The sequence below is a fragment of the Mesoplodon mirus genome (genome assembly GCF_964341445.2).
Source record: "Mesoplodon mirus genome assembly, chromosome: 4".
Classification (NCBI taxonomy): domain Eukaryota; kingdom Metazoa; phylum Chordata; class Mammalia; order Artiodactyla; family Ziphiidae; genus Mesoplodon; species Mesoplodon mirus.
In genome coordinates this window covers 138596184-138884541 of record NC_138979.1, presented here as the reverse complement: position 1 = coordinate 138884541, position 288358 = coordinate 138596184, and the positions used below count along the sequence as shown (strand labels likewise).

The 288358-nt window shown below is 36.8% G+C and overlaps 3 protein-coding genes across 7 annotated transcripts; 2 read left to right on the top strand and 1 right to left on the bottom strand.

Moving 5' to 3' along the window:
* The first annotated feature begins 28904 nt into the window (after window positions 1-28904).
* Window positions 28905-51063, top strand: SAV1 (salvador family WW domain containing protein 1). Of its 2 annotated transcripts, XM_082618635.1 has the most exons (5): window positions 29126-29892; window positions 32705-33148; window positions 40788-41058; window positions 43752-43895; window positions 49610-51063. In XM_082618635.1, exons 1-5 carry the CDS (start codon window positions 29799-29801, stop codon window positions 49809-49811), a joined length of 1155 nt encoding a protein of 384 aa, XP_082474761.1. In that variant the 5' UTR covers window positions 29126-29798; the 3' UTR covers window positions 49812-51063. The 2 variants fall into 2 exon arrangements, with proteins under 2 accessions (XP_082474762.1, XP_082474761.1); XM_082618636.1 differs by lacking the exons at window positions 40788-41058; window positions 49610-51063 and having other exon boundaries at window positions 28905-29892.
* An 85-nt stretch (window positions 51064-51148) lies between these two features.
* On the bottom strand, window positions 51149-115180 carry ATL1 (atlastin GTPase 1). Of its 2 annotated transcripts, XM_082618633.1 has the most exons (13): window positions 113576-115176; window positions 86538-86785; window positions 84397-84531; window positions 83827-83931; window positions 78418-78468; window positions 76241-76297; window positions 64778-64870; window positions 63544-63682; window positions 59765-59892; window positions 58562-58618; window positions 57682-57753; window positions 55631-56062; window positions 51149-52512 (listed from the first exon to the last, which is right to left on the bottom strand). In XM_082618633.1, exons 1-13 carry the CDS (start codon window positions 113607-113609, stop codon window positions 52402-52404), a joined length of 1662 nt encoding a protein of 553 aa, XP_082474759.1. In that variant the 5' UTR covers window positions 113610-115176; the 3' UTR covers window positions 51149-52401. The 2 variants fall into 2 exon arrangements, with proteins under 2 accessions (XP_082474759.1, XP_082474760.1); XM_082618634.1 differs by lacking the exon at window positions 55631-56062 and having other exon boundaries at window positions 113576-115180.
* Window positions 115181-124419: 9239 nt separating this feature from the next.
* Window positions 124420-275553, top strand: MAP4K5 (mitogen-activated protein kinase kinase kinase kinase 5). Of its 3 annotated transcripts, none has more exons than XM_082617619.1 (32): window positions 124420-124586; window positions 124843-125059; window positions 154731-154788; window positions 190619-190709; window positions 191199-191263; window positions 194380-194435; window positions 199066-199113; window positions 199518-199560; window positions 200334-200406; window positions 204104-204235; window positions 206144-206206; window positions 208437-208518; window positions 209666-209782; window positions 221998-222076; window positions 231208-231266; window positions 232282-232349; window positions 234184-234226; window positions 234863-235073; window positions 235924-236021; window positions 236190-236231; window positions 237126-237210; window positions 244827-244906; window positions 245207-245267; window positions 248598-248712; window positions 249087-249145; window positions 251874-251977; window positions 253803-253980; window positions 263247-263315; window positions 265733-265825; window positions 268356-268426; window positions 271254-271309; window positions 273936-275553. In XM_082617619.1, the coding sequence occupies exons 2-32, from the start codon at window positions 124952-124954 to the stop codon at window positions 274021-274023; spliced, it is 2595 nt and encodes an 864-aa protein (XP_082473745.1). In that variant the 5' UTR covers window positions 124420-124586; window positions 124843-124951; the 3' UTR covers window positions 274024-275553. The 3 variants fall into 3 exon arrangements, with proteins under 3 accessions (XP_082473745.1, XP_082473746.1, XP_082473744.1); XM_082617620.1 differs by having other exon boundaries at window positions 124420-124635; window positions 234863-235016; XM_082617618.1 differs by having other exon boundaries at window positions 124420-124635.
* Window positions 275554-288358: the final 12805 nt, after the last annotated feature.

Sequence of the window (288358 nt, the reverse complement as noted above, 5' to 3'; positions counted from 1 at the left end):
AGAGATCAACATACTAAGTGAAGTCATTAAGAGAAAGACAAATACCATATGATATCATTTATATGTTTCATCTAAAATATGATACAAATGAACCTGTCTATAAAACAGAAGAAGACACATGGACATAGAGAACAGACTTGTGGTTGCCCAGGGGGAGGGGGCTGGAGAGGGATGGAGTGGGAGGTTGGGGTTAGCAGATGTAAGCTATTATACATAGAATGGTTAAACAAGGTCCTACTATATTCAATATCATATAATAAACCATAATAGAACAGAATATTTTTAAAAAGAATGTATATATATGTGTATAACTAAGTCACTTTGTACAACAGAAATTAACACATTGTAAATTAATTATACTTCAATTAAAAAAAATAAAAGAAGTATAAAAACAACCAGAAAACAAGTAACAAAATGGCAGTAAGTATATACCTCTCAATGATGACTTTAAATGTCAATGGACTAAATGGTCCAATCAAAAGACATAAGGTAGCTGATTGGATAAAAAATAAATCCTACCTATATGCTGCTTAGAAGAGACACATCAGAGCTTAATGACACACACAGATTGAAAGTGAAAGAATAGAAAAAGAAATTTCACGCAAATGGAAACAACAAGAAAGCTGGGTAGCAATACTCATCAAAGTAGACTTTAAAACAAAGTCTATAACAAAAGACAAAGAAGGATATTATGTCCTGAGAAAGGGATCAATACAAGAGGGTATAACTTTCATTAACATATATGCACATAATACAGGAGCACATTAATATGTAAAGCAAATATTAATAGACATGAAGAGAAAAGTTGACAATAATAATACAACGAGAGTAGGAGACCTTAACACCCCACTTACATCAATGGACAGATCTTCTAGACAGAAAAATCAGTAAATACTGGCATTAAATGACACATTGGATCAAATTTACTTAACAGATATACACAGGACATTCCACCCCAAAACAACAGAATACATATTCTTTTCAGGTGAAAAGGAATGTTCTCCAGGTCAAATCACATGCTAGGCTACAAAACAAGTCTCAACAAATTTAAAAGGTTAGAAATTATATCAAGCATTTTTTTTCTGACCACAACAGTTATAAAACTAGAAATCAATTGCAGAAAGAAAAATGGGAAAAGAAACCTGTGAATGCCAAACAACATACTACTAAAAAAAAAAAAAAGGGTCAATGAATAAATCATAGGAGAAAACAGAAAATACCTTTAGACAAAGGAAAAGGGAAACACATTCCAAAATCTATGGAATGTGGCAAAAGCAGTTCTAAGAAGGATGTTTGTAACAATACAGGCCTTCCTCAAGAAACCAGAAAAATTTCAAATAAACAGCCTCACCTCCCACCTAAAGGAATCAGAAAAATAACAAACAAATAATAATAAAATCTAAATTGGAAGGGAAGACGTAAAACTGTCACTATTTGCAGATGATATACTTCCCACAGAAAACCTTAAAATCTCCATCAAAAAACTATTCCAGGGCTTCCCTGGTGGCACAGTGGTTGAGAGTCCGATGGCCAATGCGGGGGACACAAGTTCGTGCCCTGGTCCGGGAAGATCACACATGCTGCAGAGCGGCTGGGCCCGTGAGCGATGGACACTAAGCCTGTGCGTCTTGAGCCTGTCCTCCGCAATGGGAGAAGCCACAACAGTGAGAGGCCCACGTACCACAAAAAAAAAAAAAACAAAAAAAACTATTCCAACTAATAACTGAATTCAGGAAGTTGCAGGATACAAAATTAATCTATAGATACCTGTTATTTTTCTATACACAAATAATGAACTATCAAAAAGATAAAGTTTAAAAATACCCCATTTAAAATTGCATCAAAAGAATAAAATACCTAAGAATAAACTTAACCAAAGAGGTAAAAGACCTATTGTCTGAAAATTATAAAACACTCACAAAGGAAACTGAAGATGATACAAAGAAATGGAAAGATACCCTGTGCTCTTAGATTGGAAGAATTAATGTTGTTAAAATTGCCATACTACCCCAAGACATCTATAGATATAATGCAATCCTTATAAAAATATAACATTTTCACAGAACTAGAAAAGTTATTTCAAAGAAATAATCCTAGATTTATATGGTACAACAAGAGACACAGAATTGCTAAAACAATCATGAAAAATAAGAACATAGCTGGAGATATCACTCTCCCAGACCTCAGACTATACTGCAAAGCTACAATAATCAAAATGGCATGGAAATAAGGAAACACAAGCTTTAAATGACACATTAAACAAGATGAACATAACTGATATTTATAGGACATTCCATCAAAAAACAATAGAATACACTGTATTCTCAAGTGCTCATGGAACATTCTCCAGGATAGATAATATCCTGGGTCACAAATCAAGCCTTGGTAAATTTAAGAAAATTGAAATTGTATCAACTATCTTTTCCGACCACAACGCTATGAGACTAGATATCAATTACGGAGAAAAATATGTAAAAAATACAAACACATGGAGGCTAAACAATACACTACTAAATAACCAAGAGATCACTGAGGAAATAAAAAAATACCAAGAAACAAATGACAATGAAAACACGATAACCCAAAACCTATGGGATGCAGCAAAAGCAGTTCTAACAGGGAAGTTTAAAGCAATACAATCCTACCTCAAGAAACAAGAAACATCTCAAATAAACAACCTAACTTTACACCTAAAGCAATTAGAGAAAGAAGACCAAAAAACCCGAAAGTTAGTAGAAGGAAAGAAATCATAAAAATCAGATCAGAAATAAATGAAAAAGAAATGAAGGGGGCTTCCCTGGTGGTGCATGGTTGAGAGTCCGCCTGCTGATGCAGGGGACACAGGTTCGTGCCCCAGTCAGGGAGGATCCCACATGCCACGGAGCGGCTAGGCCCGTGAGCCATGGCCGCTGAGCCTGCGCGTCCGGAGCCTGTGCTCCGCAACGGGAGAGGCCACAACAGTGAGAGGCCCGCGTACCGAAAAACAAACAAACAAAAAAAAGAAAAAAAAGAAATGAAGGAAACGATAGCGAAGGTCAATAAAACTAAAAGTTGTTTCTTTCAGAAGATAAACAAAATTGATAAACCATTAGCCAGACTCATCAAGAAAAAAAGGGAGAGACTCAAATCAATAGATTAGATATGAAAAAGGAGAAGTAACAACTGATATTGCAGAAATACAAAGGATCATGAGAGATTACTACAAGCAACTCTGTGCCAATAAAATGGACAACCTGGAAGAAGTGGACAAATTCTTAGAAAAGCACACCTTCCGAGACTGAACCAGGAATAAATAGAAAATATAAACAAACCAATCACAAGCACTGAAATTGAAACTGTGATTAAAAATCTTCCAACAGGACGAGGGGAAGATGGTGGAAGAGTAAGACGCGGAGATCACCTTCCTCCCCACAGATACACCAGAAATACAGCTACACGTGGAACAACTCCTACAGAACACCTACTGAACGCTGGCAGAAGACCTCAGACCTCCAAAAGGCAAGAAACTCCCCACGTACCTGGGTAGGGCAAAAGAAAAAAGAATAAACAGAGACAAAAGGGTAGGGACGGGACCTGCACCAGTGGGAGGGAGCTGTGAAGGAGAAAAGGTTTCCATAAACTAAGAAGCCCTTTCGCGGGCGGAAACTGCAGGTGGCGGAGGGGGAAGCTTCGGAGCCGCGGAGGAGACCACAGCAAGAGGGGTGCGGAGGGCAAAGTGGAGAGATTCCCGCACAGAGGATCGGTGCCGACCAGCACTCACCAGCCCGAGAGGCTTGTCTGCTCACCCGACGGGGAGGGCCTGGCTGGGAGCTCCGGCTTTGGTTGGAGCGCAGGGATAGGACTGGGGATGGCACCGTGAACACAGCCTGCAGGGATTAGTGCACCACGGATAGCCGAGAGGGAGTCCAGGGAAAAGTCTGGACCTGCCGAAGAGGCAAGAGACTTTTTCTTCCCCCTTTGTTTCCTGGTGCGCGAGGAGAGGGGATTAAGAGCGCTGCTTAAAGGAGCTCCAGAGACGGGTGCGAACCACGGCTAAAAGCGCAGACCTCAGAGACGGGCATGAGATGCAAAGGCTGCTGCTGCCGCCACCAAGAAGTCTGTGTGCGAGCACAGGTCACTATCCACACCCCCCTTCTGGGGAGCCTGTGAAATCCGCCAGTGCCAGGGTCCCGGGATCCAGGGACAACTTCCCCGGGAGAACGCATGGCGCGCCACAGGCAGGTACAACGTTCTGCCGGCCTCTGCCGCCACAGGCTTGCCCCGCACTCCGTACCCATCCCTCCCCCAGGCCTGAGTGAGCCAGTGTCCCCGAAGCAGCTGCTCCTTTAACCCCGTCCTGTCTGAGCGAAGAACAGACGCCCTCCGGCAACCTACACGCAGAGGCGGGGCCAAATCCAAAGCTAAGACCAGGAGCTGTGAGAACAAAGAAGAGAAAGGGAACTCTCTCCCAGCAGCCTCAGAAGCAGCAAATTAAAGCTCCACAATCAACTTGATGTACACTGCATCTGTGGAATACATGAATAGACAACGAATCATCCCAAATTGAGGAGGTGGACTTTGAGAGCAATATTTATGATTTTTTCCCCTCTTCCTCTTTTTGTCAGTGTGTATGTATATGCTTCTGTGTGAGATTTTGTCTGTAGAGCTTTGCTTCCACCATTTGTCCTAGGGTTCTATCCGTCCGTTTTTTTTTCTTTAAAAAAATTTTTTTTCTTAATTATTTTTTATTTTAATAACTTTATTTTACTTTTTATTCTGAGCCGTGTGGATAAAAGCCTCTTGGTGCTGCAGCCAGGAGTCAGTGCTGTGCCTCTGAGGCGGGAGAGCCAACTTCAGGACACTGGTCCACAAGAGACCTCCCACCTCCACATCATATCAAAGGGCGAAAATCTCCCAGAGATCTCCATCTCAAAACCAGCATCCAGCTTCAATCAACGACCAGCAAGCTACAGTGCTAGACATCCTATGCCAAAAAACTAACAAGTCTGGAGCACAATACCACCCATTAGCAGAGAGGCTGCCTAAAGTCATAATAAGTCCACAGACTCCCCAAAACACACGACCAGACGTGGACCTGCCCACCAGAAAGACAAGATCCAGCCTCATCCACCAGCATACAGGCACTGGTCCCCTCCACCAGGAAGCCTACACAACCCACTGAACCAACTTTAGCCACTGGAGACAGACACCAAAAACAACGGGAACTACGAACCTGCAGCCTGCAAAAAGGAGACCCCAAACACAGTCAGATAAGCAAAATGAGAAGACAGAAAAACACACAGTAGATGAAGGAGCAAGGTAAAAACCCACCAGACCTAACAAATGAAGAGGCAATAGGCAGTCTACCTGAAAAAGAATTCAGACTAATGATAGTAAAGATGATCCAAAATCTTGGAAATAGAATAGACAAACGCAAGAAACATTTAACAAGGACCTAGAAGAACTAAAGATGAAACAAGCAATGATGAACAAAACAATAAATGAAATTAAAAATACTCTAGATGGGATCAATAGCAGAATAACTGAGGCAGAAGAACGGATAAGTGACCTGGAAGATAAAACAGTGGAAATAACTACTGCAGAGTAGAATAAAGAAAAAAGAATGAAAAGAACTGAGGACAGCCTCAGAGACCTCTGGGACAATATTAAAAGCACCAACATTCGAATTATAGGGGTCCCAGAAGAAGAAGAGAAAAAGAAAGGGACTGAAAAAATATTTGAAGAGATTATAGTTGAAAACTTCTCTAATATGGGAAAGGAAATAGTTAATCAAGTCCAGGAAGCACAGAGAGTCCTATACAGGATAAATCCAAGGAGAAATACGCCAAGACACATATTAATCAAACTGTCAAAAATTAAATACAAAGAAAACATATTAAAAGCAGCAAGGGAAAAACAACAAATAACACACAAGGGAATACCCATAAGGTAAAGAGCTGATCTTTCAGCAGAAACTCTGCAAGACAGAAGGGACAGGCAGGACATATTTAAAGTGATGAAGGAGAAAAACCTGCAACCAAGATTACTCTACCCAGCAAGCATCTCATTCAGATTTGATGGAGAAATTAAAAGCTTTACAAACATGCAAAAGCTGAGAGAGTTCAGCACCACCAAACCAGCTTTACAACAAATGCTAAAGGAAATTCTCTAGGCAAGAAACACAAGAGAAGGAAAAGACCTACAATAACAAACCCAAAAATATTCAGAAAATGGGAATAGGAACATACATATCAATAATTACCTTAAATGTAAATGGACTAAATGCTCCCACCAAAAGACACAGACTGGCTGAATGGATACAAAAACAAGACCCATATATATGCTGTCTACAAGAGATCCACTTCAGACCTAGAGACACATACAGACTGAAAGTAAGGGGATGGAAAAAGATATTCCATGCAAATGGAAACCAAAAGAAAGCTGGAGTAGCAATTCTCATATCAGACAAAATAGACTTTAAGATGAAGACTACTAGAAGAGACAGGGAAGGACACTGCCTGGTGATCGGGGGATCGGTCCGGGAGGAAGATATAACAATTGTAGATGTTTGTGCGCCCAGCATAGGAGCACCTCAATGCATGGGGCAGATACTAACAGCCATAAAAGGAGAAATCGACAGTAACGCAGTCGTGGTAGGGGACTTTAACACCCCGCTTTCACCAATGGACAGATCATCCAGGATGAAAATAAATAGGGAAACACAAGCTTTAAGTGATACATTAAACAAGATGGACTTGATTGGTGTTTGTAGGACATTCCATCCAAAAACAACAGAATACACATTTTTCTCAAGTGCTCATGGAACACTCTCCAGGATAGATCATATCTTGGGTCACAAATCAAGCCTTGGTAAATTTAAGAAAATTGAAATTGTATCAAGTATCTTTTCCGACCACAATGCTATGAGACTAGATATCAATTACAGGAAAACAGCTGTAAAAAATGCAAACACATGGAGGCTAAACAATACACTACTTAATAACGAAGTGATCACTGAAGAAATCAAAGAGGAAATTAAAAAATACCTGGAAGCAAATGACAATGGAGACGCGACGACCCAAAACCTATGGGATGCAGCAAAAGCAGTTCTAAGAGGGAAGTTTATAGCAATACAATCCCACCTTAAGAAACAGGAAACATCTCGAATAAACAACCTAGCCTTGCACCTAAAGCAATTAGAGAAAGAAGAACAAAAACATCCCAAAGTTAGCAGAAGGAAAGAAATCATGAAGATCAGATCAGAAATAAATGGGGGAGAAATGAAGGAAACGATGGCGGAGATCAATGGAACTAGAGGCTGGTTCTTTGAGAAGATAAACAAAATTGATAAACCATTAGCCAGACTCATCAAGAAAAAAAGGGAGAAGACTCAAATCAATAGAATTAGAAATGAAAAGGGAGAAGTGACAACTGACACTGCAGAAATACGGAAGATCGTGAGAGATTACTATAAGCAACTCTATGCCAATAAAATGGACAACCTGGAAGAAATGGACAAATTCTTAGAAATGCACAACCTGCCGAGACTGAACCAGGAAGAAATAGAAAATATGAACAGACCAATCACAAGCACTGAAATTGAAACTGTGATAAAAAATCTTCCAACAAACAGAAGCCCAGGACCAGATGGCTTCACAGGCGAATTCTATCAAGCATTTAGAGAAGAGCTAACACCTATCCTTCTGAAACTCTTCCAAAATATAGCAGAGGGAGGAACACTCCCAGGCTCATTCTGCGAGGCCACCATCACCTTGATACCAAAACCAGACAAGGATGTCACAAAGAAAGGAAACTACAGGCCAGTGTCACTGATGAACATAGATGCAAAAATCCTCAACAAAATACTAGCAAACAGAATCCAACAGCACATTAAAAGGATCATACACCATGATCAAGTGGGGTTTATCCCAGGAATGCAGGGATTCTTCAATATACGCAAATCAATCAACGTGATACACCATATTGACAAATTGAAGGAGAAAAACCATATGATCATCTCAATAGATGCAGAGAAAGCTTTCGACAAAATTCAACACCCATTTATGATAAAAACCCTGCAGAGAGTGGGCATGGAGGGAACTTTCCTCAACATAATGGGGGCCATATATGACAAACCCACAGCCAGCATCGTCCTCAATGATGAAAAACTGAAACCATTTCCACTAAGATCAGGAACAAGACAAGGTTGCCCACTCTCACCACTCTTATTCAACCTAGTTTTGGAAGTTTTAGCCACAGCAATCAGAGAAGAAAAGGAAATAAAAGGAATCCAAATTGGAAAAGAAGAGGTAAAGCTGTCACTGTTTGCAGATGACATGATACTGTACATGGAGAGTCCTAAAGATGCTACCAGAAAACTACTAGAGCTAATCAATGAATTTGGTAAAGTTGCAGGATACAAAATTAATGCACAGAAATCTCTGGCATTCCTATATACTAATGATGAAAAATCTGAAAGTGAAATCAAGGAAACACTCCCATTTACCATTGCAACAAAAAGAATAAAATATCTAGGAATAAACCTACCTGAGGAGACAAAAGACCTGTATGCAGAAAATTATAAGACACTGATGAAAGAAATTAAAGATGATACAAATAGATGGAGAGATGTACCATGTTCTTGGATTGGAAGAATCAACATTGTGAAAATGACTCTACTACCCAAAGCAATCTACAGATTCAATGCAATCCCCATCAAACTACCCCTGGCATTTTTCACAGAACTAGAGCAAAAAAATTCGCAATTTGTATAGAAACACAAAAGACCCTGAATAGCCAAAGCAATCTTGAGAACGAAAAATGGAGCTGGAGGAATCAGGCTCCCTGACTTCAGACTATACTACAAAGCTACAGTAATCAAGACAGTATGGTACTGGCACAAAAACAGAAAGATAGATCAATGGAACAGGATAGAAAGCCCAGAGATAAACCCACGGACATATGGTCACCTTATCTTTGATAAAGGAGGCAGGAATGTACAGCGGAGAAAGGACAGTCTCTTCAATAAGTGGTGCTGGGAAAACTGGATAGGGACATGTAAAAGTATGAGATTAGATCACTCCCTAACACCATACACAAAAATAAGCTCAAAATGGATTAAAGACCTAAATGTAAGGCCAGACACTATCAAACTCTTAGAGGAAAACATGGGCAGAACACTCTATGACATAGGTCACAGCAAGATCCTTTTTGACCCACCTCCTAGAGAAATGGAAATAAAGACAAAAATAAACACATGGGACCTAATGAAACTTAAAGGCTTTTGCACAGCAAAGGAAACCATAAACAAGACCAAAAGACAACCCTCAGAATGGGAGAAAATATTTGCAAATGAAGCAACTGACAAAGGATTAATCTCCAAAATTTATAAGCAGCTCATGCAGCTCAATAGCAAAAAAACAAACAGCCCAATCCAAAAATGGGCAGAAGACCTAAATAGACATTTCTCCACAGAAGATATACAGACTGCCAACAAACACATGAAAGGATGCTCAACATCTTTACTCATTAGAGAAATGCAAATCAAAACTACAATGAGATATCATCTCACACCAGTCAGAATGGCCATCATCAAAAAATCTAGAAACAATAAATGCTGGAGAGGGTGTGGAGAAAAGGGAACACTCTTGCACTGCTGGTGGGAATGTGAATTGGTACAGCCACTACGGAGAACAGTTTGGATGTTTCTTAAAACACGACAAATAGAAGTACCGTATGACCCAGTAATCCCACTACAGGGCATATACCCTGAGAAATCCATAATTCAAAAAAGTCATGTACCAAAATGTTCATTGCAGCTCTATTTAAAATAGCCTGGAGATGGAAACAACCTAAGTGTCCATCATCAGATGAATGGATAAAGAAGATGTGGCACATATATACAATGGAATATTACTCAGCCATAAAAAGAAACGAAATTGAGCTATTTGTAATGAGATGGATGGACCTAGAGTCTGTCATACAGAGTGAAGTAAGTCAGAAAGAGAAAGACAAATACCGTATGCTAACATATATATATGCAATTTAAGGGGAAAAAAATGTCATGAAGAACCTAGGGGTAAAACAGGAATAAAGACACAGACCTACTTGAGAATGGACTTGAGGATATGGGGAGGGGGAAGGGTAAGCTGTGACAAAGCGAGAGAGAGGCATGGACATATATACACTACCAAACGTAAGGTAGATAGATAGTGGGAAGCAGCCGCATAGCACAGGGAGATCAGCTCGGTGCCTTGTGACCGCCTGGAGAGGTGGGATAGGGAGGGTGGGAGGGAGGGAGACACAAGAGGGAAGGGATATGGGAACAGATGTATATGTATAACTGATTCACTTTGTTATAAAGCAGAAACTAATAAAAAAAATATTGAGCTGCATGAGAAAAGTGTACTCTTGTACATAGTTGGTAGGAATGTAAATTGGTGCAGTGACTATGGAAAACAGTATAGAGGTTTCTGAAAAAACTAAAACTGCCATATGATCCAGCAATTCTATTTCTGGGTATATATCCAAAGAAAACAGAAACACTAACTGGAAGAGACACATGCACCCCAATGTTCACAGCAGCATTATGTATAATAGCCAAGCTACAGATGCAACGTAAGTGTCCATCAGTGGGATAAAAGGTCCATAAATGGATAAGGATGTGGGAGATACACACGCACAATACACACATACACACACAAACACACCTACAATGGAACACTAATCAGCCATAAAAAAGAATGTATGAAATTTTGTCATTTCTGACAACATGCATGGAACTTCAGGGTATTATTCTCAGTGAAATAAGTCAGATAGAGAAAGCCAAATACTGTAATGTTATCACCTATATGTGGAATCTAAAAAATAAAACAAAGGAATGAGTTTAACAAATGAGAAACATACAGTGAACAAACTAGTCATTACCAGTGGGGTGAGAGAAGGGAGGAGGGGGCAAGATAGGGCATTAAGGTGTATGAACTCCTATATATAAAAATAAATAAGCTACAGGGTTATGTTGTACAGCACACAGAATATATCCAATATTTTATATTAACTTTAAATGATATATTAACTTTAAATGGATTATCCTCTATAAAAAACATTGAGTCACTATGTTGTAAAACTGAAACTAACATTGTAAATCGAGTATACTTCAATAAAAAAATTTTTAAAAGGAAATGTGATATATATATACAATGGAATATTATTCAGCCATAAAAAAAGAAGGAAACCCTGTCATTTTTGACAACATGAATGAGCCCTGTGGGCCTTACACCTTGTGAAAAAAGTTCAGACAGAGAAAGACAAATACTGTATGATCTTACTTATGTGTAGAAAAAAACTGAACTCATGAAAACAGAGAATAGATTGGAGCTTGACAAAGGTTGGATAGGGATGGGATGTGTGGAGGAAATTGGTTAAAGTGGTCAAAGGGTATAAACTTCCAGTTATAAGATAAATACCTTCTGGGTATGCAATGTACAGCACAGCGATTATAGTTAACAATACTGTATTGTATATTTGAAAGTTGCTAAGAGAGTAGGTCTTAAAATTTCTCACCACACAACATACAAAAATTGTACCTATGTGAGGTAATGGATGTGGTAACCTTATTGTGGTGATCATTTTGCAATATATACATGTAACCTATCATCACATTGTACACCTTAACTTACAATGTTATATTATATATCTTGTTTATATCTCAATAAAGCTGAAAAAAAGAATGATAGGAAAACTACAGTTATTCAGATCTGATATCTGGACGATTTCTTGAAAATGAATGAAGCAAACCTATAATTTCAAGAACAACTGACTATATTTATTGTCAGTAACCAAATTTAAGCTTTCAAGAGAAAGTTAGAATTTTGAAAAACTTGTATCTGCTGTCTGACTTTGATAGCTTCCCAATATTTAAAGATATTTTAGGCTAAATCAGTGGTGATATCTATGAATGTGATTTTAAGATATTGTAATGATACGCATCAGCAGGTAGAAGACCTGCATAACTCAGCATTAGTAGTTTCCAAATGACCAATGCATAGTGTTATAAAATCATAGGTAGATAAAAGGTACAAATTCCAAGATAGACCAATGGGTATTAATGTAACAGTACAAAAAGTTCATTGGTATCATTTCAGATTCCACACTACAACCTACCTTTCAGAAACTACAATTTGTTGTATTCGGTTTAGTATCAATGAATAATATCTGTAATTAACTGAAAAAGATATAAAAATATTCCTCCCTTTTCTAACTACTTACCTATGTGAGGCCAGGTCTTCCTAATATTCTTCGAACAAAACAATACAGACATACAACAGATTGAATGCAAAAGCAGATGGGATAATTCAGCTATTCTCTATTAAGCTAAAGAGATTTATTTATAGCTCTTCTCACCAGATAATTTTGTTTTGGAAAATATGGTCATTTCACAAAAATATGTTATTTGTACTAACATGTAATGGGCTTATTATTATTGTCTTAAATAATACTTTTTTATTTTCTTAAATAATACTTTAAAACTTTTCTCAGTTTGAAATTCTAACATAGGTAATATTGATAGATATAAGCCATATAAGCAAAATTTCCTTGAGGTTCTCAATAGTTCTTAAGAGGGCAAAGTGGTCCTGAGACCAGAAAGTTTGAGAACCATTATTACATGTTATATACTGTTAGCCTACAGACAAATCTAACTTTGTCAACCTGATGTTATTTTATCCACTTTTCATCAAAGAATACATTTTTATGTTACCATAAACCATGATTTATCAATCTATATTCCACTCATTTTTCTGCAGCAAGAGAAAAAGACATATTACATAGAGAGTAACAAAATCTAAAATGACAGTGGATTTTTCAAGAATGTAAGTAAGAATATACTGGAATAACATCTATAAAATATTGAAAGAAAATAAAACTGCTAGCTAGAATTCTTTACCCAATGAAAAAACAAAACCAAAAATTGTTAAAATAACAAAAAGTGAAACAAGGACTTTTTCAGACATAAGCTGAAATATTACATCACGAGTAGACCTGCACTACAAAAAGTGTTAAAGGAAAGTTTTACATTGATAGAAAATTATACCAATTGGAAATCTGGATCTAAACAAAGAAAAACAAAATGAAGAGCACTGGAAATTCCAACTACATGGGCAAATATATTATTTTTCTCTTGCTGCTGTAGCAAATTAGCACAACTTCAGTGGCTTACACAATACATATTTATCTTACAGTTCTGTAAATCAGGAGTCCAACACAGGTCTCATTGGGCCAAAAATCAAGATGTCGGCAGGGCTGCATTCCTTTCTGGAGCCTCTAGGAAAGAATCCATTTCTTGATCTTTTCCAGTTTCTAGAGGTCACCTACATTTTCTGGTCATGAATCTCTTTTCCCCTCTTTAAAGCAAGCAATGTTGAATTTCTCTGACCCTTTTTCCATAGTAAGTCTCCCTCTGATTGTAACAGGGAAGGACAAATCTGACTCCATATTGGATCTGTTTCTTTTACATTAACTTTTGTACTCTATTGTTTTTGCTACAAGTTAATCACTAAAGGAATGTTGCCTATAGCTTAAAATATATTACATAATGGCTCACCCCCGGGGAACCCTGCCTCCTGTGCCTGAGTTTAAGCTAAAATACCTTTATTTAGCTCATAGGAAACATCCTGACCAGGCCCACCTGTGAATAGCTGCAGGAAAGAAGAAATTAACACATTCTCTCCAGAGTCTCTCCAGAACAAGGAAATATTTGCAACAACTTATGGCCTTTTTCATGGTACCTTCTCACCTCCTCCTCTTTGCTCTATACAAGAAACTAGCATCCAAACCCAGGCAAGATGGTTCTTTGGACACTAGTCCACCATCTTCTCAGTCTGCTGGCTTTCTAAATAAAGTGCTATTCCTTGCCTTAACAGCTTGCCTCTCAATTTACTGGCCTGTTGTGCAGAAGCAGTATGAGCTTGGTCTTGGTAACATGATTACAGCTGGGAAAAGTTCTTTGCTGTTAAGGACCTGTGATTAAATTGGACCCACCTGAACAACCCAGGATAGTCTTCCCATCTCAATACCCTTAACATGATCATGTCTGCAGAGTCCCCTTTGCCAGGTAAAGAAACATATTCACAATTTTTGGGATTAGGACATGGATATCTTTGGGAATTATAAGTGTGCCTACCACAGATGTAGAAGACTTGAACACTATCAACAAATTTAAACTGACATTTATGGAACATCTCACCCAACAACAGCAGAATACACATTCTTTTCAAGTGCATATGGAACATTTACCAAAATAGACCATGTTCTGAGCCATAAAACAAATCTCAATACATTTAAGAGGATTCAAGTCATACAAAGTAAATTTTCTTTTAAAAGATTTTTTACCAAGTATGATGAACTCTCAAAACTCAACAATAAATAAACCCAATAAAAACTGACAAAGGGACTTCCCTGGTGGCACAGTGGTTAGGAATCCACCTGCCAATGCAAGGGACATGGGTTTGATTCCTGCTCCGGGAAGATTCCACATGCCACAGAGCAACTAAGCCCGTGTGCTGCAACTACTGAGCCTGCACTCTAGAGCATGCCGCAACTATTGAGCCAGCATGCTGCAACTACTGAAGCCCATGCGCCTAGAGCTTGTGCTCTGCAACAAGAGAAGCCACTGTAATGAGAAGCCTGCACACCACAACCAAGAGTAGCCCCTGCTCACCGCAACTAGAGAAAGTCCATGTGCAGCAATGAAGACCCAAGGCAGCCCCGCCCCCCCCCAAAAAACTGACAAAGATTTGAACAGGCACCAAATAAGATATAAGAATGGCAAATAAGCACATGAAAAAAATCTTAACAACATTAGTTATTACAGAAAGACTAACTAAAACCACAATAAGATATCACTATATACCTACTAAAATGGCTAACGAAAAATGACTGAACAAAACAAGTGTGGGTAAGGATGCAGAGTAACTGAAATTCTCACACACACTCACTGACGGTGAGACTGTAAAATGGTACTTTGGAAAACAGTTTGGCAGTTTCTTAAAAAGGTAAATATATGTATACCTTGTCATTGCTTTCCTGATATTTAACCATGAGAAATGAAAGCATATGTTCATGTTAAGGCACATACATGAGTATTCATAGTAGCTTTATGATGGCCAAAAACTAAGGACAGCCCAAATGTCCATCAACAGATGAATGTATAAACAAACTGTGGTATGTCCATAGAATGAACTACTATTCCAATAAAAAGCAATGAGTTATCGTACAAACAACATGGATGAATGTCAAAATAATTATTTTGAGTAAAAGAAACCAGAGAATAAGAGTACATATGTATAATTTCATTTATATAAACTTCAATTACCTGCAAACTAATCTGTAGCGACATAAAGCAGACAAGATGGAAGGTTGTGGGAAGGAGTGGAAAGGGAGAATACAAAAGAGGACAGGGAAACTTCTGGGAGTGATGGCTATGTTCATTATCTTCATCACGGTGATGGCCTCTCAGGTTTTATACACGTTAAAACTTATAAAATTGTATATTTTAAACACATGCATTTTATTTTATGTAAATTATACCTCAATAAAGCCATTGAGAACAAAAATGAAGGTTAAACCTGTTAGAATGCAGATGAGAAAAAAATATGGAAGAATGTGTTAATCACAATCTATGCTCAGGTGTATATAGACCTGTTTAGTATATTTATATTTATTTCCTATAATTGTTTTTCCAATTGCTTGTCTCATTTTGGTAACAAAATAGCATAGCGGGTCTGCTAAGCTTGCCCTTTTACCACGAGATAAGGGATTTCTGATACTTTTATACCTACTACTTGATGCTTTTCTTTTTTTTTTAACTCTAAAACACATGATATGATACTCAACCTAACTCAGAAGTCTCAAAGTGGAACTTATTTCTTCAAAAAAAAAAAACAATTCAGGTCAAATTTTTCTTCCATGCCTTCTTACTCTACTGAAATGCATTAACATTGTTAATATATACTTTTGTGGATCTATCGGGTTCAGGATACTTATGTGAGATGAAAAGAGAGGTAGAGGACATAACCTACACCCTAGCAAAGTTTACAAACTACTGATATGAAAAGGGACATGAAAGAAAAAAGTAGAGATCAAAGAGAGACACTCATACACTGCTGATGGGAAATTTGGCAATTAAAACCTTGAAACTATTTGCAAACTCTTTGCATTAGTTCTTATTGCTGCTGTAACAAATTACTACAAATTTAGTGCCATTAAACAACACAAATTTATTACTTACAGTTTTGGAGGTTAGAAGTTCAAAACAAGTCTCACTGGGCTAAAGTCCAGGTTTCGGCAGGGCTGGTTCCTTCTGGAGGCCCGGAGGGGAGAATTAATTTCTTTGGCTTTTTCAGCTTCTGGAGGCTAATTGTACTCCTTAGCTCATGGCTCCTTCCTCGAATCACTCCAACCTCTTGTTTCCGTCATCGAATCACCTACTTCTAATCTTATACGTGTTGCCAGAGCCGCTCCAGGCCTTTGCTCAAAACCCGCCAACCCCCACCTTAGCAGGGGTTAACATAAATCTTTAAGTCAAATGATCCAGAAATAAGAAAGAAAGCTACAAACAAAAAACCAAAAAAACCCACATGGAACCGGCTGAGGCCAAGATGGCGACGAATGTGATCTCCAACAGACCCTGAATCTCGCATTATACATTCATTTTACTATATTAACATATTAAATGATACACCTACCGGTGGTCATGACCAGACATTAAGGACCAAAAAAAGGATTAAAGGGGGCGGCACCACACTCCCTCGAAAAAGCACTGCCCCCTTCCCTGGTAGACTAATCTATATGCCTCCCCATCATTAGCCTCACGATCCTCCTCCCTCTGTCTCTACTCTTTAAAATTAAAACTCTCTTGCCAGGTGGGCGAGAAGTTGATCTGTGAACTTAGTTCCCGCTTCTCCATTCTTTGGACACGAAATAAAGCTTGTGCTGCCTCGATCTCAGCTTTGGTTTCGTTATTGGCTGCTCGAACCCAATAAGAAAAAGAACTCTCCCCAGCTGAGGCGGAGAGACTCAGGTGGGCTAGGGCCCCAGCAGAGTCCGTACGACTTAATTCGGTAACATGGAACGCTTATGATTAAATTGGGCCCACCTGGAAAATATAAGCTGCTCTCCCCATCTTGAGATTCTTAACTTATTCACATCTGTGAAGTCCCTTTTATTATGTTAACATATTCACAGGGTTCAGGGATTAGAGTGTGGACATCTTTGGGGTGCCATTATATAGCCTACTACACTCTTTGACCCAGATATTCTGCCTCTAAGAGTTTAATCCAAAGGAAATGTGCACAGGAATTCAATTATAGGAGTATTCACATGAGGGACCAATCACTGATTTGATCCTAGAAGAAGGAATTTTCTCCATATAACAAAAGCTACAGTGCTTGTATTTATCTGAACTGTTCTGGCCATGGATCCTCATATTACACTCAGTAGTGTCAGTACTACAAATATTAGTTACTAACATTACTATTAATAATATTAGTTATTAATATCAATATTACAATAAAGTTTAGTATTTAGATGGGAGCAGTTGTGTAAGAAATGATGTGTGTGTTTATGGGGTGAAAGAAATGGAGACAGTAAAGAAAGTAGGCTGAAATTTCTTTTTTTTCCCCTATATTCTCAGTCATTGTAATCCCAAATCAAAAATACCATCAAAGTTGTCATTGGAAAGATTGATGATACTATAATTAAGAAAACTGTCTTGGGCTTCCCTGGTGGCGCAGAGGTTGAGAGTCCGCCTGCTGATGCAGGGGACACGGGTTCATGCCCCGGTCTGGGAAGATCCCACATGCCATGGAATGGCTGGGCCCGTGAGCCATGGCCGCTGAGCCTGCGCGTCCGGAGCCTGTGCTCCGCAACGGGAGAGGCCACAGCAGTGAGAGGCCCGCGTACCGCAAAAAAAAAACAAAAAAAACCCCCAAAAAACCAGTGTCTTGCAAGGGCTTAATTTCCAAAAAATACAAAGAGCTTATACATCTCAAAAACAAAAAAACCCAAACAACCCAATTGAAAAATGGGCAGACCTAAATAGATATTTCTCCAAAGAAGACATACAGATGGCCAACAGGCACATGAAAAGATGTTCAACATTGCTAATTATTAGAGAAATGCAAATCAAAACTACAGTGAGGTACCACCTCACCCCAGTCAGAATGGTCAGCATTAAAAAGTCTGCAAATACAGGGCTGGGGGGAGGGATAAATTGGGAGATTGGGATTGACATATATACACTACTATATATAAAATAGGTAACTAATAAGGACCTACTGTATAGCACAGGGAACTCTACGCAATACTCTGTATTGGCCTATATGGGAAAAGAATCTAAAAAAGAGTGGTGAGGGATTTCCCTGGTGGTCCCGTGGTTACGACTCTGAGCTTCCAATGCAGGGGGTGTGGGTTTGATCCCTGGTTGGGCAACTAAGGTCCCACATGCTGCACAGTGTGGCCAAAAATAAAAATAAAAAAGAGTAAATATATGTTTATGTATAGCTGATTCACTTTGCTGTACACCTGAAACTAACACAACATTGTAAATCAACTATACTCCAATAAAAGTTTTTTTTTAAAGTCTACAAATAACAAATGCTGGAGAGGGTGTGGAGAAAAGGCAACCTTCCTACACTGTTGGTGGGAATGTAAGTTGGTGCAGCCACTATGGAAAACAGTATGGAGGTTCCGCAAAAAACTAAAAATAGAGTTGTCATATGATCTAGCAATCCCACTCCTGGGCATATATCTAGAGAAAACTATAATTCAAAAAGATACATGCACCCCAATGTTCATCGTAGCACTATTTACAATAGCCAAGACATGGAAACAACCTAATGTCCATCGACAGATAAATGGATAAAGATGTGGTAAATATATACAAAGGAATATTATTACTCAGCTATAAGAAAAAATGAAATAATGCCATTTGCAGCAAAATGGATGGACCTAGGGATTATCATAATAAGTGAAGTCAGTCAGTCAAAGATATATATATATATATTATATGATATCAGTTATATGTAGAATCTAAAAAATAGTATAAATGAACTTATTTACAAAACAGAAACAGACTCACAGACATTAGAGAACAGACTTGTGGTTGCCAAGGCAGAGGGGGAGTGGGGGAGGGATGGATTGGGAGTTTGGGATTAGTAGATGCAAACTATTATATATAGAATGGATAAACAAAAAGTCCTACTGTATAGCACAGGAAACTATATTCAATATCCTGTGATAAACCATAATGGAAAAGAATATGAAAAAGAATGTATATATATGTATAACTGAATCACTTTGTTGTACAGTAGGAATTAACACAACATTGTACATCAACTATAATTCAATAAAATACATTAAAAAAAATTAAAAGCTCAAGAAAAAGAAAAGAAAAGAAAGTTGTCTTGGCTGTCAGATATGATCATTCAGGTCTTCTAACTAATCATGTATGAGACAATCAGGCCCTTGAATGCAAGCCCATACATGCTCTAAATTTGGAGGACACTATTATAGAAATCCTGAACATTAATTTCTTTAGAGGCCTAATAGCACTGTGAATTTAACAATGAAGCACATCAGTGAAATACAATGTTTTAATGGTACTATTAAGTGATTTGGAATAGAAGTTCCAAAAAAACTTCTCAATAAAAGTTCTAGAATTTAGAGGCCTCTGAGTAATACATGAATCATAAGGAAACAATCTGTTATTTTTATGCCTTTTATTTATATTATCCTGGGACATTCCCTTCATCCTTTTTCAATGGCTCATAGTTTGTTTTTTACCATATTCCATGTCTCTGACATGCTGCCTTCACATTCCCTAACTTTCTCATTTCCATCACTTCCATCACCTCTACTACATGTACTGGCTAACATGATCATACTTGCTATCATTTAAAACTCTTGAAATTCCCCTCTGACCGCAACCTCCTGTTCATGCCCTCCAATTTGCTCACTCCACTGAATCTACCCTTTGTCTACAATGTTATTGTTAGTTCCTCAGTCCTGATCAGCATGAGGTAAACAGATCACTAGCCAAAGGCAGAGGATCTTGATATTTAGTGTCCTGTTCAGACCTGTCTTGACTAAATGCATGATTTGGGGTAAGTTTTTAAAGGTATTAAGCTCTTAAGGAAAGAATTTTAAAGACATATTGACATGGGAAAACCCAAGGCAAAGTCTGCTTTCTTTCAAAATCTTGATTCCCCCAATTTTTAGGCTTTTCGATATTAAAGTGTTTTTAATATTTATCACCAGTCTATTTTCAACTACTCCTCCAATCCCAAATTTTAAATTTTGACTAATCTTGGTTTGTTGGATTTCATCCTCAAGCAAGACTTTTCAGAAGGGTCACAATGCTGTATTCCCTTAAGTTTTTCACGTTTCATTGCCTTATTTCCTTGAATGGTCAGCCTTTATCATGTTCTTAATTTGTTCCAAATTGTACAGATTTCTTAAGTTCCATCTTTTCCTAGGTACTTCCTCCTAGAATCCTCATAAATTCTAATCTGGATTAATTGAGTTCCAGCTGTGCAGCTGTGATACTGAGACAAGTTCATTTCTCTCCTGAGTTAGAGTCACTATTTCTTTAATCTCCATTTTCCTATCTTTGTTTTTTCTTTGTGGTGTGAGAATTATAACCTCATTTTGTTAGAACTTATCTTCTGGTAACTTATTAGGATAGGATATTTTCCGAGTCCCTTCATGCCCCAGAATGTTTTATTCTCCCCTAGCTTTTGATTGCCCTTTTGGGTGGATATGGAATTGTAAACTAAAACTGATTTTCCCACATTTATTAGAAGGCATTGTTCCATTGTCTTTTAGCAGTCCCTGATGATTAAAAATATAATGCTAGTCTGATTCTCATTCCTTTATAATTGACCTTTACTTTCACTGGAAGCTTTTAGGATCTTCTCTTTATCCTTGGTCTGAAATTTTACAATGTCACATTAAGACATGGATCTTTTTTCATTATTTTGTAGGGCACTTGGGAAACCCTTTAAACTGGGAAATTCCTTTCCTTCATCTTTGAAAAAATATCTTGTATTCGTTTTTGATGATGCCCTCTCCATTTTCTCTATTATCTCTTTCTGGAACTCACATTTTCAGGATACTGGGCCTCTTATATAGAACTTATTTCTCTTATCTTTTCCCTCACATTTCACACCTCTGTCTTTTTATTCTGTGTTCTGGGAGATTTGCTCAACCTATTCTCCTAACTTTCTTCTGAATATTTTACTTGGCAACCCCTATCTTTAATTTCTAAGAGCTCTGTATTGCTGATTGCTCCTTTTTTATTTTAATTTTAAAAATTTATTTATTTTTGGCTGCGTTGGGTCTTTGTTACTGCATGCAGGCTTTCTCTAGTTGCGGTGAGCAGGGCCTACTCTTGGTTGCGGTGTGTGGGCTTCTCATTGTCATGGCTTCTCTTGTTGCAGAGCATGGGCTCAAGGCACGCGGGCTTCGATAGTTGTGGCTCGCGGGCTCTAGAGCGCAGGTTCAGTAGTGGTGGCTCATGGGCTTAGTTGCTCCACGACATGTGGGATCTTCCCAGACCAGGGCTCGAACCTGTGTCCCCTGCATTGGCAGGCGGATTCTTAACCACTGAGCCACCAGGAAAGCCATGATTGTTTCTTTTTTTTACAGCATCCTGTTGTTGACTTAGGGATGCAATATCTTTTATCAAATCTCTCTGTTGATGGTAATAAGTATTAAAGTAGTCATCTTACCATACTCATCTATCCCCTGAATTATGTATTTTCTTTGGGGCCTATTTTTCTGTTTATCTTGCTATCACTTATGTTGAAAAATTTCCTAAAATTTTTAGTAATCCTCAGTTGTGTATCTATATTTAAGAACAACATATTTAAAAAAAAACACTTGGGAGTCTCTATGAGGGATCAAGGTCCATCGCCTGGCAAACTTCCCTATGAGATGAGTTGGTTGTTTTGTTGCAGGACCTACAAATGTTAGAATGTCAAGAACTTTGTCTTGACAAGGCCATTTGATTTCTCCAGAAAAGAACCCTAAAATTCCCTTTCTGGGAAGTTTGACTTTCAATGCCTTTTACCAGCTCCACGTTTCTTTCTTTTTTATATATATATATATATTTATTTACTTATTTGGCTGTGCTGGGTCTTAGTTGCGGCATGCAGGATCTTTATTTTAGTTGCAGCATGTGGGAACTAATTCCCTGACCAGGGATTGGACCCGGGTCCCCTGCATTGGGAGCACGGAGTCTTAGCCACTGGACCACCAGGAAGTCCCCCTTTCCTAACTTTCTTAACTGAAACATTTACTTGTGCGTCCTAAGTCTCGTCTAGATCTTTGGCTGTATGTGCTTTCACAAGTATTTTAGGCTGTGGTTTCCTCTGTCCTCCTTCCTCTGCTCTCTTCAACCTCTTTTCTACCTTGCCTCAGTCCCATCACTCTCTAGTTGAAATTCATTGACGACATGTCTACCAGTGGCCCATCTTGTGTTCTCATAATGAGTTCATTCCCCTTTTATTTTTTCATTGTCATTTAAGTGGGGTTCCAGGAGGGAGAGAAGATATATTTATGTGGCCAGTCTCCATATGGAACAGGACAGTTCCATTTTGTTTCCCTTAGAGCTTTGCATTCTGGCTCTAACTGCAAGAATTCTACTTAAACTGCTTTCTTGAAAATATTTCAAACAAGTGTATTTTTCATTCCCCCCTTCCCCATAAATATGTTTACCTTGCACCCTAAGCCTAAGCTTATTGCCCCAGAGAAAAAGATCACTGGGTCCTTCAAGAAAGCAGACCACAAGATAGGGAAGAGGTGATATAGAGGAAGTTCCCACAAGACATGAAATGGAAGTAAAGAGATTTTGGCAGGGAGAAGAAAGACTCTGAGTACAGAAAGTAGGTCCCAGGCTTGAGTAAGAGATGGTAGCATTAAGAATCTAGTGGGGGGCTTCCCTGGTGGCGCAGTGGTTGAGAGTCCGCCTGCCGGTGCAGGGGACACGGGTTCGTGCCCCGATCCCGGAGGATCCCACATGCCGCGGAGCGGCTGGGCCCGCGAGCCATGGCCGCGGAGCCTGTGTGTCCGGAGCCTGTGCTCCGCAACGGGAGAGGCCACAGCAGTGAGAGGCCCGCGTACAGCAAAAAAAAAAAAAAGAATCTAGTGGGGCTTCCCTGGTGGCGCAGTGGTTGAGAGTCCACCTGTCGATGCAGGGGACACGGGTTCGTGCCCCAGTCCGGGAAGATCCCACATGCCGTGGAGCGGCTAGGCCCGTGAGCCATGGCCTCTGAGCCTGCGCGTCTGGAGCCTGTGCTCCGCAATGGGAGAGGCCACAACAGTGAGAGGCCTGTGTACTGCAAAAAAAAAAAAAAAAAAAAAAAAAAAAGAATCTAGTGAAATCTGCACAGCTATTGAATACAGAGGAATGCTTTATCTTGATTTCCATTTGAGACTCTTGAAAATCATCTTTGCAGGGGGCCTCTGCATCAGCCTGGAATGGCCGCAGCAAAAAAGAAATAGTGGTGTGGCCTGTTAGATGGTGTTTCTGATTATCCCTTGGCTCCCATGTGGTGTAGAAGGGATGCAGGTGTTTCCACAGTAGATATACATCAGTAGACCCCTCAGAATGAGAACTCTGGGTGAATTTTTACTGAGTTCTCAAAAAAAAAAAAAATGTACTAAAAGCCAAGTAAATATTCATCATTGCAAAGAACAGTTAAAAACAAAGTTGAAAGTGACTGAAGACACGGCCAATGTTGGAAGAAAGATAAAGGTTTCTAGGGTTAGAGAGGCAGAGAGACAGAAAGGCCTATAAAGACAGACAACTGAAGTCAAAGACTAGCATTGCCAAGCATAAAAGATTTATTTTGGCTACCTATCACAGTTTTAGAGGACCTCTAAATCCAGGCAATAATAGTATATAGGAACCAGACCTAAGGTCAGTAACACTGAATCTCCTAGCTTGATTCCTTTTGATCAGACTTATGACACTAATTTTCTACATTATTTGGGGGTGGGGGATGATTCATCAGACACTAGAAGAGTTTGGGAACCCAACTTAGTTATTAATACTAAGTATATATTTTCAGAGCTGTATAGACATCACAAATCCTCTCCTTCATAGGAAAAAATTAAAGCTTCTGCTTAAAAGGGTACTTAGGAATTTACCTTCCCAGATTTTAAGAGTAAAACTTTGGAGGCTTGAAGAGCCCTATATTCTAGCATAATCATTACTTCTTCCTGAGACAGATTAAGTTTATCTTGTTATATGACCAAGGATAGTGGGTTGGAGAGTAGAAGATCCTCTTCTTTTCTTTTTCTTTCTGAAGAGGCTCCATATATAGGGCTTATTTCCACTTCCACTTGGTTCTTTCTTGGACAATCCTCCATTAGATAGGTCACCCTTTTAAATTTCACATGCTTCTAGCAAGATAAAGTAAAAATAGGATAACAACTTTGGCTCTTTCTTTTTTTTAAAAATGTTTATTTATTTATTTATTTATTTTCTTATTAGTCATCCATTTTATACACATCAGTGTATACATGTCAATCCCAATCTCCCAATTCATCACACCACCACTCCCACCCCCCGTTTGGCTCTCTTTGAAAGTAGCAACTTGGCATAAAATTTTATTTTTATGCTAATGATGACTTTATATGATGCTGATATTTTAACACTTGCTTTAACAGTTTTTAAATTTTAATTTAATTTACTTTTAATTAAAAATTAATTAATTAAAATATTTTCTTTATTGCTATGGTTTTATCTAAAAACTGTTATTTAATCTTTTAAATAACAGTTTTTAGATAAAACCATAGCAATAATGATAAATACTTTTAAAGAAATCACCTATATCCCTATTATACTACTAGGATAATTGTTTTTATTTTTTATTTATTTATTTTTTTTCGGTATGCGGGCCTCTCACTGTTGTGGCCTCTCCCGTCACGGAGCACAGGCTCCGGACGCGCAGGCCCAGCGGCCATGGCTCACGGGCCCAGCTGCTCCGCGGCATGTGGGATCCTCCCCGACCGGGGCACGAACCCGCGTCCGCTGCATCGGCAGGCGGACTCCCAACCACTGCGCCACCAGGGAAGCCCATGTTTTTATTTTTGTATATTTCCTTCTGCCTATGTGGCACAAAACTGTAGGCCTGAAAGACACTTTGGAAAACAATTAGTTTAAACTCTTAATTTTCAGATTTTCTCCACAGAGAATGCAACTGCAAGGGGAAAAAAAATATCGCTATTATGTAATATAATATTAGCCTTCTCAAAAGCTATGTCTGGAGAATTATAGCTGCAAAATCTAGATTCCTTAATAAAACCTACCAGAAATCCAGGAATTTCTAGAAAACAGATGTGAATTCAAAGTGTCTGGATTTAAGGATTTGAATTCAAAGTTCACATAATGCTACTGCTGATGCTGTCTGCAGACTGTTGATTTTGGAATGCACCCTCCTTGATAAAAAGGCAAATTACAGCTTTAAAAAGAGCACCTAGTTGAGGCTTTCTCTCAATTCAAAGAATTGAAATAACATTGAAAAGGGGAGTTCTTTGTTTGGAACATGAATGGCTTTCAAAATAACTGTTAGAAACTGGACTCGCATTAGTGGGACTCTTCATGTGCTGTTACAGGAAAAGGTCCAAAATGGGAATAGAAAACTCTAGTTCTGAGAAGTGTTTGCTACTGACCAGGAATAAAATCTGAAGCAAAACATTTAATTTTTCTAGCTTGGTTTCCACATTAATAAAGTGAGGTTAGCCTAGCTGATCTAAGATTCTTTTCTAACTATAAAATCCTATATTTTTCCTTACATAAATGTGCAAGGCATCCTGTATTTCAGTCTCTAGGAAAACCACAAGTGTGAAGAGTTGGCTATATTAACGAGGTCTTAATATGTTTTTGTTCTCTTATCCTTCCGAAGTAAGCCCTAGGCAGAAACCTGGCACTTCTTTGGCGCCCCCTTCCCTCCCTTCATCTTCCGACACCATACCTTATCTGTTACAAAACCCCATTGTTGGGCTTCCCTGGTGGCGCAGTGGTTGAGAGTCCGCGTGTCGATGCAGGGGACGTGGGTTCGTGCCCAGGTCCGGGAGGATCCCACATACTGAGGAGCGGCTGGGCCCGTGAGCTGTGGCCGCTGGGCCTGCGCGTCCGGAGCCTATGCTCCGCAACGGGAGAGGCCACGGCAGTGAGAGGCCCACGTACCGCAAAAAAAAACAAAAACAAAAAAAAACCCACTGTCTCGCCATTTATGTTTCATCGCTTCTCTCCATCCACACGACCAACACTTTAGTACTGGTCCCTATATCTGAACAACAGGTACAAGTAACTGCTTTTCTGATGTTCCTTTCAGAGTACAATCTGCTATTCTGTTGAGACTCTATTCTATTCTTTTTTTTTTAATTGAGATACAGCTGATATACAATATGTTATAGGTATACAACATAGTGATTCACAATTTTTAAAGGTTATACTCCATTAATAGTTATTATCAAATATTAGCTGTATTCCTTGTGTTGTACAATATATCCTTGTAGCTTATTTATTTTAAATTTATTTATTTATTTTATATTTTATTTTTGGCTGTGTCAGGTCTTCGTTTCTGTGCAACGGCTTTTTCCAGTTGCGGTGAGTGGAGGCCACTCTTCATCGCGGTGCACGGGCCTCTCACTGTCGCGGCCTCTCCCATTGCAGAGCACAGGCTCTAGACGCGCAGGCTCAGTAGTTGTGGCTCACGGGCTTAGTTGCTCCGCGGCATGTGGGATCTTCCCAGACCAGGGCTCGAACCCGTGTCCCCTGCATTGGCAGGCAGATTCTCAACCACTGCGCCACCAGGGAAGCCCAGCTTATTTATTTTATACATAATATTTCTGTTCTATGGTTAAGATTTACATACCCACAGGAGTGATCCTTGATTTCTCTCTCTCTCACACTCTGTATTCAATCTGTTAGCAAATCCTGTTTGCTCTGTCTTTAAAATATATCCAAAGTCTGACCACTTCGCATCATCTCCACTGCTGTTAGCCTGGTCCAAGCCAGCAATAGCTTTTGACTGATCTCCCTACTTTTACCCTTGCTCCCATTCAGTCTATTTTCAACACAGCATCCAAAGCCATCCTATTTAAAAACATTAAGTTAGATGATGTCACTCCTCTGCTCAAAGTGAAATTCCTTACCTGCAAGACCCTCCGTGCCATTGTTACCTCTCTAACTTCATTCCCCACTTCTCTGCTCCAGCTACACAGACCTTCTTACATTACTTCAAACTGCCAGGAACATGGTAACTTGCAGTGACTTTGCACTTGCTGTTTTTTCTGCCTGGAATATTCTTCCTCCAGATAGCTGCATTGCCAATTTCCTTGGTCACTTAACTCCAATGGCTCCTTCTCATGAGCTAGTCACACTAAAATCACAAACCCTCTTTTTCTTGTTTAATTTTCACCTCAGCACTTATCACTATGTAGCACAGTACATTTTATTTTTCTTCTTTACTGTCTCTCTTCCCCATGAGAGTAGGGATTCTTTGCCTATTGCTATATCCCAAGCACCTAGAACAGTGCCTAGCAGAGTGGGTGATCAATAAATATTTGTTGGTTATTGAATGAATTGTGAGAGATTTGTACCAAGGGACCATAACAGTATGCAAAGATGGAGACAGGCACTGGACAAAATGTCTTATTTGTTTGTTCATGGCAAAACAAAATTTGAACAGCTTCCTAACCTTGTATAAGTAGAAAATTCCTTGCCTTTTGTTAACTGTTTACATCTCTTGTAGGATGTTTCCTATCTCAGGGAAAGCACTTTCCATTGTCAAAGCCTCAATTTGGTCACTTGGGGGGTGGATCCCATCTTATTTTCCAAATGTTATCCTGTACATTTTGCCCCTCTGCTAAGTTATATAGAAGAAAGTAGGGTCTATTTTTTTTTTTTTTTTTTTTGGTACGCGGGCCTCTCACTGTTGTGGACTCTCCCGTTGCGGAGCACAGGCTCCGGACGCGCAGGCTCAGTGGCCATGGCTCACGGGCCCACCCGCTCCGCGGCATATGGGATCCTCCCAGACCGGGGCAGGAACCCGTGTCCCCTGCATCGGCAGGCGGACTCTCAACAACTGCGCCACCAGGGAAGCCCAGTAGGGTCTATTTTTGATTCAAAAATCCCAGGTCTTGACCTTTAGTGCTCAAAATTCTCAAAAAATCGAATACTGGAATATTTAAGAAAGAAATGTTCACATATTGAGGTATAAGGAAGTCATTCTGGATTACACGAGTTAATTTCATGCTAGCTAAAACAGCCTGTGGCCTATCAAACACACATTGTACATCTGCTTTAATTATTAAAGAAAAGAGCTCACTTACCAAAACTAAAGAATGTCCGTGTTAAAAATAAAAATTAAATGCCTCCCTTGCTGGGCCACCAATGCTGTTACTGCTTCAATGATAAGACTACCTTCCCAGGTGCTAAGGCCATACTGACTCGCTGTATTCCAAACTGATACATTTTTTGGAAACCTTGAAGGAACGCATCCCTGGCTTGTTGAATGTTCTTTGTTCCCACTAGACACAAACCTACGCGGAAGACTATGCTTCCCCCAGCACTTCCTTAGAGTTATCTGAGAAGCTGTCTTCTGAGCTTATACTTCCCAGTTTGGCACAAATAAAACTCTTTTCTATGCCTATTGTGATTATTTATTGATTTTTTTCCATGACAACTCCAAGAGGAAATATGTGGTTAGTTCGTATAATAATGATAGTGGTGATTAAATAAATTATGCTAATAATCAAATTTATCTTACATCAGAGATGGTAGAAACTCCATTTTGGCCCCTTCCTCCGTTTTTTCCTTTATCAGAAAGACGCACACTCCCCGGCACTTGGGAGACTACAGATTCATACTGTTTAATTAGTATTGGCCAGACTAATGTTTTCAACAAAAAGAGGGATCTAGATTTTTTTTTGGTGCGGCACTAGCCTAAGCGTGGTGGTGTTCCTTCAACTCTACTGGCGTTCTGTGCTATCACGGACTTGAATTTACCAGCCCAAAAAACTCCAAGAGGGACGTCCTCTTTCGTGGCCGGGGACGGGAACGCATCTTGGGGGCGTCACGGGCTCCCTCGAGATCCTGAGAGAAAAATCTGCGGGTAGAGGAGGCTCCTCTGCAGGAGCGTGCCACGGCCTCCCGCCCTCGGTCTGGCGGGTTTCGTCCTTCGTGTCCGCGGGACCTGCTTCTCGCCGAGGGGGAGTGAGGGCAGCCACTACCCCTCCTGCAGGCGGCGGGGCCAGCCCGTTAGCTAGGAGCTCGGCAGGCGCCCGTCAGCCCGAGCCGCGCCCCGGACCTTGGTGTGGGGGAGGGGCGGCGGCGCTCGCGCTGCGTCGAGTTTCCCAGAATTCCCAGCGGCCGCGGGGAAAGTTTACGGGACGTAGGCGGCGGCGGCGGCGGCAGCAGCCGTAGCGGCTATTAGGCGGCCCGCAGCGGACCATGGCCCAGCGCGGGCGTCCCTGGCCTCTCTTCTCTGAGTTCTCGGGCAGCGTCGCGGAGCGGGGAGACTTCCGGGAAGGAGCGGACAAGAGATTGAGCGGTGGCCGGCGCGCTTAGCGCCCCGAACATGCGGCAGTCCCTGTGGGTGACCCCGGGCTGCGGAGAGGCGGCGGCGGCGGCGGCGGCTCGGGAGGGAAGGAGGCGGCGGCGCCGGCGGAGGTGGCGGCGGGGACGCCCGGCGCCCGGCGCGGAGCCCTAGGGCGGCTGCTTGGTGTGGCCTGGGGCCTCGTGGACAAGGATGCTGTCCCGAAAAAAAACCAAAAACGAAGTGTCCAAGCCGGCCGAGGTGCAGGGGAAGTACGTGAAGAAGGAGACGTCGCCTCTGCTGCGGAGTGAGTGTCGGGCGCCGCGCCCACACCTGGCCGGGGCGGCCACAGGCTGCGGGGACCCGGGCGGGGTGCCGGACGCCGCTCCCCGCGGCTTCGCATTCCTTTTTGGTCTCTGTGGAATATTGGTTTTTGTTTTGTTTTTTGTTTTTGTTTTTTAATTTTATTATGCCTGGAGTGGTGTTCGTTGTTTGAAAGCTAATAAAGAATAAGAAACTTAGATTAGTCCACCTCCGCCCCCCTCCCCCCAAATAACCACAGACTTCCCGGTCCCCTTGTGGCAGTGTCGTTGGTTTTGATTACGGGAAGAAAGAGCTTCTTTAGGAAACACTTAAATTGCTGATCCCCTCATTTTATAGGAATCAAAGTGATTACACTGGGGCACACGTTTTTCTCTTCTCGTTACGTCGAGATTTGCCTTCTGTTTGTAAACATTGAGGGTGTCACTCGCCCGTGCTGGAAGCTGTGCGAACGCTTGGGTAGAATTCCTTAGCCCGTCAGCTGTTGGATGCAGACGTAGGGAGGTGAAAGCTGACCGTCGCTATTGTAGCCACTACCCAAAGCCTCATCAATAGTAGATATCAGGGTGGAGGAGCCAAAATTACATGTTTGGCTGTGTTCGTCGTGAGAGTTGCTTCAAATAAAGCACTCTAGAGACCCCAAAAAGAAAGTACTCAAAATAAATTCTATCATATTTCAGGGTACATTACGAAAAAGTTTTTTTTCTGTTTTTTAAAAAAAATTTAATAGAGTGCATTTTTTCCCCCCGAACACTGGCACTTTTCTAATTTTCAATTTAAGTATTTGACTCTGATTTTCCGGCGGAATCTTTTGAATTTTTAATTCTTGCTTGTGTGTTCAGAACATTTGTGAGCTAAGGAGCTAATTTTTTGGTGCTCATACTGCTGGGCCCTTTGTGTAAGTTTCCTTCTTGGAAGCTGGTGACTTTGTGACTTAAGCATTACCTCATATTGTAATTGGGAAAGCTTTTCATAGAGGTTCCTAGTAATATTTGCCCAAGATCACACAGAAAGGTGTGGAGAGCATGTTTTTTTCCATTACAACCACATCATCAACTTTCCAAATTTATCCTTGTATTTGCAGTGCTTTCTTACAGAACGGAAGAGATCAGATGGGTACATCAGTAACCTGAAAGTTGATTTTTAAGTCTTTTAACATTTTGATTCTCGGTTACACATTCTCAGGATTTTGGCTAAAATAGCTTGCAGTTTGCTGCAAATAAAGTTTATTGAACATTACTTGAAATCATGAAATATATTTGCCACACCTTTAAGCAAATAATTTTGATATAGTACTTTTTTAGTTTCATCAAATGTTGAGCCTTGTTTATTTGGATACTTATTTTTGTCTAGTTAGCTTAGTTAGCTTCTGTTGCATATTAATATGAGTGCTCTCTGATACTGTTTACTTAATGAACTAATAAAACAGTCTCCAAATCCAGTTTTTTTCTTGCTATAAAGGTATTTGCTTTCTAACCAGGAATACCTAAGCTATTTAAGTTCTGTGTTCAAAAGTACTGTATCCTTAAAGCCACTGTTCTTCTGTTATCTTCTGTTTTGAGTTATAATTGTTCTTAAAGGAGCCATAGTTTTAAACTTCGCGTTTTTTTTTAACTGATTCAACATTTGTGTGTCTCTTCGAAATGAGATTCTTTTTTTTTTTTTTTTTTTTTTTAAGATTTTTGGCCTCACCCTGCGGCATGTGGGACCTTAGTTCCCCGACCAGGGATGGAACCCGTGCCCCCTGCATTGGAAGGCGGAGTCTTAACCACTGGACCACCAGGGTAGTCCCAGAAATGAGATCTTTTTTATTTTTTAATTTTCATAGCTAAATTTTTGATTTTTCCATGTTTTGATTACTGTACTATTGCTACATAATTCCAAGAGTAGGAAGGCCAGGTTAATAATATTAAAATCTTTTTAGAGGAATTCACCTTTACATGTTTGGGAATAGCATTATGTTCTGTTTTATTTTTTAAATTGTGTTTGCTTGAAGAAGGGCTTGGGGAATTTTGAAAATGAAGTAAAATCAGCAAAACAAACTGTAATGTCAAGTTATTCTGGTAACTCTGCATCCATTTGTTAGATCATTTACACGTTTATTCATGAGTGTTTCATTAATGTGTATTTCATAGTTAAGCTTATTGATGTTTAATCATATTATGTATGGTAGTATGCAGAATACGCCCGATTCTGGCAGAGCTTACATATAACATGTTTGTACAAGTTATAAATTCATTTGAGTGGGAAGACATCAATCAGCCTCAATTTTAAAATACCCAGGGACTTCCCTGGTGGTGCAGTGGTTAAGAATCCGCCTGCCAATGCAGGGGACACGGGTTCGAGCCCTGGTCCGGGAAGATCCCACGTGCCTCAGAGCAACTAAGCCTGTGCACCACAACCACTGAGCCTGCGCTCTAGAGCCCGCGTGCCACAACTACTGAAGCCCGCGTGCCACAACTACTGAAGCCCACGCGCCTAGAGCCCGTGTTCTGCAATGAGAAGCCACTGCAATGAGAAGCCCGCGCACTGCAACCAAGAGTAGCCCCTGCTCGCCGCAACTAGAGAAAGCCTGCACGCAGCAATGAAGACCCAACGCAGCCATAAATAAATAAATAAACAAACAAACAAACCCAAATACTTTCCTAAAATTTTAAATTGTGTTTTCTTAAGTCCAAATTTTAAATTGTGCTTTCTTAAGTCCATTGGAGATTTTCATTTTGGGGTGATAGATATAAATGAACAACTTTTGAAAAGTGTATTACTTACTGGTCATTTTACTCTTTGTTCTATTATAGATCTTATGCCTTCATTTATCCGGCATGGTCCAACAATTCCAAGACGAACTGATATCTGTCTTCCAGATTCATGCTCTAATGCCTTTGCAGCTTCTGGAGATGGAATAGTTTCAAGAAACCATAGTTTCCTTAGAACTCCAATTCAAAGAACACCTCATGAAATAATGAGAAGAGAAAGCAACAGATTATCTGCACCTTCTTACCTTGCCAGGAGTCTAGCAGATGTCCCTAGGGAATATGGCTCTTCTCAGTCATTTTTAACAGAAGTTAATTTTGCTGTTGAAAATGGAGACTCTGGTTCCCGATATTATTATTCAGATAATTATTTTGATGGTCAGAGGAGGCGCCCACTTGGAGATCGAGCACATGAAGACTATAGATATTATGAATACAACCATGATCTCTTCCAAAGAATGCCACAGAATCAGGGGAGGCATGCTTCAGGTAACTTAAAATTAGTTTGTATTTAGGTTTATTAACACTTCATTAAAAAGATGTTCTTTTTCTAGATTTTCTTGGGACGCTAACAGATACTCCTAGAGAACTACTACTCCATTTTGCCAGTCTTGCTAAGCCTGCTTGCAAATAATTATTAACCTACATTGAGGGAAAGAATTTTGTGTCCATTAACTCACCTAATTAACTTATTTTATAAAAACTTGATACGTATCTGAAGGCTATCTAGACTGTTAACAGTATGAACCTTGAAAACGTAGAGATTTTAATGTCTGTAGTTGGGTTGAATCTATGTTTAGATTTGGTAGAATGGGACAGTTAGGAATTCAGAGAAACTGGACTTAAACCTGGGAAAGGAAAGGCAAATAAGAATTGCTCATGGTAGGTGATACCACGGGCAACTGCATCATTACTTAGCTAGCACTTGCCCTGTTATTTTTTTAACAGAACTGATTTTGTAGTTAAAGAATTATTTCCCTAGTTTAAAAAGACTTATTGTCAAATGATTGTGTGTTAAGTGTGTCTTTTTATTGTTGTGCTTTTTGCAATGAGCAAAAATATTTGCCATATAATTTTCAAAAATCTGCTCTCTGTATTTCCTGACTTTGGGATAATTTTCCGGACAGGGAGCAGAAGAGATAGGAGAAATGCACAGTTCTACTTTATTCCTAAAGTACTAGATTACACTAGGTAAGCTGAAGCAAGCTGAAAATTAAACTTTTTAATCTGATTGTCTTTTTTCCTAGTAAGTTGTAGGCTTTAAATTTTGGCAGGATAAAAATAAAAAATACATGAGACATTTACTTTTTTAGCCCATGAAACTTCAAATAAAGTGACTTAAAAACAGTTTGGTGTATGAGCGTTTTGAGTGTAGAAAACATTTCATTCGCTTAGTATTAATCATTTATGTGTCTATCATTTTCCCTTTTGGTATCTGACTTCTGGTACCTTATTTGGGAGAACAAAACCAATATATGAAAAATGATGACAGACAGTTAGTTGTTATACTATGTGGTACTGACTGAGTGCGATAGGGAGCCAGAAGAGAGAGAGATCAGGGTAGGCTAGAATACTTAGAGAATGGTCCGTGGAAGAGGTGGGACCTGAACTATTTTTCTTTGCGCTTGGACTGTAGATTGATACGGGATATAGGAAGGACATTTTAGGTGAAATAATCAGTGAAAACAGCAGACATGTAAATCTAAGTAACTGTAATTCTGTCTAGTTTGAAGAAATAAGTTGTAAGATGGAGTGGAGATTAGTGATGCAACAACAGGCTGTAGGATTTAAACTCGAGTCAAGCAGAAGCACGTGCAGATTTCAAAAGGACACGATTTTCATTTTATGAAAGCAGTGTTCAAAGATTAGTTTACTAGCTGTACTCAGGATAGATTGCTAGAGAAAAGAGAACCTCAGGTACCAGTGGTAGTGCAAGTCTATGATGCTTTTGGAGGAAAAATGAGACTTAATTATGGTTTTGGGAGAAAGTAAATCACTGAAGGTTTGAAAATTGAAGAATAGTATGGAACAGTTGGCAAGAGCAGCTTATTTTGTGAAAGCTGACATTCAAGTCTCACTGGGATATTGAAGAGGAGAGGTTTTCTAGGCATATAGAAATACTGTAATGAAAATAGGTGAGTGCCTTTTTTGTTTTTAAAGAAATTCTAGGTTAAAGGATTAGACAGTTGCATACTTCAGTGTTTATTTTGGCTATTTCTGATATCGTGTAGTTTTAAACCTCAGAAATGATTTGTTATCCAATCAAAATAGTATGTTTTAAAAATAAAATTCATTTATATATATTTTTTAGAGTAATACCTGCTTATTATAGGAAATCTGCAAAATGCAGAAAAGTAAAGGTAAAGCACTCATTATGCCAGAGATTCTTTGTATTTAGTTATTTCCTTCATCTTTTTCCATGACATTTTTTTTAACATTGTCGTGATTATACTCTGTACAGTTTCATATCCTTGCTTTTTTACTTTAATGAATTTCTTAATGTTAAACACTATTTTTATGTAGTTTCAAAGCTCCATAGTTTTCCATTTGGTGCATGTCTTATGGTTAATATTTTAAATGTTAATGAGGATTTGACCTAGGCTGGGGACATTTGGAAAGGGGCGAAGTGAGACACATCTGCATTGATGGGCCTTGGCCACTATTGGGTATTGAGGGATGAGGGAAAGAGAAGAGTCAGATAGGACTAGCGAAGCACCTGACTGTATAAGAGGTGCTCTAAAAATAAATGGTTGAATAAGTGAATGGATCCACAGATTTCAAGTCTGGAGTCTTAAGACATTTATGGTAGCCAAGGGGTAGCGAGAATAATAGCTTATAACAATCTGTTTCTCATTAATACATATTGCTGTTCTTCGTACTTACATTTCCCATGTATATTTATGTTGCAAACATCACTGATAGCTCATGACACTTTTATGCCTGAAGTATGAAGAATTAATGATACCAAGTTAAAAATCTTATTTTAAAATTCTGATTTGCAAAATATCTTTGAGGAAATACTGTAAAAACTAAATTTCTACTGATCCTCTCTTAGGACCCTTTTTATGCAATTTGATATAGTTTTTGTAATTTTAATGACAGACTTTAAAACAGCTTTTCCCAATCATATTTTAGAAATAAATAAAATACAAGTTAATTGGATACTTTTTCAAGTTAAAGAATGTCATTTAAAAAAAGATTTGCACTTATTACGACAGTGATACATGCTTGAGAAATTTCACTTAACATTAATTTGTATCAGGGCAATAAGATTAATGTTTTACCTTTCAGAAAAAAATGGAACTTCTTTGCAGGGGTCTCTTAAGTGGCAGGGAAGGATTAACAACCAATTATTAACCAAACAGAAAAGCCTAACAGCTGTCTTTTCCAGAAGAAACACAATCTGAATATAAGACAATAGCTGAAAGTTTCTTGAATTCATCTTGAAAAGACTTGAAACTTCTTTTATTTTCCAGATTTATGCTGGAGAGAGTTCAGGGAATTTGAATGAATGGAAAGGAGAAAGTAAGTTTGTGGGAGAGTAAGGATGTGCTATAGACAGATTTATTTTCACAAGGTTTAAATTTTGATTGCTGTTACTAATGTAATCATAAAAAAGGTATGAAAGAAAATAGTTTTGTAATGACTTGACAGTAGTAATTCCTGCCAATTAGTTATTACTTAGACTTTTAGGAAACGCCTTATCTCAGGGGTTAATTTCATGTTACTGTATTTAGCAGAAGCACAAAAAAACAAGTTGTATAATATCTTAAAGGGTTTTACGGCCTAGCATGTTCTACATTTAGCTGTGAAATTTGACCTTTAACATTTTGGCCTACAGGCAGTTACTGTATGTGCCAGAGGAAGGAATTCTGCTGTTAACAGGAAGTCTTTAGTTGGAATACTAAAGGCAGATTGAATTCCTTTGTTCTGCGCCTAAATAATTTAGTTCTATGCAATTTTAAGCAACAAACTTTTAACTTTTATTTTTAAAGACAGCTGAAGAAATCAAGTAATAAAGATCAAATTTAAAAGTTCCAGGCCTTACCAAAAAAAAAAAAAAAAAATACTGGAGTTGTGTTTACTCCAGGAAATGCATAAGTATTAGTTAACCAGAATCTTCTTTTGAGGAAGTGTTAATAATCCCTTAGGAGCACAACTTTATTTGTAGTTATTTTGGAGAGGAGGGAAAAAGGCAGTTGGCTTAGTTTAATCCTTATATCTTTTTATCAGCATCTTGATTATAACATGGGCTGTAATGTTTAGTATTACCCTGGAGCTTGTAACCTTCATTAGAGTTCCATATTCTATTTTATTCTCTGTAGCCACTTCAACATTAGGAAACCAGAATTTTTGAGCTTGTCTCTAAGGGCAGATCTTGTAGATATCTGCCACTTTTGTATGACAGTAAGTTCTTTGGAGGCATATCTAGTGAAAGCTTGGTGGAGAGACAAAGTAATACTTTATCTGTGTCTTTGGGAAATCATGTATGTAGCTTATTAATGTTCTAGTTTATTTTATGTAAGTGGAAGGTGCTTGTGCCATTAATTCCTGCAAATGAAAGTTATTTTGAAGATTATGAATGCCACTCATTCTTTTCTGGGACTAATAATTGAAATTATGGAAAACTATTTTTTCCCTTGTAGCTCAGAAACAAGTTCCGAATTATAGATTGCATTTTCTTTTATTAGTGGCAGTCATATTTTCTTTGAAGAAGTACAGTTGATATTTTGGGGTAAGATTACATGGTTGGTAATAAATTTGTCATTTGACCTTATGTCATCTGTGGGGCCTTTGGTAAAATAACTTACTTGAACCTTTGTTTCCTCATCTGTAAATTGGTAATGATGATACCACTACCTCATAGCGCTGATTGAGTATGAAATAGTACATATGGAAAGGGCCAGGGACAGAGTAGACATTCATAATTGTTAGTGCTCATGTTTTTTGTAAGGTATCATATGCTCTTGTATGCTTTTTCCAGATTTGGCATGTTTGGTTATTGAAGTTTCAGCTTTCTAACTGAACTTAAGAGTGGAGGTCTGGTGTGTTAGAGCTTGATATAGCTTTTTTTTTTTAAGTCTGCTAGACTTATTTTATTACTGATAATATTTTATGTTTTAGATTGGTGGTTTCCAGCCTTTTTGTACAGTACATTCATCTCTCAATACTTTTATAGAATTATCCAAATAATAGTTTGAAAAAAATTTAGTGCACATGGCAGCTTCAGAAAGTGGGCAGGTGGTTTGTCATTGAAACTAAATAAACTGTTTGTCATTGAAACTAACTAAAAAGGTTAGGAATCATGGTTTCACATGGCATTGGTAAAGCTGATGAACCTATTTGGGACTTTGTGGACGTCATGGATCCCTTATCAATAACTTGCAAGGTTTAGTTCCTGGACAGAGAGGTTTTACAGAGAGGTCTTTGTGTTTCCTCTAAATGTGAATTTCAAGTTTATCATGGTTTTTTATCATGGTTTTTCTTTTTTGTGTATTTATTATAGACTTTTGGTTTGTGGTTACCATGAGGTTTATATATAGCCATATATATGTGTGTGTATATATATGGTTAAGTTGGTGATCTCTTAAGTTCAAATGCATTTTAACAACCCTGCATTTTTACCCCTCCCCCCCACATTTACCGGTTTTGTCATGTTTTACTTGTTTTTGGTTTGTGTATCCCTTAACTTCTTATTGTGGATATAGATGATTTTATTACTTTTGTCTTTCAACCTTCCTAATAGCTTTATACTTGGTTTTCTGTTGGGCAGAGTCATGTCCCAGGGTCCCTGGCTATAGGGCCCTGTGCGGTCCTGGAGCTGGTATTGGCCCGCAGATGGGTGGGGCTGGTTCCTGATACAGCTGTCGGCATGGTCCTGGCAGTCCCGGAGCTTGTGTTGGACCACTGGTTGGTGGTCCTGGGACTGGATCCCAGGTTGGCTGCCTAAATTGGCTTAAGGTGTCCCAGATCTGGTTTTGGCCTGCTGGTGGATGGTGCCAGGGCCCAGGGGGTCCTGTGGCTGGTGCCATCCTGCTAGTGGGTGGGTTGGGTCCTGACAAGCCAGGCTTCAGGGCTATGGTGGTCCTAGGGCTGATGTCTGCCCGCCGGCAGGTGGGGCCGGGGCTCAGGGGATCCAGGGGCTGGTGCCTACTGACCAGTTGGTGAAACCAGGTTCTGGGACTAGTGTCAACTCACTGGTGAGCGGAGCTAGGTCCTGGGGTCTCTGACTACAGGGCACTGGGGGTCCTAGAGTTGTTTGTCAGCTTGCTGGTGGGCGGGTTCAGGTCCCAGGGGGTTCTGAAGCCAGTTTCTGCCCGCTCGTGGTTGGAGCCAGGTTCTGAGGTATCTGGCTGCAGGGTCCTGGGGATTCCAGGACTAGTGCTGGTGCATTGGTGTGTGGGTCTTGGTTCTAGGCCCTCTGGTGAACAGGGGCATATCCTGGAGTGGCTGTGGTCACAGGGGGTTTTAAGGCAGATGGCCTGCTGGTGAGTGGGGCTGTGTCCCAGCTGGGCTAATTGCTTGGCTTGACCTGTTGTGTCCCAATACTGGTGCCCATAGGCTGGTGGGCAAGGCCAGGTTCTGGTGCTAATAAGTTAGAGGGAGAATTCCAAAATAGTGCTTGCCAGCACCAGTGTCTTTGTGGTGGTAGAAGAAGCTCCCAAAATGTCTGCCACAAGTGTCTGTGTCCCCAGGGTCAGCTCCAGTTTCCTCCTGCTTCTCTGGGAGGCTCTCCAAGATTAGCAGGTGGGTCTGACCCAAGCTTCTTTAAAATTACTGCTTCTGCCCTGGGTCCCAGAGTGTGTGGGTTTTGTGTGCACCCTTTAAGAGTGGAGTCTTTATTTCTCACAGCCCTCCAGCTCTCCTGAAAGTGAGCCCTGCTGGCCTACAAAGACAACAGTTCTGGGGACTTGTCTTCCTGGACAAGGTCCTTCCTGGTGTAGGACCCCTGGGCTGGGGAGCCCAGTGTGGGACTTGGGCCCCCTTGCTTCTTGGGGAGAACCTCTACAGTTGTAATTATCCTCCTGTTTGTGGGTCGCCCACATGGGGGTAAGGTTCTTGACTATACTGCATTTCCACCTTTCCTATCAGTCTTGTTGTGGTTCCTTCTTTGTATTTTTAGTTGTAGAAGATCTCTTCTGCTGGTTTCTAGTCTTTCTCATCAATAGTTCCTCTGTAAATAGTTGTAATTTTGGTGTGCCCAAGGGAAGAAGCAAGCTCAGGGTCTTCTTACTCCACCATCTTGACCACACCCATTTCATTTCTTTCGTCATTGTTTTGTAGTTGTCAGCATACAGATCTCATAATTTTTTTGTTAGATTGATGTGTAAATATTTAATTTTGGGGAGCTAAGTGGTATAATTTATTTTTAATTGTTGTTAGTATAGAGATATTAAATTGATATTTGTATGTTGACCTTATACTGTGTTATCTTGGTAAACTTAATAGTTCTATGGTACAGCCAGGTTACTTTTAAGAAGTTACAAACTGGGGCTTCCCTGGTGGTGCAGTGGTTGAGAGTCCACCTGCTGATGCAGGGGACGCGGGTTCGTGCCCCGGTCTGGGAGGACCCCACGTGCCGGGGAGCGGCTGGGCCCGTGAGCCATGGCCGCTGGGCCTGTGCGTCCGGAGCCTGTGCTCCGCAACGGAAGAGGCCACAATAGTGAGAGGCCCGCGTACCGCAAAAAAAAAAAAAAAAAAAAAAGAAAGAAATTACAAACTGGGAATAGTTTTACAAGTTCATTTTTGCTGTTTTAGATGAAATGTCAAATCTTAAATCTTGAATGAAGTGAAGTTTTCTTTTCCTCACTTTTTCTTTAGCAGTATACATATAATATTTACTTATTAGCTTTGTTAGTAGTTAAATATTCGTATGGCCTGGTGATGGAAGCATCAACCAAAAAGCCTGATTTCAAAGAGGGAGCCTAGTTTCTCTCTTCTTTTGTAATTAAATAATAGTAACACTGGCTAGTTTTATGAAAAATTTTATTTGCAACAGTAAAATCGTGATTTTTTTTAACAGGAAGAGTACAATTGGGATAGTTAATTTTGTAAGTGTTTTTCATATGGCATATTTTTTAGCTATGAATAATTGTTCTATTTCTTCTCTTTTTCTCTTTCTTCTCAGGTATTGGGAGAGTTGCTGCTACATCTTTAGGAAATTTAACTAACCATGGTTCTGAAGATTTACCCCTTCCTCCTGGCTGGTCTGTGGACTGGACAATGAGAGGGAGGAAATATTACATAGATCACAACACAAATACAACTCATTGGAGCCATCCTCTTGAGCGAGAAGGACTTCCTCCAGGATGGGAGCGAGTTGAGTCATCAGAATTTGGAACCTATTATGTAGATCACACAAATAAAAAGGCTCAATATAGACATCCCTGTGCTCCGAGGTAGACTATCAATTTTATCTTAACTCTTTATTTTGGGATTGTCTAATGTTAGATTTTGAACTCATATTTTCATCAAAGAGAAAGATGTCCTGAAGTTTGATTTGAAAACTTTATTTTTCACAGCTTATGAGATTTTTTCCTCTGGACTTATATTTAGTAATGAATGACTTTAATAATTAAAAAATAACTTTTTTATACAAACCTCAAAAACAGGATCAATATTCTTATGATCAGATTCTGCTTTAATATGCCAGAATGCTTTTGTTAAAGATACCCAGAAATTAAAGTAAATAAATAGAATATCTGCCTTTTTACATTTAAATTTCTATAAAAAATACACATCTACCTTCTAATGTGTCAGAATATATTTTGAATTATAATGTTTTGCTGATTTTATTCAGTTTACAGATATTTTATGTTTTTTAACTGTTGCCATGCAAGAAAATGAAAATTATCTATTTTATTTATTTTTGGCTACATTGGGTCTTTGTTGCTGTGCATGGGCTTTCTCTATTTGTAGTGAGCGGGGGCTACTCTTCATTGCACTGTGCAGGCTTCTCATTGTGGTGGCTTCTCTTGTTGTGGAGCACGGGCTTTAGGCGCGCGGGCTCAGTAGTTGTGGCGCACAGGCTTAGTTGCTTCATGGCATGTAGGATCTTCCTGGACCAGGGCTCGAATCCATGTCCCCTGCATTGGCAGGCGGACTCTTAACCGCTGCACCACCAGTGAAGTCCCTACATTTTAATATTATCACCCAGAAAACTAAGCTTTGTCATTATTGTGTTGTTTTAATCATTGTACATATTTGGATTTTTAATTCAAGTTTGAAAAGCAGGTTTTTTCCAGTGATTTCATTTAGTGGCACTCAGTGTTTATTGAGCAAGTGAGGTTGTCATCCCTTCAAAAGAACCAAGTCAGCCTCTCTGCCTGTGTCGGGCTCTGGCCCCTTTGCCTGCTCTCCTTACCATCTCAGGCAAGCTGCTGCTCTCCCTGGCTTCAATTTGCAGGCCTGTGACATAGGGGTAATTTGTAGCATCCTTCCCACCTGATCACAACCCTTACCCAAGGGCAGGGATGAGTTCCACGTATTCCTGCTGTGTCCCTGGCACCAAACACAGACAGACACACAGGTAGATGTTTTGTTGAATGAATAAATGATAGAAATGCAAAAAAAAAAAAAAACCCTAAAACCCCCCACAAAATGTGGTTACAGTTTACTGTCACTGGATCTCAGAGGCTTTCTGGTCCATATAACCAGATTTGAGAGTATATTGAGCTTAGTTTTCTGTTTATCATCATTAATTTTATATTGAATATTATTATAGAATTTTATAGTTTACAAAGCATTTTCACAATTAGTTAATTTTCTTTTCTCAGCAACTCTGTAGACTTTAAGCAGGAGAGAATAAACACCTTAAGCTCAGATAGGTAGTATTAGCATCTATTTGGTTGTCTGTATTATGCTAATCCTTATATAGAACTCTTGACATATATTAGGTCATTTAATCCTTAGAAGAGTCATTTTTGGTATGAATTTATTCTGGTTTTACAAATCAAAAGGCTAAGGTTTACAGAAGTGAAGCAGTTTGGCTTACATTTATGCAACTTGTAATTGGCCGAACTGAGGTTAACCTGCACTCCCCCCAGGGTGTATCTTGACTTCGAAGCCTCAGTTCTTTCCCACCTCCCAGTTGTGCTATCAAGGAATATTTCACTTTGCACCTACTTATGAAAGAAGAGTTGAAGATAAAATTCAGTGCCATTTGCACATTGATCTTTAAATTGTTAACTACAGTCTAATCCAACAGTTACTTTAGTCCTGGTTTAGTATTGGAATGATCTTTCCTGATACACACATAAACCTTTATGTTTGGAGGCAGGATCTTCCAGTTTTGTCTCCAAGTCTGGAATAGGCCATTATGGTCTCCCGGAATTCAGTCTTTAACCTTCAAGTGGGTCAGTGCTTTCCTTAGCATCTTCCCATTAAGAGCCCTTACCCCACCTTGCTGTTCTTTCCTTCCCCCCACAACTTACAGGCTGTTAGAACTGATTAAAAGCATGGTCTTTTTTTTTTTTTTTTTTAAGTCTCTGACTTAAAACAGGTTCTAAAAACAGGTTCTAATCAACCCTAACTCCCATATGCTCTCTTAAGGTGGTAAAAGTGGAAAGGAAATAGTATAGTTATGTGGGTATTTCAAGCACAGTACTCACTCCTACTGTAGTACCTGTTCCAAACCCCCTTTTCAGCCTAAAGGAGAAAGAAAATATCCATTCTTATTTTGAGAAAAATTATCAACTTTTCCAGTATAAATTTATAGCTAATTACTAGTTATTACTAAAATTTGATTCTAGTTTTAAGCCTCTGTATAAAGATTATAACTTAGCTCTGACTTTTTTAATAGCCTTCTTTAAAGTTGCCCTTGAAAAGAATAAATATCAGTCAGATGAAATCTATTAAAAATATGTAAAGATTTAGCTTTGTTTTATATCCATCACCAATGACCTACAAGTTTCCAAGAGAAGGTGCATTTTACTTCCCCTATAGTATGGTTTTAAAAAAAGCCAGATCCTTATGTTTTTTAGGTGGTAGAGTTTGGGCAAGAGGCACATTGAAAAATGCTTAAGTATTATTCTTATATTTCATGTTTTATTTAGGGCCTTTATCCTAATGAACATTGATTGTTTCTTCTTAGTGTACCTCGGTATGATCAACCTCCTCCTGTCACATACCAGCCACAGCAAACTGAAAGAAATCAGTCCCTTCTGGTACCTGCAAATCCTTATCATACTGCAGAAATTCCTGATTGGCTTCAGGTTTATGCTCGAGCCCCTGTGAAGTAAGTGAATTTACAGCACAAATTTTTGTTGAGTGGTAAGTAGAAGCCTGAATGGAGTCTCTGGGCTGCTTAAAACACACAGCACCATTTTTTTTTTTAATATTATTTAAAAGCCCATTATTATTTAAAGAAGGGATATCACAGCTTATGAAGTTGAAAAGTCATTGATAAGAAATAGAAGTTTTACAAATATTTATAGAATCTTCCCTGTCTATTGTGTGCAGACCTAGGCCATTACAGGGATGCAATAAAAAGCTTACATTCTCATAGGGGTAGAATAACTTGTAAGTAAGTGATGCAATACCTTGTGATAAAAGGAAGGAACCAGGTAAGTCCTAGGTACATAGGTGAATCAAAGTGGGACACAAGGGTGTTGAGGAAATAGTATGTGTGGTGGCTCAAATTCTGGGAGGAGATGATCTGTGTTCACTGATACTTTAGCTTTGTTACCCTGGGAAGGGTGCTTAACTTAGTTTTGTTTTCTGTAAATTGGAGATAGTAATAGTACCTTCTCTTAAGGTTATTGAGTATTCAATAAAATAATGCATCTGAAATATGTATCACAGTGTCTTGCACATTGAGAGAGCTTAGTAAATGGTTACTGTTACTATTGTGGGTAAAGGTATAGAATAGTGGTTAAGATCACTCAGGAAGGAAACTGTCTGGAAGGAAAGCGTGATTTCTGTCTCCATCACCTACTTACCGAATGACCTTGGGCAAGTTATTGAACTTAGTTCTAAGTGTTTTTCCTCTACTGAAATACAGGGGATAATAATCTTACCTACTTTACTTGGTGTGGTGAGGCTTAAAAGTGATCATGCTTTTTTTAAAAATATTTTTTTATTTTTGGCTGCACCGGGTCTTAGTTGTGGCATGCAGACTCTTAGTTGCAGCATGCATGCGGGATCTAGTTCTCTGACCAGGGATTGAACCTGGGCCCCCTGCATTGGGAGCATGGAGTCCCAGCCACTTGACCACCAGGGAAGTCCCTGATCATGCATTTTAAATCAAATGGCACAGTGGCTGACTTGAGTAAGCCCTTAACAATGGTTTCTTATTATTATGAGTGAGCAAGGAAAGCTGCACCAAAAAGGAAAATACATGCACTAGTTTTTAAAGATGGCTATGAGTTTGCTAGGCTCATTGAGGATATTTGTTGGGTGCCATAGTAGGCACTGTTCTTGGAATATAGTCATGAATAAATGAAATATTTGCCTCAAAGAGCTGCTCTCTTCTGGGAAAACAAGTAGGTACTCAGATCAATAATCCAGTGTGGTAAGGATCAGTGACAGTGGTATATACAAAGTGCTATGATTTCAGAAGAGGGGATGTCTGAAAGTAAATAGTTATTGATAATCCAGTGCTTCCTGTACCATACTGTGCTAAACTTTTACATATATTATCTCATATAATCTTCCCAAAACCTATTTTACAGCTGAAAAAAACTCTGTCTTTGCTAAGATCACACAAATATTAAGTGGTAGATTTCAAACCTTTCTCTCTAACTTCAAAGTTCATACTCTTAACTTTTGTCATTACTACTACTTATTTAATAATAATTATCATTTACTGAGTATCTATTAAATTCCTGGTACTTTGCTAGGTATTTTACACATAATAATTTCATGTACAGTACTGTTAACAATTATATAAGGTGACATTTTGCAGCCTTACTCTTAATATTCCATTCGTATTTCAAAAACCAAAACTATCAGTATAAGATAGCCCAAATAAGAGTTTTTAGAAAGTTTAAGATGATTGTACAATGAAGTTAGAATAAAATAATTAAATCTCATAAAGTTACTGGTCATTTACTATGAACTATTTGTTAATTCTTGGCCAACATAACATTCCCTTACATTCCCTCTGATCTTTTCAGTCTATAAGTTCATGGCTGTTGATCTGTGTGGCCTGATGCAGAGAGACAAGATGATATTATGAGGGTTGTAGTCTAAAATCGTCAGTTTTTTTTTTCCTAAGTCAAATTTAAGCCTTGTCAGTGTAATTTTTAAAAAGGTTTTAATTATAGGTATTATTCTACAGAGTATAAACAGTGCTTGTCAGAAGTTTGGTTTTAGTTTATTTGAAATTACGTAGACATTCATCCATAAAATTAAGCATGGCTTGGTGTCTTAGCTAACCTACAGAAACCTCTTGATCTGATAATATCCATATACTGTAGGAATAGGATGAGGAATGATAGCAGATGGACTTTTCTTCCCTTTTTCCCTCTCTTCTTTCACTCTTGATACCACTTGATCTACTGCTGTCTGTGGCCTTTGTTCATATGCTGATCCTAAGTCATATGTAATATGTGCATGTATTTATATTTCCTTAAGTCTGGAAGAACATGTGCCTGTTAACCTTTGGTATTTCTGGGAGTTGATAAGATTGAGTAGGGTTATTCTTTCTTCTTTATGTTATTTCTACTCTATAGCCGTTGTTAGAAAGAAATAACATAAAAAGCTTTCCTTCTTGGGGGAAAAAGATGGTACTTAAATGGAATTCTTTGCTTCTGATGAAAAGAAATAGACTCCTAAGGATTATAGTCCCTTTCAACTCTGGCTCTGTGAGCTAACTATAGAACTTTAGGAAACTAGCAACTTAAGTTTTTTTCAAATAGATCAGAACTCCTCCCAGAATGGGCCAGTGAGAAAAGAAAACAAGTACTTCTTTACTGCTTAAAACAAGAGGTCTAGGTCTACCTTTTAGTTGATACTAAATTTTTGTCTCTAAAGAGGATTGGAAATGGTTAATATTGTTCTATCAACAGAAGCTGAGTTGTTATCCATGAATTAGATAATAGAGAATCAATTACTTTTCCAAAAAATTAGCTTATTTCTTCCTTTTGTTTAACCAACAATTGACATTATCTAGCTTTCTAAAATGCTTTATTTCTATCTCTAGCAGTAACTTACCAAAATAATTTTTGCATATACTTCCAGAACTGACTTAGAACAGATAATGTTCTAAATTTTTATTTATTAATTTTAGTAAAGGTGTGTTTCTAAGTTTGCTGTCAAAAGTCTGTAATGTATCATGCACCTGTAAGCAAGCTGAACTATAGGATAAAATTAAAAGATTTAATCTTTAACGGGAAAAAGACCATCAGGAACATGTTTACTTTCCATTATTCCTCATGCCCGCCCCACCCCCCAACACCAGTCCCCAACAGCATTGTGGCACAGACTCTATTTTATCCCTGTGTCTGTGATCCTGCAGTATCACTGCTGACTCACTTCCGGGTGTAGGAGGAAAGGAAGAATGGGCATACTGTTACATAAGACAGGCACAGGGAACTTGGGCTACATTACAATACCCGGGGCTGGAATAGCAGTACTTTTGGCTCCTGAAGGCAGCATCCACTGGAGTGTGAACAAGGTCTTTTGGTAGCATTACAGCAATTGCTGTTTGCTTATATGGGTTATTTATAAGTACTGTTTGAATAGAATACTGCTGTAGGAAAAATATAGCAAGAGAGATGCTATGAGAAAAGGATACTGGAGTAAACAGCCTATTTTCTGAATTATATACCTGTATATTTAGAGTATAGTGGCTAAAAAGTTAAACTGAAGCAGATTATTTGGCTCCTTAAGAAGAAAAGAATGGGAATTACATACTTTTCTTAAGAAAAGTAAATGGCGGGCATAGGCAGAAGGGAAGTCACTATATATAGAAACAGCAGGGGCAAGGATTTGGAATGGAAATTGACACACTGCATACTTTTCTCATCTGTGGTTTTCCTTAGAGTACTTTTTCTTCCTCCCAAAGTATTTTCACTAAATATTCTGATTTTCTTGCTTCTACACAAAATCCTATTCTTGATGCTAAATGCTGTGATTGGGAAGTCAGAAAATTGTCTGAAGCTTTTTTCTTTTTCCTTTTCAAAAAAAACTTGAATGCTTATACAGAATGATATTCATGTGATACAAACAAGTTTGATATTTACCAATATTACCATATTCTTCTCCCTTCTTTTCCTTGCTAGAATGTACCCAGATGATAAATGAGCTTTAATGTTCTTACAGTTCACCTGGCATAAATTTAAGTATCTTGAATCAGTAGACATTGCTGAAATGCCCCTTAGCAATGGAATTCAGACTTGGGAAGATTAAGGTTTTTTGTTAGGAGTTATGAATTTGTTTCAAACAAATAAGTAAAATCTTAAGGTACATGAATGGCATAGGTTCTAGGAAACACCTTGCAATTGTTTCTTCATGGAGGCTCATTGAGTATTTCTTGTAGTATTTCTCCAATATATGTTGGCAAATAGTTGGAGTTTCCCACTAAAGAGAATATAAAGCTTTCTGCCAAGTGTATCTTTTAGTAAATTTGCAGTGCTCAGTAAGTAAATTAGGGATCCAACAAAATACGTTTACCTTGTGATTTTTGTGTACTGTGCTGTGCTTTTGGTATTCCTGGAACACATAACCAGGTTGTACAGAAATGAATGTCAACATACCAAGCACAGTCTGTAGCTCATACTGGCTGCTCTGTATTTGTTTACTCTTTCCCTTTTTAAAAAAATATTACGTGATTCCCTTGGAATAAGATGGTAAATGAATTACCCAACAAAGAAAATGGGTAGGAAATGTTATAAATGATTATTAAGAATAAATTTACTAGAATTTACAATTAAAGTTCTTCCTATTATGTCTGTTGTGCAATATGATTTGAGAAGTGTAACTTTAATATAGGTATATGCCTTGCTCTATAAAAACTTGTTCAAGTTTTTTCTCTAGCCTTAGTAGGTATTATCATTCAAAACTATTACTGTGATGTGCCTTAGTCCATAGTTCTCTGCCTTTCTGATCTTTTAATCACTAAACGGTTTTGTAAGAGATATGTATATAGCCTCTTTAGGTTTCATCTATAAAATGAGAAGATTGGAGTAGAGTGCTGTCTTCAGGTCCCTTTCAATTCAAAGTGTAAATTACTGCTTTAGTAGTTTGTTGTCTACTTCATCTCAGTATGTGATCTACTTACCATTGAAGAAGGACTAAAAACCTTCTGAACTGTATATAAATATAAATTTATGTGAGTTCGGCCCCACATTGTGCAGTCTTCTACAGTCTATTTATTCGGTCATTTTGAAAACAGCTTATTCTTTCCTTTCTGCTTGAGTTTTGCTGTATTATTTGTTGTTTGTTTGTAATATTGTATACTCAACCTCAGGATTATTCAGCCCACAAATGATGGTTCCTTTTCCTTTACCTGTTTAGTTCCTTGTTTGCTGTAGTAAACAGTATGCCTCAAAAAGCTTTATCAACACTAATGACACAGATGATCTTGCCTATTTTTCTGTATTATTCATTGCAGGTACAATGTGGTCTAAAGTATTCTTACCTTCCTGACAATTAACTTTGGATGAACTTATGAATAGCATGGAATATATTCTTTAGAAATTATAGAACCACAGTGGTTTGAAATCTTCATTATTATCTAGCATTAATATTAGAATAACTGATACATAAGATGAATGGAAATGGGTATTTTTTAACTTAGATTGAAATGAAGTAATATTAGTAGTTTTCTCCTCTCCCTAAAAAATAGTGTATTTAACTAGCAGTTAATAACTCGGTTATTTTAAATTGAAATTTATGGTTTATTTAGTTATAATAAAATTGAAATTTATAAAAATAGAACAGTTTATTGTTACAAATACATATTTATGAATATGTTGTGAACATATGTCTGATTGTGTTTTAAAACAGATATGACCACATTCTGAAGTGGGAACTCTTCCAGCTGGCTGACCTGGATACATACCAGGGAATGCTAAAGTTGCTTTTCATGAAAGAACTGGAACAGATTGTTAAAATGTATGAAGCCTACAGACAGGCTCTTCTCACGGAGTTGGAAAATCGCAAGCAGAGACAGCAGTGGTATGCCCAGCAACATGGCAAGAATTTTTAAGTTAATTTTTAAAAAATAAAATTTAAGTTTTATAAGGGCTTTAAAATATTTTCACAGATTAAAAAAAACTGCAAACAAGTACTTTGGTTAATAAAGGCAGCTTACTTTTTTGGAAATCATAAAATTCTAATTTTACATGTATTTTGTTATGAAAAATATTCTTTTATTGAGAAATAAAATGAGTTTATCATTTTAAGAGCCAACATGGCAAACACTTCTAAATGCTGTATATTTGGAAACTGCTTTGAATATTCTTGATGGAGACAAATGCAACAAGAAATGTCATTTAACCAGATATAAAATAGGAAATGATGAGTTGGTAAACTCTCACAGTAGCAGTACCTTTCTTCAAAAAACAGAGAACGAGAGAGATAACCTATGCAGTATTTTAAAAAATATGTTTACTGCTTTAGTGTGGAATATTGTCTGGAATTGGATGGTTTAAATATTACCATTGTATAGTGCAAAACATAAAACGGGATTTGGGACCTTTATTGTGATAAGTTTTTATATGTAATGTATGGAGTCACCTTCCCCCCCCACCCCCGAATGTAAAGAACCCTTTTAAAACATGTTGAGAAAGTATTTTTTGCTATGAAAGGGTGAAGAGTCTGTAATGTTTCAGGAATAAATTTAGGTATAAGGCCTTAGCCTGTGTGGGAAAAGTGTGCACAGCACTCAAGAGCTGCTAACATTACAGTACTTCCTTACTTTGGACCAGGGCTCTTATGGCATTTAGTAACATGGTGCTGATGAGACAGTGGAGGCTTTTCAACAGCATAGCACGTTGCCATCCCAACAGACTGGGTTGAACTGCCAAAAATGACAATCAGGGATTCATTAAGAAATCTTGGTCATTAAATTGATTCTACATAACTTTTATCTTCTAAGAGTTTGTCACAGAACTTTAAAACCCAGTATTTCTCTCCCAGGTTTTTTTCCTTTGGTTTAATAGTTATTAAGACATTGTTCATAATTAGCACAGTACGTTTGATTGCAGGCAAATTTATGGCACATCTAGCCTATAAATCTCTAGAATTCTGTGAATTTCAAAACTTGTTGAAATAGCTCTTCAGTTATATTTACATGTGTTGTAAATATGTAAATAAATTTTTAGTTTAGGTAATCTTCCAAAATATAAAGCACTCCCAGTTAGATATCAGTGAATCTGAATTATTGATAAAATGTTGAAAATGTTAAATGTTTGATTTTATATAACAAGCTTATTAAATATATTTTTGTGGAAACTAAATGTGTTGCGTTTGAGTCCATGTTTTATGCATAGCACTTATATATATTCGATTTTTCCATTCAGAGGCCCATAGGCAAAGGAAGCAGTATAATGAAAGGGGTATTCCAAAATGAAAATAGACTAGTGGAATGTTATCAGTGGGAAAAGTTATTTTGCAGGGCATGTGATCAGACTTCCCTAAGATGTGAGCTTAAATATCTTATGAACTCTCACACACTCTTCTGTTTTAATCATTCTTTACTCCTTACTAAATATTACCATTTTATTTAATTAAAGCTTAGCCATTTCTAAGAAAGTTAGAAATTACTCTGTTTTAGAGCTCCCAGATAAGAGGCATTACTTTTTTTTCATTACCACACTTTTTTTCCTCTAGAAAGTAAGCTCAATGAAATTCCACTACAGATTCTAGTAATTAGAAAAACAATATAGAATCACTGGTTTAAAAGAACTGGAAGATACCTAAAAGGGCTTAGTGTACATTCCTTAAAATGGAAACCTAAATTTGTAATGGTGTCAACGTTAAAGAAAATGCATTTTGAATTTAAAAAAAGAGATAGAAATCTTCATCATTCTATATCATCACCTCCCAAACATTTCCAAATTCAGTTGTTTTTAACATTGGGAACCAGAGTAAACTTTAATAATAGTTCACATGTTAAAAGAATAAACCTATGATGAATACATTTCTTTGTGTACCAAATGAAAAAATATACAATGCAGTGAAACTCAAATACATATACAAAGTGATTTTTGTGCATTTTTGATCAAGAGGTTTATATTCTATATTAAATCATGATAGAAAAGAAGCAATATATAGTTTTTGATAAAGCAACTGAAAAGCTCTCATATGTCCTTTATAATAAGAGCTAATGGTATATGTAAGATGGTATAGATTGAATCAAGCCTATTGAGTTATGATGCTATGTTTTAACAAATGGCTATGTGAAATAATTTAAAAATTCTTCTGTAGAAATTAAATGAGCATATCCAAATGTGGAGTAATATTACTACATGGTTTAACTATAACCCGGTAGTAGAATTTAGTAAATTCAAGCAGAACACATGTACTGTTATCATAAATAGACAAATTCTTTAAATTATAACAGCATATTTGAAGACAAAATCAGGAAACTGTACATGTTAACAAAATAAAACCATGCATACATACATCTGCTTATTAAACACTGAAATAAAGGAACTAAACCATTTTGCAATCTTCAGAGGTGCTTGGTATTTTACCCTGTTCTGATGGAAGCACTTTGAATGTTTGCATGGAGATGTAAAACAATATTTAACTGACTATTTGGTCATGCACACCTGTAGTTTTGAAATTTTGGATTAAATTTTCTTCTTTTCTGATTGTTCAGTAGATTCTGACTTTGGTGCAGGAAAAGCTTGATGATACAGATGTCTGTGGGTTGCTGCTGCACTATAAAGCTTGTATAAAGCCTAGAAATAAAAGAATCAAGATTATAAAACATTGTATTAAATACACAGATATAAATGTTTTCCTTTTTAGTGTAATTAGTTTATGGTACGATATCAAATTTAGCATGCTAAATTTGGAATCCTTATATCATTTAATCTGTATGAGATATACATTAATAGCTAATATCTTAGAACGCAAAAGTATTTTCAGCTGTCCAATGTGTGGGTCGATCTTCATGGTAAATGTTCTATCCTCAGACTGCATTTTCTTTTACCTTTCCCACCTTTTGGAGCAGAGCTTCCTAACCACTGTGCCCCAGGGGTGTGTTGAAAACTCATACTGTGAATATTATTACTTTTAGAGGAATTATAGGAGCTCATAACTTCTGACTGCCAATAGCTACTTTATTATACATAGGTAGACCACTTGGTATTGGAGCTTCCTGATAGGTTTTTCAAAAAGGGACCACTTTTATTCTCCATGATTTCCTGATATGGTCATGCAGATAAGCATGTGTGTTACCCTCTCCCCTGCCACACTGGGCTCTCTGAAACATGCCCTCTTGCCTTATTTCCATTAATTAGTTCATATCTTACAAAACGTTATTCAGAAACATTACCTCAGAGAGTCTTCATTAAAACTACCTCTGTCATTGTTGTCTGTTTAAGAGTGTTTGAATCATAGGAATTTTTATTGCTTTATGTAAGTGTCCATAAATATTTTTATGTTCTTTTCTTTCCCCTCAGCTAGTGTCTAAGATTCATTACCTTCTCTGACTTTCACATAATGAACACCCAGTTAAGGCCAGTTTATCTGATGTAATTCTGAAGTCTGTAAAAAGTCTGAATATTTTTAAAAGTTGGATAAAAGCTTGATATCCTCAAATAGTAATCAATTCCCAGGAAATTCCATTCATTTTTATCTTTTTGAGTCTGCATGGCTACTTTCTTTTGATTTTAAGTCTGAATTGTACCATCATCAATTCTATGAATGCATATTGGTGCAACCTTAGTTCTATTGTATTATGACTAACACATTCAGTTTAATCCATGTTCTCTTAAAAGCTTAGATTTTTTTCTTAAGGCTTGATTTACAAAGTTGACATTTGTTTTTACCTTTTTAGTGAATTCATTTTACTGAATCTTACATGAAATAATTCCTTATGACTTGTAAATATTAAATGTATCCTTGGTATTTAATTGGAGGACATAATCTAGTTATATATAATAGCAGAAGCTGAGGAATTATGTGCTGTCTCTAGTTGTTGAAGATCAGTTTTGCTTCCTGAAGATAATGACCTAAATGATTCCACAGGGATAATTTTTCTTATGTAACAAGTGATTCCTTCTTAGAAGCTTAGATTTTTCCTCAGATACAGAGTTTTGTACATGTGCAGTGGGAGAAATGAACACTAATTTACAGGAAAGTTACACTGTATACTGGTCTGGAACCTGCTTAAAGTGGTGTAGGTAACTCACTCAGAAGCCAAAGTTAAAAACAACTTCTAAAGATTGTAGCTCCATTTACTCTCCAGTAGTTAAGTTTCCTGAAGATTCATAACTGTACTTGTTTCACTCTGCAGTAGAGCAAAATGCCCAATGTTGGAGCTTAAGAATTTTGAAATTTTCTAAACATTCAGGAAACAAAACATAAAATATTCATGATAATCAATTCTTACGTTTCATATGCAGATAAAATATATCATGTCCAGAATAAGTTAAATATTTTAAAACCATTGCCAAAATTCACAATTAATATTGTAAATGCTAGAAGAACATAGGAGCTGTAGTCACCAAAGATTTTTTAATGTACATTGAGATATCCTTCAATGGCTACTTGGTTTATAAAATAAGAATATCATTATGTTTATAAATACGTGCTCCTAATTTAAGAAAAAATTTAACTTACCTCATTTGTACTTCCCTGTGGCAAAGGCAGTTTAAAAGGGAGAAAAGAAAAGTATATATCCTGCTTCATTAATAGCATTATGATAATCAACTTTGTTTACAGTAGTAATTAGTGAGCATTTAAGAACAAATAACCCTGCAGATTTTTTCAGTTTAGATTACATATTTAATGTGAATCTTTTGAAGAACCCAATTCTATTCACAGGTTTCAGCATCATATTCTAGGTGGGCTTTGGGATTTACCTCAAATAGCCTCTCTTCATCTTTTGAGGTTGAAGGGCTATTTGAGGCAGTGGCTCAGAGAATCCAATTTTAATTCATTCTTTTCCCATAGTGTTACCATTTATTTATCTCAACTAGATTCTTCAAAGAAAGACACATGGCAAATCCATCAGTTACAATTCTCTTTTAAAGAGTATGTATAATTACACTCTTAATGCTGGGAGAACTGTAGCTATTACTTGCTACCTGGAGACCATAAATATTCTTAACTCCAAACTTTTATGAAGAATCTCAACTTTAGCTTCACTAAATTCCCCTAAATTTAACTGAAGACACTTCCAGAATGACATAGTGAGTTGATTATTATTCTAGGTGTGTTTATAATTGTCTCCCCTATCCATACTCAATTATTTGAACAGTGGACCATGGTGACCCTGGGTTGGTTAATTGGACATAAAGGACAACTGACCCATAAGCAGCTGATCCAGAGGTTGACGTGGACTCATGCCAGGGCCTGGTACAAATGTAAAGTTCAAATAGAGACAATGTGAAGTGATCAGATACTGTGTTTAGGGGTTTTACTAAAAGAGACAGTGGTATGACTTCAGATGGTGGTTTATATATGCTCCTAACAAAGCCAGTGCTAGTCAAATGATAGGTTGTAAGTATGAAGTAATCAACACACAATCGAATCACAATCAGCTAAATAAAAACCTGATTGTGTTTTCTCACTTAACAGCTTTAACTTTTAGGATAAGAAAAAGTGAAAACTACCTAATCCACGTATGTTTGAAAAATATTGAAATGTTGACTGGAAAACAGTTGTGTACATGTTATATTATAGTTAGCTGTTTGTATCTGGCCATCTTGACAGATTCTGAAGTTCTTGAAGACCGGGGCCCAAGTCTCCTGTTCACCTGTATATTTACAACATCTAACATAGTGTCTGGAACATAGATAGCATTCAAATGTGTGCTGCATTTAGTTGAAGAGAATTAAGTGTTCCTACCTGGTCCCACAAGGCTGCAGCCACTTGGTCTATTACAGCACCCAGCTCTCGGTATTCTCCAGAGTACCGTATGTATGCCCAGGTGCACAGAGTAATAAGGGTCAGTCCCATTATCATATTGCATAGGCTAGCTATGATGTCCAAACCAATGAATCCAGTCACACCAGCAATCACATATGTGATAAAGATGACAACAAACAGTGTGGCTGGGGTACGAGCTGCATGGAAGATATTTTTGCTGTCATTGTGCTTGATGTACTGGATGTAAAGTTCATCTATTTCACTCTCCAACTGTTGCAGGTAACGCCGGCTAAATTCCTCCCCACCCATCTTCTTCACCCCTCGGAATAGCTTCACAGATTCTTCCTTAAGTTCCAGATGTTTCGTCTGCAGGTCATTAGGGGCCAGAAACGGTTTGTCACCACCACAGATCTGTATCGGATAGAGAAGTATTCACGCAGTGCACAGTACAACTAGCAACTGTATCACAATTTTGCACTTAGCTAGTTGAATTTGTTAGAACACATTACTGACAGAAGGAGCCTGCATTATGTTTTGTCAACCCACATCTTTCCATACTCCATTTCTATCAGTCAGGATTATAAGTGGGACTGGTACTTTATAGGTGACTTATATAAATCCTTTCTTAATTTTTATTCTCTTTTCGACATGGGAAGGAATATCCATGACTTAATCCAATTTCCTCAAGATGAGGAGGTGAACTGCAAACTCAGTTCATTCATAGAATGAATCCAAATTTAAGAAAACTACTTACAGTCAAGTTCCTGTAGGAAATTTATTCTAACTACACTGAACTAATTTTGACCAAATGAAGTTTAATTTAAAACAATGAGCAATGCTATAAAGCCCTAAAGTAAAACTGTGAAAAACATTTCCTTCAGCAGTTTCACTGATTTTTGTTTGGAGCCCATTCGGTATTTTCTTCAAGAGACTAAATGGAAGCATATTAAATGTTCTTGGACCAAATTTTCAACTTTTTTTTCAAAAGTTACATGGGAAATCTCAGTTACCTATACCATTCACTTCAGGAGACTCTCATTCCACTTCCCCTTTAATTATGTTGTAAACACCATTCCATATACTATATTTCCCTTGATTCTAAGACTCTATCAATTTTGGATGCAATTTTGATTTTATAACATTTTCAGTGGAAGGAAAACTCATCACATTAGTAGATACCATAATCATTAGATGCCTCCTAATTCAGAATGTTAAAAAGAGGAAATATAGTACTTAGAAATATTGGTCCTTGCAGTTTATTTTTTTCTAACAGGTTTTTATATTTAAGATAGAAATTGGACTGTGGAATGTAGGGAGGTATAGTGGAGAGGGTAGCATATGTTATTTTAGCCACTAGATCTTATAGTGGGAAAATCTGTACCCCTCCACCCCCACAAAATGTGTGTGTTATAAAGAGATAATTCATTTAAAATACATTTAAATTGTGCATACATCATGTTCTCTTCTTGATTTGTTTTTAAAATATTTTAGGAATACCATAAAAAATGTGATACACATAGTTTGAGAAAGAGTAAGTCAAAGCCAGTTCTGCATGTGTATACAGTGTAACTTGGAAGAAAAAAGAATGAGCTCATGGAAGAAATACTGATTTTATTTGAAACATCATTTAAGGGACTTACCTGGTGGCGCAGTGGTTAAGAATCTGCCTGCCAATGCAGGGGATGCAGGGGACATGGGTTCGAGCCCTGGTCCGGGAAGATCCCACATGCTGTGGAGCAACTAAGCCCATGCGCCACAACTACTGAGCCTGTGCTCTAGAGCCCGCGAGCCACAACTACTGAGCCTACGTGCCACAACTACTGAAGCCTGTGCGCCTAGAGCCTCTGCTCTGCAACAGGAGAAGCCACCGCAGTGAGAAACCCGCATACCAGAACGAAGAGCAGCCCCCACTCGACGCAACTAGAGAAAGCCCGCACACAGCAACGAAGACCCAATGCAGCCAAAAATCAATCAATCAATCAATCAATCAATTAATTAAAACATCATTTAAAATACTATTTAATTCTTACCTCTTCCATTTTTTTATTGTATGTATCCTTGGCAGTTGCCACGGCTGCTAAATTATTAGCTTCTGCTGTGGCCTTTGGACAAAGTACAAAATATGATGTAAAATGGAATTCATATTTTATTAAACTTCCACAGGCAGTTTTCATATATGAGCATTATGTTCAAGAAATATGCAAGAACCCAAGGTCATCACATAATTTGAAAAGTGTTGAAATATTTCTACTACATCTTTTAAAATTAGTAAAATTAAAACTTCAAAATGCATAAAATATAGTTTACTCAATAAACCATAGTTCTAAAATGAATTTTCATTTAGAAGATTATTCCTCATTATAAATATTTTTAAGCCTTTCACCAAATATGGGGGAGATCTATAAATCCAAACACATGGGAAATAATATATAGTACATTTTATATATACTAATATATATAAAAGTATGTCAACTTTAAGGATTACTGATAGAACAGTGTATCACTAATAACAAAAAGAAACCATCAAGAACTTAAGAAATTTAAGAAATAAGTATGGAAAAAGTGAGTTTTTCCTTTTCTAAGTATAGAGGCCACTTGTTTAGAACCTGCTTTTCTACTTCTTGTTACATGTGTGAATCTAAACCACAGTCTGAGTCTTCTCTAAACAAATTTAGTACAAAGACAGTGCAGACTCTTGTTATCTCAGCATAAGTGAGGCTGCTATATGTGTATGTGAAAATGTTTAGATGAACACACAAATGGGTAGTTACTAGAAAAATAATCTTCCAATAAGTCATTCCATCTACTATTTTTATTTGGTGATTTCCAACAGCCAGATTGGAGCATATTGTTAGCTTAGCTTTAGTAACAGTATGTTTTAGAATGTCAAGCCTCCTGATGAATAAATACCTGTAACATGGATTTGGGATGTGGTAATTCTTCACCTTGATAGATCTTTATATAAGCCTAAAAAAAAAAAAGAAAAAAAAAGACTCATGTTCAAGTAATTGCATTCAATATTTCTCTAAGCCTGTTAAATTGTATTCTAAGGTCTAAGGTCTTGACGGTTCAAAAAAATAAATAAGGTCTTGATAGTTTCAGGAACTGTTATCTCTTTCTCATATTTTAATTCCTTCTTTCTTAATTCTTTTTCCCTTTTCCTGAAAGGTCCTCTTCACGCATCTCCACTTGCCAATCCCACCCTTCTTAAAGGCTTAACTCGATACCACCTCCTTTAAAACTTTCTCAGATCCCTCTGCTAGGAGTAACATTTCTTTTTCAGTTACTCACAGGAATTTGTACCTGCTGTTGCCACAAGCTTTATGGAACAGATCTGTTCAAGGGCCCTGAGTCTCCTACTAAATTCTAAGCTCGCCCACAGTGTTTTATGCACAGCAAGAATTCAAATTTTAGATAAATAACATGTCATTTATTGCTGAGAGTGGTGAAGGTAAATAATCACACAGGAGATATACAACCACATTTTAAATGACAAAACGTGGATTTTAAAAATTGATATTTTAGTCCTTGGAGCATCAATCCAAAAATTACATTGGTAACTGAAATCCACTATATATGTGTGTTGGTTACAAAAAAAAGTGTTATATTTGGGGCTCCCTGAGGTAAATAGGTAAATGCAAATTAAAATAGTTCCACTTCAAATTGGCCCTTGGTGCGGAGAGCAGGAAGTGTGGAAGAATTTTCTCCAGTAGGAAGGCAAAGTATAGCCTGTTAGGGAAAATCTTCAGAATGAAGGTGAAATTCAGTATAGGTCATGACGGAAGACTAAGTGGTATGAACCCTGGGAAACACCTCCTTCCCCAAAAAGAGACAGACTTTTCCAACTCCTGGATACATTTATGTTTCAAAATATATTTCCCTCAAGATGAAAGGCAATAGTAAAGTTACCTCAAGGAGTTTTCTCAAAAAATAATTTCAGAAAGCAAGCTCCTCTTGGGAGTCTAATCTTTTTAAAAATCATTTCTGTATATTCCTCATGCCTTTGCCCCTATATTACAAAGTCTATAATTTTTTGTTGTTTAAAACAGGAACTGCATTCCCAAACATGTCAAATCTAAGTACTCACAAATTCTCTAGAAATGAGAGTGATACCTTGAAGTACTCCACCAGACCTCGGCAGGTGATTTTGTTCCCATTGATCTCTTTAATGTCTAGGCTCTCAGGACTAAGTAGCCAAGGAATGAGTATTTTCAAGTTTTTGATGAATTCTTCATCTATTTCTACAAGTAAAAGCAAATTCATCATTATTTTAAAAATCCTATCCAGTCCTCCATGCCATAAAATAAAACATCCTTTGATTTCCTCTGTTTCTTCCCCAGTGATAAAGCTATTACTTACTTCCCCATCATCTAAATTACTCCTGAAACCCACTTTTCTCAGGGTGAATGATACTCCTCGCCCAAACGCCTATGGCTGATCTTTCTTATCTTCACTCCAATTACTTATTTATCTTGTCTTCCACCTATAAAATAGCTTTCTTGATATTAAATGCTATACAAATGTTTTACACCCCATTCACATAACCAGTTCATGTATTCTGATGCCTTTAAGTCCTGTTCATGGTTCATGGTTTTATATATATAGGGTCATAAAGGGGGAAAGGGTGGATATTTACTGCTTTATAAGATGTATTCCCTCCAGAAAATGTATCCAAAAGTTGTTCTGTATTTAGTGTGCCCACCTTAGGACAAGTGTATAGAAGTGGGTAAGGTGTGGTAACTACGGCTCAAGTTCAAAAAGACAGTGATGCTGCTGCTGCTTCCTCTAGTAGTGAAACGCAGCAACACAAAATAACATTGAAAAAGGCAATGGAGGCCTCGTAGCTAGTGGATCAGAGGTAGTCTGAGTTATTTGGTACAACTGATTGCCCATAACCCATTTTATAGCATTAGGTTCAAACTTAACATTACAGATTTAGCACAGTAATACGGAAAACAGATCTTCAGAGAAGTCTTCTGAACACAGCAATAATTTTTTAAATCATTATTTCAAAACATATAGAAAACTACATAAAAACCAAGATATGTCCAGAGACTTGGTATCTAAGAAAATGCAGTAACTGCCTATAATTTTTTAAAATCTGAATTTCAGCAGAGTCACTGAGTTTTCAGGCTTTGGGATTGGTGATTTCTGAGGTCTTAAGGATAAAGATTCAAACCTTATGATTGTGTTTGCATGTTCCCTGCTTGTTATTATGACCCCAACATACACTGAAATACTAGTTTACATAAGAATTTATGGTTTTCTTCTCTTGCTTACTGCTTTTATGACATGTATGAGCATGACACTGGAAATTCTTCCAACTTTTTTGCTTCATGTTTTGTACAGCTTTGAAATTTGTGTCCGTATTTCATGAGGACTTGGACAGGAGTTTATTCAAATTTATTTTTCTGTTTGCACTGTACCAATTTTTACTGATAATTGTGCTCTGTATTAGTATAGGTTTATTCAAATGTATTTATTATTGTGGTTTGCTTTTAGTTACCAATTTTCACTGAAATACTGGTATTTGTATTATGTTACTATGTTCCTTTGTTGTTTTTTGTTGCCTACTATGTATTCCTATTCACTGATGCTAACAGTTTTCTTTTTTGCTATATGATTTTATGCTTCTTTTCAACATTAGTAGGATATTACTATATATCTAGAATATATGAATTCTTCCTGAATTTCTGTATAAAACAAAAAGATTTCTCCTTATAAAACCACTTTAAAATCACCTTCAAAACATGTACTTAAATTCCACTCCCCCCCAAAATTTCCTTATAAAATTGTTAATGGAATAAGATACAACCTGTGTATCTAATGCACCAGCAACTGTGTTAATTATCATCAAAGTAACCAGTGTTGCACCATACATTTGGATTAAAAATGTGTTCTGAAGATAGCATTAGCCATAGTCTATTTCTACAAGTGTGCTGAAAGAGTATGTGAGAAACTATCGTCAAAGAATTTTTGCACAATTGTTTATTCAAAGACATTTCTTCCCCAGAGGCAACCACTCAGATGCCAGCCCTCTGGAGAACAGCTTGGCCAGCATACAAGACATCCTGGATAGAAATAACACCACGTTATAAGATTCAGGATGGAAAACCAACGTAGATAGCAGACTTTCAAAACTGCCCAAAGAAACACTGAGGCAAAGTAGAACATTTGGGCACACAGAAGGATTTAGCAGCAGTCCTATAAAGCCTCAATTAAAATGGAAATTTGATGGGCAATTGAAGCTGCCTTTCATTTCTCTTTCTCTCAGGCTAGCCACTTTGGTAAACTTGCAACGTATGGGTAAATGTAAACCAACTGTATGAGTCAATATATGTTTAGACATGTGAGTAAAATTTGATGGAGAACAAATCTATTAAAAAGTACAATTTATATCTGCATGATTTGTCTTAAACTCTCTCCCTGAGCTCTTTCATTGCAAACTGTACCCATTAATTTAAGAACTGTAGCTATGTACTATGGAATGAAACAAGGCAGAGTACTTTTTTGTCCCAGTAAAGGACTGTTGTTGAAGGCCTGCCCCTGCTCTGCCTGTTTATGGCTCTCCAACCCCAGAGAAGAAAGAAAGGCCTTGTGGGAGCCCTCTCTTTATGTAACTTATTCAAAACACATTGAAGCCATTAGGTAATTGCACAGTATCAAGAGGTCTGTGTCCTCACTAGTGGGTTGGAATTCATAAGTGACAGCGAAATTGTAGGATCCTGGAATCCATGCATTAATATGTGACTACAGCTGTCTGTTCTGTTGTATAAAGAAGAGACAATTTAAAACATGTATAAAAACAATGCTGATGATCGAGAAATTGGGGGTTCTATTTATGATATTAGCTGCCATAGTGAAATATAAGGTATCTGAGAATAAACGCCATGGATACATGGGGAAAAAAATAGGTTTGCTTTTCAAACTTGCCAGTTCCATAAAACTGGACACAATGTTATGTTGTCCTTTTTAAAAGTAATTTCAAAGCCCTTTGAGAACAACTGTGCTTCAAAGCTTGTTATGTCACTGTCTCATCACCCTTGGCACAATGCAGAAAGGCCACAGTAAATTAAGCAAATGCCCGAACTCAGTGGTGTACTCAATGCTAGGCTTACAAGTAAAAAAGTCAGAAATGTCTTTGTACCACCTTGTATCAACTGCAAAACAAATATCTAAAGACCTGGTGATTATTAGGCAAGATTAGTTTCTGCTTCTGCAGACCCCTGCCTCCACCTCCCACTGCCCCCCCCGTTTTTTTTTTTTAACAATTTGAGTTGCTTTGGAATCTTTAAACATTAGTCATGCCTCTGTTTAAGAGATAATTACATGCTATTGGTTTGAAAAACACTCTGGTGCTTTTGGTTTTTTAAGAAACTGGTCCTCATCCAGAAGAGGATTTCATTATTACTGAAGTTTTTAATGATGTATAATTAAATTCTTTAGCAGCAGTTTTAAAGAGCTTCACTTCAGTACTATGCAATATTTCTATCTCTAATTATATAACTTAACACAAACATTCCAATAATACAGGCATCTATTTTCCTTTTTCATGTAAATAAGGAAAATTAAAAAGGAAGATATTAAGGAGCATTTCTCAATACAGAGGTGAGCAGGAACCTAGGAGAAAGGGCGAGGGTTACTGCCTCCCAGGTGAATGCAGGATTTAGCCTATTTTCTCAGTGTACGTATTCAGTACCCATAGCATCCCATAGTTCACCAAGGAGGTACTCTAGCCTGAGCCCAGGATTCCCAATCCTCCTGAAAATTTCCAATCATCAGCCTCACATCAGTGGATAAACGAAACTAGCAGCCATAAACCCAATGGCTAAAATGACATTTTTGTAATCAGACTAAGTGACATAAACAAATACATTAAAAGACAGACAAACCTTTCAGTTTTCCATCAAAGTTTGGATTGGTAGCTACTTTTAAGCCAGGATGAGGTAGCAGAAAACAGGAAATTTTGGTGAAACAGGAATGGATGTGTTTTCGAACATTCTGTAGTTCTTCATGCTGGTTCCCCGAGACCTGCAGTAAATCATTCTGAAGTTTAAACTACTTTCAACGCAAATTGAACTCCCAAAGAATTCTGTGGCATTTATATTTGCTGTGTCTGTCTGGTCACAATGATAAAAAAAATGACATGACAGGGCTGATACTAAATAAGGAAAAGTTTGGGGTGAATTTGCCACGTGGCTATATCTAAGGATAGCATACATATGGCATTATTATTACAATTAACAAATGCCTACTCTTATGCTAACTTAGATGGGCCTTCCCATTTTTTAGTGTAAATTAGTGGGGTTTTACTCTAGGTAGTTCCTACAATTCAAATTTTAATTCAAAGTACTCAGAAGAGACATGAGTAGATCATAAGATATTCCTACCTTCTTTTCAGGAGGTACTCAAGACAGCCTCTTGTCACCTGATAGGTATACATTTAAATTCTAGAAAGGCATCTGGATAGTTGGATGTTTACTTAAAAGCTAAACTGCCCCCTTTTTTCACATGTATTTGACATTTAACAGTACAAACTACCCTAAAAGTAACCATAACTTAAAAAGGTAAGCTTAGAGATCCTGATTATCGAGGAAGATTTTTTAATCTCCATTTTTTTTTTTCTGATTACTCAGTAGGTATTTTGGGAGATATCTGTTCAGTGTAAATAATTCATTCAGTATTGAACTATCATGACACAGCAAGTGGAAAGCCTCCTAATATCACCTTCTGTGAACTACTAGCAAAATGTCTTGAGATTGACTTTGGGGATTTCAAAAATTAAATATTTCTGTTAAATTGACTTTAAACCTCTACTAAAACACGAATCCAGATATTTGTACTGTCAGTCTTGAACAGATTTAATTCTTCAAATTAAAAGTTTTATCTTTAGGAATAAATCATGGTTTTATAGATATTTACAAAAGAACTCTTTTTCTGTATCATAATTATTGATAATGTTTACAGTTGTAACTCTGACATTATTTTAAGTATCAATCTTAGTTTGTTCATAGAGATACTATGAAGGTCAAATGAGATTGTGGCTGAGTACCTATTCAGCAAATCATTCAAAAATAATTTAGGTTACTATTGGCGAAATTTCATGCATCTAAATAGTTAACAAACCTTGAGGCGTTTTTCCAAGAATTTGGAGCCACCATCAGCTCCATACGAAAATTCGTATGGGAAACTCCAGTCTCGAACAAGAAATATCAGACTCTAAGAAACAATAGGAAGAAAAGATTGTTAAAGGAACTCTAAATTTCCTCCGTTTTTTATTGAAATATATTAGATATTATTGTCATTTGAATAGTGTTCTTCTACACATAATGGAATTAATAAGCAAACATAAAACCTAAGAAAGTTGTTTCTGAGCAATCTCCCCACTCTGAGATCATCCTCCCTGTTTCCACTGAATGTGAACAGAAAGCTGCTCCCAAACTGATTATTAAAGTTACATAGTGCCATTCAGCCAGTTTGGGGCATGTCTGTCAGTTTTCAGGAAGCTTTTTATGAAGATTCAAGTTTTATTTGAGGAAAGTTTTCTCCTTTCATCTGTCTAAATATTTTTCCTCTATTACATTTGTTCCACTCTCTTCTGCAGGGGCTCTCATTATGCATATCTGGTAGGCAGAGGGGTGAGAATCCAGGTTTTGCGGGGCCCTGAAGGTTATACAATCTGGGGGGGGTAGGGCTCAATAGGAAAAAGGTACAAAAATGGGCTTGAAAGTTAATATTTATTTAGAGTAAGATACCTTTGTAATCCTTTTATTCCCCCAGTTTTCAGCTGCAAATGCTTTGATCACTTCTTCATATGATAGTTTTGAAATATTTTCTGTTGGAAAGCTAATTCAGTCTTTCCTCTAACAAGGCCAAAACTTTTTATTATAAAAATGTTTTTATTATTAATAGTTTAGAAATATTTCACAATCTGTTATTTGTAATATCATATACATTTTTAGTTTCTTCATCTGTGAAATAGAAATAATAATGGAACACATCTCACAGGAATACTAAATGAGATAATATATATAAGGCATTTCGAACAGCGCCTGGCACCTAATGCTATGTTAGCTATTTGATTTTGATTTCAATGGCCACATAATATTTTCCCACACGGATAGGCCACAGTTTGCCATTCTCCTAGATGTCTTCCAGTTTTTCTACTATTCTAAGAAATACATTGATAAACATTCTTGAAGCTGAATATTTGTTCACATCCAGAAGGATTTTATCAGGAACTGTTTCCCAAATTAGAGTAATCATTAGAATCATTCGAGAGGCTTTTAAAAGTACAGAATTCTTGGGTCCCACCCCATACCTACTGAAACCAAAGTAGGAGTAGCTTTCATTTATTGAGTGCCTATTATAAGCCAACCACAATACCAGAATTATATACATGGTATTTCATGCACTCCTGCAACAGCCCCAAGAGAGGTTATAATTTATTATTCACCTTAAAAGAGATATATAAAGATCACCTCCACCCTCACCTGACATTAAGTAATATGCCCAAAGCCACACAGCCAGAGTGGAAGAGTTGGCATTTAAACTGGGGACTTATTCAAAATCCCTGCTGCACTGCCTCAAAGCTAAGTATAAAACATATAGTTTACAATCTGAGGCATTAAAGCACTCTTTTATAAGTTAGATTAAGTTATACTTCAAATTTTAGTTTCTGAAAAAACGTAGGAAGTTGAGAAAAAGTAAGAATATTTAATGAAATTAGCTATCTTTAAATATTCTAAGAGTTTACATCTTTGGGTTTCTAATTGAAGCTTTTAGTCTTCCCATTAAATTTTATTATCTCTTTTAAGCTATAGGTTCCTTTTCCATCCCTTTTTTCCCTTTACAGTTTATCTGTTGAAGAACCTGGGAATTTGACATGTAGAGTTTTCCACAACCTGGACCTTGCTGACTGCATATTCACGGGGCAGTTCAACATGTTCTTTTGTCCTCTGGATTTCCTGCAAATTGGCAGCTGGATGCAGAGGCTTGATCTGACTCCGGTTTTATTTTTTTGGCAAGGCTATAGGAAGCAGAGTGTTCTTTTATTAGGAGGCACATAGTATATGATTATTTCTCCTTTGGTAAAGTTATGTCATCTTTGCTTAACTGAAGCTCATTCTTCAGTAGATTTCTCATTAAGGGCTCATGGAAACAACATTCTTTGTGTTCTTCCATGCTGATAACAGTTTGTGCCCTTTATAAGTGAAAGTCAGTTTTGCTGGATATAAAATCCTTGGCTCACATTTTCTTACTTTAAACAGGGACACTTCTTAGTTTGCATTATGGATATTTCTTGTTTCACTACAGTGGAAACCCGTCCCCCCACCCCGCTCTCCCTCCCTCCCTCCCCCTCTCTCCCTCCTCCCCCCCCCCCTCTCTCGTGTGTATGTGTGTGTGTTCTGTGGATTCTTGTGGGGAGAGGAGAGGTTCTTGTGGAGAGGAGACTTTTAAAATACCTATATACACTATCTTTAAATAGTTCACTATCTTTAGATAGATGGCCATTCTTTTGTCAAAATATGATAATTTGTATTTAGAACACTTCTACCTAAAACATGCATTTTGAAAACAGAGGTTAGCTAAGAAGCAACTTTTGCGAAATAGAGGCTCATGAACCAGGATAAATGAAACCAACTATGTGGATTTGGCAATTTTCACATTTTTCTTGGGAGCGTTTAGTCTCATTTCTTGGTCTTTTTCACTGGGCACCTTCCCAAGTCAACATAATGAGGACCATGTGTAGAACAGGATCAAAGATGAAGTCTTATTTTCTTAATAAGCAATCTATATTCTATCTCCCTATAGTGTCAAATTCCAAGTTCCCTGCCTAATGGTCCCATCCAGTGACGTGCTGGTGTAAACTGGCTCTGCAGCAGCAGCAACATGCCTTGATTTGTAGCATTTGACAATTTCTGTTGTGCAAACATGCCTACCATGGCTGATGTCTAATACTTGGCTTATATAATTCCTGAATATTTACTAGTTAGCTCTCAAAGTGGTATGAGCCAGCTACAGAACCACCACTGGCCCTATCCCCTCCCAAAATAATTTGTATGCTTTACATTTATCCTGTATGGAATGCTATGAATCTCAGTTGTTATTTCAAAAGCCATCCATTTTTCCACACTGCTGAATTTTGATTTGTTCATACATATAGGTAGAGATAAAAAAATCAAGAATACAAATTACCCTAATTTGCTCAGATAAGAATATCTGAAGTCATACTTTTTAAAATAAATTAAATCCAGTCAGGCAACTGGGGCAAATGATGGACCTACACCATGCGTATCCTACAAATGATTGTATTTTTTAAATCATGAAAAACATCATAACCTTTGTTTATTTCCCTTTGGAGACCACAGACTTTAGGAAATTATTCAAAAGGAGTGCTATAGCACTACTATTAGTAGTAATGAAAATGGAAAAAAACCCCCAAATGCTTAACAATTAATTGGGAATGGCTATACAAACTATGGCATATTAATATATTACATAGCTATTAATATTACAAAATGTGGAATGTATCAATACATGTGTTGATTATGTCAGTATAAAAAAGCCATGGGGCTTCCCTGGTGGTGCAGTGGTTGAGAGTCCGCCTGCCGATGCAGGGGACACGGGTTCGTGCCCCGGTCCGGGAGGATCCCGCATGCCACGGAGCAGCTGGGCCCGTGAGCCATGGCCGCTGAGCCTGCGCGTCCAGAGCCTGTGCTCCGCAACGGGAGAGGCCACAACACTGAGAGGCCCATGTATCGCAAAAAAAAACAACAACTGCTCGATAAATTATTACTATGTAGGCCTTCCAGACATTTCATGTACCTACCTGTGGCCACTGGGAGAATCCTGGTCTACACTGCTTACCTAATTCTGTGGAACCAGATGAATATTTTATTCTAATTTCATGTAATTCTCAGATCACCTAAATTGCTCTCCGAACAGAATGTGGGATAAGGCAGCTTTCTCAGACAGAGAGAAAGCTTTTCCCTTTCCTCAGCCCTACCAATGTGTCTTTTCCTTTCATTTACAGCCCAAGGAGCCAAACAACAGCTTTTCTCATTTTCTCAGTGAAATCATGGATTTCTCTGGTATGACTTGGCAGTTGCAGTCATCATAGATATTTGACCAAGGATGTTTTGTTTCAAAGTCGCTGAAATCACTATCAAAGAATTTTATTCTGTAGAGGAACACTCTTTTTTTTTTTTTTTTCTGTACGCGGGCCTCTCACTGCTGTGGCCTCTCCCGTTGCGGAGCACAGGCTCCGGACGCGCAGGCTCAACGGCCATGGCTCACGGGCCCAGCCGCTCCGCGGCACGTGGGATCTTCCCGGACCGGGGCACGAACCTGTGTCCCCTGCATCGGCAGGCGGACTCTCAACCACTGCGCCACCAGGGAAGCCCAAGGAGGAACACTCTTAAATCATGGGAATAAAGGGTCCTTAAATATAATTACGTAAACTAGTGTAAAAGAATTCCTAATCTGCCATATGTAGGCCTAATTTGAATGGGAAATTGTGAGAAACAGGTTTATCCTAATATAATAGTACATTATCATATGCTTCCTCTACTATTATTTTCTAGCAATCTTCAGTTTAACCTTAAAACTGGCATGGACTGATCTCCTCTCAAATAATTACAAATCCACTGAAAAGAACATGAAGAACTGAGTTTCACTCTTATCTCACAAAGAGAATTCAGATCTTTTTTTTCTCACTTTTTTTGAGATATAATTGACATATAATACACTGTGTACATTTAAGGTCTGCAACGTGATGATTTGAGATATCTATATACTGTGAATGATTAAAACAATCAGGTTAGCAAACACCTCCATCACCTCACATAGTTACCATCTGTGTGTGTGTGCATGTGGAGAGTCAAATCTATTTCTAAGGTTTAGGGTACTGGTGGGCCTTTAAGTGTATAAAAATGGTTAATAAAAATGCTATGGGAGGGCTTCCCTGGTGGCGCAGTGGTTGAGAGTCCGCCTGCCAATGCAGGGGACACGGGTTCGTGCCCCGGTCCGGGAAGACCCCACATGCAATGGAGTGGCTGGGCCCGTGAGCCATGGCCGCTGAGCCTGCGTGTCCGGAGCCTGTGTTCTGCAACGGGAGAGGCCACAACAGTGAGAGGCCCGCGTATCGAAAAACAAAAAAAATGCTATGGGAGAAAACTGGGATGAATTAATCCAGGAGATGGAGTACTTAATACTGAGGAGATGAAAGAGAAGAGAATAAATGTAATTAGTTCTAAAACATATGCTCAAGAATCTTTCATTCTTGAGCATAGGCTTCTAAGAGATGGGAATTCAAGTTTGTGTGCAAGAAAATTTTTTTAGGGTTTATTCTTCTTTCTATTACAGGCAAATCTTAATTTACTAACTACCTGTGCATAGAACTGTACATAGAAATGGTATCCTATCTCTCTGCTACCAGAACCTCCCCTACCATAGACGTCCTCTGCTGGGGTGTGCCCACTTGCTAATTCAGTCCCCAAATATCATGTACTTAAGAATGACCTGGCGAGGGGCTTCCCTGGTGGCACAGTGGTTAAGAATCTGCCTGCCAATGCAGGGGACACGGGTTCGAGCCCTGGTCCGGGAAGATCCCACATGCCATGGAGCAACTAAGCCCGTGCATCACAACTACTGAGCCTGCGCTCTAGAGCCTGTGAGTCACAACTATTGAGCCCACGTGCCACAACTACTGAAGCCCACGTGCCTAGAGCCCGTGCTCCGCAACAAGAGAAGGCACAGCAATGAGAAGCCCACGCACCGCAACAAAGAGTAGCCCCCGGTTGCCGCAACAAGAGAATGCCCACACGCAGCAACAAAGACACAACACAGCCAAAAAAAAAAAAAAAAAAAAAAGAATGACCTGGCGAGTGCTGATTCCCTGGTCCCAACACAAGGATTTGATTCAACAGAACTGGGATACAGCTCAGAAATCTAACTAATAAGCTCACCAGGTAATTCCAATCTAGGTGCTTATAAAAACTTGTTCTGTGTCTATCACCAAGGCTTCAGATCTCATTAAAAGCCACCTCTTCTGTGTTAGCACACAACCTAAATAATGACAGCAGTCTTACCAACCTACCTCAGGGCTCCATGCCTCAGAGAGGTCCAGGAATTATTGGATATATTCAAGGCTCTGGCTTAAAGGGACCAGGATTGTGGAATAGGACCAGGATTGAGGAATATTGTGGCTAGTATTTAAACTTACTAGAGATTAAATAGGCTTTTGTAGACTGGCTTATAAAGATACCCACCATACAGAAATACCACTGGGAAATGTACTGACATCTAAAAAATTGGTTCAAGTGAAGCTTGAGAATATACTATAGAAAATTGGGGGATGTAGTCTATATAATTAGAGGACATGAAATGGTTAAAGAGTAAACTCCTGGGCTGCTATAGCCCAAAGGCACATTTAATGACATAAAGGCTTCTTAGAGTCCACTTTCCAGCATACTGGGGAATCCTTTTCAGCTCAGGCCCAACAGCAGACTTACTGTTATCATCACATTATAGAACAAGTGGAAACCTTCTCCACTACCTCAGCCCAGCAGAGTTGAGAGAACATGAATGACAAGCACACAAAAAGAAAGCTGTAGAGCCACGCAATGGAAAATGAGCCTTTCCCAGGGTAAGAAGTAACTAATGGCTGACCATTTAGTACAGAGCATTAGAGGAAGACAGTCTTGCTTGGTGTTGAAAAACAGTCTGTAAATGAAACAGTTCATTTAAAGTGCACTTCAAATAAGGTCTAACAATCTGAAAAACTCCTAAAAAGGATTTTGTAATAAGGATTTTGACACAAGGATGTAATCATCTCACTGTAGAGCTATGTGGGGCCTTATGACCAAGGAAGAAAAATTCATAGACCCAAATAGAGACAAATCTCCTACCACACCTGATGAGATATTTTCACCAGGTCCTTAGAACAAATTGGAAATTATTACCTAAAGTCCTTGTCAGATATGTATGGGTATTACATGTTTAAATTAATGGAAATGTATTCATTCTCAACCAAACCTCTTAATGTCCTAAGGTAGAGAAGCTAAAGAACCTAGTTATTTTTAAAGAATAGTTATGTTAATGAGGTAGCTCCTGCTGGATCATTATACTTAAGATTCAAGTGCTCATAGTGAGCAAACCAAGTGAGAAAATAAGTAAAGTCGCTCAGAGAATGCTATATTATGTCTTAATTTGGATTATACTTCTGGAGTGTAGTTTACAGCTGGCTTTTATAGGCTTGCAAGGAAGACTTATTTCAGTTTGAGGAATTTTACAAATCAGGTTTGTAAACAAGCTATAGCATGTTGGTAGCTTGAAACTGGCCACAGTAAAAGTATTTACACCATAGAAATCAGCAAATGCTACAGATCAGACCCACCTCCCCTGCTTCCCTAGCCAGTTGTAAACATTAACCAGCACACCACTGGCTAAACTTAACACTTCAAAATTGCTTTTAAACTGAATTCACTTAGCTTTTAGTTCTTTTTTTTAAAATATAGTTTTAAAATACAATTACAGATATTTTGTTTGCTTGGTGTAAATTGGCTTTTGGTTTAAGAATCCAACTAATCTGTTAATTCAGCTATTCATTTCATTGGCTAATTGCCCTCACTTTTGCTGCCGGAGACATATCTTGTTTATTATTTATAATTTCACTCTGTTTCAGAGTTAAGAATTCTTCTATTTTAAATTTGTTGAATTTAGTTTTAGTAAAAATTATTATTTTAAAAATATTATTGCCCCTCACTTCATTTTCTCAGGCAGTATTTAAAATTTCTCCACAATTTTATCCAAATAAATAAAACTATCTTCTCAGATAGATGAAGAGGGTAGAAAGTGACCTGCTAAAAAAACTGCTGAAATTAATTAAACTTTTATTTAAAAGTTATTTTATTTTGGAACTTTTTCTATGTTTTTTCTAATTTAAATGAGAATTATTTTGCTGATATCTTAAATGTTGTTCTGAGATTTAAGTATATTTGCATTTTATCTTTTAATTTCATGATGTGTAGCATTTTTGTCTTGAATTTGGTTGCTTTAATTTTAAATATTATTTTTTAAAATAAATTTATTTATTTATTTTTGGCTGTGTTGGGTCTTCGTTGCTACACACAGGCTTTCTCAGTTGTGGCGAGCGGGGGCTACTCTTTGTTGCAGTGTGTGGGCTTCTCGTTGCAGTGGCTTCTCTTGTTGTGGAGCATGGGCTCTAGAGTGCAGGCTCAGTAGTTGTGGCGCACGGGCTTAGTTGCTCCGTGGCATGTGGGATCCTCCCTGACCAAGGATCGAACCCGTGTCCCCTGCATTGGCAGGCGGATTCTTAACCACTGCGTCACCAGGGAAGTCCCTTAAATATTATTAAAGTAGCTTTGGAAGCTACTTTTGCTACTTAATGAGTTTCTCATTTCAATTTCAGATACTTAGATTTATAAGTCCAAACCTGTTCAGGAGTCACTGTTGACTCATTCAGTCAAAACCTTTTCTTTTCATTGACATTTGTAATGCCAACAGTTTACCAACAAGTAGTGATCTCTTAAAGTTTTTTCTATTGTTTTCAGTTTGCTGTTTTTTGTTAGTTAGTTTAGTTTAGTTTTGTTTTACCAAAGGCCTGTTTGCCTGTCTATCTATCCATCTATCTATCAACAGAACACTGGTTTATCTCTTTTGGTTTTAGTTTATCTAGCAAAGTATAAGAAGCAGTGACATCTGCTGGTAAGAATGAAAACTCCTTTCCAGAATTTACTATGGAGTTACTCAATCTATGTCAGTGAGTCCTGAGGTAGCAAGTTCAGAAAAGAGAAAAGTCAAAGCAAATAGCCTAATCACTATACAACACTTCAACTATCAACATGATGAATGATTTCTAAAAAATACAACAGAGTCTAACGGGTATTGTAAACCACATAGAAGATTGTATGCAGGGACTTATTTCATTCTATATCAACTCCTCTCCCCACCTGCTTCTCCAGATCTGAGAGGAGAGATTCACACTCCTTCAATCACAGCACACCAACATCTCTCCATGCAAAGGTCCCTTTCTTGTTTTACTTTATCATATTTTTTTCCCAGATTCCCACTCCCATTCCTCAACTGTCTGCTCTCAACCACACTTATTCTAACATATATTATTTTGTGTATGTAGAAGTTTTAAAATCACAGATAGTATCATGCTATAGAACTCAAACTTTTTCCCTACTTAATTCAGTATTAATTTTAACACTTTACTCATGCCACTCTATACTTTGGGTTCATTGCCTTTGGATGTTGCAAAATATTTCAGAGTATGCTTTTCACCCTATTTTATCTGTTCTTCTAGTGATGGACACCTAAGTTGCCTACAACTTCCTGCTACGACAACTCTATCAGTGCTACAGTGAGTATCCTTATATATTTGCCCTGCTCCACAGAATGGTTGCTCCAATCCGCACTTTAACCAACAGGGCTTGAGTGTTCCCATTTACCCAAATCCTAGCTATCATTTCGTATTTATCCCCATGTTCTACTTTTTGCCTATCTAATGAGTATAAAGTGGTATCTCATGGTTTTAATCTTTAACTTATTATCAATAAGACTTAACATCCCTTAGAAAATGTGTTAGCCATTCAGGTTTCCTTTCTGTTAACTGTCTATACATCCATTGCCTAATTTTTTTAATTAAGTTCAGTTTATCATTTATGAATGGCTTGGGATTTTTTTAAGATCTTCTTTCAGAGCAGTAAAACTGAGAGGAAGGTACAAAGATTTGCCATATAAATACCACCTGCCCTGACACATGCATTGCCTCTCCCACTATCAACATCACTCGCCAGAATGGTATATATTTTTTTAAGCAAGAATGAACCTACATTGACATCATAATCACTCAAAGTCCATAGTTTATCTTAGGGTTCACTCTTAGTGTTGTACATTCTATGGGTTAGGACAAATGTATAATGACATATATCCATCATTATAATATCTTACAGAGTATTTTCACTGCCCTCCAAATCCTCTGTTCATCTCTCTGCCCCTCGTGCTGCACCTTCGGCTCACCCCGAAACCACTGATCTCTTTATGGTCTCTATGGTTTTGCCTCTTCCAGAATATCATATAGTTGGAATCATACAGTGTGTAGCCTTCTCAGATTGATTTCTTTTGTTTAGTAATGCACATTTAAGATTTCTCCATGGCTTTTTGTGGCTGATAGCTCATTTCTTTTCTTTCATGTTGAATAACATTCCATCGTTTGGAGGTACCACAGTTTAAATATCCATTCACTTACTGAAGGACATCTTGGTTGCTTACAAGTTTTGGCAATTATGTATAAAGCTGCTACAAACACCTGTGTGCAGATTTTATGTGGACATAAGTTTTCAACTCCTTTGGGTAAATACCAAAAAGCACAATCATTGGATTATATGGAAAGAGTAGGTTTAGTTTTTAAAGAAATTACCAAACTATCTTTGAAAGTGGCTGTATCATTTTGCATTCCAACCAGAAATTTATGAGAGTTCCTGTTGCTCTACATCCTCATTTGTGGAGCATGTGGTGTTGTCAATGCTCTGAAATTTGGCCATTCTAATAGGTGTGTAGTGGTTCCTTTGCCTATTTTTGATGGGCATCCCAGTCTTATTTGCAAAACTTCCTTGCACATTCTATATATTAATCCCTTGTTGACTTTTGACATTGTCATTATCTTCTACCAATCCAGTTATTTTGCTTATAGAGTCTCCTGATAAATAGAAATACTTTATTCTGATACAGTAATATCCATCAATTTTTCACTACATGCTTTTTTTAGTGGGGGGGGGTCTTAGTGAATAACTGTTTCTTCACCCCAGTTCAGAAGGATATTCTCCAATATTTTATTCTACTAACTTTATAGTTTTAAATTTCATATTTAGTTCTTTAATACTATTGGAGCTCTCTTCCACATATGGTGTTCAGTAGAAATTCAACTTTTTCTTCCAAAAGTGAATTAGTTTTTCCAAACCCCAGCTATTAATCCATCCATTTCCCACTGGTTTATGACATGACCTCTACTGCATACTAGGTTTCCATATATAGAGGGATATTTCTGAACTCTGTTTAGTTTCATCTGGTTTTCTCGTATCTGTGCAGAATCACACCATTTTCATTGCTATGGTTTTCTAGTATGTATTCAATCCCCCAATTTGGATTTTCTTTTAGAAAACTGACAAATCAAAAGAGAACTTAATTTTTCCATATAAGTTATAGAAAAATGTGTTGAATTTCTCAAAAAATCCTGTTGTAGTTTTAATTGGAATTGCACTGAGTTTATTGATTAATCTGGGGAAAAAAATTCTCTACCACATTAAATCATCCTGTCTGGAATCATATTATATCTCTCTGGTTTATATAAATTTTCCTTTATGATCTTTAATGAAACTTTGAAAATATTTTCTCCATAAAGGTCTTTATATTTTGGATTTTGGTAGTTAACTATCAAAGCTTTTTTTCTTTTTTGCTATTGTGAATGGAGAAAGAAACATGACCCTCTTAATTAATATATCTGGTTATAATCTTCAGGAAACTCTAATAAGAATTTATCATCATTTTATACCCACTCACCTGAAATGGCTTCAGGAATGTTTCCTCCATTGCCAGCCTGCCATACTCAGTGAAAAGCTACAAGGAAAATCACACACACACACACCCACACACACAGAGAAAACTTCAGTATCTGCAAAGTTTTACTTCTTGGTTTTCTTCCACTAATCTTTTTCTCTAGCTGTAATGTAATACTGTATTATTAAGATTAAAATAATCATTTTAAGTAACTAAGTATTAGATAAAGCAGAGCTACAGTAATTATATATTTTAAAATTAAGGACATAAAGTACATTTTAAAAATGAAGTTTCCATTTTAAAGGTAACCCCTTTTATCTCTAAAATGTAGGACAATTTTTTTTGTGGGGAAGATGGGGGACAATGAAACATGTTAAATGACCTTTCAAAGCAAAACTTTCATAGATTAGACCAGAGAGCTATAAACTAAGTAGGATAATTTACTGTTGTTGCCAGAGGAAATTTAATGTCCTGATGGTCTTGATCATTACAAAGACATACAGGCATTTGGTTTAAGAAGTGAAGAATCAAATACACCAACTTCTTTTATTTTTTTATTGCTCCCAATTGAGAGGTACCATATCATTTTGTATTGCCAGAAATGTAAGGTTTTAGAGAACATAGACTTGAGAGGGTGATTGTGATTGGGCCTCTGGTGAGAGTTCCATCCAGACTGGCCAAGTGGATTTCCCCATATATACACAGGAAATGCCGCTTCATCACACGAGAGTACCAAGCCACAGAGGCTTCTCAGAGCTGGGGAAGGATGCCGACACAGAGGATTCCCTTCCTTTGCCCCTTTAGAATAGCCCCCAAAGTACCACACTGCCTCTCCTGTGAAAACTATGGGAATCTAGAAAGCAAATGGTAATAACTAGGCATCTGATTAGAGTGATTAAATGAAAGTCTAGAATATGTCTAAAAGGCAGCAGGTCCAGGGATTAGAATCATTATTCATTCTCATTAGAAACATTTACTAACATAATTTGAATTCACAATCTTTTTTGAGGAAGGATGAGGTGTTGTCATTTACAGGAAAATTTTTAAATGATCTCAAAAAAGATTACTTAATATCAAAGCCCCAAATCAGTCCTTTTTTAGAAATCCTAAACTGGTATTGAACAGTGCCATGTCATTAACTTGGAAAGCAACTGGCTAGGTTATGACACATGCCTAAAGAAGCAATTGCACTCATTCTAAGAAACATCTAACAATTATTTGGCATACTGTCTATTTGTCATAAATGGTCAGTGTGATATACTAGAAACATATTTGGGAGTAATGCTAGATGTGAACTCCAAATGATATTTCCACTCTCACAGATCACCCTGCATTATCATCCTTTGTTATTTGTTAAACTGCACAGGGCTCTTATTGGCAAGATAAAATAATACATTGAAAGCAAAATTTTCTATAAAATACGCAGAGGAAAACTATCAGAGAAACAATAGGTTTTTCTATGTAGCTGAGAATAACATGAATTGAAAAAGAGTAGACAGAGGTGCGAACTATCTTTAGGAAACATCTAATCTTCCACTTATTTGAGATTTAAAGGCTGCTTGGAGAGTGGAAGAAGCACCGAGTCCAATCAGATGATCAAATTTCTATTCCCACTCTGCCACTAACTAGCCACGTGAGTTTAGGCAAGTTACTTTTTTTTTCAGAAAAACATTTCTCATCCATAAAATATTAAGGATAAATTAGGTGTCACTGATATCTTTTTCAGATCTAAAATAGAATTCTATGAGTAATCATCAGGTAGTCCCCCATAGTTCTTAGCTATAAAGCGGTCCACAGGAAAAAAAATCTGGCATACAACTGATACCATACTAACAGTTATTAAATCCCTGACCATAGGACTTCAACTTCACATTCTGGGTCACTTTTAAACCAAAGGTTCTTTCTCCACTCTAATTTGCCATATATTTTTCCATATACAGGGTTGACAGCAAATAGCTTTACTGAAACAAAGGACTTTGAAAACTGAATTAGAAAGAATATAATCATACAGGGCTAGAACTAGAAACCTGGAAATGGGAAAACCTCCATTTGGTTATGTTTTTAAATCTTTCTGACTGTTATGATTTCCAAGTACAAGAAGACCCCCCAAAATCCTAAAGTTCTGCTGTACATGCCCAAAAGATTACTAGATATACAAAAGAGACTGTAAATAGTGTTACCTGAAGGTGCTGAAGATCATCCTCCTGCACATTTTGAGATAAGTTATATACCTTGATTAAGAAATAAAGTCAAAATGAGAAAATAATTAGCAGCATGCTAAGCACTTATTTTGTTATTCTCTATTTTTTGAGATAACAATTTCACAAAATCAAACTCTCTCACATATATTTATAAGACCTTAAGAGAGAAGTAAAGAAAGCCTGAGAGACAATAAATAATGTACAATGATCATAAAATTTTTCCAGAAATACAGTAGCTACCTGATTTGGAGACAGAATATTAAAATTATTTTATGAACCTAATTCAACAATTAGTAAAAAATAATCATTCTTACAAGCATATGAAAATAATAATAATCTAGATCTTAATAACCCATATATAAAATTTTGTCTTGAGAAATTATGTTAGCTTCTATACAATCAATTGTTTAAGTCTATAGAAAGTTCCATCATATGGAAGTTAAGTTCTGAATATCATGCTTACATCCTCGAACATATGCATTATTGCTTCATGAACAGATCACAGCATTAAGGTGAAATTCTTTTTTTCTAAGGAGGAGGATAAATATCAGTAACTTCAAAGAAAAGTTAATGATGTTTATATGTTTATGTACTGATACAGTATACTTTGTGTACTTATTTAAATAACAGACCACTTCTCAGATAATAATAAAAAATAGTCATTACAAAGGACTTAGAGTTTTCAGCAAAAATATTTAATGTCTCCAGGAAAAATATAAATAGTAAATAATAAATATTTAAAAGGCAAAATCAATCTGGTTTTAATTGACTTGTGTAAATTGCACATACTGTTGACTATGAAGAAGTTAGATATTAAGTTGGTATTTTAAAGGCTAATTAAATTAAGAAGTATATTTTTAAAAGTTAGTCAGTCTTACACCTACATTAATGAAGAGATCATCCAGACAGAGAATCAATAAGGAAACACTGGACTTAAACAATACATTAGATCAGATTGACTTAATAGATATACAAAGATCATTCCATCAAAAAGCAGCAGAATACATATACTTCACAAGTGAACATGGAACATTCCCTAGGACAGATTACATGTTAGGTCACAAAACAAATATTAATAAATTCAAAGAAGAATGAAATCATATCAAGCAGCTTCTCCAACCACAATGGTATGAGACTAGAAATCAATCACAAGGGAAAAAAATGGGGAAAACCCCACAAAAATGCTGAGATTAAACAATGTGCTACTGAATAATGAGTGGATCATCAAAGAAATCAAAGAAGAAATTTTAAAAACATAAAGATAAATGAGAGCAGAAATACAACATACCAAAATCTATGAGATGTGGCAAAAATGCTTCTGAGAAGGAAGTTCATAGCAATATAGGCCTACCTCAAAAAAACAAGAAAAATCCTGAATAAACAATCTAACTTTACACCTAAAAAGACTAGAAAAAAGAACAAACAAAGCCCAAAGTTAGTAGAAGGAAGGAAATAGTAAGGATCAGAGCAGAAATAAATAAAATAGAGACTAAAAAAAAAAAAAGAAAACATCAATGAAACTAAGAGCCAGTTGAAAAAATAAAATCAACAAGTCATTAGCTAGACTAACCAAGAGAAAAAGAGAGAGGGCTCAAATAAATAAAATCAGAAATGAAAGAGGAGAAATTACTACTGATACCACAGAAATACAAAAGATCATAAGAGACCACTATGAACAGTTATATGCCAACAAATTGGAAAACCTATAAGAAATGGATACATTTCTAGAAACATGCAATCTTCCAAGACTGAATCATGAAGAACAAAATGTCTGAATAAACTGATTACTAATAAGGGATTGAAACAGGAGTCAAAAATCTCCCAACATGCAAAAGCCCAGGACCAGATGGCTTCACTGGCAAATTCTATAAAACATTCAAAGAAGATGTAATACCTAGCTTTCTAAAAATATTCCAAAAAATTGAAGAGGAGGAAAATCTTCCAAACACATCTTACGAAGCCAGCATTATCCTGATACCAAAACCAGAGAAGGACACCACAAAAAAGGAAATTACAGGCCAATATCCCTGATGAATCTAGGTACAAAAATCCTCAACAAAATTTCCGCAAACTGAATCCAACAATACATTAAAAGGGTCATACACCATAATTACGTGGGATTTATTCCAGGGATGCAATGATGATTTAACATCCACAAATCATTCAACACAACACTTCACACTGAGAAAATGAAGGTTAAAAATCATATGATCATCTCAATAGATGCAGAAAAAGCATCTGAAAAAATTCTTCCATTTATGATAAAAACTCTCAACAAAGTGGATATATAGAGGAAATGTACCTCAACATAACAAAGGCTATATATGACAAACCCAGAGCTAACATCATACTCAAGGCAAAAGGCTGAAAGCTTTCTCTCTAAGATCAGAAACAAAACAAGGATGCCCACTCTTGCCACTGTTATTCAACATTGTGTTTGAAGTCCTAGCTACAGCAATTAGGCAAGAAAAATAAATGGCACCTAAACTGGAAAAGAAGAAGTAAAACTGTCACTGTTTGCTATTTCATGATACTATATATAGAAAACCCTAAAGACTCTAACAACAGAAAAACCTGTTAGAACTAATAAATGAATTCAGTAAAGTCATGGGATACAAAATCAATATACAGAAACCCATGGCATTTCTATATACTAATAATAAACTATCCAAAAAAGAAATTAAGAAAACAATTCTATTTACAATTGCTTCAATAAGAATAAAATACCTAGGAGTAGATTTAACCAAGGAGGTGAAAAACCTGTACACTGAAAACTATACACCACTGATAAAAAGTTAAAGACACCAAAAAATGGAAAGATATTCAGTCCTCATGGATTTAATATTGTTAAAATGTCCACACTACCCAAAGCAATCTATAGATTCAATGAAATCCCTATCAAAATGCCAAATGCATACTTTACAGAACTAGAACAAATAATTCTAACATTTGTATGGAATCAAAGAAGCCCCTGAATAGTCAAAACAATCTTGAGAAAGAACAAATCTGGAGGTATCACACTCCCTGATTTTAAACTTTATTACAGAGTTATAGTAATCAAAATAGCATGGTACTGGTACAAAAAAGACACATAAATAAATGGAATGGAATTGAAAACCCAGAAATAAACCTATACATATATGGACAAGTAATCTATGATAAAGGAGCAAAGAACGTACAAAAAAGAGAAAGTCTCTTCAATAAATGGTGCTGGTAAAACTGGACAGCCACAAGCAAAAGAATGAAACAAGACCACTATCTTACACCACACACAAAAATTAACTCAAAGTGGATTAAAGACTTGAATGTAAGACCTTAAACGATAAAATTCCTAGAAGAAAACAGGTGGTAACCTCACTGGCATCTGTCTTAGTGATGCTTTTGTGGATCTGATTTGAAAGGCAAGGGAAACAAAAGCTAAAATAAACAAATGGGACTATATCAAACCGAAAAGCTTTTGCAGAGTGAAGGAAACCATTATTAAAACGTAAAGGCAACCTACTGAATGGGAGAAGATATTTGCAAATCATATATCCAATAAGGGGCTAATATCCAAAATATATAAAGAACTCATACAACTCAGCATCAAAAAAACAAACAACCCAATTAAAAAATGGGCAGAGGATCTGAATAGACATTTTTCAAAAGAAGACATACAAATGGCCAACAGGCACAAGAAAAGATGTTCAACATCACTAATTATCAGGGAAATGCAAAACAAACCACAATGAGATACCACCTCACACCTGTTAGAATGGCTATTATTGAAGAGATAAGAAATAATACATGTTGGCGAGGATGTGGAGAAAAGGGAACCCTCATACACTGTTGGTGGGATTGTTAATTTGTGCAGCCACTAGGGAAAACAGTATGGAGATTCTTCAAAAAGTTAAGAACAGAACTACCATATGACCCAGCAATTCCACATCTGGGTATTTACCTGAAGAGCATGAAAACAATATTCAAAAGGATATATGCACCCCTATGTTCAATGCATCATTATTTACAATAGCCAAGATATGGAAACATAACATATGTTGGATGCTAAACATAACATATTTAGCATCCAACAATGGATGAATGGATAATGAAGATGTAACACACACACACACACACACACACCCCACACACACACTGGAATACTACTTGGCCATAAAAAAGAAGGAAATCCAGACTTTGTGACAACATGGATGGACCTTGATGGTATTATGCTAAGTGAAATAGGTCATATGGATAAAGACAAATACCATGTGACTTTACTCATAAGTGGAATCTAAAAACAAAAACAAAATGAACAAATAAAATAAAATAAAAATGAACTCATAGAGATCAGATTAGTGGTTACCTGGGGAGAATGGGGGTGAGGGCTGGGCAAAATGAATGAAGGGGGTAACTGTATAGTGATGGGTAGTAACTAGACTTGTGGTGGTGATCACTGTATACAGATGTTGAACTATAATGCTATACACCTGAAACTTATATAGTAATTTTTTAAAAAGCTAGGTAATCATAGGTTATAATCATGACTTATTTTAAAGTCCTTTACAAAAAAAATCAGTCTTCCTTCTATCCATGCTTTCATTGTCCTAACTACACATAATGCCCTGGTTGCTGGTTCACTAGCTCCATTCTCCCCACAGACTTATAATTTCAGCTTTGACTTACTCATCCTAACCACTTTGCCTTTCCTACCTTCTAAAACTATTTTACCTTTCTTTGATGGTCTGCTTCTTGGTTACTGTCCCTTTTTGCTCTTTCCGGTGAATAGAAAATCTAAAAATTGTCTTAAAATTTTTAGGCTATGTGTTCTGTGATCATAGTAAAACCCTCAAGGACTTTCAGGACAATTTATAAAGCACACAATAACTTCAAAAACAATACTTAAAAAAAGAGAGAGGAAAAAAGGAAAGAAAGACATTTACTTTCCTAAATGCACATTAAGATACTATAAAAAGTTGTGAACATATATAAATGTTTTTACATTTAGAAATGTTTCTACTGGCTATATAAAACAAAATTTGCATTTATAAATCTTATTTCATTAAATGTAACTAATAATAGGTAGTCTCAGTGTATCTATATACGTTATAAGATTTAATATTATTGACTTTATTGTAGGCTTGAAATAGAAAAAATTATCAATTAGATAATATAACATTTTCTGACTAAAGCAGGCAATTTGAAAACTGATCAGAAATTAGATCACAGTAATAAAACAATTCCACCCTTAAGGAAATCATAAGAACTGGTATGCTAATTGAGTCAAATAATATATATAATTTACCATTTCTGTTGTTTGTCTCACTACCACATATATATAGAAATACATATATTCATAATTTTTATTTAAAGAAACATCCATCAAAACGGATTTATTTTATTCCATACCTGTATTGAGCTGATCATTGTGCTAAGGGCAAATACTGTGGCCGAATCTCTCAAAGTTGACTGACTATCAAAGGTTCCCTGAGTATCCATCAATAGCACTGCAACCTATAGGGAAGTAGAGTACATTATTGATATTTTATAGAACATGCAGGGTATTAGGGTTACTACAAAGTTAACACCATAAGAACTAAAGCAAACCATTAGCAATGAATACTTAATAGGTAATTTTTCACATGTGCCATGAATGTCACAGAAAATAAGAATATTAATTACCTGCTGACTACTGTAACGATTAACTTTCACTGGTAATCCAACATAACAGAAATAGCACTGAAACAAAATATAGATGTTAGCTAGCTTATCTGCTGTTCTATTGTCCCTATGATTTTGCCTTCTGTGATCAGTAGAAAGGGAAACTGGGAACATGAAATAGGATGCTACCCACTTCCCTTTTAAACTTCATGTCAAGTAGTCAAAATTAGTTTTCAAAAGAGCATTTTGGAGGATCCTGAAAAGTGGTAACTGTTGGCAAGTGAAAACTCAATTTTCTTTAAGAAGTTCATACCATACCTTTTTACCATCAGGTTTATTGATAAGGAAGATTTCACTCCATATCTGGATTCCCGTGGTCTCTCGTTCAGACCCACCTCTCCACGAAAAGCCAGTCAATGGTTCATTGTAATCTCCAACCCAATCAACTGATTCCTATAAATTAAGAAAGTCTATGATATTGAACTAGATATGTAGTACAGGTTTTTCCACTCATCCATACCAGTTTGTATCCCTCTCCAACTCTAGACAAAAGGAAACAACATATGCACATCTATTATATTGATACAATTACTTTATTTACTCATCCAAAAAATAATTATGAAGGAGCAACCATCTGTCACATTTTATGCTACATCCTGGGGATACAAAGATATCATTCCAGATAAGAGGAAGCTCACAGCCTAACAGGGGGACAGACATGCTAACAAACCATTATGATGCATTATATGCATGCCAAAATGGGCGTGTATATTAGATATAAATGGAAGCATAGGAAAAGAAACAACTAACTCTTAGTCAGTTAAGACTTCATAGGAGAAGTGATATTAGAGCTAAGACTTGAAGGATGTTTAGGAATTTTCCAGGTGAGCAAACTCAGGGAGGGCATTCCAAAAACAAAGAAATAAAGGTATGAGAGAGCATATTATGTCAGGATATACACAATAATAATATACACAAATGTTTTGCTATTGGGGGAGGAGGGAGCGAACAGCAGGAGGAGAAGCACCTAGTTAAAAAAAAAAAAATCTGTTACACTTTAATCTGAGCAAATGCTATTTAACATAAGCAACATGACAAGCATTATTGAGTGTTTCATTGTAATGTTTATCGCACAGTTAAAATTATGAATATGCCTAAAGCTATATAATCCCAAACAATGGAAAGTATACTAATTTTGTTCACTCAATTTTCCCACCTACGTTAAGTGTGTACTAATGTTGGTATGATAGAAATAGAAAGTGGTAAGAATTTTGTTTGCTTTCAAAGCCTGGAAGTATTTTGGTTGTTCTGTTCTTGATTTGTTTGGACTGAGGCTAGAGATAGAAGATGTTAAAGTTAACATTACCAAGTTGTTCAAAAATACCCTACCTATAAAAGATCAATCCAAAATGGTTAATTATGATATAAATGCATAATACAAAGTTTCTTTGGGTAGTATGTCTATTCTGCCTCAACATCCATATTGGCATCTAAATTGCTAAGGGTAAAAGGGTAGAAAAAAAATACTGGTATGCTCTCCACTCCTAACCTTCTGTTCCCCGACTCTAATCTCCTATTTATTCTTCTGCTTTTGGTTGATCCTAGGCTCCTTAAAGTCTCCTTTCTATGCCACACTATTGTCTCAAATGTTATGACACTGTTGGTTGCCTTTGGGGATGGGTTAAGGGTGAGACTGAGTGAGAAAAGATAACAGAACTTTGTGGGATAACAGCAAGATACACTTGATAGGTTTTGGGGCTACCCAGGTATTTACATTTTCCGAATAAAGCAAATGTACACTTCAGATTGGTGCATGTAACTATATGTAAATTTTACAACAAAAGAAAAAACTAAATAAATACTGAAATACATAATAATGATGTATATTGAAATATTTATAGGGAAGCATACTGAATTCAACAATTTACTTTGAAATGAACCAAAAAATAAGATGGAGCAATGGATTGAAACAGGGAAGAATAGCTGGAGACACATGTGATAAAGCAAGAATATTAATGTTAATGGTAGAATCTAGGTAGTGCATATCCAGGTGTCCACTGTAAAATTCTTTTAACTCTGCTGCATGCATGAAAAATGTCATAGTAAATGTTGGGGGGGAAATGATTATAATAAAAATTATGACAAAAGTTATTTGACATTTTAAACACTATTTAACATGTAAAGTTTATAACCATATCACTGTACTTGTCTATTTTCAAAAGAGCTTAAAAAATAAGTTACGTTCTAAGGGAAATGTAGCAAAGTGGCTTCAGACAAAAGCGGCCTATATAGTTTGGTGCCGACAGCACCAAAGTTGGAATGGTTACACAATAGCATTTTTAAACTAGTTCATCTTTAGGGAACATAATAATGGAAATACTGGACACTACTACTAAATAAAAACACAAAGTCATAAAAGCACAGAAATCAGAAAACTTTTCAAAGCACCTCTTCCCTACCTGCTTATACATGTATCTCAACATGAAGTCCATAAGGAATGATTTTCCTTTTCTAAATGCTCCAGCAACAGATACAGCAACGACCTCCTTGTCCCTGATAGCCTCTGAGAGAAGGATCCGATTTAGTGCAGTTTCATCTAATTCAAAGGAATGGTCATCTCTGACAATGAGGACTTGGACTGGTCCTGCCTTTTTCACTGGCTCTTCCTCTTCAGAGCTCCATTCATACCCCTTTTCTGAAAAGCCACCTATTGAATAAAATAAGAATTTATTCAGCAAATTATCTCAAAACACAGGAAATGTATATGTACCTCTCAACATTCAAACACCTGAAACAGGAGCACAGTGGAATTAGAAATGTTCATTTTATTGACATATATTCATGTCATTTACACCATATCTCCGAAAGACTTACATCTGGTCTTGCTGATCAAGTGGCCAAATCAAACAGAATTTTATTTTTAAGAAAGCTGTAAATCAGTGCAGAGATCTCTGTTTGCTGAGTAAGAAAAAAAAAATCAAAGCAAAGGACTCTACTTTTGGAGAAGAATAAAATAGCCTTAGTTTACACTTAATCCCTTAGAAATAAATTTAGTTATTCACATGAAAGATCCTTGCAACACTTTTTAAAGCTGAACATGCATATGAGGAAATACACAGAGGGATTCAGAATCACATATTCTTAAAACTGGAATAAATCTCTAAAGCACCCATTTCAGCTCCCTCCAATGCATGCAACCCATCTACAAAATCCTAGACTCTTAATTGTCTAAAATTATACCTTGTAGCAATGGAAGTTACAGATAATTAAATTGGGTAGGGCCAGATTACAGAAGACCTTCAACTCTATGGAAAAGAGGTCTGTATATAATTCAATAAAAAAAAAAATAAGAAGCTTTTTGAAAGTTACTTTGTGTAGAGATCTTATAAAAAAGGTTTGTGACTCTGGGAAATTACTAAATCTCTCAGTTTCTCCATCTGTAAAACAGAAACTATTAATAGTACCTATTTAATAGGGTTGTTGAAAAGATTAAGGGAGGTACTATATGTAAAGTGTTGAGAACAGTGCTTGGCACACAGCAAGCTCATAAAGGTTAGCTATTATCATCATCATCACCATCACTACCTTGGCATTATAAACTGAACTAAGTATTCCCAGAAGAAGTTTCTGCCTATTTTCTATAAATTTATATGTTTGTGTATGTATGTGCATGTATGTGTGTGTTCACATGTGCGTGTTTTCAGAGTTTTCTATTTAATTGTCAGAAATACTGTTTCTGACAGAGGTCCTCTTTTAGAAATCATCCCTAATATACAAGAATTTTAGAACCCTAGACCTTGGCATTTGCAGTATATTACAAAACAACTTCAATGTGTCAAGTGACACATTCTTATATCTATAGCCTTTTTTTTTTTTTTTTTTTTTTGCGGTATGCGGGCCTCTCACTGTTGTGGCCTCCCCCGTTGCGGAGCACAGGCTCCGGATGCGCAGGCCCAGCGGCCATGGCTCACGGGCCCAGCCGCTCCGCGGCATATGGGATCCTCCCAGACCGGGGCACGAACCCGTATCCCCTGCATCGGCAGGCGGACTCTCAACCACTGCGCCACCAGGGAGGCCCTAGCCTTTTTAATGTAACTTTGTAATGTCCTCCCACTTTGACTCCGGGGTCAGCCATGTAATTTGTTTTAGCAGACATGACACAGCAGAGGCTTGAAAAAGCACTTGTGTGTTTCCATTTTGCTCTTTTGTCTCTGCCATTCATCATGAGAATATTCCCAGACTAGTCTGCTGCAGGATGAGAGACACTTGGAGCAGAGGCAAACTGTCCAGGTCCACCCAAGGCCCACAGCAAGCCAACCCCCAGCCACATGAGGGAGCCCAGTCAAGATCAACAGATTTGCCTAACAACCATTTCAACATGTGACCAATAAATACTATTGTTCTATGCCCTTGAGGTTTTGTGACTATTTATTATGCAACATAACAGGCAATAAATAACTGATACACCCTACAACCCCTTCCTCTAGAAAGGCAGTATAGTGTAGTGGTTAAAAACACAGGCTCTGGAACCAGACTGCTGAGATTCCAATCAAGACTTCCCCATTTCTTAGCTGAGTAACCTTAGATAAGTTGTTTAACCTCTTTGTGTCTACCTCATAAAGTTGTTGTGAATTAATATATGCATGTAACACACTTAGAACACTGGCTGGTATATGTATTGGTATATGCTATTAGCATTATTACAGATTTATGAAACTAAAGCCAAATATGTAACTGACTTTGCCCAAGGAAAATAAATGCAATTTCTATATCAGGCAATCTACCATGGATGCTTTCTTGTGTTATTTATTTATTGCTTTCAATATTGCAGCAAGGTATTTATTATTATCTGTATTTTTGACACATGAGGAAGAACTAACTGGATTAAGTAACTTTCCCAAGATCACACCCACTAGAGTTCACATAGTAACTGTCAATTTGGGTTTAGATCCCAGGTAATTAAACTTTCATCTCAGAACTTTCCACTATAATATTCTGCCTCTTTAGTGGAAATCAAATAACCTTTGGACAACACATAAATGGGCTCATTTGCTTTCTATCAAAAGAACAGAAAGTCAAAACATACATCAATTAATCCCTCAGATCAGATATATGACCTAGCTTCAAATCAACCCTTAATAATATTAATTTTGAAATAAACTGGGCTCTTAACCTGTCATCCAAATTTTTTTTTTTTTTTTTTTTTTTTTTTTGCGGTACACGGGCCTCTCACTGTCGTGGCCTCTCCCGTTGCGGAGCACAGGCTCCGGACGCGCAGGTCCAGCGGCCATGGCTCACAGGCCCAGCCGTTCCGCAGCATGTGGGATCCCCCCGGACCGGGGCATGAACCCGTGTCCCCTGCATTGGCAGGCGGACTCTCAACCACTGCACCACCAGGGAAGCCCCCATCCAAATTTTTGAAAACATATTTAAATAGACATTCTTCATTATGTCTATTTGATAAGAAGTCTCATAACTAGAGAAAAGCAAGGCAGTTATATTACTCAGCATAATTTTAAATTAGTTTTCAGATCATATTGATGTATGTATACACATATATCACATTGATAACTATATATATTGCTGTTCATCTATAAGATAATGTTATTGAAATATTACAAATCTAACACATAATTTTAGTTTTTCATTAGTGGAGATAGACATACACCATTACTTTCTGAGCAACAGTATGAAGCATCTGGAGACAACAAAACCACTGCATTAGCCATGAATCAGAGTTGTTCTCTCTGCAAAGTTAAGAAAAATTGATTTTACATCCAACAGACAATAGCTTCTATATTGCCATATCACAGATGCTGGAGTCAGAGAGTCTTTGCTTAAATCCCAGCTTCACAACTTACACATATAAGAAGTTGTGTAAGTTATTTCACCTCCCAATGATTCACCATCTTCCATCTGAAAAATGAGATTAAGAATGGTACCTATGGGACTTCCCTGGTGGTGCAGTGGTTGAGAATCTGCCTGCCAATGCAGGGGACACAGGTTCGATCCCCTGGTCCAGGAAGATCTCACACGCTGCGGAGCTACTAAGCCTCTGTGCCACAACTACTGAGCCTCTACTCTGAAGCCTGCGAGCCACACCTACTGAAGCCTGCGCACCTAGAGCTCATGCTTCACAACAAGAGAAGCCACTGCAGTGAGAAGCCCATGCACTGCAACGAAGAGTAGCTCCCGCTCACCGCAAGTAGAGGAAGCCTACGCACAGCAATGAAGACCCAATGCAGCCAAAAATAAATAAATAAATTTAAAAAAATCCATTTGATGGTTTTTAATATATTCATAGTTGTGCAAACCATCACCCTGATTAATTTTATAACACTGTGGTCACCCCCCAAAATACCCACACCCTTTAGCAGTCATCCCCATTCTCCCTTACTCACCTCCAGCCCTAGGCAACCATTAGTCTATCAAAGATTTGCCTATCTGGATATTTCATATAAATGGGATCATATAATATGTGATTTTTTGTGACTTTTCTTTTACTTAGCATAATGTTTTCAAGGTTTATCCATGTTGTAGTATGTATCAGTACTTCATTTTTTGTGGCCAAATAATATTACATTGTTTGGATATACTACACTTTGTTTATCCATTCATTAGTTGATGGGCATTTAGGTTGTTTCCACTTTTTGGCTAAAATAAATAATGCTGTTATAAACTTAATGAACAAGTTTTTGTGTGGACATATATTTTCATTTCTGTAGGATGTTCAATTGATTTGTGACAAAGATGTTAAGGCAACTCAATGGAGAAAGAATAGTCTTCATAACAAATAGTGCTAGAACAACTGGATATCTAAATGCAAAAAAGTAAATTTCAATATATCACACCCATATAAAATATTAACTCAAAATGGATCATAAATCTAAAGATAAATCCAAAAATATTAAATTTTTGGAAGAAAACATAAAAGAAAAGCTTTATGACCTTGGATTAGGCAATGATTTCTTACATATGATGCCAAAAGCATGACCCATTGTTTTAGTCTCTTCAGGCTGCTATAACAAACTACCACAGACTGGGTAGCTTATAAAGAGCAGAACTTTATTTTTCACAGTTCTAAACGCTGGAAGTTTTGAGATTAGGGTGCCAGCATGGTCAGGAAAGGAGCTTTTTCCAAGTTGCAGACTTCTCATTGTATCCTCACATGGTGGCAGAGACTAGGGAGTTCTATGGGAGTCTCTTTCATAAGAGCATTAATCCTATTCATGAGGCTCCACCCTCATTTCCTAATCACCTCCCAAATGTCCTACTTCCTAATACCATTACATTAGGCTTCAGGATTTCGACATAAGAATTTTGGGGAGATACAAATATCCAGACCATAACACCCATAAAAGAAAAAATTATAAACTGGGCTTCTTCAATTAAGAACATCTGCTCTTTGCAGAGGGCGACTGCCCTGCCCACTCAGGTCCTGGGAGCCTGCTGAGCTCCCAGGCGGATCCCCTGCCCTCCAAAGCCCCCTCCAGGTCTGGTGTGTCCTTGGGCATAGGAAAGAGGCCAGGAGGATCAAGAGAGGCAGGCTGGAGGGGCCCTCTGGGGGGAGTAGGAGAGGAGTGGAGGGTGATGGTCCTGCTCACTTGGGCCCCAGGAGCCTGCTGAGCTCCCAGGCCGATCCCCCGCCCACCAAGTCCCCTCCAGGCTGCATGGGTCCTTGGGGGCATAGGAAGGAGGCTGGGGGATCAGGAGAGGCAGGCAGGAGGGGGCCTCCCAGACCCAAGATTGGAGGAGCTGGAGAGGAGAGGAGGGCATTTGCCCCGCCCACTTAGCCCAGAAAGCCTGCTGGGCTCCCACGTGAGGTCCCCTGCCCTCTGAGAAGAGGGGTGGGGGGTATGCCTGGGCCCCTTCTGTTCCTTGAGCCTAAGTTGCACCTCCCACAGCCCCCAGGGCCTTTTTTGCCACCCCACGGGCTTGCGGGCAGAAGCTCCTGTGGTGGGAGCTCGGAGTCTGAACGACTGGACTAACAGAGAACCTCAGACCCCAGGGAATATTCATCAGAGTGAGGTCTCACAGAGTTCCTCATCTCAGCATCGAGACCCAGCTCTACCCAATAGCCTACAAACTCCAGTGTGGCAAGCCTCAGGCCAAACAACAAGTAAACAGGAACACAATCCCACTCAGTAAAAACAAAAAAATATATGAGATGGCAAAAAAATACATCACAGATGAAGGAAAAAACCTACAAGACCAAATAAATGAAGAGGAAATAGGCAATCTACCTGAAAAAGAATTCAGAGTAATGGTAGTAAAGATGATCCAGAATCTCGGAAATAGAATGGAAGCATGGATTGAGAAAATACAAGAAATATTTAACAAAGATCTAGAAGGACTAAAGAACAAACAACGAGAGATGAACAACACAATAACTGAAATGAAAAATACACTAGAAGGAATCAATAACAGAATAACAGAGGCAGAAGAACGAATAAGTGAGATGAAAGACAAAATGGTGGAAATAATTGCCAAGGAGCAAAATAAAGAAAAAAGAATGAAAAGAATTGAAAACAATCTCAGAGATCTCTGGGACAACACTAAACGCACCAACATTCGAATTATAAGGGTCCCAGAAGAAGAAGAGAAAAAGAAAGGGTTCGAGAAAATATTTGAAGAGATTATAGTGGAAAACTTCCCTAACATGGGAAAGGAAACAGTCACCCAAGTCCAGGAAGCACAGAGAGTCCCATACAGGATAAGCCCAAGGAAAAACACACCACGACACATATTAATCAAACTAACAAAAATTAAATTCAAAGAAAAAATATTAAAAGCAGCAGGGAAAAACAAAAAATAACATACAAAGGAACCCCCATAAGGTTATCAGCTGATTTTTCAGTGGAAACTCTGTAGGCCAGAAGGGAGTGGCAGGATATACTTAAAGTGATGAAAGAGAAAAACCTACAACCAAGATTACTCTACTCAGCAAGTATCTCATTCAGATTCGATGGAGAAGTCAAAAGCTCTTCAGACAAACAAAAGCTAAGAGAATTCAGCACCACCAAACCAGCTTCACAACAAATGCTAAAGAAACTTCTCTAAGCGGGAAACACAAGAGGAGAAAAAGACACACAAAAGCAAACCCAAAACAATTAAGAAAATGGTAATAGGAACATACATATCAATAATAACCTTGAATGTAAATGGATTAAATGCCCCAACCAGAAGACATAGATTGGTTGAATGGATACAAAAACAAGACATATATATATATGCTGTCTACAAGAGACCCACTTCAGACTAGGGACACATACAGACTGAAAGTGAAGGGATGGAAAAAGATATTCCATGCAAATGGAAATCAAAAGAAAGCTGGAGTAGCAATACTCATACCATATAAAATAGACTTTAAAATAAAGACTGTTATAAGAGATAAGGAGGGACACTACATAATAATCAAAGGATCAATCCAAGAAGAAGATATAACAATTGTAAATATTTATGCACCCAACACAGGAGCTCTTCAACACATAAGGCAAATGCTAACAATCATGAAAGGAGAAATCGACAGTAACACAATAATAGTAGGGGACTTTAACACCCCACTTACACTAATGGACAGATCATCCATACAGAAAATAAATAAGGAAACACAAGCTTTAAATGACACAACAGACCAGATAGATCTAATTGATATTTATAGAACATTCCTCCAAAAAGTGGCAGAATATACTTTCTTCTCAAGTGCACACAGAACATTCTCCAAGGTAGATCACATCTTGGATCACAAATCAAGCCTTGGGAAATTTAAGAAAATTGAAATCATATCAAACACCTTTCCTGACCACAACACTGTGAGATTGGAAATCAATTACAGGAAAAAAACACAAATACATGGAGGCTAAACAGTGCACTACTAAATAACCAAGAGATCACTGGAGAAATCAAAGAAGAAGTAAAAAAAATACATAGAAACAAATGACAACGAAAACACGATGACCCAAAACCTATGGATTGCAGCAAAAGCAGTTCTAAGAGGGAAGTTTATAGCAATTCAATCTCACCTCAAAAAACAAGAAAAATCTCAAATAAACAATCTAACCCTACACTTAAAACAACTAGAGAAAGAAGAAAAAAAAACCCCGAAGTTAGTAGAAGGATAGAAATAATAAATCAGAGCAGAAATAAATGAAATAGAAACGAAGAAAACAATAGCAAAGATCAATAGAACTAAAAGTTGGTTCTTTGAGAAGATAAACAAAATTGATAAACCCTTAATCAGACTCATCAAGAAAAAATGAGACAGGACACAAATCAATAAAATCAGAAATGAAAAAGGAGAAATCACAACTGACACTGCAGAAATACAAAGGATTATAAGAGACTACTACAAACAACTATATGCCAATAAAATGGACAACCATGGATAAATGGACAAATTCTTAGAAAGGTACAATATTCCAAGACTGAACCAGGAAGAATTAGGAAATATAAACAGACCTATCACAAGTAACGAAATTGCTGTAATTAAAAATGTTCCAACACACGAAAGTCCAGGACCAGATGGCTTCACAGGCGAATTCCACCAAACATTTAGAGGAGAGCTAACACCAATCCTTCTCAAACTCTTCCAAAATATAGCAGATGGACTCCCAAATTCATTCTACGAAGCCACTATCACCCTGATACCAAAACCAGAAAAAGATATCACAAAAAAAGAAAGTTATAGACCAATATCACTGGTGAACATAGATGCAAAAATCCTGAAAGGAATACTAGCAAACAGAGTCCAACAGCACGTTAAAAGGATCATACACCATGATCAAGTGGGATTTATCCCAAGGATGCAAGGAATCTTCAATATATGCAAATCAACCAACGTGATACACCATGTTAACAAATTAAGGAATAAAAACCATATGATCATCTCAATAGATGCAGAAAAAGGTTTTGACAAAATTCAACACCAATTTATGATAAAAACTCTCCAGAAAATGGTCACTGAGTGAACCTACCTCAACATAATAAAGGCCATACATGACAAACCAACAGCAAGCATCATACTCAATATTGAAAAACTGAAAGCATTGCCACTAGGATCAGGAACAACACAAGGATGTCCACTCTTGCCACTCTTATTCAACATAGTTTTGGAAGTCCTAGCCACAGCAATCAGAGAAGAAAAAGAAATAAATGGAATACAAATTGGAAAAGAAGGAGTAAAGCTGTCACTGTTTGCAGATGACATGATACTATACATAGAGAATCCTAAAGATGCTACAAAAAAACTACTAGAGCTAATCAATGAATTTGGTAAAGTAGTAGGATACAAAATTAATGCACAGAAATCTCTTGCATTCCTATACACTAATGATGAAAAATCTGAAAGAGAAATCAAGGAAACACTCCCATTTACCATTGCAACAAAAATAATAATATACCTAGAAATAAACCTGCCTAAGGAGGTGAAAGACCTGTACTCAGAAAACTATAAAACACTGATGAAAGAAATCAAAGATGACATAAACAGATGGAGAAATATACCACGTTTTTGGATTGGAAGAATCAATATTGTGAAAATGACTATACTGCCCAAAGCAATCTACAGATTCAATGCAATCCCTATCAAACTACCAATGGCATTCTTCACAGAATTAGAACAAAACATCTTACAAGTCGTATGGAAACACAAAAGACCCCGAACAGCCAAAGCAATCTTGAGAAAGAAAAACGGAGTTAGAGGAATCAGGCTCCCTGACTTCAAACTATAACACAAAGCTGCAGTAATAAAGACAGTATGGTACTGGCACAAAAACAGAAATATAGATCAATGGAACAGGATAGAAAGCCCAGAGAGAAACCCACGTACATATGGGCACCTAATTTATGACAAAGGAGGCAAGAACAAACAATGGAGAAAAGACAGCCACTTCAACAAGTGGTGCTGGGAAAACTGGACAGCTACATGTAAAAGAATGAAATTAGAACACTCCCTAACACCATACACAAAAATAAACTCCAAATGGATTAATGACTTAAATGTAAGACCAGACACTATAAAACTTTTAGAGGAAAACATAGGAAAAACACTCTTTGACATAAACCACAGCAAGATCTTTTTTGACCCGCATCCTAGAGTAACAGAAATAAAAACAAAAATAAACAAATGGGACTTAATTAAACTTAAAAGCTTCTGCACAGCAAAGGAAACCATAAACAAGACAAAAAGACAAGCCTCAGAATGGGAGAAAATATTTTCAAATGAAACAACAGACAAAGGATTCATCTCTAAAATATACAAACAGCTCATGGAGCTCAATATCAAAAAAAGAAACAATCCAGTTAAAAAATGGGCGGGGGCTTCCCTGGTGGCACAGTGGTTGAGAGTCCGTCTGCCGATGCAGGGGACACAGGTTCGTGCCCCGATCTGGGAGGATCCCGCATGCCGCAGAGTGGCTGGGCCCGTGAGCCATGGCCGCTGAGCCTGTGCGTCCGGAGCCTGTGCTCCGCAACGGGAGAGGCCACAGCAGTGAGAGGCCCGCGTACCGCAAAAAACAAAAGGGGCCGAAGACCTAAATAGACATTTCACCAAGGAATACATACAGATGGCCAAGAGGCACATGAAAATATGCTCATCAGCACTAATTATTAGAGAAATGCAAATCAAAAGTACGATGAGGTTTTACCTCACGCTGGTCAGAATGACCTTTATGAAAAAAGCTAGAAACAATAAATGCTGGAAAGGGTGTGGTGAAAAGGGAACCCTCCTACATTGTTGGTGAGAATGTAAATTGATACAGCCACTAGGGAAAGCAGTATGGAGGTTCCTCAAAAAACTAAAAATAGAACTACCATATGACCCAGCAATCCCACTACTGGGCATATACCCTGAGAAAACCATAATTCAAAAAGAGACATGCACCAAAATGTTCACTGCAGCACTATTTACAATAGCCAGGACATGGAACCTACCTAAATGTCCATCGACAGATGAATGGATAAAGAAGATGTGGCACATATATACAATGGAATATTACTCAGCCATAAAAGGAAATGAAATTGAGTTATTTGTAGTGAGGTGGATGGACTCAGAGTCTGTCATACAGAGTGAAGTTAGAAAGAGAAAAACAAATACTGTATGCTAACGCATATATATGGAATCCAAAAAAAAAAAAAAGGGTACTGATGAACCTATTTGAAGGGCAGGAATAAAGACGTAGGCCTAGAGAATGGACTTGATGACATGGGGTGGGAGGGTGAAGCTGGAGCGAAGTGAGAGTAGCATCGACATATATACACTACCGGATATAAAATAGTTGGCTGGTGGAAAGCAGCAACATAGCATAGGGAGATCAGCTCGGTGCTTTGCGATGACCTAGAGGGGTAGGATAGGGAGGGTGGGAGGGAGGCTCAAGAGGGAGGGTATATGGGGACACGTGTATGCATATGGCTGATTCGCTTTGTTGTGCACCAGAGACTAACATGGTATTGTGAAGCAATTATACTCCAAAAAGATCTATTAAAAGAAATATATATATATACTTGATTTACAGTTTTGTGTTGATTTCTGCTGTACAGCAAAGTGATTCAGTTATACATATATATCCATTTTTTTAAAAAATATTCTTTTCTATTATGGTTTATCACAGGATATTGAATATAGTTCTCTGTTCTATACCATAGGACCTTGTCATGAAAATTTTTGATAAGTATGTCAGCTAAAAAAATATTCACACACACCCCCAAAAAAGAATGTCTGCTCTTCAAAAAATATTGTTAAGAAAATGAAAGGACAAGCCATAGACTTGGAGAAAATACTTGCATATCACATATCTAATAAAGAACTTATATAAGGAATTCATAAAGAACTCTCAAAGCTCAATAATAATGAAATAAATTACCCAATTAAAAATGGGAAAAAGACTTGAACTAACAATTAAGGAAAATATATGGATGGAAATTTTACTGTATGTATATTATACCTTGATTTTTTTAACAATAAAAACCCCAGTCACATGTCATTATAAAACCTGATACATCTAATAATAAATTTAAATGATGTGCTGGTAGATATTTAACAACCAGCTCTTAGAGGTAGGTGGGTGTGGAAAAGTCCTGATTTGTAGCACTTGCCAATTTCTGTGATATAAATACTACCACTATGACCCCTTTCAATCTAACGGTGTGACTCACGGAGTGTGCTGCTGGGTAAAGATGCACCTGATCATCTCTCGTGAGCTAGTATGAGCTGGCTCCAATGTACCACTGAAATCTAATGACAGGTATTTAAGACTTGTACAGAAATATACAAAACATTATTGAGAGAAGTATATATTGATACATGTTCTCAGATTAGAAGGCTTTCTGTTATAAATGTCAATGTTCTCCTGGATTCTTAATTTGGTTATAATACCAATCAAATTCTCAGCGATATTTCTAGTTGATTAACAAGTTTATTTCTTTCTTGTACAAATTCTTTTTATGAAGATTAACTAGCTCATATGGAAAGGCTAAGATCCAAGAACACAAAGACCACCTTAAAGAAGAACAAAGTTGAGGGATTTACACTAACAGACACCAATAGATATTTTAAATCTACAATAATTAAGGCAGGGTGATATTGTCACAAGGATAGACAAGTAGACGAATAGAGAAGACTAGAGATTTCAGAAACAGACCCACATAGACACAAGCATCTGACTTACAACAATGTGCAACTGCAATAAATGAAGAAAGGATGATCTTCAATAAAGGATGCTAATTAACTTGGATATTCATATAGGGAAAAAAATATGAACCTTCATCCCTAGCTCTCACCATAAATAAAAATCAATTCCAAATAAATCTTAGATCCAAATGTGAAACAAACAGGAAAAGCGGACAGAGGATACAAACAAGCAACTGACAAAAACCACATTATCAAATGGTTCCACACATAGGAAAAGATCTTCATTCTCATGCAAATAAAAAACGAAAAAATATATTGATACATTTTTTATATATCAGATTTACAAAGATCAAAGATAATTCCTTTCATTAGTTGGAATGTGAATCTGTAACCTCAGACGTTGCAGAATTTAAATGGATTCAGCACCTTCAGGCAGCAATTTGGCAAATAATTATCAAAAATACAAATATACATACTCCTTGACCCAGCAATGCTATTTCAAAGAATTCATCCTGCAGACAGACTCATACACATGCAAAAAACCAGAAGCAGTGTTAATGACCATCAACAAGGGACTGATTAATAAGCTATGGTTCATTCACCTATGAAATACAAGGTAGTTACAAAGAATAAGGAAGCTCATTTGAAATAACTGCTGATATATATTATGAAAAAATAATACAAGGTATAAAACAGTATGTATTGTATAGTATAGTATCACTGGGGAAAAAAGTGTGTAGGAGGGTGTCTTTGGCATTTGAGGAACAGCAAGGAGTATGGTATGGATGGAGCAGGTTGGGAAGATTATGAAGGGCTGGATCATGCAAAGCAAGACAGGCCAAATCTGAAAGGATTTTGGACAGAGTGGATATTGAGGGTGAGGGAAAGAGAAGAGGCATCAGTAGATGTTTGTATATGATTATCCTGTCCAACTCTACCTTTATATGGTAGGTGTGGATGAGACACATAACTTTGAACTTTTAGTTTAGATGTTCAAGGTCTTTGAAGAGCTACCAACAGGCTAAATGAAGAGGAAGGAGATTATATATTAAGTGTGATGTAAGTATGCTGTAAACATACTTACATAAATAAAACAAATATCTGAGTTGTGACTTTAAAACAATGAGATAGTTTACAGGAAAAAGTCTCATGACAATGTAAGCCAATTACTGTATTAAATATTCCTTTTTGGTAAGGAAACTTTTAAAAATACAGAAATATTTTGTTATTAATAGAATGAAAAATGGAATCAAATTAATCTGTGGATATTCATAAATATATAATCATTAGTTTGTATTTCATCTAAAGTTAAGAAAGTTTTCCTATCCAAAACCTATTGCTACCATCAATCTATACATATATTTATGGTAATCAATATTTACATATAAAACTACTTAGATAAGATAAACCCAGACATCTATCAACTGATAAATGGATCAATAAATGTGGTATACCCATACAACGAAATATTATTCAGCAATAAAAAATGCAGAACCGGGCTTCCCTGGTGGCGCAGTGGTTGAGAGTCTGCCTGCCAATGCAGGGGACACGGGTTCATGCCCTGGTCTGGGAAGATCCCACATGCTGCGGAGCGGCTGGGCCCGTGAGCCATGGCCGCTGAGCCTGCGCATCCGGAGCCTGTGCTCCGCAACGGGAGAGGCCACAACAGTGAGAGGCCCGCGTACCAGAAAAGAAAAAAAAAAAAAAATGCAGAACCAATACATGTTAAAACATGGATGAACCTTGAAAACACAATGTTAAATGAAAGAGGCCAGTCACAAAGGACCACATACTGTATGATTCCATTTATATAAAATGTCCAGAATAGGCAAATCTATAGAGACAGAAAGTGAATCAGTGGTTGCCTAGGACTGGGGAGTAGAAGGGGATTAGGGGGTGATGACTAAGAGGTATAAATTTTCTTTTGGGGGCTAATGAAATGTTCCACAATTGTGGTGATGAGTGCACAGCCCTGAATACACTAAAAGCCATTGAATTATACACCTTTAAGTGGGTGAATTGTATGGTATATGAATTATATCTCAATAAAGCTGTTAAAAAACTATTTAGAAAAACTTCAGTTTCTGTAAAAAACGTCAAAATTGAAAACACAGACTGAAAATATCTGGAGAGCAGAGATTGTCTTACTCACGTTTCCATTTCTTAAAAACTTGTAACAGAAGCTTACACAGTAGGCACTCAATAAATATTTATATGAATTTAATAGAAAATAACTGAAAAGTATTAGAATATACAGGATAATCAAGAACAAATATTGTGAGCTCGATTCATTATTCATAACTATATTTTATCTAAGCAAAAAATACTATTCTTGCTCTAAAAGAATCCAAAAGTCCATTGGAATGCATGCCAAATCTCTTTAGCACCAGATTTCTACCTTCTTAAATATATATTTGCTTAAACTAAACTTAGTTTCAATTCCTGGAACACTATGTAAATGTTTAAAAAGCAGGAAACAGGTCAGAAGCAAATCAGATGGGAATTAGCATTTTACTATGGATAATACAAATGTATAGCTTACAAGGAGAGAACCAAAAATATATATATCGTTTTGCCTTTTTTTTTTTTTTTTGGTGGGGGTAGGCAGGCCTCTCACTGCTGTGGCTTCTCCCGTTGCAGAGCACAGGCTCCGGACGCGCAGGCTCAGCGGCCATGGCTCACGGGCCCAGCTGCTCCGCGGCACGTGGGATCCTCCCAGACCGAGGCACGAACCCGTGTCCCCTGCATCGGCAGGCGGACTCTCAACCACTGCGCCACCAGGGAAGCCCTTGTTTTGCCTTTTTAAATACTAAATCTTATATTCAGTAAAGAGATTTTAGGGACTTTTCCATTCTATGTGGTGTTTTAAGTCACTGGAAGCTGGCCACTCAGCTACCGAATTAAGATATGTTGAAAGTGAATCTTCAAAAACTTATAGATGGAGAATAATCATTTTTATATACTGGAAATGCTGTGGGTGTGTATTTCTAATTTTAATTGTAAACTCTGTAAAAATAAAATCTATACTTCATGTCTCCAGCAAAAATTAAACCTCACAAGATGACTAACTCTGAGTATGTTGAAGCCTTTATAGAGAAAAAGACATAGCACCTAGGAAACGGTCTCTTGGTAACTGAAATTAAAAGGAAATATTATTTCTTCTTAAACTATTATGTCTCTTTCTAACAGCAGAATTTGAAGAATGACAGAGAAAACATTTGAATGAGCACCTGAGAATGACTTCCAAAAACACAGTAAAAGGGAGTGTATACAGGAAGGGACAAATAGAGTTGAGGAAACAAAAACAAAAGATTAACTCATAAAACGAATTTTAAGAATGTTTCAGCAAGAGTAGAGATAGAAGTTACAATGAGATGATTACACATCACAGACCACAAAACACTACCATGCAGACTCTCAGATTGTTCTGCTGTTAACACCCTTGAGGAAGAGGGTTAAAAGGAATAATGCAGGTCCTGCAACTTCAGAACCTTGGAAGAAACAAGTAAATCATTTGGCAGGCTGTTTATTTATACTGAATCCAAAAGCATTCCATAAATGGTTAAATGATGCCTTTAGAAGAACAATGTCATCATGATTAGGGCACTGTATGTATATATATATAAAATATACATACACATATATTTCATATGTTCAAGTATATACATGAAAAGACTTCAATAGAAAGATAAGTAACTGATAAAAAGAAGAAATACTAATGGTTAATAGACATGGGGAAAAGTTAGGTCTTCTCAGTAATTAAAGAAATAATGCTAATTAAAAGGAGATAAAAGTTTTAGTTTTATAACTTGCAAAGGTTAAAAAATATATACACGCAGAGTTGGAAACATTAAAAAACACTAAAAAAATATACATACCCTTTAATGAAACAATTCAAGTTCTAGGAATTTATCCTAAGGAAACTATCAGGATTGTGCATATGTATTTATCTACATAAAGGTTCATTACAGCATTATTTATATAACAAAAAATTGGAAACAATCTAAATCCCTAACTCTAGGGTACTGTAAATAAATTATGTCACAGCTATACTATGCAAAATATGGAGCCATTTGAAAGCATGTTATAGAAAAATACCTAATCATGAGAAAATATGTTCACATATTTTAAGAAAAAAAAGCAGATGGGAAGTGTAATCCCCATTAAGGAAAACAAATCCTCATGCAGTTATACTTTTTGTTTTCTAAGGAACTGTCTCATCCTTTAATCATCTCTGAGTCAGCTGTTTTGAAAATGGGTGGCTACCCTTTCTGCTGAATATTGTCTGTGTCATGCTCAGGTCTATCTCCACCATTCTCAGCTCTTCCGTTTTTTTTGCTTTTTTTTTAAAATTTAGCCACCGTCTCTCTTTTTTTAAATTATTATTTTATCTTTATTTATTTATTTTGGCTGCATTGGGTCTTTGTTGCTGTGTGCGGGCTTTCTCTGGTTGTGGTGGAGGGGGGCTACTCTTTGTTTTGGTGTGCAGGCTTCTCATTTCAGTGGTTTCTCCTGTTGCGGAGCACAGGCCCTAGAGCGCGCAGGCTTCAGTAGTTGCTGCGCGTGGGCTCAGTAGTTGTGGCTTGTGGGCTCTAGAGTGCAGGCTCAGTAGCTATGGTATATGGGCTTAGTTGCTCCGTGGCATGTGGCATCTTCCTGGACCAGGGGTCAAATCTGTGTCCCCTGCATTGGCAGGCGGATTCGTAACCACTGTGCCACCAGGGAAGTCTCTCTAAGCTCTTCTTTACATTGCAGAGACTGGAAGTGTGGAAACTACAGTACTACAATTCTTACAATCCCTTCTTAGCAGGGTTCTGGTTTAGATTTTGCCCATGAAAGGCACTCATGACATTTGGAGGCAAGAGTGAAGATGAAACCTTTACTTCCTTCTAACAGAGTGGACAGATATGTGAGCAGATATGTGAGCACCTATGAGGCTTGCAGCACATGCCAAAAGGAACAGAACTGCAACAATTCAGAGACAGTAGCCAACATTTTGAAGGTACTTTCAAGAAGTATGTGCCTAGACCTTTGGAGTGGGAAGAGAGTGTAAGAATATGTGGTCCCATGTGAATGCTTACCAAGGGGCATTTACTGTAGAGGAAGCTCTCAAAAATCAGATGGACAAGGTGACTGACTCATTTTGTGAACATCAGTCAGTCTCCTACTCCAGCCACTCCTGCTCAGTAGGCCCACAGACTAAAACAGCAAATGACATATGAAGCATCTATATTAGTATCAGACAAAATAGACTTTGGGGCAAAAAGCAATACTCAGGAGAAAGAGGTTCACTACATAAAAATAAAAGGCTCAGTTCATCAGGAAGATGTAACAAGTCCACATTTGTGTGCACCTAACAACTTAGCTCAATGTCCATAAACAAAGCTTAAGGGAATATTAAGGGAAAATTGGCAAACCCACTGTCATGTTTTAAAACATCTCGCAGAATTTTAAAGTATCTATCAGATATCAGTATCTGGTAGATCAAGCAGTCCAGAAATCAGTTAGAGTTTGAAAGATATGAACAATACATTTAATAAGCTTGAGCTAATGAACATATATAGCACACTGCATCAAAAATTAGTAAACAAGGGCCTCCCTGGTGGCGCAGTGGTTGAGAGTCTGCCTGCCGATGCAGGGGACGCGGGTTCGTGCCCCGGTCAGGGAGGATCCCATATGCCGCAGAGCGGCTGGGCCCGTGAGCCATGGCCGCTGAGCCTGTGCGTCCGGAGCCTGTGCTCCGCAACGGGAGAAGCCATGGCAGTGAGAGGCCCGCGTACCGGAAAAAAAAAAAAAAAAAAAATTAGTAAACAAAAAGTGCTTTTCAAACCTACATGGAATATGTATAAAAATTAAACACGTAGTAGGACATAAAACAAGTTTCAACAAAGTTCACACCAGGTATTCTATGAACCTGAACTGCCCAATATTGCAGCCACTAGCCACATGTGGCTGTTCAAATTAATTAAAATTAAATAAAATTAAGTGTTTGGTCCTCATTCTCACTGGCCATACTTCAAATGCCCAAAAGACACATAGCTAGAGGTTAACATATTGGACAGTATAGATACAGAACATGTCTATCAGCATAGAAAATGGTGCTACTGTACAACATATTCTCTGACTAGAATAAAATTAAGTATGAAATCAATATCAACAAAAATATAATTTAGAAATCCATACTTTCTGTATATTCACAGGTAAAGAAAGAAATCATTGTGGACATTTAAAATACTTCAAACTGATTGAGACTGAATCTACTGCATATCAACACATATAGGATACAGCAAAACTGATATTTAGAGAAAACCTATAGCCCTAAATGCATATATTAGAAAAGGAAGGCAAGCTCGAAATAAATGAGCTCAGTATCCAACTTTTTTTTAAGTTAAAAAGAGAATATAGAATGAAACCAAAGAAAGTACAAGAAGGAAATGATAGAGATGCACAGAAATTAGGTAATATAAAAGAGAAAAAGGAGAGATTAACAATAAAAGATATAATAAGGAAGATACAGATAAAATTCAGCAGAGAAAATAATAGAAAATTAAGAACAATCTCATGCCAAGTTGACAAAATGGACCAATTCCAAGAAAAATATAAATTACTAAATCTGACTCAAGAAGAATAGAAAGCTTTAATTGTTCTATAACCAATACAGAAGTTGAGTCAATAGTTCAAAATCTTACTAAAAGAAGACAGGAGGTCCAGATGGTTTAATAGACTAGTTTTCCCACACTGGATCATTCTAATCTCATATAAACACTTATAGAGAATCAAAAAGAAAAGAAAAAAAATTTCCCCCCCCTCATTTTATAAAGTTAATATAACCTTGATACCAAAGTCAGAAAAAGAAAGTATAAAAAAAGAAAATTAGTTGTAAACATGCTTGGAAATATCTTTAAAAGATTAGCAAATCCAGCAATGTATGTAAAAAGGTAATACAGTATGTCTAACCTGGGTTTATTCCAGGAATGCAAGATCACTTCGACAAAGAAGATCTTTTAATATAATTACACACATTAAAAAATTAAAGAATAAAAGCCATATGATTATTTCAATAATTACAGAAAAAGTCATTATAATTCAATATGCTATGATGATTTTTAAAAATATATTACTTAGGAATAAAGGAGAACATTCTTAATCTGATTAAGACAGGAAAAAGACATAAAAGACAAAGATTAAAAGGAATGAACAAAGCAATAACTACTGCAGATGATAGGTTTCTTTATGTAGAAAACCCTAAAAAATCAAAAGGCAATTTAGCTGAATTAATAAGAGAGTTTAATAAGGTTCCTAGATATAAGATAAATATGTAAAAGCTGATTGCATTTTATATACTATTAATAGCCAAATATATATATATATATATATATATATATATACACACACACAGTTGATACTTGAACAACACAGGTTTGAATTGCACAGGTCCACTTACACGTGAATTTTTTTCAATAAATACACAGTTGGCCCTCCATACTGGCAGGTTCTGCATCAGTAGATTCAACCAACTGTGAATCATACACTATGTTTACAATTCGTGGTTGGCTGACTCTGCCTAAGCAGAACCCACAAATACGAAGGGCAGACTATAGGACTTGAGCATCTGTGGGTTCTGGCATCTGCAGAAGGTCCTGGAACGAATCCCCCACAGATACTGAGGGATGATTGTAATAGGGGAAAAAATCATAACAACAAAAAGTGTAAGGAACATAAGAGCAAAACTAACAAATGATAAGCAGGCCATTCAAGGAGAGTTTTTAAACTACTGCAAGACATCAAGAAACAAAAGCTAAATAAATGAAGGAATATGCCATGTACATGGATAGGAATATTTAATATAGTAAAAATCTTGATTCTATCAAACTAATCTACAAATTGGATGCAATTTTAATTTAAAAAATCCCAACTGGGCTTGCCAAAGAACTTGAAAGCCAAAAGCCAAGAATAAAGAACAAAAAAAGCTATAAGGCATATAGAAAATAAATAGCAAAATGACAGAAGTAAATCCCTCCTTATCAGTAAGTTACATTAATGTAAATGGATTAAGCTCTCCAATCAAAAGACAGAGACTGGTATAATGAATAAAAAAAAATATGATCCAGCTACATGTTGTCTACAAGAGATTCACTTTGGATCCAAAGACACAAATAGGTTGAAAGTGAAAGCATGGTAAAAGATATTCCAGGGCTTCCCTGGTGGTGCAGTGGTTGAGAGTCCGCCTGCCGATGCAGGGGACACAGGTTCGTTCCCTGGTCTGGGAAGATCCCACATGCTGCGGAACAGCTGGGCCCGTGAGCCATGGCCGTTGAGCCTGCGCGTCCGGAGCCTGCGCTCTGCAACGGGAGAGGCCACAACAGTGAGAGGCCCACATACCGCAAAAAAAAAAAAAAAAAAAAAAAAAGATATTCCAATTCTAATGGCAAGCAAAGGAGAACAGGAGTGGTTATATTAATATGCGGACGAAATAGACTTTAACTCAAAAAGTTGAAACAAAAAGGGGCATTATATATTAATAAAGGTTCAATGCATCAAGAAGATATAACAATTATAAACATTTATACATTTAATAACAGGCCATCAAAATATGTGAAGTGTTAAGTTGGAGACTTCAATACCCCACAGTCATAATGGATAGAACAATCAAACAGAAGATAGGCAAGGAAATAGAGAATCTGAACAACACGGTAAATCAACTAGGTCTAACAGACTTATATAGAACATTCTACCCAACAACAGAATACTCATGCTTCTCAAGTATATATAGGACATTCTCTAGGATAGATCATATGCTAGACCACAAGATCATATGCTAGACCAAAAATTAAGTCTCAGTGGATTTTTAAAAGATAGATATCACATAAAAAATATCTTCTCTAACCCACAGTGGAATGAAGTTAGAGATGAGTAACAGAAGTAAAACTGGAAAATTCACAAATCTGTGGAAATTAAACAGCACACTCATAACCATCCAATGAATCAAAGAAGAAATAAACAAGAGAAATTAGGAAATGAAATGCAAATAAAAACTACAATGAGATACCACCTCACACCCAGCAGGATGACTACTATTCAAAAAAACAGAAAAGAACAAGTACTGGTGAGGATGTAGAGGAATTACAACCCTTGTGCACTATTAATGGGAAAGTAAAATGGTACAGCCACTGTGGAATACAGTATGACAGTTCCTCAAAAAAATAAAACTATAACTACTATATGATTCAGCAGTTCTACTTCTAGGTATATACCCAAAGAATTGAAAGCAGGTCTCAAAGAGATGTATTTGAACAGCCATGTTCATAATAGCGTTATTTACAGATGCCAAAATGTGGAAGCAACGTAAGTGTTTATTGATGGATGGATAAGCAAAATGTGGTATATACAGTCAATGAAATGTTACTCAGTTTTAAAAAGGAAGAAAATTCTGACATATGCTACAACATGGATGAAACTTAAGGATGCTATGCTAAGTGAAATAAGCCAGTCATAAAGACAAATACTTGATTCCACTTATATGAGATACTTACAGTAGTCAATATCACAGAGGCAGAAAGCAGAAGGATGGCTGCCAGGGGCTGGGGGAGGAGGGAATGGGGAGTTAGTGTTTAGTGGGTACAGATGCTTTGCAAGATGAAAAAAATTCTGGAGATGGATGGCAGTGGTGGTTGTACAACAGCATGATGTACTTAGCACTACTGAGCTGCACACTTAAAAATGGTTAAGATGGTAAATTTTATGTTATGTGTATTTTACCGCAATTTTAAAAAAATGAAAAAAAAAGAGACATGCAAAATTTGAAAACCAAATATTATAGGAGAAAATTTTATAACTTTGAGGTAGAGGAAAATTTCTTAAAATACAAAGAGCACAAACCGTAAAGAAAAATATTAAATTAACTATTTTTAAATATAAAATTTCTGCTTACTAAAATATACCATCAAGAGAGCAAAGTCACATCACAAAGTAGCAAAGGACAAATAACCTGACAAAAGATCAGCAAAGGGCAAATAGGCGGAGTAGGAAATAGTAATGGTTAATAAATGTATGAAAATATACTCACACCTCATTGGTAATCAGTAAAACACAGATTTAAACCATAGTGAGATATGATTTCACATCTATTATAATACCAAGTGTGGGTATTATAAGTAAACAAAATACTTTGTGGAAAAATGTATACGCTAGATTTCATTTATTTTAGGTTCTTAAAAATGTAAAACTAAATAATATATAATTTAGTGATATATGTTACATATATACACACATACATATATATATAATATATATATATATAAAATGATCAGGAAATAAGAAACACCAAATTTATGAAAGTATTTATAACGAGATGTTGCCATAAAGGAGGGGCACACAAGCAGTGTCAAAATATTGATAAAGTTCTATTTTTTCAGCTGGGGAGCGGGGATACAGGTGCTCATTATTATACTTTTTAAAACTGAACATCTATATTTTATTTTTTTGTATATATAGACATTTTTATAGAATAATTTTTATGTAATAGAGCCTCCAAATTTAAAAATATGCAACTATTTTTTATGACTAAAGTTTCTCACAGTAAATCATTTCCCTGATGATCACAGGTTACACTTACAGTCTAGTCACTGGTTTCTAAAGATAATAAAGGCTACAGAGTTTGAAATGGAGGAAAGATATAACCCAAGAGCCATCAAGACAAGGTAAACAGATATAAAGTATAAAATATATATATATGAAAAATATATATGAAAAAATATGTAGGGAAGGCAAATTAAATTAGAATAATGTGGAGGGAAGAGTCTGTAGGGGAAGTACATGTATGACCCAATAGAAATTTTATTTTGTTTCAGGAAGAACAGATATATAGAAAATGAGGCAAGTGCAAAGGGACAAAGGGTCTCATTCCAAGGAAAACAGAATACAGTCAATTGGAAAAGAAAGATCAGGAGATTACTCTAATCAAGATTGTTTTTAACCTTTCCTCAAAAAACAAAAACAGAAACCTAAAAATTAATTTTCAACAAATGCCTTTTCAACAAATAGACATTTCCTACACTTACTGTGAAGCTAAGAGTTTTTTTTAAAGGGGCAGGAAAAGCTGACACTTTAGTGCAAATATTCTTCTTCTAAAGCAATATTGCCCCAACAGTTTCTGTTACATTGCAGAAAACTCAAATTTCCAGGTGGCATCCCAAGTTTTTAAGCAACTGTGATTAACAAAAACAAATAAATAAAAACAGGTACACTTCTGTTTTGTTTCTGGGAGTACTTAAACTCCAAGCCTAACATTGAAAGACTGCTTTCTGGGCTACTGTTTCTGATATTCATCTGTCTCCTTTGTCTTCCATACTAGCATATTCTTTGCCTTCTTTTCTAGTCCAAAGCGATCAAGTTTATAGAGCATTGATTTCTCATACCAGCTTAAGCCTAGACAGGCTTGTTGTGGCACCTATTGGATTCTATTTTAATTCCTTGTCCTCATCACATGGACCAGGTAAACAAACAACCCTAAATTTAAATCCTAGGTCTATAACATAAATTATCAAACCTCTGGGAAGTTATACTCTCTGAGTGTCAGATTCCTTATATATTAAAATAAGGATAATAATGTCTACCTTTTAAGAATTGACTTTTAAATGCTTAAATTTATTCAAACTTCTAGCTCAGTGTAGATTCAGGTACAGGTGGTGGGATTCTCAGTTTTGGAAGCACAGATTTGCTTCCCAGTTGTATGTATGGGTATGATCCTCAAACACCATCCAATTCTGGGTGTCAGCAGAGATGCTTTTCTGTTTTCTAGCTTCCATGGCCCCTGTAGGACCTAACAGCTCTCTGACCACTCAGATAAAAATAATACCTGTTATTGGTCCTATAGGGCCCTTATCTGAACTTTAGGTCCCCTTTACAAATTTTGCAAGTATCTCTCTTGCACTTTTCTTGGAAATCCTATATTTTCCAATTCTGGATAGTTGGCTTTCCCCTCTGCCCTTTGATTTCTAACTCGTCTGAAAAATATGTATTTAGCTAGATGATAAGGTCAGTTTACTGTTTTCCTTTCTAAGTTATCACCTGAGTTTTTTTCTTATCAAAGACCTCTGCCTTCTATGAGGGCCTGTTTTCTCTATTAACCTCACACCATACCCCATTAAACATAAAAACATTCCATAGCATTATGTTATAGAAAATAAATTAGAAGACACCTCTAGGTTCTAATCTCAGTCCTTTAACTTACTAAATACTATGTGACTTTCACCAAGTTATTTAACCTACCTGAGGCTCAGTTTTTTCATCTGCAAACAGGGAATATGTCTTAACAACTTAGGAGGCTAAAGATCAAATGCAATAATGCAGATGAATGTGTCTTGAAAACTATTGTTCTAAACAATGTGGAAAGTATTATCCATTCAACAAAATACTGGTGATGGCAAAAGAATCAAGTCAAACTGCCAGAGTTGGAGTCCTAGCTCTATTATTTACCTTTTAATATGTAAAATGAGGATTATAATACCTACTTCATATGATATTAGCTCAGTGATGTTAGTTATTATTGTTATTATTAAATTGCTATTACATGTTAGGCATTGTACTAGATGCTGGTAATAAAATGGAATCAAGACAGACATGGCTAACATCTTTGCCAAAAAGTTCTACTATGTCCTACTCCATATGCTACATTTTCTAAGTCATTTATGTCATATACACTTACAGTAATGAAAAATCTGAGTAGTAAAGCATTTCCATAGAGCATCAAGATAAGACCCCACAATTCCACTATTTCTTTTCTGTGAAATTTCCAGTGAACACAAAGTAACTGTGGTATTTCTTTTCTTAATTCATCACTTGACTCAAAACTCTTTTCATGACTTCTGGGTAAACTGCCTAGAATACGTTTCTATCAAATGTAAATAAGACAGCGTTTCTAAAGGTAACATCCAAAGATGATCTGCTTCCAATCACCTAAAATGCTAATAAAAGGCAGATTCCTAGACCTTATTTCAGATGTATTGATGCAAAAGCTCTGGCTGGAAGATGTGGGAATCTGCATTTCTAATAAGTTCCCAGTGTGATTTTTATGCAAATCCCATTTGAGAACCACATTCTCAAGAAAGAAAAAACCTCCACTACATAAGAAATTTGTAACCAAAGGCAATACTGAAAAATAATGATCCAAAGCTTTGTGAAGGAGAAAAATTTTAATCATCAGAATAAATTTTCACATGCCTGTCTCTTAACAGGGTTGAGTCAATAGCGCACAGAGATTAAGACCAAAATTGACTTGAACATACACACCTTAACTGTGACTGTTCAAGAAACTCCTATTCTGGAGGCCAAGGGAAAGGATGGAAAGGGGACACTCTGAAAAAGTTTACCCATATTCCAAAAGAAGCAAGCAAACAAAACGGTGTTATTGCAGTAGTCATGCCTACTAAAATTGGGATTTGGTGATATCAGAAAATGGAAACGATTTCTCTTGAACTCAGACAACTAAAGACAGACCTCCCTGCTCCAACTCCCCACATCTACCGTAAACCTTGGATAATCTCTCAAATGTAGACTTTGCCTACTTGGGAGTTAAGCTGGTCCTGTGACCAATAAGAGGCAAGGAAAAATATGATCTTTTGATAAAAGATAATCAATTTTCATAAAAGATGACCAAAACAACTAATTAAAATTTATACCTCTCAATCTGATGGACAGTTATAGAAGAGATCTCACTGAGACACGGAAGAGAGTCAATCAAGGAGCCCTGAACTCCTAGTGCCTGTAAACTTTCCAAATAACAATTCAAAGCTAATGAACAAACTACTTCTCTGCCCACTAAGCCACACTGGTCTGAGATCTGCTCTGGTGCAGATAATAAAATGCCCTAAGATGGCAGTGGGTTCACTGTGGCTGCAAGAAATCGGGAGCCCAAAGAGGAAAAAGACGCCCAACCTGCCCACACTAACCGTCCGTCCGCACCCAGTCTGGAGCAGCAGAGCGGGCGGGGCTGCGATTTCTCCTGCATCACTGCGCCCTCTCTTCTCCGCCTGCGTGAGCACCGCCCTCCCACTCGCGGCGTGAACCCACTGGGCCTAGCCTCTCCTTCCCCCTCCCCTCGGCCTGATGCTGAATCATGAGCCCTGCATCTCCAAAAGGTAAAATCTGAGAACAATGCCACCCTTAGGGCTGGCCTGAATGGGGTACCAGGTCGGGGTGGGGCGGAAGGCTGGAAACCACAACTTTGCTCCCCTTCTTCCCAAATTCCCCACCCAACCCCCAGATGAAAATGAGTACCGCAGCCTTAGGGGATTCCCAAGCGGCACCCCTTCTCAGGCGTCGCTCGGGTTGGCAAAGGTCAGACCTGGGCCCGGCGCGCTCCGCCTCATTGTTCCAACGCTGCCTACCAGCCTGCCCGCCAGCCAGGAGTCCGAGCCCTGCAAGGCCGGGGAGCTCGCAGCTCGTGGGGAAGGGGTGGGCGATCTCCGCCCCTCTCCTGTAACCACCGACCCCTGCCCACCACCCTCGCCCTTCCTGCCCACCTCCTTTCGCTAAAGCGGAACCAGCGAGTCCCCCAGAGGCGACCGGGTGGGTGCTGTCCAAATGCTGGGAGGAGGAGGACTGGGGTGGGGTGGGGAGGGTGGGGAGAAGCGGGAGTCTCCGGCCTGCGCTTGGCTGCAGCCTTCGCCCCTTCGCCCCACAGCCAGATGCCGGTTCCACGGGTCCCGCTCGGCCACCGTTCCTCCTGCCCGACAGGGAGCCGCTCGGCGGTGGCCATCTCCCAACCCTGGATGCTGGCGCCGAGCAGCCCTTGGCCCTCCTCGTCTCCAGAAGCAGAAGGCGGAGGGCCCGTCCCCGTGCGGGCTGCAGAAGTCACCATAGGCTACTCACCCCAACTGTTTCTGTCCTTGCGGTTCTTGGCCATGGTGGTCCGGGAACTGGTGGCGGTGGGGCGCTGTCAAGGCGCTCGCTCTTCTCCCGGCCGCAGGTTGCTGGCGGTGGGAGGCTCTGTGCCCGTGCTGGGCGCAGTTCACTCAGACTCTGAGGATGTTGCTGTGGCGCTGGTGGGAAGGAGTGGGGAGGAGAAGGGAGGAGAGAGGGATGAACCAAGCTCAGCATCACAAGCCCAAGTTCACACAAATACCAGCGTCACACCCTCCCTACCTCAGCCCACCCCCAGAGCCTGAAGACAGTGACAGACAATGTACTGCAACATTTTCGATGGAAAAAACATACAAATAAATAGCACCCCCTTACACACTCTCAAAGAATTTAACAGCATTATACAGTCAGAAATAACACAAACCAATATACTGCACGATTCTGTATGTTCAAATACCTGTTTCCTAGACCAGTTACATATTAGTAGAAACATGCTGGCAACATTTATATAGCCAAAGAAATTTTTAAAATCTGCGTTTATCTACCAGGTACCATTTCCCCCTAACTTAAAAGCAAGGTCACATTAATAAAGAGGGTATCATGCATTTTTGTACCTGTATACTGAACAGGCCTGTCTTTTAAAATTAGGATAGCAAATTTAGATTAAGATCAAGATAAATGAAAGCTGGAGATTCACCATAATCTGTAACTAACTCCATTCTAGTGGGCAAAATTTCCCACTAGATTCGCAGAGATATCATCTGGCGTTATACTGACAAATATTCTAAGTAAAGTCATACTACATAGAATGGAAGAGCCTTGGCAGTAACAAAGGTTGCAGATAATTTTGAAAGCAAAAGGCAGTAAATATTAAAAAAAATATTCTCAATCTCTCCCTTTTCACTGGTTTCTTCCTCTTCCCCTATAAACTTAATTTTCAGTGTCCTAGAAACACTGTCCCTTCATGCCACCTAACCCTCAAGATACCATCATCCCATTCCTAACCTCCTCACACAGTTTTCACCTGCATGTGGTTGTTGCCCATACTCTACACAGATCAGTTCTGCCTAGGAGATTACTGCTAGCTTCTTAATTACCAGATCCTTGGTCTCTGTTTACTCCTCATCATAAGCAACTCTTCACTCTGTGTCCCCTCACTGTAGTTTACTATGATGGCTTCAGACAGGACCTCCATCCATGCTGTTGATTCCCAAATCTACTCTTCTAGTCTTAAGCTCCCTTGAGGAGAGATAATCGTCATTCCAGAGCTGAATTTATAACTGCCTGAGGTCATCTTCAGTTTGTTTTCCTACTGACACTTCAAAATCAATATGTCAAAAACCAAACTCTCTCACTCACCACTGCCAAATCTTATGCATTTCATATTTCAGTTAATGGTTCTATGACCTCAGAACACTGTAAACAAAGTTTACATTATGGTTTTAAAGGGGACTGTGTTCAACAGAGTTGCATTCCCTAAACACTAATGAGACAACATAGGAAGATAGAAATTATCTCACCCCATACCTACAAAACAAATTCATTGAATAAAAAGAAGCGTGTTCTGCTTTTCTTGTATTTCTTTACTATAATTCTCAGCTCACATTCTAGCCTGATAATCCCTTTCAGGTGAATCCCATTAAAAAAGAGTACAGTAGATTCCACCCCCAAAATGTTATATATGTAATTCAGTATCTATTCCTAATTGAAAAAGAAACTTATTTTTAAAAAACCCTTTTTCTGTTGTAATTAATAAGTAATCTGTGAGATAATACTTGAGACTGTGTGAATGTCTTGGCCAAGAACTTTTCATCCAATGGTTTTTAGCATCCATTGACATCCTTGCCTGAAGTGACTTTATATTAGTGATTTTAAAATAATTATATCATTTCGTTTACATTCTACATTTAGTAGTTGGCATTTCCTCTGCCACCTTTGTTGAGTACCACTATCCACTTCATGGATTCATAAAATCTAAAAAAACTTCACTGTATCATTTACCATCATTATTCTTTCTAATGCTCAAATTGCCCTAAACTTGACCAATGGTAGCCCCTTCAAGTTAACACCTGTGTCCTTTTAACATGTCCTATTTGTCTTTGATCATTTTCCTTGTTTTCTGGCACAAGAAAATGTTTCAAGTTTCCCTTGTATTTTCCCTGCCTCAGAACTAGGATTAACTGTTCCTCCAAGAAACTCTGGCTCCTTTTAATGAGAAAAGGAATTTAGAAACCAAGATCTGAGTGCTAGTTGTGCTCACTGCTAGCTGGAATTTCACTGTTTCAAGACTCTTTCAGTGGACATTGTTAGAACACATTTATTTTTTAAAATCATAAGTTTAATCTACTCTAAAGAAATACCTCCAACAGTATGAAAATACATACATAGAGTAATTTATTGCAGCATTTTTGTTATTGCAATATATTGGAAATAACCTAAATGCCCATATATAGGAGAGTGGTTAAATACACTGTAATACATGTGCACAATGGAATACTATGTAGCTATAAAAAAGAATACAGAAGATCTTTATGAACTGATACATACTGATTTCCAGAATACACTGTTAAATGGAAAAAAAAAACCCAAAGCACAAATACTTAACCCATCCTGTAAGAAAGAAAAGCATATAAAAACTGTATGTGCTCATCTGTGCAAAAGAAATACAGGATAAACCAGAAACCAATGAGATAAGTTATCTACAGGAGATGAGTGGGAATAGGATGGAAGCAATGGAAGAATGGGAATAGGGTAGTAAGGATTAGGAGGACTGATGCTTCTCTAAGCATAACCTTTTCATAAAGCCCTGACTGTTAGAACCATGGCAATGTTTCACATTCTCCAAAATAAATAACTAAGATCAATCATGGTGGGATGAATTGGGAGATTGGGATTGACATATATACATTAATATGTATAAAATAGATAACTAATAAGAACCTGCTGTATAAAAAATAAATTAATTAAATTAAAAAAATAAATAAAATCAATCAGGATATGGGGCTAGGGGTGGAAGGAACTCAAAATGGAATTACAAACAGTAAAAAAAAAAAAAGTGAACCTAACTATATTACAGGGGAATAACAGAACTACATGAAGTGTTTTCTAAACCTGAGGAGCTTTAAAAAATAGTATTTTGATTGTATGCTGTAAGACTAAAGACAAAAACTGTATACAAGTATTGCTCTTTAGTTCATAATTTTTTTTCTCCCAGGACATACGTGGGTTAGCAATTCTGAAATTATTTATGTTTGCACTAGAATTGAACAAATATATCGTGTGTAATCAGAGTCATATTTCTTGCTTTTGGAGATGAAGTTATAATAAGGAGAAGGGAAGGACAGAATGAACCCTGTGGTGTTGAACTGGAATCTGAGGTATCAGTATGATACAGTAAAAACACAAATAGCTGAATTAAAAAAAAATGGGCAGAGGCTCTAAATAGACATTTCTCCAAAGAAGATATACAAATGGCCAAGAAGCACATGAAAAGATGATTTAGTGTTTTTAGTCACTAGGGAAATGCAAATCATAATTTGAAAAACTACAATTTGGGCTTCCCTGGTGGCGCAGTGGTTGAGAGTCCGCCTGCCGATGCAGGGGACACGGGTTCGTGCCCCGGTCCGGGAAGATCCCACGTGCCGCGGAGCGGCTAGGCCCGTGAGCCATGGCTGCTGAGCCTGCGCATCCGGAGCCTGTGCTCCGCAACAGGAGAGGCCACAACAGTGAGAGGCCCACGTACTGTAAAAAAAAAAAAAAAAACTACAATGAGACATCACCTCAGACTATAACCAAAAAGAAAGACAATAAAAACTGTTGGTGAGGATGTGGAGAAACTGGCACTGCTGGTGGGAATACAGCTACTTTGGAAAACAGTCTGGCTGCTTCTCAAAAAGTTAGATATAGAGTTACCAATTGGCCCGGCAATTCCATTCATAGATATATACCCCAAAGAAATGAAAAACACATGTTCATGCAAAAACTTGTACAGGAATGTTCATAACAGCATTGTTTGTAGTAGCCAAAAGGTGGAAACAACCTAAATACCAGTAACTATCAATGGATAAACAAAATGTGGTATATCCATACAATGGAATATTATTTAGCCATAAAAAGGAATGAAGTACTGATAAATGCTACACCATGGATGAACCTTGAAAACATTATGCTAACTGAATGAAGCCAATCACAAAGACCATGTATTGTATGATTCCGTTTATATAAAGTGCCCCAAATTGACAAATCTATAGAGACAGATAGTAGATTAAAGGTTGCCTAAGGCTAGAGAGGGTGGGTGGGAGGTTGGGGAGAAATTGGGGAGCAATTGCTATTGAAAATAAAGCATCTTTTGGGGGTAATAAAAATGTTTTAAAATTTTCATTGAAATCAATTCTGTTCAACTCTGTGAATATACTAAAAATCACTTAGTTATATAAATTGGTGAATTATGTGGTATGTGAGTTATATCTCAATAAGGCTGTGTTTTAAAAGTCAAAGTCAAGTTTATTTTAAATCAGAAAAAAAGAAGAAAAGGTATTTGTACTTTAGTACTCTAGATCCTCTCTCCTCCTGACTCCTCTGGGATATTACTCCAAAAATTATTCCCTCCCTCCTATATTCTCAATTATTTTTTCTTCTATTGGTTCCATCACCATGCTTATTTTCCCCAAAAAAACTCACAATCAGGAGTTTTTCAGTAATCGATGATCCAACTTGCTCCTTCCCTCTATAACTGGCAATCTTGTTAAAGTATATCAGTTAGAATGCTTTTGGCTGTAACTCAAAATGGCTTAAATAAAAGGACATTTACTGTCACATAATTTTTTTGAAGACAGGTTGGTTCTATGGTGGTTCATTCATCAGTGCAACATCATCATGGATTAGTTAGGATAAAGAATTGGCTGCTGTAAAAAAAAAAACTACAGTGGCTTAAGACACTTATTTCTCTCTCATGAAATAATCTGAGTGTAAGCCACCCAGGACTAATATGGTGGCCTCTTTATACTTTCTTCCACCCTTAACTTGGGACTTCCATCATGTAATCCAAGATGGCTGCTTGGACATTCACATCCTCATTCCAGCCACATAGAAGGGAAGAAAAGGAGGAAGTGGATATATCCAATCTGAGGGTACAACTCAGAAGTTGCACACATCACCTCAACTCAAATACCATTGACCATACATGTCCCACACAGTTGATAAATATACCATGTATTTAACTAAAATTTTGGGAATCTAATACCACAGAAAGAAGAGAAATGGATATTGGAGAATACAAGCAGACTTTTTCACTAGGACCAAGATTGCATTCTACCATACTGTGTGTGGGCTTATTTTCTAATGGAGGCTCCTGCCATAGTTTCAAAACGGCATCTGCCATTCCAGTCATCAGAGGCAGACAGCCATGCCTAGAGACAGAAAAAGGCATGTCTATGTCTTGTGTACCTTGTTAAAAAGCAGTCCAGCAGACTTTTCCTCATGTGTCATTGTCCACAACGGTCTAAGCCTAAACCATCCCCTTAACAAGAGGAATGAGGCTAGGCCAATCGACATTTACCCCTAAGATTGGGGAAGGCCTCAGTGTCCTTTAATGGACATAGCCACTCAGAAAAGGTCCACAAAATTGTGGTTCTGATAATACAGAAAGAGGATAGTTTCTGAGCAGCATGCCCAAGGTCATAATCATAGCTTCCATCTCCCCCTCACCCTCCATTAGTATCTCAGCTGGTAGGGTGATCCAAACTTTACTCCCATAGGATCCAAGTCCTTAGTGGTCTTATATTTACTGGATTGCTGCAGTTTCCCATTGTCCAGTAATTGTGGACATATGAAAACCAAGAGGTACCCTAGTGCATACCTGGGGTTCCAGATATAGTCCTTATTCTCTTTGTCGAGCAACAACCAATTTCCCCTTGGTAATTAAGACCAATCACCCCAACCAGTACAATGACCCCCTCTCTAACTGTTGGCTCAGTGGTCTGAACACCTCATATAGCCCAGGTGGCAGTGTCAGCTTCCTATTTAATGGAACTGTGACTGGGTTATCTGGGGAAAGTATCTGTCCCTTGCGCACTAGGGCCTTCAGATCCACCAAGCCCAATGTTTTAGAGTCAAAGTTGTACAGACAAAAATTCTTCAAGTGAATTATTAGGAATAATAAAAGGGTCACTCCTACCTCCATCCCCCGGTTCCTCGGCCTATGCCGAGGGTATATATATGGGATAGATGGCAATATATATTGGCTATTGAGTTAAATCCTATATCATATCCTCACAGGGGCTATCTCTCAGCCAATTGATCCTTCAGCAGGACTTTCCTCCATTGTATCATACTAGATGCTTCTAAGTGATGGGTTTGAGGTAAGATCAGTTAATTTCATGGGCATGACTCCATTGCCACACTTCCTCATAGTAAAATGAGTTTCTGGCTCAAATTTAATGTTTGTGATACATAGTGATGAAATAAGGCATTCTGTAAGTCCATAATTGTGGTACTAGTAGAAGCTTTCCAAGCAGGGATGGTAAACCTGTATCTGGACTATGTATCTATTCCCATGAGGACAAATTGCTCTTCCCTCCATAATCAAAGGGACCTGGTTTAATTAAACTGCCACCAGGTAACTGACTGGTCTAAGGAACAGTACCTTACTAGGGTCACTGCAATGGCCTCTGCTATAAGGAAGCTAAATACACCGTAGAGGCAGTAACCGTATTACCCTTGGCAAGTGGAAGCCCATGCCACCAAATCTGTGTTTAGCCTCCATTCCTATTGCCACATGGCCCCACTGAACTAGTACTAAGGTGACTAGGTAGAGGCTGACTGACATCCATAGGACAGATCATCTTGTATACCTGATTACTGGGACGGATGCCCTCTTGTGGGCAGTCAAATGGTTCAGAGACATTTTTACATTCCGGGTCAATTTTGAGACTCCATCCATAATACATCTCCCATGGACTTCCTTATTTCTGATCATCTTCTTTCCAAATTATTGCCAGCCTATTAATTACTGTGCATAAATCAGTATAGATCCATACCTCAGGCTATCTTTCATTCCTAACACAGAGGACAACCAGATGTTTTATTCAAAATTATGCCCTCTGGGAAAATTTCTCTTCATCTCTATTTTTCAGGACCACTTTACTATGAAGTAGGGCCATAATTCAGTGGCTCTGCGCTTCTAGTTGGTGCTAGTCTATCATCCAGACCATTAATAAACCAGGCCCAAGCTTTTCCTTCCTCTGCTAAATGACCATGAGCCCAAAGACAGGGTTCAAAAAAAGGTGGCAAAGAAGTAGGGGCAGGTACAATGAAAGTTAGTCCACGTACCTTACTTGTGCCTTCCAGATCAGCTCAGGTCACCCCAGTATATACCTTTCCATTTGACAATGGAATTCTGCTGCCCATGTTCAATTTATGAGTCATCAGATAAAATCCAGTTCCTAAAGAGCAGTTCACAGCACAAAATCACTTAGAATCCTGTGGTCAGGTGTTTAGTATCTGCCGAGCCCTGGTAGCAAGCCAAGAGTTGCTTTTCAACTGAGCTGAATAGAGGAACCCTGATATCAATTCTCATATAAACTTTAAAACCACCCTGGGGATCAAAGTTACATATCAGATGATCAATTCAAGCTGGATTAAAAAAGGATGTGCACTGCCTTCCTCAACTCTTCTTTTTAAAACTCCCATTATAATGACCTGATACTGATTCTGAATGAGACACATGTTCTACTGCTCTCCAGAACAAAACAGAATTCTCCTATACTTTGAAAACACAGTTTTGGCCTCAACAGACAACTGATCCGCCTTAGTAACAGAAAGAATAGTTTAACTATTTCAAAATCCAAATGATAATTATGGCAAATGTCTTCCAATATTTAATTGATTTATATTTAACAAACCTATAAAGCTCAATCACATAAAATTACATTTTGCAACTAGCTTATGTTGGAAGATTCATCAGGAAATTATATTGTTTAAGCCTATATGTTCCATACTAAAATTATTGTCCTCATGCTCTGTTTTACACACTTGAGGGTTTTAATTAACCATTCTGTCTTGGTTACTAAATTGTGAAACTTACCTAGGTAGAAGTTAAAAAAATTTTATGTCCTTCATTTTGTTTTCTGTTTTTGTGGCTGCACTGTGCTGTATGCGGGAACTTAGTTCCCTGACCAGGGATCTAACCCATGCCCCCTGCAGTGGAAGCTCAGTGTCTTAACTACTGGACTGCCAGGGAAGTCCCCGTGTCCCCCAATTTTAAAAAATTAAGCCTCGGCTAAAACTGAAACAAGAGGTCACAGATTATAATTAGCATTTTACTAAAGAACTTTGAAAGAAGGGAAAAACACTATAAAGCATAGAGCAAACCATAAAAGGTTGTTAGGTAGATAACAGGAAAACATGGAATATATTTACATGTCAGATATTATAAAGACACAAAGAATATATGACAGTTATATCAAGCCATACTTATTCTTATTCAATACCTTGGCATTATGAAATTTGGTAGTTTGTAAGAAACTCTTCTGTGCTCAGTTGAAAACTTTTTATTGTTATGTTACCTTCAACCTTGAAACCATGTGCTTAATTGTTTAGGACGTAAAATTAAATTTATGCACTGTATGTTTATTTTATGGAAATTGAATGTGAATTTCTTTACTAACCATGAAATATTTAACAGACAAGCTATGACTTCACTGATCTTGATAAAATGAACTCAACCAGTATTTAAAAATTCTAAAGATTCTCTTGGAGTTAGTATAAAGCAGATGTTTTTTGCTTGCAACAACTGTGGTACAAGTAAAAGAACGATTATGGCAGACACTTCTTAACCACCACATAAAATCTTGACTTTTTCCATGCTAGCCACCTCTGGGTTGATGATCAAAGCATGTGGATCTGCCATTACTGGCAGCATAAAGCAACAAGACCAGGGTCTTGTTGAAGCCTATGACCTCAAACTTTTTATTGCCTAATTCAAATCAAACATTGTGTTTCAAGAATAACATGCTTAAAGGAGTGTCAGAAAGACATTTATCCTTGTTTCAAACTGGGAATTCAGAGTTTTCATTTTAGGAAAGCCCATGAGGTAAGTTTTCCTAAACTCTTAATATCAGGAAAAGATGTAACTCTCTCTCAATTAATTGGTTTACTGTGATCTCAAAAACACTATAAAACCCTCTGCTTTGGCCAATTTGCTGTATTGTTCTGTTATCTTATTTTCCTTTCTTTAACATCAAACCTATTTCCTCATTTTTATCTTATGTTGTAGTATGCATTGTCTGTATGCTGCCTCAAATTCTCTGAGGAATAATGTAGGTATAAATAAGTAAGGATAAATAAATTTCAGACTAGAAAAAGGATCAATGCTTATAGGGTCAAAGGGGGAAAAAAAGAAATCTATGACAGTAAATAAGTACTAGGATACCAATAGAACATTTGAAAAGATTTTGAGTCATTGAAGCCAAAAGTATTTGCCCACCAAAACAAGTGCCAAGAAGCTCTGAAAGAAGGAACTGTTCTTCAACAATTTTTTCAATGCAGCAAACACATAGGCTTTGTCCATAGAGCATGTTAAGTCTGAGCTTACTTATGTTCCCTAAATAAGTGCCCTTTGTGCAAGGAGCAAAAGAAAATACATATATTCCCTGTCCTGTTAAGGTGTGAATTTAATTTCTACATTATGCAATAGATTACAATGATCAACAACAAGGAGTACATTGCCCAAGAATGGAATTGAATTGGATATTCAAAGCCACTGGCCAACATCTGCAACTTGCTCTTCTGTGATTTTTTTCAGTCACTAAATGCAATGGCCAAGTGTTAGCTGGCTTTTTTGTTCAAACCTTCACTGGGCTCTAGAAATAACTTTGCCAGTATACAAACTGGCAACTTTATTTCTACCTTCAGAACAAGACTGCAACTGAAACTGCAAAACAGCTTGTTAATATCAGTCAAATTACTTCCCTAAACTCCTGTTCCATATTCTGTGCATTGTGAAGTATTTTAAAACCTTTTATATTTTGAGAACCCTCTTTATAATCCTGTAAAAATGCTTTATAAACACTTCCTTGGGTGTCAGATGCAAAACCTTATCCTCTTCAAGCTGCAGATAAGGACACGGAGACATTGCCAAATACGATGTCTTTCTTGTCCCAGATCACATACTGAGGAAGTGGTAGAGCCAGAACCAGGCTGTGGTCCCTGACTTTGTTTCAGATTCTGCCGAACTCGTGACCCAAGGAGCGATACCCGCGTTCGGACACCGCGTGTGCCCAACAGGGATAAAGGCCATCGAGACTTCCTAGGAATTCAGACTTTCGGGAATGTCTTGAGAAAACTCAGCAGAAGACAGGTTGCGCAGGTGTGCAGTGAAGCCTCAAACTCATATCACTGAGAATGATTTGCAAAACAGGACGGTGCAGTAGGGTGTGCCGCGCCTTAGTTAATCTGGCACTCCACTCCCCCACCTCCTTCCCTGGTGCCCCACTGACAGGTGACTTCTCACCTGGCCCAGTGCCCTCAACGCACCTTTTCTGAACTGGGAGGGCTGCGTTCCCTTCGCCCTCGTGCTCACCCTTCTCCCTCTAGCCATCACCTTATAAGATTACCTGACAAAGCGGGGGGGCGGTTTAGTGGAGGCGCTTCGGGCCACGAATGCCCGGGGCGTCCCTAAGCCCCGACGGTGGGAAGCAGAGCCTGGGCCCGGAAAGGACGCGCCGGCCCGGGGGGCGCGGCGGCCCGGCCGGGAGAGTGTCGTATCCCGAGCAGGCCTCAGGGCGGCACTCTGGCCCTGCGGCCGGCGTGCTCGGGCGGGCAGCTGGGCGCCGACCCACGCTGGCCGGGAACGTGTCTCCCGGTGACGCAGCCCCGGGTGGAGAACGTGGTGCGGCGGCGGCGACGGTACGCCCCTCCGCCGCCCGCGAGAGAACGTGCGGTGCAGCGGGAGGCGGCGACGGCGCCGGACCTGGAGCGGCTGGCGGGCGCCTGGAAGCAGGACGCTGGCGCCGGCGAGGAAGTAGGTTCCGGGCGCGGCGCTCAACAAAGAGTGGGGCCGCCCCCCTCAGGTACCCAGCCGGCCCCGGGCCGCGGCGGGCGCGTAGACCCGGCTCGGCAGTTCGCGGGCGGCCGGGGAGGGGGGAAGGGCCGAGGCCGGAACGCGGCGGCTAGGCGCCGGGGACCCTTTCAGGCCCGCTGGTTCGCTGGCCCCGGCCGGGCGGAAGGGACGGGGCTGGGCCGCTCGGGGTTGTAGCCTCTGCTTGTTCCTCGTGCAGGCGGAGCTGCGGGCAGAGGCTCCATGTTGGGAAGCGGCGCCGCTCGTCCTTGTTAGCGGGAATCGGGGCGCCGCGGGCAGAGCCGGCGGGAGCCGGGCCCTGAGCGAAGATGGAGGCCCCTCTGCGGCCTGGCGCGGACATCCTGAGGCGGAACCCGCAGCAGGACTACGAGCTCGTTCAGAGGGTCGGCAGCGGCACCTACGGGGACGTCTATAAGGTGAGGCAGGCCGGGCTCTCTGCGGCCCGCTGGCTCCCGGGTATAGGGCCACTTTCTGGGGAAGTATGAGGAGGGGGGAGGATGCTTTTATTGTTGCATCTTGGAGATGCCACGGCCGGGTTCCGTGTACTCGATTCAGGGCACCTTCTATTCACTGCTTGCTCTAATCGATCCAACAAGCAGAACTAAACACACCTTTGCAAACTACCGTAGTACTTTTTTGTGGTATACAAGGTTTTTAACGCTTATTTATGGTATCAAAGGGAGTTCGAATCCGCTTATGGAGTTGCACTTGAGGATGTTCTTGTCTTAGCATAGAAAAATGCTTCCTGGAAGACAGTAGACAAGAAAGTATGTTGACATTCCAACATTTGCATAAAAAACTTTTTAATGGATAATCTTGGTTTAAAAAGCCCTATGAAACCCTGTCTCTCAATTTTATCTGTAAGCAGTCTAATACTGGGTCAGAGTGACTTGTGCACAAACATTACCCTATGAAGAACGATGCTTTTCCCGGCAGAAGTTTCATTATTTGTATCTGGTTGATGATTCTTTTTCTACTTTAGCAGTTCCTCTCTTTGGGATTTATAACATACCATGACCAAGAGTGGTTAAGAGCCGCTGTATTTTTATTATACTCGTTTGCTTTATTTGAGAAAAATGATGAGGATGAGTTACTCTTAATTTGAGATTTAAAAAAAATCATAGAGAAGCAAACCCAGTTCCCTAAATCCACTGAGTTCTTGAAGGATGAAGAGGAAAGATTGTTTTAGATTGCCTTATGCTTTTTGTTCTCTGTTCCAGAAAGGGAGCACTAATGCAACTCACATGGGTATATCAAGGGAAATTTCCTTTGATTTGGAACAGCTTTGTTTATTGGATTTAATGATGTTAGGTATCCCATTATTCCAAACAGCACTCCTGCATATACCTGAAATGGCCTTGTGTCATATGGGTAATTAACCAGTAGAAGCCTTTAGGGTATGTTGTTTTTTACAGGTAATATGGAAGAAAAAACATCCCTTCTTCCTAACTTTTCTGTTTTTGTTTAATATCCTCCCTATTAATAGTAACAATTTGAGGTTGTGTTATGACAGTTCTAGCACTGTTTGATTCTATTGAGATGAAATGTAATGGGTAGGCTTTTTTATTCTTTAAACAAGCATTTGAATCTTCTGTACTAGGTACTGTCCTGTATGGGATGTTGAATTGGGAGGAAGGTTCCAGCTTTTGCCTTGTGAATAATTTTAATTCAAAGTAGATAATTATAATAGAATCCTCTTCTTTATATAGAATTAGGGATAGTTAACTCTTAATTGTTTATTCATGGATTAGCCATGTTGTGGAATGCTTTTTGAAAAATTGAAATTCCTGTTTGCCTTCTCAATCCCACTTTTTAGTCACCTTCATCTTATGATTCACTACGTATTACACTAGTTCATGTTAGTCATACAATTAGTAATCATCAATTCAGTTCATGTTAATAATACAATAATCTGAATTCCAGTTCTTGTATATTTTCTCTCCTCCCTACTACAAGAAAATTTAAAATATTTTCCCCACAAAAATCCCAAGGCCTTCACCTTTTTTCTTTATAAATATATCAACTAAAGCAACTGTCTGGAGCAGGATTTTCTCCTTGCCGGGGAAAGCAAAGGGTTATGTTAAAGGGACAGCTAATGCTCAGCTTTTACCCTGGTGCCTCCCTGCCCTGTCTCTCTCTTCAACAGCTCCTAAACAGAGGGTCAAGACAATATTTATCATACACCACTTCCAAACATCCTCCCCCCAAATGATCCCCTTCCCTCATAGTCATGCTCCCTCTATGTGTATACTCATTCCGCACCAAGTCAGCCTCTAATTCCTAAATATCCTCAAAACCCTGGTTCCCTGTCTTTGTTTTCCTTTGTTCTAATTACCTGGAATCACCTCCCACCCCCATTTCCAACTGTTACATCCTACCTTACTCAAAGCCTCCAGGAGGCCCCAGCCCCTCCCCCTTATCTCTCCAACCTCATTTATTACTCTTCACCCTCCTTTGTTCTCTTCCAGCAACACTGGCCTGCTTGCTCTTCCTTAAACGTAAGGAAGAGCAAGCAGGCCAGTGTTGCCATCTTCCTACCTTTGGGCCTTTGTTCTGGCTATAGCCTCTGCTCAGAATGTTTTTACTCAGCCACATGGCTTGCTCCCTTCCCTCCTTGCTTTTATATCCTCTCAGTCTTTTTTTCCTACTTCTTTTTTCCTACTTCTTTTTTATTGGAGTATAATTGCTTTACAATGTTGTGTTAGTTTCTGCTGTACACTGAAGTTAATCAGCTATATGTATACATATATCCCCTCCCTCTTGGACCTCCCTCCCCCCTACTCATCCCACCCATAGAGGTCATCACAGAGCACCAAGCTGAGCTCCCTGTGCTCTATGGCAGGTTCCTACTAGCTGTCTATTTTACACATGGTAGTGTATTTATGTCAAACCTAATCTCCCAATTCATCCCACCTTTTTACTTATTTTTTCTTGTTTATTATCTATCTCAATCCACTAACATACTCTCCGAGGGCAGGAATTTTATCTCTTTTATGCACTGCTCTATCTCTAATAGTTCCTAGAATTATGCCTGGCACAGAGTAAGTACTTTCCGAACATTTGAGGAATGAATGAATGAACGAATGAATGGCTATCAGTCTTCCTGTCCCCTAATTCTCTGGGCATATACTTTATACTTACTGGGCATATCTGGGCATATACAACACTAAGTTAGCATTTAATACTCTATATATTCCTGTAATGCCTATTATGATATCCTGTATATGTATTTTTATTACAAATTTCAATTATTTGAGTCCTCCAGGAAAAATATTTCTGGAAAACTGTTCCATAGTATATCCATTTTCAGCATTCGAAGTCCTACAGAATTTTATCAGTTTATATTTACTCCTTAATATGCCTAAAAACATGTAACATTCAAACTGTAGTGCTGAAGTTTTTAACTCAGAGCACTTAGAGTAATTTTGTTATTTATCACTGTGTTTAGGATGAGCTGAAAATCCTAGGAAGTTTTAGAAGAATTTCAGTCTGTGATGTAAACTAGCAAAATAATTACAGTGAAGAATAATGCAGGTAAATTAGTTGCTGTTCTAGTCAGATATTATCCCTACTTCTTTTTTTATCTTATGGAGCTGGAGCTTTAAAAGTACCACAGCTTTGAGATTTTTTGTGAATTATTTTTATGTTTTTCAAAAACGCAGATCCCCTTTGAAGCGCCTGTCTTTCCTGAGACTCCTTAAGAGGGGAGAGCTCAGTCTTAAACTGTCTATTCCCTGGTTGAAAGAAGAATACTATAAAGCTTCTTTTAGATAAATAGGGTAAATCATTGAGGGTGAAAGCAGGAAATAGTGAAGGGGAAAGTACACAAAAGAGAAAAGAAATGTGGTGGAAGATGAAGGATGAAATTTCAGCTGAGAAAATTTTATTTATAATTATCATTAATTTTTAAATCTTCTAACAGGAAGAGGAAGCCTGGAGATTTAGTGCCTCTACTACCTTCTGTCTATAGTGACCTGGACTGTTGTAGTATCATGATACAGTTCACAATTAACAGTACAAGCCATTTGGATGGTCTTTATCCAAATATTTAGATCAAAATTATCCCCAATCTAGACTCCAGAGAAGTTTTAGTAATCTTTTTTTATTTTTTGTGGGTTATAAATTTAGAGTGGGCAATCTCATGTATTTTTTTCTAACCTGTATTGCTTTTTCCGATTGATTATAAAATTGTGACATGTTTAGCTCCAGGAGGACAGGAACAGATGTCTCCTGCTTTTCACTCTACAGTAACAGAGAGATGGATGCTCAATAAATATTTATTGAATGATATATTAGTTGTCGAAAATTACCAGAGATGAATACTGTTAATAATTTATTACAGTTTATTTCAGGCTTTTTTCTTAAATGTTTTTAAACCAGTATGTTTAAAACATTGTTTTTATAAAATTGGGATCATGATGTATCTCTTTTTTCTACTTGATTGGAATGGCCATCATTTTCCCTGGTCTTTAAATAGTCTTCAAAAATACCATTTTTAAAGGATCCATTGAACAAACTCTCATTTAGTTAATCGTTAAGAGTTTCATATTTTCAGTTTTTAATTTTTACAATTTTAAATGTTATAATTTGTGTAGAAATCTGTGTCACACAGTCATATCAGTTCTGTGGGTGATTTGGGTGCTGGATGAACTGGTCCACTGTAATAAATTCCTTTTTTATATATGCCCTCCCTCTCTCTTCCCCAAGCCAGAAGTCACAATTCTGGAATGGCTTTTGATACTTTAAAGCTTACCCCAGGATCCCATTGTATAGAGACAAAGCTTGTTACATCACAACACTTCTGTAAACGTTCATTTATTCAAGAAATACTTATTGAGTGCCAACTGTATGGTAGGGTATGGGGATGCAAACATGAGAAAGAGAAAGTACACTATCAACATATAGGAACATATAATGTAGTCAGGAAAACAGACATGTGAACAGTCATAATTTGGTAAGTGCCAGAATACAAGTGAAGTGGAAGATATGCCCAACTTTGTTTTTTGTGGGGACTGGGGAAGGGAGGAAAGGAGAGAGAACTATGATGTGAACCAGGGAAGATTAAAAGAGGAGGGGACATTGACTGGATTTTAAAAGAGCGCAGGGTGATTTCCAGGTGGACAAGACAGGAAAGAAATTTTAGGCTGTGGGAATAGGGTGTGCAAATACCTGGTGGCTTGAGAAACCATAGTGAGTCTTGAGGGATCTGCATCTGCTTTCCAAGTTTGGTGTGACCAAATCTGGCAGGGATTCCATAGATGGCAAACAAAAGCTATTTTCTGGCAGAAAAGGACCAGATAATGGACCTTGTATGTCATAGCAAAGAATTTGGACTTCTTCCTGTAAACTGAAGAAAGACTTTAGGAGGGAATCTCTCATGGTGTAGAGGCTGGATTAGACAAAGGTTCTGGAAGTATAGGGATGAAAGGAAGTGATAGATTTAGATGATCAGATTTACCTGGTGATGAGTGAGGGACAAACAGGTAGTCAGTGGCATTTAGAATTTCTGCCTTGGGTGACTACATTGGCGCCATCAACAGAATTAGGAACTACCAAATTTGTGGGGTCTGGATCTTGTGTTTGGTTTTGGATGTATGGCAATGTATAGGTGGTTATGTCCAGTGCATGGTAGGAAGTTCAGCTCTGGCCTTAAGAGAGCTGGACTTGGGGATACAGGTTTGGGAGTCATTGTGACTTTATGGGGTGGTACCTGTGTAGTATAGGTGAGGTCACCCAGGAGAGTACATTTGTAGGAGAGCTGAGTAAAGGCAGTAGTCTTAGAGTAGTGGCAGAAGAAAATAATGTATTGAAGGTGTCTGAGAAGAAACAAAATGTTATGATGAAGTTCTTTCCATAGAAATCAAGAGTTTCAAGAACTCTTCTCTATCATCTCCTGTGTTCATTTTTGTTTCCTCCCACTCTCGTAAGGCAAATGTTTTCATCTTCAAAAAAATATAAATCTGAGGTCTTGTGTCATTCCCTTTTATTCTCCTTGTCCAAAGTCTTAGAATGATATGGCTTTTAAGGCCCTGCCTGTCCTGAGACTAACCATACTGAATTTCCTTCGGTTCTTTATATGCACTGTACTCTGTCCTTCAGGTTTCTGCAGGTACTATTTCCTTTAACTAGAACAGTCTTCCTCTTGTCTTTCATTTGTCTTTTACTGTTTGCCTTTCTCTTTAAACATTGCATTTTCAGTGAGGCCTTTTCTGTCCTTTAGATAAGGTCATATCTGTCTGCTGTTTGACTTCTTACATAATACTTACCATTTGTCACTCATCATTGTTGCTCTCAGTCTTCCTTCTCTGCTCAAACTGCAAGACCAGGGACTTGTGTTTACTACTGAATCAGCTAGCCTAGCATAGTGCCTGGCATATAATGAGTGCTCAATAAAAGTGTTTTGAAGGAGTGAGCAACATAGTGGTCATTTAAGTAAGGAGTTGAAAGGGTTCATTAAGAGCAGAAGAGTTGAGGTGTGAATGGTCAGTAAGGAAATAGGAGAAATGTAGACCACTTTTTGAAGCAGCTTAGCTGTGAAGTGGAAAAGAAATGAGACACACGGGTGTTTTTTCTACTGTTTCTGTTTTTTTTTCTTCCATTGAGACTGATTATAGTTTTCCAGTTATTATTCTTTAAAATTGTCTTATCACTTAATTGACCAGGAATGTTGCTGAGTTTAGAGGAGGAATTTCACAGAGAAGGCAATCAAGACCAAGAATTTGGGAGGAATTGAAAATTTAGGAAGATTAAATGTAAAAATTTAGGATGGAATTGTTGGGGACCAAGGTAGGGGATAAATTTAAAACCTTCTTCCCTCCCTTTCTTTTTCCTCCCTCTTTCCCTCTCTCCTCTGAAATAGAGCCTCCATTGATTTCCAGCCCCAGTTGTTCCCCTATGGGTATGGTTAGGATGAGGCACATTGATGAATGGGGAACTGGAATGCAGCCAGGGAATGACAGGGTGGAAAGGAGTATTTAAGATTCAACCAGTATTTATAGAGAGCCTCTGATGTGCCAGCCACTGTTCTGGGGTCTTGGAATACACCAGTGAATGATGTAGACAAAGATTCTTGCCCTCAAACAATAAACATAATAAATAAGTTGTATGATATGTTAGAAGGTGATTAAAGATGTGGAAAGATGTGAACAAGTTAAGGGGTTCAGGATTGCCAGGGTGGGATGGGGAAGGCAGGTTGAGGAATTATATTGGGATGGACAGGGTAAGCCACGTTGAGAAGGTTAGATTTGTGCAGAGACTAAGGAGTTGGCCAAGTGGATATCTGGGTAACCAGAGGATGTCTTAACTCTCTCTCTCTCTTACTGAATCACCTGAACCTATCTCTACAGCTAAATTGTAAGCTTAGGGTTAGGAATTAGAACTGAGACACAGTCATTGCCACCATTGCATCTCATTGGCTGGTGCAGGGGTACAAGTCATTGTGATTTTAATTAAGTTCAGCAGTTGTATGTAAGTTACCCATTTCTATGTAATTTTTAAATTTTTAAATTTATTTATTTATGGCTGTGTCAGGTCTTTCTTGTGGCATGTGGGATCTTTGTTGCTACACACGGGATATTTTTGTTGCAGCGTGTGGGTTTCTGTCTAGTTGTGGCATCGGGTTTTCTCTCTCTAGTTGTGGCGCATGGGCTCCAGAGTGCATGGGCTCTGTGGTTTGCAGCACACAGCCTCTCTAGTTGAGGTGCATGGGCTCAATAGTTGTGGCACGTGGGCTTAGTTGCCCCGCGGCATGTGGGATCTTAGTTCCCTCACCAGGGATCGAACCCATGTCCCCTGCATTGTAAGGTGGATTCTTTACCACTGGACCATCAGGGAAGTCCCTCTGTGTCTTTTTTTTTTTTTTTTTTTTTTTTGCGGTACACGGGCCTCTCACTGTCGTGGCCTCTCCCCTTGCGGAGCACAGGCTCCGGATGCACAGGCCCAGCAGCCATGGCTCATGGGCCCAGCCACTCCGCAGCATGTGGGATCCTCCTGGACCGGGGCACGAACCCGTGTCCCCTGCATCGGCAGGCGGACCCTTAACCACTGCGCCACCAGGGAAGCCCTGTGTCATTTTTTAATAGCATGATTTTGCAAACAAAGGATATGTAGCTGCTTCTGCTATATCTTTCCCCACTGGTGTTCTCTAATCTTTAAATGCTAATAAAATAGACATGCCTAATGGCCCCAAATGTGAAGGTGATAGAGGATGGATGTATATTCTGCTTGTACTTTCTCTGACATTTGATATCAAAACATCACCCACTTCTTCTTCTTTGTTTTTTTTTTTTTGGATTCTAACACAGTTTGTGTGAATATACTATCTTTTCTGTGTCCTGGTAATCTGACATAAGAGACTGTTGGGTTGTCATGTTAGGGTGAGGGAGAGTGAATAACTTGCAAAAATAGGTTAACAGCGGGAAATAAGAATCTTATTTTAAATTATGCTTTTTATTAAGCTAGTGGATATCTTATTAAAAGTTATTTAATTAGATATTATGTTAAATATTGTGAAAGATTACTATGAAAATAAAACATGTTTTATTAGGATGAAGTGTTCTGTTATGGATGTTTACTGTTTTACAAATCATCTGGTTAAACTCTTATTTTGTATTTATTTTTCTTACTGCATAGAAGTAGGCTTATGTTATGACTGCCTGGAAAAAGACCATGGTTCTGATGGTGGATGTGAAGCTCTGGATCATGGTTAGAGGCAAATAATTTACAAACGCCTTTCTACTTTCATAGAAATGCTGTGGAAACTACAGAAGTCTTAAATACTTTCAACGTTGTGAAAGTAGACATAAAACAGTGCCATCACTGGTGCAGGTATATAAATTCTAGTCCCCAAATGGACTTTTAGATACAACCTCTGCCTTAGGCTTATAATGTATCTAGTATCCTTTTTATTTTCATAGGTTCAGTATTTTCACTTTAACCATCATTTCCAGTGTTTTTGATGAAGACAATGGGATAGAATGCAGATGGACTTAGGTTTCTTATTCTAGTTTTCCTTTCAGAATTTATAAAAGTTTCACTCTTAGCTTAAAATTGTGATTTCAGACCAAATAACACAGGAAGAGAAACATGTGATACTTATTAACTTATAAACAAGTGATACTTGTGTTTTCAGGGCTTTGTTTTCAATTTGAGAACTTAGTCCTAGATCAGATAAATTGGAACAGGCACTTTCTCTTGGCTGCATTGGACTATTTTGAGTATTTGTACATGTTTGAATGTTAGTAGAAGGCTATTGCTTTTCAATTATGTGAAGTACTATTTAAGTTAGAGAGTGTAGATAACTCTTTGAAAACGGTAAGATGAATTTATGTCTAGTGTAACTATGTCTGTTAAATGTCATAATCTCCCACTGAGATTTTGAGAAGATGATGTGGGAAGCCAGGCTGATAGCCCAGTCTATCCTCGGAGGTGTTTGGGCCCATGAGTCATATAGGCCCCCACCTTCTAACATTTTTATAAAAATGGAATTGGATTAAAATGAATGAGCGACTAATGTTTGTTTAGCTCTTTCATAATCAGTATATTACTTGTTTCTCACAATAATCCTATGAGGTAGGTGGGACAGATGTATTATCATCTCTAGTTTACCCAAGAAGAAGTTGTATGATATTTGCTTGTATCATAAGTTGTGTGTTGTATATTATGTTGTATCATAAGTTGTATGATATTTGCTCTAGATCTTACAGATAGTAGGTGGCACTGTGAGGACATGAATCCAGATCTTCTGACTCTATAATCTCTGTTCTTTCCACTATACCAAACTGCCTCAGGACTACACCTTTAAATTCACTGCTGTATACATAGCCCTTAACACATTGTCTAGCACATAATAAGCTCTAAGCAAATTATGGGCAGATGGTCAGATGAGACTTGGCAGCCTTACCCCTCTGCTGAGAGGTGAGGGGTTTTTTTGGATTGATTTGAATATGCATATAAGCTTCAGGTCTCAGCACCAACTTTCAGAAGTACTATGTCCTGGTTACCCACCTGGTCGTTACTCTTACCCTTAAAACTTCCAAACTGGAGCCCAGGCTTGACTTGCTTTTACTGTGGAGATGAACTTATCAGTAGCTCATAGCCACCCTACAATGTTAATAAGTAAAAAGAGAAACTGTTTTTTTTCTTGGTTGTTAAACACCCTTCCTGATGTGCCTTCTCTTGTGCTCATTTTGTTGGAACTTTAGACTTACTGTTACCTAAGATAACTGAGTCCCATAGACTAGATTTGGTAATGCTATTCTAAGTTAAAATAAACAAAATGCTAATTCTTTCAGGCAGTAGAATAGCCTACCTTCTGTAGCATTAGCTGGTTACTTCTGTTTGCCTATGTCTAATTTGTCACAGCCTGAGAAGGATGTCTTGTGAACCAATGTGCTACCCCTCACATACACGCACCCTCTTTTCTAGGTGCCCTGTGCCTTTTTGTCCTTTTTTAAACCTACCTCTTATCAGTATCAGGAAGGATCCAATGTGGGCATGACAGTATATTTTAATAGACATAAGTTGCAATAAATTATTAACAACTTTTGCATTTTAAGCTTTTTAGCTCCTAATTGTAATACTGGAGATGCTTGGGTCCCCTATAATGTTTTTTTTCCAGGAATAATTTCCTATCCTTTCTGTAGATCCATGGGTAGGACTTGCCTTCCTATTTGCCTCTCTCGTCCTCGCCTCAGAATAGATAGCCTTCTTTCCTACCTTCTTTTCAAAAAATACATTTTAAATAATGTGTTTATTTTCGAAAACTTGGATATAGGAATAAATGAAAAATTACATGTACCTCTTTTACTGAAAGATGAACATTTTTGTATATCTTTCAAGACTTTTAAAAGTCATATTAAAGACACATACATAGATCATAATATATATTATATAAGCACATATTTAAGCATACTATATATAGTATATTATATAGCATATATATCTGAGAAGGTGCTTTTTTCACTTAACAGTATGTCACAAACAACTTTTCATGTGAATAGATATACACATTTAATATTTGTGTATTATTTCCTTGTATCATTGTACAGTGTTTAATTCATTATTGTTGAACAAGCAGATTATCTCCAGTATTTCCTTATTATAAGCATGCTGTGATCCATATCCCTGAACAAATTATTTTCACATATCTAATTATTTCTTTAAGTAAATTTCTAGAATTAAATTTTCTTTTTTTCCTTGTGATGAGATTTTTATCCACGTTGTTAATTTCACACTGCATGAAAATGTGGCTGCACATGGGGCAGGAGATTCCAATCCTGGGGGAGTCCTTCTGGCTAAAGTTTCAGTGAATTTGACCTATTATTCCCCTCAATAGTTGCACCCACCAGCAGTGATTGAGAGTTTACATATTTCCTACCTCTTTTTTTATTATTAATAATGTAATGTAATGTATTTCTGTTACCTTATTTTACACTTATGTTTTCGTGTTTGTTTTTTCCCTACCGCTTTTAATCTTAACTCAAGCCCTTTTCTCCCTTTGCTTTGCCATGAAGGCCTCCAGATAATTACAATTTAAGTAATCCTCTAGAAGGAATGCTCCCTTTAATAAAATCAATCTGTATTAGGAGAGGATTAGAAAAATTCTTTTCAAAGGCAAGTAAGTATCCTAACATACTAAGGCTTTAGTGTGTCCTGAGATATAAGTCATCTTGGACAGATTTGGGGTCACCCTAACAGGCAGGCCTTAGACTCTGAATATGTCTGCCTGGTAGTGGGGCAAACCCTGCAGTACAGCCTCCTTCTGTGGGAGAGGGAGCACCTGTCTAGATCTGGAAGGCAGCTTGGAAATAACTTGCTTCACAAAAATTAAGGAATTTGGGAGCTGGCAGGGACCTCTTACACAGTACATATGTCCCCTACCCTATCCTTGACAAAGGGTCACTTAACTTATTTAATAATGATATACTAGAAGCAGTTGGTTCCTTTTTTTTTTTTTTTTTTTTTTTTCTTTTTGCGGTATGCGGGCCTCTCACTGTTGTGGCCTCTCCCGTTGCGGAGCACAGGCTCCGGATGCGCAGGCCCAGCGGCCATGGCTCACGGGCCCAGCCGCTCCGCGGCATATGGGATCCTCCCAGACCGGGGCACGAACCCGTATCCCCTGCATCGGCAGGCGGACTCTCAACCACTGCGCCACCAGGGAGGCCCAGTTGGTTACTTTTTAAGTGCTATAGAAAACTTTCCGGTTTGGATCTAAAATCTGTCCCATTGAAACTCAAACAAGGCAGATAAATCTTTAAATCTTTGCTGTCATCCCACCAGTACTACCCTCATACCTAAAGTACCCGATGCATAAGGGATGCTGAGTAAATGAAAAAATAATGAATGACTAATATTTATATTAAATTTTCATGTGGAGGATATGCTGTGTGGCTCCCCCCTTACTATATTTTGTTGACATAAATTTGATAATCTTATTGAAAGTGGTTTCCTTGAAATTTACATAATTTATATAGTATATAATATGTGTTTATCACCTCCCTTTTTCCTAAAAAGATTTATTATAGAAGTAAAATGAAGCACTTTACTCTTACCACAGGATAAAGTACTGCATTGTGTTTTGAATATAACACTTTCAACATTTATTTTTAAATTTTAAAAATATCATAACTTTATAGAAATTTGAAGAAAGAAAATGAAAAATCACTTATAACATAACATGACTTTTGTAATGAATCTAATATTTCAACTACTATCAGTTGGACATCAGACTTTGAGCACACAATCAAAACACATAGTAATCAGAATGGTGGTAAGGGTCTGGAATCTGTATGTAGCATGTTGAAGAAGTTAACATGTTTCATCCATAGATAGAAGGGAGCTTTTATGTTTCTTTCTGAGCAGAGTTAAAATTAGAACTAGGTCCCCTAACTGCCATAGGAATGGCAATACATACTTACTGAATAAATCAATACATACTTACTGAATAAATCAATGAATTTAGATGTCTGAAATTTGTCATAGGAGGAATAGACTCAATCACCTTTATCTCACAGGCCAAAACTGGGACCATTGAGGAGAAATCATAGGAAAGTAGATTTTGCTTATCATAAAAAGTCTTTATGCAACTAAATTTATCCTACAAAATGAATGTATGAGATTGATCAAGTGACCTCCATAAACTAAGTAGAAGAAAATTGCTTTTTTAGAAAAAAGATTGAATTAGATAATTTCCAAAATTTCCTCCAAACTGAGATTCTAATAGAACAGTATCTCTAGAGTAGTTGTAGTTTTAGTTTTGTCTGTTTCCTTCCTTCCTTCCTTCCTCCTCCCTTCCTTCCTCCCTCCCTCCCTCCCTTCCTTCCTTCCTTCCTTCTTTCCTTCTTATCTACCTACCTACCTACCTATTTTTTAAATTTTTATTGAGGTATAGTTGACTTACAGTATTATATTAGTTTCAGATTACAACAGAGTGATTTGATATTTTTATACATTACAAAATGATGACAGCAGTGAGTCTAGTTACCATCCGTCACTATACAAATTTATTACACACTGTTATTGACTCTGTTCCCTATGATGTATATTACATCACTGTGACTTACTTATTTTGTGACTGGAAGTTTGTACCTCTTAACCTCCCTCACTTGTTTTACTCATCCTTCATCCCCCTCCCCTCTGGCAACCACCAGTTTGTTCTTTGATCTGTTTCTGTTTTGTTTTGTTTATTTTGTTCTTTAGATTCCACATATAAGTGAAATCATACAGTGTTTATCTGACTTATTTCACTTAGCATAATACCCACGAGGTTATCCACATTGTCACAAATGGCAAGATTTCATTTTTTATGGCTAAGTAATATTCCTGTGTGTGTGTGTGTATCTCCACTTGGGTTGCTGTCATATCTTGGCTATGGTAAATAAATCTGCAGTGAATAGTGGCACACATGTATCTTTTTGAATCTGTATTCTTGTTTTCTTCACATACATGCCCAGAAGTGATATTGCTGGATCATATGGCAGTTCTATTTTTGAATTTTTGAGGAGCCTTCATAATGTTTTCCATAGTGGCTGCACCAATTTACATCCCACCAACAGTGCATAAGGGTTCCCTTTTCTCCACATCCTTGCCAACACTTTTTTTATTTTATTTTATTTTTTTTTTGCGGTACACGGGCCTCTCACTGTTGTGGCCTCTCCCGTTGCGGAGCACAGGCTCCGGATGCGCAGGCTCAGCGGCCATGGCTCACGGGCCCAGCCGCTCTGCGGCATGTGGGATCTTCCCGGACCGGGGCACGAACCCGTGTCCCCTGTATCCGCAGGCGGACTCTCAACCACTGCGCCACCAGGGAAGCCCCAACACTTTTTATTTGTTGTCTTTTTGGTGATAGCCATTCTGATAGCTGTGACGTTGTGGTTTTGATTAACATTTCTCTGATTAGTGGTATTGAGCATTTTTTCATATGTATGTTGGCTGTCTGTATGTCTTCTTTTGAAAAGTGTCTGTTCAAGTCCTCTGCCCATTTTTTAATCTGGTGGTTTTTTTTTTTCTTTGATGTTGAGTTCTATGAGCTGTTTATGTATTTTGAATATTAACCCCTTATGGGATATTATGTTTGCACATATCTTCTCCCATTCAGTAGGCAGCATTTTTGTTTGTTGGTAGTTTCCTTTGCTGTGCAAAAGCTTCTTAGTTGGATGTAGTTCAGTTTTTTTATTTTCATTTTTCCCTTACTTGAGGAGACATACTCAAAAAAATATTGCTAAGACCAATGTCAAATAGTGTACTGCCTATGTTTTCCTCAGTTTTATGGTTTCAGGTCTTACATTTAAGTCTTTAATCCATTTTTTTAGTTTAAGATATATGTATATGGTGTGAGAAAGTAGTCTAGTTTGATTCTTTTGCATGTAGCTCTCCAGTTTTCCAAGCACCATATCTTGAAGAGGCTGCCTTTTCCCCATTATATATTCTTGCCTCCTTTGCCATAGATTAATTGACCATATAAGTGTGGGTATTTCTGGGCTCACTATTCTGTTCCATTGACCTATGTGCCAGTACCATGCCATTTTGATTACTGTAGCTTTATAGTATAAATAAATCAGGGAGTGTGATACCTCTAGCTTTGTTCTACTTTTTCAAGATTGTTTTGGTTGACTTCCGGGTAAGATGGCGGAAGAGTAAGACGTGGAGATCACCTTCCTCCCCACGGATACACCAGAAATACAGCTACACGTGGAACAACTCCTACAGAACACCTACTGAACGCTGGCAGAAGACCCCAGACCTCCCAAAAGGCAAGAAACTCCCCACATACCTGGGTAGGGCAAAGCGGAGAGATTCCCGCACAGAGGATCGGTGCCAACTGGCACTCACCAGCCCGAGAGGCTTGTCTGCTCGCCCGCCGGGGCGCGCAGCGCTGGAAGCTGAGGCTCGGGCTTCGGTCAGAGCGCAGGGAGAGGACTGGGGCTGGCGGCGAGAACTCAGCCTGAAGGGGGCTAATGCGCCACAGCTAGCCGGCAGGGAGTCCGGGAAAACTCTGGAGCTGCCGAAGAGGCAAGAGACTTTTTCTTCCCTCTTGGTTTCCTGGTGCGCGAGGAGAGGGGATTAAGAGCGCTGCTTAAAGGGGCCCCACAAACGGGCGCGAGTCGCGACTGAAAGCGCGGAGCCCAGTGACGGGCGTGGGACGCTGGGGCTGCTGCTGCCGCCGCCAAGAAGCCTGTGTGCGAGCGCAGGTCACTGTCCACACCGCCCTTCCGGGAGCCTATGCAGCCCGCCACTGCCGGGGTCCCGGGATCCAGGGGCGGCTTCCCTGGGAGAACGCACGGCGCGCCTTGGGCTGGTGCAACGTCATGCCGACCTCTGCTACTGCAGGCTCGCCCCGCACTCTGTGCCCCCCCCCTCCCGCCCGGCCTGAGTGAGCCAGAGTCCCCGAAGCGGCTGCTCCTTTAACCCTGTCCTGTCTGAGCGAAGAACAGACGCCCTCCGGCGACCTACACGCAGAGGCGGGGCTAAATCCAAAGCTGAGACCCAGGAGCTGTGAGAACAAAGAAGAGAAAGGGAAACCTCTCCCAGCAGCCTCAGAAGCAGCGGATTAAAGCTCCACAATCAACTTGATGTACCCTGCATCTGTGGAATACATGAATAGACAACACATCATCCCAAATTGAGGAGCCCGGAGTCAGTGCTGTGCCTCTGAGGTGGGGGAGCCAACTTCAGGACACTGGTCCACAAGAGACCTCCCAGCTCCACATAATATCAAACGGCAAAAATCTTCCAGAGATCTCCATCTCAACACCAGCACCCAGCTTCACTCAACAACCAGCAAGCTACAGTGCTGGACACCGTATGGCAAACAACTAGCAAGACAGGAACACAACGCCACCCATTAGCAGAGAGGTGGCCTAAAATCATAAAAAAGTCCGCAGACACCCCAAAACACACCAACAGACGTGGACCTGCCCCCCAGAAAGACAAGATCCAGCCTCATCCACCAGAACACAGGCACTAGTCCCCTCCACCAGGAAGCCTACACAACCCACTAAACCAACCTTAGCCACTGGGGACAGACACCAAAAACAACGGGAACTACGAACCGGCAGCCTGCAAAAAGGAGACCCCAAACACAGTAACATAAGCAAAATGAGAAGACAGAAAAACACACAGCAGGAGAAGGAGCAAGATAAAAACCCACCAGATCTAACAAATGAAGAGGTAATAGGCAGTCTACCTGAAAAAGAATTCAGAATAATGATGGTAAAGATGATCCAAGATTCTATTTCCCAGATCCAAAATCTTGGAAATAGAATAGACAAAATGCAAGAAACAGTTAACAAGGACCTAGAAGAACTAAAGATGAATCAAGCATCGATTAAAAACACAATACATGAAATAAAAAATACTCTAGATGGGATCAATAGCAGAATAACTGAGGCAGAAGAACGGATAAGTGAGGTGGAAGATAAAATAGTGGAAATAACTGCTGCAGAGCAAAATAAAGAAAAAAGAATGAAAAGAACAGAGGACAGTCTCAGAGACCTCTGGGACAACATTAAACGCACCAACATTCGAATTATAGGGGTTCCAGAAGAAGAAGAGAAAAAGAAAGGCACTGAGAAAATATTTGAAGAGATTATAGTTGAAAACTTCCCCAATATGGGAAAGGAGATAGTTAATCAAGTCCAGGAGGCACAGAGAGTCCCATACAGAATAAATCCAAGGAGAAATATGCCAAGACACATATTAATCAAACTGTCAAAAATTAAACACAAAGAAATCATATTAAAAGCAGCAAGGCAAAAACAACAAATAACACACAAGGGAACCCCCATCAGGATAACAGCTGATCTCTCAGCAGAAACTCTACAAGCCAGAAGGGAGTGGCAGGACATAATTAAAGTGATGAAGGAGAAAAACCTGCAACCAAGATTACTCTACCCAGCAAGGATCTCATTCAGATTTGATGGAGAAATTAAAACGTTTACAGACAAGCAAAAGCTGAGAGAGTTCAGCACCACCAAACCAGCTTTACAACAAATGCTAAAGGAACTTCTCTAGGCAAGAAACACAACAGAAGTAAAAGACCTACAATAATGAACCCAAAACAATTAAGAAAATGGGAATAGGAACATACATATCGATAATTACCTTAAATGTAAATGGACTAAATGCTCCCACCAAAAGATACAGATTGGCTGAATGGATACAAAAACAAGACCCATATATATGCTGTCTACAAGAGACCCACTTCAGACCTAGAGATACATACAGACTGAAAGTAAGGGGATGGAAAAAGATATTCCATGCAAATGGAAATCAAAAGAAAGCTGGAGTAGCAATTCTCATATCAGACAAAATAGACTTTAAAATAAAGACTACTAGAAGAGACAAAGAAGGACACTACCTAATGATCAAGGGATCGATCCAAGAAGAAGATATAACAATTGTAAATATTTATGCACCAAACATAGGAGCACCTCAATACATAAGGCAAATACTAACAGCCATAAAAGGAGAAATCAACAGTAACACAATCAGAGTAGGGGACTTTAACACCCCACTTTCACCAATGGACAGATCATCCAAAATGAAAATAAATAAGGAAACACAAGCTTTAAATGATACATTAAACAAGATGGACTTAATTGATATTTATAGGACATTCCATCTAAAAACAACAGAATACACATTTTTCTCAAGTGCTCATGGAACATTCTTCAGGATAGATCATATCTTGGGTCACAAATCAAGCCTTGGTAAATTTAAGAAAATTGAAATTGTATCAAGTATCTTTTCTGACCACAATGCTATGAGACTAGGTATCAATTACAGGAAAAGAGCTGTAAAAAATACAAACACATGGAGGCTAAACAATACACTACTTAATAACGAAGTGATCACTGAAGAAATCAAAGAGGAAATTAAAAAATACCTAGAAACAAATGACAATGGAGACACGACGACCCAAAACCTATGGGATGCAGCAAAAGCAGTTCTAAGAGGGAAGTTTATAGCAATACAATCCCACCTTAAGAAACAGGAAACATCTCGAATAAACAACCTAACCTTGCACCTAAAGCAATTAGAGAAAGAAGAACAAAAACATCCCAAAGTTAGCAGAAGGAAAGAAATCATAAAAATCAGATCAGAAATAAATGAAAAAGAAATGAAGGAAACGATAGCAAAGCTCAATAAAACTAAAAGCTGGTTCTTTGAGAAGATAAACAAAATTGATAAACCATTAGCCAGACTCATCAAGAAAAAAAGGGAGAAGACTCAAATCAATAGAATTAGAAATGAAAAAGGAGAAGTAACAACTGACACTGCAGAAATACAAAAGATCATGAGAGATTACTATAGGCAACTCTATGCCAATAAAATGGACAACCTGGAAGAAATGGACAAATTCTTAGAAATGCACAACCTGCCGAGACTGAACCAGGAAGAAATAGAAAATATGAACAGACCAATCACAAGCACTGAAATTGAAACTGTGATAAAAAATCTTCCATCAAACAAAAGCCCAGGACCAGATGGCTTCACAGGCGAATTCTATCAAGCATTTAGAGAAGAGCTAACACCTATCCTTCTGAAACTCTTCCAAAATATAGCAGAGGGAGGAACACTCCCAAACTCATTCTACGAGGCCACCATCACCTTGATACCAAAACCAGACAAGGATGTCACAAAGAAAGAAAACTACAGGCCAATATCACTGATGAACATAGATGCAAAAATCCTCAACAAAATACTAGCAAACAGAATCCAACAGCACATTAAAAGGATCATACACCATGATCAAGTGGGGTTTATTCCAGGAATGCAAGGATTCTTCAATATACACAAATCAATCAACGTGATACACCATATTAACAAATTGAAGGAGAAAAACCATATGATCATCTCAATAGATGCAGAGAAAGCTTTCGAGAAAATTCAACACCCATTTATGATAAAAACCCTGCAGAAAGTAGGCATAGAGGGAACTTTCCTCAACATAATAAAGGCCATATATGACAAACCCACAGCCAGCATCGTCCTCAATGGTGAAAAACTGAAAGCATTTCCACTAAGATCAGGAACAAGACAAGGTTGCCCACTCTCACCACTCTTATTCAACCTAGTTTTGGAAGTTTTAGCCACAGCAATCAGAGAAGAAAAGGAAATAAAAGGAATCCAAATTGGAAAAGAAGAAGTAAAGCTGTCACTGTTTGCAGATGACATGATACTATACATAGAGAATCCTAAAGATGCTACCAGAAAACTACTAGAGCTAATCAATGAATTTGGTAAAGTTGCAGGATACAAAATTAATGCACAGAAATCTCTGGCATTCCTATATACTAATGATGAAAAATCTGAAAGTGAAATCAAGGAAACACTCCCATTTACCATTGCAACAAAAAGAATAATATATCTAGGAATAAACCTACCTAAGGAGACAAAAGATCTGTATGCAGAAAATTATAAGACACTGATGAAAGAAATTAAAGATGATACAAATAGATGGAGAGATGTACCATGTTCTTGGATTGGAAGAATCAACATTGTGAAAATGACTCTACTACCCAAAGCAATCTACAGATTCAATGCAATCCCTATCAAACTACCACTGGCATTTTTCACAGAACTAGAACAAAAAATTTCACAATTTGTATGGAAACACAAAAGACCCCGAATAGCCAAAGCAATCTTGAGAACGAAAAATGGAGCTGGAGGAATCAGGCTCCCTGACTTCAGACTATACTACAAAGCTACAGTAATCAAGACAGTATGGTACTGGCACAAAAACAGAAAGATAGATCAATGGAACAGGATAGAAAGCCCAGAGTTAAACGCACGGACATATGGTCACCTTATCTTTGATAAAGGAGGCAGGAATGTACAGTGGAGAAAGGACAGTCTCTTCAATAAGTGGTGCTGGGAAAACTGGATAGGGACATGTAAAAGTATGAGATTAGATCACTCCCTAACACCATACACAAAAATAAGCTCAAAATGGATTAAAGACCTAAATGTAAGGCCAGACACTATCAAACTCTTAGAGGAAAACATAGGCAGAACACTCTATGACATAAATCACAGCAAGATCCTTTTTGACCCACCTCCTAGAGAAATGGAAATAAAGACAAAAATAAACACATGGGACCTAATGAAACTTAAAAGCTTTTGCACAGCAAAGGAAACCATAAACAAGACCAAAAGACAACCCTCAGAATGGGAGAAAATATTTGCCAATGAAGCAACTGACAAAGGATTAATCTCCAAAATTTATAAGCAGCTCATGCAGCTCAATAACAAAAAAACAAACAGCCCAATCCAAAAATGGGCAGAAGACCTAAATAGACATTTCTCCACAGAAGATATACAGACTGCCAACAAACACATGAAAGGATGCTCAACATCTTTACTCATTAGAGAAATGCAAATCAAAACCACGATGAGATATCATCTCACACCAGTCAGAATGGCCATCATCAAAAAATCTAGAAACAATAAATGCTGGAGAGGGTGTGGAAAAAAGGGAACACTCTTGCACTGCTGGTGGGAATGTGAATTGGTACAGCCGCTATGGAGAACGGTATGGAGGTTCCTTAAAAAACTACAAATAGAACTACCATATGACCCAGCAATCCCACTACTAGGCATATACCCTGAGAAAACCATAATTCAAAAAGAGACATGTACCAAAATGTTCATAGCAGCCCTATTTACAATAGCCTGGAGATGGAAACAACCTAAGTGTCCATCATTGGATGAATGGATAAAGAAGATGTGGCACATATATACAATGGAATATTACTCAGCCATAAAAAGAAATGAAATTGAGCTATTTGTAATGAGGTGGATGGACCTAGAGTCTGTCATACAGAGTGAAGTAAGTCAGAAAGAGAAAGACAAATACCGTATGCTAACACATATATATGGAATTTAAGAAAGAAAAATGTCATGAAGAACATAGGGGTAAGACAGGAATAAAGACACAGACCTACTAGAGAATGGACTTGAGGATATGGGGAGGGGGAAGGGTAAGCTGTGACAAAGTGAAAGAGCGGCACGGACATATATACACTACCAAACGTAAGGTAGATAGCTAGTGGGAAGCAGCCGCATAGCACAGGGAGATCAGCTCGGTGCTTTGTGACCGCCTGGAGGGGTGGGATAGGGAGGGTGGCAGGGAGACGCAAAAGGGAGGGGATATGGAAACATATGTATATGTATAACTGATTAAATTTGTTATAAAGCAAAAAATAAAAAAAAAATCCTTTAAAAAAAAAAGATTGTTTTGGTTATCTGGAATGTTTTGTGTTTCCATATAAATTTCAGAATTATTTGTTCTAGTTCTGTGAAAAATGCCATTGGTATTTTGACAGGGATTGCATTGAATCTGTAGATTGCCACCGGTAGTATGGTCATTTTAATAATATTAATCTAATTCATGAACATGACATATCTTTCCCTTTATTCATGTTGTCTGCAGTTTCTTTCATCAGTGTCTTACAGTTTTCCTAGTACAAGTCTTTTACCACCTTGGTTAGATTTATTCCTGTGTATTTTATTCTTTTTGATGCAGTTGTAAATGGGATTGTTTTCTTAATTTCTCTTTCTGATAGTTAATTACCAGTGTATAGAGACACAATAGATTTCAAAACAATCTTGAAAAAGAAAAACAAAACTAAAGGTATCATGCTCCCTGATTTCAAACTATACTATAAAGCTACAATAATATATTAATTTTTATCTTGCAGTTTTACTGAATTCATTTATTAGTTTTAATAGTTTTTTGTGGCATCTTAAAGATTTTCTCTTTATATAATATAACGTCATCTACAGACACTGACAGTTTTACTTATTCCAGTTTGGATTCCTTTTATTTATTTTTCTTCCCTAATTGCTGTGGTTAGGACTTCCAAAACTATGTTGAATATAAGTGGTGAGAGTGGACATCCTTGTCTTGTTCTTGATTTTACAGGAAATGCTTGCAGCTTTCCACTGTTAAGTATGATGTTGACTGTAGATTTGTCATATATGGTTTTTATTGTGTTGAGGTATGTTCCCTTTATACCCACTTTGTTGAGAGTCTTTATCATAAATGAATGTTGAACTTTGTCAGAAGCTTTTTCTGCATCTCTCAAGATGATGATGATTTTTATTCTTCAGTTTGTTAATGTGGTGTATCACATTGATTGATTTGCAGCTTTTGAACCATCCTTACATCCCTGGGATAAATATCACATGATCATAATGTATAATCCTTTTAATGTATTGTTAAATTCAATTTGCTTATATTTTGTTGAGGATTTTTGCATCTATGTTCAGTGATATTGTTCTTTAATTTTCTTTTTTGTAGTGTCTTTGGTTTTGGTATCAGGGTGATGCTGACCTCGTAGAATCAGTTTGGAAGTATTCCTTCTTCCATTTTTTGGAGTAATTTGAGAGGGATAAGTGTTAACTCTTCTTTAAATGTTTGGTAGAATTACTTTTCAAGATGTCCTGGAATTTTGTTTGTTGGAAAAAAAATTTTTTTACTGATTTAATTTCATTACTGGTAATTGATCTGTTCATATTTTCTCTTTCTTCCTGATTCAGTCCTGAGAGTTTGTATGTTTCTAGGAATTTGCACATTTCTTCTGGGTTGTCCATTTTATTGGCATATAATTGTTTGTAATATTCTCTTATGATCCTTTGATATATGTTATGTCAGCTGTAAGTTCTCTTTCTGATTTTATTCAGGTCTTCTTTCTTTTTTTCTTGATGAGTCTGGCTAAAGATTTATCAATTTTCTTCATCTTTTCAAAGAACCAGCTCTTAGTTTTTTTTGCGATACGTGGGCCTCTCACTGTTGTGGCCTCTGCTGTTGCGGAGCACAAGCTCCAGACACGCAGGCTCAGTGGCCATGGCTCACGGGCCCAGCTGCTCCGCGGCATGTGGGCTCTTCCCAGACTGGGGCACGAACCCATGTCCCCTGCATCGGCAAGTGGACTCTCAACCACTGTGCCACCAGGGAAGCCCCAGCTCTTAGTTTCATTGATCTTTCCCATTTAAAAAAAATTTCTATTTCATTTGTTTCTGCTCTCATTTTTATTATTTTCTTCTACTGACTTTTGGTTTTGTTTGTTCTTCTTTTTCTAGTTCCTTTAGGTGTATGGTTAGATGTTTATTTGAGATTTTTCTTGTTTCCTGAGGTAGACTTGTATTTCTATAAACTCCTTTTAGAACTGCTTTTGCTGCATCCCATAGATTTTAGATGGTTGTGTTACCATTTTCATTTGTCTCCAGGTATTTTTTGATTTCCTCTTTGGTTTCTTCAGTGACCCATTCGTTGGTTAGTAGCATATTGTTTAGCCTCCATGTGTTTGTATTTTTTGCAGTTTTTTTTTCTTGTAGTTGATTTCTAGCCTCATATCATTGTGGTTGGAAAAGATGCTTGCTATGATTACATTCTTCTTAAGTTTATTGAAATTTGTTTTATGGTCTTGATCTGTTGTGGAGAGTTTTTTTCCCTATCCCTTAAATGTGGGTAATATTCTAGGATTCTGCTCTTGAATCTCTTTTCTTCTAACTCTACATACTCTTCTTAGGTTATGTCATCTACTGACCTGGATTCAATAATATTGATGATGCCCAATCTGTCTCCAATCCGTGTTAGCTCTTAAGCTTCAGGAGCTATTAAGTGGCTTACCAGATATCACCATATCTCCAGTTAGTTTTCCATAGGAACCTAAATTTTAAATATGTTCAAACCTGAGCTCCTTATCTATGTTCCTTCACTGTCCTTCCCCTCCACCCATAAAATGTGTCCATCTTCCTGTGTCTGTCATCTTAGTGAATGGAATCACAGTGTGTATTCACTTGCACAGTCTAGAAACTAGGGGTTATCCTAGACTTGCTATTCCTTTGCATTCATATTAGTTTGCTAATTCCTAATGGAGACAAGCTGGACTAGAGCATAGCAGAGAAGATAGAGGAAAGTTAATGGATTTACTTTATATTTTTAAGCCATCACTATTTGCTGAGATATCAGATGTGAAGAATGTGAAGGAAAGAAATGAAGAATGACCTTGCGTTTTGTACTTGAGCAACTGGCTGGCTGCAGTAAATTTTATTTAGATTGGGAAGATGTGAAGATGAATGGGTTTGTGGAGCAGAGAAAACTGAGTGTTATGTGTTAGGCATGTTAGGGTTGACATGCCTGTCAGGTTTCCATGGATTTAGGAGTCTGGAGCTGGGTGAGGAGAGATTTATCCTGGAGATGGTTGTTAAAGCCATAGGACAATGATAGGTAAAGAAAAGGTGAAATTCTGTGTTATGATAGGTAACAGAAGAGTGAGTAAACAAAAGCTTAGGCATTATTGAAGGCTTTAAGAAAGAGGTATAAAATATTCTTTTTGAAGAGTAGAAAATCAAACCTAATGGAGAAGTTGTAGTTTGTAGTTTGAGGTTTGTGTTATGATTTGAAAATAACACCAGTTAGTCTGATTTTTTACATTTTTTACCCAGTATCATTTAGCTATTCAATATCAGTATGGAATTAGTGGATAATCAAGTTTAATCAGATTAGGATTTTGCTAGGCTAGTATGACAGAGGATAAGAGGAGAAGGAAGTTAAGGTTGTTTGTAAGGGAGTGATTATAAATAGAGTGGTGCACCATGGAACCCTGACAGTTAAGGGCAGATCTGAGGAATTGAGAGATGTAATTGGTAGTCATATGGGAATGCACTGGATTGATGAGGTGGAAAGATCACTGGAATGGATCACTTACGAGAGTAAGTGAGCTGAAAGGGTAGGAAGTCATGATCAGGAATTACGATGTTTGAAGTCAAGATTCAGATGGGAGGCTAAGGATTGAAAAGTCAGAGAGTAGATCTGGATGTTGAAGTCTCTAAGAATGGTACCAAGAAAAGGGGTGGAGAGGAAGACTGTGAGCCAGGAACCATAAAGTCCTGAGTGAGCAAGAAGAGGTGACCAAGAAGGTAGTAGATGATGGCTACAATAGGGTAGAGTGGGTGATACAGCCTTTCCTGAGCTTCAAAGGAATGTTGTCTCTCACCATCGTCTCTTTACACTCTTATGTTTCCCTTAATACAAGATAATTCTACTACTTTGAAATGACCATGTTTTCTCCTGTCTTTACACCTTTGCCTGGAATTCTGTTATAATCCCTTACCCCACCCCACTCTTCCCAAGAAAGCCTCTCATAATATCCATGTTTAGATTTACTTTTTCCTGGAAGCTTTCACCAACCAGCTTTGACTTGGCTCAGAACCCTCCTGTGTTGTCTTGTATCACCTTTGAGAGATTTGTCACACTTTGTTGTATTTACTATTCACTTCTCTGTCTCACCAACTGATAAAAAGCTTCCTAAAGACAGCACTGTTTTGTTTCATTATATCCCCAGTATCAATATCAGTGCCTGGCACATATTTGTTAAATAATAATATTTGGTATTCAGTGTTCAGTAATATTTGTTGATTGAATGAACCTGTCAAAAACAATGTTCTATAAAGAATCAGCTATAGAGGTTTTACAACCTATGACATAATTGACTGCTTACTTCTTTTTGGGCAAACCAGCAACTTGGCTTTCTTCAAACTTTACAGATGCTGTGTTACTACTTTTGTATCGTAGTTCATATTCTTAAGTCTGGGATACATAATTTTGACTCTGAGAAGTAGTCACTAGCCACAAGAGATAGCTTGTTAAATATTGAGATATCTGGATTCTCTATTGTTGTATTAAAGAATATTTTTGGAGGAAGGGTGTATATTTGAAATTGATGCCCCCAGTTGGCTTCATGGAAAAGTTTTGTGACCCTAAGAAATGCTGGAAGGAAGTTACCTGGGATAGGATGAGGGGCCTAATGTGAAGAACAGTGAAGTGGAATACAAGAGCTGATCTCATTTATCTTCATGGTGACCATCTTGGTTGCTGTAACTTTTAGATGACTGTCAATACTTGCCAGTTACATTTTTTACCCCTGTTAAAAGAAATTATCTTCCAGCTTCCTCACTACTGAGAGGTACTGTGCCTTAAATCATATCTTTCTATTCTTTGTTGATAACTCAAGACATTTCCTTTAATTATTTTTTAGTCACATTAAAAATTTTACAGCATGTTGGAAAGTTCATGGCTTATAAAACTGGCAGCTGCATGATATTGTTGAAATAGAAATGGATAAGTTAAGAAGATAAACATCTTTAATTTTTTTTTCTTGGTGCAAGTGGAAATTTAACTTTTTACTATGAATTAAAAATCCAGACAGGAGAGTTTGAGTAAAAATACGTCTCCAGCACTAAATTGACTTGGAAATATTAAGAGATAAAGGAAACACCTTGGCAATGAGAATAGAAACTTAATTTAAGTGGAAAGGCTCTTTTATGGATTTTATAGTGACATTGATCCCATTAATTATTAGTTTATCTTTTTCTACCTAATAATTTTAATTCCTGATTAATAAGGAATTAAATAAGAGATAAACTATAGTAAAATATTTTATTGGACTTCTAGGTGTTCAGTATACCCTTAAGTCTAAATATTAGTGTATAGCAATAACCTACTAAAATAAATAGGAATCAGAAATATATTTAGATCTTTTTGTAGAGGTGCTGTGGTATTTCTGTTAGTTCCTTTTATAAACACAGTGCAGGATCTTTAAATTCTTGTGTGTTAAAGTTAAAAACAAAAATACTTGAGAATATCACACTTAATTTGTTGAAAGGAAATGTTGGGTTTCAAAAACTAGTATTGCGTATGACTCCACTGGATTATAGTATGAAATTGTATAGTTAAATTTCTGAAAGATCTCTTTAGTAAATTGAATCTGTAAAGTCTCTGTTTAGATTTTTTTTCTGAAAGCCTCTTTGCCTTTCATTATAAAAGAGCCTGGTACTGCTTTCTGTTTTAAAAATCCAGCTGGAAAATTACAGAGTATGAACATTTGCCCATCGGTTCTTCATTTGGAGAGAACAGAACTAATGTCTTCAAAATGGAGACTGACACTTAAGTGTTTACCCTGTCAGTGGGAGTTATAGCTTATATTCTTTTATTTTAATTTCTGTAACGACATATAGTATATTTTGGCTTATGCATGGTGTAGCTGAATTTTAAAATACCATATTTATTTTATGTGGTTCTGTGATTGTTCAAATCTTCCAGTGATCTGTTCCTTCCCGAGTCCCTCAGAATCTCTAAAAAAAGGTGTCCTTGGTTCTTGTGTCATTTTGGTTCTGTTAAATTGAAATTCAACATATTTGTGTTGATTCTAATCATAAAAATTGACTCAATATGTCTGAAAGTATCAACATACATAAAATTTAATTTTATGTGTATTCTTTTAAAAATAATTAATAGATTTAATTTTAGTTTAGTTTTATATTTACAGATTAGTTGAGCAGATACATAGAATTACATTCATCCATACCTCACCCACCCACCTATGCAGTTTCCCCTTTTATTAACATCTTGCATTAAGTTTGGTATATTTATCACAATTATTGAACCAGTATTGATATATTATTATAGTTCATAGTTTACGTGAAGGTTCACTCTTTGTGTCGTACAGTTTTATGGATTTTGACAGATACCTAATGACGTGTATCCATTACAGTTTCATACAAGAATAGTTTCACCATCCTAAAAATTCCCTGTATTTCACCTGTTCATCACTCTTCACCCAGATCCCTGGCAACCATTGTTGTTTTCACTCTTTCTATGGTTTTGCCTTTCCCAGAATGTCATATAGTTGGACTCATATAGTATGTAGCTTTTTCAGACCGGTTTCTTTCACTCAGCAGTATGCATTTACGGTTCTTCCACATCTTTTCATGGCTTGATGGCTCATTTCTTTTTATTACTGAATAATACTCCACTGTATGGATATAAAATGCTGAAAGATCTTAGGAATGGGGAAAAGACCTGAGGCGATTCTTTTGTCACAGGCAAGGAAGAGAAGAGGGTAGGAATGGTGTGAGGCTTCTGGCTGACCTTTTCCCATTTCTCTAAATGCGTTTGCAGTTGGGGGAAGGGTAACCATGGATGGGGGGGGGGTTAAGATGTTTCTTTTCTCTTCCTGAGACTCCTCCTTACCCTATTTACCACAATAGATGAGGAAAATATGAACTTCTCATCACAAAATATTTGAGACTGCTGCTGTAGAAAAAATCCTTTTTTCTTCTCCCTTTCTGTTTGTGACTTTCCCTCTGCATCCCTCTCCCCCATTCTATTATTTTTCTCACCCTCTATATGTCATTTCTAAAAATATCCCTTCTGAGGCTCTCTTCCCTACATTCTTTGTCATTCTTTTCTGTTTTATCATATGCTCCTTATTTATGCCAAGTGTGAAAATTCATATTCAAATCTAATATACTAAAATGAAAAATGTAGATTATTAAATAGCATTTCCACATAGAGTGTGCCACACTGGGTGTAATGAAAACAAGCACTCATATTAGCGTTGACAGTATTATGGCACAGTGCTTTTAGACTGTTTTGGCAGTATGTGTTGATGGCCTTAAATGTTCATATTTATACCCGTGACCTAGTAATTGCATACCTTAGAATCCATTTGAAAGAAAGTCTTAAATAATGAAAAGACTATGTATAACATCCTTAATATCTAACAGTAAGGGAGAATGATTATATGAACTATTATATAGACATTTAAAATTATGTAGAGCACTGAGAAAGCACATAATTAAAAAAAAATAAAATAAAAATCTGCACCTATAATAGAACTTGGCAGATGTAGATTTAACATCTAAGGTTGGTGAGAGTATGAATCCCCATAATTTTTTTCAGAGCAATATGGCAATATGTCCATTTTAAATCCACACTTTTTAACTTAACAATTATGTTTATAGGTTGCCTTACTGATAAACTTTGATATGTGCTAAAATATTTGCAGTGATAATCATTGAAGCATTAATTATACTAAGTCTATCCATGATATTTTCTTAAGTGGTAAGTAGTTTCTAGGAATTTATTTGAAGGAAATAAGGCTGTGGATAGATATAAAGCTATGATATATATATATATTCCTCTATAATTCCAAAATTATATTAAAATCCTAAGTGTCCATTAATAGCAGATAAGTTAAATAAATTATATATACCATCAGTGGAAAATTAGGCAGCATTGCACATCATGTTGTCGAAGACTGTGATGGCACATCTTCTATAACACGTACACACTTGAGCACACATACGCAGGGCAAAAAAGGAAATACATACACTAAGCGTTAACTTTTTTCCTCTGGGTAGTAAGATACACGTGATTTGGTATTTTATTTTCCTTTAATGACCTAGGACTATATTTATAAAATATATAAAAACCATGAGTATTTTTTTTAATTAAGAAAAGTAAGTATAAGAAAAGACTTGGAGGAAGGACACCAAAATTTTAAACAGTCGTTGTTTTTTAGTGGTGGGATTAAAGAGAATTTTGTGTGTGTGTGTGTATTTTTTCTATATTTTCTTTATTGGGAAAATGAATATACTCATTTCACTGGAAATAAAGATTTTGTTTTTCAGTTTTGTTAAAAGCCTGATTGATAAGCAACTAATTAACATAGTACCAAGTAACTTTTTATGTAGTTGATAGACTTCTTTAAAGTTTTACTTTCATTTTTATTTTAGGCCAGAAATATACATACGGGAGAGCTGGCTGCAGTAAAAATTATCAAATTGGAGCCTGGTATGTATTAAAACTCTCAAGACAATTTTTGAACACTTTTCTTGTGCAGTTCATAAATATATCACTTAAAAGCATTTTCCATATTTCTTTCCTTGTTTCCCTTCTTCCAAAAGAGTCTTATGTTGTCATAAAAAGGGTATCTCCTGTATGGTTACATTAAATTCCACTGGAGGTTGTTGGTTAAAGATGAATTTGATGCAGTAGTTCTGTTGCTAAAGTCTGAAATATGCACATTCAAAAATTGAAAGACACATTGACAAACAAAAAGTATGTTAAAGTAATGTTAAATTAATTTTCTTTTAAGATGATAGTGAAATATTTGGACTTCAATTTTAGCTTTTATGAGAATTTGATTAGTAAAGTATTCATTGATTTGGGGGAATATTTGGTGAAATTCAGGATAATTATATTTTATATGTCAGCCATTCCCTGGCTGGTTGATAGGTTTAATAATTCTGGTCTTAGCCTAATGCTTATTTTTTTACAATTCTGTCTGTCCGAAGACTGTTTATTTTAAAACATACTGAGTAACTTGCTTTGAAAATAAAACAACTGTGTAAAACCTGAAACTATTTACTTATTTTGATATCCTAAAAGTTTCTAATGAGAGCAGTAGTAACTTTCTTTTTTCTCCAATTTCTTTTTTTTTCCTCTTTCTTTCCCCTTTCTTTCTTTTCTTTTTACTGTGGTAATGTACACATAACATAAAATTTGCCATCCAAACAATTTTAAAGTGTACAGTTCAGTGGTCTAAAATACATTCATAATGCTGTGCTACCATCACCACCATCCATGCCAGAATTCTTCCATTTTTATTTTTTTGGAGGACCACCATACTGTTTTCCACAGTGACTATACAATTTATATTCCCATCCATACTACACAAGTCTTCCAGTTTCTCCACATCCTTTACAACACTTGTTATTTTTCTGCTTTATTTGTTATAGCAGCTACCCTAATGGATGTGAGGGGGTAGCTCATTGTAGGGTTTTTTTTTGCATTTCCCTAATGATTAGTGATGTTGAGCATCATTTCATGTGCATATTGCCCATTTGTATATCTGCTTTGCAGAAATATCTATTCAGATCCTTTGCCCATTTTTTTTTCACATCTTTATTGGAGTATAAATGCTTTACAATGTTGTGTTAGTTTCTGCTGTACCACAAAGTGAATCAGCTGTATGTATACATATATTCCCATATCCCCTCACTCTTGAGCCTTCCTCCCACTCGCCATATCCCATCCCTCTAGGTCGTCACAAAGCACCGAGCTGATCTCCCTGTGCTATGCAGCAGCTTCTTGCTAGCCATCCATTTTACATTTGGTAGTGTATATATGTCAGTGCTACTCTCTCACTTCATCCCAGCTTCCCTTTCCCCCCCGTGCCCTCAAGTCTGTTCTCTACATCTGCATCTTTATTCCTGCCCTGCCACTAGGTTCATCAGTACCGCTTTTTTCAATTCCATATATATACGTTAGCATACAGTATTTGTTTTTCTCTTTCTGACTTACTTCACTCTGTATGACAGATTCTAGGTCCATCCACCTCACTACAAATAACTCAACTTGGTTCGTTTTTATGGCTGAGTAATATTCCACTTTATATATGAGTCACATCTTTATCCAGTCATCTATTGATGGACATTTAGATTGCTTCCATATCCTGGCTATTGTAAATAGTACTGAAATGAACATTGTGGTACATGTATCTTTTTGAATTATGGTTTTCTTAGGGTATATGCCCAGTAGTGGGATTGCTGGGTCATATGGTAGATCTATTTTTACTTTTTTAAAGAACCTCCATACTGTTCTCCATAGTGGCTCTATGAATTTACATTCCCACCAACAGAGCAAGAGGGTTCCCTTTTCTCCACACCCTCTCCAGCATTTATTGTTTGTACATTTTTTGATGATGGCCATTCTGACTGGTGTGAGGTGATACCTCGTTGTAGTTTTGATTTGCATTTCTCTAAGGATTAGTGATGTTGAGCATCCTTTCATGTGTTTGTTGGCAATCTGTATATCTTCTTTGGAAAAATGTCTATTTAGGTCTTCTGCCCATTTTTGGACTGTGTTGTTTGTTTTTGTGACATTGAGCTGCATGAGCTGCTTGTATATTTTGGAGGTAAATCTTTTGTTACTTGCTTCATTTGCAAATATTTTCTCTCATTCTGAGGGTTGTCTTTTCATCTTGTTTATGGTTTCCTTTGCTGTGCAAAAGCTTTTAAGTGTCATTAGGTCCCATTTGTTTACTTACTCTAGGAGGTGGATCAAAAAGGATCTTGCTGTGATTTATGTCATAGAGTGTTCTGCCTATGTTTTCCTCTAAGAGTTTGATAGTGTCTGGCCTTACATTTAGGTCTTTAATCCATTTTGAGTTTCTTTTTGTGTATGGTGTTAGGAAGTATTCTGATTTCCTTCTTTTACATGTAGTTGTCCAGTTTTCCCTGCACCACTTATTAAAGAGGCTGTGTTTTCTCCATTGTACATTCTTGCCACCTTTGTCAAAGATAAGGTGACCATATGTGTGTGGCTTTATCTCTGGGCTTTCTATCTTGTTCCATTGATCTATATTTGTGTTTTTGTGCCAGTACCATACTGTCTTGATTACTGTAGCTTTGTAGTGTAGTCTGAAGTCTGGGAGCCTGATTCGTCCAGCTCTGTTTTTCTTTTTCAAGTTTGCTTTGGCTATTCAGGGTCTTTTTGTGTTTCCATACAAATTGTAAAATTTCTTGTTCTAGTTCTGTGGAAAATGCCATTGGTAATTTGATAGGGATTGCATTGAACCTGTAGATTGCCTTGGGTAGTATAGTTCTTTTCCCAATATTGATTCTTCCAGTCCAGGGGCATCATGATATGTCTCTCCATCTGTATATTTTATCTTTGATTTCTTTCATCAGTGTTTTATAGTTTTATGAGTACAGGTCTTTTGTCTCCTTAGGTAGGTTTATTCCTAGGTATTTTATTCTTTTTGTTGTGATGGTAATGGGATTGTTTCCTTAATTTCTCTTTCTGATCTTTCATTGTTAGTGTATAGGAATGCAAGAGATTTCTGTGCAGTAATTTTGTAACCTGCAACCTTACCAAATTCATTGATTAGTTCTAGTAGTTTTCTGGTGGCATCTTTAAGATTTTCTATGTATAGCATCATGTCATCGGCAGACAGTGACAGTTTTACTTCTTCTTTTCCAGTTCGTATTCCTTTTATTTCTTTTTCTTGTCTAATTGCTGTGGCTATGACTTCCAATACTGTGTTGAATAATAGTGGTGAGAGTGGACATCCTTGTCCTGTTCCTGATCTTAGAGGAAATGCTTTCAGTTTTTCACCATGAGAAGGATGTTTGTCGTATATGGTTTTTATTATGTTGAGGTAGGTTGCCTCTTTGCCCACTTTCTGGAGAGTTTTTATCATAAATGGGTGTTGAATTTTGTCAAAAGCTTTTTCTGCATCTATTGAGATGATCATATGGTTTTTATCCTTTAGTTTGTTAATATGGTGTATCATATTGATTGATTTGAGAATACTGAAATATCCTTGCTTTCCTGGGATAAACCCCATTTGATTATGGTGTATGATCCTTTTAATGTGTTGTTGGATTCTGTTTGCTAGTATTTTTGTTGAGGATTTTTGCATCTAAGTTCATCAGTGATATTGGTCTATACTTTTCTTTTTTTGTGATATCTTTGTCTGGTTTTGGTATCAGGGTGATGGTTGCCTCGTAGAATGAGTTTGGGAGTGTTCCTCCCTCTGCAGATTTTTGGAAGAGTTTGAGAAGGATAGCTGTTAGCTCTTCTCTAAACATTTGGTAGAATTACCCCTTGAAGCCATCTGGTCCTGGACTTTTGTTTGTTGAAAGATTTTTAATTGCAGTTTCAATTTCATTACCTGTGATTGGTCTGGTTATATTTTCTAATTCTTCCTGGTTCAGTCTTGGAAGGTTGTACTTTTCCAATAATTTGTCCATTTCTTTCAGGTTGTCCATTTTTTTGGCATATAGTTGCTTCTAGTAGTCTCTTATGATCTTTTGTACTTCTGCAGTGTCAGTTGTAATCTCTCCTTTTTCATTTCTAATTCTATTGATTTGAGTCTTCCTTTTTTTCTTGATGAGTCTGGCTAATGGTTTATCAATTTTGTTTATCTTCTCAAAGAACCAGCCTTTAGTTTTATTGATGTTTGCTATTGTTTTCTTTGTTTCTATTTCATTTATTTCTGCTCTCATCTTTATGATTTCTTTCTTTCTACTCATTTTGGATTTTCTTTGTTCTTCTTTTTCTAGTTGCTTTAAATGTAAGGTTAGATTGTTTATTTGAGATTTTTCTTGTTTCTTGACGTGAGCTTGAATTGCTATGAACTTCCCTCTTAGAACTGCTTTTGCTGCATCCCATAGGTTTTGCATTGTCATGTTTTCATTGTCATTTGTTTCTAGGTATTTTTTGATTTCCTCTTTGACTTCTTTAGTGATCCCTTGCTTATTTAGCAGCACACTGTTTAGCGTCCATATATTTGTGTTTTTTACTGTTTTTTTCCTGTAATTGATTTCTAATCTCATAGCATTGTGGTCGGAAAAGATGCTTGATACAATTTCAGTTTTCTTAAATTTTCCAAGGTTTGATTTGTGACCCAAAATGTGATCTGTTCTGGAGAACCTTCCATGTGCACTTGAAAGAAAGTGTATTCTTCTGCTTTTGGGTAGAACATCCTAAAAATATCAATTAAGTCTCTCTGGTCTCTTGTGCCATTTAAAGCTTGTGTTTCCATATTTATTTTCTGTCTGGATGATCTGTCCATTGGTGTAAGTTTGGTGTTAAAGTCCCCCACTATTATTGTGTTAACATTGATTTCTCCTTTTTATGGCTGTTAGCATTTGCCCTATGTATTGAGGTGCTCCTATGTTGGGTACATAAATATTTATAATTGTTATGTTTTCTTCTTGGATTGATCCCTTGATCATTATGTAGAAAGATGGTTTGCAAATATTTTCTCTCATTCTGTGGGTTGCCTTTTTACTGTGTTGATAGACGTGTCTCTAGGTGCACAAAATGTATAAATTTTCTAGAAGTCCAGTTTGCCTGTTTTTCTTTTGTTGCCTGTGCCTTGATCAGTATGTGCCTTTGGTGTCATACCCAAGAAATCATTGCCAAATCTGATAACGTGAAGTTTTTGCCCGTGTTTTCTTCGAAGAGCTTTATAGTCTTAGGTCTTTGATCCATTTTGAGTTAATTTTTTGTATACAGTGTTAGGTCAGGGTCCAATGTCATTCTTTTGCTTATGGATAGCCATTTTTTCCTAGTATCATTTATTGAAAACACTGTCGTTTCTCCGTTGAATGGTCTTTTGTTTGTTTGTTAATTCTTGTTGGCTGCGTTGGGTCTTTGTTGCTATGTACAGGCTTTCTCTAGTTTCAGCAAGGTGCAGCTACTCTTCATTGCAGTGTGCAGGCTTTTCATTATGGTGGCTTCTCTTGTTGTGGAGCACAGGCTGTAGGGCGCACAGGCCTCAGTAGTCTTGGCATGCGGGCTCTAGAGTGCAGGCTTAGTAGTTGTGACACATGGGCTTAGTTCCTCCGCGGCATATCGATCTTCCCAGACCAGGGATTGAACCTATGTTCCCTGAACTGGCAGGAGGATTCTTAACCACTGTGCCACCAGGGAAGTCCCCTGTTGAATGGTCTTATTAGCACTCTTGTCAAAAATCATTTGAACCGTATATGCGAAGGTTTATTTTGGGGCTTCCTATTCCATTGGTCTGTATGTCTGTAGAGTACCTGTATCACACTATTTTGATTTTAGTAGCTTTGTAGTAAGTTTTGAAATCAGGAAGTATGTGTCATTAGTTCTGTACTTCTTTTTCAATATTGTTTTGGCTCTTCAATATCCCCTGAGATTCCATATACATTTTAGGATGGGTTTTTCTATTTCTGCAAAAAATGTCATTGGAGTGAGGTGTAGTAATTTTTGACCAGGTGAGTGAATATTTGATCTGTTCATTTGCTGCTTCATAAAGTTAGACATGTAGAGTAATTATGTCACCATAATTATGCCAGTTTCTTAATTTGCGTAGTTAAAATGGTTTTACATTTCAAATACAATATTTTGATCATTATGTGTATGATTCATTAGGGAGATATTACTGAGGTAGCATATACTGCAACACTTTAAAAATAAGCTTTCAGATATGGCACAGTATCTTTTTTTTCCTGGATAATAGAAATCATTATAATAATACCCTTTTAGAGTCTTCTAGTTAAGTTCCACCTAGTAAGTGTAGGATGGTCTCCAAAATGTCATTAACGCACATAGAAGAGACTATAATATAACAGAACTATGCAAGCATTTGCCTCTTCTCTTGAGTTACTTGAACAAATAAATATTCAAGTTATGTTCAAGGAACAGTTATAGTCCAGATAATGAATGGGCTGTTTTTGCAGAGGAAACAAAGAGAAAAACAAATACCATATGCTAACACATATATATGGAATCTAAAAAAAAAAATGGTTCTGATGAACCTAGGGGCAGGACAGGAATAAAGACAGACGTAGAGAATGGACTTGAGGACATGGGGAGGGGGAAGGGTAAGCTGGGATGAAGTGAGAGAGTAACATTGACATATATACACTACCAAATGTAAAATAGATAACTAGTGAGAAGCAGCTGCATAGCACAGGGAGATCAGCTCGGTGCTTTGCGACCACCTAGAGGAGTGGGATAAGGAGGGTGGGTGGGAGATGTAAGAGGGAGGGGATATACGTATGCATATAGCTTATTCACTTTGTTATACAGCAGAAACTAACACAACATTGTAAAGCAGTTATACTCCAATAAAGATGTTTAAAAAAGAAAAAGATGTTTATCCCTTATCTGCCTTCAGCAAGTACACTGGGCTTATCATAGCACAGTTTCACTTATTCTACTTAAGGGCATGGCCTACTTTTGATTATGATTCATGTAATGAATTAATGAATATATTTTTAAAATCCTATAATTCTGACTTCTCAAGAAACTATAAAAAAGAAAGTGTGCCATTATATGATGTTATTATTTAACAGATAAGGATTAATTGTCGGGACTGTAAATTAAGACTCTTTGAAAGGTTGGAATTTCTCACTGCTTGGCTTTTTAAAGTTGCTGCCTTTATGTTAAGAGTTCACTCATATACGAAGGTTGACTAATGTTTAAATTCTTCCACCCCAAAAGAATCACATAGAAGTCCAGTAAATGCTTGATGATGTGATTTTAATGCCTGACCATTTTAGTATTGTTAATTGTTTATAGTTATGCTTTGTTCAGTTCTATAAGGTTGTTTTTTTTAATTGATTTTTTAAATTTTTAATTTTTTAATACAATTTTTAAAGGTTACACTACATTTACAGTTATTGCAAAATAGTGGCCATATTCCCCATGTTGTATAATACAGTACATCTTTGTAGCCTGTCTTACACCCAGTAAGTTTGTACCTCCCACTCATCCACCCCTATATTGCTCTTCCCCCTGCTTAACTGGTAACCGCTGGTTTGTTCTCTGTATCTGTGAGTCTGCTCCTTTTTTGTTATATTCACTAGTTTGTTGTATATTTTAGCATATAAGTGATATCATACAGTATTGGGCTTTCTCTGTCTGTCTTATTTCACTTAGCATAGTGCCCTCCAAGTCCATCCATGTTGCTGCAAATGGCAAAATTTCATTCTTTTTTATGGCTGAGTAGTATTCTAGTGTGTGTATATGTGTGTGTGTATGTATGTATGTGTGTGTATACACCCCCACATCTTCTTTATCCATTCAGCTGTTAGTGGACACTTAGGTTGCTTTCATATCTTGCTTACTATGAATGTTTATGTATGAAAGATAACATGCACATTGGGGTGCATGTATCTTTTCAAATTAGTGTTTTTGTTTTCTCAGATACATACCCAGGTGTGGAATTGCTGGGTTATATGGTAGTTCTATTTTTAGTTTTTTGAGAAACCTCCCTACTGTTTTTCACAGTGACTGCACCAGTTTACATTCCCACCAACAGTGTGCATGTTCCCTTTTCTCCACACCCTCGCCTAACATTTGTTAATTTGCATTCTTTTTGATGATAGCCATTCTGAGAGGTGTGAGGTGATATCTCGTGATTTTGATTTGCATCTCCCTGATGATTACTGATATTGAGCATCTTTTCATGTGCCTGTTCACCATCTGCATACCCTCTGTAGAAAAAATGTCTATGCAGTTCTTCTGCCCATTTTTTGATTGGGTTGTTTGCTTTTTTGATGTTGAGTTGTTTTTAAATGTTGGATATTAATCCCTTGTCAGTTATATATCATTTGCAAATATTTTCTTCCATCTAATAGGTTGTATTTTCATTTTGTCAGTGGTTTCCCTTGCTGTGCAAAAGCTTTTAAATTTAATTAGGGAGAAAATGGCTGCACAGAATGATAAAAGTTTTTAACAAAGAGTTAGAAAATATAAAGAACGACCAAACAGATGAAGAATACAATAACTGAATGAGAAATACACTAGAGGGAGTAAACAGTAGAAAAATACACTAGAAGGAGTAAACAGTAGAATAAATGATGCAGAGGAATGGATCAGTGAGCTGAAAGACAGAGTAGTGGAAATCACTGCTGCTGAAAGAAAAAGGAATGAAAAGAAATGACCATTTAGGAGACCTCTAGGACAACATCAAGTACATTAATATTCACATTATAGGAGTCTCAAAATATTTGAAGGCATTCTAGTTGAAAGCTTCCCTAACCCAGGAAAGGAAATGGTCACCCAACTCCAGGAAGCAGAGTCCCAAACAGGATTAACCCAAAGAGGAACACACCAGGACACATTGTAATTAAAATGGCAGAAATTAAAGATAAAGAGGGAATATTAAAAGCGGCAAGGGAAAAGCAGCAAATAACATACAAGGGAACTCCCATAAGGCTATCAGCTGATGTTTCAGCAGAAACTCCTCAGCCACAAAGTAGTAGCATGATGTATTTAAAGTGATGAAAGGGAAAAAACTACAACCAAGAATACTGTATCCAGCAAGGCTCTCATTCACATTTGATGGAGAAATCAAAAGCTTTACAGACAAGCAAAAGCCAAAAAAGTTCAGCACCACCAAACCAGCTTTCCAATAAATGTTAAAGGAACTTGTCTATGCAAAAAAAAAAAAAAAAAGGCCGCAACTAGAAACAGAAAATTACAAAATGAAAAAGCTCACTGATAAAGGCAAACATATAGTAAAGATAGGAAATCATCCATACACAAAGCTAGTATGGAGGTTAAAAGACAAAAGTAATAAAACCATCTACATCCACAGTAAACAATGAAGGGCTTCACAAAACAATTAGATGTAAAATATGATATTAAAGACAGTAATCACGAGGGGAGGAGAGTACAAATGCAGGGTTTTTTTTAATGCATTTGAAATAAAGAGATCGGCAACTTAAAACAATCTTGTATATATATAGACTGCTATACAAAAGCTATGTGGTAACCACAAACCAAAAATCTTCCATAGATATACATACAAAAAAGAAAAAGGAATCCAAACATCAGATAGCCATCAAATCACAAGAGAAGAGCTTCCCTGGTGGCGCAGTGGTTGAGAGTCCGTCTGCCGATGCAGGGGACATGGGTTCATGCCCCGGTCTGGGAAGATCCCACATGCCGCAGAGCGGCTAGGCCTGTGAGCCATGGCCACTGAGCCTGCGCGTCCGGAGCCTGTGCTCCGCAATGGGAGAGGCCACAGCAGTGAGAGGCCCGCGTACCGCAAAAAAAAAAAAAAAAAAAAAAAAAAAAAATCACAAGAGAAGAGAAGGAAGGAAAAAAAGACTTACAAAAACAAATCCAAAACAATTAACAAAGTGGCACTAAGAACATATGTATAGATAATTACCTTAAATAAACAGACTAAATTCTCCAACCAAAAGACATAGACTGGCTGAATGGATACAAAAACAAGACCCATATATATGCTGCTTACAAGAGACTCACTTCAGATCTAGAGACACATAAAGACTGAAAGTGAGGGGATGGAATAAGTTATTCCATGTAAATGGAAATCGAAAGAAAGCCAGAGTAGCAATACTTATGTCATACAAAATAGACTTTAAAATAAAGACTGTTACAAGAGACAAAGAAGGACACTACATAATGATCAAGGGATCAATCCAAGAAGATATAACAATTGTAAATATATATGCACTCAACATAGGAGAACTTAAATATATATGGCAGATATTAGCAGACATAAAAGGAGAAATCAACAGTGACACAATAATAGCAGAGGACTTTAACCCCCCCACTTACATCAATGGACAGATCATCCAGGTAGAAAATGAATAAGGAAACACAGGCCTTCCATGACACATTAGACCAAATGGTCTTAATTGATACATAGAGAGCATTTCACCTGAAAGCAGCAGAATACGCATTCTAGTGCACATGGAACATCTTCCAGGATAGAACACATGCTAGGCCACAAAACAAGCCTCAGTAAATTTAAGAAAATTGAAATCATATCAAGCATCTTTTCCGACCACAACGCTATGAGACTAGAAATCAAGTATAAGAAAAAAACTGCAAAAAACACAAACACGTGGGGGCTAAACAATATGCTACTAAACAACCAATGGAACACTGAAGAAACCAAAGAGGAAATTTAAAAAGTACCTAGAGACATATAAAAATGAAAACAGGATGATTCAAAACCCATGGGATGCAGCAAAAGCAGTTCTAAGAGGGAAGTTTCTTATTGAGTTTTAGATGCTGTTTACACTTTGAAAATAATGACTTTTCATGTGTTTTAAAAGTTTTCTTCAGTTTGTCTTCTGTCTTTGTACTCTGCTTATGGTACTTTTCTGTGTGGAAGGTATTTTTTCCCTCCTAGGTAAATTTGGTGGTTCTCTTTCTCTATTCCCCTCTTCCTCATACTTAAGCTTTTTGTACTAGTCAACTCTAAAGATATTTAACTGCAATTTCTTCAAGTTTTTTCCCCCTTCCAACATTTAAATATTTGCTCCATCAGGGACAGTTTTGTTCTAAGATGTGATGGAGATCTTTAGTCTGTTCTTTTTCAAATGGCTAGACAGTTTTCCAAAGCTGTTTATTCACAGGTTTGAAATGCCTCACTTGTCATGAACTGAATTTCCATGTAAGTATGAGTTTTGTTTTCTGTTTCAGTGATTCTTTTCCCCCTCCCATTCATACTTCAGGATTATCCTTTTTTTGACTACTCTGACTTTTCATTGCATTTTATAATCTTCATTGCTTTTATTTTTCAGTTATTTCCTTTCTGTTTTAATAATTTTCTCCCAGGAGAACTTTAAAATCATTTTTATCAAAGTAAACAAAAAGCTCGTGAGAATAATTTAGAAGACTTAGCATTTGACAGTAGTAAGGATTTTTTCTTATTCAGGTCTTCAGGAAAATATTATAGCTTTTGCCACATGCCTTCATATTTATGATGATTCTTGCTACTGTGAATAGCATTTTTCCTCCTCTTATAGTTTCTAGTTGGTTGCTGTTGATACTTATATATCATTGATTTTATTGGATTTATTTTCTCTGTGACAGTCTTGCAGAATTCATATTTTTTCTGATAGAATTGTTATTTTTAGTGTTCTTTGATGCTCTTTTTGCTTTGAATATAACTTTGCCAAACATTGCTGTTGCCAACCCTCCTTTCTTTTTGTTTATATTTGTGTAGCATATAACAAATGGATAATGGCTGTTATATTTGGGCCTGTCATTTTACTTTAATCCTTTCTGGATCATTGGTTTATAGGGTTTGTCTTGTAAGTAATTGTATTGAAATTTTATTTTACAGCCCAGTTTGAATCTTTCTCCTTTTAATAGATAGGTCAGTCACTTTATTATTGTTTAGTGAGATGATTAATCATCTGTTACTGTGTTTTTTTTTAATGTTTTTTGAAGGTTTTAAACAAAAAATGGCTAGAGGTTTCTTTTATTTTTATTGCTGATAATTTGAAAGATACACAGTCCGTAGTTTTATCAGAGGATGGCTTTTAGGACTTTGAATAATATACTTAAATTTGTGTTTTTAACTTACCAACTTAAGAAATGAAACAGGCATTGACTTCCTAGGCTTAAAGATGTTGAACTTTATACTCCTGCCTCTTCATCTCCCAGTTTTCAGATGTTTGTTAGTTTACTTGGAGGTTTTAGTCTGAGAATTTTTTGATTATACTGGGGCATGAGTGTGCATTTAATCTGCATCTCTTTTTCTCTTTAATTATAAGATACCAATTATTTAGACTTAGTTTTATATTTAAACAGATTCACTGCTGACTGTCCTTTCATTCCATATCCTTGTCATTTTGACTGACTTATTTTGTATCAGTTGTTAAGTTGGATCATATCATCACATTGATTTTCCTATGAATATCAGGAATATTATAATTTTGATCTACAAGTTAATTTTTCTTCTCAAACTTACTCTTCCCTCAGTCTTCCCCATTTTGCTAAGCAGTTAGCCAAGCCAAAAATGTAGGCATTGTCCTTGATTTCTCTTTCATTTGCACTCCAGAGTCAGTCTGTCAGCAAGTTCCTTCAACTCAACCTCCAAAACATATCCTGAATCCATCTACTTTTCCTAATTGCCATCTTTACCCTCTCGTCTCCCTGTTTCTTCTCCCAGACCTCCCATCTGCCACCATCTAGTTTCCACAAAGCCACCGGAATGATATTTTTAAAACACAAATCAGATCGTAGTGCTCTCCTGCTTAAAACCTTTGTGGAGCTTCCAAATTCCACTTAGAATAATATTCAGATTTTCAACCTTGCTTATAAAACCCTATGTGATTGGCCCTACTTCTCTGAACTCATTATGTATCTTTTTCCCTTCTGTACTCCTCTCTTCTTTTTTCTTCTTATTTAACCAGTCCAAGATCAAACTGGCTCTTGAATTCTGCCTAAAGTACTGTTTTTCACAATCTTTGCCCAGAAGGCCTCCTGGTCATTCAGATTTCAGCTTAAATGTTATATATATCCTTGTAAAGACCCATTTCTGACTACCTAATTTAAAGTAGTCACCTAGGCCCTTGTTATTTTAGTTCTCTGCCTAGGACATGTGACTGCCTGACACTTTTCTTATTTATTTGTATTTGTTTGTTTAATGTCTGTCTCTCCTGGAATGTAAGAACCATGAGAATTGTGATATGTCTTTACTGTTATATTTCATCACCTGAAACAGTTTAAGCACATAGTGGGCATTCAATAAATATCTTTGTACGAAGGAACTTTATAAATATCTTTCTGTTGCCTTTGAATGAGAATGACCAGTTGACTAGATATAGAATTAGTACATCATACATTCTTCTATCCTCAAAAAATCTGTAAACGTTTTCTCTTTTGAATATTGTTAGAGAAAACTGTAAGGCTTGCCTGATATTTTTCCTCTTGTAGGTGACTTGCTGCTTCTGCCCTATTGTCTGTGGCACTAATACTGCATATCCTCTCTAATCTGTGATGTTCAGAAAATAAGGTCTTAATATTTATTATATCTTTAGATTTCAATTCACCCTTAATAGTAATTGTGATTTTAGTAAATTTAGTAAATAACTATAAAATTAGTCACCTGAGAAATAAGTTTTTCTTATGCTTTAAATATATATACTTTTTTTAGTAAATAGTTTCATTTATTTTCATAATCTATGTTTTAGAATTTGAGAAATTGGTCTTCTCTTTGTGACAGTGATTTTATTCATTTGGGTTGTTTCATTACATTTTATTCATGGATTTGTTTTGTTTTGTGCCTTAAAAAATGTTTTCTATATTGATAGTAGGTTTTTATACCATTTTTTTTTCTTTTTTAGCATTTTCAGAAAAGCCAAAGCAGATGGTGGTTTTCACATTTTTGAAACAGAGTTAGGGGAGTTTTTATGTCAAAAATATGATGGTATAGTAATGAATTCTGTCAACATTCAGTTCAGATACCTCAAATAATTCTGGAGACAGCTATATTTCAGAAATGAATTCTTGACTGTACTCAGCAGCTTTTTAAAAAATTGCACTAAAGCCAGTATAATGCAAAAGTGCTTCCTTGTATTTATTTAACAGATGAGCTGGCTTAGAATTTTATTTAGACATGAGAAGATAATCATTTGCCAATATGACTTAGAATATTACAATATTACAGATTTACTGACTTGTTCCTGGTAATTTAATTTTATAATATTATATTTAAAATTTCACTGAAACAGATTGCTTTTGAGACTCTTCTAATATTTATAAAATTCCTAAAGTGAACCTAGGGTTAGGAGCAAAAATAGATTAGCACAGCGAACTGTTTTTTTTAATTAACCACAAAAATAATTGATAAAGAAAATGAGTGGGTATTCTTCCCTATATTTGTTGCCCTTTGTATATATACACAAACAAATTATTATTTTCAGGAGTGATTTAACCATTTCTCTATCTCATTTTTGTAGTATATACTTATTAAATATAGGTACCATTTTATAAATGGTGACATTTAAATAAAGTTTGACTTACTAGTGAGTAGTATTGAAAATAAACAATACCAATGATACCATTTTGAGTTCTGTTGTCTCTTTGGTCAGGCATCAGGACTGCCCTATAAAAGTAGGCAGATATTATGATGATGAGTGTCACCATGTTTTCCTGTCTGTGTCTGAATTTCAGCCTACCCTCTAACTCATTTTACAGATGCTTGTTTTGCTCAACAAGTCTGTAGCTAGTGCCAGCCGACAGCCAGAACAAGATCAAGCTTTCCTGGGAAAGCTGATCATCAGAATCCTAATTTGCCTTCCCATCTCTTCTCTCCTCCCATTATCCCCTTATTATGGTGGAACTACATGACAGTACTTTTAAATTTTGCAAATTATCATTTGTTTAAAACTGTGAGCCTTGCATACAGGGATGGAACTTAATAAAATCATTGCCCAGGGTGATTAATGCAATAGTTTTTTTGTTTGCTTGTTTGTTTTTTAAAGTGCTAAATTGGAAATATTCATGAAATAGTCTAATACTCATGAAATAGTCCAATAGTCCAAATATTCATGAAATATTTTATTTTTAAATAACAAGTTAAATGTATTTTACTAGATTAATCAGTTTTCAGAGTAAGTGGGAATCTTTAAAAATCTTTCAATAGGTGTTTAAAACTTTTTTCAGTTTTACTTTATGATATCTCATCTTACTTCCTGGAAGTATAAACAGAGAAAGTACAGTAAATCTTTTTAAAGTCAGAAAGTATATAAAGATTTAAACAGCAATTAATTTGCCTTGTTAATGTTCTCGAAACAATTCCCAAAGTAGGAGGTTTAGCCAAATAGGACAAATGTCAGCTATTCTGATTAAGTGGTATGTTCTTGCTTTTCAGTATTTACTTCTATTTTAATGTGTTCGTTTTTTTCTTTTTAATAAATTTATTTATTTTTGGCTGTGTTGTGTCTTTGTTGCTGCGCACAGGCTTTCTCTAGTTGTGGTGAGTGGGGGCTACTCTTTGTAGCAGTGCGTGGGCTTCTCATTGCGGTAGCTTCTCTTGTTGTGGAGCATGGGCTCTAGGAGTGTGGGCTTCAGTAGTTGTGGCACACAGGCTCAATAGTTGTGGCTCACGGGCTCTAGAGTGCAGGCTTAGTAGTTGTGGCACACGAGCTTAGTTGCTCTGCAGCATGTGGTATCTTCCTGGACTGGGGCTCGAACCTGTGTCCCTGCATTGGCAGGTGGATTCTCAACCACTGCGCCACCAGGGAAGTCCCTGTATGTTCTTTAATACTTCTATTTTAAAATGTTCTTTTATTGGTTTTAAATAATAGATGCAGAAAACTAATAAAGGCTAAGTAGACATTTTCTGCCATTTAATAGGTAAAAATCACTTGTAATGCTAGAGTACTCTGTTTCCCTTAGATTCCAATTTCCTTCTGAACACAAGATAAAATTGAAGTGAAGATACTTTTTGTTACAATATATAGAAAAGGTGAACTTCAATATTGGATTCTAATTTAGAATCGATAAATAGATATTTAATCGAATTTAAAACTGAGAGGGATTTTCTGTCTAGGTGAGTTTTCGGAATCTAAGATAGGCATTCCAGAGAAAATGTTTTGTTAGAAATGACTTTTATTTATATTTTACATTCATTTTGCTCAATGGAAACATTCATGAATATTTCTTAATTAGCAACCAAAACAGTCAAATTGACAAGATTGCCACCACTATACTTTTCATGGACATTTGAAAATTAACTGACAGAATATTTAGAATTGGATTAATTGATTTTTTGAAGATAACACTGCCAATTTATTAGTGTACAGTAAAATCAGTTTTTACTTCAGAATCTATTTAACACTGATTTTATTTTATAAACTTCACAAATGTATTTAGTCCTTAGTGCAAAAATCTTTTGCCAGTCCTTGACATTGTAAAAGTATATATTTTTATAAATAGAAATCCATTTTAAATTTATTTATTTTATCTCTGGCTGCATTGGGTCTTCGTTGCTGCACGCGGGCATCTCTAGTTGTGTGGAGCCAGGGCTACTCTTCGTTGTGGTGCACAGGCTTCTTATTGCGGTAGCTTCTTTTGTTGCAGAGCATGGGCTCTAGGCACGCGGGCTCAGTAGTTGTGGCTCACGGGCTCTAGAGAGCAGGCTCAGTAGTTGTGGCATACGGGCTTAGTTCCTCCGTGGTATGTGGGATCTTCCCACACCAGGGCTCAAACCCGTGTCCCCTGCATCGGCAGGCAGACTCTCAACCACTGCACCACCAGGGAAGCCCAGTGTAAAAAAGTCTTTTACCTCTTCAGTTGAGTTCATTTCTAAGTATTTTTTTTATTCTATTGTAAATAGAATTGTTTTCTTAATGTCCTTTCTGATTATTCATTGTTAGTGTATAGAAATGCAACTGGTTTTTTTGCACTGATTTTGTATTTTACAATTGACCCTTGAACAATGCAGGGGTTGGGGCACCGACATCCTGTGCAATCAAAAATCCGAGTGTAACTTTCAGCTCCCCCAAAAGCTAACTACTAATGGCCTACTGTTGACCAGAAGCCTTACTAATAACATAAACAGTTGATTAACACGTATTTGTATGTTACATGTATTATATACTGTATTCTTACAATAAAGTAAGCTAGAGAAAAGAAAATGTTATTAAGAAAATCATAAGGCTGATAGTACACCTGAAAATCATAAGCCTGATAGTACACCTGAAACTATCACAACATTGTTAATAAGCTATACTCCAATATAAAATAAAAAGTTAAAAATAGAATGCTCATTCCAAGAGAAAATGAGGAAGAGAAAATATATTTATAGTGTTGTACCATATTTATCTATACTATAAGTTTACATCATCTGTTTACAAGATGAATTGTCATCCATAATGACATCAATATTCTCTTTTGTGGTACAAAACACTGCAGATGTTTTATGTATTTCTAACCCTAGACATAAAAAATGAAAAGATAATGTGAGAAAGAATTTCATCTTTATTTACAGGTATAACAATTCATGCATTGTTAGTGAAGAAACAGCAATAAGATTGCTTTATGGTAGCCTAGTGTAATCAATACAGTTGCTTCATAGTAGCCTAGCCTATACACTGATGAGTGAATCATAAAATTTTTATAGCAGACAGTATTAAAGTTATGTAATATAGTCTTGAAAACATTGTTACTTTTTTTAAAAAAACCACTTACCTGTGATAGTAAGCTGATAATGTACTTTCTCCATTTATGAGGGAGAGAGGCACAGGGTACAGTAGTATAATTCTTTGAAAGCAAAGTTATAAAATAGTAAGAAAACTAACACATTGTTAAGTATCACTCACTCATGCCTATGTAAGTAGACCCACATAGTTCAAAAACCTGTGTTGTTCGGGGGTCAACTGTACAGTTTTGCTGAATTTGTTTATTAGTTCTAACAGGTTTCTTGGTGGAATCTTTAGTGTTTTCTACATAATAAGATATGTCATCTGCAAACATAATTTTACTTATTCCTTTCCAATTTGGATGCCTTTTAAATGATTTTTTCTGATGAAGTAATATTTGAAGAAAGAAATGGATGTAGTGAGGGAGCAGGTCAAATGGATACCTAAGAGAACAGCATTCCAGGCACTGGGAACAGCAAGGATAAAAGCTTTAAAGCAGGAGTGTGTCTGGCATGCTTGAAAATAAAAAGCCCAGTGTTTCTAAACTGAACCAGAAGGGTGGCAGAAGATAAGATCAGAGAGGAAGTAGAAGGCCAGATCAGATAATGGCCTTTTCAGCCATCGGAAGGACCTTAGGTTTTATTCTGAGCAAGACGGCAAACCTTTGAGAGTTGTGAGCAACAGAGTGTAGTATCTTACCTTAGTATCAGAAGGATTGCTCTGGTTGCTATGTTAAAAACAGATTCAACGTAGTGTACGGAGTGGGAGGGAGAAAATAGGGGAGGTTGATATCAAGGTCTAAAGCAGGAATATCATGACTATAATTCATGCTAGAGTTCAAGTGGCTTAGACCAAGGTGGCAGCAAAGGTGTTGAGAAAATGAAGAGTCTGGATATACTGTCATCCCTTGGTATCCATGGGGAACTGGTTCCAGGACCCCCTTAATTTTATGTAATAATTAATAATAGTTAAAAAGTACTTTTTAGCTGTCCTAAGGAGTTTGTTTTGTATTCCTCATAATATAAGCAACAACATCTAGCTTTACTCAGTTCTCCATTTTCAGAATTTACACGTTAAAAGCTATAGTATAAAATAATTGATTAGATTTCTCTTTTTAATTGCTCAATAGCCAGTTACCTTATCTAAATTTACTATTGCTGAAAAAAAAAACATAAAGTGATGGATTTAAATTTTTCTAATCTTCTGAAATACACCAGTGCAGTAGAAGTGATAATAACAGACACGTATGTGGTACTTATATATATATCTTAGAAATATTAACTTAATTCTCAAAGTAATTCTCTGTGATTTTATTATATCCTCATTTGTAGATGAGGAAACTGAGACACAAAGCAGTTGAGTGTTTTGGAATTAAGTAAGGAATAATGAAATGCTAAAACCTGGAGAAATGACCAAGGTATAGAGGCAGGCTTAAATCTTGAGAAAACTGTTTACAACCAAATAAAATTGTGATTTGCCTTTTAGATCCTTCACATAGGGCATAAAGGATAGGAGACAAAGTCTAAGACCCATCCTAGGTGAAAAGTCACTACCCTACAAAAAGCTGGACCACCCCCAAAGGCCTTTTACGTGGGAAAACTAGGAATAAATTAGCCCATCCCCCAACCAGGGACTACAAAAAGTAATGCTTGTCTTGAATTGCAGTCACGCTATTTGTTTGGCTTTAAAAACTTTGGTTTTTTAGTAGCAAATATCTCCTAGGGTAGCACATCCAGACACCTAGCAGAAGCTAATGTAATCTCTCACCTTTAACTCGCGCTTCGAAGAACTCACATAGATAAAATTCTAAGAAATAAGAGCTCAGAGTCAAAAATTGCGGAAGACACAAGGTGCCTTGAGTAAGAGTCAGCAGAAACAACAACAGAACAGAATCATGAAGACATCAGATTTTGGAATTACATACTCTATATATGACAAAATTAGATAAATAAAAGAGTGATTTGAAGCTATGAGTGAAAGGTAATAAACAAAAGAAAGAAGCAGATTTGAAATATCTATGCAGATTGGCCTTCTAGGTATGAAAAATAATTACAGATTTAAAATTCAGTAAATGTAGCAAGTTAAATGTTGTTAACTTGGGCAAAGGCAATATTTGAAGCATTTATGTTGAAAAATTTTCCAGAACTGATAGAAAATATTTAAGAATTCCAGCCAGAATTAATAAAAAGAAATGCGCATGTGCATATGTCATAGTGAAACAGCAGAATACTAAACACAGAAGAACCTTGAAATCAAGTACAGAAGGATGACATTACAGAGAAGGACTATTAAGACTAACAGTGATTTAAAAAGCCATGATGGAAGAAGGCAGTGGATATCTTCAAAGAGCTGAAAGAGAAGGACTATCAATGAAAATATTTTTCAATAATGCAGGCAAAGTAAAGGCATTTTCAGACAGAAACCAATGTATTTGGCACAAGTAGGCCCTCACTAAGGAAATTCTAAAAGATAAACATTAAGCAGAAGGAATATGATCCCAATTGGTAAGTCTAAGATGCAAAAAGGAAGGAAGAGCAAAGAAAATGATACATTGGGTTGGCCAAAAAAGGGCCTTTGGTTTTTAAGTTAAAAAAAAAAAAGCCACATTTTTCATTTTCACCAAGAACTTTATTAAACAACGTATTCACCCTTTTGTTCCACTACCTTCTGCCACTTTTCAGGCAACTTCATAATTCCATCTTCCCAAAACTTTTATCTTTTTGAGTAAAGAACTGTTGCAGGTGCCTTTTACAGTCTTCCAGAGAGCTGACATTTTTTCCAGAGAATTTTGTGAAGACTGAAATAAATGGAAATACAGAGGTGCAATGTCTGGTGAATATGGTGGATGAATCAGAACTTCCCAGCCAAGCTGTAACAGTTTTTGCCTGGTCATCAAAAGACATGCGGTCTTGCGTTATCCCGATGGAAGATTATGTGTTTTCTGTTGACGAATTCTGGATGCTTTTTGTCACATGCTGCTTTCAGTTGGTCTAATGGGGAGCAGTACTTGTTGGAATTAATCATTTGGTTTTCTGGAAGGAGCTCATAATAGAGGACTCCCTTCCAATCCCACCATATACACAACATCACCTTCTTTGGATGAAGACCAGCCATTAGTGTGGTTGGTGATGGTTCATTTTGCTTGCCCCACGATCTCTTCCGTTCCACATTGTTGTACAGTATCCACTTTTCATCGGCCATCACAATTTGTTTTAAAAATGGAACGTTTTATTTATGTTTCAGTAGAGAATCTCATGTGGAAATATAGTCAACAACGTTTTTTTTGGCTTAACTTATGTGGAACCCAAACATAAGAGAGATTAACATAACCAAGCTGGTGCAAATGATTTTCAGCAATTGATTTGGATATTTTGAGTATGTAAGCTATCTCCCATGTGGTATAACATTGGTTGTTCTCAATTAATGTCTTGATTTGATCGCTCTCAACCACAGTTGGTCTACCCGACGGTGGAGCATTCTCCAACTCTCCAGCACTAAACTTCACAAACCAGTTTTTTTTTTTAACATCTTTTATTGGAGTATAATTGCTTTACAATGGTGTGTTAGCTTCTGCTTTATAACAGAGTGAATCAGCTATACATATACATATATCCCCATATCTCCTCCCTCTTGCGTCTCCCTCCCACCCTCCCTGTCCCACCCCTCTAGGTGGTCACAAAGCACCGAGCTGATCTCCCAGTGCTCTGCGGCTGCTTCCCACTTGCTATCTAATTTACATTTGATAGTGTATATATAAAGTCCATACCACTCTCTCACTTTGTCCCAGCATACCCTTCCCCTTCCCTGTGTCTTCAAGTCCATTCTCTACGTCTGCCTCCTTATTCCTGTCCTGCCCCTAGCTTCTTCAGAACCATTTTTTTTTTTAGATTCCATATGTATGTGTTAGCATATGATATTTCTTTTTCTCTTTCTGACTTACTTCACTCTGCATGACAGGCTGTAGGTCCATCCACATCACTACAAATAACTCAATTTGGTTTCTTCTTATGGCTGAGTAATATTCCATTGCCTATGTGTGCCACATCTTTTTTATCCATTCATCTGTTGATGGACACATAGGTTGCTTCCATGTTCTGGCTGTTGTAGAGAGCTGCAGTGAACATTGTGGTACATGACTCTTTTTGAATTATAGTTTTCTCAGAATATACGCCCAGTAGTGGGATTGCTGGGTCATATGGTAGTTCACTTTTTAGTTTTTTAAGGAATCTCCATACTGTTCTCCATAGTGGCTCTGTGAATTTACATTCCCACAAACAGAGCAAGAGGGTTCCCTTTTCTCCACACCCTCTCCAGCATTTATTGTTTGTACATTTTTTGGTGATGGCCATTCTGACTGGTGTGAGGTGATATCTCATTGTAGTTTTGATTTGCATTTCTCTAAGGATTAGTGATGTTGAGCATCCTTTCATGTGTTTGTTGGCAATCTGTATATCTTCTTTGGAGAAATGTCTATTTAGGTCTTCTGCCCATTTTTGGACTGGGTTGTTTGTTTTTGTGACATTGAGCTGCATGAGCTGCTTGTATATTTTGGAGGTTAATCCTTTGTCAGTTGCTTCGTTTGCAAATATTTTCTCCCAATCTGAGGGTTGTCTTTCCATCTTGTTTATGGTTTCCTTTGCTGTGCAAAAGCTTTTAAGTTTCATTAGGTCATTTGTTTATTTTTGTTTTTATTTCCCTTACTCTAGGAGGTGGATCAAAAAGGATCTTGCTGTGATTTATGTCATAGAGTGTTCTGCCTATGTTTTCCTCTAAGAGTTTGATAGTGTCTGGCCTTACATTTAGGTCTGTAATCCATTTTGAGTTTCTTTTTGTGTATAGTGCTTAGGAGGGTTCTAATTTCATTCTTTTACACGTAGCTGTCCAGTTTTCCCAGCCCCACTTATTGAAGAGGATGTCTTTTCTCCATTGTATATTCTTGCCTTCTTTATCGAAAATAAGGTGACCATATGTGCGTGGGTTTATCTCTGGGCTTTCTATCTTGTTCCATTGATCTATATTTGTGTTTTTGGGCCAGTACCATACTGTCTTGATTACTATAGCTTTGTAGTGTAGTCTGAAGTCTGGGAGCCTTGATTCCTCCAGCTCCATTTTTCTTTCTCAAGATTGCTTTGGCTGTTCGGAGTCTTTTGTGTTTCCATACAAATTGTGAAATTTTTTGTTCTAGTTCTGTGAAAAATTCCATTGATAGTTTGATAGGGATTGCATTGAATCTGTAGATTGCTTTGGGTAGTATAGTCATTTTCACAATGTTGACTCTTCCAATCCAGCACATGGTACATTTCTCCATCTGTTTATATCATCTTTCATTTCTTTCATCAGTGTCTTATAGTTTTGTGCATACAGGTCCTTTGTCTCCTTAGGTAGGTTTATTGCTAGTTATTTTATTCTTTTTGTTGCAGCGGTAAATGGGAGTGTTTCCTTAATTTCTCTTTCAGATTTTTCATCATTCGTATATAGGAATGCAAGGGATTTCTGTACATTAATATTATATCCTGCTACTTTACCAAATTCATTGAATAGCTCTAGTAGTTTTCTGGTAGTCTTTAGGATTCTCTATGTATAGTATCATCTTACCTGCAAACAGTGACAACTTTACTTCTTTTCCGATTTGGATTCCTTTTCTTTCTTTCTCTTCTCTGATTGCTAGGGCCAAAACTATGTTGAATAATAGTGGTGAGAGTGGGCAGCCTTGTCTTGTTCCTGATCTTAGTGGAAATGCTTTCAGTTTTTCACCATTGAGAATGATGTTGGCTGTGGGTTTGTCATATATGGCCTTTATTATGTTGAGGTAAGTTCCCTCTATGCCTACTTTCTAGAGGATTTTTATCATAAGTGGGTGTTGAATTTTGTCAAAAGCTTTTTCTGCATCTATTGAGATGATCATATGGTTTTTCTCCTTCAGTTTGTTAATATGGTTTATCACATTGATTGATTTGCGTATATTGAAGAATCCTTGCATTCCTGGGATAAACCCCACTTGATCATGGTGTATGATCCTTTTAATATGTTGTTGGATTCTGTTTGCTAGTATTTTGTTGAGGATTTTTGCATCTATGTTCATCAATGATATTGGCCTGTAGTTTTCTTTCTTTGTGACATCTTTGTCTGGTTTTGGTATCAGGGTAATGGTGGCCTCATAGAATGAGTTTGGGAGTGTTCCTCCCTCTGCTATATTTTGGAAGTTTGAGAAGGATAGGTGTTAGCTCTTCTCTAAATGTTTGATAGAATTCGCCTGTGAAGCGTTCTGGTCCTGGGCTTTTGTTTATTGGAAGATTCTTAATCAGCCTGAATTTCAGTGCTTGTGATTGGTCTGTTTATATTTTCTATTTCTTCCTGGTTCAGTCTCTGAAGGTTGTGCTTTTGTAAGAATTTGTCCATTTCCTCCAGGTTGTCCATTTGATTGGCATGTAGTTGCTTGTAGTAATCTGTCATGATCCTTTGTACTTCTGCAGTGTCAGTTGTTACTTCTCCGTTTTCATTTCTAATTCTATTGATTTGAGTCTTCTCCCTTTTTTTTTTTTGATGAGTCTGGCTAATGGTTTATCAATTTTGTTTATCTTCTCAAAGAACCAGCTTTTAGTTTTATTGATCTTTGCTATTGTTTCCTTCATTTCTTTTTCATTTATTTCTGATCTGATCTTTATGATTTCTTTCCTTCTGCTAACTTTGGTTTTTTTTTTCTTCTTTTTTCTCTAATTGCTTTAGGTGTACAGTTAGGTTGTTTATTTGAGACGTTTCTTGTTTCTTGAGGTAGGATTGTATTGCTATAAACTTCCCTCTTAGAACTGCTTTTGCTGCATTCCATAGGTTTTGGGTCATCGTGTTTTCATTGTCATTTGTTTCTAGGTATTTTTAAATTTCCTCTTTGATTTCTTCAGTGATCTCTTGGATATTTAGCAGTGTATTGTTTAGCCTGTATGTGTTTGTATTTTGTATAGATATTTTCCTGTAATTGGTATCTAGTCTCAAAGCATTGTGGTCAGTGAAGATACTTGATATGATTTCAATTTTCTTAAATTTACCAAGGCTTGATTGTGACCCAAGATATGATCTATCCTGGAGAATCTTCCATGAACACTTGGGAAGAAAGTTTATTCTGTTGTTTTGGGATGGAATATTCTATAAAAATCAATTAAGTCCATCTTGTTTAATGTATCATTTAAAGCTTGTTTTTCTGTATTTATTTTCATTTTGGATAATCTGTCCATTGTTGAAAGTGGGGTGTTAACGTCCCCTACTATGATTGTGTTACTGTTGATTTCCCCTTTTATGGAGGTTAACATTTGCCTTATATATTGAGGTGCTCCTATGTTGGGTGCATAAATATTTACAATTGTTACATGTTCTTCTTGGATTGATCCCTTGATCATTATGTAGTGTCCTTCTTTGTCTGTTGAAATAGACTTTATTTTAAAGTCTATTTTATCTGATATGAGAATTGCTACTCCAGCTTTCTTTTGATTTCCATTTGAATGGAACATCTTTTTCCATTCCCTCACTTTCAGTCTGTTTGTGTCCCTGCATCTGAAGTGGGTCTTTTGTAGACAGCGTGTATACAGGCATTGTTTTTGTATCCGTTCAGCCACTCTGTGTCTTTTGTTTGGAGCATTTAATCCATTTACATTTAAGGTAATTATCGATATATATGTTCTTATTACCATTTTCTTAATCGTTTTGGGTTTGTTATTGTAGGTCTTTTCCTTCTCTTGTGTTTCCTGCCTAGAGAAGTTCCTTTAGCATTTGTTGTAAAGCTGGTTTGGTGGTGCTGAGTTCTTTTAGCTTTGGCTTGCCTGTAAAGGTTTTAATTTGTCCGTCGAGTCTGAATGAGATCCTTGCTGGGTAGAGTAATCTTGGTTGTAGGTTTTTCCCTTTCATCACTTTAAATATGTCCTGCCACTCCTTTCTGGCTTGCAGAGTTTCTGCTGAAAGATCAGCCGTTAACCTTATGGGGATTCCCTTGTGTGTTATTTGTTGATTTTCCCTTGCTGCTTTTAATATTTTTTCTTTGTATTTAATTTTTGGTAGTTTGATGAATATGTGTCTTGGCCATTACTCCTTGGGTTTATCCTGTATGGGACTCTCTGTGCTTCCTGTACTTGATTAAATATTTCTTTTCCCATATTAGGGAATTTTTCAACGCTAATGTCTTCAAATATTTTCTCAGTCCCTTTCTTTTTCTCTTCTTCTTCTGGGACCCCTATAATTTGAATGTTGGTGCATTTAATGTTGTCCCAGAGGTCTCTGAGACTGTCCTCAATTCTTTTCCTTCTTTTTTCTTTATTCTTCTCTGCAGTAGTTATTTCCACTGTTTTATCTTCCAGGTCACTTATCCGTTCTTCTGCCTCAGTTATTCTGCTATTGATTCCTTCTAAGAATTTTTAATTTCGTTTATTGTGTTGTTCATCATTGTTTGTTTCCTCTTTAGTTCTTCTAGGTCCTTGTTAACTGTTTCTTGCATTTTGTCTATTCTATTTCCAAGATTTTGGATCATCTTTACTATCATTATTCTGAATTCTTTTTCAGGTAGACTGCCTATTTCCTCTTCATTTGTTTGGTCTGGTGGGTTTTTTTTTTTTTTTTTTTTTTTTTTTTTTTTTTTTGCGGTACGCGGGCCTCTCACTGTTGTGGCCTCTCCCGTTGCGGAGCACAGGCTCCGGACGCGCAGGCTCAGCGGCCATGGCTCACGGGCCCAGCCGCTCCGCGGCATATGGGATCCTCCCGGACCGGGGCACGAACCCGTATCCCCTGCATCGGCAGGCGGACTCTCAACCACTGCGCCACCAGGGAGGCCCGGTCTGGTGGGTTTTTACGTTGCTCCTTCATCTGCTGTTTGTTTCTCTGTCTTCTCATTTTGCTTAACTTACTGTGTTTGGGATCTCCTTTTTGCAGGCTGCAGGTTCGTAGTTCCTGTTGTTTTTGCTGTCTGCCCCAGTGGCTCAGGTTGGTTCAGTGGGTTGTGTAGGCTTCCTGATGGAGGGGACTAGTGCCTGTGTTCTGGTGGATGAGGTTGGATCTTGTCTTTCTGGTGGGCAGGTCCGCATCCGGTGGTGTGTTTTGGGGTGTCTGTGACCTTATGATTTTACGCAGCCTCTCTGCTAATGGGTGGTATTGTGTTCCTGTCTTGCTAGTTGTTTGGCAAAGGGTGTCCAGCACTGTAGCTTGCTGGTCGTTGAGTGGAGCTGAGTCTTGGCGTTGAGCTGGAGATCTCTGGGAGAGCTTTCTCCTTTTGATATTACGTGGAGCTGGGAAGTCTGTGGTGGACCAGTGTCCTGAACTCGAGTCTCCCACCTCTGAGGCACAGGCCTCACACCAGGCCATAGCATCAGAAACCTGTCAGCCACACGGCAAAAGAGAAAAAGGAAAAAAATATATATATCGTTGCTCCCAAAGTCCACCGCCTCACTTTTTGGATGATTCGTTGTCTATTCAGGTATTCCACAGATGCAGGGTACATCAAATTGATTGTGGAGCTTTAATCCACTGCTTCTGAGGCTGCTGGGAGAGATTTCCCTTTCTCTTCTTTGTTCACACAGCTCTTGGGGTTCAGGTTTGGATTTGGCCCTGCCTCTGAGTGTAGGTCTCCTGAGGGCGTCTGTTCTTTGCTCAGACAGGACAGGTTAAAATAGCAGCTCATTAGGGGGCTCTGGCTCACTCAGGCCACGGGGAGGGAGGGATATGGAATGCGGGGCGACCCTGTGGCGGCAGAGGCCGGCATGATGTTGCAGCAGCCTGAGGCGCGCCGTGTGTTCTCCCAGGGAGATTGTTCCTGCATCATAGGACCCTGGCAGTGGTGGGCTGCACAGGCTCCCGGAGGGGAGGTGTGGATAGTGACCTGTGCTTGCCTACAGGCTTCTTAGTGGCTGCAGCACCAACCTTAGCGTTTCATGCCCGTCTCTGATGTCCACACTGATAGCCGTGGCTCATGCCCGTCTCTGGAGCTCATTTCAGTGGTGCTCTGAATCCCCTCTCCTTGCACACCCCGAAACAATGGTCTCTTGCCTCTTAGGCAGGTCCAGACTTTCTCCCGGCCTCCCTTCTGGCTAGCTGTGGCGCACTAGCCCCCTTCAGGCTGTGTTCATGCAGCCAACCCCAGTCCTCTCCCTGGGGTCTGACCTCTGAAGCCGGAGCCTCAGCTCCCAGCCCCCGCCCCCCCCCCCGGTGGGTGAGCAGACAAGCCTCTCAGGCTGGTGAGTGCAGGTCGACATCGATCCTCTGTGTGGGAATCTCTCCGCTTTGCCGTCTGCACCCCCGTTGCTGCGATCTCCTCCATGGCTCCGAAGCTTCCCCCCCGCCACCCCCCGTCTCCACTAATGAAGGGTCTTCCTAGTGTGTGGAAACCTTTCCTCCTTCACAGCTCCCTCCCAGAGGTGCAGGTCCCATCCCTATTGTTTTGTCTCTGTTTTTTCTTTTTTCTTGTGCCCTACCGAGGTACGTGGCGAGCTTCTTGCCTTTTGGGAGGTCTGAGGTCTTCTGCCAGTGTTCAGTAGGTGTTCTGTAGGAGTTGTTCCTCATGTAGATGTATTTGTGGGGAGGAAGGTGAAATCCACGTCTTACTCCTCTGCCGTCTTGAAGGTCTCCCCCACAAACCACTTTTGACACATTCATTCAGTCACAGCACTTTCTCCATACACTGCACAAACCTTTTTTTGTGTGTTTTGGTTGTGTTTTTACCTTTTTTGAAATAATAAAGCACGATATGCTGAAAATGTTGCTTTTTTTTTTCCAACTTCAGTATTAAAATGGCTACACAAAAATTCACCAATTTTGATGTCTTTTTGTAAATGCACGCTGATATGACAGCTGTCACATACAGTCTAACAAAATTGTTTTGCATGAAGTTAGAAACAAGTAAGTGCTACTAGAGCCATCTTATCAAAGAAACCGAATGAACCTTTTGGCCAACCCAATATATGGGTAAATCTTCAAAAAGGAAGATATACCTATATAAAAAAATAATGAAAATGAAGATGATGTTTTGTGAGGTTCTAGAAAAGAAGTAAAATTCTGACCAACAATAGCAGGTGAGTTGGGAAGGGGTAATAGAGTTAATGCATTCTAAAGTTATTGTATTATTTGAGAGGAGAATAAAGATATGAATTATGTGTAACCTTTACCAAGGAAGGTATGTGTGTTAAAATTTCTAGGGTAACTTCTGAAGAATAGAGATAGAGGGTGTCAATTCCAAACTGGTTGTGGAGGGAAAAAAAAGACAAAAACAAACCAAACAACAACAAAAAACTCAATCTAAAAGAAGGTAAGACAGGACAAAAAGAAGTATAGAATATGGAACCAATAGAAATCACAAAATAAGAAGTAGATAGTTATCCATGTATTTCAGTAATTACTAGAAAAAGAAAAAATATTTAAATGACCTAGTTGACAGAAGAAGATTTTCAGACTAGAGTATTATGTTTTGTTAAAGTACTGTTCATGGTGTTTTTGTTTTTTAAATCAAACCAACACAGAATGGTTTGAAGTGGAAAATAAGTTCTCCTGGCTGGAAGTCTGTATTCCCTTTCACAGAAGTAACTACTATATTTTTCCATTTCCTTCCAGACGTTTTCTATATATTGTTCTCCAGACTTCTTTTTTTGTCCTCTCACTTTACCAGTGTTGGAACATTTTTCCATGTTAACATATATTGCTGTTATTTGTTCTTGTTAATAGCTGCAGAGTATTTTGTTGTACAGAGGTAACATTCATTTAATCCCTTATCGATGTACATTTAGGTTATTTCCACATTTTTTTGCTGTTGGAATCAGTGTTGCAGTGGACATCTTTATATGTATTGTTGGGTATATAAAGTTTGATTAATAGTGCCAAGTGGCTTCCAAAAAGCGTGATCAGTTTTTCATTTTCACAAGTAGATTTGAAAATATGTTTCTCAATACTGTCTCCAAAATATATATTACTGGGAATTGTAAAACTTCTGCAGAACTGATGGGATTAAAAAATAGCTTTGATTTGCATTTCTTTAATTTGAGAATAAGCATCCTTTATAAGTTTATTGGCATTTATATTTCCTTTACTATGAAATACCCATCCATCCTCTTTTCTTAGCCTGCTGTTGAAGGTGTCTATGAGAGTGGGGTTATTTGTGAAATACTTTTTGAAAGTTGATTTTGAAATTCCAAGATTCTTCTTTATCTCAGGATAATTTTTTATTATTTTTATGGAGTGCTTAGAAATGTCTGATGGAGGATACTAGTACTAGAAATTAGTTGGTGCAGTCCAAAGGATTCCTTTCAAAGACTTATAGCCAAGTTCAGAGATCTGGAATATGACATTGGTATCAGTTGTTATGTTTGGTTCTTCTTGGGCTAACATCCATAAAATGGATGTCCAGAAAGTCTACTCTACCTTTGACTGTATTCCATAGAAATGAGCAGTTCTTTCTGGATTTAATCTCTTCCTTGCTCTGATTTTGTTTATTTTTTAGTCCATGCTGTGTTGGCATTCCAATCATAGGCCACATCTCAGTAAGGTGGTTGTTCCTCTTTTGCTGGAAAGGAGGACGTAGTAGTAAGTACTTTGCCAGAGTCCTGGGAGTTACTCAGCCTCCTCCCAGATACTCGCTTTCCAGTTACCAGGATCCTTTTCTTTTTTTTTTTTTTTTAATTGGTTGCAGTTGGAAAGTCAGCTGGGGTTATGATGCAGCAACTCCAGAGATCACTTTCTGATTTTGGTTTAGGCTTCATAATGATGCCGTTTCCCTTTATGTCTTGGGCCAGGCGTTCCAGAAATTGGGATTGTTCTTTTCTTGCTGCAAACTGCCCTGTTGTTTGAAGCACTAAGTGACTCTTCCACACTATGGCTCATTCTTTAAGCCCTTTAAATTGATCTACGTCAGCAGCTATTTATGTAGTTATAGATATTGGTTTAATGAATTAACCTCAGTATTAAATTCATGATCTACTACCATATTGTTTCAGGGAGGGATATGATGAATCGTATGGCTGCCTTTCATTTTGCCACGATCAGATTTTTAATACTTAGGACCCTTTTTGTTGTTGTTGTTAAAATCTGAGAGGCATATTGCTTTTAGTCATTTGCTAAGTACTATTTTTAGGACCCATTTGATTACCAAAACCCTTAAGAGGATATTGAATCCAAGTGTAATCCAAAGGACCCTTATTATACACGAGGGGTGCAACCAGATTACTTCAGTTCATTCCCAGAGTGTGAACACTTAAGCCCTTTATGTCAACTTGCCAATAGTATCAAAAGGCCCTACAGTTCCAGTCTCTTACCTTCCAAGACTTCTACTCTTTCCTTATTATGTTTTTATAAATGTCTTAAGTGTGGCATTATTAGAGTCTAACTTAACACTATTTTGGTGGACTGATTGTAGTAGAAGCAACTGGTAGCTAAGTAAACGGCTGGCATTGGCTAATTGTATCCAGAGCTAAGAAATTGAAAGCAAAGACCAGACTCCAGAGTGACCCCAGATACTAAGGTCGTATCTTATAGAGTAGCATGTTTTGGGGAATGGGCTTCCTACTTCAGTTAAAAATTGTAGTTGAGGGTTGCCGTGTGCTGCTAGACAGGAGATGGCTTAGGAACAAGGGACAGCGGTAGAGTTTGTCCACCTTTAAAACTTGGTCTTCAGAATCTTGTAGTGCTTGTTACCCTTATTATTAGCAAATCTGTCTCTGAGGGTTAGCCTTGAAACACTGTGGTGAAGGCTGGGATCACTGAATGTGCCAAACTTAAACCCTAATACAGTGGTTTTTTCAAAAAAATTAAAAACATAAATCCCTGTGTCAGTACCATCTAGAGGGACTTCCCTGGCGGTCCAGTGGTTAAGACTCTGCGCTCCCAACGCAGGGGGCCCAGGTAAGATCGCTGGTCAGGGAACTAGATCCCGCATGCTGCAACTAAGAATCCCGAATGTGGTGATGAAGATCCTGCATGCCACAACTAAGACCCGGCGCAGCCAAATATAATAAACAAACAAACCATATAGAACTCTATAACTAATACTGCACTTTTCAGTTCCTTTTTACAGCTACCTCTCAGAGCTCAAGCCAGTCTTAAAAGCACTGAAAATCTGGACTGGTTCCACTATACCATCTCGAACACAGAGCTACTGTCTCTCTTTCTTCCCTATGGATCACCTTTCTGGCTGAAAGGGGACACTTGTTTTCTTCCTAGGACTATCAGGTTGAGTTCCCTAACACACGACTGCCCTCATCAGAGAAGAAGGGCAAAAACACCCACACATTCTGTCTCTGGTGGATTTTTCCCTTCCTATATATGGACATACTCATCAGCCAGGTTTTTAGTAGGACATTTCTAGGAACCTTAGCCACAGTCATTCATGGACTCTTATTCTGATATTCTACTTTTAATGTGATTCTCCTGTAACTAACAACTGACTCAGTTTTCCATGCTTCACGTTTTCAAGACACCAAATGTGATTGGCTCATCCCATTTTTTAACATCATTTGTCCCACCTCAGTGCGTTCAGCAAGTAGAAAACCACAAGGCACACACAGTAGGTCCTGCTGCATGGAGGTGGATTCTCTTAGGAGGGCTGTGTTAGGCTGGCAGTGGTTAGTCCTTTAAAAAAAAGTGCCATTAGCACAAGTAGGAAAGTCCAAAGAGAAAATTGATGTCTGAGAGAAGATGTGGAACCCTCAGGCGTATTAAATTCAAGGTGCTAGCAAGGCATTCCGGTAAAAATAACAGGTACCTAGTCAAAACTGCAGATATGGGGCTCTGATCCTCAACTACTCTAGTTGACTGCTGGGGTATGAAGAATGAAACTTCTCTTTTCTGAGAAAATAGCTTCTCAAAACCCATTTATGCATGAACAACAGAGCTGGAACCTACAGGCCTGAGGCCTCTGAACTTAGTGGATTTTATGCTGTATCTCAGTGAAAGGTAACAGTGATCTGGTATCACCCAATCAGAAAAATGAAATAAATCCTAATTTCAAGTAATTTTGATGAGGCTGATGTAAGCCATCAAAGAATAGCTATATCTGTGATAAGTAACTGTATTTAGCTTACTTGCCTTTCAGGATGAACTACAAAATATTATCTTTATGTAAAACTGCTTCATGGTACAATTTCGGTTCATAGAAGATTCTGCCCACTTTGCATTGAAGCTTAAGATAATACTGTGAAATAGATATTTGAATAACATACTCAAAACTGAAGTTTATTCACTAAGTTACGTGTATTAAAGAAGGCACAGTCCCCAAACATCTGAGTTATTAATGACCTGTTCTTGTGAATTCTAGCTTCTAGTTACAGTCATAAAAAGCTGTCGCTCAGTCTCACCAAGACTCTGTCTTTCCTGGCAGAAACCTCACACAGCGACTACTGGGAGCACAGTTGTAGTGTGGAACTCAGCTGATTTTCCTGAAGAATTAGTGTCTGTTACTCGTAGTTTTAATTCAGCCGTATTATTGACTTTTACAGGTCAGTTTAAGAATTTAGACATCATTAAGAAGTTAGGCACCATTTGTAAAGTTACTCCTGTGAGAAAATATATTCTAAATCCTAGACCTAACTGAAGAATTGTTCAGCACAGCTCAGATATAAGACTTCTGTGCACATTTAAAAGTGATTATGTAGGGAATTCCCTGGCAGTCCAGTGGTTAGGACTATGCGCTTCCATTGCAGGGGGCACAGGTTGTTTTTGTTTTTTAATGTATTTATTTATTTATTTTTGGCTGCGTTGGGTCTTCATTGCTGCAAGCTTTTTACTGTAATCTTCAGGAGTTATCCCGTACTTCTGCCTTGGTTGATAATGGGGAACATGAAATTATCATCTATTTTGGGTTATCTTAGATGATCCCCTTCTACTGGCAGATTATTTTTTAAATAATTTATTTAATTAATTTATTTTTGGCTGCATTGGGTCTTCGTTGCTGCACGCAGGCTTTCTCTAGTTGCGGCGAGTGCGGGCGACTCTTCATTGTGGTGTGCGGGCTTCTCATTGCGGTGGCTTCTTTTATTGAGAGTGCAGGCTCCAGGCGTGTGGGTTCAGTATTTGTGGCATGAGGGCTCAGTAGTTGTGGCTCGCAGGCTCTAGAGCACAGGCTCAGTAGTTGTGGCACACAGGCTTAGTTGCTCCATGGCAAGTGGGATCTTCCCAGACCAGGGCTCGAACCCCTGTCCCCTGCATTGGCAGGCGGATTCTTAACCCCTGCACCACCAGGGAAGTCCCTATTGGCAGATTATTAGGAAATTATTTTCTTTCTCTCTTTTTAGGAACTCTATATGGTGCTTGCTGAAATAAATTTCTAATGGTAAAATGTTGCCACTGTGCACTTATGTTTAAGGTATATGTAACCATTCATGTAATACAGGTTTTCCCATTTTTTAAAATAAAAGCTAAATTTTCTTTAAAGATATTTGCTCAGATTTTTATTGTTAGAAAATTGTACCCTTAATTGATTTATCTAGTTCTTTAAAATTGGTAACACTAAATTATTTAACTGAATTATCAATTAATGTTAACTTGAAGGGACTGTTGAAAAGAGTGCCATAATGATTATAAATAAATTTGGTGTATCATATCTAAATTAAATATATGTATAAACCACATCAGTAATGACTGTTTTTTTTTAAAGGTACTTTATGGCATAGAAAAATATTTAAAGCTTTGTTTTGGCTCTGAATTGAAAGTTGTAATATAAGGGGAAAATATCTCTGATTTGTGTGAGAATTTTATTTGTTTATCTAAGGCCTAATTTCTAAGTTTTTCCTTCTTGGCCTTGTATGTTATTCTAAGATGACTTTTAAGTTAGAGCTAGAGCTTATCCGGACACCACTGGTTTTAAACGTGATGTTGTTTTACAAAAGACCATTACAAAACACTATCTAATAAAAAATATCTTATGGTGATGTCCTAACAAGGAACACTTTTGTTTGTATCTTTCTTGCCTCCAACATAGAATAATACTGCTGTTGCATTTATTCTGTGTCAAATATTGTATTAAATGCACTACATACTCTTTCTCACAGTGTTCCCAACTGAGGGACTTGCATAAACAGAAGCTTAGGGGCATGAGAATGTATTTAAAAAATGGCCAGCTGGGCTTCCCTGGTGGCGCAGTGGTTGAGAGTCTGCCTGCCGATGCAGGGGACGTGGGTTCGTGCCCCGGTCCGGGAGGATCCCACATGCCGCAGAGCGGCTGGGCCCTTGAGCCATGGCCGCTGGGTCTGCGCATCCGGAGCCTGTGCTTCGCAACGGGAGAGGCCACAACAGTGAGAGGCCTGCGTACCGCAAAAAAAAAAAAAAAAAAAAAAAAAGGGCCAGCAACTGGTGTTACCAAAATGTAGGGAATGTTTCTGGAAAGTGGTAGATAAGGAAGCCAAACAGGTGGAATGAATTCAGATGATACTTTAATGGATTCATCTGTGATTCAGAAGAGTTAGATTGCCCAAGGTTACATTGCCAGTGAATGGCTGAATTGGCACTTGAATCCAGGTATGTCTAACCCAGACCTCGAGCTCTTCTTCATTATATTGCATTTACATAATACAAATGCAATCATTTTATCAACTTCTAAACTCCTTTTACTGGAGTGAAACACTTTCTATGCAAAATGAAGTTTGGTGGTGACAATGTCATTCTAGGCAGTATTCCCGTATTAACCATAAAATTCCCATAAATAAGGAATATTTTATTTTAGTATAACTTTTTCTAGTTAAACAACCCAAATAGGTTTTTGGTAGACAAATTGGAAAATCCAACTCAAAAAAGAAGAAAGCAAAGTTACTTTAAATTTTACCACCCAGACAAACATTGTGTATGTTTTTGAGACATTTTTTTCTGTATACATATGTACTTATATAATATATATATATAATATCCCTTTTTCACTTAATATATCATGAACATGTTTTCATATCAAAACATGTTTTAACTGTGTTGTAATATCTATGACTGTACCATAAGTTATTTTGCCATGCTTTCATTATTAAGTAACACTGTAGAGAATATCATCTCTGCATATCTCAAGAAAATAAATGTTGAAGTGAAATTATGAGTTCTAGGATTTTATACATTTTTAAGGCTTCTGGCTTTATAGAAAGAATGTACCAGTGTACATTCCCATTAAAGTATTAAGAATGTCTAATTCTTCATCTCTGATACTTACTGTAAAGTTTTCCTTCTTATAGATAGAGACACATAATGTAACATGGTGACCAAGTTATTATCATTTTGTTTTTCAGGAGATGATTTTTCTTTGATTCAACAAGAGATATTTATGGTTAAAGAATGTAAGCATTGCAACATTGTTGCCTACTTCGGGAGCTATCTCAGGTAAAAAACACAAAAGCATCTACTCTGTCTTTGTATTTCATATTTCTTTGCTCACACACCCCCTCCCTTTCATGTAAGTGCTGTTTTGTATATAAATTTTAAAAATTATTTGTCTCAAGTTCTAAAATTTCTCAGGTCTTCTTATTGTCTACTCTTTTATATTAATGACAGTTTCATTTATTTATTTATACCTTATCTGGCAACCTTAATGAAATACTATGAATGATTACAAGTAAGTGTTTTAGCTTATAAAACTGATCACGTTCTAAACCATTTAAGGTGGGAACAAAGCTGAAATTAATATGCTTTTCTGTATCCTGAAGAAAGACTGCAAGGGCAATTTCCTGTTGCAGTGTATCCTAAACCTGCAATGTATCCTAAACCTGCAGTGTATCCTAAACCTTTGTGTGCTGAAGAGTGACAGCCTTCAAGATATGTCTATTGTTGAGAATTACTAACTAATATAATTTTCTTTCTCTTTCATGTTAGTCGGGAGAAACTATGGATTTGTATGGAATACTGTGGTGGCGGATCACTTCAAGATATTTACCATGGTACTGTTAATTTGACTCCACATTTTAAAACTTTGACTTTAATGACTATTATTTGACATTTCTAGTTAACAAGGGATACTAACAGGTAGATTTACTGTTCTTCTGTCCTGCTTCTGGGTATTGCATAAAAGAAACCTATATTTTATATTTTGTTGGTTATTCAGTTAAATTGCTGGAGCCTGAACTGAGAAATCGGAGAGTACTTGAACAATCCAGATTTTACTTTTCAGACGTAGTCTCTAGCAAGTCTTATGTAGTCTCTAGGGAAGTATTTTATCTACACACAAAACTGCCTAAACTTCCTTGTAAATTAGAGTTGAAATGCAAAGGGTGACTCTCACGTAAAGCAAATTACATGTCTAAATAATAACTTAAGCTGCTAACTAGGAAAACAATTTAGTTGTTGCTATAATATTTTTGTATTAAAAATATATAATTTTAAGAATTTGGAGTATTTTATTTAGCATTATGTTAATTTAGACAACTTTCTGAATTGAACTTTCCCTTATAATATTATATTATAATGACTATTCTCTTTTATTTTACCCCTGTTGTTGATTTTTAAAAATTATTGGTAGAAAACAGCTCTGTGCCACTTGATTTAAAATTCTTTTCTATGGGACTTCCCTGGTAGTCCAGTGAGTAAGACTCCCTGCTCCCAGTGCAGGGGGCCCGGGTTCGATCCTTGGTTGTGGAACTAGATCCCGCATGCATGCCGAGACTAAGAAGCCCACAAGCCTCAACTAAGAAGTTCACATGCCACAACTGAAACAAACAAACAAAAGATCTCGCATGCTGCAACTAAAGATAACATGTGCCACAACTGAGACCTGGTACAGCCTAAATATTAAAGGGCTTCCCTGGTGGCACAGTGGTTGAGAGTCCGCCTGCCGATGCAGGGGACACGGGTTCGTGCCCCTGTCTGGGAGGATCCCACATGCCGCGGAGCGGCTGGGCCCATGAGCCATGGCTGCTGAGCCTGCACGTCCAGAGCCTGTGCTCCACAACGGGAGAGGCCACAACAGTGAGAGGCCCGCGTACCGCAAAAAAAAAAAAATACATAAAAATAAATAAATAAATAAAATTATTTTCTATGATTTTATGAAGAATTATCTTTTATATGAAGAATTTTTATCTAATATCTATAATTTTTTCACAGAATGAGAACTCGAAGATATGGATTAATAAAACTATGCAGTGGGCATTTTTTATTTATTTTACTACTTACCCTTTTAAATTGAAAGAATAGTTTTGAGACATTAATTTTATTTCTTTATGAAATTTCTGCTTTCCATTATTAAACCTGCTATTTATTGAATTAAATTGAATCTAAAAATATTCATCCCTGTAAATAATATACTAGATAGCATAGTAATCAAGAATAACTACACCTATAATAACTGTTAATAAAGTGGTTTCCCTTCTTTTACTCCTATTTTATCAAGTTACTGTGAATCAAAATTTTATGTTCCTGAGGAGGTGTAGAGAACCAGTGATTAAAATATGTAGTAAAATATTTTCTTAAGTAAAGATTACATGTAAGTGTATCTGATTTTGATTTCACTGTCAGCAAATACCACCCCGGATTTCAAATATTCTTTCATGGTATTGGAAGGCATATTTCCAAAGCCCCTAGTTGGGTACTTGCAGAAGGATTTTATATTTCATAGGAGAGATTTGGTTGTCAGAAGTGACCTAATTGCTTTTTGGATACTTAGGTAAGGTATTGGATCAAGCCCCTTGTTTCGATAGATATAGTAAAGAATTATGCTAAGGAAATAATATCTTGACTTTTAAAAAAAGTATATGATGCCTTTTAGTATATTTCAACAGTCCATCCCTTTATGGTCCTCTAACTTGTGTATGTAACTAATTAATTATATATGTTTTTCTCATTTGGGAGCTTTATTGTTTAAAATGTTGTTCAGGATTGAGATCATGTCCATTGCTTTGTATAGAACATCCTGTGATGTCTAGTACTGTGCTTTGCACATTATGGGTGCTTAATATTTTCACTGTCCAAAGTTGTTATGGAACAAATCTTCCATTTTTTTTTTAAACATCTTTACTGGAGTATAATTGCTTTACAAGGTTGTGTTAGTTTCTGCTGTATAACAAAGTGAATCAGCTATATGTATACATATATCCCCATATCTCCTCCCTCTTGTGTCTTCCTCCCACCCTCCCTATCCCACCCCTCTAGGTGGTCACAAAGCACCGAGCTGACCTCCCTGTGCTATGGGGCTGCTTCCCACTAGCTATCTGTTTTACATTTGGTAGTGTATATATGTCCATGCCACTCTCTCACTTCGTCCCAGCATACCCTTCCCCCTCCCTGTGTCCTCAAGTCCATTCTCTACGTCTGCCTCTTTATTCCTGTCCTGCCCCTAGGTTCTTCAGAACCATTTTTTTTTTATTCCATATATATGTGTTAGCATACGGTATTTGTTTTTCCCTTTCTGACTTACTTCACTCTGTATGACAGTCTCTAGGTCCATCCACATCACTACAAATAACTCAATTTTGTTTCTTTCTATGGCTGAGTAATATTCCATTGTATATATGTGCCACATCTTCTTTATCCATTCAGCTGTCGATGGACACTTAGTTTGCTTCCATGTCCTGGCTATTGTAAATAGAGCTGCAATGAACATTGTGGTACATGACTCTTTTTGAATTATGGTTTTCTCAGGGTATATGCCCAGTAGTGGGATTTCTGGGTTGTATGGTAGTTCTATTTTTAGTTTTCTGAGGAACCTCCATTCTGTTCTCCATAGTGGCTCTATGAATTTACATTCCCACCAACAGTGCAAGAGGGTTCCCTTTTCTCCACACCCTCTCCAGCATTTATTGTTTGTAGATTTTTTGATGATAGCCATTCTGACTGGTGTGAGGTGGTACCTCATTGTAGTTTTAAATCTTCCATTTTTAAAGTACATTTAAAATTTTTCAACTTTACTTTTTTTTGTTTCCTGATTATAAGAATAATATGTGCTCATGAGGAGAAGTCACCCAATGACTTATACAGAAGTTTTGTAATTCTTTCTCATTTTAAAAATGTTTTTAATCTGTTGTATTCAAGTGTATAACGATGTGGTCTCTTTTTTTCTTTCTAGTTACAGGACCATTATCAGAATTGCAAATAGCCTATGTATGCAGAGAAACTTTACAGGTACTATGTTTGCTTATGTAGATAGAAGTGCAGTTCTAGTTTCACAGTTGAAAATGATAAAATGGTGATCTGCCCAAAAGAAAAAGAGTAAACCAAATTTTTCTGTTAACCTCTCGTAATTCTGTAAGCCTAGTTATTTCTTTTGTGAATGAGTCCCAGAAATTCATTTAAGTTGATGCTGGTATACACAATGGTTATGTTTGGTGTTCTACTTTGTAGTGCTTAGCCCTCAATTGCTGCAAAGCTGAGGAAAGCCATAGGTGTGAATTGTTTTTCATGAATGAATCACCAGACCTCTCAATTATAACAACTTGTGTAAGCTTTCCCTTCAAGTTTTATGGCAGTAAAAGGAGTCCTTTTGCAAAAGACATGAGTTCTTTTACCATTTCTCCCAAAATGAGAGTAAAGTTGCATAACAATAACCCAGAATGTTATCTGGAAATCTTTGTTCTGTGTAATATTAGTAAGTGCTGTCGTTATCAGAATCCTTTTTAGAAGCTTCTAAACATCGTATTAAGTTGAGATTTCTTTACTTCCGTATTTCACATCCTGTGAGAGCTTTTAGTATGTTAAAGTAGGTTATGAATCTTCAATAGGTATATAGAGTATGCAGCATTTCTTCCAATTTATTTTGTTAGTTCCTTGAAAGATTACTGATTGAAAAAATTAGCAGTTAATAATTTTGTTCATATACTTTAAGGCATTTAATTTAGGAAGCAAGATTAAGTAGTAGGGACTGTGTTTTTTATTTTGGCAATTCACAACTGATACTTGTTAATTGTTGCTTCTATCTCTACATTTCCTAGATTGTGTAATTTGTTTAGAAGTGAAATTGATGTTCTATATGTTATTCTTCCATATTTTAGAAATTGGGAATTTGACCTGATTTAATAGAAAGTTCTAGTCATTTCCAAAAGAGTTGGTTTCCACATGCTTTAAAATTTTATTGTTAGATATATGAAAGTAAACATATTTATAAATAATTTATATTTCTGTAATATTTACATAACAAAGAAATTTGCTTTTTTTTATATCCATATAAAATAGAAACCTAATCATGCACTCAGAGCAGAAAATTGTTGACAGATTAGTGTTCTTTATGTTTTAATTTCCAAAGGTCACTGCCTGTTTAAGTAATGGACAGAGTACTGAATGGAGGTAGAAAACAAAACTTGTGTTTGCAGTCTGGCCCTGGTATATGACCATGATCTCATCTATGGTTGTAGTTCCCCAAGTATAAAATGAAGCTCTAGAAGGGATGACCTCCAATATATTAGTTCCAATTTAAAAATTCTCTTATGCTGACAAAGTTCCACATCTAATGTCTTGTCAACCGGTGAATGGATAAAGAGGCATGGTTTATAAATACAGTGGAGTATTATTCAGCCATAAAAAAAGAAATCCTGTCATTTGTTACAACACAGATGAACCTGGAGGATATTATGCTAAGTGAAATGAGCCAGGCACAGAAAAACAAATATTTGTGTGTAGAATCTCAGTTATAAGTAGAATCTAAAAAAGTTGAACTCACAGAACAAAATCCTCAACTTCCACCTTAAGAAGCTAGAAAAAGGTGATCAAATTAAAGCCAAAGTAAGCAGAGGAAGGAAATAATAACGATCATGGTGGAAATCCGTGAAATAGAAAGCAGAATAATACAAGAAAGATCAATTAAACCAAAATCTCATTCTTTAAGAAAATCAATAAAATTGATAAACCAGATTATCAGGAAAAATAAAAAGAGAAGATGCAAGGTACCAATATTTGGAATGAATGGAGGGGCATTATGACAGAATCTACAAATATTAAAAGGATGACTGATATTCAGTAGCCAAGGAATATTATGAACAACTTTATACCAAAAAAACCTGCAGTTTAGATGAAATGGAAATGGACAGTGTCCTTGAAAGGCACAAACTATCATAGCTCAATTAGAAATCATCTGGATAGTCCTCTATCCCCACAAAGAACAGTCCAAGCCAGATGATGTCATGGATAAATTCTACCAAACATTTAAGGAAGAAATAATGCCAATTCAACACAAACTCTTCTAGAAAATTGAAGAGTAGAGAATACCTCCCAGATCATCTTATGGGTCAGCATTGCTCTGAAACCAAAATCAGACTTTACAAAAGAACAAAACTGTGAACTAATATCCTTCATGAACGTTTAATAGATACAAAAATTAAAAAGGAAAATAAAAGGTTAGCAAAGGTAATCCAACAATATATAAAAAGATAATACATCATAAACAAGTGAGGTTTATCCTAGAAGGCAGTGTTGATTTAACATTCAAAAATCATTTCAAGTAATTGATTATATTAGCAAACAAAAAGAGAAGCAAAACCATGTGATCATCTAAATAGACACACAAAAATGCATTTAGCTAAATGCAACATTTATTTCTGATAAAAATTCTTAGCATACTGAGAACAGAAAGGAACTCATTCAGCCTGCTAAAGAGCACCTGTGGCAAACTTATGACTAAATCATATTTAATGGTAAAAGACTAGATTCTTTCCCACAAAGGCCAGTCAAACAAAGCAAAGATGTCTGCTTTCACCACTTCTTTTTAACATAGTACTAGGAGGTTTAGCCAGGACAAAAAGCAAAAGCAATGAAATAAAAGGCATCTAGACTAGAAAGTAAGAATTAAAACTGTCTTTATTCACAGACCACATAACCATCTTTGTAGAAAATGGAATAGAATCTACAAAGTATCTACTAGAACTAGTGAGTGAGACTAGGAAGGTTGCAAGATTCAAGATCAATATACAAAATCAATTGGATTTCCATACACTAGCAACAGTCAGAAATTAAAATAAAAAATACAATTTATAATAACAAAAATATGATACTCTTAGGGATATATTTGACAAAGATGCATAAATACCTATATACTAAAAACTATAAAACTGCTTAGAGAAATAAAAGAAGACCTAAGTAAACTGAGAGCTTTGCTATCTGTAGTATTCCTATATTCATGAATCAGAAAGTTCAGTACAATTAAGATATCAGTTCTCCCCAAATTGACGTATAGATTCAACGCAGTTCCAATCAAAATCAAAGGAAGCTCTTTTTTTCCCCTCTAGAAATTGACAAGCTGATTCTAAAATTCCTACAGAAACCCAAAGGAACTGGAATAGTCAAACAATTGTGAAAAAGAACAAAAAAATTTGAGGGCCAACAGGAGCAATTTCAAGACTTATAAAGCTACACTAACAAAGCATAGTAGTAAGCATTGGCATAAGGGTAAATAAGTAGTTCAGTGGAACAGAATAGAAAGACCAGAAGTAATTCCATGCATATATGGCTACTGATTTTTGACAAAGGAGAAAGGATAGGTTTTTCAATAAATGGTTCTGGAATAATTGAACTTATTATTATAAGTTCAGACACATGATCTAAATATAAAACCTCAAACTAGAACTTCTAGAAGAAAACATAGAAAATTTTTCCATCTTAAGTTAATAAAAGCCTTTTCGGACATAGCACAAAAAGCATGATCCATAAAAGAAAAACTTGGCAAATTTGACTTTGTCAAAATTTAAAACTTCTGCTTTTCAAGACACACTGTTAAGAGAATAAAAAGACAAGCTACAGGCCAGAGGAAGATATTTGCAAAGTATAAATCTGATTAAGGACTTGTATCCAGAGTATATAAAGAACTCTCAAAACTCAATAATAGGAAAACAACCACCAAATAAACAAATGGACAAAAGATTTAAACAGATGCTTCACCAAAGAAGCTGTATAGATGGCAAATAAGGACATGGAAAAGATGCTCAATATCATTAGTTATTAGAAACGTGTGAATTAAAACTACAATGAGATACCACTACACACCAGTTAGAATGGCTAAAATTAAAAAGACTGACCTTTGGAAGGTTGGTGAGAATGTGGATTAACTAGAACACTGCTAGTTTCAGTGTAAAACGGTACAACTGCTTTGGAAGACAGTTTGGCAGTTGCCTAAAAGTTTAAACTTGTTCCACCATCTGATCCAGCCATTATACTCCTAGGTATTTACCCAAGAGGGAAAAATCATACAAATACTTGACATAAATCTTCAAAGCAGGTTTATATATAATAGCCAAAAGCTGGAAACAGCCCAGCAACCCAAATGTCTATCAACAGGTGAATAAATAAACAAATTCTGTAATATCTGTACAGTGGAATGCTACTCAGTAATAAAAAAGAATGAAATATTGATAACACATTAACAAGGAATGTCAGATTAATTATTGTGAATGAAAGAAGCCAGATAAAAAAGAATATACTGTATGATTCCATCTGCATAAAACTGTAGAAAATTTTGGAAGTATTTATAGCAACAGAGTATATCAGTGTTTATGTGTGGGAGGAACTTTTGGGAGTGATGAATATGTTCATTATCTTGATTGTGGTGACGGGTGTCATAGTAAAATATTTCTGATTTTTATCAGAAAATGAATTCAAAAGTCTTAAAATACAGTAAACATTGATTAATAAGAAGAAACACATCTAGGTTTTTTTCCCCTCAAATAAAGGACATTCTAGTTTTTCTTATTCAATAAGATCTTTAACTAGAAATTTAGATGTAAAGTTTGTAGTTTTGCTAATGCATACTTTTTTTTTTTTTAAACTTCAGGGTCTTGCCTATTTGCATACTAAAGGCAAAATGCATAGAGATATCAAGGTAAGTTTATTTAACTCAATTTAAACTCAATATGTTTAAGACTCAAAGGCATAGAGAACAGACCTGTGGTTGCCTGGGGGTGAGGGGAGGACTGGGAGTTTGGGATTAGCAGGTGCAAACTATTATATATAGGATGGATAAATAAGGTTCTACTGTATAGCACAGGGAACTATATTCAATATCCTAAGATAAACCATAATGGAAAAGAATATTAAAAAAAAGAATGTCTCTATGTGTATAACTGAGTCACTCTGCTGTACAGCAGGGATTAGCACAACACTGTAAATCAACTACACTTCAATAAAAGAATAATAATAATAATAAATTCAATATGTTTAAATTGATAATTTTATTGAAAGGAACTTTATGATGCTAATTTAATGGTATTTGTATTTTTGTTTTAGGGTGCAAATATTTTATTGACAGATCATGGTGATGTAAAATTAGGTATGTTATTTCAAATTCCTAAAATTTTTTTTCAAAAAATTTTTGTATAATTTTAAATGAGAATAACATTATACAAATTTAATATTCATATGAAGAGCCACAATAATGTTTATCTTTTGACCCAGTAATTTTACCTTATTCAGTTTAAGGAAGTTAATCCTAAAGATAAAAAATCCATATTTGCTAAAGTATTAATCATAACATTATTTATAATAGGGAAAAAATGGAAACATAGGTCTAGCAGTAGAAAAACTGTTAAACTGTTATAGATCAACTTATGGAACATTATTCAGTCATCAAAATTAATAGTTAAGAAGAATAAGAGTAAAATCCCCTAATGTGTTAAATGACAAAAATGAACTATGTGAGTCTTTAGTTTTTTACAACCATGTTTAATAGCAATAAAAGAAGTTTATACATAGAAAAAGGGACTTTGAAAAATACCACCAAAATTCTAACCTGGTTGTGTTAGAATAAAAGCAATCCAGGTGGATTTTTTTTTTCCAACTTAACTCAGGGTACTTGTAATGGAAATTTTTTTATTATCTGTGTTCTTAATGAAGTATGTTTTCATTCTAATAAAATACCAATAAGTTATTTTCTTTTAATGATTATGTTTTGAACTAAGTAAGAAGAGATTTAGGTATTCAATATATATACATTTAGTATTACTATCTGAATTATTAATAATGGCGTCCCTGAGTGTAAAATATAGAAATGGTGGTGGTTTTATTGAAAACCAAAATTTTCTGTTCTGTTTTTTTCCCCACCAGCTGACTTTGGTGTGGCTGCAAAAATAACAGCTACCATTGCCAAGAGAAAATCTTTCATTGGAACCCCTTATTGGTAAGATATTATTATAATTGTATTTTGTGCATTTTTATTTCTTCAAGGTTAGTGATCAGCATTGTTGCTTAGTAATACAGTTCATACTTGACTGGAGTCTGGAGACTTGCATGCTCCTTGACACTATCATAGGTCTGATTGGGTTAGGGAATTTTGATACTCATTTCCATTGCCCAGCTTTCCCTGTGTTAAAGTGCTAATAATTCCTACTGTCCCTCGGATGCTGTGTTGAGAGGACTCATAGGTGGAGATTTTCAAAAGAAAATTGTATTACAATCTTTTGTCATTTTATTACCTTTTCTTTGGTATTGCTTCTATTTTAATCTAGGACTTCACTTTCTTGTTAAAACTCATGCATCCTACACTACCATTAGTCCTCACCAGCCACCCTACTTCTAATGCATCCTACCTATTACTAACAAAATAATCTTTCTAAAACACTGCTTTCATTAATGAAGTTAGATAATTGAAATATAATAAAAAGCATAGTAATAAACCTTAATGTGAAAAATAATTTAATGAGTATTATAAAAGTGACATTTAAAGTTTATGTGAAAGATTGGATTCTTTAATATACAGTGCTTGGATAATTTATTATTTGGAAAGAATTTTAAAGTAGCTCCATACTTCATACCTAACACAAAAATAAATTGTAGATGGAGCCTCAAAGAGTTATTGATCAGGGATGATATTTATACTAGATTTTTTTTTTTTTTTTTTTTGTGTGCGTTATGCGGGCCTCTCACTGTTGTGGCCTCTCCCGCCGCGGAGCACAGACTCCGGATGCGCAGGCTCAGCGGCCATAGCTCACCGGCCCAGCCGCTTCGCGGCACGTGGGATCCTCCCGGACCGGGGCACGAACCCGTGTCCCCTGCATCGGCAGGCGGACCCTAAACCACTGCGCCACCAGGGAAGCCCTATACTAGATTTGATGTGTCCAGTCTTTTAATCTCATTAGCAAGTTTTTATATAAAGGTTTTTTGTTTTGTTTTTTGGGGGGGGCTGCGTTGGGTCTTTGTTGCTGCGCGTGGACTTTCTCTAGTTGTGGCGAGCGGGGGCTACTCTTCATTGTGGTGCATGGGCTTCTCATTGCTATGGCTTCTCTTGTTGCGGAGCACGGGCTCTAGGCACACGCGCTTCAGTAGTTGTAGCACGTGGGCTCAGTAGTTGTGGCTTGTGGGCTCTAGAGCGCAGGCTCAGTAGTTGTGGTGCTCAGTTACTTCGCGGCATGTGGGATCTTCCCGGACCAGAGCTCACAGCCATGTCCCCTGCATTGGCAGGCGGACTCTTAACCACTGTGCCATCAGGGAAGCCCTATATAAAGTTTTAAAACTCACATTGCTAATACTTTTTCTTTAAAAAAAAAAATTCACAAGTTATACATTAAAAATTCTCACTTCGATTTTCAAAAGTTGTGTATGGAAATAGTTAAATATAAAGATGAAACCAAAAGAACTGTCAGTGACTGACTGCTTCAAGAGTTGAGTAAGCCTTTCTTGGCATAAAAGCATAAAACATTGCTAGATTTGTTTGATAGTTTTAACTACATGAAAATTTAAGGCTTCTATACGTCCACCAGCTTAAACAAAAGTAAAAGGCAAGTAACAAATCAAGAAATAAAATATGACAAATTAGGTTTTAATATCGTTAATATATAAGTTCTTAACAATTCAATCAAAAGAATGCTTCTGATAATTAGAAGCAGTTATTAAAATATATGAAATCTCATAAAATATGAAAATTGTTTCCCCCAATGATGACCAAAACTGTACATTAAATAAACAATGATATTCTTTTCTATCAAATTAAAAAATATTTGGAATCATAGGTAATACCTATGACTATCACTAAATATTTGACAGTGAAAGTGGAAGTTAGTAGAACAGTTTTGAAGGATAATTTGGCAGTAATGTTTTTCAGAAACCTTAAGCAATGTTTATGTTCTTTAGTCTCAATTCTGCTTGTAGTAATTTATCAGAGGGGCATAAATTGATATATGAAAAGTTTTATCACATTACTTTAATAATGAAAAATTGAGAGAAAGTATGCATATGTAACAGGAATTATAAAGAAATTATGTACAGTCATTCAAGTCAATGGGATAAGTTGCTGATATTAAAAATCATTTGTAAAAGATGAATGGTCAGTGGATAGGCTCATGACTGTTGACAACAGTCCTGGTCAGTTTGGCGCTCAGTTAGCCACCACTGATTCTAGTGGGCACAGGAGATGAAATCTATGTTTCCTCTGGATTCCAGCTCAACTTCCTTACTCTGTGAAACTTGCCTGTAATCATCTTGTTCCATGGTGATCATTTTCTTCTCTTTAATCCTATACCCATATGTAGTACTTGCATGTAGCATGTACGTCTACATGTTGCATTTTTGATATAGGTGTTTTATATCCTTAACCACACTTAAGTTGAGAGACATTGTGTTATATAAGTTTGTGTAACCTAACTGCACATAAAAACAACTTCTACCTTGTGGATATTCAACATAAATTAAAAATAATTTAAAAATTATAAACATTCAAAAAATAAAAGAGTATTTCCCCTGAGCAATATCACCTATGCTTTATAACTTCAGATGACATCATTATACACCATCGACTCCCAAATAGATAACTCCAACTCAGCTACTCAATTGACCTTCAGTCTTATATATACTCAACAGTTGTTTGATAATAGCACTAATTCAGTATCCACAAGCATTTTATACTCAAATCAGTCTCTTCAGTCAGCCCCTTTCATTCTATGCCCCCTGCCACTGCCTTTGAAATGTCCTTTATTTTTCCCTTGTGTTTTTCAGGTAGGCTTCTGACTCATCTACCTGATTCTGGTTTCACCTCTTCTCACACTATCCTTTATGTTGCCATGAGTTTTATATCATAATTAAATCTTTCATTTTTACAGTAAAGTCTAAACTTCCTTATATAATCAGTAGACCATTCATTATCTAGCCTCTGTCTCTGAGGTTTATTTTCTGAATACATTCTAGACCCTCTCAAACTGTGATGAATGACCTTGTTTTATTTTTTTTTCATTTTCTGTCCATCACAGACATACATTTATAAAATAAATTAAAAATAAACTACTAAAAAAATGACCATTTATCTGGATGAGAATACCTACTCTCAGTTTCTGCACTTATCACAGACTGATAACAAGCTGTTTATGGCCCTACCTGTCTGTAGATCATATATTGAGTAGCACTGTCCTATCACCTTTCCAGGTGTTCCGTGCTCTCCTATCCCCCTGCATTTGTACTTGATTCCTCTGACTAAAATGTCCAGGTTCCTCAAGCCCCCTTAGCTCCCTGCTAATTCATTCTATAAACCTCTCCTCCTTTGGGAGCTTTTCTCTGACCTTCACAGAGATTTAGGTGTTCTTTTTCTTTTCCCATGTTATAAAACAAGATTCACAAAACAGAAACTAAAGTAAGACAACACAGTTTTTCCTCAGAGCAACAGTATTCAGAGGAGAAGATTCAAGATTTTTAAATAATAAGTTTTAAAAGAGTGTGTGTATCTATGTATATATGTCGTCTTATATTAAGTCTTTTCTAGTAAAGTTTCTTCTTTCCTAGTAAATGCCTCTCAGCCTCTTTCCCTCTAAGAAGTCTAGTGAATATAACAAAGAACAGATTTCATATCATTTTTTAAAAATAAAAATGTTATATTAATTGATTCCTTCTAGGATGGCCCCAGAAGTTGCAGCAGTAGAAAAGAATGGTGGCTACAACCAACTCTGTGATATCTGGGCAGTAGGAATAACAGCAATTGAACTTGGAGAGCTTCAGCCACCTATGTTTGATCTTCATCCCATGAGGTGTTCTCAGTATTTACAATTATGCAGTTACTAGTAAGGTCTTCAGGGAGAGTGAAATACTCATAACCTGGGTATTCCAAGCTCATTTTAAAATATGTTGAAATAGTGAAAGTGTTCTGAGGGATTTAGGGATAATCTCATCTAAAACCTGATCTCTCTTGTATTGCTACTTCTAAGACAACATAGAGTGAATCATCTATACTGTCTGAAGCGTAAAACAAATTTCCTTTAAAAATCATACTAGGATATAGCAGTTATCGTTTAAAAAAGTCTTTTTAAGTCTTTACTTATTCTTCTGTTAATTAAAAATAGGTTTTTTTGTCATAAGTGGATCTATAAATAGATGATAGAATGCAAATGAGGGTTTTTTTCTATCCTCATTTGATTTTATTTCTTTTTACTTTGTCTAGGGATAAGGAACAGGTAGATGCTTAGTATAATCATTTATATTTTAGAGTATATTATCTCAGAAAAAAATATTTGAGAGACTGTGAAGGGGTTTTTAATATTTTGAAGGAAAAATAAATTGGGCTAAAATTTAAACTTTTAATGTAAATAGTATAAAGTTAAAAAGAAAATCAACAAAATAGAGACAGTATTCTCCTAACATATGATAGACAGCAGATTACTATATATTACGTAGATAACTCATTCAAAGACTCTAAGAGCAAAAGATAAATTGTTTATGGGCAAGTACCAGATACTAAAGAAACATGGAAAACTATTTAACCTCACAAGTACCTAAAGATATATAAGTTAAAAGATATCTGCTTTTAGCTGAAATGCTGTTAAGTACAGGCCTTTAGGAAAATAATTTAGATGTTATTTGTTATGGGCAATAAAAATGTTGCACTGATTCCACTATTGGGAAAGTTATACTTAAGAAATAATTCAAGAAAAGAAAAAGCTAAGAATTATTCACTTAGGGATTATAAGGAAGAATCTAAATGTCCATTCGTTGGTGAATTGTTAAGCAAATTATTTAGCAGTTAAGGGCAGCTAATATATATATATATATAAACCAAAGCAACATGGAAAACTGATTATTAGTGAAAAAAGCAGGACATAATATTACCTATTATAATTAGAATAATTTAGTAATTGGTTAATATTTAGATAAAGACTGAAAAGAAAAGCAGAACATTTTAAATAATGTCTTAAGGTGGGAGGAATCAGACTTTTTTCTTTTAAGGTTTTCCTTTATATATGAATCATTTAATTTTTAAAAAGAGAAAATATCTTTTGTATTTAAAAAAAAAGACTAAGGAGTTTAGTTGGAAATATGGGGTTTTATAGGAAATACTGAAATAAAACTTCCTTCTTAAATCCTCCATCCATCTAGCCCCATAATCCATTAAAAAAAATTGGTCAAAGGTCAATTCATCGAGAAGGAAAGTCCTCTTGTAGGTTGATTTCTGTATCATTCATAACAAGAGAGTGTGGAAAATTATTGTCCAAAAGGGGACAGACTAGGAAGTGGGTGTAATTTGCCTATTCACCCAAAATAATTGTAGAGGCTAATCTTTGGTTAAACATACAACCTAATGTTAGAGTAGCATATCATCTCTGTGTGTTACAGAATGATACACAATTATATAGACTTGTGCTTAAGATATAACACTAGTTATATATGTAATGGTATGGTAATAAAAACCTTCTCAAACATTTGGTGCTTTGCCATGTGAATAAGAGCTTGTTGGAAACTTAAAGATCCTTTCTGTAACCAGGAGAAATTTTTCTTAAGGTATCCAAAATATAAAGTATTAATTTCCATATTCCATATCAGTTGTCATGAGTACCTACATATGTAGTAATCTTGCATAAATTCATTACAGAATATGATTCTGATTATTAAATGCAATAATAAAAGTGTTTTGTATTGCTCTTTAACTGAAATTTTTATTCCAGGGCCCTCTTCTTAATGTCAAAAAGTAATTTTCAGCCTCCGAAACTAAAGGACAAAACAAAATGGTGAGTTATAGAATATATAGAGATTTATAGTGTTTTATGGCTGAAAGGGACAGAGGTTCAATTCCCTTATTTTAAAAGTGATGAAACTGAAACCCAGAGGCATTAAACAGTTTTGTGAAGTTACACATCTAATTTACTTGCAGAGCTATTGCAAGGATCTAGGTTTATTTTCTGGTCAGTGTTCCTTTATAATGTACTTCTCTCATAAAACTCTGAGCATTTTATTAGTTTTTGGCAGCTTGAATAGGAGGTGTGGTGAGGAAATGATTTGAAATGAATATATTAAGATTTTGGAGATTCATATTTTGCCCTGTATTCCTTTACTTCCATTAATTACATGTTGACTTCCATGAGAAGTAATAGGAGAAGGTTTCCCAGATACAGTGACATTTAAGATCAATCCCTACTGGCTTTTCTCTACTTCTTTCCCTAACATTCAAAAGGTTATTACTTATTTGCATCCTAATCTTTTGTTTCTCGTACAAAGTAAAGCAGTTCGCCTATTATAGTCCGTAAGGACGTCTTCAGTTAGATGGGAAAAACTGAAAATTGTTTTTCTGGTAATGTCTTTCCATACATTTAATAAAAGAAGCCATGGAAATAAAAGTTTCCAAATTCTTAAATTCAGTATTTCTTCATCTAGATTACATGGATCTCTTGGGAGATCTTGAGAAATCCATGAGCCCCCAGAATTCTTTATGTGTATTCATTTTTTCTGGGGAGACAGTCCATATCTTATTTCCGATTCTAAGAGGCCTGTCCCCAGTACAAGTTCTAAACCACTTTTTTATGTTTATTAGCCTGTCTGTATGTAGATAGTATTATTTAGGAGCCAGGCCATTCTGGGGATAATGCCAGGAATGAAAGGCAAATCACACTGTAGAAGTAATTAGGAGTTTGTATCCTTCTGCTAGCTGTGTTCCTTTGTATTGACATGGGTTTCTTCCTATTCGTTGTTAGCCTAAGTTCCTAAACTGGAACTGGAGGACTTTGTGGCAGGAATGACTGAATATTCATTCAGGAATGAATGACTGTTAGCTAAAACAGCTGCGTTCATAGTCAGATTCCAGAACAGTCATTACCATTGGAGTACCTTTGCCAGTCTCAGGTACCTTCTCACTCCATGATATGTGTGCCACAAGCTACCAAATGTAATGTAGTGATTTGATTTCTCTGAAGAGAACTGCTGTGTCGTTGCTGTCATTGGTAATGATTAAGGTTATTCTTTTATTTATTTATTTTTTTTGCGGTACGCGGGCCTCTCACTGTTGTGGCTTCTCCCGTTGCGGAGCACAGGCTCCAGACGCGCAGGCTCAGCGGCCATGGCTCACGGGCCCAGCCGCTCCGCGGCATGTGGGATCTTCCTGGACCGGGACACAAACCTGTGTCCCCTGCATTGGCAGGCGGACTCTCAACCACTGCACCACCAGGGAAGCCCAAGGTTATTCTCTTTGGTTCTTGCCCAGTCCCTCCTCCAGTGGATTCTCAGCAGTACCTCTCTTTGCCTTTAGTTCATAATCAAAATATGATTCCCTTAATTAATTAATTAATTTTTTGGCCGCTCAGCTTGCAGGATCTTTGTTTCCTGACCAGGGATCAAATCTGGGCCCACTGCAGTGAAAGTGCCAAGTCCTAACCACTGGACCGCCAGAGAATTCCCAGATTCCTTTAATTTATATATTCTTCCTTTCCGCATTTTATCAATACAGATAGCAGGAAAACTCATCTGTTTACAAAGATCACTCCCTCTTCTTTGACCATGTTCCTGAGAAATTCAGTGACTTTTTAAGGGTTTAAACAGTCTCTTTACATTACTCACCCTACCTCATTGCCACCCAACAATTTGGATATAACAAAACATTTACATACTGTATAAATTAGGCAGTGAGAAAAGGTCATTTTGACTCCTAAGTGGTACCTAGAACACAAGGTTATAAACCTTATAGATGACACACCTACCCATTTCTAGTTTTTAGTGTATGTTTTAGAGATTATATATTAGTGTTCTGTTAACTTATTGCATTTTACTTAAGAGATGAAGCTGGTATATTCTCCAAGGAATATACTGTGCTTTGGGTTTAGTTTTTTGGCTTATATAGAGCTAAGAGGCCAAAGAAAAAAAAATCATGTGTTTCAGTCTTTCTAACTGCTTGTAAGTTAATTTTATTTAGTAACACCAAAGAACTAATATTAGTGAAATATTTTTGTACGTGTCTCTTTTTATTTGAAGGTCATCAACATTCCATAATTTTGTCAAAATAGCACTAACCAAAAACCCCAAAAAAAGACCAACCGCTGAAAGACTTCTGACTGTAAGTCATTGAATTTATAGGAGTATTTTCTGTAGTCATGCAGTAATTAGACGTATCACTGGAACAATAGTATTTAGATTTTTAATATAAAAATGTTAGTGATCTCTTACAGCAGGGGTCAGCAAACATTCTGTAATGAGCCAAATAGTATATATTTTAGGCTTTGTGGGCCATACAGTCTCTGCTGCATCTCCTCAGTTTTGCCTTGGTAGCACAAAAGCAGCCATAGACAGTATACATGAAGGGTATGGCTTTAACAACCAATAAAACTTTATTTACAGAGGAGGCAGTGCACCAGATTTTGCCCATGGACAATAGTTTGCCAACCCCTGCCTTGGAGAAAACTCTAAAAATGTTGCTTTCATCTAAAATTAATTGCTTTAACTGCATAGCACGGGGAGATCAGCTCAGTGCTTTGTGTCCACGTAGAGGGGTGGGATAGGGAGGGTGGGAGGGAGACGCAAGAGGGAGGAGATATGGGAATATATGTATATGTATAGCAGAATCACTTTGTTGTACAGCAGAATCTAACACACGATTGTAAAACAATTATACTCTAATAAAGATGTTTAAAAAATAAATAAAATTAATTGCTTTTCTTGACTTCTTATGTAAATTTATAGAATGCTCTTATGTGTGCATGTCTTTATAAAATACTTTTATATTAGAAAAAGTTGATTATAACAATCTAAGAAAACTTTATTTAAATGTTAAAAAATTTAATTATGTATCTTTCTATATTAACATAATTTTATTGAATTAAATATATGCAAATATAGATGCTTTTTTCTTATTGTGATATGGACTGTACCTCAGTATTCATTTGCATATTATTATAATGACATGCATAATAAATGTCATTGTTACAGCCAAGGTTGTAATTTGACAACCTAACATGGATTGGTTAACTTTAAATAGAGAAATTATTCATGTTATAAATTTACCTCACAATGGTTCTTTAGCTTTATAATTATGAATTCTCTGATTAATATTTTTACTAATACATTCTCTAATTTATTTGCATTAGTAGGCTTCCATATGCTTGTCTCTTATAGTTACTGAATGGAAAAGATCAAATAGCAGTTTCTATGAGCCATAGATATAAAAGCATACTCATGAAGTTTTGTTTTGTTTTGTTTTTACTTAGCATACATTTGTAGGACAGCCAGGTCTCTCTAGGGCCCTAGCAGTTGAACTGTTGGACAAAGTGAATAATCCAGACAACCATGCACATTACACCGAAGGAGATGATGATGACTTTGAGGTAAGGAATGCTTGCAGTCTAATATTTGAAAATAAATGTTTAATGTGGCCTTAGACTTTTTTAATTCACTCTTTAAGTTAGTTAAAATAGATTTAGTAACAAAGATTAATTAGCAGTGTAAACTATACTTGTCCTCCTCATAATTACCAATTGATACTTCTCTTAATCCTAGTTTTGGGAAGGAACTAGGATTACTGTTCTTCTTAGCACTGTAACATTTTGCTTTCTTAGTTGGTTTGCTTAAAGTTATTAAGAGGTATCTACAATTAGAATCACATCTGTGCCTTTTTCCTCCCGAAATCCATAAGTGTTTCCTCCCTAGACCTCAGCTTCTGTAGTGAGAGTTTGATCTTTTCCAAGACAATACAGGTTTTAGGAGCATTGCTTTGCACTAGGAGAACAAAAGTTTAGCCAGAGCACATGTACCTATTATTTTTCACAAAAGAAGCTCCCTAGAAATCCATGTGGTCATTTTTTTTTTAGTTTCTCTGTTACACAGATCATAAACAGAATACAAATCATTTTTTAAAATTAAGCTGAGGTTCCCATAGAAAAAGCTATATTTTCTAATAGTTATTCAAAACTATTATTTCTTATGTAATTACATATAGAGCTATTCATAACTATGCTTGTCTTCTCTGAAAATATGTAGAATTATTTTGAATATATTTAACAACACGACTTGTAAATCAGGAATGACGGATTTCCTGCCCATTGTCGGGTACCTGTTTATGCCTCTCTATATATAGCATAAATATATTTTTTCACTGGTATCTCTTTCTCTCTTTTATGATTCCTTTTTATTTCTGTCTCTTCATTTCTCTTTATGCCTTTATATCCCTTTATACCTTTATCTTCAGTTCTGGTAAGACTATAGGACTAAACTTTATGTGTTATTATTTATTGAAGGAAATTTTCTACTTCAGGTACTTAAGTTTCAAATTATATCATATAAGTATCATGATAACTATTAACATTCATTGGGTAGTCTTCGTGTACCAAGTCTTAGGCTAAATAATTTCCATGTTAACTCATACTCAAAACAGTCCTTGGCAATATGTACTATTACTATCCCCATTTTACAAATAAGAAATGAAGGAGAAAGAATAGAAGTAATTTCATTTGCCTGAGATCATATGCCTAGCAAGTAGTGGAACCAGGATTTGGATCCAGGCAAACTGACTTTAGAACCTACTCTTAGTTAATATACCATCATTTCTATATATATAGTTAATAGAAATAGTCATTAAACAGTCTTTGCAAACTAATCATTGTCTAGTATATAACATAGTCTTGTCATGTCGTAAGGTACCCAGTGAATATTTTATTGAATGTTAAGTGAACTTTAATTTAAAATATTAAATAAACCAGCCATACATAGACTTCTTTTTACTTAAACCATCATTTGCAGACTTGTTATAATTAATAATAAGATTTTAATCTCTTAAAAACTCAAAATTGTTCAAATTGTTTTAGTTTAAATGAAGCATTAGATATTACTTGATTCCTCAATTAGTGTTTCACTGCTTATGTAAATAACCAGACTACTCTTTCATTCCCCACACAATTTTGCCAGGCTTCCTAAATCCACTCTTACCCTTGGAATTCTCTATTTCTGTTTAATGAAATTGCCATAGTTTTTAGTCCTTGAAATGCAAAACCTTGTTCCAGGCAGTTGGAGACACAATAGTGGATGAGATTGACATGATCCCAATCTTCAAAGAACTTACAGAATGATCTCAAAGGAAACTTAGAAATACTAACAAATAATTTACAAGTGTGATAACTGTTACAAAATGGGAAAGACAGGGTGCTATGCAGGCATATTTTAGGGACAGGAAAGGACTCACTGTAGAAACAATATGTAAGATGAAAGCCTGAAGGATAAATAGTAATTAAAAGAAAAGACCAGTCAGAAGTGTTCTGAGCAAAAGGAATAATAGCATGTTTGAAAGCCCTAGTGATAAGAGAGAGTGTGGTATACTTGAGGAATTAAAGAAAAGTCAGTCTGTTAGAGCAGAAAACAAGGAAGGAATTTGGTGGGAGATGAGGTCACAAAGCTAGACATTTCAAATGAAAAAAACTGGGGGCTTTAAGGGCAGTAGAAACCATTAAAGGGTAAGGGAGTGATGTAATCAGATGTGCATTTTTTTTTTTTTTAAAGATCTCTGACTTCAGAGTGGTGTTTTCATTCCTAAAGTCCTCTTAAGAGACTGTTGAAGTTATCCAGGATAGAGATACTGATGTTTTGTAATAGGATGGTAGGGAAAGGATGGAAAAAGTGAACTAATTAAAGAATTATATGAGAGAGTTGGTGACTGGATGTAGAAATGAGGGAGGGGCATGATAAAAGGGTTACTCCCAGATTTTGACTTGAACAGCTGGGTGGATATAAAAGTGCCACTTGTTGAGATAGAAATACTAAAGATCAGGTTTGGGAAGAAAGGTGAGTTCAGTTTTGTATATGGTAATTTTAATGTTGCACCAGATTTCCAAATGGAGAAGTCTTATTAGGAGTTAGATATGTGGTTATAGCTTGGGGAGAAAAGTTTGGGCTAGAGATATAAATTTGAGAGTTATTAGATATAATGGTTGTAGTTGATACCTTAAAGAGTAAATGTGATCATCCAAGGGAAGCATGTAGAATGAGAAGAAGGCCTAGGACAGCTTTTGGGGGAAATTTCTCCCCCAAATTAAAAAATCTCATACCCTAAGAGGAATGGCAAAGGATTAATAAAGAACATTAAAAGACAGTAGGAAAGTTTCAACAAGAATACTGCCTAGAAATTACATTAAAGAAATCTTTGGATTTAGGTGTTGGTGTTTGATTACTTTAAAGGGATAATTTAGGGACTTCCCTGGTGGTCCAGTGGTTAAGAATTCACCTTCCAATGCAGGGGACGTGGGTTCAATCCCTGGTCGGGGAACTAAGATCCCACATGCCGCAAGGCAGCTAAGCCCACATGCCACAATGCTGAACCTGTGCACTTTAGAGCCTGTGTGCCACAACTAGAGAACCTGTGTGCTCTGGAGCCTGGGCGCCACAACTAGATAGAAGCCTGAGTGCTGCAACGAAAGAAGGCACGTGCTGCAATGAAGATCCAGCGTGCTGCAACTAAGACCCAACGCAGCCAAATAAATAAATAAATAAATTTAAAAAAGGATAATATAAAAATACTAGAGGTGAAGCTAGGCTGGAGTGGTTTGAAAAATAAATTTATTTATGAAATTTAGTTGTGAAAGAGAAATTTATTTATGAAATTTAGTTGTGAAAGAGGGGGATAAGATAGAGCAGTAGTTGGAGGAAAATGAGTTGACAGTGGATTTGTCTGTCTTCTGTCTCTCTATTTTTTGGCTATTGATTGATTGGTGTTTTTTTATATGGGGCAAAAAAGTTTAAACAGGATGCTTATGAAAAGGATCCAATAGTTAGAGATAGAAGAGTCAAGCAAAGTCCTTGAAAAGGAAGGACAAGGTGAGATCTAGATTATAATGAGGGACTTGATCTTAAAGAAACACTTCTTGAAAGGCTTTCTTGGGAAAGGTGGCATAGATGGTGCCTTGAAGACCTTGAGCTCACCTCTTCCAGTGGCCACACCAAATTTCAACTATCTATGAACATGACCTGAAGGCTAGCATAAAAGACTTTCCACAACTGAAGACATAAATAAGGAACCACAATGAGATGGGTAGGAGAGGTGGAGACATGGTATAGTCAAGACCCACCTCCCTCGGTAGGTGACCCACAACCAGGAGGATAATTACAATTGCAGATGTTCTCCCCAAGGAGTGAAGCATCTGAGCCCTGTATCGGGCTCCCCAGCTGAGGGGTCCTGCACTGGGAAGATGGGCCCCCAAAACATCGGCTTTGAAGGCCATCCTGGGCTTGCATACAAGAGAGCCAGAGAGCTGTAGGAAACAGAGACTCTGCTCTTACGGGGCGTGTGCAAAATCTCACATAGTCCAAATCCTAGCACAGAGCCAGTAATTTGAAAGGAACCCACCTGCTGATCTTGCAGAACCTCTTGGAGCGGCAGGAGACAACTGGTAGTCCCCCTAAAGATATAGATGGCAACAGCTGTATTTGGGAGTTTCTTCTACCACTAGGACATCAATGCTGACAAGCACCATTTTGGAGTCCTCCCACTACCCTATTAGTGCTGGGGGCTTATCTGCCCACCAGTGTGCTGGCACCAACCCCAAGCTTCCCTGATCCCCATAGCTAGCTGCCTTTGAACCTGGCCCTGCCCACCAGGAGACCAGCACCAGCCCTGGGACCCTGCACCAGTAAGGTCCTAGCAACCAACTGGGCCAGAGGCCATGCCTACCCACCAGCACACCCACAGTGGTCAGCCTTGCCACAACAGAAGGACCTGCACAGCCCACATAGGGGGCATGCCTAGAGCATATAGCTCTGCTGCCCAGAGGGGTGTGCTGCTTGGTCCCATAGGATGTCTCTTACATAAGGCCACTCCTCCCAAATTCAGGAAACATAGCTGATCTACCTAATACTTACAAATAAACACAGAGAACTAGGCAAACAGAAGCAGAGGACTATGTTCCAAACAAAGGAACAAGACAAAACCTCACAAGAAAAATTAAAGAGAAGATACACAGGCTACTGATAAAGAGTTTAAGGTAATAATCGTAAAGATGCTCAATGAACGCAGGAGAGGGATGGAAGAACACAGTAAGAATTTTAATAAAGAGTTAGAAAACAAAGGAGAACCAAACAGAGCTGAAGAATACAATAACTGAAATTAAAAACACACTAGAAAGAAATAATAACAGATTTGGTTATATAGAGGAACGGATCAGTGAACTAGAAGACTGAGTAGTGGAAATCACCTAAGCTGAAGAGGAAAAAGAGAAAAGAATTTTTTAAAATGAGGGTGGTTTAAGAGACCCCTAAGGCAATACCAAGTGTACTAACATTCACATTCTAGGGATCCTGGAAGAAGAAAAGAGGGAAAGGAGCAGAGAACTTATTTGAAGAAATAATAGCTGAAAACTTTCCTAACCTGGAAAAAGAAAGAGAAACCAAGGTTCATACGAAGACATATTATAATAAAAATGTCAAAAATTGAAGTTAGAGAATCTTAAAAACAGCAAGAGAAAAGCAACTAGATATGTACAAGGGAACTTCCATAAGATTCTCAGCTGACTTTTCAGCAGAAACTCTGCAGGTCAGAAGGGAGTGACACATTAAATTCAAAGTGATAAAGGAAAAAACCTACAACAAAGAACACTCTGCTTGGCAAGGCTATCATTCAGTTTTGAAGGAGAGATAAAGAGTTTACAGACAAGCAAAAACTAAGAGAGTTCAACACCACTAAACCAGCTTTCAAAAAATGTTAAAGGGATTTCTCTAAGTGAAAAAAGACCACTATTAGAAATATCAAAATTACGAATGGAAAAATCTCACTGGCAAAGGCAAACATATAGTAAAGGTAGTAGACCAGTCATTCATAAAGCTAGTATGAAAGTTAAAAAATAAAAGTAGTAAAGTCTTCTATATCCACAGTAAATAGTTAAGGTATTCACAAAACAAAAAAGATGTAAAACATGATGTCAAAAGCATTAAACATGAGTCAGAGGTAGGGGGTAAAAATTCAGGCTTGTTAGAATGTGTTTGAACTTAAGAGATCATCAGGTTAAAATAATTTTGTGTGTGTGTGTTTTGTTGTTATCTGTGAACCTCATGGTAACCCCAAACCAAAAACCTATAATAAATACACCCTAAAGAAAGAGAAAGGAATCCAAACATAACACTAGTAATTTAATCACAAGGTAAGAGAGCAAAAGAAGAAAGGAACAAAAAAGAACTACAAAAACAACCAGAAAACAATTAACAAGATGGCAACACATACATACCTATCAATAATTACTTTAAGTGTAAATGGACTAAATGCTCCATTCAAAAGACATTGAGGGCTTCCCTGGTGGTGCAGTGGTTAAGAATCCGCCTGCCAATGCAGGGGACATGGGTTCGAGTCCTGGTTAAGGAAGATCCCACATGCCACAGAGCAACTAAGCCTGTGCACCACAGCTACTGAGCCTGCGCTCTAGAGCCTGCAAACCACAACTACTGAGCCCACATGCCACAACTACTGAAGCCCACACACCTAGAGCCCGTGCTGTGCAACAAGGGAAGCCACTGCAATGAGAAGCCCGCGCACCGCAACAAAGAGTAGCCCCCACTCACCGCAACTAGAGAAAGCCTGCGTGCAGCCAAAAATAAAAATAAATAAAAATTTTTAAAAAGTTTTTTAAAGAAAATTTTAAAAAAAGACAAAATGGATGAATGGACCCAAAATTAAGACCCCTATATATACTGCCTACAAGAGACTCACTTCAGATCTAAAGACACACACAGACTGAGTAAAGGGATGGGAAAAGGTATTCCATACAAATGGAAATCTGTAAAAAGCTGTAGCAATGCTTATATTAGACAAAATAGACTTTAAAACAAAGACTGTAGCAAGAGGCAAAGAAGGACATTACACAGTGATCAAGAGATTAGTCCAAGAAGATGTAACAGTTGTAAATATATATGCACCCAATAGGAGCACCTCAATATATAAAGCAAATGTTAATAAATATAAAGGGAGAAATTGACAGTAACACAATAATAGTAGGGGAATTTAATACACTACTTACATCAATGGACAGAAGATCCAGAAAGAAGGAAACACTGGTTTTAAATGACACATTAGATCAGATGAACTTAATAGATAAAATAGAACATTCTATCCAAAAGCAGCAAAGTATATATGCTTTCAACTGCTACCTTCTCCGGGATAGATCACATGGTAAGCCACAAAACAAGGTTCAATAAATATAAGATTGAAATCATACCAAGCATTTTTTTCTGACCACAGTAGTATGAAACCAGAAATCAACTACAAGAAACAAACTACAAAAAACACAAACATGTGGAGGCTAAATGATATGCTATTAACCAACCAATGGGTTACTGAAGAAACCAAAGAGGAAATCAAAAAATAACTGGAGACAAATGAAAATAGAAACACAACCATCCAAAATCTATGGCATTCAGCAAAGGCAGTTTTAAATGGGAAGATTTTAGAGATGGATGTCTACCTCAGGAAACAAGAAAAATCTCAAACATCTGACCATACACCTAAAGGAACTAGAAAAAGAAGAACAAACAAACCCAAAAGTTAGTAGAGGGAAATAAATAATAAAGATCAGAGCAGATATAACTGAAATAGAAACTTTAAAAAAAATGGAAAAGAACAATGAAACTAAGCTGGTTCTTTGAAAAGATAAACAAATTGTAAACCTTTAGCCAAACTCATCAAGAAGAAAACAGAGAAGAACCAAATAAAATCATAAATGAAGTTACTACTGACACAACAGATTATCAAGAGAATCATAAGAAAATACTACAAACAATTATACACCAATAAAATGGACAACTTAGAAGAAATGGATAAATTTCTAGAGATGTACAAACTCCCAAGACTGAATCAGGAAGAAATAGAAAAATAAGAAGAGATGGATTACCGTTAAGGAAATAGGATCAGTAATACAATAAACCTCCAACAAACAAAAGTCCAGTACCAGACAGTTTCACAGGTGAATTTTACCCAACTTTTAGAGAAGAGTTAATAGCTATCCTTTTCAAACTATTCCAAAAAATTGCAGAGGAAGGAATGCTTGTGAACTCTTTCTGCAAGGCCAGCATCACCCTGATACTAGAATCAGACAACAACACCACAAAAAAAAAAAAAAAGAAGAGAAAGTTACAGACCAATATCACTGATGAACATAGATGTAAAAATCCTCAACAAAATATGAGCAAATCGAATTCAACAATATATTAAAAGAATAATACAATACAGTATACAATAATACAATACTATGATCAACTGAGATTTATCCCAGGGATACAAGAATGGTTCAGTATCCACAAATCAATCCATGTGAGAACCACATTAACAAATTGAAGAACACAAATCATGATCATCTCAGTAGATGGCAGAAAAAGTTTTGACAAAGTTCAACATCCATTTATGTTAAAAACTCTCATCAAAGTGTGTATAAAGGGAGCATACCCAACATAATAAAGACCCTATATGACAAAACTACAGCCAACATCATGCTCAACAGTGGAAAGCTAAAAGTATCTCCTCTAAGATCAAAAACAAGACAAGGTTGCTCACTCTTGCCACTTTTATTCAGTATAGTATTGGAAGTCCTAGCCACAGCAATCAGACAAGAAACATAAGTAAAAGGAGTCTGAATTGGAAAAGAAGAAGTAAAACTGTCACTGTTTGCATATAATGTGATAGTATATATAGAAAATCCTAAAGATGCAGTAAAAAACAACGATTAGAACTAATAAATGAATTCAGTAAAGTTGCAGGATACAAAATTAATATACAGAAATCTGTTGCATTTCTATACACTAAAAATGAGCTATCAGGGAAATTAAGAAAACAATCCCATTTACAATTGCATCAGAAAGAATAGGGACTTTCCTGGCAGTCCAGTGTTTAAGACTGCCCTCCCAATGGAAGGGGCATGGGTTTGACCCCTGGTTGGGGAACTAAGATCCCACATGCCACATGGCACAGCCAAAAAAACAAACAAACAAAAAAGAAAAATATACTGTGCTCATAGATTGGAAGAATTAATATTGTTAAAATGACCATATTGCCCAATGCAGTCTGCAGATTCAGTGAAATCCCTATCAAAATACCAATGGCATTCTTCACAGAACTGGAACAAACAATTCTACAATTTGTATGGAAACACAAAGGACCCCAAATAGCCAAAGCAACTTGAGGAAGAAAAATGGAGCTGGAGGAAGCAGACGCCCTGATTTCAAACTATACCACAAAGCTACAGTAATCAAACTAGTGTGGTACTGGCACTACCACAGACACTTAGATCAATGAAACAAAATAGAGAGCCCAGAAATAAACCCACATTTATATGAGCAATTAATCTATGACAAAGGAGGCAAGAATATACAGTAGTATATTCCCAATAAATGGTATTGGGAAAACTGGACAGCTGCATGCAAAAATATCAAGCCGGACTACTTAATCATATCATATACAAAAAAGAACTCAAAATGGATTAAACACTTAAATGTAAGACCTGAAACCATAAAACTCCTAGAAAAAGAACATATGTAGTATGGCCTTTGACATCAGTCTTAGCAGTATTTTTTTGTATATGTCTCCTCAGGCAAGGGAAACAAAAGCAAAAATAAACAAATGGGACACATCAAACTAAAAAGTATTTTGCACAGCAAAGAAAACAAAAAATGTCGCCTACTGAATGGGAGAAGATATTTGCAAATGATATATACTGATAAGGGATTAATATCCAACGTATACCAAGAACTCATACAACTGAATATCAAAAAATAAATAAATAAATAAAAAATGGGCAGAGGACTGAATAGACATTTTTTCCAAAGAAGACACACAGATGGCCAATGGACACATGAAAAATGCTCAATCACTAATCATAAGGGAAATGCAGATCAAAACCGCAATGAGCCATCACCTCACACTTGTCAGAATGGCTAGCATTAAGAAGACAGCAAATAACAAGTGTTGACAAAGATGTGGAAAAAAAGGGTGTTATTGCTGGTGTGATTGTAAATTGGCGCACCCACTATGGAAAACAGTATGGAGGTTCCTCAAAAAATTAAAAACAGAACTGCCATATTATCTAGCAATTTCATTTCTAGGTATTTACCTGGAGAAAACAAAAACACTAATTTGAAAAGATACATGTACCAACATTACTCCCAGTAGCCAACATATGGAAGCAACCTAATGGATAAAGAGGATATGGTGTATATATATACAGTGGAATATCATTTAGCCATTAAAAATGAAATCTCATTTTTGACAACATGGATGGGTCTAGAAGCTATTATGCTAATGAAATAAGTCAGACAAAGACAGATACCACATGATCTCATTTATATGTGGAATCTAAAGAATCTAAAAAGCAAAGCAAAACAAAATAAAATCAGACTCAGATACAGAGAAGAAACAGGTGTTTGCCAGAAGGGAGGCTTGTGGGTGTGGGCAAAATAGGTGAAGGGTATTAAGAGGTACAGACCTCCAGTAATATAATAATTAAGTCACAGGGTTATTATACACAACATAAGAAATATGGTCAGTAATACTAATTTTGTATGGGGACAGATGGTTACTACACTTATAGTGGTGATCACCTCTTAATGTATACAAATGTCAGATCTGTAGTACGTCAGAAGCTAACATAATATTGTGCGTTAAATATATTTCAAATTAACAAAAAAAAGAAAAGAAATACTTCTTTCCTTGCATTAAAGAGGAAGATAGTTTGAGAGTATAGCTAGAAGTTATCTTCTATTTGATTTCTGTTTTCTTTGTGAGCTAGGTGGCAATGTCATCTCCTGAAAGTGTGGAGGAGGTGGGTTTGAAAAGGGTGGTGAAGCTATGAAATAGTAATTGAGGAGAATGGATGGGTTAAATGACTAGAGAAGTGTTTGTGAGCAAAGTTGAAGGCTCAGATGAGATTTATTTTCAATGTGTAATTTTCCTCCAGCAGTAGTGATTGGTACTTCAGATATTAACCAAAGGTAGTTTAAGTCTTCCAGGGTTGTCATTTGGTATGCCATTGTACAGAAGGATGGCAGGAGTTGGGGAAGGGAGGCAAATCAAATTTAGGATATATGCAAGAGATTGCTTGAAATTATGGGCCACCAGCTCTCAACTGGATAGGAAAAAAAGTGAAGATAGGAGAAATGCATGTGGAGAGTGAGAAAGTAATGGATTGATCGACTTGAGATTTCAGTGTGAGCATTTAAAAATTATTGGAGGGCTTCCCTGGTGGCGCAGTGGTTGAGAGTCCGCCTGCCTATGCAGGGGACATGGGTTTGTGCCCCGGTCCAGGAAGATCCCACATGCTGTGGAGCGGGTGGGCCTGTGAGCCATGGCCGCTAAGCCTGTGCGTCCGGAGCCTGTGCTCCGCAACGGGAGAGGCCGCAACAGTGAGAGGCCCGCGTACCGCAAAAAAAAAAAAAAAAAAAATTATTGGAGTAAATGAGAGAGTAAGTTCAAAGGATGAGAAGTTTGGAGTATTATGTGAATTCATATATCAGAGTGGATGACAGAGTCCAGGATATGATCTTAGTAGTGTAGAGTGCATTGAAGTATGGTAGAAGGTCTTCAGAGAGAAGGTCAGAAAACTTAAATCCAGAGCAATGGTCTTTTGAAGTCCTTTGGTATCATGGTAGGTCTTAAAGTAGAGGAAAAGACATCTGAGCCACTGTCCGAGTCATCAGTGAATGAGAATGAGTCATCAGAAATTTGGTAGATAGGGGTTGAGCTGAAGGCATTGTTTCAAAAGATCAGGAGCTTATACAAAAGGGTGGAAGTGGTAAGCTTTCTCCCTTGGTTTACTACAATACTCTTACTCAGTCTCCCTCCATATAGTATTTCTTCCCTCCATACCCTCTTACATATTTAATCAGGTTACTCTTAAAGCTGACTCTTGTGACAGCACTCCCTTTCTGTAGAATCTCCAAAAAATTCTTTTGTCAAGACATTCAGAGCCTTTCATGATGTGGCTCATCCTCAAGTCTGTCTTTCCAGCTTTGTCATCTCTTCACTTAATGTTCACTGCAGTCAAATAATAACCAACTCCAATTCCCCTAAACACTCCACAATTTCCTTTTTTTCTTGTATCACTTTGTTCATATTCTTTGTGCTGTCTAAAATGCTTTTCCCACCTTGCTGCACATTCAGTGCCTACTTGTCCTTCAAGGCCTCACATAAGGTTACAGCTCTGTCATGAAGAATTTCTTGATCCCTTCAGGTGGAAGTCATTTCTTCTTCCCCATGGGCATTAGTAGTAATCTTAATGAATGCCACTTAAAATTTTCTAATCTTATAAGTGTGTGTCTTATCTTCCTAGAGTGTAAGCTCTTTTGAAGGTAACATTTCCATCTGATTTTCTTTGCATCTCTTCAATATTTTATACAGTATAAACATGGACTAAATGAATACACTTTTAAAGTATCTTAGTGTTCATTTTTTAAAATATTTATCCTACAATTTATTAGTAAGTAGTCATGCTTGTCAATAAATAATAATTTAATTAAAAAGAGAAAGTTTGACCTTCTAACTTTGTCACTGAATTTTTTTAAAGTGTATGTATTATGTTTATATTCACAGCCCCATGCAATCATTCGTCATACCATTAGATCTACAAACAGGAATGCCAGAGCTGAACGGACAGCTTCAGAAATAAATTGTATGTGTTTGGTATACATTTTCAATTGGTGGTTTTGGAGGGTTGAGCTGGGTATTCTTGTGGAATTTTTTGGAATAATAAAATCTCACTAACTGTGGCTACATACTTTAACATAACAGGATACCTCTAAAATAAAGGCTGCTTTTCTGGCTTGTAATGGAATTCTCTTGGTTTTATAATTAAATAGTTTTTATTTTCTAATTATAAAGTCAATATATGTCTATTGCAGAAAATTTGCAAGAGGAAAAAAGTAGAAAATTAACATTGCCCATAATCATATCACCCAACACCAGCCCACAGATAATATTCTGCTGAATTTCCTTCATGTTTTTTCCCATATAGTTTTACATGACTGAATTTATACTATACATAAAATTTTGCTTAACATAGTCAGAAGTATTTTCTATGTATTAGCCTAGGCTTTGTAACCATTATGTTTAATGGTTTTATCCTCTTTTATTGAGTTGATGTATTGTAGCTCCTATTGTTGGACCTTTGGGTTGGTTTCAGTTTTTTAAGTCAAGTTAACAATAAGGTGAATATTTTCTAAAATGCATATTTAAAGGGGGAGATTGATTTTTATTCAATAAATCATTGACAAAAATTTTATATTAATATTTGTCATTTTGGCCACATTAATTTGGAAGAACAGATTTGCAGAGAATTTTTAGGTATAAGTATATTGACTTAAATGCATAATTGTTTCAAACGAGGTTTAAAGTAGTTTACATTAAAATAAGCCATAAATAAAAATTATAAACCATAATGGAGGAAGATAATTTATTATATATTTAGGCTAATTAGAATTATTGCAGATGAGCATTTTGTTTTTTTGAAACCAGACATTTCTAGCTTTCTGGATACAGCTTTGGAAATCTAGGTCATTGGAGAGTTAGAATGTCCTTCCCATATCAGTTGTTTCAGTCAGATCTTTTCATAGTTACACTAATAATTCAAGATTTTCTGTGTTTGGAAGTCCCAGATTGCTGATATGTTCTTATGCTATCTTCTTATTATAATCCCCAATGAACTCTCTGGGCTTCCAATACCAGACAGAAAAGTAGCAAAGTTATATTCCATTAAAAGCTATTGTGTTTATCTTATGCAGCTGTATAGTATTCAATTAATGTAGTCTAAGTGTATCTTTTCTTGTATAGCTTTTGTCTTTTGTGTCATATTTAGTAAGGTCTTCCTGATTTTAAGGTTATAAAAAGGATTTTCCTATTGTTTCTTCTTGTATTTTTACAGTTTCATGTTTTTAATATTTAAATGTTTGATATAAGGTATTAACTTATTTGGTAGAAGGTATGAAATATGAATTCAACTTCAGTTTCATTCTAAATATCTACCCGTTTGCCTCAATGCTATTTATTAAAAACTTGATATTTTTGCTAATAGATTTGATATGCCATCTTTATTATGTACTAAATTGCCACATATATTTTAGGGCTTCTTCTGGAAATTCTATTCTGTTGCATTAATATACCTAGTCCTGTGCTGGGCTCATACTTCTGATTATTATGTCTTTATACCTGTTAAAAAGTGATAGAAATAATCCTCCTCCTACTGTCCCTCACCCCCTCCCCACAAACACACACACAAACACCATGTTGCTATCCTTTTCTGTTATGATATTTGACTATTGTATTTTCCCTACATAAATGTAAGAATCAGTTTACCAAGTTAAAAAAAAATCAGCGTTTTTACTGAGATCTCATAAATTTGTACACTAACTTATAAGTGTTTGGACTACTAATATCTTCATGGAGTGAGCCCTATGTGCTTCATGTACCAGACAGAAGACAGTAGAATTGAAGTTCATTTTATTGGTCAATTTATCTTTAAATTCTCCCAAGTCTTCTTTTGTGTCTATCAGGATTGTTTTATAGTTTTGTTTTTGTTTGTTTGATAGATCTCATACACACCTAGTTAGTTCTATTCTTAGTTTTTTGTTTCAGTTTTTAAAATTGATCTGATAACTTACATATAGTAAAATGCTTAAGTGTACTGCACAATGAATTTTTAATACACTCATGAAACTACCATCCAGATCAAGATATAGAACATTATCAGAATCTCTGAAGGCTTCCTCATGCTCCTTCACAATCAATACCCTTCCATCTTCCTGTATCTCCCTGCTTTCCCACTGCCCAGGCTAATCACTATTCTGATCTCTGTCACTACAGATTGGTTTTTACCTGATTTTGATCTTAAGATAAATAGGATTAACCAATATGCACCTTTTTTGCCTGATTTCTTTTGCTCAACATTATGTCTGTGAGAGTCATTCGTGTCATGTGTAGCAATAATAGTTTATTGTTTTCATTGTAATGTAATATTTCATTGTATTATTATACCACAATTTATCCATTCTTTACTTCACAGGCATTTGATTTGTTTCCAGTTTGGGGCTATTATGATTATTGTAATCATCCTTACTATGTGTTTTTAGTGGACATAACTAATTATTATGATCCTGGCCTGATCTAAGACCACCAGGGACAAATGTATAGTCCAACAAAGTCAGATTTATTGACTCCTTGCAATGAGCGAGAACATGTACCAGAGGAACTATGGAGCATCTCATTAAACAGGAAAAGAAGAGTTAGAGGGTTTTTGGAAAAAGTGGAGTTCAAGTGAAATTTAGGTGAAAACTTAAAGTAGGGATGTGTATGAAAGAGTCTATACTGTAAAAATAGACTCAGAGGCCTGTTTCCTTGGAAACTTGGAATGTTGTATTCAGTAACCCCTTTATTTGAAGCTCTGTATGTAGGTTGGAAATTGAAGCTGCTCCTCTCTCACTGACTTAAATCTTCCAGGCAAGAATGGAATGGTTCATTTTAATGAATATGATTTCATACAGCAAAGTTTCTGACAGTCTGATTTTAGAGAATGATGTTTCTCAGTAAGATAGCGTTGGTAATTCAGAGAGGGGGGGTCATCATGTGATACTTTACATATGCAGCATATCCTTGGGAGAAACATTGTTTCTTCCTAACTTTGCATTTGGATTTGTGTCTGTCCTCCCAGTCTGATGAATGGCAAGGCAGATTACTTTCTCATTCTGATCCAGATATGGGTGTGTTACCTAAATTCCCTATTGTTAAAAAAAAAAAAGTTTTCATCTGAAAAGTCACCTTTTGGTTGAGTCCAGTTGATGCCGAAAGCGCGGCCTCTGTGCACTGATGCCAAATCAAATCTCGGAGACAGAGTTTGGGGTGAAGTAGAGAAGAATAGCTTTATTGCTTTGCCAGGCAAAGGGCGACAGAGAGGGCTCCTGCCCCTAAAAGCTATGTGTCCCAACCTGGGAGGATTTGATGAGGAGTTTTGTAACAACTGTTCAAGGGTGGCATTGCTGATAAGATTAGAGTGTGTGCAGGGCCTCCACTCTTCTAATCTGGCCTCAGGTAATCTTGATGAGCTTCTCTGGTTCTTTTAATGTAGCTTCAGGTGGTCTTTCTCTGGTATGAAGAATGCTGACCTCTTAAAAGAGCTTAAAGGCATTGTTATGTGTATCCCTTGTGTGGAACCAGGACCCTACCCCAAGGCTGCACTGTTGTTCCCTGGCTGCCCCTCCCTTGTCTTTGCATCCCTTCCCGGATTAGCAACCAGTTCGAATCTGCCCTTTGGAATTCAAGAAAGGTCATGGAGGCTGGAGTCAAGAGACAGGGGACAGAAAGGCTTCTGTGCCCAGGAGCCCCATAGGGTCCTGCTCGGTTTCACAGTTACCTAGGAAGCCAACTAATTACAAAGAATTGGCACCAAAGGGTTATGAGAGGTATCAACAAAGAAAATGACTGCCCAGCTGTCAGTTTAAGTGTATGATTTTAGCTGACTCACAAGTAAATTTTAGCCAGGTATTTGGACTCATACCAAGGACTCACTAAGGTTACACAGAGCAGTATTAAGAATAAAGACTCTACAGGTATCATGATTAAGAGGTAACAAGTCTGTCAACAATCCAAAAGTTTCAACTGGCAAAGGAAGAAAAAATGTAGCTTAAGAGCTATAGTATGCACATTAAAGTATGATAATCAGTGTCTTCGGTCATCTTTTTCCATGGGTCTTGGGCAAATGATTCATGCTGTCATCAGCTAGGTTCAACAGACTTGTGTAGAAACTGATTTTTGCAGTCATCTACTTCTGAAGATTTTTTTTCATCTCCAGTTTGAGATGTCCTACTAAGACAATCTTGCATTGATTTAAATTGGCCCATGTCTCTATAATTAAGACACAGGAATACAAGGATCATCACCCTGTTTTACTGTTGTGTTAGTTGTTAACAGTACCTGGCAAGATTCTATTTATTGAAGTTAGAGAGAATTTTTCCAGAAGGCAGTTTCTGAGTTCTAAATGAAAAGGTTATTCAGAGGAAACACTTCTTGGACATGTTTGAGTATAAAACTGTGTGTACTGTACAAGTTTCAGCTGTATTAGTCTGTAATAATGTAGAAACTGGAGTTGGGGCCAGTATTCCCAGATGTATAAGATGCTCAGTTTTGGGTTCATTGGGAGAGAGTTAATGGGCTTCTAGGGAATTGACCTCATTTTCTTTCAAGCCAAACAAATAATGAAGCAAAACCTACTTTAGGTTAAGGAGATCTAAGAATTTCTGAAAGTTTACCCAACTTAAGTTTGAAAATTCCATTTGTCCTTTTTATTTCATGTAAAGACTTGGGATGATAAAGGTGATAGAGATTTTGAGATGTATTGTCTCACAAATCTCCTTAGTAACAGTTCTAGAGAAGTGAGTGTTTACTAGGTAAGTAATTAGAGCTCTCCCAGGTAGGAAACACAAACTCAAGCAGCATTTTTTGGCCATTGTTAAAGTTGAGCCTTTTTGATCCATCCTAGAAATAGCCATACAATAACCAAAACAACAGTTTTGATTTTCCTGTTGTCAGGAAAACTATTTATGAAAAATTATCTGAAGTATAGCATACCTATATGTTCTTCTACATTGGTATTTTTTAAGCTGCAGGTTGCAATACAATCCATGACATCAATTCAGATTTTTTTTTAAAGGCACAAAATAGCAAATATTTAAGTGCATCAGTTGAATTCTTAATAGGTACTATACCTTGAAACTTTTGTGGGGTTTTTTGTTTGTTGCTTTGTTAGCAATTTGACTGTGATGTGCCTAGGTGCATTTTTCTTTTCATTCTATTTGGTGTTTATTGAGTTTCTTAGATCTATGAATTGATATTTTTAATCAAACTGGGGACACTGTTTCTTAGTTTTTCTGTCCCAGATTCTCTCTTCTCCTTCTGGGACTCCAGTTACATGTTAGACCACTTGATGTTGTTTCATAGGTCACTGAGGCTCTGTTCTCCCTGACCCCCATAAATACACATAAGATGTTTTTGTTCTCTATACTTAAGTTTAGTTTCTGTTACCCTAATTTTAAGTCCATTGACCTTTTTTTCTGTAGTGTTCAGTCTGCTGCTTAAGCCCATCAGTGAATTTTATTTCAGATATTGTATTTACTAGATCTAGACTTTCATTGAGATAGATACATAGATAAGATAGGTAGATAGATAGGAAGAAAAATGGATCCATGGATGAATGGATGGATGGTTACATACATACATAATACACATACATGTATAGTTTCTAGCTCTCTACTGATAATTTCCATGTCTATTTATTGTGTCTATCTTTTCTCTTAAATCCTTGAATATATTTATAATAGATGTTTTAAAGTGTGTGCTAATTTCAACATCTGTGTCATCTCTGAGTCTATGTGTATTTTTTTAAACTGGTTATGATTTTTATTTTTTTCTACTTCTTTATTCATTTTTTTATTGTATCTTGGATGTTGTGATACAACATTGAGTGTCTGGATTTTGATCTCTTTATTTTAGAGTGTTTAAAGCATAAATTAACTGGTAGGTCATTGCAGTCCTTTCAAGGCCTATGTCAGGTTTTACTACAATATTCAGCAAAGTCTTTCCTCTGGGTGGAAACCCATTTCTTTCCTGGTACTGTGTGATCACTAGAACTTGCATTTAGCTTACAGCACTGTGTTAGCTGTTTTTCTGACATACCTTGCATAGTCTTGCTTCACTTGTGGGCAATTCAGTATGCAACCAAAGACTTCTCTAAGGAAACATAGGTTTCTCATTTCTGGCCCTCTGCCCTTCAAATTCCCACTGCCTAAGCAGCCCCAAACTATAGTCTTTCTTTCCTGCACCCAGTGAAACTCTCTCTTTGGGCTCTACTTTCTTGGAAAGTACCCCCATGCAGAAAGCCGGGGTGAGTGGGGATCTTAACACCATCTTTCAAGGATTACAACCCTGTGATGTCTGTTAATCCATTGCCTCAAAATAATTGCTTCATATAGCTTGTATGCACACATGTATTTGTGTTACATGTTGTAGTTGTTTATAGCAAAAGGGTAAGCCTAATTCCTGTTACTTATTATACCTATAATTATTATGCCTATAATAAGTAACATCTTTTGGAGATAAATGAGGATGTATAATAGAAGACCTCCCCATCTTGTATTTTTATAAGCCAAAGACACACCCAAAGGTACTGCCAGGATTTTCTTTAAAGCAAAACAAAACAACTTGGAGTCCATTCTTGCACACAGAACAATGATACTGGAGACTCTAGCATTCTTTGCCATAAAGCATGGCTGTAGTAATTTTAGACTTGTCATAAGGAATTTGATTTTTTTTAAAGAATACTTTTCTTACATGTTAAAGTAAAACATCTTAAATGTTTATGCTGATATAAAAGAAATGAAATTGAAATTTTTATTTTCAATCACTGATACTGGTATGGATGGATGCAGTTGATATTTTACTGTATGTTTAATTGAAATTTATGAGCTCATTTTTCTCTGGTAATTTTTTAAGTCTTGAAATTTGCTGATTATGTAATTATTGAAAATATTTTCTTTCTTTCCTTTCCATATTTATGCCTTTTATAATTTATCTCTAGACCTGCTTGCCAGTATTCCTAGTTGTGACCAAAAAAAATTCTTTAACTCATCTCTGTCTCAGATGAGTGAAGTGGTTCTTTGTGAATTATAGTAATGGCTCTTGAATTAAGATGTTTTTAAATTATTTTAAGAAGTAAGTCATTAGTGAACAACTTCTTTTTATTTTAGATTATTTTTGAAAAGTAGATACTATATTTTATGGAATGTCTTTGAAAATTTTATGGTGCTCTCTTCAGCAGCACACATACTAAAATTGGAGTGATACAAAGATGATTAGCATGGCCCCTGAGCAAGGATGACATGCAAATTCATGAAGCAGTCCATATTTTTAAAATTTAATTTGACAATAACAAACACCTAATTAATGTTTCTAAATATAGAAACCTCCACAATACCCTCCTGATGCATTGTGGGTATTGCATACACTAGCAACCATTTTATTAAAACATTAATTGCAGTTGGATTTGTTTTGGTATTCATGCATAATCCATTTAGTACATAGCAGAACTAACTCATTTTGAAGGAATTATAAATGAAATCCTCCACAAGTCTATCATTTAATTCACATTGTAGTCAAGGAAGGGGAAGGTTTGCCTTCAGAAAATTCTGTGTCTCTTCTGGGATCTTCGATGTGGCCCGCCCTCTCTCCCTCCCTCCCTCCCTCCCTCCCTCCCTTCCTTCCTTCCTTCCTCCCTCCCTTCCTTCCTTCCTTCCTCCCTCCCTCCCTTCCTTCCCTCCCTCCCTCTCTCTGGGAAGGTACCCAAAATGTGTTCATGCAGTGTACAGACAAAAACTGCAAAACTCAATCAATCAAACTTACATTCCTGGCTACATTGGAAATTGGCACCCCCATTTTGGAAAAGTGAAAGCATTTCCTAGAGCTGAATACTTGTCTACGTTAAGATAGCAATTCTACTGCCAGGTACACACAGAAACATGCCCACATGTTCACCCACAAGACACTTATTAGAATGTTGGTTGCAGCACTATTTGTAATAGCCCCAAACTGGGAACTACCTGAATACACACCACCAGTAGAATGGGTAAATAAATTATGGCATATTCCCATAAAGGAAGAGTGTACGGTATAGCAATGAGAAGGAACAATCTACAGAGCTCAGAAACAAGCAGAACTAATGCATGGTGCTAGAAGTCAGGAGAGCAGCTATCCTTGGAGTGGAGAGTAAATGGGAGCGTTTGGGGTCTGGTAATGTTGTCTCTATCTGGCTTCTGGTTATGTAAGTGCTCAGTTTGTGAAAATTCATTGATTATGGCAGATGCACTTTTATGCATGTTATATTTTAATAAAATTTGCAAAACAAACAAAAAAAGAAGGAAAATTTTATGACTTAATGTTTTTATTTAGTGTAATGAATTATATAAGTACTCTGTATTGCTTTACAAATCTTGGTTTTAGGAATAAAGGCAACTAGATACTTGAAAGTGCTTTTTTTTAGTGTATTTTGTTTACCAAGATTGTATTTAGGAAACTTGTATCTCTATGATGCAAGTGTATATTTTAATTTTTTTGGTCTTTTAGTCACATTATATCTTAGAATTTTAAAATTCTGTGTACTTTATGAGTAGATAATAAGCCATCCTTTTCCCTGATTTACAGACTATTTCATATAAAAGAAGTTACTCTTTGAAAATTAGGAATAATTCTAAAATTGGTCTCAATAGGCCAAATAAAATACACATTTAGGAAAATATAATATTAGATTCCTGAATGCCATAGTAATTTGAATTGACAAATATTTGTTCTTTTTAGATAATTATAGGTGATTTGCCAGGGCAGGGTGTTCATCCTACCATAAAGTTGTAGTTTAAATTAGTCTCAAGACAGAGTCTATAGCCTAGATAGAAACATCCTTAAAGTGTTTGCTTAGTCACCTACTTTTAATTAATTTTTAAAAATCTTTTATATACAAAATTGCTGTTTAATTTCCTGATTCCAACCAAGAATTAAGTACAATTGTTAGGAAGATACCAAATTGTTACTTTCTTTTGGCGAGCATAAAGGAAGGGGTCCTCTGTAGTAAAAAATTAAGAGTTTTTGTCTTTTCCTCTTTCTTCTCTTCTCTTCTCTCCCTTCCCCCCTCCCCAGTACACATGCTTCTCATCACATTTCCAGGATTGATCCTTTAAGATAGAATTTGTGAATATATGTTATATTTTACAGTTGACAAATTACAATTTGAACCTCCTCTGAGAAAAGAAACAGAAGCACGGGATGAAATGGTAGGAATAATGACTTTTAAAGTATTTTACACATTAAAATGTGAGAAAAGTTATAGTCAGGTGTACTTTGACTAAAGAATAAAGTAATATACTCTTCAGAGCATTGATTTTGATAACGTATTTCACACATTAAAGTTTGAAAAAGCTTCTGGTTAGGTGTATTTTGACTAGGGTACAGTGTGTAATATACCATTTTAACCATTCATTTTGACACTTCTGAGTCTTTTGAAGAATTCACATGAATTTATTAAGTATATGGAATTTGATGCTCAGCTTTAAGCTCTCAGGATCTTTTTACTTAATGATTCTGTTAGATTTGTAGTATGATTTTGCATTGCCTTACTGATTTTAGTATTTATTTGTTAATATAGCTTCTTTTTTTTTTAACCATTGCTCTTATTTTGAGATTACTATTTGGTTAACCCTTTCCTTAACTAAAAAGAAAGAAACAATAGATAGAGCAAGATATTATTAGAGTCAGCCTAGACGTTATCCTAACATCTACTTTATTTTTAACTGATAGTAAAAGTATAGTTTTTAGAGTAATTGTCTGCTGTTAATGGATCTCTTGATTCTTAACGTCTGCAAGTGGTGCTCTTCCTACTGTATGTGTTGCTGGACAATAAATTTTCAATTTCCATGCTAGTCAGAAAAAGTATGGCACCAGTAAATTAAAGGTGATTGAATAATAGACTGTTTAGTTTTCCATGCTAATGGAGTAATGATGCACATAATTCAAAGTTAACGTTTTTCTATTTTGCTTTGGAATATACTAGCATATTGGTAAAGAGGGCTTGTCACATTTTAAGCTGTAAGTATGTTTATAGATTCTGTTAAGTCATCTAATGATGAGTTATTGACATAAATGTGTCAAATGACAGCAAATGTAGCTAGAGATTAAACCGTTGAAAGCCAAGATGATTATTAATCATGACAATGAGTATGTTCTTGAATCGAATAAAATGAATGATACTTGTTATAAGGTAACATTTTAAACTCTTTTTTACCTTCACAGGGAGTGTCTTCAGACCCAAACTTTCTGTTACGGTGGAATCCTTTTGTTGATGGTGCAAATACTGGCAAGTAAGTTGTTTTTCTAGCTTAACTTTATTTTACTTAATTATATAAGAACGGTATTTGATGGGGAGTGCTTTATTCTAATAAGCGTTAATTTTTTTCTTATAAAAGTTGTACTATGCCTTTTGTCAGTGAAAATCTTCTGACTTTTTTTAATTGCCCAAAGGCATAATGTGTTGATCATTAAGGCTTTGTGGTTTTGTTCTTTAAATCAAAATACAGTACGTGTGGTGTTAATATACTGAAAGATGAGCTACATGATCTCATGGGAAAAAATATGATAGTAGGAATCATAGGATAGTAGGAAGAAAGCCCCAATTCCATCTCTGCAATGTGGTTACTTCATATTCTAGACCTGTCTTTCCTCGATGATTAAGTGACAGGGCTGGCCTAGATGAGTTGTTCCAAACCTATTAGTGCATTGCAGTGCCTAGAGAGCTCTTTGGAAATACAGATTCCTGGATCCCCACATTAGGCCTATGGATCTGGGGTTAGCAGAGTATGGCCTGTAAGCCTATAAACCAGATCTGGCCCAATGCCTATTTTTTGTATATCCTACAAACTAGAATGATATTTACATTTTTAAATTTTTATTTATTTATTTATTTTTATTTTATTTTATTTTATTTTTTTGCGGTACGTGGGCCTCTCACTGTTGTGGCCTCTCCCGTTGCGGAGCACAGGCTCTGGACGCGCAGGCTCAGCGGCCACGGCTCACGGGCGCAGCCGCTCCGCGGCATGTGGGATCTTCCCGGGCCAGGGCATGAACCCATGTCCCCTGCATCGGCAGGCGGACTCTCAACCACTGCGCCACCAGGGAAGCCCTACATTTTTTTAATGGTTGAAAAAAAAATCAAAAGAAGAATGTAATTTTGTTACACCTGAAAATTATATGAAATTTAAATTTCGGTGTTCATAAATGAAGGTTAGTTGGAACACAGCCATGATCATTAGTTTAATATAATTATCCATGGCTGCTTTCACACAATAAAAGAGTTAAGTAGTTGTGACCACTATATGATTCATACAGCCTACAAAATTTACTGTCTAACCCTTCATAGAAAAAGTTTGCTAACTCGTGCTATAGAATACAGTCTTTGGGAGTGGAATCTAAGAATCCTGAAAGCTTCCCAATTGATTGCAATGACTATGGATAAATGTGTGGAACCAGTGGGCTAGATGAATGATTCTCAAGTTTTGATGTGCCTGGAGGATCACCTGGAAATCTTGGTACAATGCAGATTCTGATTAAGTAGGTCTAGTGGGTGCATTTATAAAAGTTTCCATGGGAGTTCCCTTGCAGTCCAGGGGTTAGGACTCTGTGCTTTCACTGCTGAGGGCCCTGGCTCAATCCCTGGTCAGGGAACTAAGATCCTGCAAGCTTGTGTTGTGCAGCCAGAAAGAAAAAAAAAAAAAAGTTTCCAGGTGATACCAGTGTTGCTCATCTGTGGACCCCACTTGGAGTAACAAAGGGTTTGATGATACAGCCATTTGAATCTGATTCACTGTGGATTCCAACTCTAAAATTCCAAATCTCTTTTTCACTACTAAGTTTAATTTCGTTTTTATTACATATTAAATGTTGCAAAGCATAATGATAAAGTAAAAAATACTTCGTATTCACTTTATAAAAACTCTATTTTATAGTCATACTAATACAGTTTGACAGAATGAGATCTTAGGTCTTCCTATAGCTTTTAAAAATACTGTGTACCATGATCTAATTGTCTTTTATATCCCCTGAATAGAAGCAGATTTTAATGCACACGTATTGCTCTCTCTGTGTTTTATGTTATTGTCATTTATCACCATCTAAATTGCATTTTTCTCTTTGTATTAGATCAACCTCAAAACGTGCAATACCACCTCCCCTACCTCCTAAGGTGAGCTACTTAAAGATTTTCAACAATATATCCTTGTTTAAATAATAAAATAAAAATTTTAAATAACTTCATTGAATTTATTCAAAATTCTCTTAAATATATTTTAGGGTACAGTTTTCCTCAAGAGCATATTATGAAGATGTAAAAATATATTAAAGAAGATTTCATGAGAAATATAATATTTTTATAGCTATTAGAAAACGGCAAAGATAGGTTATTACTCATTTGAGGCAATACTTGACCACATGGAGAGGAGAGGAGTTCATCATTTACATTCCTCATTTATTACTACAGTTGGACAGTGCACTAGAGTCATACTTTATTAAGTCACTTTCCTTGCTTGTTTGTAGTTATTAAATATTTTGTGGATTATGTATGATTTTATTGGTTATAAAAACGTTATCAGTTTGGGGTTAGGGCTGCTTAAAAGTCACATGGCATGTTCATAGTTGTGTTGGGATAGTAACTCAGCTCTTGCTTACTTTGCTTACTTGGCCCAGTGAATTGAACTATACAGGAGAAAGAAAAAAAGGCATATTCTCCTCCCCCTACAGTCTTTGATGCATAATAATAACAAAGTGTTAATGTTTTATGTCCAAATTTATTAAAGTACTTTCGTGTCTTATTATCAACTAGCCAAGGATAAACAATTACCCTGAAGACAACCTCCCAGATGAAGAAAAATCATCAACTGTAAAACGTTGTCCTGACTCAGAGAACAGAGCTCCCCAACTTCTCAGAAGACAGAGTAGCCCAAGTTGTGGTCCTGTAGCTGAGACTTCCTCTATTGGTATGGCTAGCAGTATCAGCAGGCCTGGAGTGCATACAGCTAGATACTGTGATCTCGGTAAATAAATCAAAGTGAAGGCTGAGAAGAAAGCCATTTTGTTCATATTTTAAAGAATGTCTTTTTTCTTTAGTTAATCTTATTACTGTTTGAAGCTTTGTGAAGGTTCTTTAAAGTTCCACATGGGTGGACTATAAATAGATTCAATCCAATTCAACCCTAATTTTGATCCCTTACTAAATATTATAGGATCTAGAAAGATGAATGGATGACCCTGCCCTCTGGAAGTTCAGGGTCTATAGCAGAAGTTATACCCATGTGCACATAATATCAGACAAGACATTTTGTTTAAGTGTCTCCTACAGTAAGTAACTATACATAACAATGCAAGAGATCTCTGAGGAAGATAAGGATAGGGAACAGAGGAGGTAAGCCCTTGCAGAGTATTAAAGGGCTTGGTGAGCCTTTAATAGGTGGAACCAATACTGACAGACATTCTTAGAGAACAAGAAAGAATGAACAAATGCACTGAAGCAGGAAAATCTAGTATGGTAGAAGTGTGAGCTTTTGAAGGGTATATACTGGGAGATAGGACTTAAAAAGGTAGGTTGAAGTTAAATTATGAAAGGCCTTGAATATCAGCATTAGTAGGTCAGATTTCATTTTTCTCACAATATGGAAAGACACTTGTTGTTTTCATGGATTAAGACCACTGCTATAGATGCACTGCTGCCTCTACATGAGCTAGAGAAAGGCACCAGAGATACTTTAACTCATCTGACAGTAGAAAATATTTCCCTATAAACGAACACCCAAATGGAAAACAAGTACTGGGGGGAAGGGGAAATTATTTTTCAAGGGAAGTACTTATTTGTATGGTCATTCAACTTTTAACCATGATTCTCTTTAGGAAATGGTGATGGTATTTCAAAACTGATGAGTGAAAACACCGAAGGATCAGCACAAGCACCTCAGTTACCACGAAAAAAGGACAAGCGAGATTTCCCTGTAGGTATAACAGGCATTTGGTGATTAGTTGTAAATAATACTGTATTTATCATATAAAGGGCATAGTCTGTTTAATTCAAGAATTTGAATAACTGGATTTCTAAATGTATAAAGTTTTCCTTAAGGCTTTAAGAGGTCTTACAGTATTAAAAATCACTTTTCCCACAGAAACCAGTAATCAATGGCCTCCCACCCACCCCAAAAGTGCTGGTAAGGAATATTTTTATGTGAACCACTTAAGAATTTTTCTCTCTTTAGAAGCAACAGAATATTGTTTATTTGCTATCAAGTATCTTGAGCCATTGAAAGGAAGGATTCATAAAATACAAAGGCATTAAATGCATTTGGATATACCATGGGTCAAATCATGTACCCTAATTTGAGTGAGTGAGTTAGAATTGGGTAAATTTCACTTTTTATAAATACAGACAGTTGGGTTCTCTGATTAGCCTACAGAGGCCAATTTAATTTTAATGTGATGATATTACTAGTACTGTGTCCTCTTCATTATGTTGGTTAAATATCTTTCTACCCCTGAAGCCATTTTTGCATCGAACTATACACAGTGAAAAGGAACAGGGAAGCTTCTGTTAACTCTTGTTCTCTGGCCCTTCAGTAGAACCTACCTAAGGTAGTTCAGCCAGTCATATGAATGGGTGCCTTATAAATTGTACCTTTTTATACAGTAAAAGTTTAGTGTAAATATCAGTTTTCTGTCTTTCATCACTATTATGGAGGTATACTGCAATTATAATCACTATTGATGTTACTCAATAAAATCATTCATTGTTTCCCATTATTAAATGTTAGTCCTAAAGATAAGTAGTGATGTAAAATTCCTAGAATGTATCATTGACATATGTAGACGTTTTGATATATTTGATATTTTTGCTGTAAAGTAGTGGATTACACAAGGAAACAGTATAAAACTCTCTTCATAGAAAGGGTTAAATTATATCAAAATATGAATTTTGTTTTGTAATGAGACCATAAGTATAGGCAAATAAGAGTCAGTTTAGCATTTCATAATAATCTTAGCTATTTTCTAACAATGTATAAAATTATCTAATCAAATAAGTCAACATTTCTTTCTTTGTAAATAAGATGGGAGCATGTTTTTCCAAAGTTTTTGATGGCTGTCCTTTGAAAATAAATTGTGCAACATCCTGGATACATCCTGATACAAAAGGTAACATTTCTGAATTTTAATATATATCTCCAACAAAATATTTATTATCAGAAAAGATCCTTATGATCAGTGAACTGATGGCTTTTTACTTTAAAAGTTCAACTTAGAGACTAAGGAGTGTAGGTATTATACTATTTAGTGTAACAACCTAAATAGGTAGATAGTTTTAGTTTAAGGCATCAGAATTCAAGAGTGAGTATACAAGAACATTTACTGGTTAAAGGAGACTAAAGAGACATCACAACTGATTGCAACCATAATTTGGCATTTTCATTTATGTAAAAGGACAATGCTGAGACAATTGATAATCGCTTTCAGTAAAATCAGTATATTAGAAAATAGTATTGTTTCAGTGTTAATATCCTGATTTTGATCATTGTTGTGTGGTTGTATAAGACCTTTTTTTTTTTTCTTTTTAAGAAATGCACACAAATATTTAGGAATAAAGGGGTATCATGCTCATAACTTAAACAGTTCAGAAAATGAAAACAAAAATGTGTGTACAGAGAAAGAAGGATAAAAACAAAAGTAGTAAATGTTAACTTTTTTTGTGTGTGTGTGATCATATGGTATCTTTCTTTTATTTTTTCTTTGAATTTTATTTATTTTTTATACAGCAGGTTCTTATTAGTTATCTATTTTATACATATTAGTGTATATATGTCAATCCCAATCTCCCAATTCATAACACCGCCATCACCACCCCCACCTGCTGCTTTTCCCCCTTGGTGTCCATACATTTGTTCTCTACATCTCTGTTTCTATTTCTGCCCTGCAAACTGGTTCATCTGTACCATTTTTCTAGGTTCCACATGTATGCATTAATATATGGTATTTGTTTTTCTCTTTCTGACTTAATTCACGCTGTATGACAGTCTCTAGATCCATCCACGTCTCTACAAATGACCCAATTTCGTTCCTTTTTATGGCTGAGTAATATTCCACTGTATATATGTACCACATCTTTATCCATTTGTCTGTCGATGGGCATTTTGGTTGCTTCTGTGACCTGGCTATTGTAAATAGTGTTGGAATGAACATTGGGGTGCATGTGTCTTTTTGAATTATGGTTTTCTCAGTGTATATGCCCAGTAGTGGGATTGCTGGGTCATATGGTAGTTCTATTTTTAGTTTTTTAAGGAACCTCCATACTGTTCTCCATAGTGGCTGTATCAATTTACATTCCCACCAATAGTGCAAAAGGATTCCCTTTTCTCCACACCCTCTCCAGCATTTGTTGTTTGTAGATTTTCTGATGATGGCCATTCTAACTGGTGTGAGGTGATACCTCACTGCAGTTTTGATTTGCATTTCTCTAATAATTAGTGATTTTGAGCAGCTTTTCATGTGCTTCTTGGCCATCTGTATGGCCATTTCTTTGGAGAAATGTCTGTTTAGGTCTTAAGCCCATTTTTTGATAGTGTTGCTTGTTTTTTTAATATTGAGCTGCATGAGCTGTTTATATATTTTGGAGATTAATCCTTTGTCTGATGATTCGTTTGCAAATATTTTCTCCCATTCTGAGGGTTGTCTTTTCATCTTGTGTGTAGTTTCCTTTGCTTTGCAAAAGCTTTTAAGTTTCATTAGGTCCCATTTGTTTATTTTTGTTTTTATTTCCATTACTATAAGAGGTGGATCAAAAAATATCTTGTTGTGATTTATGTCAAAGAGTGTTCTTCCTATGTTTTCCTCTAAGAGTTTTATAGTGTCCAATCTTACATTTAGGTCTTTAATCCATTTTGAGTTTATTTTTGTATGGTGTTAAGAGGTGTCATAATTTCATTCTTTTACATGTAGCTGTCCAGTTTTCCCAGCACCACTTATTGAAGAGGCTGTCTTTTATCACTGTATATCCTTGCCTCCTTTGTCATAGATTAGTTGACCATAGGTGCGTGGATTTATCTCTGGGCTTTCTATCCTGTTCCATTGATCTATATTTCTGTTTTTGTGCCAGTACCATACTGTCTTGATTGCTGTAGCTTTGTAGTATAGTTCAAAGTCCTGGAGTCTGATTCCTCCATCTCCGTTTTTTCCCCTCAAGACTGCTTTGGCTTTTCAGGGTCTTTTGTGTCTCCATACAAATTTTAAGATTTTTTGTTCTAGTTCCGTAAAAAATGCCATTGGTAATTTGATAGGGATTGCATTGAATCTGTAGATTGCTTTGGGTAGTATAGTCATTTTCACAATATTGATTTTTCCAATCCAAGAACGTGGTATATCTCTCCATCTGTTGGTATCATCTTTAATTTCTTACATCAGTGTCTTATAGTTTTCTGCATACAGGTCTTTTGCCTCGCTAGGTAGGTTTATTCCTAGGTATTTTATTCTCTTTGTTGCAAAGGTAAATGGAAGTGTTTCCTTAATTTCTCTTTCAGATATTTCATCATTAGTGTATAGGAATGCAAGAGATTTCTGTGCAGTAATTTTGTATCCTGCAACTTTACCAAATTCACTGATTATCTCTAGTTTTCTGGTGGCATCTTTAGGATTCTCTGTGTGTAGTATCATGTTATCTGCAATAGTGACACTTTTACTTCTTTTCTAATTTGTATTCCTTTTATTTCTTTTTCTTCTCTGATTGCCGTGGCTAGGACTTCCAAAACTATGTTGAATAACAGTGGTGAGAGTGGACATCCTTGTGTTGTTCCTGACCTTAGAGGAAATGCTTTCCTGACCTTAGAGGAAATGTTTTTCACCATTGAGAATGATGTTTGCTGTGGGTTTGTCGTATATGGCCTTTATTATGTTGAGTTAGGTTCCCTCTATGCCCACTTTCTGGAGAGTTTTTATCATAAATGGGTGTTGAATTTTGTCGAAAGCTTTTTCTGAATCTATTGAAATGATCATATGGATATTATTCTTCAGTTTGTTAATATGGTGTATCACATTGATTTGCGTATATTGAAGAATCCTTGCATCTCTGGGATAAATCCCACTTGATCATGGTGTATGATCCTTTTAATGTGTTGTTGGATTCTGTTTCCTAGTATTTTGTTGAGGATCTTTGCATCTATATTCATCAGTGCATTTGGTCTGTAATTTTCTCTTTTTGTAATATCTTTGTCTGGTTTTGGTATCAGGGTTATGGTGGCCTCATAGGAAGAGTTTGGGAGTGTTCCTTTCTCTGCAGGTTTTTGGAAGAGTTTGAGAAGGATGGATGTTAGCTCTTCTCTAAATGTTTGATAGAATTAACACCTATGAAGCCATCTAGTCCTGGACTTTTGTTTGCTGGAAGATTTTTAATCACAGTTTCAAATTTATTACTTGTGATTGGTCTGTTCATATTTTCTATTTCTTCCTGGTTCAGTCTTGGAAGGTTATGCCTTTCTAAAAATTTGTCCATTTCTTACACGTTGTCCATTTTATTGGCATAGAGTTGCTTGTAGTAGTCTCTTAGGATGCTTTGTATTTCTGCAGTGTCTGTTGTAACTTCTCCTTTTGCATTTCTAATTTTATTGATTTGAGTCCTCTCCCTCTTTTTCTTGATGAGTCTGGCAAATAGTTTATCAATTTTGTTTATCTTCTCAAAGAACCAGCTTTTAGTTTTATTGATCTTTGCTGTTGTCTTTGTTTCTATTTCATTTATTTCTGCTCTGTTCTTTATGATTTCTTTCGTTGTACTAACTTTGGGTTTTGTTTGTTCTTCTTTCTCTAGTTCCTTTAGGTGTAAGGTTAGATTGTTTATTTGAGATTTTTGTTGTTTCTTGAGGTAAGCTTGTATTGCTATAAACTACCCTCTTAGAACTGCTTTTGCTGCATCCCATCAGTTTTGGATCGTCGTGTTTTCATTGTAATTTGTCTCTAGGTATTTTTTGATTTCCTCTTTGATTTCTTCAGTGATCTCGGGTTATTTAATAACGTATTGCTTAACCTCTATGTGTTCGTGTTTTTTATGTTTTTTTCACTGTAATTGATTTCCAATCTCATAGCGTTGTGGTCTGAAAAGATGCTTGATATGATTTCAGTTTTCTTAAATTTACTGTGGCTTGATTTGTGACCCATGATGTGATCTATCCTGGAGAATGTTCTGTGTGCACTTGAGAAGAAAGTGTAATCTGCTGTTTTTGGATGGAATGTCCTATAAATATCAATTAAATCTATCTGGTCTATTGTGTCATGCAAAGCTTGTGTTTCCTCATTAATTTTCTGTTTGGATGATCTGTCCATTGGTGTAAGTGAGGTGTTAAAGTCCCCCACTATTATTGTGTTACTGTTGATTTCCTCTTTTAGAGCTGTTAGCAGTTGCCTTATGTATTGAGGTGCTCCTATGTTGGGTGCATATATATTTATAATTGTTATATCTTCTTGGATTGATCCCTTGATCATTATGTAGTGTCCTTCCTTGTCTCTTGTAGCATTCTTTATTTTAAAGTCTGTTTTATCTGATATGAGCATTGCTGCTCCAGCTTTCTTTTGATTTCCATTTGCATGAAATATTTTTTTCCATCCCCTCACTTTCAGTCTGTATGTGTCCCTAGGTCTGAAGTGGGTCTCTTGTAGACAGCATATATATATATATGGGTCTTGTTTTTGTATCCATTCAGCAAGCCTGTGTCTTTTGGTTGGAGCATTTAATCCATTCATGTTTAAGGTAATTATTGATATGTATGTTCCTGTGACCATTTTCTTAATTGTTTTGGGTTTGTTTTTGTAGGTCCTTTTCTTCTCTTGTGTTTCCCACTTAGAGAAGTTCCTTTAGCATTTGTTGTAGAGCTCGTTTGGTGTTGCTGAATTCTCTTAACTTTTGCTTGTCTGTAAAGCTTTTGATTTCTCTGTGGAATCTGAATGAGATCCTTGCTGGGTAATCTTGGTTGTAAGTTCTTCCCTTTCATCACTTTAAATATATCATACCACTCCCTTCTGGCTTGTAGAGGTCCTGCTGACAAATCAGCTGTTAACCTTATGGGAGTTCTCTTGCATGGTATTTGTCATTTTTCCCTTCTTGTTTTCATTTATTTTTCTTTGTCTTTAATTTTTCTCAGTTTGATTATTATGTGTTTTGGTATATTTCTCCTTGTGTTTATCCTGCCTGGGACTCTCTGCAGTTCCTGGACTTGGGTGGCTATTTCGTTTCCCATGTTAGGGAAGGTTTTGACTATAATCTCTTTAAATATTTTGTCGGGTCCTTTCTCTCTCTCTTCTCCTTCTTGTACCCCTATAATGCGAATGTTGTTGAGTTTAATATTGTCCCAGAGGTCTCTTAGGCTGTCTTCATTTCTTCTCATTCTTTTTTCTTTATTCTGTTCCGTGGCAGTGAATTCCACCATTCTGTCTTCTAGGTCACTTATCCGTTCTTCTGCCTCAGTTATTCTGCTATTGATTCCTTCTAGTGTAGTTTTCATTTCAGTTATTGTTCATTTCTGATTATTTGTTCTTTAATTCTTCTAGGTGTTTGTTCTTTAATATTTCTAGGTCTTTGTTAAACATTTCTTTCATCGTCTCGATCTTTGCCTCCATTCTTTCTCTGAGGTCCTGGATCATCTTCACAATCATTATTCTGAATTCTTTTTCTGGTAGGTTGCCTATCTCTACTTCATTTAATTGTTTTTCTGGGGTTTTACCTTGTTCCTTCATCTGCTACATAGCCCTCTGCCTTTTCATGTTGTCTGTCTTTCTGTGAATGTGGTTTTTGTTCCACAGGCTGCAGGATTGTAGTTCTTCTTGCTTCTGCTCTCTGCCCTCTCAGTAAATGTTAATATTTGTGTAATCTGCATTAAGGGTATTTAGGAATTCGTTGTATTATTATAACTTTTCTGAAAGTCTGAAATGATGGCAAAATAAAATTTATTTTTAAAAATATAGGCTGTGTAATTTTAAAGTAGGGACGCATAATACATGGAGGCAAAAATTTGGAATCAAATAGATCTGGGTTTGAATTCCCACTCTGACACTACTCTGTGACTTGGAAAAGATACTCAACACCTCTGGTTCTCAGTGTGATCATTTATAATACAAATCCTCATAATACTCACCTTGTTGCAAGGAAGGAAGGAGCCTACCTGGTTGCCTGGAAATTAGCAGAGGTTAAGCGGTAGAGGATGTTTGGGAAATGTTTGTTTCTTCCTCAACACAGTCATAAAGACAGATAGTGTAATCATCTGTTTTAAATGCCGCTATTAGAAAATATAACAGATAAAAGGAATTTTTAACAGTAAGGAAACAGGATTTTTGATATTTGTACCTTTTTATTTTGCTATAAGTTTTTACTTACAGAAAAATTAGAGAAATATTGTAGTACAAGCAATTCCTATATACTCAGAATCATCAGTTGTTTCTTTTTTTGTTTTACACCCTCACCGTCAGATTATTTATTTATTTATTTACTTTATTTTATTTTAGTATATTTGATTTACAATATTGTGTTAGTTTCAGGTATACAGGAAAGTAATTCAGTTACTCATATACATATATCCCTTCTTTTTTAGATTCTTTTCTCATATAGGTTATCACAGAATATTGCTTAGCATTCTCTGTGCTATACAGTAGGTTCTTGTTGGTTATCTGTCTTATATACAGTAGTGTGTGTATGTTCATCCTTTTGCCACATTTGTTTTACTCTTTTCTGTCTATATGTGAATTTTTTTCTGCATCTGAGAATGAGTTGTGGACATCATGCTCCTCTTCCCCTTATACTTCAGTTTGTATTTTCTAGGAACAAGAATCATCTCTTACATAATCCCAGTACAATTATAAACATTAGGGAGTTTATCATTGATATAATACTGTCTTTTAGTCCACAGTCCATATGTAAATTTTATTAGTTATCCCAGTAATGTTTTTTATCATCTTCTCCCTCCTTTTTTTCCCCCAATCCAACATCCAGTTCAAGTTCACATGTTGTATTTAGCTACCATGCCTTTAGTCTGCTTTAGTCTGGAACAGTTTCTCAACCTTTCTTTCTCTCTTGATCTTGCCATTTTGAGGCTGCTTATTTTGTAGAATGTCCCTTAATTTGAGTTTGTCTGATGAGTCCTCATGCTTAGATCACATTATGCATTTTCAGCAGGAACATCAGAGAAATGTTTTTGTGCTCTTCTCAGTCCATCATATCAGGAGGCACATGGTATCAGCTTGTCCAAATACTAGTGATATTAACATTGACCTGTTGGTTAAGGTGGTGTTCACTAGACTTCTCTTATGTCAAGTTCCTATTTTTCCCTTTCTAAGTAATTGCTTAATTATTTAATTTCCCAAAGTAATTAATAAGTAATTAGTGTGAAGATTCATTGAGACTTTATAAATATCCTCTTGCTCATTAGACTTTCACTGACTAGTTTTAGCATCTGTTGACAATCCATTAACATCTATTGACAATTTCCCTTCTTTCTCATTTATTCACTTATGTTTGAATAAATGACATGTAATGAAAATTGTGTTTTAAAAAAGGATTTTATAGTAAGATAAAGCAGAGTTAGTAACAGAATATATCTACTTTTAAAAAATAAAGAGTTGGGGAAAGAGGTAAAGAAGGTAGCATGGGTTTTAGAAAATAATTTTTCTTTGGATTAGTGGGTGGCTATCTAACTCTTAATACCATTAAGATATAGGGCCATTATTTTAGTGAATGATTTCAGAAAATGGTGGTAAATTCTGGTGATTTATCTCAACTCTTTTAGATCAGTACATTATTTTTGGAACTGAAGATGGTATTTATACATTGAATCTCAATGAACTACATGAGGCAACGATGGAACAGGTAACTTAGGAGTTTTAACTCAAAAAATTAGTTTGAGTCAATTGAATAAAGTAAATATCTTAATTTTAAAGCAATTTATATGGGCCTCAGTTTTAATTTTTATGATTTAAATATTTAAAGGGGTGAAATTGTACTCTTCACATGTGCATGTTGAAAGATTTTTTTCCATAAGGTTTTGGTAATTTACTGAAAGGTAGAAAATACTTACTTTTCTACTCTTTCAGACTGTTGCAGTTTGGAGGTTAAGGGGTAAGAGAATGAAAATTGAAGAGTTTTAATTACCTTTTTTTTTCTTAATAGTTATTTCCACGGAAATGTACTTGGCTCTATGTCATCAATAATACTTTAATGTCATTGTCAGGTATGTATATGATGAAAATGATATGAAAAATAAACCATGGACAAGCAGAGAAATGTAATTTTAATACACGTTATTTTAAAATGTTGTTATTCAGGGTAATTATAATCTAGTATAGTTACCTTTTGAGACTTGCAGGTATTTTTTACCATTGTAGAATTGGAAGAAACTTTGAGAAGGGACTTTGTTGTCAGAGCAGTACTTCCCACACCTGCCCAGGAACTACATAGTTGGAGAACATGACAGTGATTGTTCCCTGAGGCCATCCCCTTCTCCACAGTCTCTGTTACTGTCACCATCCCTGCCTTCCACTGAGAATCAGCAGTTGAAGGGAAAGAATCAGAGGATCCAGATGCTTCCTTTCTTTGTAATCTTGAGCCAATCACTGTCTCTTGTCTCTCAGCCTCAGTTTTCTTTTTTTTCATAAATTATATCTTCATTTTTTAATTTATTTTTTATTGAAGTATAGTTGGTTTAGTGTCATGTTAATTTCTGCTGTACAACAAAGTGATTCAGTTATACATATATATACATTCTTTTTCATATTCTTTTCCATTATGGTTTATCACAGGATACTGAATATAGTTTCCTGTGCTATACAGTAGGACCTTGTTGTTTAAACATTCTGTATATAATAGTTTGCATCTGATAATCCCAGACTCCCAATCCATCCCTCCCCAACTCCCCCTTCCCATTGGCAACCATAAGTCTGTTCTCTATGTCTGTGAGTCTGTTGCTGTTTCGTAGATAGCTTCGTTTGTGTCATATTCTAGATTCCACATATAAGTGATATCATATGGTATTCGTTTTTCTCTTTCTGACTTACTTCATTTTAAATGTGATAATCTCTTAAGTCCATCCATGTTGCTGTGCCCAGTTTTCTTAATTGTAACATAAGGATGATGGTAACAATAACAGCCTCACGAGATTGCTGTGAGGATCAAGTGAGATATCCAAAGTACTTAGAAAACTGTGAAGACTTACAGATGCTTGCTGGTAGAATTCATGTTATTCTGGACCACATATTTATTAATCAACTTGGACCAATGCTTTCAAGTCTTATAAATAATCAAATGGATTCCAGAGCAACCTATTCTAATTTTGTTGTTTGTACTTTTCTTTTTTCATTGTTGTTGGGGGTGGGTGGGTGGTGTTTAGGCTTTTTCCCCCTAATTGTTACCTGCCAAAACCTATTTTCTTACATTTTAGATTTAAGTGGCTACCTAAAAGCTTGCTGCTTGCTTTCATTCTGATAGTAGAGTACAGTTGGCCCTCTGTATCTGCATGCACAGATTCAACCAACTGTAGATAGAATTATTTTTTAATTCCAGGAAGTTCCAAAAAAACAAAACTTGAATTTTGCCGAGCACTGGGTCACTATTTACATACATTTACATTGTATTAGGTATCATATATAATCTAGAGATGATTTAAAGTATGTGGAAAAATGGGCATAGGTTATATGCAAGTATTACACCATTTTATATAAGGGACTTTTTATAAGGGAGCTCAGATTTTGGTATCCGCAGGGGGTCCAGGAACAATACTGTGGTGGGACCACTATACAAGATAGTTAATTATTTCTCTCTGTTCCTTAATCCTAATGCTATCAGCTATTAAAATAGCATTTATCCCTTTTTCCACTTAAAAAAATTATTTTAACATTTCTTAAATTTTTTTCAGTTTTTTTGTTTGATACTCTTTCATGCTCTGTATCTCAATAGATATGTGTTGATTATATCCTAGCTCTTATTTACTGTACTGTCAGGCTTTTCATTATTAAGTGTACCTTTCAGCTACTTATGCTTTAAAGCATCAGTGCTGATATAGTTGTAACTCACTGACAGATCAGTATGAATTGTGGCCTAATTTAAGAAATGCCATTTTCATAATTTTAAGTATGTGTGTGTGAGTGTGTATAACTTAAACTCGTCTACTAACCATCGCCTAGTAGAGATTCTTCAGGAATTTGTATATTTGAGCTGATGACAGTGTTTACAAAGAGCATATTATTTGATTGTCTATAAATGTCTTTTAAAAAACTGGGGTCCTCAAAAAAGTATTTAATCTCTTTGATTTTGATTATGTTTCCCCCAGTTTTTTTACTTTTGTTTAATAAAATATTAATATATCATATTACTATTATGAAAATAAACTTAAACCCAGATCTGTTTGAATTAACAATTCTGAGTTGTATTCATATAGAGTCACTTTCCTCTAACTCTCTTACTGCTTTTTTCCCTATTTATACCTGTCTTTGGGAATAAGCTTAAAAGCCACACAGAGTACATCTTGTATATTTATAAAATAACTACAGAAAGGCAGGGAAAAATTAGCCTATAAATTGGTTCTTTCCAAATTGTAGTCAAAATGACCTGTGGAACTGAATGAAGATAGGTAACAGTGCTCAATAGGAGAAAACGTTCCATTTAAGGGTCTGCATTTCTTTGCATGTGTGCACATACATGTACATGTGTTAGCTGCTTGGGTAGCTAGTTATATATAAAGCGGTACTGGAGAAAGGAAGGCTGGTATAGCGTTACACAGAATGTTTGCATTTTGAGAAAATACAGAAAATTTTGTTGAGGGTAAAACCATTTTTTTTTCATGTTTTCCAGTAGTAAAATGATAAAGTACTGTTTTGGGTTGTTATAGTACCATGTCATGTGTATAAGGAGTCAGAAAATGTTTACCATATATTCCCCTTTTTAATACAGCTGTGGTTTTGATTATATGGAAATTGTAGCTCTATTATCCCGTATAAATTATAGGATATAATTGTAGCCCTACTGTATCCTATGGCATATAATATTAGTTTGCTTTATTTTTCTTAGTATTTCAATGTTATCTTTAAGACTTCATTCACAAACAGTTTTTAATCCAAGGTAATGTGGTAGATTATTGATCTATTTATCAATAATCTATCTCAGAAAGATAATGTGGTATAATTATATAATTTTCCATGTTGTACTGAAATAATCACATGTACATCATTGTAACTCACTCTATTGTACAGTGTTTAACAATTTCTTTTTCTATGTTGGCTTCATTAAGGTTTACATATATTCTGCCCAGATCACCTGTTAGTCAGAATATATCTAATTTATGTACTGGAAAACAAAATTATCTACTTTATCAAAACTCATTTTACTTATTATCTTTCAAAATAGTATTAACTAGGTTTTTTTGTTTGTGTGTTTCTCTATTTTGCTTGGCTTTTTGAACATGGCTGGACTCATCATTTTAGAAGGTAATTATCTTTTCTTTTGCTTGAAAATAGTATTTCTCTGCTTTAAATAATTCTAATAAAAATAACATGTTTCTCTTTTATAGGAAAAACCTTTCAACTCTACTCTCATAATCTTATAGCTTTGTTTGAACAAGCCAAAAAACCAGGACTAGCTGCCCATATTCAAACTCATAGGTTTCCAGACCGCATACTACCAAGGTACAAAATAGTTTGATTCTACTGGGAGTGAGGGGAATTAGTGTCTATTTTTAAAACAGCCAGTCTTCCTTGCCCACTAAAAAACTTCCTTTGTCTTAATTTTGAAAGGTAGTTTACACTAAAGTGAATGTCATCTAGAATTGGAAAAATAAGTGTCTTGTAACTTGACTGTCCATGTCAATCATCCATAGAAGTTTTATAATATAGATTCCCAGGTCCTGCCTCAGTTCTATAAAATCAGATAGTTTGGGGTCAGAGTTTAAGACAGTGGTTTTTAGAGCTCCTTGACTGGTTCTGATGGAACTGGTTCACCCATCACTCACTGTTTGGGAACCACTGCAGTAAAGTACATTTATGTTGTCTTATGTTTTCAGAAAGTTCGCTTTAACAACAAAGATTCCTGATACAAAAGGCTGCCACAAATGTTGCATAGGTGAGTAAATGCTGTTTCTCAAACTGGATGATTAGAACTTTTAACATCTTTAAAATTATCTGTAAGGTCTTATAGTATTAAATGAAGGAAGGTAGGCTTTATATTTGTTCTAATAAGGAGTTAAGGGGCCATTGAAGCTCAGGAATGTAAAGTCGGACATAAAAATGCTTGAAGATAATTGCTCTGATGCTTTCTCAGAGCATAATGTTCCTCAAATTTTTTAACCATAGTCCCTAAGTCTCTATCTCTGCTGATATCCTAGCTTTCATTTGACACTTACCATTTATTTAACAGTTACTGCTTAGTGTTTTATGAGCATTATTATTTCAGGAGTTTGGCCAACTATGAAGTTAGAGGGAACAGTCCACACAAGACCACTCACTTCTGATACCAACTGCAGGTTTGGGGAGTTCCCCAAACCACCTTCATGTTCAATAATTCACTAGAAGGACTCACAGAATTCACTGAAAGTGGTTATACTCTGGTTATGGTTTATTACAGGGAAAGTATGTAGATTAAAATCATCCAAGGGAAGAAGTGCATAGGGCAGAATCCAGGAAAAATACCAGATGTAGAGCTTCTGCTGTCCTTTCTCCATGGAATAATAGACAGTGTATGGACAGTGTTACTTTTCTGACAGTGATGTGTAACAATACACACAGAGCATTGCCAACTAGGAAAGCTTACTCAGCAACCTCAGTGTCCAGAGTTTTTATTAAGGCTCTGTCACATAGGCATGCTTGATTGCCCACGTGGCTGATCTCAGTATACATCCCCTCTGGAGGTCAAGTGATATTGCCTGACCCAAAGCCCCTACCCTAAATTACATGGCTTGTCTTTCTGGCATTACTGTCCCCCACCCTGAGACTATCCAGTTTCGCCAACCTCCACTCTAAATCATATTGTTAGAGTATATGTTGACCAAGGCCCCAGGCAAACAAAGACACTCCTGTCAGGCATGGCATTCCTGAGGCTTAGACATTAACTCCCAGAAGAGAGGACAAAGGCCAGACCTCTTTTGGGGCAAGGTGAAATTCTGTGCTATATAATTATATTCTCTCGCTTAACCCTTAAACAGCTTATGATACTTACGTCACTAGTAGCAGAACCTGGGATCAGACCTGGTCTGTGGCTTCAAATTCTGGGCTCCTAACTTTCTGTTTATTCTTATTGTTTAATCAGCCTAAACATTGATCTTCATGCTGGATTAGGTCCACAGCATACTCTCTAGTTATAAGCAAATTTCATGAGCATTTTTCTAGGGAGATGCAGGTCCATTTCTGTTATCCGATTCCCAGTATCTCTGACTCAGGAAAGGTCTTGATGCTTACAGTCTGAGGTATAACTCATAAATATCTTAAGATAGAGCTTACTACTCTATTTTAATAAAATATTAATATATCATAAAATATATGATATAAAGTAACATATAAAATAACTACTCTTATAATCAAGTATATTACTGTTGATGGGAATCAAATTGGGGATAAGGAAAGACCAATGTGAATTTCTGTAGATTTAAGTCAAGGAAGTTACATCTTTATTAAGTTGTAAAATAGTTATTTTCATCTTGTCTTAAGTAGACAGCTGTAAACTACTATACCAAAAATGAAATCATAGGACTTCCCTGGTGGCACAGTGGTTAAGAATCTGCCTGCCAGTGCAGGGGACACAGATTTGATCTCTGGTCTGGGAAGATTCCACATGCCACGGAGTAATTAAGCCCATACACCACAACCACTGAGGCTGCGCTTTAGAGCCCGTGAATCACAACTACTGAGCCCGTGCACCACAACTACTGAAGCCCATGTGCCTAAAGCCCGTGCTCCACAAGAGAAGCCACCTCAATAAGACCATGCACCGCAACAAAGGGTATCCCCCGCTCGCTGCAACTAAAGAAAAGCCCCTGCGCAGCAATGAAGACCTAATGCAGCCATAAATTAATTAATCAATTAATTAATTAATTAAATTTTAAACATGGAATGATAGATTTCAGGTGCCTTCTAGACCTTCTTATTCACTAGACCTAGAATTCACTCTTTTGGTCCATTTACTTAAGCAGCTCTTTAGATTGTAAAATAGGTGTTTTGGTGCTTAAAATACTGTTTTGTTTTGGTTTTTTTGTGGTACGCGGGCCTCTCACTGTTGTGGCCTCTCCCGTTGCGGAGCACAGGCTCTGGACGCACAGGCCCAGTGGCCATGGCTCACGGGCCCAGCCACTCCGCGGCATGTGGAATCTTCTTGGACCAGGACACAAATCCGTGTCCCCTGCATTGGAGGTTGGACTCTCAAACACTGTGCCACCAGGGAAGCCCTAAAATACTGTTTTTATGTTTAAGAACCTAGTATATTAAAGATGTTTAGAAGTAAATGTATGCAATTAAAATTGAGATAAGAGAGTGAAAAGGAAAGGGTATAACAAAGCCAAAGGAAAAAGATACCATCTTTCTTTACTTTCTGCACTCTTACCATCCTAGTGAACAGAAACAATAATTATCCTTTATCACCTAAATTAACAGTTCAAATGATTATTTTTCCATTCATATTTTGGTATCAGTGGCAGGCCACATTTAATTGGTTTTTCCTATGTATCAGCACTGCCTTTATATAGAAAGCTGGGTTAGCTTTTAGGTGAGTATAACTTAGTAATTGCTTTTAGCTAAACTTTGTTTTTATATAAAAATATTCAGTGTTTGGGGTGTGTCTGTTTTGTTTTGTTTCTTTCCAGTCAGAAACCCTTACACAGGACATAAATACCTCTGTGGAGCTTTACAGTCTGGAATTGTTTTACTTCAGTGGTATGAGCCAATGCAGAAATTCATGTTAATAAAGGTATATATTACTTTGTTTACATTTTTTAATTTAGAAAACACTAATATATAACTGAGCCTGAAATTTTAAGACCCCATTGCTACCATCTAGGGTTAGCATGTTTATAGCTATTTATAGGTGTTTATTTGGTTTAGGGATTTTTGTGTTCTTAAGATTTTAACTTGTGTTAATAAACTTCCAGAAATATCACAGCCATAAAGAAGAATATGGCCAAGTCTCTAAAACATATTTTTATGGAAAACTGATTCTTATCATGGTATTTAAAGGTAGTCCTTTTTTTAATTGAAGTATTATGATATTTTGTTAGTTTCAGTTATACAGCAAAGTATTCAGTTATTTCTTATTTTCCATTATAGATTATTAAAAGATATTAAATATAGTTCCCTGTGTTATGCAGTAAATCATTGTTCCTTATCTATTTTATGTATAGTAGTTTGTTAATCCCATACTTCATATTTATCCCTCCCCCACTCCCTTTCCTCTTTGTTTTCTATGTCTGTGAGTTTGTTTCTGTTTCGTATATATATTCATTTTTATTATTTTTTAGATTCCACATATAAATGATATCATATAGTATTTGTCTTTGTCTGACTTACTTCACTAAGCATAGTATTCTCTAGGTCCATCCATGTTTCTGCAAATGGCAATATTTCATTCCTTTTATGGCTAAATAATATTCCTCTGTGTGTGTGTATCAATCACATTTTCTTACGCCAGTCGTCTGTTGATGGGCACTTGGATTGTTTCTGGTCTTGGCTGTTGTAAATAGTGCCGCTGTGAACAGCATGGGGTGCATGTATCTTTTCAAATTAGAGTTTCATCTTTTCCGGATATGTGCCCAGGATTGAGATTGCTGGATCATATGTTAGCTCTATTTTTAGTTTTTTAAGGAACCTCCATACTGTTCTCCATAGTGGCTGCACCAATTTATATCCCCATGAACAGTGTAGGAGGGTTCCCTTTTCTCCACACCCTTTCTAGGATTTATTTTTTATAGACTTTTTAGTGATGGCCATTTTGACTGTTGTGAGGTGGTACCTCATTGTAGTTTTGATTTGTGTTTCTCTAATAATTAGTGATGTTGAACAACTTTTCATGTACCTGTTAGCCATCTGTATGTCTTCTTTGGGAAAATGTCTATTTAGGTGTTCTGCCCATTTTTTGATTGGGTTTGTTTTTTTGATATTGAGTTATATGAGCTGTTTGTATATTTTGGAAATTAACCCCTTGTCAGTTGCATCATTTGCAAATATTTTCTCCCATTCTGGACATTTTTTTTGTTTTGTTTATGGTTTCCTTTGCTGTGCAAAAAGCTTTTAAGTTTGATTACGTCCCATTTGTTTATTTTTGCTTATTTTTATTTTTTTGCCTTGGCAGACTGATCTAAGAAAATATTGCTATGATTTTTGTCAAAGAATGTTTTGCCTATGTTCTCTTCTAAGAGTTTTATGGTGCTATATCTTATATTTAAGTCTTTAAACCATTTTGGGTTTATTATTGTATATGGTGTGAGGGAGTGTTCTAAATTCATTGATTTACATGAGGCTGTCCAGCTTTCCTAACGCTGCTTGTTGAAGAGACTGTCTTTTCTCCATTGTATATTCTTTTCTCCTTTGTTGTAGATTAATTGATCATAGGTGTGTGGGTTTACTTCTAGGCTCTCTATTCTGTTCCATTGATCTATATGTCTGTTTTTGTGCCGATAAGAGGTAGTCGTTTTTTAGAATTAGATCAATTAAGAAAATGAAAGCCTTTCTGTTGAATTTATTCAACAATATGAATGAGGAGATTGTTTCTAAATTATACATCTGTTTATTTTTTGCAGCACTTTGATTTTCCTTTGCCAAGTCCTTTGAATGTTTTTGAAATGCTGGTAATACCAGAACAGGAATACCCTATGGTCTGTGTAGCTATTAGCAAGGGCACCGAATTAAATCAGGTAGTTCAGTTTGAGACAATCAATTTGAACTCTGCATCTTCATGGTTTACAGAAATTGGTGGAGGTAAGTGTTTTTTACTTTATGTTAAAATATTGATGCTTTTGCCTACAAAAGAAGCAAAATAGGTTCAACCTGCGTGGGCTCTTTCAAATAAAGATTCAGAACATAGTTTCCCAAGTAAGCCCAGAGGATCATGTACATATAGTTTATGATCTCTATTTTCCTGAGGCAATTTGATACAAAGTATTTTACCAAGGAAAATTTTAATGACTCCTGACATTTAAAAGTCTTAGTGGTTATCAGTTAATCTTTGCACTTACTAAATAATTAAGTTTTCTAAGATAGTTTTCAAATTTTATCAGCTTCTCAAGCAAAGAAATAACTATTTTTTTTCCTATCAGTTTTTTCCCCCCACACTTCTTAAAATCATTGAGTTCTGGTACTTTTCATACTGGAATAGAAGCTTCTCATGTGTGGCCTCCAAGCTTTACCATTTAAAGATACAGGAAAATAGCTCTTGCATTTTCTGAGAATGGTTTGTTAGCCTAGGATTTTATCAAACATGTCTCAGTGAAAACTCTGAAAAGGTTGAGAAGTTTATTTTCAAACTTTAAAATTGGAACAAATCAATCAAGAATTCATGTCAAGGGAATTCCCTGGGGCTGCAGTGGTTAAGAATCCACCTTCCAATGCAGGGGACAAGGGTTCGATTCCTGGTCAGGGAACTAGATCCCACATGCATGCCACAACTAAGAGTTCACATGCCACAACTAAGGAGCCCATGAGCCACAACTAAGGAGCCTGCTGGCCACAACTAAGGAGCCTGCCGGATGCAACTAAGGAGCCCATGAGCCGCAACTAAGGAGCCTGCCTACTGCAACTAAGACCCAGCACAACCAAAATAAATTTTATAAATTTTAAAAATAAAATATTAAAGAATTCATGTTAGGGCTTCCCTGGTGGCGTAGTGGTTGAGAGTACGCCTGCCGATGCAGGGGACATGGGTTTGTGCCCCAGTCCGGGAAGATCCCACATGCCGCGGAGCGGCTGGGCCCGTGAGCCATGGCCGCTGAGCCTGCACATCCAGAGCCTGTGCTCCGCAACGGGAGAGGCCACAACAGTGAGAGGCCTGCATACCACAAAAAAAAAAAAGAAAAGAATTCATGTTAAAAAATAAGTAAAATGAAGAAAATCTTCATTTTGCCAGTTTACTGTTTTTGTTGTGCCAGTGTACTGTCACCCAGATTTATCAAGCCATTTTTACATATGAAGTCAAGTAAGCTTTAGTTATAACTTATTTCTCACCAGTGTTACATTCTTTATCACCTCAAGAAGAAGTCTGTTACAAGTATTATAAGAAGATTCTTATTAAATATCTTTGGCTTTTGATCATTTATAGGCTAAATTGTAAGAACTCTTTTATAAAACCCAGCTACTTAAGTTAATGTAGAACTGCACTAATGTCATTTTCAGAATCAGTATGAACTAGTGGTGTCCTAGTAAATGTTTAACAATAGACTCTTGTGGTGCAGGGAAGCCTGGTTTGTAGCAGTTGCCTATTTTTGTGTATAAATACTCCCATCACAGCCAATTTCAGACTACCAACTTGATGTCATCTGGCTTGCAAAATCTCTGAAAATTTAGCAGTCCAGTACAAGCCAGTTCCAGCATGCCCTGGACTAATATCACTGTCTTCGTAGACCAAATCATAATTTCCAGTAGAATAAAATAGGAATGTATTCTTTTACCCTCCCACCCCACCTGCACCCACCTTTCTTTCTAATAATGTTTTTGGTTGAGGTAGATGCATATCTTCCTGGTATAGCTAACAGAAAGGTGGAAATGACATTTATTATCATGAAATATAAACAGCCCAAATAGAAATGTGTTCCTATCATGTAATTATTGCTAAAAACAAGAGTTATGGGTCAGTTTATTTAAAAACCAAGATCATGTTTGGCAGACAGTCCCAACTTGTTTTTATTGGTTAGTATATAATAATAGTGTAGAGAAAGTCATTTCATATGATTATCTAATGTGAGTTTTCAAACTACTATCTTCTGTATGATGTATTAGGAGGTTACATTGCTTAAGGCTGGGCATTCAGTGAGTCCTCTTGTGAATTTGCAGGGGTGAGGGTTGAGGGGTTTTTGTTGTTGTTTGTTTTGTTTTTTAATGCCAGAGGCAAACTGTTCTACCCACTTTTAACATTGTCTAGGCTAAAATTAAGGCAGACCCAAAATTACGTCCTAAGGAGAGCCAGGACTCTGAGGATAAACATTCAAATCACCCTAAAGCAGAGACTGCCTTTATTAGGCTGTTCCATTTTCACAAATGATTGCTAATCTTTCTCCTAGGTATGTTGATTATTGAGGCCATGCCTTGAATTGGCAACAGCTATAACAATAAAAATCAACTCCTATTCCAAGACTCTTTTAGTCATAGTTTGATGTATTATTACAGTATCCTTTTCTCCAAGGATGATGCTTAGCACTTATCAGCACTCAATAAATGTTGAATGCATGAACATCCCTTTACTGAGAAAAGGTATTTTTTGGAATGTTGCCAAGGGACAACAGTTTACCAATTCGGTACATCTGGATTCTTCACTATATATGGACTTTGGAAGGTCCACAAAAACCCAAAATAATAATTTTGTGTTTATGCTCAGATGTGCAGTTTTTAAGGGAGAGGATCTATGAGTGTCCCAAAGAGATATAGTTAAGAATGACTGCTCTGAGATTACAATGGCAAAGGATGAGTGAGAGAGAACTAAATAGAGACAGCAAAGGTGGACAACATTTTTTGATAGTTTGAGTGGGAAGAACAAGAGAAAAATGTTAGCTGAATAGAAAAGAGGAATTTTTGAAGTGCAGCTTGCAGGATCTTAGTTCCCTGATGAAGGATCAAACCCTGGCCCCTGGCAGTGAGAACACTGAGTCCTAACCACTGGTCTGCCCTGGAATTCCCAAGTGTGTCATGAACACAAGACATAAATTATATTCATAAGAAGCTTCAAGAGGAGAAGCAAGAAGAACTACAATCCTGCAGCCTGTGGAACAAAAACCACATTCACAGAGAGAGACAAATTGAAAAGGCAGAGGGCTGTGTACCAGATGAAGGAACAAGATAAAACCCCAGAAAAACAACTAAATGAAGTGGAGATAGGCAACCTACCAGAAAAAGAATTCAGAATAATGATAGTGAAGATGATCCAGGACCTCAGAGAAAGAATGGAGGCAAACATCAAGAAGACGCAAGAAATGTTTAACAAAGACCTAGAAAAATTAAAGAACAAACAAACAGAGATGAACAATACAATAACTGAAATAAAAACTACACTAGAAGGAATCAACAGCAGAATAACTGAGGCAGAAGAAGAGATAACTGACCTGGAAGACAGAATGGTGGAATTCACTGCAGTGGAACAGAATAAAGAAAAAAGAATGAGAAGAAATTAAGACAGCCTAAGAGACCTCTGGGACAACATTAAACTCAACAACATTCGCATTATAGGGGTCCCAGAAGGAGAAGAGGGATAGAAAGGACCTGACAAACTTTTGAAGAGATTATAGTCAAAAACTTCCCTAACATGGGAAACGAAATAGCCACCCAAGTCCAGGAACTGCAGAGACTCCCATGCAGAATAAACCCAAGGAGAAACACAACGAGACACATAGTAATCAAATTGGCAAAAATTAAAGAAAAAGAAATATTATTGAAATCAGCAAGGGAAAAATGACAAATAACATACAAGGGAACTCCCATAAGGTTAACAGCTGATTTCTCAGCAGAAACTTTACAAGCCAGAAGGGAGTGGCATGATATACTTAAAGTGATGAAAGGGAAGAACCTACAACCAAGATTACTCTACCCAGCAAGGATCTCATTCATATTCGATGCAGAAATCAAAAGCTTTACACACAAGCAAAAGCTAAGAATTCAGCACCACCGAACCAGCTCTACAACAAATGCTAAAGGAACTTCTCTAACTGGGAAACACAAGAGAAGAAAAGGACCTACAAAAACAAACCCAAAACAATTAAGAAAATGGTCACAGGAACATACATACCAATAATTACCTTAAATGTGAATGGATTAAATGCTCCAACCAAAAGACACAGGCTTGCTGAATGGATACAAAAACAAGACCCATATATATATATATATATATGCTGTCTACAAGAGACCCACTTCAGACCTAGGGACACATACAGACTGAAAGTGAGGGGATGGAAAAAGATATTCCACGCAAATGGAAATCAAAAGAAAGCTGGAGCAGCAATGCTCATATCAGATAAAACAGACTTTAAAATAAAGAATGCTACAAGAGACAAGGAAGGACACTACATAATGATCAAGGGATCAATCCAAGAAGACGATATAACAATTATAAATGTATATGCACCCAACATAGGAGCACCTCAATACATAAGGCAACTGCTAACAGCTCTAAAAGAGGAAATCAACAGTAACACAATAATAGTGGGGGACTTTAACACCTCACTTACACCAATGGACAGATCATCCAAACAGAAAATTAATGAGGAAACACAAGCTTTGCATGACACAATAGACCAGATAGATTTAATTGATATTTATAGGACATTCCATCCAAAAACAGCAGATTACACTTTCTGCTCAAGTCCACACAGAATATTCTCCAGGATCACGTCTTGGGTCACAAATCAAGCCTCAGTAAATTTAAGAAAACTGAAATCGTATCAGCCATCTTTTCTGACCACAACGCTATGAGATTAGAAATGAGGTACAGGGGAAAAAATGTAAAAAACACGAACGCATGGAGGCTAAACAGTACATTACTAAATAACCAAGAGATCACTGAAGAAATCAAGGAGGAAATCAAAAAATACCTAGAGACAAATGACAGTGAAAACACAATGATCCAAAACCTATGGGATGCAGCAAAAGCAGTTCTAAGAGGGAAGTTTATAGCTCTGCAAGCCTACCTCAAGAAACGAAAAATCTCAAATAAACAATCTAACCTTACACCTAAAGGAACTAGAGAAAGAAAAACAAGACCCAAAGTTAGCAGAAGGAAAGAAATCATAAAGATCAGAGCAAAAATACAGGAAGTAGAAACAAAGAAAACAGTAGCAAAGATCAATAAAACTAAAAGCTGGTTCTGTGAAAAGATAAACAAAATTGATAAACTATTAGCCAGACTCATCAAGAAAGAGAGGAAAAGGACTCAAATCAATAAAATTAGAAATGAAAAAGGAGAAGTTACAACAGACACCGCAGAAATACAAAGAATCCTAAGAGGCTACTACAAGCAACTCTGTGCCAACAAAATGGACAACCTGGAAGAAATGGACAAATTCTTGCAAAGGTATAGCCTTCCAAGACTGAACCAAGAAGAAAGAGAAAATATGAACAGACCAATCACAAGTAATGAAATTGAAACTGTGATTAAATATCTTCCAGCAAACAAAAGCCCAGGACCAGATGGCTTCATAGGTCAATTCTGTCAAACATTTAGAGAAGAGCTAACACCCATCCTTCTCAAACTCTTCCAAAAAATTGCAGAGGGAGGAACACTCCCAGACTCATTCTATGAGGCCACCATAACCCTGATACCAAAACCAGACAAAGATATTACAAAAAAAGAAAATCATACACCAAATGCACTGATGAATATAGATGCAAAAATCCTGAACAAAATACTAGCAAACAGGGCTTCCCTGGTGGCGCAGTGGTTGAGCGTCCGCCTGCCAATGCAGGGGACACACGTTCGTGCCCCTGTCCGGGAAGATCCCACATGCCGCGGAGCGGCTGGGCCCGTGAGCCATGGCCACTGAACCTGCGTGTCCAGAGCCTGTGCTCCGCAACGGGAAAGGCCACAACAGTGAGAGGCCCGTGTACCGCAAAAAAAAAAAAAAACCAAAAACAAAAACTAGCTAACAGAATCTAACACGCATTAAAAGGGTCATACACCATGATCAAGTGGGATTTATCCCAGGGATGCATGGATTCTTCAATATATGCAAATCAATCAATGTGATACACCATATTAACATTTTGAAGAATAAAAACCATATGATCATCTCAATAGATGCAGAAAAAGCTTTTGACAAAATTCAACACCCATTTATGATAAAAACTCCAGAAAGTGGGCATAGAGAGAGCCAACCTCAACATAATAAAGGCCATATACGACCAACCCACAGCAAACATCATTCTCAATGGTGAAAAACTGAAAGCATTTCCTCTAAGATCAGGAACAACACAAGGATGTCCACTCTCACCACTGTTATTCACCATAGTTTTGGAAGTCCTAGCCCTGGCAGTCAGAGTAGAAAAAGAAATAAAAGGAATACAAATTGGAAAAGAAGAAGTATAACTGTCACTGTTTGCAGATTACATGATATACGTAGAGCATCCTAAAAATGCCACCAGAAAACTACTAGAGCTAATCAGTGAATTTGGTAAAGTTGCAGGATACAAAATTAATGCACAGAAATCTCTTGCATTTCTATACATTAATGATGAAAAATCTGAAAGAGAAATTAAGGAAACACTCGCATTCACCATTGCAACAAAAAGAATAAAATAGCTAGGAATAAACCTACCTTGGGAGACAAAAGACCTGTATGCAGAAAACTATGAGACACTGATGTAAGAAATTAAAGATGATACCAACAGATGGAGAGAGATACCATGTTCTTGGATTGGAAGAATCAATATTGTGAAAATGACTATACTACCCAAAGCAATCTACAGATTCAATGCAATCCCTATCAAATTACCAATGGCACTTGTTATGGAACTAGAACAAAAAATCTTAAAATTTTGTATGGAGACAAAAGACCCTGAATAGCCAAAGCAGTCTGGAGGGAAGAAAATGGAGCTGGAGGAATCAGACTCCCTGACTTCAGACTATACTACAAAGCTACAGTAATCAAGACAATATGGTACTGGCACAAAAACAGAAATAGATCAATGGAATAAGATAGAAATTCCAGAGATAAACCCATGCACCTATGGTCAACTAATCTATGACAGGAGGCAAGGATATACAATGGAGAAAAGACAGTCTCTACAGTAAGTGGTTCTGGGAAAACTGGACAGCTACATGTAAAAGAATGAAATTAGAACACTCCTTAATACCATACACAAAAAGAAACTCAAAATGGCTTAAAGACCTAAATGTAAGGCCAGACACTATAAAACTCTTAGAGGAAAACATAGGAAGAACACACTATGGCATAAATCACAGCAAGATCCTTTTTGACCCACCTCCTAGAGTAATGGAAATAAAAACAAAAATAAACAAATGGGACCTAATGAAACTTAAAAGCTTTTGCACAACAAAGGAAACCATAAACAAGACCAAAAGACAACCCTGAGAATTGGAGAAAATATTTGGAAATGAATCAACTGACAAAGGATTAATCTCCAAAATATATAAACAGCTCATGCAGCTCAATATTAAAGAAACAAACAACCCAATGCTAAAATGGGCAAAAGACCTAAATAGACATTTCTCCAAAGAAGACATACAGATGGCGAAGAAGCACATGAAAAGCTGCTTAACATCACTAATTATTAGAGAAATGCAAATCAAAACTACAGGGAGGTATCACGTCACACCAGTTAGAATGGGCATCATCAGAAAATCTACAAACAACAAATGCTGGAGAGGGTGTGGAGAAAAGGGAACCCTCTTGCACTGTTGGTGGGAATGTAAATTGATACAGCCACTCTGGTGAACAGTATGGAGCTTCCTTAAAAAACTAAAAATAGAATTACCATATGATCCAGCAATCCCACTACTGGGCATATACCCAGAGAAAACCATAATTCAAAAAGACACATGCACCCCAGTGTTTATTTCAGCACTATTTACAGCAGCCTGGTCATGGTAGCAACCTGAATGCCTGTCAACAGACAAATGGATAAAGAAGTTGTGGTACATATATACAATGGAATATTACTCAGCCATAAAAAGAACAAAATTGAGTCATTTGTTGAGACGTGGATGGATCTAGAGACTGTCATACAGAGTGAAGTAAGTGAGAAAAACAAATACCATATATTAACACATATATGTGGAACCTAGAAAAATCGTACAGATGAACCGGTTTGCAGGGCAGAAGTTGAGACGCAGATGTAGAGAACAAACGTATGGACACCAAGAGGGGAAAGCCGCGGGGGGGTGGGGATGGTGGTGTTATGAATTGGGCGATTGGTATTGACATGTATACACTGATGTGTATAAAATTGATGACTAATAAGAACCTGCTGTATAAAAAAGTAAAATAAAATTCAAAAATTAAAAAAGCTTCAAGAGGATTGACATATATACACTAGTATATATGAAATAGATAACTAATAAGAATCTACTCTATAGCACAGGGAACTCTACTCTTTAATGACCTATGTGGGAATAGAATCTAAAAAAGAGTGGATATATGTATATGTATAACTGATTCACTTTGCTGTAGAGCAGAAAGTAACACAACATTTTAAATCAACTATAGTCCAATAAAAATTAATTTAAAAAAAAGAATGCTCTAAATTATCTAAAATCTTTTCTTAGCTTCATCTAGACCATTCACGCTCTCTGAGTGGCTAAAATAAATTGTTTTACCAAAAATGTTCTGCAAAAATGTCATGACTTCTATTAGGAGATGTTAAGAGAAGTAGCCCTGTGAATATCAGCAAAGTGATGAAAGTTGCTTCCTGAAAAGATGTTGTTGACAGTATTGTTCATTATGCTACCCTGGTGTCCTGTTAATACAGGAACTCCTTCCTATGTGCATGCACACACACACACACACACCATCCCCCTCCCAATACCAGGAAAATTTCTCTCTAATAGTTTCGTTAATCCTTTTGCTTTTTCTGAATTACTGACTTATTTTTATCTCAGGGACACTGTGATGCACCTAACTGATCTTGTTTTCATCTTCCCATTGGCTACTGCAAAATGCAAAGCAAAATCTAGTCACTGTATAGCATGCATCTTACTTTCTTCCCCATATTTACCGTTTGCTTCATTTTATTTTTGTAACTCATCTTTCTAGAACTGGCAGTGATATTAACTATATGTAATATTGAGCCTTTCTCAGCTCAGTTAGCCTTGCATAGGACTTTGTTCTTTTAAATTGACTTACATACAGTTTTGTTTTTTTTTAATTGACTTACATACAGTTTGTGACAAGACAATTACAAAATATAATCTCTGTGTTTATTTCAAAGACTAGTTTAAAATCACAGGAAAAAATCAGAATTTGTGTTTCTTTTCTAAGTTCTAGTTTTTAAAGCATGTTGTATAACTGTAACCTTGTTTTTTTCCCCCCAAGGCAGCCAACAGTTAGATTCCATTCATGTAACACAGTTGGAGAGAGATACTGTTTTGGTGTGTTTAGACAGTAAGTATTATTTTAAAGTTTATTCTAAGTATACTACTTGATATGACATACCTTTTCATGGAATTGATTCTAATAGAATCAGTAAAGTAGATTTGCAGTTTTCCACCTTAAGTGGCATTGTTTTATTGATGAAAAACCTAAATTGGCTACAGATATAGTAACTAATTGATCTGTTTGTCAGACTATCCTCTGTGACCTTTTTCTTTATTCTGTTTGGCCTACTTGGGAACATTATACAGTCAGCCCTCTGTATCTGTAGGTTTCACATCCTCTATTTAGCCAACCATGGATTGAAAATATTTAGAAAAAAAAATTCCAGAAAGCTCAAAAAAGCAAACCTGAATTTGCAAGTGCCTGGCAACTATTCATATAGTTTTTGTGTTGTATTAGGTATTATAAGTAATCTAGGATCTACTGTTATAGCACAGGGAACTATACTCAATATTATGTAATAACCTATAAGAGAAAAAAAGAATCTGAAAAAGACTATATCTACATATATATACAGACACATATGTATAACTGAGTCGCTGTGCTATACACCTGAAACTTACATGATATTGTAAATCAACTATATTTCAATAAAAATATTTTTAAAAATTAAAGTCTATGGGAGGTTGTGTATAGGTTATATGCAAACACTAGGCCATTTCATAGAAGGCACATGAGCATCCATGGACTTTGGTCTCCATGAGGGGTACTGGAACCAATTCCCCGTGGATACCGAGGGACAACTGTATTAGAACAGTTTGCCATAACCTTGGGGTAAAATTCTGTATAAAATTATTCTGTATAAAATTCTGTATGATTCATTGTAATTAATGAAAAAATAGAAGGTTATACTAATTTGGTCACTTGTAGTCATATAACATGAACTTTTGGAATCATGTCAGTGTGATATTCTAATGCACAAATAGATTTGACACCTTTACCTGCTAGTTGTGATTCTTTTGATGCAGCGAGAGATGTTATTGATAGATGTGTGTTGTACTGTATATGCAGTGGAAGAGACAGAAAAACTTTAACAATAGGTGTTTCCAATTTTGCAAACAAAGCACTCTAATTCTTAAAATCCCCCTTACTTTAATGCAATGAATCCTGCAAGTGAAATTCACCCAGACTTGGCGTTATATTTGAAATTTGGCAATATTTGCTGTGGTTTGATTCATTCCAATATTTTAAAATTACCAGACCTGCCCATAGATGTTTAGGGTTATTTTTAAAATTGTTCCACCACTATATTTACCTGTATTTTTGTCTTAATTTCTATTCTCTAAAGTGTTCCCTAGTGGATTTGCCTTATAGAATCATAAAGATCATCTAATATTATAGATAAGTAAACCAAACCCCAGAGTGTTTCATTTGCCCATTATCCCTTAAGTACTTTTGATTCTTTGAATACTGATAAGATTGGCATGTTGTTTGGTTACTCTTAAGTGAAATTTGATAAATTCTTTTTTACCCAAACAAGTAGAAGGCTCAGTACTAATTAATGAAATAAACAGATGATCAGAATTTAATTGTAGTAGTGTTGAACCTTTAACATTAAATGCCTAAATATCTTCTGAGTCAAACAAGGAAAATAAATTGTACTTAGTTTTCATTTTGTTGATTTATGTATTTAAAAAAATTTTTTTTAAACCTTTGATTAATTAGGACTTCCATTTCCCAGCTATTCATGGTAAATGGAAAGTTGACTTTCTTCAGTTGTTCTTTTTTTCTTAGGGGAGCAGTGTAACACTTCGAAAATTGTTTGTCAACTCTGTGGTATAAATCAGTTTTACTAAGCAGCAATGGAGATAGGTGTGTAATCACGATAGGTGTGTAATCACAAATAATGGTAGACAGATGAGAAAGTAATGCAGAGAGCAGATATCTTCCAAGTCTAAGAGCTAAGATGGTTAAATTAAAAAACAAATGGACAAAAGGGAAATAGAAATATTCACATACACTGTCTATCCCAGAGTTTACTTATAAAGAAATTCTGACTTTTGAGAGTACTATTTTTTTCCTCCCTCGTACTTCTGTAGAATATTAGTTACATACTAAAGTTAAGAATTACTGCAAATATTACTTATGTAATTTGTAAGGGGGAAAAAACCAACTCTTATTGCTGAATACTTAGGCACCAAGTTAACCACTATTAAAGAAGCCCTTCACTTTTTAAAAAATGAGAACGTAAGTGTTTAATATGAACTATGAAAAAAAAATACTGGTGGAATTGCCATTTACAATGGAGGCCTCACTCTTATAGAATATATCAGTGACAGTTTTTCACTGGGCATACTTGAATCAAGAGAAATAATTGAACTTTATTAAGAATATTGTTATATATCCATGTAAAATCCACTTATCAAGTTACATTTATTTTAGCAAATCTGCATTTCCAGTCTTGACTTGTTTTTTCTTTTTTTAAGAATTTGTAAAAATTGTAAATCTACAAGGAAAACTAAAATCAAGTAAGAAACTGGCCTCTGAGCTGAGCTTTGATTTTCGCATTGAATCTGTAGGTAAGTCTCCTTTTTTTAATAATGCATTTAGAGTACTTGGTTTTTTGTTCATTCTGTACTTAGGGTTATCTAGACCAGCACTGTCTCATAGAAGTTTCTTTGATATAGAAATGTTCTCTATGTTCTTAAATACAGTAGTCATTAAGCACACTTGTTAAGTACTTGAAACATAGCTAGTGCTACATTTTAATTTTAATTTTTAAATTTTTATTTAATGTAAATTTTGATGTAAATAGTCACACAGGGCTAGTTACTATAATATTAGACAGTGCAGGTCTGGACCGTAATAAATCTTTTATTGTCATTTCTTGAATATTTAAAACATGAAATCATTTCTTCTATTCATTGTTCCCTTTGCTGCATCAAGTGAATTATACTTCTTCCAATTCTTTCCAAATCATGAAGGTATTTGTGTGATGTGATTAACAATGTTAGATATGCTAGAATTCTTTGCCGTGTAAGATTCTGGTTGGTGTGTGTTGATGGTTTTTGCTTTTAGGTCTATTTAAATATAAATAGTTTCCCACAGAATCTGGAAAATACTATGCCATTTGAATTTGCTTCCTTGTCAATGAGTGTTTTACTCTGTAATATCATTGGTTTTATAAAAATTATTATTGTTTGCATCCTCACTGATCATATGTCAGTAAGTATTTTCCTCAAGGGTGATAGAACTTATGAAAAAATACCATGGGTGGAAACATTTTGAACAATTCATGATATGGTTCTACTTTAAGTCAAAAACAGTTAAAACAAAATTGGTGATTTTTATTTGGGCTGTAAAAAATATATGTATCTTATAATTAAATGTATATACTTTTTAAAATGTGTTTCTCACTGTTTAGAAAGTTTTCTGTTGATTTTTTTAAAATTTAATGGTTTCTCAAGTGGAGTTTTGCCCTATTGCAAAGTACATTCATCCCTCTGGGTAACCATCTTACATAGGAATAATTTGCTTATGATTGGAAATTTTATTCAAGCAGAAAACCTAAACTTTCTGTAGATGCCATGACAAAAGGAATTTTGGAAATATTTTCTTCTTTTACTCCTTTGTATGCTGGCTGTTGCATGCCAGTTTCTAAGATTTAATATTTTCAATAGAGATTCCAATATACAGATCTTTAGGTCCTCTTAATTTTAACTGAAACACACTAGTACCTCAACTTTTTCATATATGCCAAATTTTTTAGGATATTTTCGTTCTACAAAAGTTTGTTCCTCCTAGGCTACCATCTGTTCTTTCCAGTGAACTTTGGAATAATTTCAAGGATCCTCCTGCGTAAAAAGAGTCCCTTTAAGTCACCTTTTAAAAACAAAGCCAGTACTACTGTTTTTTTATTTCATGGCTAGTGAAGCTTGTATGATTTGTTATTGTAAAATACTTTTATGTTTATTGAGCTAAATTATGTTTCCAGAACATTCTTACATTAACTTTTTAACTCGATACTAGTAAGAAATATAATAAATTTCAATCACTTTCTTCCATCATGTTTACTGGTATAGGGCATATGGCTAACTCTCCAACAATCAAATTGGTTTTCTCCTTCTCTCACTGTACTTTAATGACTCTAGCCTCTGGCCAGGAAGGACCCAGAGGCCCTGCTGCCTCCCCCCACCCCAAAATTGGGGGCCCTGCCACTCTGTTTCTAAGCCACTAAGTGACCCCATATGTGTGCTTCAGTGGGCCCAGCACAGGCAGGACACAGAACTGGACAAGGCACAGCGAGAACAGGTTTTCCTCCAAGACCCTCAGGCCACCCCAGGGGATCGTGGAAGATGGGTGGGCAGCAAGAGGGGATATGGCATGTCATGAGGTGGCCACACTTTGGGGTCATGGTCGTTCCTGATTCCAAAGCCATCAAGAAGTTGGGCAAGCTTGGCTCAAATCTGTGACCACCCTTGTGAACAGTGGGACCTGCAAGGCCAGGGCAAAGGCCCGGTGGGCTCTGGAGGCCTGATAGGGTTGGGCAGCAACAGTGAGTACTATAGCTGAGAGCCCCTAGCCCCTCCAAATAAGAAATGGTTCACAGATGAAAAATATTCAGTGTGTGGTTAAATTTTAGATTACAGGACAGGTTTATTTTTAAAAACTAATTTTATAATAGGGAATATGTGAGCAGAAATAAAAGATGCTTCCTTAATAGCTACTTCTAAATATATCACGTTATTTAAGTAATCATGTTTTTTAATCCAAAAAACCAGTTATGTTTTTATTATTTACCTAAGACAAAAGATAGTATATGAAAGAAAAATTAATATGCTGATGTCCAGCTCATCAAAAGTTAGCCCATTTTTAAATAAATGCCTGTTATAATGTATCTTTGAAAACTTCCATGACCCTGCCTCAATAAATTATTTGAGCTTCGTCATGACTTAGCCACAAAAATGTTGGGAACTAATGGTCTAGACAGAAATTTTGCACCAAGCACTTGAATAGCCTTACATTATCATTTATTAAAGACAGTTAAGGAAAATGTATAATGCACTACTATGTGCCTTATTTTAGTCCCGTTCTCCCTTATCTTTTTAGTATGCCTTCAAGACAGTGTGTTGGCTTTCTGGAAACATGGAATGCAGGGTAAAAGCTTCAAATCAGATGAGGTAAGATTTCTCACATTACCTCCAGTGATTCCCATTAAAGATATTAAATGTTGAAACATTCGTTTTATGTATTTTCTTTCTGAACCCACGTTGCTATGTTTAATGCCTTTAATGCCGGTAGAACAAAACTGTCAGTATTTTCCCTTCAAATAATGTTCAGTTTTGTATTTATTGTACTCTCAGTGGCCACAAAGAATTGTCAAACATGAGTTTACACAATTTCAGTCCTCTTATTTGTAATTTATAAATATGGTTGCTAAACTTACTAAACTTTTCTAAAGGTAATAAGCCTTTTCCATAATCTATAAATGTGTAGGTTATTTTTTTAATATAAATTTATTTTATTTATTTTTATTTTTGGCTACGTTGGGTCTTCATTGCTGCACGTGGGCTTTTCTCTGGTTGCGGCGAACGGGAGCTATTCTTCGTTGTGGTGCGCAGGCTTCTCATTGTGGTGGCTTCTCTTGTTGGGACCACGGGCTCTAGGTGCTCGGGCTTCAGTAGTTGTGGCTCACAGGCTTAGCTGCTCCATGGTATGTGGGATCTTCCCGGACCGGGGCTCAAACCCGTGTCCCCTGCATTGGCAGGCAGATTCTTAACCACTGTACCACCAGGGAAGCCCCTGCAGCTTCTTTTTTAATGTTATATTTAGAATTCTAAATTAATATATATTGGATCACAGGACTAAGGAAAATCTAAGAAAATTAATTCATTTACTAAATATTTATTGAGTATCATATACATTTAGGACACTACTCTTATTATAGCACTGAAGACATAATGAAGCATAATTATAAATAATGTCAAACCCTTATGATGTCTATCTTCCAGGCACTTTACAAATGCTACCTTATTGAAGGCTAATAATACAGTGGGGTTTAGGTACAATTCATAGTAAAGTTATGTACTATTCATATTCCCGATTTTACAGGTACAGAGTGGTTAAGTAACTTACCCAGAGTTACAGAACTAGTTAAGTGACAGAGCCTGGATGTGAAGGGTCTCCAAAAATCACTTCTACTGAGATAATTGGGATATATTTCATGTAGGAGGTGGGACTTGGGCTCCCACCTTGAGAGGTGAATCCTAACAGTTAAGAGAATACTAACAGAGACATTTCCCATTTGTGTGAGTGTCTGTGTAATTCTTGCACACCAGGGCCTCACAAATTTATGGACTTATTTTGAAGCTTAAAATCTTCTATTTGAATTACCTTTACACTGTTATTTAGATATAACTATTTCCACCTCTTATATGAATGCAGAAATAGAATGCTTCCAAGTAAAAATGATGTAAATCAGTGGAATTAGAGTGCTTCCCAGAGAAAATGACATAAATCAGCTTGTCTTTGAAAGCGTCCGTTTAGTTACTGACGCATGTCACTAAATGTCACCAGGCCCCTGCATTTAATGAAGCCTACAGTCCTACTTACTGCCATAACATTAATTGTCCTTAGATGCTATTTTCACTGTGTCACTCCTGTGGTTAGAAATCTGTAGAAGTTACTTGTTGTTTACCATATCAAGTGTGAATTCTACCTCCTATTTTTAAGTCATCTTGCTTACCTTTGTCTTTCTGGTTTTGTTCTCATCCTTCAATTTGGGCCTAGCTATAATGTTCATAATGTAATATTCAACCATTCTAGTCCACAATGATTGGAACATTTCTGAACTGAATACTCTGAAAATCAGCTGCATTTAGTATAGCACCAGTTTTATTTTCTGATTCAAGTTTATTAATTCCATCTTCTCAGCTAGACTGCAAACTCATTGATAGAGTATTTTTTTTCCTTTTTTTGCGGTACGCGGGCCTCTCACTGTTGCGGAGCACAGGCTCCAGACGTGCAGGCCCAGCGGCCATGGCTCACTGGCCCAGCCGCTCCGCGGCATGTGGGATCCTCCTGGACCGGGGCACGAACCTGTGTCCCCTGCATCGACAGGCCGACCCTCTACCACTGTGCTACCAGGGAAGTCCCAGAGTATTTTTATACTTATTTTATATCCGCACTGTCAGGGTTTGGGTTCCTCCAAAAGCTGACCCTAAAACAAGGACTCAGGTCCTTGTTTATTTGGGAGTAGATCCCAGAAAACAAGTGACAGAGTAAGGAATGTAAGATGGAGAGGGACAAAAAGCCAACAAAGAGCACATTAATAAACTGGTTCACACTGTAGGCAACGAGGGCTTAATCCCATAGGGACTACTGAGGAAGAGTGTGGAGCACACCTCAGAATTGGCTCATCAGAAGGTGGGGAGGCGGGTGCATTTATACACCAGCTGCTGTCCCTGCTAGTTAATGGGCACGACTGAGTACCTTTCTTTAGTTTTGGAGAAGACAGAGCAGAGGAGTGCCCCCTGTACACAGATGTAAGACACTGGTGCATGGGAGTGTCTGCCGCAGCTCTGCTGAAATCAGGTGGGCTGGCTGAGGGGTGCCACCTCAAGCATCTGCCTTATGACATAAAGGAAGGAGTAGGGGCTGTGCAGTCCAGCAAACCTGTACTCAGATCTTGGGTCTACTAGTTATATGACCTAAAAGTAAGTTACTTAACCTCACTGAATCTTAGTTTTCTCTTTAATAATATGGGAATGATAATACATATCATAAAAAGTTCTAAGGAAAGTGCTTGACCCATACAGATGTTCCATAAATGTTGATTTGTTTCTACTAATAAGCAGTCGAAAAAAACCTTACTAAAATCTATTTAATTTGAGGAATTGAGTCTATCAAAAATTATCATTCTTTTTAATACTTGTTCTATCTAAATGATTTTTAAATTATAATTTAAATGATATGGGGACTAATAATATGGGGTATTTTCTTTCATAGGTTACCCAGGAGATTTCAGACGAAACAAGAGTTTTCCGCTTATTAGGATCAGACAGGTAATAGTTTGGTTGTTTTACTACCAAAGGAGTTCAACGATTGTATTTTTAATTATACTGTCAACCTCTGACTGTGTTTCAAACAGAACTTCTTTTTTAATATACTTATATTGTTTAAATATATTTATTTATATTGTTCAATAGAAGTAACATTGGTTTATAACATTTATATAAATTTCATGTATACAATGTTATATTTCTAGTTCTATTTACCCTACAGTGTGCTCACCACCAAAAGTTTAGTTTCCTTTCATCACCACACAATTAACCCCCTTTACCCATTTCACTATCCCTCCACCCCTACCTCTTCCCCCTGGTAGCCACTCTGTATCTACGTGTTTGTTTTTGCTTGGTGTGTTCATTTATTTATTTTTATGTATGTTAAACAAAACTCTTAGAGGCTTCAGAATCTTAGAGAAATTTCCTTGTATCTTTATTGAGAGAGAGAGAAAAATATTTTAATTAGTCAATTAAGCAAGCTTTTGTCAGTGTGAGGATCATGATTCTAGAAACAGTTATACTCAGCCAAGACAAAATGTGTTAAATAGGTGTTTATGTCCCTAGTACCATGACATTTCAGGCTCCTTTGTTTTCATCATTTCTTCCTGGCATGTTAACTTCTATTAACTGTTATTGTATATATCCAACAGAATGTGCATCTCCTGACATGTACTTTTTTTTTTTTTTTTTTGCTGTACGCGGGCCTCTCACTGCTGTGGCCTCTCCCGTTGCGGAGCACAGGCTCCGGACGCGCAGGCTCAGCGGCCATGGCTCACGGGCCCAGCCGCTTCGCGGCATATGGGACCCTCCCAGACCGGGGCACGAACCCGCATCCCCTGCATCGGCAGGCGGACTCTCAACCACCGCGCCACCAGGGAGGCCCCTGACATGTACTTTTATATCACAAGATATTTCACTGAGTCTCTGAGGTCATTCTAAATTAGCAGGAATTATGTGGTCTCTGTGATCAAAGTGAAAGATAAGTTCCAAAACTATGCCATCTCATGAAAAAAGAATTATAGCTTCTGTTCTTCAAAGTCTATGTTATCTACCTCTACAATTAATAAAATATCTATCCCTTCCTATTTTCCAAAAGTTGTTACTGCAGCAAAACTGGCTATAGTGGTATACATTAGTCCTGAGGTAAGGATTGAGAACCTCTGATCTTCAAGTTCAGTCTAGTCACAAAACCATTGCTTAGATATTACACACTTAAAGAAGGCGGGGAGAATTGGAGTTATGACTCCATAAAAATTTTTTACAGAGACTTTTGTAAAGGGAAAAAGGATTTTTGGAAAATGGCAACTACCCATTGCCGTTGAAAAGGCAAGCCGAGAGAGCATGGCAACCTAGTAACTAGTCCTGCATAAAAGAGAATTGGAGGACCACCTGGTAAATGACTGTAGAATGGGAGGCCCTTTGCTTCTCCAGGAAGGGCTGACAAAAGAATTGTAGATCATTCAGTGATCCTGGCACAAATAGCACTCTGGTGAGACATAGTATGAGAGATTTCTGCTTGATAGAGGGTAGGCATCAGAAGCCATTTCTCTTAGTTACTTGTTTCCTTCCAACTCCTTCCCCCAGAATTTTCTCTTTCATCTAGCCCTTCTTTGTTTGTATTGTTTCTCCATTCTCTGTCACTATTGCCCTAAAAAACTACTTTTTTCAGACCATTGCCTTGTTCTGATTATCTTCTTACTTGGGCATCTCCTTGATTTTAAGACATATATCTTAACCAAGGCTTTTGTTTTGTCTTAATTTTTTAAGTGATTTGTTAAATTGTATTGTTTAAATATAGGTATTAATGTCTAGGAGGAAAGAAAACCATGTCAGAATATTAATAATGGTAAACTCTGGGCAGTTGAATTATAGGTAGTTTTACTTTCCCCTTCTACTTTTCTTTAATGCATACTTTAAGTATATATTACTTTTTTGTTTTCATTTCAAAAGTAATAATATGCTAGTTGTAGGGAATTCATACACTAGAAAAATATAAATTATTTATGCAACTCCCCCCCCCATTTCCCCTTCTAGACTTTTTTCTCTGCATGGGCATATTGTTTTTTATTTTGTTCTCAAACCTGTCTTCCCACAGTGTAGATCCTATGATATGACACTTGATTGGTTTTTCTTCCTATTGGTTCTTTCATTGAACTCTTACCCTGCCTTTGTTCCAGGCACAAGGGAGATGGCCCCATTTCATACTTTTTAAAACTATGTATTTGCAAATACCTTGAAGAACAGTGTGAGTGGGTGCCTCTTAAAATCCTGTTTTATTCTCTCAGCCCTTCCTCCATCCCCTTCTTGTTCATGTATATTCTAAAGCTTTATTATACCTTTTTTTGGCATATATGAGTAAGCAAATTTGTTTTTAGTTGGAATATAATGAGACTATCCTGAAGTGTTTTTAATATTTTATATTCATAAATTCATCAATTCTTATTCAGTTTTGTTTTTAAGCTATAAGATGTAAAGCTGAATTTGACTGTGCATCTATTAATGTGATCTCTGTGTAATCTTATGTGAATGTGAACAGTGATATTCTTTCCTGGTTTGATGTTAGTATTTGAAGATGAAATCTCTGTTTCTACTCTTTAACAAGACTTTTGTTTTGATTTAATTGCAGGGTTGTTGTTTTGGAAAGTAGGCCAACAGAAAATCCTACTGCACACAGCAATCTTTACATCTTGGCTGGACATGAAAATAGTTACTAAGCAACAGAAATTGGTCTCAAATGACAGGAAAATGAATACACTCCATTGAAAGCAAAAATATCTTAAGGAAATTCAGTACAAACTACACTATGATTTGCTTTAATTGTTATGGGTTATATCTCAAATGATCTGTACTTTAAGGTAGAATTCAATATTTTCTGTAGCTGGAAACAGCTATTCTATCTCTTGCCACTATGTGGTGGTTTTATCAAGTTTGCTTAATAAAAGCTATGAGACAAATAGTCCTCTAGTTCCAGGAAACACAGTCTTTTTAAAAAAATGTTTGTAACAAGGATGCCATGATATTTTTAGATAACAACTCATGTGATTATCTTCAGAGAGATAAATTTAGTGACAGTTTTCTCATTTTATACCATGTTTTATTCCTTCTTAATGAACATAATTTGATAAAGAAATTATCAGGTAAGCCTTTCACTTTTACATTGGCCATTCTGTATGTTTTTGTAAAATAGAATATTTAATCCTTATTTATTAATCTCTTGCTGGAGTGGTGTAATGTATCTAACTTTTAGCAAAGGAAGGTTGCAGAGCAGCTTAAATTTTTTTATAATATATAAAAATTTTGTTTACCTTTTAAGACTAGTACTTTGAGGGTTTAAAGGCTGTGTTTGGAGGTTCAATACATACATGCAATATTATTTAACACAAGTATTTTGTAATATAATATCATCCAGAATTGCCTTACAGGAGAGTTTTGTGTTTTCAACTACATATAATTGTAGGGGGTCATACAGAAGATAATGATGATGGTTGAAATATTGTTAGAAGAAGTGAGTATTTCTAGATGTGACTACCGTGTGTATGTATTCTTGACAAGCAGTATAATGTACCTGTGATTTTTTTTACATTAGGGATAATGCATAAGAAATTAATTTTCATATATACTATCATCCCTAGTGTAGGGGGGAAAAGTGTTTAACTGTCCATGATATGTATTTTACTTATACTATACCAGAGGGGAAACTGTAAAGCAACTACATGTGTATTCTTGGGTTTTTCACATATATAGATCTTCATTTTGAGTAGGTTTAAAAAAAAATCTTTAAATGAAATTTAATTCCTGATGGGATAGTATAAATAAGTATTATAAAAATCAGTATTCTAAAGATAAGTAAGGATTGGGCCATTCTTGAGTTTTCTTCCTTTCTGCTATTGTTAGTATTCAAAATGAAAGCATCACACTGGTACCTATTGTCTTAATGCATTTAACAGTTATTTTTGAGATGATGAACAAGGGGGTGGCAAGAGCAGACTATAGATTCATTTTCAGCAGTTCCTTGAGAGGAAGACAGTGTAACTATCTCATTCGATCTTTAGCAGTCCTGTATGGTAGGTATTATCATCATCTCCTTTTTTTAGATGAGGAGTTAAGGGGTTAGCAAGGTTAGGAGACTTAACCCAATTCACACAGCAAGTTAGTGGTTGAGCCAGACCATGAGTCTTGTGACTCTGTTCTTTTCACTATGCAATATGCAAACAATAAAATATTATGCAAATAAGATACATAAAGTATTGTCCTTTAAAAGTGCTATGATTTCAGCAAATGAGATATATAAAGTATTGTCCTTTAAAAATGCAATGATTTCAGTAAGTGTGTTGCTGTTTATTTTGGTGCCTGTTAAATGGGGCCTCTGGACTGAAGGACACTGGATACAATTGATGGCAGGGGACCATACTCAAAACAGGAAATATTTACATTCTGGTTACAAAGACCAATATCCTCCTCCTCTTCTCTGAATCCTGGCAGCCAGATCTTCCCATCCTAACAATACTGGAAGAGTCTTCTCTGCGCCATCTGGTCAGTGCAAGTGGAAAGACCTAAAAAGATCCTAACATCAGAAGTGTCCTGGCTAAACTGCCCAGCTGGATAACTCTACAGTGAAAATTGTAATATGCCCACCACCCCATGCATGCATCCAGAGCTTACAGTTAGTCTTTTAGTCCTATGCTATTAAAAATGATTAAACAGGGACTTCCCTGGTGGTCCACTGGGTAATACTCCGCACTCCCAATGCAGGGGGCCCGCGTTCAATCCCTGGTTGGGGAACTAGATCCCACATGCATGCCGCAACTAAGAAGCCCGCATGCCGCAATGAATATCCCACATGCCACAACTAAGACCCAGTGCAGCCAAAATAAATAAATAAATAAATAATTTAAAACAATAATAATAAAAATAAATAAAAATGATTAAACAACCAGGAGTTATGAAACATCTGAGGAAAGCCTCTTACAGGAAAGAGAGAAAACAATAGGGGAAAAAGCACCTAACGGAAACAGACTATGCAGAATGAGGAAAATGTCAAAAGAAAAAGTATCTTTGCAAAGATGTTGCAACTATGAATCAGGAGTAGGATACTAAAAAAGGAGCTTTTGAAAAAACAGAGCTATTAGAAAAAATATAGCATAGCTGAATAATTCAATAGGTGATTTAGAATATAAAGTTGAAGAAATTTCTCAGAAAATAAAAAGAAATGAAAATATTGGAGAAAAAAATTAAGAAAATTAACAGGCCAGGAGGCCCAATATACAATCTCCCAGAGTTCCAAAAAGAACAGAGAAAATAGGGAATCAGTAGAGTATTTCAAGAAATATTCTCAGTACTAAAGAACTTCAGATTTTAGATTGAAAGAACACAGTGGATGAAAAAAAATCTATTAGGAAATTTCAGGCATGTCAGGGTCAAAGAGAAGATCTGTTATGTTTCTGAAGAAAAGGGGCAGGTCAAATACCAAGGAATAAGAATCGGAATAACTTCAAATTTCAACAGAAGCAGTGCCTTCAAAATTCTGAAAGAAATTTCCAACCTAAAATTCTGGATTCAAATAAACTATTAATTGAACCTAAGGTTATAATGAAGACATTTTTATTTGTGCAAGGTCTCACAAACTTTACCTTTCATATAGTCTTTCGCAAGAAGCTACCAGAGGATGTGCTTCATAAAAATAAGGTCATAAACCAAGCAATATGAAGACATAGGTGCAAAGACTGGGATTCAGCATAGGAGAGAGGTGAAGGAACTCCCCAGATGATGATGATGAGATATGCAAGGATGACATCACACCAGACATACAGAACATAGTGAAGCATATCAGAAGCTCCCAGAGAGGCTTTTTCAGAAAGATTAAATAATAAACTACCTTATGCATCTCCCAGACCCCAAAAATCAGAGTGAGGGACTTGTGATACTGAAATGGAGAAGGAGGAAAGGTCAATGTAAAGGTGTATTGAGGTCATTGCTGTGTAGACAGTGGCAGCTTGATCCACTAGGTCTATTGTGAACCTCTGTGATAGTTCCCACAATTGTCTCCTGAAAGACAAGTGGCTGGACCATTTATCTTGACACGCTCCTCATTAGGTGAGTTGCTGCCAGGTCATTACCTCCTGAAGTACTAAGTCGCAGCTTGTACATGGGCCATGTGGGCTCCTTCAGTGTCAGAGAAGGCCCTGAGGCAGAAAGCTGGAAGAGTAGGAGATAAATCTGAGCTCTCCCTCTGTGGCCGAAATCAGACATGGGTGGAGGGATTCAATCAGTGATGATATTATTTTTTTCTTTAAGATTTTTTTTGATGTGGACCATTTTTAAAGTCTTAATTGGATTTGTTACAGCATTGCTTAGTTTCATGTTTTGGCTTTTTGGCCACGAGGTGTGTGGGATCTTAGCTCCCCGACCAGGGATCGAACCCTCACTCCCTTGCATTGGAAGGTGAAGTCTCAATCACTGGACCGCCAGGGAAGTCCCAATCACTGATGATATTACTTCTAAGCAAAAACTTACCTAAGGTTGAACCAGATGACTTCACAGGCAAATTCTATCAAACATTTAGAGAAGAGCCAACACCTATCCTTCTCAAACTCTTCCAAAATATAGCAGAGGGAGGAACACTCCCCAACTCATTCTACGATGCCACCATCACCCTGATACCAAAACCAAAGATGTCACAAAAAAAGAAAACTACAGGCCAATATCACTGATGAACATAGATGCAAAAATCCTCAACAAAATACTAGCAAACAGAATCCAACAGCACATTAAAATGATCATACACCATGATCAAGTGGGGTTTATCCCAGGAATGCAAGGATTCTTGATTATATGCAAATCAGTCAGTGTGATAAACCATATTAACAAATTGAAGGAGAAAAACCATATGATCATCTCAATCGATGCAGAGAAAGCTTTTGACAAAATTCAACACCCATTTATGATAAAAACCCTGCAGAAAGTAGGCATAGAGGGAACTTACCTCAACATAACAAAGGCCATATATAACAAACCCACAGCCAACATCATTCTCAATGATGAAAAACTGAAACCATTTCCTCTAAGATCAGGAACAAGACAAGGTTGTCCACTCTCACCACTATTATTCAACATAGTTTTGGAAGTTTTAGCCACAGCAATCAGAGAAGAAAAAGAAATAAAAGGAATCCAAGTTAGAAAAGAAGTAAATCTGTCACTGTTTGCAGATGACATGATACTATACATAGAGAATCCTAAAGATGCTACCAGAAAACTAGAGCTAATAAATGAATTTGGGAAAGTAGCAGGATACAAAATTAATGCACAGAAATCACTTGCATTCCTATACACTAATCATGAAAAATCTGAAAGAGAAATTAAGGAAACACTCCCATTTACCATTGCAACAAAAAGAATAAAATACCTAGGAATAAACCTACCTAAGGAGACAAAAGACCTGTATACAGAAAACTATAAGACACTGATGAAAGAAATTAAAGATGATACAAACAGATGGAGATATATACTATGTTCTTGGATTGGAAGAATCAACATTGTGAAAATGACTATATTACCCAAAGCAATCTACAGATTCAATGAAATCCCTATCAAATTACCAATGGCATTTTTCACAGAACTAGAACAAAAAATTTCACAATTTGTATGGAAACACAAAAGACCCCGAATAGCCAAAGCAATCTTGAGAAAGAAAAATGGAGCTGAAAGACTCAGGCTCCTGGACTTCAGACTGTACTACAAAGCTACAGTAATCAAGACAGTATGGTACTGGCACAAAAACAAATATAGATCAATGAAACAGGATAGAAAGCCCAGAGATAAACCCACGCACATATGGTCACCTTATTTTTGATAAAGGAGGCAAGAATACACAATGGAGAAAAGACAGCCTCTTCAATAAGTGGTGCTGGAAAAACTGGACAGCTACATGTAAAAGAATGAAATTAGAACACTCCCTAACACCATACACAAAAAGAAACTCAAACTTGATTAAAGACCTAAATGTAAGGCCAGACACTATAAGACTCTTAGAGGGAAAAAAAGGCAGAACACTCTGACATAAATCACAGCAATATCCTTTTTGACCCACCTCCTAGAGAAATGAAAATAAGAACAAAAATAAACAAATGGGACCTAATGAAACTTAAAAGCTTTTGCACAGCAAAAGAAACCAAAAACAAGACAAAATGACAACCCTCAGAATGGGGGGAAATATTTGCAAATGAAGCAACTGACAGAGGATTAATCTCCAAAATTTACAAGCAGCTCATGCAGCTCAATATCAAAAAAAAAAAAAAATCCAAAAATGGGCAGAAGACCTAAATAGACATGTCTCCAAAGAAGATACACAGATTGCCAACAAACACATGAAAGAATGCTGAACATCATTAATCATTAGAGAAATGCAGATCAAAACTACAATGAAGTATCACCTCACACCCGTCAGAATGGCCATCATCAAAGAATCTACAAACAATAAATACTGGAGACGGTGTGAAGAAAAAGGAAGCCTCCTGCACTGTTGGTGGGAATGTAAATTGATACAGCCACTATGGAGAACAGTATGGAGGTTCCTTAAAAAAGTAAAAATAGAACTACCATATGACCCAGCGATCTCACTGCTGGGCGTATACCCTGAGAAAACCATAATTCAAAAAGAGTCATGTACCACAATGTTCATTGCAGCTCTATTTACAGCAGCCAGGACATGGAGGCAACCTAAGTGTCCATCGACAGCTGAATGAATAAAGAAGATGTGGCACATATATACAATGGAATATTACTCAGCCATAAAAAGAAACGAAATTGAGTTATTTGTAGTGAGGTGGATGCACCCAGAGTCTATCATACAGAGTGAAGTAAGTCAGAAAGAGAAAAACAAATACCGTATGCTAGCATATATATGGAATCTAAAAAAAAAAAGGTTCTGAAGAACCTAGGGGCAGGACAGGAATAAAGACACAGACATAGAGAATGCACTTGAGGACACCGGGAGGGGGAAGGGTAAGCTGAGACGAAGTGAGAGAGTGGCATGGACATATATACACTACCAAATGCAAAATAGATAGCTAGTGGGAAGCAGCTGCATAGCACAGGGAGATCAGCTTGGTGCTTTGTGACCATCTAGAGGGGTGGGATAGGGAGGATTGGAGGGGGACACAAAAGGGAGGCGATATGGGGATATATGTATATGTATAGCTAATTCACTTTGTCGTAAAGCAGAAACTAACACACCATTGTAAAGCAATTATACTCCAATAAAGATGTTAAAAAAAAACAAAACTTAAGGTTGGTTGAAATCAAACAAAAAACTGCCAGATATTAACTCCAGGAAAGCAAAATGTTATAAGAAAGAAAAGGTAAACTATGACCAGTGGTTGAATGCCATAAAAATGTTAACAGTAAATAATAGTCTAATCAAAATTACAGCATAATTATATTGAGAGAGGATATGGTGAGGTAGGAAAAATACCTAAATCCTCATCTCTACAGTGGGAAATCAATGAATACCTAAAAATTAGAAGTCAAGAAGTAGCTTATTTAGTGACATGGAAATAAAATAATCTGCCAAAGGAATGAAAATGGTTTTTGAAGTAAGTGAGATGGGGGAAGGGCATGCTTTTTTTGATGACAAACCTTTTAGGACTATTTGGTTATTTATGTGTGTGCCTACTTTTTTTTTTAATGTAAAGGAAGACTTTAATTAAAAGCATGTTTCTGTTACATGACAGAAACAATATGAACAAACATACAAGTTCAGCTTTTTAGATTGTACCTTACACATACTAGGCATTCAATAAATGTTGATTATAGCTAAGGTATGCATAGTGTGGAAGAAGGCAGAGTAATTGCGGGGGGATGGGGAACTGGTTAAGTAAATCCAGAAGGTCTTGTGAGAGAAGGCATTTTTTATCAAGCTCCTTTTTTTTTTTTTGGCTAAACCTACTTCCCAGCATTCTCTCCTAGTACTCCCTGGAACACCAGCACATAAAGGCCATGATCATTCCACCTTCATTGCTTGACTCATAATGGCTCTCCCATCCTGAAATTCTTGATTTTTCACCAAAAATAAATCCTTTACTTCACTCAAGGTACTCAGTTTACTTCACTCAAGCTGTAACTTTTACATGACATCTCTGTTTATTTTCTATTTTCTGTTTTCCAGAATTTCTACAGCACGTGTAGATTACACATCTTGATGTAATACTCAGTTGCCACCTACCGGTCAAACCATTTAGCCCTTACCACTTACCTTAGATAAATTACTCAACCTGTCTAGGCCTCCATCTCATCTGTTGATTGCAAATAATGGCCACTTCATATGGTTGTTAGGAGGGTTAAGTGAGATTGTGAGCATTAAAGTTTCTTGCTTATGGTGAGAAAAAAAAAAGCTCCTTTATTTTTAACCAAAAAGTTCATTAAAGGCATAAAGAGTGCATTTTCATTCTTTAGTTGTTCCTTTCAGTATGTCACGCATTGGTAGACTTACCGTGGGGCTTTTTAAATTCTGCTTTTTTCAAGTTCCTTACATGCCTTTTCATTAGAAAAATAACTGATATCTTGTATCAAAGGTCCAAGAAACTCTTCCATACCAAACCTAGCAGCAAGGATCATTTTAGGTTTTACTGAGAATTTCAGATTGTCCTAATGGATCTTACTTAGGAGAAGAATAAGAAACATTTGTTAAAAATCTACTATATTGACATCAGAAATGAATCAAATATTCTCACTCTCACCACTTGTTATTCATTGTACTAGAGTTCCTAGTCAGTTCAATAAACAAAGAAAACTAAGAAAAAAATAAAAGATTAGAAAGGAATAAAAATGCCATTATTTGCAAATAAACTGTTAGAAATCGTAAGTGAATTTGGAAAAGCAGATGGATGCACTGTCAACATAAAAAATAATTACATATACATATACTTGCAATAAACAGAAAATGAAATTTTACAAGGATACTATTTACAGTATAGAAAACCGTTAAATATCTAAGAAAATGAGATGCAAGATCTCTATACTTAAAACAATCACTGAGGACTCCAGGGGCATGTATGGAGGAAAGGCCACCTGAGGACACAGCAAGAAGGCAGCCATCTACAAGCCGAGGAGAGAGGCCTCAAGAGAAATGAACCCTCCTGACACCTTGTTCTCAGACTTCTAGCCTACAGAACTGTGAGACAATAAATTTCTGTCCTTTAAAAAAAAAAATACAAAATAAAACTATCAATGAAAAAGAGAAGACCTAAATAAATGGCAGATTATGCCATGTTAATGAATTAGATTTGATATTGTAAAAATGTTAGATTTTAAAGATTCTCTGTAATCCAAGCAGATATATGAAAATTGACAAGTTGATTATAAAATTACATAAAATGCAAAGGGCTAGGGATACCAAGGCAATCTTGAAAAAGAAACCTGGGATTCTTAGGTACCAGATTTCAAGAGTTATGATAAAGCTGCTATAGCAGTTAAAAAGTGTGACACTGGCATGAAGACAGACAATGAAATACAATTGAGAGTACAGAAACAGACCCATGCTTAGTCACCTTATGTATAACAGATACACTGCAGTGTAGTAAAAAAAAGGATAGCCTTTTCAATAAATTCTATTGAAAATTTATTGAAAACAATAATAGAAAATCAAATGAAGCTTGACTGCAACTTCACTCAAAAATGAATACCAAATAGATTGTAAATAAATAAATCTAAATCTAAATAAATAAAATATATAAAACTATAATGCTTTTAAAATAAAACATAATATCTTTATGAACTTGGAATTAAAAAAAGGTTTCCTAAACAAAACATTAATACTTTGACTATAAAAGAAAAAGTTGGTAAAACTGACCTAATTAAAATTAAGTTGCTCTTTTCACCTAAGGACACCTTTACAAGAATGGGAATACAAGCCACAAAATGGAAAAGAGGCTTGCATTACATATATCCACGAAAGACCTACTCAGAAGATATAAAGAACTAAGGCAGACAACCCAATGAAAAAATGGGCAAAGGATTTTGAATAAGCACTCCGCAAAAGGTAATGTCCATGTAGTCAATAAACGTGTGAATGTATTCACTTCCTTGGTTATCAGAGAAATGCGAATTAAAACAAAAATGCTGTACTTTACACACCCACTAAAATGAAAAAAAAAAGATAAAACCAAATATCTAAGATTGTGGAGAAACTGGGGTGCTTGCACATTGCTAGTGGGAATGATGCACACTTTGGAAAAGTTTGGCAGTTTCTTAAAAATGTTAAACATAGATTCACCATATGACCCAGCAATTCCACTCCTCTGTATCTGCCAAAGAGAAAACATGTCCACACAAAGTCTTGTATGTAAATCTCCATAGCAGCATTATTCATAATGACCAAAGGTAGAAGCAACCCAAATATCTACCAATTGGTAAATGAATATGCAGTGGAATACTATTCAGCAATGAAAATAAAGTACTGATACATGCTACAGGGTGGATGAACCTCAAAAACATGTTAAGTGTGAAAGAAACCAGTCACAAAAGATCACATATTGTAATGATTCCATTTATATGAACTGTTCAGAAAAGGTGGAATCTAGAGACAGAAAGTAGACTAGTGGTTGCATGGGGTAGGGGTTAAGAATGAAGAGTGACTGTAAATGGGCGTGAGGTTTCTTTTTGAGGTAATGGAAATATTTTAAAATTAGATTGTGTTGATAGTTGCATAACTCTGTAAACTTGCTAAAAATCATTTATCTACAGACCTAAAATGACCGAATTTTATGGTATGTAAAATGTACCCCAATAAAACCAAACAGAGAACGAGAACATCCAAGGGGTCAGTAAACACTTTGAAAAGGTATTTACTTCATTAGTTACCAGGGAAAAACAAATTAAAATAATAATGCTGCTACAAAATGAATCCACAATACAGTGCTATTGCACATTCCCCCAGAATGACTAAAATGAAACAGGAGGAAAATATGAAGCTTTGATGGGGGTATGGAGCAACTGGAACTCTTATATACTGTTCATTGGAGTGTAAATTGGTACAGTATACCTTTGAAAAACTAAAGATGAACATACACATACCTTATAATCCAGCATTTCCAATTCTAGATCTGCCCCTAAAAAACATGTTCACCAAAAGACACATAAGATTGTTCACAGCAGCATTATTCATAGTCACCAAAACTTGGAAACAACCCAAATGTCCATCGAGAGTAGAAAGAATAAGTTGTGGTATATTCACAGCTCAAAATACTACAGTACCATCAAAAAGAATGAACTCCTACCAACAACAACATGGATTTCAATCCTCAAGAAATTTAAGTTCTTTGTAAGAATTCAGACATTAAACGTATACTGTATAATTTCACTTAAATGAAGTTCAAGAACAGGCAAACTATAGTGTTAGAAATCAGGATGATGGTTACCTTTGAGGAAGAGTGAGGGAATAAAGATTGAGATGGGGCATGAGGGGATGCTTTAGAGGTGCTGGAAATGTTACATACTTTCATTTCTCAGCAAGCTGTACACTCAGGATTGACGCATTTTTTTCTGTATGTACTTATATTGATACTTCAATAAAAACATTTATTAGAATCTGTGCCAAGACCTGTACTGGGGAGAAATATTATCTAATTTTCACATTAATCCTATGAGATAGCAGGGTTCCTACTTTATAAATTAGAAGACCAGAGGTTAGTCATTGTCACAGATTGGGTTCTCTAGAAGCAAACATCAAGATGGAATTAGAAGTGCAGGAGATTTATTTTAGGAAATAACCTGTGTGGAGAGCAAAAGGAAGTGTGAACAGGGTAAGCAGGAAGACTGTCAGTGCAGAGCTGGCACATGTGAAATGAGAAGGGGAGGAAGGAGGATTGCATAGAGCCTCAGACTGCAGTGCAGCTCTGAGAACACCTTGGCCAGTCAATGGGGAGCTCCAGAGCAAAGAATGTCCACTAAGGAATCCCGAGTTGGAAAGGAATGGCTCAGCTTTCAAACCCATACAGAAGAACTCAGTCGTTAGCTGGGAGCAGCCCAGGGAGAGCTTGGCCAATGCTGAGGTGAATTCTGAAGGTTAACTAATTTCTTGCAGCAGGTTCTCTCTTGAAGGGAGATCTAACCGACGCATATCTACAGCTGTCACACTCACATATTAAGTTGTTTGGAAAGTTGGGATGAATCTGTCTGAAGCCAGACAGTCCCTTTATGACTACTTAAATGGAGACCTATCAAGTGTAGCTCAAATATCTAAGAAAACCATTAAACAAATCCATATTTCTAAAGGAAACAATATTTGGAAACATAAAGAAGGGAGTAAAGGGCATTCCAGGCAGAGGAAATTGTATCTGAAATAAACATAGTTGAGAGTTAAGCTCCTGTATCAGGGTTCTTTGGCTGTTCTTTGGTTGTTATGGATTAAAGAAAAAGCTGAAAACTAGGTTCAGAGAAGACCTAAGAGCAGGAGACAGTGGATAGTCCCTTTGGGCCCTCAGAAGGAACCCACTCCAAAAGACTTCTGCACTGTGTCCTTTCACTCAAGAACCAGGTTCCTAGGGAAGAGAATCCGCTTGGCCTGGGTTTGGTTATTCCTTGGTCACGGAGGGTGCAGTACCTTGAACAATAGTCCCACTGAGAAACCCAAAGCAGAAGAAGGAATGGATATTGGGCTTTTGACAAGAAGGAGAAATGGATGCTGGGCTGATAAAAGAAACAGATGTCCTGTATAGTTATAAACCGTCACTTGATGAAGCTTAAAAAAACAAACCCATTCACGAAGTGTGAGTGAAGTGGTTCACTAAATCACTATGATCTTCAACCACAAGTTCTTTCCTCGGTAATTGTGGTAAGTGTAAGATTTAACACGTTCTAAATATGACATTTAATTTTGGGTATATGACTTCATCCTGGTCATGTTTCTCAAATCTAAATCTTCCTGGATTAGTTACTTCAGTGTGATTATCTTGTGATAACTAGAGGACACAGAGAATCCTGTGATCTGGATTGAGCACCTGCCTGGGCATCTCAGCCATTTATTTGACCTTTAAATGCTCCATATAAAGCACTGACTCTATCAAGCTTTCAAATATATATTTCTCAGTTTATGGTTTCTGAAAACCCACAGTGGATACCAATGTCCACTTAAATTCCTTAAAGCCCAGTTCCAAAGTCTCCTCGAGGATCCCACACCTCTTGTGCATCCTTGATTAAAGCGCCTATTGCTAAATAATAGGTATTTCTGTTCTCTCTTAAGGGTAAGAGCAATGACACATTTGCATCCCCAGCACCTAACACTTCCTGACACATCATCGGTGAATAGTAAATGCTCGTTGAATCAAACTACAATAGAATGAACATTGTGAATCAGTAATGGAGTAACTCATTCAGTGGTGTAACTTGTTCATGGGTGTAACTCTAAGAAAAACTTTTGTTGCCTCTTAGAATCTAGCTCGTGCAAAACACAGATACATTACAAGAACCTGCCAGTTTTCTGAAAGTTAGGAAAGTCGTGTGGGTAAATCATTTTAGAATGTTGAGCCTAGGTATCCAGGCTCAGGGTCTAGGCAACCAATTATTTAAAACCATTGAGCCTAGGTACCTAGGCTCAGAATCTAGGGTCAGTCAGGGTCTAGGCAACAAAACAGAAAACCATAGTAGGTATTTTACTAGAGGAGAATCAAAAGAATATAGGGGATTGTTACAGATGTTGGAGGACTGAAAGAGCAAAAATAAGACATTAAGACAACTCAGAACAACTGCAGGAAGCAGTTACCAGCAATAGGGTTGGAGGAACAGAAGGGTAGAGTATGGGATCACCAGAACCTGGGGGCTCAGAGAAGACCCACCATATTAGAGCTCCGGCCCCAGGAAGGGTCTGCTGCCTGGCTGCCACAGCTCATCAGGCGCTCAGAGGAAAGGTCCCATGAAGTTGGGGCTCAGACCTTGAGGAGAGGAGCTGCCGCTGGTTCCTCTGAAGGTGTGTGATAAGCCTGGTTCTGGAAGGGCTAAAAAGCTGGAGTTAAGGAATAGCAAGAAACAGGCAGGAAGCTTTTTTCTCTTCCTCTGCTATCCATTGTCCTAATGTCTCCAGTTGGTCCACCCTAACTGGAATGGATTCTGGAAGATACAGTTTGCAGACTTCTAGCCCCGGTATAACAGAACAGAATATAAAAGGGTTAATTTGGAGCTGAAAGACATTAAATAGGCAAATAATATACTTAGGGGTATTGTTTGACCTAGATTGTTATGTAGGGATCACTTTAAATATGATCCTCAAAAGAGGGACTAACGTGCCATCTAAATGCAAATGGCAAGAATGTCACCTATTACATCTGTGTCACATTCCCTTAGCAATTTTTTAAAAAATAAATTTATTTGTTTTTCGGCTGTATTGGGTCTTCGTTGCTGCACACAGGCTTTCTCTAGTTACGGCGAGCAGGGGCTACTCTTCGTTGCGGTGCACAGGTTTCTCACTGCAGCGGCTTCTCTTGTCGCGGAGCATGGGCTCTAGATGCGCCGGCTTCAGTAGTTGTGGCACGTGGGCTCAGTAGTTGTGGTGCATGGCCTTAGTTGCTCCGTGGCATGTGGGACCTTCCAGGACCAGGGATCCTGCATTGGCATGTTCCCTGCATTGGCAGGAGGATTCTTAACTACTGCGCCACCAGGGAAGTCCCAGCAACTTATTTTCTTATATCAGTAAAGTTGGAATTTTAAAGACACTAAATATAGGTATAATTGCTTTACATCCATTTCACTGAGGCCCTTTATCTAACCAGCTTTCTAGTAAGACTTCATAAGGGAAGACTCGTATGATATTTATTGGCAACTAATATCTAAATAATTCTCTGCAAATTACTTTTTCTTTATATTTCCACATAATTCTCTGTACTTCTATACCACTAAGTTTTAGCAGAGCAAGTTAGAAATTTTCAGTATGTGGTAAAGCAACAATAAATTAATAGTCTTGAAATATATCTTACAATTGATGAAATATACCTTACAACTGATGAAATATTATCTAATCCACTCTGATTAGCCAAAATACAGTGACTCAGTCTACTTTTTCAT

Bases quoted from the DNA above. Each gene is read 5' to 3' on its own strand.
- MAP4K5 (XM_082617619.1), top strand. From the start codon at position 124,952: ATGGAGGCCCCTCTGCGGCCTGGCGCGGACATCCTGAGGCGGAACCCG. The intron at 199,114-199,517 runs GTAAGTTTATTT...TTTTTGTTTTAG, and splicing joins AAATGCATAGAGATATCAAG to GGTGCAAATATTTTATTGAC. The intron at 209,783-221,997 runs GTAAGGAATGCT...TTATATTCACAG, and splicing joins GAGATGATGATGACTTTGAG to CCCCATGCAATCATTCGTCA.
- SAV1 (XM_082618635.1), top strand. From the start codon at position 29,799: ATGCTGTCCCGAAAAAAAACCAAAAACGAAGTGTCCAAGCCGGCCGAG. The intron at 33,149-40,787 runs GTAACTTAAAAT...CTTTCTTCTCAG, and splicing joins TCAGGGGAGGCATGCTTCAG to GTATTGGGAGAGTTGCTGCT. The intron at 43,896-49,609 runs GTAAGTGAATTT...GTTTTAAAACAG, and splicing joins TATGCTCGAGCCCCTGTGAA to ATATGACCACATTCTGAAGT.
- ATL1 (XM_082618633.1), bottom strand. From the start codon at position 113,609: ATGGCCAAGAACCGCAAGGACAGAAACAGTTGGG. The intron at 63,683-64,777 runs GTTTGTTAACTA...GATTTACTGCAG, and splicing joins TCTTGGAAAAACGCCTCAAG to GTCTCGGGGAACCAGCATGA. The intron at 59,893-63,543 runs GTTTGTCTGTCT...TTTTACTTGTAG, and splicing joins CTTTGATGGAAAACTGAAAG to AAATAGATGAAGAATTCATC.